This window comes from Sciurus carolinensis, chromosome 8 (genome assembly GCF_902686445.1).
Source record: "Sciurus carolinensis chromosome 8, mSciCar1.2, whole genome shotgun sequence".
Lineage (NCBI taxonomy): Eukaryota > Metazoa > Chordata > Mammalia > Rodentia > Sciuridae > Sciurus > Sciurus carolinensis.
The window spans coordinates 133,291,937-133,580,294 of record NC_062220.1 but is presented as its reverse complement, the minus strand read 5'-3'; the positions used below and the strand labels follow the sequence as shown (position 1 = coordinate 133,580,294).

Genomic DNA, 288,358 nt, shown 5'->3' with positions numbered 1-288,358 from the left:
CATCTACATTGCATCCTCCGGAGTATTTGAAAGTGAATTCCAGAGGTCACATCACTTCATCTGGAAATAGCATTTCTTGACCCTTTGCCTTTGTGCACCTCTGGTCGGGACTTGCGATTGTGGTGGACCTCAGTCTCCAGTTACCCCCAGTTACAGGAGGAGCTCTTAGTCTCCCTCCTCACCGCCAACCCATGGACCATCCTTTGGAATATTAGCCCTAAGGAAATTATAATTAGTTTTAGCAGAACCACGGCTTGTCCTCACTTGGTCTTTTCCCTTGAGGAACAAGGACAAAGAGCAATCCTACTAGCAGGACCTTAGGAAACTTCATGGTCTTCGGGTAAAACTCATGCATCACATCAACCGGCAATGAGACGCTTAAAGCTAAACTCCCCAGAGGAAACTTAAACCATTTTTTATGAAGCTTAATCTGCTATGCCACCTTGCACAATCGCCTTTACTTCTCCTGTCACTATAGCAACCACATCCCATAATAAGCAGTGAAGACATTATCAGAACAGACAAGAAAGCAGAAAATACAGACTTCACTCACAATCATTCCCAATTTCAGATTTCATTCCAATCATCTTTAATGGTTTCTTCTTGGTGTTGGTTCCGGGCATTTTGTGGTCCATAATACCTACCTGCTAGTATCTGGAAGCATCTCCAGGTAAATCAGAATGCTTATAACATCCTGGATCATGCCATTTCACCCCCAAATTTCCTGATGTCTTGCAGTCAGTATTGCACAAATCTTTTTATTTATGTTGCAATCCTGAAGGCCAAAAGTAAAAGTGAATAGAGAACAGATTCCTTGGATGAAATCGGTCCCCTGACATCTCAATTTTAATTATAAAATAGGAGTGGTACCCCCTCTCCCACCTCTACCTGCAGCTCACGGGTGTTCTTCTTATGAATAAGCCAACACTAATCAGGCACTTGGTCCTCCCAGAACCCTCAGTGTCTGTTCCACTTGACGTAGGAGAAACTGAGGCTCAAATATTCCTAGCACTTTACCGAAGAAGACACAGCTACAAAATGGTGGAAGTGAGGATTGAACCTGAGTCAGTCTTATTCTGTCTTTGAATCATTCCACTGTGCAGAGAGAGTGGATGATGGGCTATGATCTTTTCAATTTGTAAGGCCATGTAGCTGTTATTACTATGCTATTACTCCTTCAACCAGACACACCTCATTCCTATACCAGCTAAATGTGGAAACTAACCTGCAAACAGTGAACGACCCACAAATCACAGTTTCTAAGCCTGCACTTCTGAAATTATCATAAAAGATGAATTATTTCCCTGATTCTTTATACTTGTGATCTACAGCCTGTTCAACGAAACAAGTCCACCCACCTCGTGCTTGGATGGTGTGTAAGTGTTAAATTTCTCTAAAGGTGACTAAATGCCTGTCCTCAAGTTCTGTTCTTATCAAGGCAAATAAGGTGCAGCCCATGAACCAGCGTAGCCTTCACGGATGTTGTTTATCATTTGTGGGTGGAGATGGCATCCAACACGGTCAATGGTTTCCCAGCCTCTGTCTCCCACCTCACCCCACCCCTTCCTCAAAGCCCTCAACTCCCATCCGAGAACTCGTGTTGCTCTGGAAGACAGAGCAGCATCCCTTGCTGCAGGCATGGGACATGTGACCTAGGAGAAGCCAATCAGTGGATCCCATCCCTCTGGCCTCAGTGATTGGTTCCACAATTGACATGTGACCTAAAATAGTCCAATTGGAGTGAACCTCAAGACATTCCCATAGCAAACAGGGAAAGTGATACTCTCTCCCTGAATCTGTGGTACAGGAGGGGGAGATCTGGTTCAGCCAATTTTGCTGCCATGAGGAAAGATCCCCCAGAGGACAAGGACACAAAAAATGTTAGATGGGAACAGTGTTGAGAAATGAAGTCATAGCCCAGATCACCTCAGGAAGCTCTGTACCAAACATGCCAGAGCCTACGTTATCTCTGAACTCCATGTTATTTCTGTTCTCTCTCTCTCTCTCTCTTTCTCTCTCTCTCTCTCTCTCTCTCTCTCTTGAGCCTGTTTGAGTTGGATTTTCTGTCAATAGCAACCAAAAGGGCCCCTTTTATTCTTTGGCTCTATGCATTTCTTCAACAAGCACCTATTAAGTGCCTATCTTCTGTCGAGCACCAGGTTAGGTCTCGGAGAGTGTTTCTTGCAAAAGAAATTGTGAAATGGGTTAGATGAGGCACGAGAGCCCCACAGGGCCAGGAGCCCTCATCCTTGTCACCTGACTCACTTTCAAGGAGTCCCATGTAATTTCAAGATAATATTTAAAATACAGATGTTTTGCAATTTATTTCAAAATTATCAACTCTGAAAGCAAAACAAATAGAGTGACTTTAAGATCAGCCCTAGGAGAAGGAGGGCCAAGTTCCTTGTTTCACAATATCTGCTGACTTCGTAATCTTTGCCAATGTTTCGTGCTATCTCTTCATTTTTATTTAATATTATTAAATTGATTTGCCAAGTTTAAATTATTTCAAGAGGAAACTTCTCCAATATCACTATAAATGGAAAACCACTAGTACTTTACATCATAAAATAAACACAATGAAATTACAGAATGTACTAAAATCTGAATATTGAGACTTGACAGAGACCATCATTAATCTTGCAGACTCTTCTCTGTCCTTCATGAAAGGAGAGATTGGCAAGTGTCAAAAAGATGTTAAAGATATATCGGCACCAAAACTGAGACCAAAAAGATAAAAGAAAAATGAAAAGAGGGATCAATTTCTTACCAAATATTTTATTGTTATTTAATGCTGTGTTTGTGTAAAACCACAAATTCTCTCCTTTGCACATAATGGGCTACTCTTACCACTCTTGGAGAAATATTATTTTGGCCAAAGTTCATTTCATAGTGAAGCAAATTGAAGCTCGAAAAACAGTGGGCCTGTCCTCAGGCTTCCTAATGTCCAGCCAGCTCAGCTTCCCAATAGCCAAAAACATTTTCATTGGCTTTATTTTATGATTACTTTCCAATTAACGCAAGTGACTCTGGTCTCTTATTTTTGAAATGATAGAAAAGTTTCCTTTTAAAATAAGCTCTGGCTGCTGCTTAGCCTCCTCACTGTTGGGAGTAGCTTGAAACAAAGCCCTTAAGAAGACTCGATGTCCTGTTGACAGCACCTCCACACGGTCACCTCCACCTCCACCTCCACCTCCAACTGTACCACCTCCACCTCCTCCACCTCCACTTCCTCCACCTCCACCTCCTCCACCTCCACCTCCATCTCCTCCACCTCCACCTCCTCCTGCACCTCCACCTCCTCCACCTCCACCTCCACCTCCTCCTGCACCTCCACCTCCTCCACCTCCACCTCCACCTCCTCCTGCACCTCCACCTCCATCTCCACCTCCACCTCCTCCACCTCCACCTCCTCCTGTACCTCCACCTCTTCCTGCACCTCCACCTCCACCTCCTTCACCTCCTCCTCCGCTTCCACCTCCTCCTGCACCTCCACCTCCTCCTGCACCTCCACCTCCATCTCCACCTCCACCTCCTCCTGTACCTCCACCTCTTCCTGCACCTCCACCTCCACCTCCTCCACCTCCTCCTCCACTTCCACCTCCTCCTGCACCTCCACCTCCTCCTGCACCTCCACCTCCTCCACCTCCTGCACCTCCACCTTCTCCACCTCCACCTCCACCTCCACCTCCTCCTGCACCTCCACCTCCACCTCCTTCACCTCCTCCTCCGCTTCCACCTCCTCCTGCACCTCCACCTCCTCCTGCACCTCCACCTCCATCTCCACCTCCACCTCCTCCTGTACCTCCACCTCTTCCTGCACCTCCACCTCCACCTCCTCCACCTCCTCCTCCACTTCCACCTCCTCCTGCACCTCCACCTCCTCCTGCACCTCCACCTCCTCCACCTCCTGCACCTCCACCTTCTCCACCTCCACCTCCACCTCCACCTCCTCCTGCACCTCCACCTCCAACAGCACCACCTCCACCTCCTCCACCTCCAACTGCACCACCTCCACCACCTCCTCCAACTCCAATTCCACCTCCACCTTACCTCCACCACCTCCATCACCTCCAACTGCACCACCTTCTCCACCTCCAACTCCACCTCCAACTCCACCTCCACCTTCTCCTCCACTACCTCCACCACCTCCACCTCTACCTCCACCACCTCCTCCTTTACCACCTCCATCTCCACATCCAACACCCCCAACTCCACCACCACCACCCATGTCACATCCACCTCCAACTCCACCACCTTCACCTCCACTACCTCCACCACCTCCACCTCCACCTCCACCTCCACCACCTATACCTATATCACCTCCACCTCTTCCACCACCACCTATACTACCTCCAGCTCCTCCTCCAGCTACATCATCTCCACCTCCACTTCCACCACCACGCTAGGCAGACCTAGGGGGTTTCTACCATCCTCCGCTGCTTCATGATGGAATTCCAGATGTGCCCCATGATCTGGGTCTTTCCCTCCCCACACTTAGAAAGAGAAAATAGAAGCCAGGACGCAGGGACTCCTCTGAAGCAGGGTCTCTCAACTTGGCACCATGTGGGACTGGACAACCCCCCACAGTGTGTGGGGTCCCCTTTGCATTGCAGAATATTGAGCAGCATCCCCAATCTTCACCTTCTAAATGCCATTCACGCCAACCAGTTGTAACAACCAGATACAACTCCAGAATCTGCCAAAGGTCCCCTGGGGACATATGCTACCCCTGGTCCAGAGTCACAGGGTATTCATGACTGAATGCTCCTATTCCAGCCCTCTTTAAATATAGAGCTTTCCTTTGCCACAAAAATTGGAGTAATGGGAGGTCACATTTTAGAAGACAAGGATATTTTCTAAGAAAAAAGAAGGAATCTCAATTCCCACCAGCCATACAGGGAGAGCTGCTATTTTAGAATTCGCCCTTCCTCACCCAGAGTTCCCTAACAGGAAGTCAGGGGTGGAACCCCGAGCTGCTGAAGTTCAGAAAGCGAGAGTCTCCTCGTGGGTGCTCCTGGCAGGTAGCTCGTGACCCTGGCAAGGAGGGAAGGCAGGGGGAGAACCAAGAAGGGGAAATCGGAGATGCAGGGTTTTGCCACTTTCTCAGCCACCTGCCCAGCCCCGGGAGACAGCCTGTCCAGCCAGCGTCTGCGGCTCAGTCCAGGGGCTCTTTAGGGCTCAGCAAATGTGTCGACCTTCAGCTGGTCAGCCCAGGAAGCCACTGGGAAGCTCCAGGAGGCTGGAAGCAGAGGGAAGCTTGGTGTGTGAGGGCGGCTGCCTCTGATTATTCAGGATCCATGTTCTGTTTATGTAAAAATATCTCAAGTAATCAGCAGTGATGAGCTAGAGGAAGAGGGAGCCCGCCTGAGCGTCTGAGGATGTTATGATCAGTTCAATGCCATCTTTCCAAACGTTTGCACAGGGGAATTTTAAGGTGGAACTGACTTTAATTTGGCAAAGAGACTCTGAAGGGTTTTGTCCCTGATGCTCCATAACCCATGCTTGTGTCACCAGGGTGGATGTTCCCGCGGGTTGTCACCCAGTACTTTGACAATGAGTTCTTTTAAAACCCTCTAACTCCCCAATAGCCATTACGGACTCCACTTGCCAGCTGAGGAAACTGAGCCTTCGAGAGGTGAAGTCAGTCGTCCAAGGTCACCCAGCAGGATGGAGGGTTAGAGTCTGTTCTACAGCTGTGCACGGTGGGTCCTGGGGTCTGTCCCCTCCACAACCCATGCTCAACTTTGGTGTGCAATGTAACGCTATTGAGAGGTGCTGAGACCTTTAAGAGGTGATTAGGCTGCTAATGAGCACAGTGTTGTGGGACTGGAGTTACTGCCAGGGCTGTTTGCCACCGGGGAGACGCCTCTCCTGTGGGCCTCTGCACACATCGCCTGCACACGTTTCCGCATGACACAGCACGACGCCCTCACCAGAAGCACCTGCTTGACCTTGGACTTCCAGCATCCAGAACTGTCAGCTAAATAGACTTCTTTCCTTTATAAATTATCCACTCTCAAGTATTTTGTTACAGCAATGGTAACTAGACTAAGACAGCTGGTATGACTTTTATATATATATCCATTTCCAAAGTCAGAAACAAGGTTGGGGAATTCAAACTCGCCAGAGTCCCAGAAGATGGAAGCTGAGCTTGAAGCAAAGGCTTGAAGGTCCCAGGCTGGTCTCTCCAAGTTCATTGCCAGGTAAGACTGGGCCTGATGATAAATATGTCCTTCCAATCTCCCACAGCCTCTGCCTGCCTGTCAGTGAGATTGGCTCTGACCTTGTTGCTAGTGAGAGAAGTTGATATTCTGGGCAATAGCCCAAAGTGGAGAGTAGGTGCATTTTGGAGTCAGACAGGCTTTGCTTGCAAGCTCTGTGACCTTGAGCAAGTTATTCAACCTCTCTGAGCTCCAATTTTCACATGTATTCAATGTGACACAAAGTGGGTGTTTATCAAAGATAAGCACCCTGATGTCCCTTCTCTGTCTTTCTTCCCAGATCAGCCCCATGAAGAGGTTCTTATCTCCCTGATGGGGCGCTGTGATGGGTAACCCTGAACCCATTCTGAACGTTTAGCACCATCACATACATAGCCCACAGCTATGTATACATAGCCCAAAGCACAATAAAAGGTAACACCTATAATAAGAGTCCTTCTAATTACTGCCGTTTAAAAATCTATCCCTGCAGGGCACGGTGGTGCATGCCTGTAATTCAGTGTCTTGGGAGGTCAAGGCAGGAGGATCTCAAGTTTGAGGCCAGCCTCAGCCTCAGTAATTTAGCGAGGCCCTGAGCAACTAAGCGAGAACCTGTCTCAAAATAAAAAGGGCTAGGGATGTGGCTCAGTGATTAAGCACCCCTGGGTTCAAATCTCAGTACTCCTCCCAAAATCTATCCCTATCATCCAAATATAACCCCTGTTAGCATTTCCCATATATCCTTACAGATCGAGTAGGAGAGGGATTGTATTATACACATTCTCTTCCCTTGCTTCGTCCACTTAACTTATATTGTGAACAATTTTTATGTCCATAAGAATCAATGCAAATCATTACTTTAAAAACCACATCGTATTCTAGAGCATCTACACACCCAGACCCTTGCTGTTGGATGCTCAGGATCACGTTGTTTACGCCCTTTCAGAGAAGCCTGCAATAAATAACAGGGCAGCTCAGCTCTGAGCACAGCTTTCCTCATATTTCATCGAAGACACTGTTTAATGCACAGAAAACAGGAACGTCATCATTTATTGATCTATTCATTTATTTAACCAATGTCCTCCCATCGGATATTTTGATTACCTATCAGTGCTAGCTCCTATAAATAATAACGCGAATGTCTGGATGCCGCATCTTCACATCCTATCTGATTATTTCCTTGAGATGAATTCTTAAGAAGGGGAATGAATGGGATCAGAGGGAATTTACACTCTGAAGCCTTTTAACGCTCTCACCAGACTCGCCCCTGGGAAGACTCTATCTCCATCACTGGTATTCATTCAACAAACATTTCCTCGGTTCGGAGGTCTCGGAACCTTCTCCCTCCAGAGCCCAGCAAAGCAGCGATGTAACTGGGACCCAGCCAGATGCCTGTTGGAAGCCTGGCTCTGTCTCTCTCTTTCCTGGGTCACCTTGGGCAGTTTCCCTGCTTCCTGAGACTCCGCGGCTACCATCTCACCAACCTCCAGATTTACTGCGATGGTCCTGGATTTGAAAGACCTTGGCGGGGCTGAACAAGCAGGAGGGTCCTATAGCTAACACGAAGGGAACCGGTCAGGCTGCATTGTTAGAAATTCGTTTGTGCCTGGAGCTTCAAGTTTGCTAGGAGACTCCCCTGTAGGTTTTCGTAAGCCGCCCTTGCTGCTGTTCCCGAGACACAAATCCAGCGTGATTTCTTAAGGAGCGAACAGGCCCAGAGAGACTCGGTGGCTTTCCTTAGACCCTGTGAGGCCTTGGGACTGCTGCCAAACTCATCATCGGCCTGCTGTCTGAACCCGATTTCTTTTTCTAGACCATCAGCATACAAGTGACCACAGGCCCTCAAAGATGCACGTGCCTTCATAATGAATCTGATGGTGCCAGCAGTTTAAGACATAAAGGCAATTTACCCTTTAATGCTTTGTCACCAAATAAAATACAGTGACCCTTCTTTTCTCTTAGGATATTTGGAATCATCTCTGAGGTTTGGTAGGGAGGAGGGAGAAGGATTCCTTGACCATTGAGATCACTACTTATTCCCTCTGTAGAGGCAGCTATGGAGTTGTTCATCTGAAAGCCAGAAATCTAGGTTTCGATCACAACTTTGTCACTTGTAAGCTGATCATTTGTTGCATAACGTATCAGGTGCCCGCTAGATGTCAGACACTGTGCTAAGTGCTGTGTGGCTTTGAGAAAGTTAATTCACCTCTCTGAGCCTTTGTTCTGGAAAATGGGAATCATAAATCCTGCCCATTGAGACTAAAAGGAAAAGATCTTAGAGAAAGGTCTGGGTGCATGGATCTACCCTGGCAGATCTAAACCTTAGTAAGACTTATGGCCATTCAAATGATACAGCAAATGCTTCTTGGCTGAAGTATGCCGTTGTGTGTGGTATGTAGTGAGACCCATGAGGTTCACCCCAAATCTCTGTGAAAGGGAAGCACAACTGCCCTCCTAGAGTAAAACTTCAACACATATAAACAAGGCAGGGTCAGGAATTCATGTCTCACGTACCTGTATCCCCTTCCTGTGCCCACAGCAGACATCACTAATCAAAGCGTCAATCTTCGGCGAACTCCTCAGCAAGGAATTCCAACCGATTCCACCCAACAGAAGGGGGTTAAGCAAGGTGCTGAAAACTAGCCAATCCCAGATTTAATGGATCCGAGCACAATTATTTTAAACCACTTTCTCAGGGTGCATTTCCTTCCTGTAGCCCTTTCCAGACAATACTGTAGAAATGCCATTTCCTGGCCCACCCTCTCCTCCCCCAGAGAGTGGGTCCCCTTAAAAGAGACATTGGCCTTCCTACCTGATGCTTGGCCTTAGACAAGGTGTTTAGCCTCTGTGCCTCAGTCTCCTCCACTTTAAAATGGGGTGATGGGAGTATTAAATGAGATAAGAGGGGAGAGGAAGCCCCAGCCTCCCGGATCAGCTCAGTAAGCTTTAGCTATTACCTGTTATTATGAAGCCCGTGCCCCCTGCAGCATCATCTTAATTGTGTCTTTTAAACAATCCTAGGAGGCAGGTTCTCCGTTGTTAACTTTTTTTAAAGAAACTAATTATTGTTGATTGATTTGCCCGAGCATCTGGTGTTTAGTGACAGAAAGCCTTTAATGAGGAGCTGGTTTTGGTCCCTGCGCCCACACTTTCTCCCCGGGCAGAACTTGCCCCGGGGCCGGGAAAACACTGTTGCTGAGTGTGATAACCCGGGCCCGACGGGACTTCGTGCCACGGCGGAGTCAAGACTCGAACCCGTGCCCTTTGGGCTCCGAGTAGCACCGGGCCTCCCCCCGGCCTTTTTACACTCCCTGTTCCCCCACGACCCCTGCCACCCACAGTTGTTAGAAAACAAAGACGTAAACACAAAGAAACAAGAGCCGACATGGTGCTGCCAGCCTGTGCCAGGTCGTCCCTTCTGTTTCCTTTATTCACTTGTCACCCACGAGGTCGGTACCAGCGGGAGTTTGCTTTTCCCGGCCCTGGGGACCGCGCCCAGCGCCACGCGCATGCTCAGTACCCGCTCTGACTCTGAGTCACAGCCCCGTCTGCAGCTGGCTCTGTGGGCACCCCAGTCTCCAGGAATCCCAGAGACACTTCGAGGAATAAATTTTAAAATGGCATTTGAAAATAGCACCCCCGGCATAAAGTCACCCCATGTCTCACTAGCTGCGGGACCTGAGCCAGTAAGGGACTCACTGAAGGTGGGAATAACCACCGCCCCTCAGCCCGCCCACCTTCCTTCATCCCTTCCTTAAACACGTAGTGGACATCCAATGCCAAGGTCTGTGGTATGCACGTGACATATACTAGAAACCCAAGTGTGCATCATCTCTGATCTGGAGGGAGCTTCCGGGCTGGAATTCAATGAGATCATTGCTCTAGCACTCTTAGCCCAGAGCCTGGCAAATAAAAACGCATGCTCATTCAAAAGCTACCATCGTCACTACTATTTTTGTGGCCCAGTCTCAGTTCGAACCCAAATCATTTCAGGACCGAATTCCTCTCCACATGAGATCAGGTTTTGTAGGGGGCTTGCATGAGATCGGAGTAGAAGAATATCACAGATCTCTAGAACAGACTTCAAATGCTAGATTTTTAGTAACTACAGTAGCAATCCACCTTCCGTAGACCTCCAGGACGTTTTTAGATCTCCTCCCTCTCCTTCTCATCCTAGACCCAGCCCGATGCACACGTCTTTGAGTTTCCATAAACACAATCCTCTCTGTGGGAATAAATTGAATTCTCCCTTGAATGTCGGACCCCGTGTGTTTGATTTGCCTGGAAAGGTGTGGAAACTACCCAGACACGGTGCTAATGGGATGTGACAAGACTCTCGGCTCCTCTAGGCCTGGAAGGAAGAATGTTGATGACGAGGAGCTTAATGAGCTTCCACCCACATTTCAATTATCCTAACAAGCTGCCAAAGGAAGTCCTGCTTGCCGTACCGCATTCTGGAAAGTTTTGACAAGCCCCGGAGGAATCTATCCAGGCTGAAACTGAGTGTGCTGAAGGAAGGGAAAGAGCTAGCTTTGTCATCCCCTCTGTTCAAGGACCACTCCCTCATTCGCTGTCCCAGAGCATATGTATCGGTTATCTCCTGCCACCATGATGCCGCGTAACAAAACCTCGGCGGCATACGATAGCAATTATTTTCAGTCGAGTCGGTGGGTAAGCCGGGCGGTTCTGAGCATGGAAGCTGAGCTCGGTGGAGTCGGTCTTGCAAAGGGTCTGGATGAACGCAGTTTGCAACTCTCGGTTCAACACTCCCACCCTCCCCCGCCACTTGCGTGAAGTGAGTCTCGGTGCCCTGGGGGAAGGAGTTCCAGCAGATGCTTCTCGTTTGCAGAGAACTCCCTGGAGTCTGCGCCGACTGGTACCAGACCCCAACCTGTGACCGACATGGTGCGTAGATCATGCGGCCTGGAGCCCAGCAAGGTGTCAGGATGAGGAGAGAGAACAGAAGAGGTAGCAGATGTCAGGTCCACAGTTGGGAGGCCAAGGATGCCCGAGTCCGTCATGATTCCGGGAGGGTGGGGTCCAGGATGCTAAACAGAATCCTCCCAAAAGGGGCAGAAAGAGGCACCGATGTCTGCCACCTGGCCTGGGATCCGGGACCGAGGTTTCACATGGGGAGAACGGCAGGATCCCTGCTATTTCAGGGGGCTGAGCGGTGGGGAAGCCACCAGAGGGAGCCCCAGGGAACTCACAGTGCACCCCCAAAAATGGACTTGTCTTTGACCGCTGGCCAAACCCAGAAGAACTTCAAATACCCACCGTGCAGAGGAGGCCAGCTCCAAATCCCGGGTGTTCTGATGGAGGGAGCCCAGCCCTCACCTCGCCCCCCTGGCCTCCTCCAATCTTGAGCTGGCGAGCAAGAGACGGGGGGGAGACACAGCACGGCCAATCCCCCCTACCCCAGAGTTCAAGCCGAGAGAATGGTGACATGGCAGCCACTCACCCATACACACGCTACACCTCTGAACCAGAAATAGATCCCCCCACAAGGACATGGCTTCCTTCTGTCTGAAGTCTGTCATCATATACTGTATCAGCTATCTATTACTGAATAATTAATTTCCCTCAAAACGGAGCCATTTAAAACAATGGCGTCTATTATCTCTGGGTCTCTGAGGGTCAAGTGTGGCTAACTGGGTCCTCTGGTGCAGGGTCTCTCACCAGGTTGCAGTCGAAGCATTGGTTGGGTTGGGATCTCAGCCAAAGGTCGGACGGTGGCAGGATCCTCTTCCAAACCCACTCAAGTGGTTGTTGGAAAGATTCATTCCCTTGAGGGCTGTTGGCCAGGGGTCCTGGCCCTGTGGGCCTGTCCATTGGGCAGTTCACAACATGAACTCTGGTTCCATCAGAGTGAGCAAGAGAGAAGAGGTAGAAGTGATAATGTGGGACAGAAGCTGGTCTTTTATAATACAACCTTGGAAGAGACACACCATCATATTTACTGTATGTTATTTATTAGAAGCAAGTCACTAGGACCAGCCCCTAGGGGAGGATTTCACAGGTTGTGACTACCAAAAGGAGGAGATAATTAGAGGGTCATCATAGAATTTTGCCTACCAGTATAATAAAATATACTTATTTTATTACAGCCACCGCTGACATTAGCCAAAAAACAGTTATAATAGGTACACAGATCTACAATGTCTGCGATACGACAATACCTACTAGCCTAACATAGTGTACACCCTGCCAATCACAGGCGGTTGCCTGGGGAAGACATTTCAATATCTTATTCAAGCATTTCCATGTGGAAGTTATTAAACATTTGCCAAAGTAGGGAAATAATAACCTAAAATAATAAAATAAACATAGCCATTCCTGGTTCATTTACGCCCCAACTTTCTCCCCTTAGCCATGAATTTTTGAAAAGCATAGGTAAGACATCCCATTATTTCCTCTTCAGGAATTTAGCATGAATCTCTGCAGATCATTTTTTACTATTACACAATTAACAGAATCGCTTCATTAACCATTCAGCGTTCAGACTCCTCCAATTATTTCAGAAATGTCTCGCTCCCTCTCTCTCTGTGTTTTACACTTGGCTTATTTGAAAGGAGCTCTAACTTTAAAAGCAACTCAGATTTTTAACCATTCCTTAAGAGCAGGCATTTGAATGACAGAGATGGAACCATTCTGTGAGTAAAAACGACCGCAGAACATTCTGCCATCCAGGAATGGCTCGTGAAGTGACGGAAAGGACTCGAGATTTCACCCAGGGGAAGGGAAAGCGTCCGCTCACCAGGAACTTGTCCGTGACCGTGGAGAAAAGACCGAGGCTACCTCCTTCCACCCGAGGAGTTCTGCTTATCCACAAGGACGGCGGTGACACAGGGGTGATCTCTAATCCTCACTGTCGTCCTTGGGGGTTGGTGTTAGGATCCTCATTTTTACAGACGAGGAAATTTAGATGCAGGAGAGAGAACTTGCCTAAGGTCACACAGCTGCTATTTGCTAGAGCTCATAACCCAGCTCAGGCCTGTCTGACCTTCCCAGGGGGCTGGGGAAGGGAGCCGTACGCTAACGCTGCCAGGGTGTTCAGGACATGAAGACGGTGCCACAGCCACTGTGCTTGGCATTGGCGAGAAATGAGCCAGGGGTGCTGCCGTTCTTTGTTTCCTGGTAGAAACATAGAAATGGGCATATAACAGGTGCCTAATAAATGTAACCCATCTAAAGCCTGTGGGGCCTGCTTTAGCCTTGAGGTCACTACAGCACAGAACCCTGTACAAGGAATCACCAATTCTGACAGCCAGTCAGAGTCCACTGCCCCAGCGTAGTGGTTTGGATGTGAAATGGCTCTCCTGTGTTGACGGCTCGGGCCCGGGTTGATGGCGTGGTGGTGGTGGGGGCGGATCTTTCAGAGGTGGAGGGTGGGAGGGATTTATGTCGGGCCCCTCAAGGTGAGATGGAGTTCCTTCCCTGGGCTCCCACCATGATGCGCTGCCTCACTGCAGGCCCAACGTCAACAGGGACTGACTCTCTGAAACCATGAGCCCAAATCAACCTTTTAACCTTTTAAGTTGTTGACCTCCAGGTGTTTTCTCATCGCAACCAAAAGCTAAAAAACACACCCAGCCACCCCCGGCTTTACCTCAAATTCTGTCTCCTTGACCATGGTAGCAACAGCGGAGGCAGCAGCTGACATTGAGGTGGGACAGATTCGTGCCCACACAGCAAGAACTCACCTGAGAATGCTCAATTTTATGGGAAACTAGGTGCTGAGAAGAATTCGGTAAAAAAAGTTCCTGGCATTACTTCCTTGGATGGAGCCATGAAGGCCAAGTCAACTGCATTCCTTTGTTTCATTAAGCCTCTTCAAGATCCATGACTTCTCTCTGAAACCTTCCCTGCTCCTGCCCCCTCCCCTCTGCCTGACAAACTCCTGCTCCTTCAGGGCTCCCCATAAATCTCATTTGCTCGGTGAGGTTTTCTCTGTCTTCTGGATGAAGTTCCATCTCCCTTCCATCTGCACCTGACCTGTTCGGTCCATCTTTTCCTTAGAACGAGATGACAGACAAGGCAAAGACTGCATCTGTCTGATACCTGGAACATAATAGATGCTCAATAAATGATTGTCGGTTGATTTTTTTTTTAAATGCCATTTTTAAAACTGTACCTATTGAGGTCTCAAAATAAGTCACAGGGCCCAGAGGCATTCCTTGCTATAAAATACAGCAAAACTTGAAACTTACTTTGTCCTTCCTGTTGTGTTGCCCACAACCCACTCCACTAAATTCCTTTCCTTTATTTTGTGAACTTCCTAAAATCTCCAAATGCAGCCATGCCCGGGAGCTGCAGTCTCTCTTCTGACAAAGCTCTCTCTTCTATTCATCACTTTGTCCTTTCTGTCTCTTGAGTCTTCACCTTCCCCAGATTCCAGAAAACAAAGAAAGCCTCATCATCTTACCCCTTAGAAGATGGGGCAGGATTTTAAATTCCTAAAGGCCTGTCCAGCTCAGCAATGTATTCTCATTGCTTCAGAGAGTACCTAGCACACAGTACTCAGTACTCAGGTGACATTCCTAGGTGGAGTCTTGTATTTTCTTTTAAATTTCTATTTGATGAAAAGATTAACAACTACAAAAGGTACTTCAGGAGAGAAAGAAAGCAAGGAAAGATTAACAGAAACTGGTTTCCGTATTTGGAGGTCTCAGATGGGAAGTTCAACCGAAGAGCCAATGGGTCACATTGGGTGAATCGGCGCCCCTGGCCGTTCTCAGACCAGAAGAGCCATATGCTGCTGAATTAGCGAGAAACAGTCCTGGGGACGTGGGTGAGGTGCACTCTCGGCTTGGCAGCAATTGGGCTGACAATTTCCTTCCGAGTTTCAGGGTAATTGAATTAGCATCCACAGAGACCGACTCCTGGACAGGGGCAAATGCAGTACCTCGGAGCAGGCTCGGAATTCATCTGGCTCCACCAGGGAGTGAGCGGCCATCCAATCCCACGCCTCTCCTGGCAGCTGTGTGTGCTCGTTAGAGGAAATTAGGTGAAGCGACAAGCCTGGGAACAATTAAATTCTTCTCAGTCAGTTCCCAGCAGCGGTATCCAAGCTCTCCTGACAGGTCCTGGGACTTGCTCAGCCAGGGCACACAGTCTCGGATGTGCTTCCAAATTTTGGCCGGTGGATATAGATGTATTTTGCTCTAGCTGGGGATAGGGACTATTAGGGAAGAGAGGAAAGAAAACTTACAAGGAGAACCATGATTTGCACTGGATTAGTCAGGGTTTTCTAGAGGAACAGAAGCAACAGGAAGTATAATTATAAAAGGGGATTTATTAGATTGGCTCACACAACCAGAAGCTGGACAGTCCACAATGGCCGTCTGCAGCTGGAGAGCTGGAAGGACCAGTAGCTGCACAGTCCAAGAGGCAGAAACCCCAGAACAAGAGCGATCAACAGTGCTACCCTAGTCCAAGGCCAAGGCTTCTAGAAACTCACTGGAGAATCCCTGGCAGAGTCCACTTCGGAAGAGTGAAGAAGCAAGAATCCGATATCCTCAGATGATCAAAGTAGCACTCAAGAACCTGTTCAAGAAGAGCCGAGCTTGCATCTGCATCTGTTTCCTTGTTCTTCCAACTTTTATTCCATCCAAGCCACCATCTTATTGGACGGTGCTGCCCACACTTAGGGAGGAGCTCCACTTCAGTTCGCTATCCCACATGCCAATCATTCCTAGATAAGCCCTCATGGACACACCCAGAAGCCTCTTAATCATTGGCATCTCTTAATCCAATCAAGTTGAAGATTCAGATTAACCATTACATGCAACCAGCAGAACATTTTCCAGACTGGATAGTATCCAGACCAGGAATCCTGGAGATCAGACAAGTCTAGGGCAATGGAGCTGGCCCAAGTCAATGGCCTTGAAGATATGGCAGCCAGCTCCGAATCCAGGGGGATATCTGAGGCTCGAAGTTGGGAGTGAAGAATGGAACCAGGCAAATGATTCAGAACTAATATCATGAGCACCCAGAGAGAGATGTATCAAGTGTACTTGGGGTTAGAAGCGGCCACTTAAAGGATTATGTCTCATTGACTGGAGGAAATGACTGACAGCAGCTGGGGAGGGGCGTTGTATGCCAGGAAGAGCAGCATTTTGGAGGGACAGGGGTCCGAGGTTGAATCCCAGTCTTGTCATGATTGATGGTCAAACTGCTTCATTTGTAGGATTTGCTTTCTCAGGAGTGAACAGGGGAGACCTGACAACGTTGAGATCGGGGTAGGCCACGGGACTCGAGGTATGCAGATTAGTCTGGCTCTGTCTTAGTCTGGGTTCCACCAGAAGGGGAACTGGAGACAAGGATTTGGGGGCAATCCTGGAGAAACATGCAGAACACAAGCCTCTGCACCATCCCACTTTGAGAGGGAAGATCTGGGCATTTTATGTGCCTGCTCCCGTAAGTCCTTGGTTGAGGGCTGTTCTGGCAGGTGCGAAGCCCCTGGCATTTCCGGTCAGCCTTGGGCAGACTGGTCTTCCTCATCTTCAGAGAAAGCCCCAGACACATGGATGTCCATCTGGTAATGGAGGTCAGCCTTTCAGCACCGATGGGTGAGCCCTGAGGGGAACTGACCACTTCTGCTGTCAGCGTGACAATGAGACACGATGTCCCAGTTTGAACGAAGAACAAAACAGGAAGTGCGGGGATCTTCCAAGTTTTAAAGTGAAACTCCAGACTCCTGCCATGACTGGTTTCCTCTCCACCTCCGCCTGTCATCTAATGCCAGGGCATTCCAGGGTTCAAGGTGAAGTGTGGATGAGGGAGGGAAACGGAAGGAGGATTTCCTTTGATAGAGTTGTTGGAGAGTCCCTTGGACTCTCTTGCTGGACATCTAGGGGGAGAAGCTTTAAGGAGACACTTGGAGACCTTGGTGTGTGTCCCCTGAAGAGAGGAGAACCCTGTGGGCTAGAGTCTGACTTGCATCTGGGAAATCTAAGGGGCGCAGGCTGGCTGGGGAGGTGCCATTGGCAAAGGCTAGTGTTTTCTGTGGGGGAGGGGAGAAGAGAGGTCAGAGAGAGAGCAATTACCTGAAAGCTGACGGGGACACTTGGAAGATGCATTGCCTGCTCACCTGGCGGGCTGGTGAGAGCTGGTGAGAGTGGGCTACGGAGAAGCAAGGTTGGAGGTGGCATGGCTGGGGAGCCAACGTGGGGGGAGACCTGTGGGAGGCAGGGTCCCCCCAGACAGGCACGCCCTCCCTGCCCGGAGCAAAAGCCCTGGCCCAGGAGTTTCCCAGAAATCCCACCATGTTCTGCTTTGGGACAAGCAAACCCACCTGGGCTTGCAAAACTTAAGAGGAAGGGGACGCCGGATGCTGTTTTCTAACTGGCAAACCAGCGGCATCCAGGTGCCAATCAGAGATTCCATGAGGCTGCGAAGGAGATCTTTTTTTTTGGCTGATTCCTATGAAGGTTCTGCCAAGTTTCGGAGCCACCAGAGACAAAGTTCCAAAGTCCACACACACTCTTCAAAAGAGAGTGACAGCCTGCAGTCCGGAAGTGAGAACTTCTTCAACCCCATCTCTTCCCACCATGCCCCCTCTGACTTTGGAGGGGTGGGGCAGGCTGGCTGGTGCGGCGGGTAGAGGGCAGCATGACCCCTTCCTGAGGGGAAGTGCAAGAGGCAGACCGAGCCTGTTTCCCACCAGAGCGTCTTCCCGCAGACTCAGCAGCAGAAGTCTGACCCAGTTGGACTGGACATGACATATTGGTGACTGGGCTATAGTGGTTGGAAAGACCACAGGTGCCCAGGACATTTTACTTACCTACCAACAAGAAGATGAACCAAAGACCCTGCCCGACATTCACTCGGCCTCACGTGATTGCACAACAACTGGGGGGCAGGGACCAAAGAGCTCCATGACTGTACCCCCAAGTCCCGCCCTTTCCATAGAGAGGGTACGTAGAGAAAGGTCCCATAGGCACTGCATAGGGAAAGAACCTAAAAGGAATTCAGGAAATGGCAGCTCTTGTCCTGAGCTGCTCTGCAGGTAGAGATGAAGCCAGAATTTCAGAGCCGAATTCCACTTGAAGAACGTCCCTAGGCTGGACAGCAGCTGACCGGCGAGAGGATGTGAATAGCTGGGAAGAGAGTCTGGTCTCCCAGTGAAGCAGGAGGGTCCCCTCCGCCACCACTGCCCTGGGAAGTTCTGTTCGCTGTGTTCACGGTGCTGGCTCTTGCTTGTTCCCTCCCGACAGCCACTGGAGAGGGTGCCTTGCTTGGTAGTCTTCCTGAAGCCAAATCTCAGGAGGACTGGGGAGTACCATGGGGTCAGGGAGCCAGGACTGTCTGCTACTGAACGCCAAGAGAACTGCACACCCAGAGCTCAGAGCCCAGCCTTGGTGCGGACGCAGAGGGCCTCCCACACCTGTAGGTTTAGAGAGATTGTACCCGGGGGCGGCAGGCAGGTGGTAAACATAAAATCAGGCTCTCTACATAACCTTCGCGTGCCCTACCTTCTTTCCTTCCTGGAGAGCAATGAGCATCTGCTGTTTTACTTGTGCATGATCCACAGTTCCATGGAGGAAGCTTTAACTGAACTGGCTCCTTTTTCTGCAAGACACCGAACTCTCTGAGGGATGCAACTGTGCCTCAACTTCTCTTTGAGTCCCCGGGACCTAACCCAGGGCCTGGGATGCTACAGTAGAAGAAGAGTGGGCTTTAAATTCCCGCAAATCAGGGATTGAACTTCATTGCGTGACCTCGGGCAGGTCACGTGACCTCTCGGAGGCTAGGTTTCTTCATCTGAAACGTGGAGCTAATATCTACGTCCCAGTGTGGGGGGAGAAGACCTCTGTTTGATATGCTTAATGTAGTAACTGGCCACAAGCAAGAAAATCATCATCGCCATCATCATCTCCATTGATGGCCTTTCCTGTTGGCATCTCTCTTTTCCTCGAAGTTATGTTCAGACAGTTCTGGTTCCATAACAGAATTTACTCCAAAAGTGGCTAGATCATTTATCCACCGAAGACACCCCTTATTTTTGGTGCAGATCCTTAGTTCCGCGATCTTCTATAGACATTGTTGGAGCTGGAAATACTCATTATCAGAGAAGAAGATCCCCTTCTTGTCCCTCCTGCCACCTCCTCGTACTCTGATTCTGTCCCTTTGGGGTCCTGAAGGAAGGTCATCTCGCATGGCAGGTGAAATTTACACCTAAAATCAAACTTAGCATCCAATTCCCAGTGGAGCAAGCCTGACCTTTCCTCACATATCCAGAATGCCGGAGAAAAAAGCCAGTTCCCTCCAAACCTGTTCCAGCCTCAGCCTCTGAGCTCCATCTGCACCACGGGTCTCCAGAACAGTCTGTGCATGGTAACCCCCACTGGCAGGGTCGCTCAGAAGATGAATGACCGACAGGAGGACGTGGAGCACCCACAATCCCACCTCCATCACCCTCTGCTCTGCAGATGCTTCTAGTCCCCAGGGCTCCTGGCCAAGCGTGTGCCGAGGCTGAATTTGATCCGGTGGGCTCTGTTGAGCAGAACCGACTGACTCAGACCGCTGCTGCAAATTCTGATCAAATACACCGTCGGGGGTGGCTGCAGGTGCTGGGCACTTGATCTTCTAACCATTCTAGAACTCACTAAACTACAGGTAGCGAGTAGGGGAGGAGAGGATGCTTTAGGGGAATGAAAAGACCTACCACAGGATTTGAGGGGACGGTGTTTAGGGACGAGGTTGGTGAAGAGGCAGCTACAGGCAGAGGTGGCTGAGGATTATCATCAGGCATCAGGCAACAGGGGAAAGACTCAGAACCAGAAAGGAGTGACCTTCTCTTGTCTGACTCAACCAGGTGACCCGACATGGAAAACTGGCCTTTCTGGCATGGTCCCCACGGAAGGACAAAGGAGAAGTGAGAAGGTGGCAGCTACAGCCACTGAGTGCTGTCCAGGGGCTTCACAGAGCATCCTCGCCAAAGCCCAGGATTCTCCTCCTTAGACAGAGCCGGTGACGGAGGCCCAGGGAAGTGACTTCCACAGCGCTCCCTCACCGACTCTCTCTGCGGGTTGAGGTTTCTGTCCCTCATGCGCTCTTCTGCACTCATGTACTGGACATTACTAAGTGGATTAGAAGTAGGTCAGCAGACAAAGGAGAGGAATAGGATTTGAGATGCACGGTAAGAGGCAAACCCAGCATGGAGCCAGAACCAGCCAGGTTTGGGGACCAAAGAAGTGCTGAGCATGCCCGAGAACCCAGAGATGCCTAGAATTTGCCACAAGGAAAACCCTCATAATCCCACCTCCTTTCCACTCCTGTTGCCATAGCAACCTGTGAGGTGAAGGAGAGCAAGCTCGGGTTTTTCCAGAGTTGTTGGAATCCTGGGGCCGGCCAGCTGCACCCAAAGACTGTCAGAAACAAAAATGGAGGATGTCCCAGAGTCCCACCAGGAAGGCACAACCCTCCCTGAACCAGATCTTCCTCAAACAATCACAGGAACAACAACCAGTAACATCGACCACGTGGTTTATTTAGTAGCGAGCTCTTTACAGGAACCTCACATGGAGTTACCCATTGAACCCTCGCCCTACGAAGCAGGTAGGAAAATGATCCCCACTTAACCAGAATGATCACGGGGGCTCCGGGGGACCGAGGCACCTGCCCACATGGCAGAGACAAGATGGGAACCCAGGTTTGCTTGGCTCCAAGGACGTGCGTGGTGCCTGATGCTGTGTTGTCCCCCCAGGCCCCCCAGTACCTAACGGCTTCCTCTGAAAATGGGCGCAGGGAAACAGAGTCACACGGGACAGGAAGGAAGCTCAGCAGCGAGTTTTTCCTGCTTGTCTCCGAGTTGTGGCCCTTTCTCTCTCTTTTTGCTTCTCTCCATTTTCTGACTTTTTCTGTAACAAGGATGCATTACTTGTGGCACTAAGATTGTGAAACACAGACACCCCCCTGACCCTGCAGGTCACCTCCGGGGACAGGGGAGAAGGAAGGACAATTCATTACAGGGGGCAAAAAAATCTTAAAAAATCTTCATGCACATCCTGACTTCTTGTGTTTATTTTGCAATTTTTTTTAATCAAAGAGAAAAACGAGCCGTGTGACACTTTATGACAGAAATCACTTCAGCAAGTCGAGAGCTTGCCTTCAAATCCTGGCTGAGCCACAGAGTTCCTTCTCTGAGCCTTGGTTCTTTTTGTCTGTAAAATGAAGATTAAAATGCAACCTTGTTTTCCCCTATGCTTTCGCTGAGAAATGCAAATTAAAACAACTCTAAGATTTCATCTTACTCCAATTAGAATGGCTGTTATCAAGAACACAAACAATAATAGATGTTGGCGTGGATGTGGGGAAAAAGGCACACTGTGACATTGCTGGTGGAGTTGCAAATTGGGGCAGCCACTCTGGATAGCAGTGTGGAGAATCCTCAGAAAACTTGGAATAGACCCACCCATTGACCCAGTTATCCCACTCCTCGGTTTATACCCAAACGACTTAAAATTAGCATACTACAGTGATGCAGCCACATCAATGTTTACAGCAGCTCAATTCACATTAGCTAGATTGTGGAACCAACCCAGATGCCCTTCAACAGATGAATGGATAAAGAAACTGTGGTATATATACACAATGGAATATTATTCAGCCATAAAGAAGAATAATATTATGGCATCAGCAGATAAATGGATGGAATTGGAGAATATCATGCTAAGTGAAATAAGCCAATCCCAAAAAACCAAAGGTCAAATGTTTTCCCTGATAAGTGGATGATGATATACAATGGGGGTGGGGGGTGGGGGTAAGAGAAGAATGGAGGAACTTTAGATTATGTAGAGGGAAATGAGAGGAAGGAGGCGGGTATGAAAGATGGTGGAATGAGACAGACATCACTACCCTATGTAATGTATGATTACATGAATGGTATGAATCTACAGCGTGCACAACCATAGAAACAAAATGATATACCCCATCTGTGTACAGTGAATCAAAATGCAGTCTGTAAAAATAAAAAAATAAAAAATATAATTAAATTCTAATTAAAAAAAAAAACATGCTTCCTGGTAGCACTTCTTGGCAAACCCCAAAATAGTGCAGCCTAGGAAGAGGGAGGGAGGGAAAAGGCCACACTGACAACATTGATCCCTTCCCAATACGTCCCTTCCCAGTGGCAGGACAGTCCCCGGGAAGGAAGAGCCATAAGTCTGGAATGGCAGTCTTTGGGAGGGAGACAAAGCACTGGTCCTTCCCCAAATGACTCCTTTCCCAGCGACAGTGCAAAGGGACCCTGAAGGGAAAGAAGCACTGAACGCTGACCCCAGGCCCGTAAAACGAATTTCAAAGTCTCACAACCCGTTTCCTGAGCGCCCAAACTGACACGCTCTGTCAATCATTAAGTCGCCTCTCAGTGCACCCTACATGAGCACAGGTTCCTCCGCTGGCCAGCGGCTCATTTTCCATCAGGAAAGTGTGTCCCCCGGATGCAGGATTCCACCACTGAATAAAGGCTTTGCTGATTCGTGACTCAGTCATTTTGTGCTGACATTTATTATAAGGATTAGAAACACATGTAAAAAACACTCAGTATATAGAAAGTGAGCAACAGTTTAAAGCAGTTGTCAATAGCTTACTTGGGGATATTCCGTCTGTGGGTTCATTTCCCATAAGCAAGTGCTTCTCAAAGAACCTCCAGGAGGAAAAAGGAACCTTGGCCAAACGCCTCACCCAAATTCTACATCTCCTCACCGTGAAAACAGACCTCTGAACATGCAAGGCGTATTCAAAATAAAATATCAACCGATATCCTCTCATGCCCAACTTGACCCCCTTGAGTCCCTGAACCTCTGCTGCTGGTGACAGATGACTTCAGCCAGGGCCTGCGATGAGGCAGAATGTCGTGGAGGAAGCACGTGGTAGAAGAAAGCTGCTCAGGGGCTGGGGAGATAGCTCAGTTGGTAGAGTGCTTGCCTTGCAAGCACAAGGCCCTGGGTTCAATCCCCGGCACCGCAAAAAAAAAAAAAAAAAGAAAGAGAGCTGCTCAGCTCTCTCAGCAGAGAGAGCTCCGGTCCCCAGAGACAAACTACAAGCTCAAAGGCCCACTCCCCAGTGACCTAGTTCCTCCAGCGGCACCCTACCTGCCTACGGTTAGCACCCCATCCTTTCAAGTGGATTAATCCACTGATTGTGTTACAACTCTCACCATCTCATCATTTTACCTCATGGTGTTGTCTCACACGTGAGCTTTGGGGGATAGAGCACATCTAAACCATGACTTTGAACTTGAAATTCTCCAAGAATGGCAGAAAAATCTGGGTGTTTATTTTCTTCTTTGACTAGCCTACCACCAAGTCTTCCTCCAAATGTAAAATGCACCGAGACCGCTCCCCATCCCCGTGAGCTTTATCCCAGCTACGTGCGATGGCAGAGCCCAAGCTAATCTTCCCTCGTGTCTTTGGGAATTCGCTGTTCTGTTGACCCAGCTACCCTACACATGCTCACAAAAATCATCTGCCAGAGCTCATTAGCCACTTGGGTTTCTGTGGTGCTATTCTGGGTCCTTTATTTTCTGTCATTAATTTTAAGCAACATTTTCTCACCTCTGTAGGCATATTTCCATGAGTTAGAGCTTTAAAAAAAAAAGTGAATTGCAATGGATTTTGTCACAAATTGCCTAAAATTAAAATGTTTGGTCTCATCTCCCATTTCATTTCCAAACGATTACTAGCAACTGCCAGTAGCACCTGTTACAAAGGATGCTAAGACCATTTCCAGGCAAAACCACAAGGTATTGAGAATTGCCATTGCCTTAAAGCATTAATGTTTTCTGCTAATGGATTACTAATGTCTGCCATGCCATGAAATCAAAGGCTATTGGCATTTCTGACATCCCACATCTAACAAAGTACTTTTTTCTGGCACTGCAAAGAAGCAAATTGGTATAAATCCCACATGGTAACATGTGACAGTAATAACAGCGATTATGTATGGAGCATCACCGTGAGCTGAGGTTTACAGACATAATACACCTTATCGCAACTCCCAATTATCAGGATGGTTTTGGTTGTAAGTGTCAGACAGTCATTTACACTAGCTTAAGCAAACAGGGAATGCCTGGGCTTGTGTAATTGAGTTAGAACTTACATTCACAGGAAGAGGAACCAACATCAGGGGCTGGTGCCGGTGAAGTCCACTCTGTCTCTTCTCTACTTGTCTCCATCTGTGTTTGCCTGTTGAACACATTTCCTCCCACTACATACCGGCCTTTCCCATTTAAAGATGTTACTTTTTCCCACAACATGTTTATCAGTTGCAGGGAAAACTCTGATTGGACAGTTTAGGTCACATGCACATTTCTTGGACCAATCACAATTTGTTGCAGATGGTTTGGCCAGAATTAGAATATATCCCCATCCCTTTGGCCAAGAGATCTATGTCTGCTCATAGAAGAGGAGTACTTTTTTAAAAAATTTAATAGATAGATAAAAAACAGGGCCACTAGGAACAGTTGTGCCGGTTCCATGCTGCCTAAGGGCTTCAAGCTGAGAGTCAAAGGATCAGATCCTACTTGTGCTCTGCTTAGCAAGCCATGAACTACAGCCCTGGAAACATCTGCTAGAAGAAGAGATGGCTTTTTGTAATTCATCAAAGGCATTACATGTACTACAGGAACCCTGAGCAAAAGCAATAGCTACCGCAGGCCACTACAAACCCTAGAAGGTAAATAATGATCACTTAATGTTTAAGATAAGAAAACGGAATCCATAGATGTAGTGACTTTCTTAATGCTGGACTCTGTAAAGCCAGAAGTCAGACCCGGGGCTATCTAGCTCCAAAACCCTTGCTTTCCTCCTAATAACCCACTCAACCATCTGTGAAAAGAATGGGGTTTACCAGGATCCTAATAACGGGAAGAAGTGAGAGAACAGGATTCTCTGTGCATCCTCCCTCTGAAAACCTAGTAAATCCCACAGGGACGGACAATCTACTCCAGAAAGCTAAACCAAGCCCAAGACAAGACACTTCACAAAAACCGTGTTTGCAAACAGCTTGAAAGTCATGATGTCTCGCTTAAAAAGGTAATTTCTTGCTTGGAACAGTGAGAAATTAGATGCAATCTGTTTTGATTTCTTCCCAATTTAGGACACGCTTTAGTGACCAATTTGAAGATGTGCCAGCATCCTTCTGTCTTGAGGATATGTTCGCTGGGTTTATGTCTCTGTTCATAAAGGACGTCTAAATCACCCCACAGGCAAAGCAGCCCAGAATATATACAGTGGTCACGGAGACAGGCGGAGCTGCTGCTTCCTGGCTATTATTATTCATAAGGATATAATAATAATGATCACCATTCACTGCACATTTACCGTCCTGGTACTAAAGGCATCATCACCATACAGCTGGTGGGAAAAGCGGAGCGTACAGCGTCTTCCCTAATCAGCATCTGGACATTCTTCCTGTTGGGAGAGAATCCCCCATTAAGTGGTTCTGGGTGAGAACTGACCCTCTCTCCCTCCATGGAAGCAGTAGAGACCAGAAATCCATAAGTTCTCCATTATTCTCCCAGGATATTCCATTTTTTTAAACAGACATTTTTTTATTTTTTAGAGCTGCTTTAGGTTCACAGTCTAATAGAATGGAAGGCACAGAGATTTCCCATATGGCTCCCAACCCACCCATGAAGACCCTCCTCCACCATCAGCACCCCTTACCATGAGTGGTACACCTGTTACAACTGACGAACCCAGAGTGGCACTCATTATCCCCCAAACCCATCATCTGCCTTAGGGTTCACTCTTGGCAGTAATTTTATGAAGAGAAGAGTCTTAAATGAACACAGATCGGTCTGTACCCCAGCACCCTATTACACGAAAGTGTTATATCCCCATTTTATATACAATAAGCCTGAGGCTTGGAGATACAAGTCTTGGTCTTCAACTAACGAAGCCGAAGCTATTTGCTAGCATGGAGTTATTTGGAGCAAAGCTATTTGCTAACAAGAAGGGAGGCGTCAGAGTCAACCTAGGAACAGCTCTGGAGGTTGACCCGGATGTTAACGCCCACTTCCTCACGTACCCACCAGTGACCTCCTGCAAGTTACTTAACCTCTGTCTGGGTCTCCCTTCCTTCACCTGGACGATGCAGACAGTTGGGACTACAACATGGAATTCTTGTGAACATTAAAAGAAATCCTGTATGGATGGCAGGGGGAAGCCACTCGCTGTTGTTAGTATCTGAGTTCCTTAACCTCTTTCTATAGCATTATATTTTACAGGCAGGCCATCTAGCAGGATTCTGGTTGCTTTATTTTTTCATCTCCCCATCCCCCAGAGTCATGGTTGAGGGAAAATGAAGGAAGACTGATCCTTTTGCCAGGGGATCCTTGCCCCTGGGTGACCTCGGAAACTAGACATTTACTGTGTCTTTCTCTGTGTCGCAGGCAGCCCGCAGCGCTGCACAGCGAGGGCTCAGCCTGTGCCCATTGATCACACTAATGACGATGGATTTCCTCTCTTTGCCACTGGATCACCAGCTGCCCAAGGTTTTATCACCATTTGCCAGGGCAGAGCAGGCCACCCCCACCCCTGCCCCTGAGCCTTTTCTTCTCGCTCCATGTCACCCAGAACACAGCCAATTAAAGAACTCATTCATTGCTTTACCCTCCGCCCCTTTAATTACAAACAGTGCTGAGAGTTGAATAACAGGGAACAAAAGACAGATTTATTTACCCCAGGACATAAACAAGATTATCAGAAATAAGCATTCAGAAGTCCTTAGCTCCCGGGAGAATTTTAATGGGCTGACCCCTGCCTTAGAGAAATCTTAGGTCTTTTCACATAATTATAAAATCCCCAGGAGCTTTGCCTGCCTGAGTTATTTGCTGGCACACATTTGCCAGTTTGGTCCTTTGCTGTCCTTGACCCATGATAAGCATCTCCACTGGGGCTTTAAACCAGGCTCTTTTGAGACTAAGCAGGAAATCTGAAAGAGAAATTCTCTTTTCCTGATGAAGGTTCCCAAGCTCCAGCTTCCGGGAACTACTGAGGTGTGTAAACATGAGGCATAATTATGTCCATCAGAACATTTGGTCACAAAGCACTTAACCCCACCCCACACTGGTATTGCACCAAAAAGTAACCAAAAAGTCCACCATTATCTAATTTCAGGCATGACCCAGTTCAGCTTCAAGTTAACCATGTCTCCAGGCTTGGCCTCCCTCAACCTCGCTCACCTTTCTGGGTTGGCTTCTCTCTCCTGGGAAAGATGGTCCCCAGCATGCCTAAGCTCCCAGAACTGAATCTCATTGGATGCGCTTTGGTCATGTGCCCATACCTAGACCAATCACTGTGACCGGAAAATGACATACACCCATTGGCTAGACCTGAGTCACCTGACCAATCTTGCTGCCGGAGTCTGAGGCCAGTCCTACCTGAACCATATGCACTGAATGTGTCATGGACTGAATCCCCAAAGAAAAGCAAGGGTACTGTATTCAGGTAGGTATGTACTAGACAGATAGAGACAAGGCTGTCCAGCAGAGTGTCCTTTTGGGGTTCCAGAACACCCCATAATCTTGGAAGTGGTCATTTTAGCATCTGTTGTGGGTTGTGTACCCCTGTAAAAAAATTTATATGTTGACATCCTATCTCTAGTGCCTCGGGGTGTGACATTCCTTAGAGATAGGGTCTTCAAGTGAAAACGAGTGGACCCAAATCCAATATGACTAGCATTCAGATAAGAAAAGGGAATTTGGACACATGTACCCACATGGGGAAGAATATTGGGTGAACATAAAGAGGATCAAGACAAAGCCAAGGAGGGAGGCCTGGCATAGATTTCCCCCTCACAATTCTCAGAAGAAACAAGCCTACCAACACCTTGAACTTCCATCTTCCAGAACTGAGGAAACAAAGGCTATCTCTTACATAAGATACTGAGTCGTGGCCCAAGTGAATGAAAACAGCATCCTTTGAGGAAGATGTGTGACCAAATGTTCAGACCCCCTGAGAGCCTAAAACGGGTTCCCAAGTCTCATGCCCTGCCCCAGGAGACACCAAAGCTCTACCCCATTCCGAGGGCTTACGCCACCATGGTCACTACTGGTTTTAAGCTCCTACTTCCTCATGGGTTTTCTCTGTTAATCGCAGCATGGTTTCAGATATGAAACTCAACCCTTTCCACAACTGTCACTTGTCAAAAGAATCTGCTTACCCAAGAAGTGCCTGTGTGGTTTGCTGAAGTCTGGGAGTAGGGAGAGGGGAGGATCAAATTGCATGTTCATACAAAGCTTCAAAATGGAACAATAAGAATCCATGTTCCTTTCACTGAAAAATATTTATTAAAGTCTACTTTGTTCCAGGCATGAGGAGAAATGATAAAAAACAAGATATTCTGGGCCCTTGCCTTCAAAGGACTCAGGTTTTACTTTGGAAGATAAATGATTAAAAAAAAATAGCTAAGCAAGATAATTCAAGATTGTACTAAGTGTTGTGGAAAATAATAGCCAGGTTGGGTGGTAGAGATTTAAAGGTAGAGCACACTTTTGAAGTGACTTTCTTTAAGACCAGGAAAAAGGGGAATTAGGAAATGTCCCTCAGAGGAGATGAAAGTAATGTTAACTCTAGAATAAAAAGCAAAGGGTGAGCCATGTATCAGTGATGGACAACTGTGTCCAAACTGTAAACGAGGGTGTGAGGGTTCCTTTAAATGTGCCAAGTTGACTAGGCTATGGGGTACCCAGGTATCCGGTTAAACATTATTTCTGGGTCTGTTGATGAGGGTGTTTCTGGGTGAGGTTAACATCTGAATCCACAAACTGAAGAAGGCAGACTGCTCTACCAACATGGTGGGACTCATCCAATCCACTGAGGAGAACAAAAAATGGAGTAAGAAAGAACATTCTCTCTCTTCCCCTGACTTGTGACCTAAACTGAAACTTTGGTGGACTCTGCTATGGTTTCAATGTTTGTCCCCTCGAAATCCTGGTGTTAAAGTTTAATTGCCATTGTTAAGTGTCAAGAAAAGGCCATGGGGGTTCCACTCCCATGGGTGGGACTGATGCCATTATAAAAGGGCACGTTTGGTCCCGTCTTACCCTCTCTGTTGCCTTTCCACCTTCCACCATGTGGGAATGCATGATAATGGACTACCATGATAATGGACTTGCCAGCCTCCAGAACTGTGAGCCAGTAACCTTCCGTCCATTATAAAGTACCCAGGGTCAAGCATTCTGTTATAACAACATAAAAGAGAGTGCAACAGATTAAGACAAGGAGGAGATCATCAGTTTTTCTGGGGTCTGGACTTCTCAGCTCCCTGACAATGTAAGTTCATTCCTTATAATATATTTCATTATAACGCTGACTGAAACAGAAGGCCATAGGGCACCCTAACCTCCCTGATAAATGGGGCTGTTTTTTTTTTCCTGAGTAGACTGGAAATTCCCACCGCTAGTCACGTCAGTACAAAAGTCTCGGCCTGTTCTTTGCTGCCGCCGCCGGTGGCCAGGAGAGGCCCTGTCCTGAGCTGAGGGGAGGTGCTCTGGGCAGGGCAGCGGCGGCTGCAGGCAGAAGGCAGAGCACTGAAGCAGAGGGCATGGCACCCCCGGGGACTGGGAGTCAGCGGTCCAGAGAGCTGCGGCTGGCTGAAGTGACAAGGAAGATGGATGTGTGGAACAAGCCACGTTCCCTCGTGAGGGAAACCCAGCTTCACAAAGGAAAATGATAAAGGGGGCCTAAAGGAAGAAAGGGAGTGGGGGAGGGAGAGAAGCTTCTGGAAACTCAGTGAGGTGGAAGCTTGACCATCACATAGGAAGGCCTTGAAAAGAGAGGCAGCAACAGCTGGAGCCACCCGGTTAGTAAATAAACAGAGTCAATCAATGAGTAAGTACATAAATTAAAATTAAAATTAGCGTTGTGTGTCTGGGCCCCTTCCATAGCGCGTTGAATGAGACCAGCGCAGGCATCTCACTGGACAGCTGAGGAGATCCAGGCTCATGGAGTTGAAAGACCCTGCTCAGGGTCCCCTGGCTGGTGGTTAGTACAGTCCGGAGTTGCAAGCTTGGTCCTGTCCGACTCCAAATCCGGGGATGGAGCCTCTTCGGAAGGGTTCTGCACAACACCAAGTCAAAAAAGTTGGAAAGGGAGATGTGACCAAAGAGAATCGGGAAAGGTCGTATATTATCACCCACTTGGAACGTCACTAGGCACAGCCTCGGGTTGGGAGAGGCTGTCCCCGCCACCTACTGATGCAGAATAAACTGGCCTATCGTGGTTAATTGAATGCGTCAACTTGGCCGGGCCACGGTACCCCGCTATTCGGTCAAGGATTAGCCTAGACATTGCCGTGGGGTGTGTTTTTAGATGAGATTAATAATAAAATCTGTAGATTTTGAGAAAAGCAGATTAGCTTCTAAAAGAGGGGTGGGTCTCATCCAGTCAGTCAAAAGCCTGAAGAGAATTAATTCCAGCCTCCCCCCAAGAAGAGCCAATTCCGCCTGCTGGCTGCCTCCAGACCTGGACTGCAGAGTCAACTCCTCCAGGGCTCTGATCTGCAGCCTGCCAGGACTCCCTGCAGCGTCTGAGCTTGCCAGGCTCCGTAATCACACGAGCCAATTCCTTAAAATAAATCTCTCCATGTATACAGGCAGCGCTCAGTATCCATGGAGGATCGGTTCCAAGACCCCTGCAGATACCGAAAGTCACAGAGGCTCAAGTGCCTTCTATAAAATGGCACAGTATTTGCATATAATCTCTCCACATCCCCCCCCATTCTACTTGAAATGATCTCTTGATGACTTAAAACGCTCATTGGATGTAGATGCTCTGTAAACAGTTGTTATACTGTATTGTTCAGGGAATAAAGACAGGAAGGAAAAAGTCTGTACATGTTCAGTACAGATGCAATTTTTAAAAATATCTTCTATCCATGGTTGGTGGAATTGGTGGATGTAGAACTCACAGATGTGGAGAGAGAGAAAGAGAGGAGATTGTCCAGAGAAACAGAGGAATTGAAGATAGAAGACAGATAGATAGCCTACATAACAGAACGATATCTGGAAATTTCATATAAGTAAGAGAATAACAGTAATAGTAATTATTGTTGCTGCTGTTGTTGTTGTTATTATTATTCAGTTTCTCTGGAGATCACTGATACACAGCCTAAATTTAGTAGTTTAAAACAATCGCTTTTTATCAGATTTATGAATTCTGTAGCTCAGGACTCAGGCAAGGCACAGCAGGGACCGTTCACGTTTGTTCTGTGGTACCTGGAATTTCAACTGGGAAAGCTAAACTAGCTGAGGCTAAAAGGTTAGGGCTGGAGGATGAGAATCCAGGTAGCTTTTCACACACCTGTCTGCATCTGGATGAGATAACCAAGGACTAGACTCAGGTAGGACTTCCAACTGGCAAGTAAACACGTGTGCCCTGGGGTTTCACATATTCGAGACTCTGGCATGAAGCAAATTGGCATGGCCTTCTAGGATCCAGCCTTAGAAACCACTATTTGTTACTTGCATCACATTCTGCTGGGCCCAGGTTCAAGAGAAGGGGACAAGGCCTCACAGCAGGAGGAGGGTGAAATTTGCAGGTGCATTGCAAAACCAGCTCGGAGACTGTAACACAGAGGGAAACCTGTTTAATTTTGTTTAACCTAGCTTTTCTCAGAACTCCATGTCAGTACTGTTTTAGGTGGAATTGTGTCCCCCACCAAAAAGAGAAAAATCATGAAGTCTTAACCCCACCACCTCTACAGGTGGCTTAGTTAGAAACCCAGTGGCGGCAGATGGAAATGGGTGTATTAAGGTGAGGGCATGTGGGAACAGGTTGGGCCCTTCATGCAACATGACTCTGTCCTCATAAAAGGGCGGAATCCAGACACACGGGAGACCACCACGGGAAGGCAAAGGCGGAAGCAGGGTTATACCTGTCCAGTCAAGGAACACCAGGAATGACCGAAACCACCAGAAGTCAGGCGAGAGGCCCAGAGCAGATTCTTCCCTCCCAGCCCTGTGGCCACTTGACTCTGGACTCCGGGTTCTGGGGACTTCTTACAGCAGCCCCTGCAGATGAGTCAACTTCATTCATTCACTCATTCGGTCCAATTGAAGGCTCTTTCTTCTGACTCTCTGCAGAGGCCCCAGGCAGCCCAAGGAGGGGCAAGGACGCACGAGGGCAAGTGCTAGGAAGCAGAACATTGAGACACTTCCAGGTTCTACGAGAGAAGCAAGGGAGAGGGGAGGCCACCTGAGTGACGTAGAAGAAGCATTGCTAAACTGAGCAGAGATGGCGTTCAGTCTCTGCTCTAGTGAAAATTCGCTGTGTGACTTTGGGTCAGCCTCTGAACCTCTCTGGACCATAGTTCCCCCATGTGTGCAACCCCGATATCCTCAGGGACCCTCTTTCCCCTTTAGATCTAGACAAATTGATAGACACCCTATGTACAAATTGTAGACAATCCGGTGTCCTGTTAAGATTTCCGTGAACTTCAACGGGGAAGTGTCATTTGTTCTGAGTTCTACTTAGGGATCATTTGATGTTCTCCTCGTGGATTCTAGTCCGCACTGGGACAGGTAGATGAGGAATTCAGCCCCTTTCTTGGTCTCCAGCACTCATACATAAGGTCTTTGTATAAATAGGCACGTCGCGGACATAGATTGTGTTGGCTGACCCCCCACGGAACACAATTTGGGAGAAACCATCCCTTCCTTTCCCACTTCAATCCAAGTGGATGGGGATGTGATGCTGTCTCAGGCGAAAACAGGATCCGATCCCAGTCAATCACAGCATTCCGTCTCCCTGGTCACAAAGATGGTCCTGTGATCCTCATCCAGCACATGAGACGGTATGCGCATGCGTACTGGGTCTTTATGCTGAGGTGGTGGTGTAAAGGTGGGGGGTCTATGGGGAATCCACAGCTGAGAGCTAAACTAAATTAGAGAAAAGAGGTATGAGACACCAAGTGTCAAGGGAATTGTTTAAGGGCCTGGATCCAGCCGTGCCTGGTGTATTCAGATTCATAAGCCTATGAACACTCCTGGCTTATTTTTCTCTTAATCCAATTTGAGTGGTATTGCTCTCACTTGCTCTTGAAAGGGACCTGACTAATTTTAATCCTTACTGAGCAGGTAGGAGAATGTATTACACAGCAGTGTAAATGATATGAATTCAGCAGCAGGGATTCTGGTTAGGAAAAGCCCTTTGTTCATTTTCTTCTGGAAAGTTCTGCCTGCTCCTCCTGCCAATCGTTGTCTGTGCTCTGGATTCCTGATTCCTGTTTGTGCTTGCTTGGTTGGGTTAGGCATTTATGAAGGTATTCCCTAAACAAAGAAAATTCCCTCCCTGGAGGGAATTCTGTTACCAGCTATTGAGAAAATATGTTTTTCACTCCCCTGCATATGAAATGAAGAGGCTGGAGACACCGCCCTACAGGATTCCATGCAACTTAAAAAATGTGGAGTTCACAATACAATAAAGCCATTAAAACGGTGGCGAAGGAACATGTTTTTCAAAATACAAGTCAAAACCCATTAGTGGGTCTTAAAATCAATTTACTGGGTCATAACTGGCATTTTTTTTTTAAAAATGAAAGAATAAAATACAAAATAACAGAGTATATCATACATAATGGAGGTGAGAATTGGTTCATGAAACTTTTATTTTACTTATAAATATATATGTGCTGTATATACACTGTGCTGAATCATAGTTTAAAATGTATTTCTCAGCATGTGCCATGATATAAAAACTTTGAAATCCAATGGTGCAAATCAGCACTCACTGAAGGGAAAAATATTAGAAAGTTAAAAATTAATATATTTAACTTATGTTTAAAAGAACAACAGAAAGGATAAGATCAATACAAGTATAGAAATAAGTGTAGGTATATCTGAAAAATATGGAATTATATATACCAAAAAAACTAAATTATTATACCTGGGCAGGGAGAATTATGGTATTTTTCATTTTCATGTGTATGCTTTTTGAATTATCTAATTTTCAAAAAAGACATCTTTTACCTCTACAGGCAAAATCTTTATGAAACTTAGTGTTATTTTGAAAGGTAGGCATACTTCTTGAAACCTTCTAAGAAAAATACCTGAAAGAAATATGTGCAAATATTAATAGTGCCAATTGTATTAGTCCGTTTCCATTGGCCGTGACAAGATACCTGAGGCTGAACACTTTATTTAAAAAAGAGGTGGCAGCACGGGAGGTAGAAAGTTCCAACAGCATGGCACCATCTCTGGTGAGGGTCTGCCCCACTTTGTCATATCATGGTGAGCAATAATGATGGAGCATGCTAAGGAGAGGGATCTATGGTGGGAGGAGACACCAGAAAGAGATTCTGGGGTCAGGTTCATTCTTTTTACAGCAACGCACTGTCAGGCTATTAACCAGGGTCCTCCAAGAGCTGCCTTAATCTGCTCTGAGTGCAGCGCCCCCAATAACCTAACCACCTCCCATTACACTCCACCCCTTAAACATTCCACCACCTCAAACCCACCTTGTGGAAGACCAAGGCTCCCACCCGGGAACTCTGGGGTCACAAACCACATCCAAACCATGGCACCAACTTATGAGTAGTCTTTTATGTTCTTTGTTGCTGGTCTCCAACTCTCCCTTATTTTACAGCTTTCCCCATAACAAATGTAAAGGTAAGAGGCAAAACTTTTCATGCTATGATTCTTCAATGGCAGAAAGAAATTTGCAAACCAAATTCGAAAACACGGAAAATAGAGTCATGGGAAAGAATGGTTGGGCAGAGCCGGGCGGGCAGGCGGGAAGGAGGAAAGGCGGATCTTCTGTGGTGGTTTTCCGCTTGGGTGGGCTCCTTCTGGTCCTTTAGCTCCTGTCTGATAAAGGTGTGTCGGAATGCAACGTGATACATTCCAAATGTCATCTTCTTCAACATCTGTTTGGAAGAGCAGAACTTCTTGAGAAAGAAGTGTGGCTGAAGCCAAAGGAAAGAGAGTCAGTTTCTACCGCAGTGCCAGAGGTCAGGTGATGGCTGGACAGGAGACGGCGACGTGCCTCTGAGGCTGTCCTCGCACAGGATGCAGAGGGTGGCAGAGGACAAACCCGGGGGGCGGGAGGCAGGGAGCGTCCCTCCGAGGCCGGTACTGTCAGGCAATGCAAAAGCCGGGCCTCCCATCCGGTCTCAACAGAAAGCGATGCTAAAAAAAGACAGAGCAGAAGGTCACCGTCCAGACCCACAAGGGAGTTCTGAGTTCAAAACCGGCAGTTAGAGGAAGAAATTATATGGGGGAAACTGGGCGGATGGAGTGGAAAGAGAGAGAGAGAGGACGGGAACCGAGTTGTCCACTGAATTCTCACCTGTCGCTTTTTTAGAAAAGCATGAAGGAGAAGTAGCAGAAGTTCCCTGGGGACAGAGGCACAAGCAGGAAGGTCCAGCCTGGCCATCTGGTCATTGCGCCCAGAATGCTGGGCCCTCTGAAGTGTTCTGAAGAACGCTGCCGGGTCCAAGTTCCAGGCCCGACCCAGAAGGCCATCTGTCCTTCCCGGTGCTTTCCAGAGGATGACTCTTCATTTCTTTGCTCCGGGGTACAAAACGGGGGAGGGAATTGGCTTCTTTTGACTTCTTTTGATGTGTGTGTTTTTAAAATCACGGACACACTTGGAAAAGGAAGCCACTCCAACGGTCCAAAGGCCACCAGCGTGAAGTGGGATCCATTCTGCTCTGGCCTCCCTAAAGCAGCCTCCATCTCCCTAGCACCCACCAGCCTCCCGGGTCCTCTGGCCTCTAGGTGGGTGGAGCCACTGGGAGGCACTGGCGGGCATCCTTCCTTGGAGGCTGCCTCCGCTGCCTGGATCCCTCCACCCCAGGGCCCTGCCTCGCCCCGGGGGGTCCTCTCAACAGCACCCTTCTCCTCCGTGGCTGACCATGCTCTCTCCTCCAGTCCCATGAGGGTGAGGAACAGTCTCAGCCTCGCTGATTCCGCCTTCTCCTGTTCCACTACGCCATGACCTTGATGAAGAAACCCTCCCTCCTCTCTGTCACTTTGAGCCTGCCACCTCCCGTCCCCAGTCCCTCCCCAGTGTGGAGAGAGACCCCTGGCAGTTTCCTGGGTATCCTTCTAAGGAGTCTCCTCTCTCTCTCTTTCTCTCTCTTGCATTAAAAAAAAAAAAAAGTTAATATATATTTTGCATCTTTTTTTAAGGAAAAGGTTGATATCTTAAAGATTGTTCACATGGGTTTTGCACAACTGTTTTCACAACCTCTACCCAGTTCGCTCTCTCTGCTTCACTCTGCTCCCGGATTCAACCTGTGTGAAAGTGCCCCTGGGCTCCCTCGCCTGGGGCAGCTAGTTGGGTTTTGGGAATCGGAGGCCAATTTCCCCCTGAAGGTCCTGGTACCGGATAAAAGGCCAGGAGGAAAGATGCTGGGGGTCCTTATCCTTTCTGCCTCCCTCTCAGGAGGCCTCCGCTCCTGCTGGGCAGCTTTCGTCTGTAGGTTCTCATTCAGCTCGTCCTTCCCTCCCTTTCTTCCCTGCAAGTGTAGGGGTGACAAAAAAAGGTGACATCTCAACTGGGTGTAGTGGTACATTCCCCTAATCCCAGCAGCTCCGGAGGCTGAGGCAGGAGGATCACAAGTTGAGGCCAATCTGGGCAACTTAGGGAGACCATTAGCAACTCAGTGAGACCCTGTCTCTAAATAAAATATAAAAAGGACTGGGGATGTGGCTCAGTGGTTAAGCACCCCTGAGTTCAATTCCCGGTACCAAAAAAAAAAAAAAAAGAGGGATTCCATCTTGTCATAGCCGTATCTATGGCATGACCTCATTCTTGCTTTGACAACAGAGTAGTGCCCATATAAGAATATAACAATTTATTTAACCAATTCCCTATTAATAGGCATTAAACAATAGATATTAAGTTGAAAAAAACTTATAACCTACCACGAGTTGACACCTTCCATATACAATGTCATTTTGCCTTCACACCTGCCCTGTGGGATAGGTATTAACATTGTATCCATGTCTGAGAAGAAGAAACGGAGGTTCCCAGAAATGATGATACAGCTCAAGGCTACATATGTAGCAGATGAAGACCCGGGATTTGAACTCAGCTCTGACTCCAGATTCCCATGGAGTTTTGGATCTTGGTATGAATCTTAAGATCTGCCCTTGATAACAAATGTGACCTTTGTTTTATTTTCCTACCTTCAATATATTTTAAAATGAACTTATTTGTTGAAAGGTAACACAAAAATATACAAATCCTAAAGAACGGCATCTAATGTTCCCAAAGGGAACACACCCTGAGAGTCACCACTGTGACCTGGAGATGGACATCGTCAGTACCACAGAAACTCTGGGGCTTCTCCTGGCTGCAGTTTCCCTTGCTTCCCCAAAGATAATCCCTTTCCTTTTTCTTCTTGACCTAATATAATGTTTTACGGGTCTATTGAGTATGTACGCAACGAGGGCCCTTAAAACACTGGACATCAGCCAAGGAGGAATGGTAACCTGTGCAAACAGGAAAGAAACCAGCTAGATGAGCCCCAGTTAATGGAACGGAGAGAGTTTCCCAAATATAACACAGAAAACAGGGAGAGTCTCTCCAGGCTGGGCAGAGGAAGCTGGGAATTCAGAGAGGCCAAGACATCTAGAATCTCAGAAAGAAAACTAGAAAAGATAGAGCTGCTTCTGAAGGTTCTTCCCAAGATTCCAGCTGGGTGCTGACCAGTGAGAGGATGTGAGGAAAGAGCCGAGGCTGTGATGGAACCATCTGAAAGAATCAGAGGGAGCCCGTGCCTGTCATCCCAGCTACTCGGGAGGCTGAGGCAGGAGGATCACAAGTTTGAGGCCAACCTGGGCAACTTGGTGAGGCCCAGTCTCAAAATAAAAAATAAAAAGAACTGGGAGTACTGTTCAGTGTTAGAGCACTTCCTAACAATCTGTGAAGCCCTAGGTTCAATCCCAGGAACTGAGAAACAATAACAATAAAACAGAATTGGAACTATATGTGGATTTCACACCAGGGCAGGACTCAAGTCTATTCCTGCTTCTCCATTGAGAAAAGCTCAAAATTTACATGACATCAAGTCAGGGTACTCAGAAACGTTTGTGTCTCAGCAGTCAGACAAGATTAGGGCCAAATTAAGTCTGCCTAACCAGGCTTAAAAGCAAGACTTGAAGGGATAAAACTTAACTCTGACTCAGAACAAAATTCAGGAGCATTTACAGTAGAATACAAAAATAGCCAACACCAACAAGGTAAAGGTCACAGTCTGATATCCAAGGAAAAATGTGGGGCATGCTAAAAAATTAGGGAAGGATGACCCCATTAAAATCAATCCCTTGAAACTGACTCAGAAAGGAGAACCAGCAATAGACAAGGATCTTAAGATGGTTATTAGGTAGCTACATGAAAGACTGGTCATGTTAGATAGAGATGCGCAAGTTTTTAAAAGACTCAAATTGAACCTCTTGAGATGAAAAATAACACTGGATAGGATTAATAAATACCAAAGAGAGAAAGGGTAGTGAACTCGATGACATAGAAATATATATTTTCTTGAATATGTTTGCCACCACTATTTTTTAGTCTCATCGGAAAACTCTCATATCTGGATCCCTGTCGGTTTGCTTCTGTTGTCTTTTTTTTTTTTTTTTTTTTTTTTTTTTTGCTTTTCAAAATATTTTATTTATTTTTTATTTTTTTAAATGAATTTTTTAAAATTATTTTTATTTAGCTTTTAATTTTTTACAGACTGCATTTTGATTCATTGTACACAAATGGGGTACATGATTTCATTTCTATGGATGTGCATGATGTAGATTCATACCATTTGTGTAATCATACACGTACGTGGGATAATGATGTCTATCTCATTCCACCATTTTTCATACCCTCCTCCCTCTCATTTTCTTCTACATATTCTGAAGTTCCCCCATTATTCTCTCATTCCCCACCCCTACCCCCATTATATATCATCCTCTACTTATCAGGGAAAACATTCAGCCTTTGGTTTTTTGGGCTTGGTTTATTTCACTTAGCATGATATTCTCCAATTCCATCCATTTATTTGCAAATGCCATAATATTATTCTTCTTTATGGCTGAATAGTATTCCATTGTGTATATATACCAGAGTTTCTTTATCCATTCATCTGTTGAAGGGCCTCTTGTTTCTCTTGGTTTTTCTTCTGGACTTATTTCCTACAGTACTGGTAATTTTTGATGGATTTCCAAATGATGTGTATGAAAAATATGTATATATGTATTTTGAAGTCCTGATTAGTATTATCATCATTCAAAAAAATACTTTGGATTTCTGACAGTTAACTACAGAAAGGAAGATCGCCTTAATCTGGTCAGAGATTGAGCTGACTTAAAGCTGGATTTTGGTCTTTGCAAAGGCTGATCTCTTTTCTGTTTGCATAATTCTTAGAGGATGGCCCATTAGTAGATTCTAAATGGAAGGAAAAAAATCAAGGAAGGAAGTGAGGGACAGAGTGAAATAGGACCTTCCAAGGGACAAAGGACTTGGGAACTAATAACAATAGTTAAAGTTTATCTTGTCTCTATATTATGTTTTGTATCTATCATATGTATTAACTTGTCTATATCATAGATAGAGAAAGATGTATAGACAGAGAGTTGGATAATTATGTCATTTAACCTCACAATGACCCTATAAATTGTATAGGTATTTGATTATCATTCTTCATAATGAAGAAATTGAAGCTTATTTAAGTTAAGAAATTTGCTCACAGACACATAGTTAATATATGTGATTAAAAATCAGGATTTGAACTCAGCTCTGTTTGACTGAAATCCCAGTCTTTCCTCCCACTGAACTGCCAGTCTCTCCGTTGGAAGCACTTGCCACCCCCTGAATCTAACTCGGGTAATTCTGCGGTCCAGGTGGCTGTCTCTTATGTGAGAACCTATTTTTAAGACCCAAGTAGGATTTGGGGAGACTGGAAAAGGAAACAACCCTTTGGGTAAGAAAGAGTTCAACTAGTCAACACTCTTGAGTGAAAAAATCTCAACACAAATCAACTTAGGGAAGACAGTAAAAACAACCACAATCTCAACAAGACCAAAATGGTACCCATGAATTCAGGTAAATGAAATTTTTTGGCTATTGCTCACCTCAAGTCCACCTGGAGACAGGCACAACAACAGATTTCATCAGCGCTCAATCTCTCTCTTCAGTCTGCTTCTCTCTGAGTTGGTCTGACTTTCTTTTCTTACAGAAAGACTTCTCCTTGTGGCACAAAAGAACGCCCTCAGACAGAGCACAGTTTATATTCTTCTAGTTCCACGGCCTAAATGGAAGTTCCCTTTTCTTGAGTGTTCAACAAAAAACAGAACAAAACAAAAACATCACAAACAAAATTTTGAGTGATAATTCCAATCGACCCAATTTGGATGACATCTATATTAGTCAGTTCTTCACGACTATCATGAAATGCCTGAGACGGGATCCTTTAAAGGAAAAGAGGTTTGGGTAACTCACAGTTCTGGAGGTCTGAGGGCATGGTAAGGGAATCAGCTCAGCTCTGGTGAGGACCTCAAGGCAGATGGCACAGAAATATGGGAACAAGAGCTCAGAGCACAAGACAGGAAGCTATAGAGAGCGATCAAGGTGAGGCTCACTTCTATGGCAACTCACTATGAGAATTAGCACACGTCCCATCAGAACTACCATAATCCCTTCTGAGGACAGTCCCCAATGGTGAAGGTCACCTCTTAAAGGTCCCACCTCCTCAGCACCCCCACACTGAGGACCATGAATCCTTCCAACACAAGAACCCTTGGGCAGGGGGAACCACATCCAAACCATAGCAACATCGTTATCCCTGATCTAATCACTATAATCAGAAGGAAATGGGGTTATTAGTTATCTAGGCTGGGGTGATAAACTCACTCCTGTGACCCTCACAAGAATTCCATGATGGAAGTTGGGTAGGACCAGTTCTCCAATGGAAGTGTGGGTGCCCAAGAGGAAAAGCAGCAGATGTCCCCGTGTAAGGCCGTAGCTGTGTATCCTGGCGCCAGGTCTCCATCCACAATGAGCCACGGATGCTAGCCACAGGTTGGTCTCCAGACTCTGCAACATGCACAGCATCATTATCCATCCCCTCAAGATATTGCCTAGACATAGAGTCGGGATAAGAACAGAATGCTTTCTGTCTAATATTAAGGAATTGGTTCAACGACTAGGTAGAACCATCAACTGGAGCTGCATTTTAGCAAGCCCTCATTTGGAAACCACATGTAAAAATGCAGTGGCTCACATCCGCCATCCCAGCGGCTTGGGAGGCTGAGGCAGGAGGATCACGAGTTCAAGGCCAGCCTCAACCACTTAGCGAGACTCTAAGCAACTCAGTGAGACCGTGTCTCTAAATAAAATATAAAAATGGGGCTTGGAATGTGGCTTAGTAGTTAAGCATCCCTGGGTTTGGTTCTGGGTACCCCCAAAACTGCATCTATAAAAATGGAAGATGTTTAGATCTTCTTATGGGGAAAAAGTAACTCCTCTAACAAACAGAATAGGTGGCAGGGATTACTACCCTACCTGTGTGCTCCAGTCTCCAGAGAACTTTATTTTTATTTAATTAAAAATTTGACAATAAGGGCTGGGGAGATAGCTCAGTCAGTAGAGTGCTTGCCTTGCAAGCACAAGGCCCTGGGTTTGATCCCCAGCACCCCCCCCCAAAAAGAAAAAATTTGACAATGCCTAATTTTTCATTTTAGGCCACTGACTCTGGAGAGCTGGAGTCTTCCTCTGTCATTCCAAACCTCCAATAAAATCCTGCTTTCCCTGTCTTTGAGAAGTAGCATTTCGAGGGCATTAATAACTTGGGATGGGGGGGAAATGCAGCAACAGACGAGATTAGTGGTATATTAGTTTCCTGGAGCTGCCATTACAAACTACTACAAATTATGTGGATTTAAACAACAGGCACTTATTGCCTCAGTTCCAGAGCTAGAAGTACAAAACCAAGACTGAGCCCCAAGCTCTTTATGAAGTCTCTTGGGGAGGATCCTCCCTCCCCTCTTCCCAATTTCCACAACCAGTGCAACCAAAGTCTCTGGTCTGGTGAGGGATGAAGGGGGATTGAAAAATAAAGATTCACAGACACAGATTTTGAAGATGAAGCTGGGATCAGGTGGAGCTCTGCCCTCTGACAGAGATGAAATCTAAAGAGTGTCCCCAGCAATCTTTATTTATGTATGTCTCATGATCAGGTTAAAGATTAAGCAGCCATTATTCTTTGCATTCAGGAAAGTTACAGAAACTAGGACATCTATGTAGTTTTCCACAGTTGCAAAGTGGGGTGTTAGGAGCTTTGTGTAGCTCTCAAGAAAGTCCATTGTTTAAAGGTACTGTAAAGCCAGCAGGAACCCAGCTGCAGAAAATTGTGGTTGTTTAACATAAGAATTCCTTCCTTCCCAGAGCTGTATGCCTGAGATCAAGGTCAGAGCTGATAGGGCTCTTGCACAGAGCCTCCTCAGGCAGGGCATTGCCACAGCAGCTAAGCATCCTGGGCCTTTGCACAGAAACATTCCCAGGTACTGGGCATGCCACAGGTATGAGGTCATCAGAGACCCTAATCTCAGTCACTGCTGTCCCATCCTCTGTCACCACTCTCCACACCCCAACTCCCAGTATTGACTGCTAAATCCTGGGGTTCTTTGGCTTATAGCTCTGCCTCCAAATCACGTGGCTTTTTTCCTGTGTGTCTTCTAGGTCTCTTCTCCATTTCCCTCTCCTCTAAAAGACACGAGTCATTTGATCAGCATCCACCCCAATCCAGCATAAGTCCCTCTTGGCCATCTACAAGGACCCTATTTCCAAATTAGATGACATGAAGAACTACTGGCATTGAGGAGTAGAACACATCTTGTTCAACAAGTCCCGACTACAGTCGGAAGCAGGCCAGAGCGTGTACTGAACAGTAAATGCAAGAAGGGACCTTCCCAGCCAGAATGAGGGCCTGAGCTGTCTTATGTGGATGTTAAAGTACAGGCTTCCTCCAAAAGGCTGGAGAAGTTCGTCTTCTTGCAGGTGGCTCGGGAATCTTCAGTTGTCTTATCGTCTTGACAGCTTGCAGAGGTAACTCCATGTTGTTCTGCTGAACCAAACCCAAACGTGCGTGCACACCCGGTTCAGTGGAAGAGCATTACAATAGTGTGACTGAGTGTCGACATACATCTTTGAATTTGGAATTTTAAAAGAAACGGTTCCCAGATAGCCTCCACCACAAACACATTGCAACTGCTCGAGCTGGCTTTGATTTCTTCATTCGTAAAATGAGATTCGCAGCTCCAGAATTCCAGTCTCCGGCCTGCCTCCTAGGGCACGGTGACATGAATCAGGTAGGCATAGAAAGCCCTGCTCAGAGAGGTAGCTTCCACCCCGCTTCTAGGTCTCTAATAGGTGAGATTCCCCAAGAATATTCCTGGGGACTTCGCTTCTCCCTCTGTTACTGGACCAGGTGCAATACAGTAAGAAAGAAAGAGAGGTAGGCCAGTGAACATTCCATGTTCTTCATTTCCTTTGCAAAGATCTGAATCTGCCTTTCCCCTTGGATTGCATTTTGGAGAAGAGAGCAGAAATGAGAGATGGGGGTGCAGAGTGTCCCCAGCGGGCAAGGCAGCCGGCAGTAATCCCTCTTCATCCTAATGAAGTCCTGAAATCCAGGGAGGTGGGACAAATACACATTATCCAGTGGCATTTAATCCTGGAACCAATTCATCAATAGATTGCCAGTTACCAGGTGTCAAGGGACCCCCAAGTTTTTGTCTTGCCCTGGGCCCTATCATTTGTAACTCTACTGCTGACATTTCCATAAAAATATCCAGAAGGGGTTCTCCGTGGGCTAGATGCAACACAGAGAAGCATATTAAAAATATTCCAAAAGTGATGACTTTTTCCAATAGATTTTTAATGCCAAACATATGTATTACTGACGGAAACTCAAGTGTTTACCAGATTTTGAGATTTCACGTCAGCTACCCCAGCTGGCGTCTGACACATTCCAAAATCTTTCTCCTCTTTGATCCGTCTATTTTTAATCCCTTCCGATGCTTTTCTTTCTGGGAAATTGGGAGGAGAGGGTGCCTGTTGCTCCACACCCCCAGTTCACATTTTGCATACATCAACCAGGAATTAAGAATTAAACAATCACTTCCTATCTCAGTTGTCAAATATTTCGCTGCTGGGGAATGTATTTGCATATCTGAAAACATGTTGCCCTCTCAGTGTCTAAGGGATGTGGAGAATAACAGGAAGAATTGAAGACATCCATGAAAGCAAAAATGGGAAGGGGATTATGGAACCTGGTAACCACAGGCAGTGGGGAGCCCAAGCAGTAGGATGAGGGACCAGGGATGATTCAGGTGTCCGCACAACCAGCGGTGGCTCAGCTTCATAGTCTGACTCAAGTCTGACCTTCTCGATTGTTCCAATCAGTGTAAATGCTGACCTTGGTTGGTTCCCCAGAGCAGAGAAAAGGGTTTGGGCGTAAGTAGTTCATCTGGGAGGCCATCCAGGAAGTATCAGAGTGAGGTGGGCAAGTGTGACAGGTAAAGGGATGAGGTCATCCCGGGGTGTGTAAATGAGCAGGCAAGCCCTGGGTGCTACGGAGTGGCCCACGGGGAGAGGAGGTGGGGTCTTTCTCCAAATTCCCATCCGTCATTGCTTTCCTGAGGGTGACCCTCTCTTCCTGCCCTTGCAGCCTGCTCTGCTCAGAGGCAGGACACATTCCTAGAGCCCGTGTCTCCCAAACTGTGCGCCAAGGTAACGCAGGGCCCCCAAGAATTTCACAGAAAAGGCCTGGGATATTTTTCAATGTTTGAGGGAAACCCAGAGACACCTGTTAAATCCCACATGACCACTAACTCAAGGTAGCTCTGTGCTGTGGGCAGAGCAAGGTGCCCCCTACCCTCAAATTCGTATCTTGCCCTAACCCCTTACCCCTCAGAATATGATCCTCCTTGAATCTAGGGTCTTCGTTGGGGTAATTCAGTTAAAACAAGGTCATGAAGGTGGACCGTCTTCTCTTAGGACTGGTGTCTTTTTAAGAAATTTGGGTGAAAACACAGGGCAAAGACTTCTCAAGGATACAGGAAGGAGGTGGCCATCTGCAAGCTCAAGAGAGACACCTCGGGACAAACCAACTCGGTGGATACCTTGATCTCAGGCTTCTAGCCTCCAAATGATGAGAAAATAAATCTCTGGTGTTGAAGCCTCCAGGTCTCTGGCAGTGTGTGGGATCGCCCTCCCTAACACTCGATTTCAGCAGCAGATGACACGACATTCCTTTTGTGATATTCCATCTTTATAAAACTGGATTTTGGGGTGTCACTGTGACAAAAAGTGTCAACTGTGCAAAAGCCCAAGTGCCAGAGAAAGTGAAGGTGACAGCATCCGACTCGATTCCAAAGTTTGAGAAGTCACAGGTCCCCTTTCGGTAAGCTACTGAAGCACCAAATGCAAATAGTATTTTCTTTTAATGTACATGTTGTATTTTTTCAAATAGCTACTACTTCTTTAGGATATAAATACTTACTAAGTTGCATGGGCCAAACTACTTAATAAGTAGGCTTCTCAAGAGATTTCTTTTTGGCGTAGAGACGCCATTAAAATTTTATTGGGAAGCAAAGAATGCCATGAGCCAAGAAAGTTTAAGAACATCTGCTGCAGCCAGTGAGAGATTTCAGGCAAAATGGTAGCAAAGAGTGCTTCCTGGGAACTGGGAGCGGAGGGTTGAGGGACCTGGTCTCAACCCTGCCTGCTACCACCACGGCCGTCTGTACCCGTGGAAATAGCAGTAGAACCTACTTCACGTTGGCCTGGGATCTGGTCATAGCACAGAAGCAACTGGCTCCATAGAGTTCTGGACCAGTCTGAACCCCCGGCAAGGATGCCCTGCAATTCAAAGTGAATGAATCAAATCAATGGCATTGTGTCTCCAATACGGCCATACACAGGGGCCAAGAAACAGAAACAGAAGGGGTTTACGTCCTTACCCTTTACATCCAGTAACCCACTGAGAGACTGGAATCTTCCTACTTCTACAACTCTGGGCTCTGCAAGGTGAGAGAGAGTCCAGGTTCCCAAAGCGGACACACTTTTGCCAGAGGACAGAGCATGTATTTTACTGGCTACTAGTTACTGTTGCTACGGGGAACGTGGACTCTTGTGTGTCTAGGGACTAGCAGGAGAGAAAAGGGGTGACCACTTTTTCAGGAAGATTTGACCCTGAGTGACAGTTACGCAGTAGGGGCCGGCAGGAAGGAACCCAGATGAACCTGCGTGATCCACAGTGCCCGGACTACTCTCCTGTTCAACTTAAAGCAGGAAATGACGTATGTGGCACCCTGAGCCCCAAAGGAGAGTGTATTTACTGAAGGGCTCAGAATCCTCAGGAAGGAAGGCTTCAATCACACCGCTAGCTAAGCCTCCAGGCCCTGCAGAGGCAGCTGCTGAGGGCGAGGGGAACTTAGCCTGGATGGTGAGGAGGAGGAGGGCGGGCACCAGGGTCAGTCCTGGTAAGAGCTGCAAGATGGCTCAGGAGTCTGTCCCACTGATCTCTCTTTTCCAAGTTTCCCCTCAACAAGAAAGGCCCCCAGGAGCCACCAGAGAGGGAATGCACCCAAGGTGGATCTGGGCAGCACCAAGGTGACCTGGACTGGCCAAGTCAGCTTAGATGACCCACCAAGAGAACACTGCAGGCAGCAGAGCCGATGGGCAGGCGCTGCATCTTTGAAGCCGCCATATGCTTTGATTCTGCAGCAGGCATGCCACACCCAAATGCTCCCAGCCAATGAGTGGGCAGAGTAGGGGCCTAGAATCAGGCCTTTCCTGACCAATGGAGAATGCATCTAGCAGGCACCTTTGGCTCAGGGACTCCCCATCAGCCTGGTGGAGACTCCCTCAGAGCTGGGTATCAATGTGTGACTCCTCCCATTCAATCCCCTTCCTTCCTCCCATCACCAGACTCTCCCAGCCTATTCCAGTCCCTCCCCTTTGCATTATGTCCCCCAATAAGTCTCTTGCACATTGTATTAGTCCATTTCCATTGCTGTAACAGAATACCTGAGACTGAGTGATTTACAAAGAAATGAAGTTTACTCAGCTCACAGATTCAGAATCTGGACATCCAAACAGCATGGCGTGGGTTCTGCTGTGGGAGCCCCTGGCTGCATCACATTATGACAGATGACATCATGCAGTAGAGTTTGTGTGAGGGAGAGATCAGATGTAGAGATCAGAAGCCAGAGTGACCAGAGGGACCAGGTTCCTTCTTTGGTAAGCATCTTTTCACAAGACCCAACCAGGGTCCCACAAGAACTATATTCAATCCTTCTGAGGACGGCACCTCAATGACCTAATTACCTTCCATTCGGCCCCGCCTCTTAAAGGTCCTGCCACCTCTTTACATTGCCACACTGAAGACCAAGCTCCCAACAATGAACCTCTGGGGGACACACTCAAGCCACAACCAAATGATAGCTCACATCTGATCCCATTCTGAGTTTTCTATTAAAGGAGCTCAATCAATCAAAATGCCCCTTTGGATGCTTTCTTATTAAGTTGTGAGGGTGTGTGTATGAGTGTGTGTGTGTGTCTTCTCCCAACAACTAGATTGGGAGATGTCATGAGTCCTCAGGATGGGGAGATATTCCTCATTAACCTGTTTATTCACCCAAAGTACTAGATTGATCTAGAAAATATTTGGTTCAATGATCATAGCAGAGCAAGAACTGACATTTTCCAAGTAAGGTGTGTCAGGCACTGTGCTAAATGTATTTGTTATCCCTTTTCTGTAATGAGAAACCCAAAGCTTTGAAAGGAGACATCTTCTGAGTAAAGTCACACAGCTGGTAATGGGCCAAGCTGAGATTTCAACACTAGCTTAAATAGTACTCTGTATCATCTCCCACGTTCTGTTTGGAAAGGGTCTTAAATGTCATGGGGTCACCCCTGAGTGATCACTGGTGCCTCCTCCACCCATCAGGAAGCCAGAGAGCATTTGGATGACTGTCTCTGGTGCTGGGGATCTTATTCCCTCCTTAGGGAACCTCCCCCTTTGTAGACAGAGACGAGAAACAGCGTTCCCTGAGCCCTCTCTGGCGCGCCGACTCTACGCACTGGGCTTTCTACTTAGGACTCCCAGCAGCAGGCATAATATGGACATGGCCCCTGTACATGGACTTCCTATACATAATAAAATCGAGGCTTGGGGAAGTGAAGTGACTTGAGCCAGGTCTTAACAACCAGTAAGTGGCAGGCTCAGAATTTGAACCCGGATCTTTTGAACTCCAGAGCCTTCCTCCTTCCAGTGTTCATGTGGCTTTGACAGGTGAGTAACAACAAAGGAAAGAAGAGCTAATCTTCATCAAGTACTTCCTTCATGCTAGACACGGCACTCGGCATAGATGATCCTATCTGGCTTTCAGTATGGCCCTTAGAGGATAATTATCATTGAGGCTGCTCAGTGGCTATGTCTGTCCGACTCCAGAGCTCACATCCTTTAAAATGATGCTCTGCTGTCTAGGTAGGTCTTCAAATTGAGACAAAGCCCTCTTCCCATTCCTTGGGCTCAGACAGCACTAAATGAGGTCCTCTTTCCAGAGAAAGCCTTTGTCTACTGTGCTCAGAGCTGAACATTTCCCACTCTGCCTGTTTGCTCATCCCCAGCCCCATCCTCTAAACACAGCTCTGTTTATCTGCATTGTCCTGAAAACGCTTGCTGATTGCTTAATACTGCCCATAAAGGAAACAGAACCCAAACTCCCCAGGAAAAGGGGAGGTCAGATGCAGTCTTCAGACAACAGGGAGGAAATGATGGCTTCCAGCCATCAACATCCGGAGCCGCATGGCCAGGCATTTTGCATTCTGTGGAGTATTATCTTGCGGTGGGTGCCTGCTCGGGAAGATGAGCCCATGATGATATCATAATCCTCAGCAGCTCAAGGTTTAGGCAGAAACCAGGAACTAGATTGATTCAGGGTAAAGTAATGCCAAGGATAAGGCATGCAAATAAAAAAAACGTGCAATAAATTTTTGCAGTCTGAGAACTAACCTCATAGGGTTATTGGAGAATTAAATGAATTAGTGTATGTAAAGTGCTTAGTACAGTACCTAGCACAGAGTAAGCAATCAATAAATATTGCTAGTATTAATATCTGCTATGAAATGAGCCCAACAGAGTAAGAATGCCTAATTCTTCTTAGAGATAGGATGCCAGGGAATAATAACAGTACCTTCAACCAGAACTTCTCAGATGCTCATCTTTTATATATATATTATTACTTTAATCCTGAACAACCTATAGTAAACCTGATAGCCCCATCTTAAAGATAAGGAAGTCAAAGCTCAGTATATTTAGGGAACTTATCCCAGTTCACGTAGCTAAGTTGTTAAGAATTCGGGTATTCGAATCAGACAGTTCTGACCTTGAATCGCAGCTCAGATACAGGCTGTGTGGCATTAAGCAGGTCATTTAATGTCTCTGTGCTTCAGTTGCTTAGTCCATAACAGAGGGTAATATGACAGCTTCGTACATGGAATGCCGTGAGAATTCTGCTAGCATTGCAATATAAGAGACTTAGGACAGTGTCGAGCACATTCTTAATAAGTGTCAGACACATTTATATGCGTAATACACAGATGCGTGTCTATATGTATGTATGCATAAGTCTATATATGTATGAGGGCTTCGAAGGATGAGTAGAAGTTTCTCAGGTAGGAAAAGGGGAGAATTAGGCATCAGGGGTGAAGAATGGTGTGACCCCCCCCCCCATCAAAGCACAAGGAACCACTCTTAGATTAGCAGCAGGATGAGGCAGTTTGAAAGGAAGGAGACGTGTGTAGTAGGGTGGAGAAAAAGAATCCGGGGTCCTTTGGTCTGCCAGGGAAAAAACAGACTTCAGAAAATGTGGTTCTCCTGCCCGCCACCTGCTCCGAGCCTGCCTCCGGCTGCAGGGAGGAGCTGGCGACCCCGCCCCCTCCAGGCCCAGCCAATGAGGCAGCCCCGCCTGGCGTCCCGTTGCCCGGCAACCGTAGGGCCGCGCCTGACGGTTGGCGGCCGCTTACCCTGCCTGACCAGGCGAGGCTCAGCCGGGCTCTGGGCCTCCTTGATTCTTGGACGCTGCGGGAAGGATGGGGATTTCATTGATGGAGTTTTATTTTTTTTCCGTTCATATTTTATTTTACTTATAGAAGGGAAAGAGATTCGCTTCCGAAGATGGGGGGAAGTTTATAAAAGTTTGTAGTTTTCTGAAAAGTTAATAATTCCCCATTAGCCTGATTCCATCGTCTCTGGACTTCCTTATCTTGTCTGTGGGACATTCAAGTAATTTGTTTTCCCATTCCTTGTCGCACAAAGAAACCCTTTTGGGGATCTGTGTCGCTGGGACTTGGGAGGCAGGGAGAAATTTCTGGAATCCCTCAAAAAGATAGAAGATTCTGGAAAAGTCTTGGGAGGACAAGAGAAAGCCTGAAAGACTTCCAAGATGACCAAGGTGCCAGCCACCAAAAAGATGCACAGTTCCCCCAGCTCCGGGGCCATGTGGACCTGTTATGACTCAGAACCTCAGACCCAGGTAAGTCTCCCTACTCTGCCCAAACCAAACATGCTTTTAAAAACAAGAGAAATAGATACTAGCCTCCAGACCCACGAGGGAGAGGAGAAGAGAAAAGAGTCATGGTGTAATTAAATTGTCCAGACACATCCCCGTTGCTATTCAATGGTTGGTTTCTCCTACAGAATGAAAACACGATTCAGAACAGTTCACTGGGCCATCCTATTAGCCAGTAATTCCAAAACGATGGAATAAATTGACAGTGACACAGTAGAACATCAGAAAAAAATTAAGATGAATTGTAGGTTTGCCGTCGCAGAACTTATTTCCAGAGATCCGCCAGACTTGGGAGACGTGCGCATCCTCTCTCTAGGCAGAGAGGCTGCCGGGCGTCAAACTTTGGGGTTGGGAGGCTGGGCTTACTACTCATTCTCTGAGTGACATTGGTCAAGTTGCTGAACATCCCTGAGCCTTTATTTCCTCCTATCTGCAAAATGAGAACAGAACATGAACTAGGCAGAAACAGCAGGAAGAATTAAACAAAATCAGATAGGGAAATTGTCTAGGGCAATGCTAATGCTTCCGACTGTGTACATGGGACGTGAAATTGGGGGTGTCGATTTGAATGACAAAGAAACATTGGTGAGTACTGAACGATGGGAGTCAAGGGTTTCTGTTTTTAATTGACCATAACTGGGTATGCCAAATTTATAAGCGTGCCTTGGTTTGGAACCTTCAATCCCCTGCGTAGTCATGGATTGACCACACCAGGAAATGGGGTGATGGTCCACTCTGGTCCATCCACAGGGGCATGCACACTGTGGCTCAGAGTCGTGGCCCAGGAAGGATGCACACAGGGGAACTCACCAGTGCTTTGCACGTGGCCTGGAGTGTTCTCCTGTTATTCTTCTTGGAAGATGGATACCTCTTTGGGCACTCCTCTTTGCTCAACCCTCTTGGTGAGATCCGTCTGCAAGATACAGCTTCATGAATCTCCTTTTATCTCCAAATGCTGCATAGAAGTGTGTTTGATCCAAAACAGCCCCCTCTGGGACTGAACTTCCCAGGACAGCAACTTCCCAGGGGCAAGAGGGTGAGGAGCCAGTTGGAGGTTTCAGTAGCAGCCGGGAGTATGGGAGCAGCCGGGAGTATCGGAGCAGCGTCACCCGACAAAAACAGGCTGGGTTTGCCTTGGATCTTCCCCTTAGCGTCCCCATGCTTTGGACAAGTTGCAGAACTTCTCTGCTTCAGCATGGTCCTCTGTAAAATAGGGATGTCACAGGCCCTCTGCATGAGATTGCTGTGGGCATTAAATGACTTAATGCATGTCCCAAGTCCCTAGGATAATTCTTGACACAGTAAGCACTCCTAAGATTTTAGTTGTATTGAAACACCATTCATTCAGCGAAGATTTAAGGGATCCTTGTTATGTGCTAAAAACTCTCTTCCAAGAATCTCACTGCCCAGAGTGCATATGTTTGAGGTGGGGAGTGAAAAAGAGGGAGGTGATTATAATGCAAGGTGGTGCATTGTAGGTGGTAAACCGTGAAATAGTGTGGGGTCTTATGGGAGCAAAGATAAGGGACAGCTAACTCAGACTCACACGCGCACACGTGTGTTATTTAGGGAGGAAAGAAGACAGGTACCTAAGTAAATGCAACCCTTGCACGCAGGGACGGAGAGATGAGGAAGGTGGAGGAAGATGCTGAGGTCAGAGTGGTACACTGATCCTCTCTCTTAGAAGGAGGGTAGTGGGATCCCAGGAATTCCAGGGACAGGAAGAAAGCTCCCAGGGCACTATCAGACAAACTAAGACCTCAGGCACAACTGCCCCATCAACATCCTCCTGCCCCCACCCCACCTTCTAAGCAATAACGAAGCCCTGAGGGTGTCCCTGACTGTCATTCAAAAGACCATCCCTTTCTTCTGGAACTTCAACTTTTTGAGTTGCCAGAAGGCATTGATTAACCTAGGCTCAGTTAAGGCTGGGGGTGGGGGGGCAAGTAAAGGGAATGATAATGTCAGTCCTGCTAATGATGCTGCTGGTGGGTAGGGAGGTGCGGGTCTGACCCTTGGCGTAGGTGCATGCGGAGCATTCTCCAAGCCTTCCAGGGGCAGAGTGGGGATTCGAACTCCGAGCTTTCTTGCTCCAGAGTTCCACCACTCTCTATCTCACCGTCCATTGGGCACCACTGGGGATACAAGAAGAAGCTGTGGGGTATGATCAAAGAGTTTCCAGGTTGGTTTGGAGCAGAGAGGGAAAAGACATAAAAAGAGGATTAGAGAATGCCGGGCAGCCAGGTAATCCAGGAGGGAATCCAGGAGAGATCTGGTGTCGCCGAGGAGAACAGCTGCGGGGTCATGGCGTCCGCCGCATTAGCTAGGATTTGGGGGTGGGTCTTGGGGAAACCCCCGAAGCCCTCTGACCTTTTTCCTTCTCGAGGCTGTCAGATCCTAACTAAGGGGTGGCAGTCTTCATAGCGTCTTTCTTGTGGTTTTGTTTTTGGGTTGTTGATTTTTTTTTTTTCCCAGCTGAAGAAATATAAATATGCAAATCCTCCAAGTGAAGGTCTCCTGTGGAAGAAAGCTTCCAGCCTGCCCCCCTGTTGTATCCCCTAATCTGTTGAAGGAAACCTTTGGGCTTTGTTTCCCACAGAAGCAAAAGAGAAGTCTAATGGGATTTGCCATGGACAGAGGGAGGAGCAAGCTGCCCGTGGGATTTATTGCAGACCCAGGATTTTCGTCTTGGAAAAGGCTAGGAAGCAGGTGAGGGGCATGTACGACCCCTCCTCCATGTTCTAGAATGGAAACACAGAAATAGCTACTGCCCCCCCCCCCAAAAAAAAAAAAAAACCTAAAAAGGTGCAGAATCCTTTATACAGTCTCTGTCTCTTGGTGCTTGAAGTTTCTACCTTGCAATTAACAATCCAGAGAGAAGAAAGCCTTCGTCATTTGGGTAGATCCTAAAACCCCCAGGAACCCATGGTGGGGCTGCTGCTCATAGTCTAGCTGGGTAACTAAAAGAACAGATCCTTCAGCCAACTACGTGGATTCGAGCCCAGCTCTGCCACTTGCTGGGTGGCATGACCTCCGGCAAGTCAGCCCCCCTCTCTCTCTGCCTCGGTCTCCCCCTCTGTGAGGCAGCTGTGCCAGATCTAAGAGGTTTCCCATTTTAAGATGCATCTTCTTATTATTTTTTTTTTTTTTTTAATGAGAGGATAAGATGTATCTCGTTTTCAGAGATGTTAAAACATGGCGGGGGGGATGTGCATCTTAGAAGAGACGAATTATAGCTAAAAACACTTCACCTTTGTAAGGCTGTTGAGGGAAACAGATGACTTCATGCACAGGAAGCTCTTAGAACAGAGCCTGGCCCGCGTCAGTGCCATTGAACCCTAGCCGCCAGGATACGGTCGTTTAATCCTGTTAACAACCTCCGTGCCGGAGCTGGTGTTTCTGGTTCCCTCTTGCACCCGGGGAGATGGCCACAAAGATCCCTCGGAGAGCTGACAAGTGAGCGGGCAGGTCTGAGGAGCAGGGGACAAACCAGGCAGAATCCCAGGTATGCATCTTTCATCTACTCCCCAAATGATGAAGGGCAGCCTCGGAGACCAGGAGAATCCATACATTTTAGAAAGCTGTTCCCCAGCAAGAAAAACCTTGTCCCTCAGAGCAGCCTGTGTCCACTGAAAATGTGAAATGATTTTCTTCCCTGTCCAGGTGGAAGAAATCGCGACCTAAAGAGGTAACCAGCGGTCTCCCTGGTGAGCAAGTCACAGGTCTTTGTTAGGAGTGAGCCCACAGCTGGGTGATCTCTTTGGCCTCTAATCACGGAGACCACACCCTGCCACAGTGACTCACTGATTACCCTGAAAGCATCAAATATCTAACAGCCACTTGAGATTTCATTCGGAAGAATCCCAAACTGGTTGGACCTGTTTTTAGATCACTCCTTAGACCAGAAAAATAGCAGTGAGTCCTTGTCTCTCTCCAGGGGCTTCTCTGGCTTCATTGTTTTGCAGTTGTAGGAGACCGATTGCAAAACTCAAAAGGTTCATTTATTTAGTTTTCCTCCCTCCTTGGCGAATCTTGCTGTGTCTAGTTGCAGGCCCATGTGACAGTCGCCTTCCGTCCATGATAAATCAGGATGCAGGCAAGGAGCCTGTTCGCCACCTCCCAGCACAGGAAGAGCGACTGACTCTCTCTGTGTGCTGGACAAAATGAAGCCAGCTCTGTCAGGTCTGCAGAGAGGCGGCTGCTCAGGGTGGGAAGGAACGGGGCAGAAATGGATCTTGGACCCCATCTAAGCTTGGTGGCTACTTAGGAGCGCTGCCTTTGAAGTCCCACAAGGGTGGGTTCAAATCCCCTTTTTGACACTCTAGTGTGAGAGTCTGTGAAATAGCTTCTGTGGCCCCGGATGTTTGGGGAATGATTCCAAAAAAAAAAAAATAGGGCATGTGTGATACTGAGCCCAGTCCCCAGTACACAGTCCCCAGGAGGTAGTGGCCACCGTTATTATCACGGGGTTATTATTCCCTCGGGGCGCGGCTACCACCATTCTGAAGACGCAGTCAACCGGGAGGTGACATCCGGAGGGGGCTCACTAGCGAGGTCGTGTCCCAACTTGAGGGCAGAAAGGAAAGAAGCAGGGGCAGGAGGACTTCCTAGATTTGGTGCTTTGCAGGCAGGATGATGTGCCTTTCAGGAGAGAGTTCATCCCGGTGGAAGAAATGCCTGACCCAGTTAAAAGCCTCAGCTGCAGAAGAGCGGGAAGCCTGGGGCCAGAGCACCAAGGGCAGCTTACAGCAACTGGGTTTCAAAAAAATAAAAATAAAAATAGAGCACCCATACCTCGAAAATGTAAATAAACAAAAATACATATGAACATGCACAATCATATAAATAAATCAATAGAAAATAGGGTGCCCCTGAGCATGGTTTGGGTCCCTTGAACTTATTCAACTCTCAGCATGCTACCATTATTCCATAGAAATCCAGAACCTTGGGAGAGTAAAGGAAAACACTCTGTATCAATTAGAACCCTTTCTAGTTATAAGTAAGAGAAAAACCAAAGAGCACTGGCATTAATATGAATTCATTTCTGCTCCTGGAAGAGATCAGGAGGTAGAGGGTCCTGCATTGTTTCAAGAGCTCACTAATGTTGGGACCAGAGCGTCTCTTCCTTCATGGTTACAAAGTGGCTTCCCCAGCTCCAGCATCTCATCCACATTCTATAGAAAAGGGGAGATGTGTCTCTTTCATGAAGTGAGCAAAGCCTTTCCTCCAACCGTCCCATTTGCCAAAACAGTGTCGCGAGCCTTTTCTGGCAGCAAGAACGAGAAAGTGTGTATCCAACGTGAGTGTAGAAAGCAGGCGAGGGAGAGGCGGTAGCATTGGAGATGGATGTTTGATGGACAAATCAGCAAGGACTGGTCTGGTGATTTCACAAAAATCCAAACATTGCGGGTCTTGGGAGGAGGTGTGGACGTTGAAAGCCACACATGGATGAAGATTAATCCCCAAAAGAAAGACACCCTTACTTCCTACCCAACCCAACTACCAAATGTCCCCTACTCAGGGACATTTGCCCACAGTGGTACCTTACACTGTAGGGATTCATGCAGCTAATGTTGGGGTCACCATTCTGGACACTGAAGATCACAGGGAACTGGACCAGAAGAACATGGGCCACCTTGAATCCCGGGTGCCCATCTGTGTCTACCTTGTGTGGCCTCTTGAATCCATGCTTGGCCACCGTAGAGGGAGACCTAGTCTTGACTACCTTTCAACGTCCACACCTCCTCCCAAGACTCTGCCGTCAGCTGCGAAATTCAAAGACTGAAAGAATCCATACAGGGTTCAGTGGCCAGCCGCACTTAACGTACAATCTGACAGAAGCCAGTTAAACCTCCCTGGAGCTGAATAAACCAACGTCCGTTTCTGAGAGAGCTTTCGACAGCCAAATCCAAAATCATAACCTCCATGGGATACCTTCTTGCCTGAGTTGTTGGCTTTTTTCCGTCTCCATTCCTGTTTGCAAACTCAGCTGAGGAGAGTTTCTTGTGGGGCTCAATTTCCAGATAACGTATTTCTGCCTAAATTGAAATTTACGCAACCGGTAGTTTTATCCAATAACTCCAAAACCGGCATGTCTGGTGATCTGTTTGCAAGGCTGGAGGTGCCTCCGGGTTTCTGGATTTTACTGAGGGGGAAGACGCCCGGCGGGGATGGTTTCTGGGACGGGTTCGGCGGGGTCAGACGGGTTCACGGTGGGTGATGGGTCAGTGGCAGGGAGTCAGAGAGAACGGCCCCATGTGGGCTGGCACGTGGCCTGGGTCACCTCCTGAAGGGTACGTTGTATACCCACGGATGTTTTGAAGGCACTAAAGTGAACCAACCCTGGGGTCAACACAACCCACAGTTGTGTTGGAGAGAATACCATTAAGGAACTATGAAATCAAGATGGCAAACCAAATGTACCAAAAAGAAAGGACAAAGAATGTACAGTGGTCCCTCGAGGTCCCCGAGGGATTGGTGCCAGGACCCCCTATGGATACCAAACTCTGCCGATGTCCAGAGCCCCCCATCAAATGGCACCGTATTTTCATAAGAACCTGCGCACTTGAGAGAATCCCTAGAGGATTTATATCACCCGATGCAATGTAAAAGCTGTGTCAACCGTCGTCACGCTGTATTATGTAGGGGACAATGACAAGAATAACGTCTGTACATGTTCAGAACACACAGGATTTTTTTTTCCCCAAAGGTGTTTTATCCATGGTTGGCAGAACCCATGGATGCAGAAACCACAGGTACAGACAGCCAACTTCTTTCAGGAGCTTAGAGATACGAACAAGTTCTGTCATGGCAAGATGTGTCCAGTGGAGCCGAGTGATCTGAACCTTGAAGGTTGCCCGGATATAGACTTGGGGGTGGGACAAGACACTGCGCCAAAGCTAGAACCTCCTTTAGAGGTGGGATGGGAGAGAGATTGCCTTTCTCCTCCAAGGAACAAGTTCTTCCTGGGTACCCCGGGGGACAGGACGCCACCCCCCACAGAGCCCCGGCAGATGGAGCTCCTTATTCATTCGCTCGCCCTCTCTCTCTAAATAGATTTACACACACTCAAAGTGACCCGAGTTTCCGTCCCAGAGGGTTGTCAAATGAGGGAGGGCTTTGCTCCATGAATTCCTACCAAAGGTTTAAACCACTGCAAAGGTCTAATGGGGTTCTAGAGGCTGAATTTCAGCCAGGCATGATTGACATTTTGGGCCACGCGGTCAGTCCTGTGCATTTCTGGACTTTGGACAGCATCCCCCGCCTCTCTATCCCTTAGGTGACAGTGGTGATCCTCCCCCCCACCCACCCACCCATTGTAACAACCCAAAATGTCTCAACTATGCCATTTGCCCTCGGGGGTAAAACCATCCCTGACTGAGGGCCACTAGCGGAAGACCCCTGAGGTCCTGAATCCCTTTCCCCTCTAGGTAAGCGATGCTCTCAGGTGCCCAGTTGTTTGTCTCTGATCTCTCCCCTCCGTTGCCCCTTCCGTCCAATCAGATGCCCGAGCGTAGGTGTTCTGTGGACACTGCCTCCTTCCGCGAGGTCACCGCCTCCTTCCGCGAGGTCACCACCTAGTCCCAGCACCGTCTTCTCTCCTCTGGACTACTCTCTCTCAGTGCAGGTGTGACCTTGTCCTTCCCCTGGTAGAAACAGTCCAGGTCTCCCCCTCAAAATGAGACTCCATCCCTTTCGTGGGACTTACAGGGCTCTGCGTGGCCTGTTCCCAGCCTCGTCCTCCAGCCTCAGCGCCCCCGCTCAGGAGCCAAACTGGTTTCCCCGTGCGACCTTGTGCTTCGCCTTCCTCTTGCTCCCGGAACTTCTTTTTTCTGGGTCGACTCTCATCTCTTTGGAGAAGCCTGCCCTGAACCCAACTTCCCCCAAACCAGATCATGTGCTTCCTGGGCGTCTTGAAATGCGCTCCCGTAATCCCTGACTTCCTTTGCAAACTGGAAGCTCCTTAAGGACAAGGAACGTGTCAGCTTTGATTGTTGCGGGAAGCCTACTGTCACACAGTAGGTGTCCAGTTAAGACCTGGATGCGGCTTCCCCCTCTCTAGGGTTGGCTCGTCTCCTCCGCAGTTCATTGGCATCAAAGCTCCGGACAGAAAGAGGAGCCTGCAGTCCAGGTGGGACCTGGGAAGGGATGGCTCAGAGGTCCCTCTCGAGCTCTCCCCTGAAGCAGACAAACCCCGGCTGGTTTTCCATGGCAGGAGGTGCCCAGCGGTCCCAACGGTGATGGAGCGGGTATAGCCCGGGATGAGGAGGCCCGGCTCCCGCACCTCCCTCTCCTTGGCTGTCTGACTTTGGGCAACCCACTGAACCTCTCCGATCTCTTCATCTTCATCTGCAGAAGCAGAAAAGACTCTAACCTGGAAATCCCGGGGCCCTTTGGTTGCCCCGTGACTCTGGAGAGCAAAGTCAGGGCTGCCAGGAAGCATCCGTGGTGCGCCAGGTACTTGGCGCACAGGGTGACAGTTCCCTCCTCAGTGCTGTGGGACAGGTGCGCTCTTCCCCGCTCTCTGAAGAGGTGAGCGCGCTGAGCCATGGGGAGGTGGCGAAACCCTCCCACAGACGCCAGGTACGCCGTGGGCGGCGCTGGGATTCGAATCCAGGACCGGACAGCTGCAGAGAGCCCGTGTTCTGAAGATGAGCCCGGCGGCCATCGTGGGGAGGGGCAGGAGACAAGCGCCTCCCCCAAAGGGGCATCTGGGGAGCCATTTTTAAAAAAGAGTCTATCCAAAAAAAAAAAAAAAAAAAAAATCTGGTAGAAAAAGGAAGTGCCGATTTTAGCTGCAGGCGATGCGAACAAGGATGTGACTGCGGGTAACCACAGACAAGGACATCCGCATGTGCTCGGGCTCTTGCTAAAACATGCCATCGGGTTTCTGGCAGTGAAATACAGCTAAGGATGGGAGAAAGAAACGGGGAAAAGCCGTCTTCCTGCATGTGGCTCGGGCTCAGCCTCCTAAATAATGCTCATTTCCACGAAGATTTATAAACCAATTCTAATTAGAGTCACGTTTCTGAGAAAGGCATCTTTGGATCCCAGGTCAATACCCTGCCAAAACAGCCAGGAGGAGAGGCCCAGCTAACCAGGGATGAGGTTCTGGGGGTACCCGGCCGAGATGTTGAAACAGCTCAATGGGGTCGGACGATTTGGGTAAATACGGAGTTAAATAGATACACTCTGAATCCAAGCTCTCACCCGCTGAATTTTTTTTTATTTTCTACCAAAAAGAAAAAGGAAAAAAAATTTTTTTTTAAAAACGCTGCATCATAATTGCCTCTTTATTTCTCTGATCTCCCCACGAGGCCTGGCGCCCCTCCAAGAAGGTGACTTTGCTTGTTCGTGATGCTGTCCCAGACCCAGCGCAGGGGCTGGCACTGGGAGGGTGCCTGGAACTCTCTCCTCTCTGTTCTCAGCAGCCACCCAGGGTAGCTGCACATACCGACTAGGACAGCCTGTCCCTCAGGCCACGCTCTGTTCCACCTGAACAAGTCACCGTTGCCTCCCCGGCACAAACTGGGGGTGCTTCCTAAATACAGGTGGCACCCTGATGCTGGCAATACGACGACCCTGGACAAGTTACTCCCTGTGCCTCGGTCTCCTTATCCTTCACAGGGAAGTAGGAACAGCGGCCACTGCTTTGGATTGTCAAGGCCCTGGCACATAATAGGTGCTCATTAAGTGCAATCTCGTCCCACTTCCACTTTGGGAATGGAAGCCAGTGGCCCCCAAAGATCAAGAATTAAAACATAGAAATACTGACATTTCCAGAAATGACAGCTCTCGGGCTGGTGATGTTAAACGCATTCAGGAAAAAGAGCCAAAAGGCTAACGTGTGCGGGAAATGTTCATTTCCAAGAGCCCTTGGAGAAAATGCCTGAAAGGCAATTAGCACATGACTGTCACCTCTGCTGCTATTGCTGGCTGGCTGGTCCCATCCTGTACCAATCAGGCTGCTGCTTTGATATTTTTAGACCTTTTAAAAGAGGCTGCTCAAAACTCAGGAAGCAATCCTTGTTGATGAATGCCAAGGAATGCGAGCGATCAGGAATCTGGCAACTTCACAGCGCGAGGAAAACAGTGGGGGCCTCGGCAGGGTCTGTGAGAACAAGGACAGGCAGCCTGGAAGCTTCTTGAACCCTGTCTAAGCTCCTCGCCTTTTCCCCACCTGTCCCAAACCAATAAGTAACTCTCCCCATCCCCTTTTCCTTGTGGTCTGTGACTTGGGATTTAAATCATATGCATACGAGCAGACAAAGCTCTTTTCAGGGACAATTGACTTTAGCACCTGGGCCTAAACATCATTCTGGGTTTTGAGCCCTGATTCTGATGCTCTGTGACCTTAGGCCATCTGCTTCACCTCTCTGATCCTGAGTTCCTCACCAGTCATGGAATCATGGGAAGATGTGTGACATTGTCCAGAAAGACCCAGTTCTGCATAAATGAGATTGGTTTACGATTAATATTCCACCTTTGGGTGCTTTTTGCATATCCCCATCTCCCCTGAGTTTGGTTGAGTGTGACGTCAACACCGATTCTGTGTCCAATAATGATGGTACGGTGTTGAGGAAAAATAAATAAGTCTGTGTCCTGATGAATCATCATCCTGTTGAGCCTGTCCTGCAGATGGGAAAGTGAGGCACGCACGTGGTCACTTTCATAATCGTGACCGTGGTGACAGAGATAACTAACGGATGTAGCTGGTGGTGTGGTTACTCTGGGCCACATGTCATGCTAGCCCTTGATGAGAGTCCCCCGTCCCATGCCCGCTACAATGCTAAGAGGGAGACACGAGGAATTCCATTTCACAGGTGAGGAAACCAATGTCCAATTGACCAGAGTCACACAGCTGGTTAGTGGACCCTCCAGCATTTAAACCCATTTAAGCCGGGTTGGGGCGCCAGCCCCCACTCTTGACCTGGGTGCCCGATGACCCAGCAAGGTCAGCCTGACCTCAGGTGGGTGAGGGGAAATACATCCCCACTCCCAAAAGAGGAACAGAAAGAAGGGCAGCCGCCCCCTCTGAGTTTGGCCTGGGGCAGAGAAAACACTGTGTCCCAGAGACTGTCCATTTCTGGCTTGACCTCTCTGGCCATCGCCAAAGTCCAGGGCATTTCAAGGACACCCTACTTCCTCTCTGAAGCCATGGGACTCCACTCCAGCCACAGAGCCTCCATCCTGTCTTCTGGAACACCAGGCATCGCCAATGTCACCCAGGAACAGGATGAGACCAGGGATCAGACCCAAGCACAAGCTTCTGTTAGCTTGTTTGTTTATTTGTTTGTTTGTTTGCCCCTGTTCTTCCATTCAGATATGTCCAGTGGAGGAAGCCCTTCTCTACATAAAACAATGGATCCTGGGCCTTTTCTGCTCACCCTTGGGTGGTAGCCAGTCTCTCACTTAAGTCCTTCCCTGCGGGTGAAGAGCGCCGCCCCTCTGGTTGCCGTTCAGGATGGCTTTGGGCAGGGCCCCCGGGAAGGGAGGTGTGGGGCATGCCCCTTCCCTCACCCAGGGAGAGTCCCCCACTTCACCTTCCCACCATATTGGCCGGAAGCAAAATGGCGGACCCAGGAAAGCTCCCATCAGCTCTGCGGTGAGGTGGCGCTGTTCTCCCGGCTCCAGCAGGGCCCGGCTGGTTCTCCTCTGGGCACGTCTCTTGGCTCCTTGCCGCTCTCTGCGACAGCCCTCCGGGGCCAGCTCCCTGCGCTTCCTCTCCAGCTGTGTGCTCCCCTCAGCCCCTGGTCTACCCGTAGTCCTCCGGCACCTCTGCTGGGAGCCAGTGTGGGCAGGATCGCAGGTTCCCGCCCCGCAGCCAGGTGTCTGCCCCAGGTGTCCCATGCTGTCTCTCTGCCCTGCCCAGCCCACCTCTGTCCCCCGGATCTTCCAGGAAGGGGTCAGAGACTAGCTCTCCAGTTCCTCAACTGCAGGGGTCTCCTCGTAAGCTCTCGGGCGACCACAGGGTGACCTTTCCCTCATTCCATTCGAGGTGAAAGATGACGCACCCTCGGTCCCCAAACGCATCACAGAAGCTGATGTTGAAGAAATGGCCTCACACGGCCCTCTCTCCCGTTCCACTCTCTTTTTTATCTTCCCAAAGTGGTTAGGGACTGGGGGTCCTATCGCCCACCTCCTGGAAGATCCCTTCGGGGGTGCTCCTCGCTTGCACTCAGAGACCGATGCCTGTGGCTTTCAGGACCTTCAGTCTGCACCACCCCACCTGGGAGTCTCCCTGCCACCCAGCCACCTGCCGAGGGCTCACCAGGTGCCAGGCGACCTCCAGCCTTGAAGCTTCGTGACATCTCTGAGCAAGGCGTCATCACCCGCATTTTGCAGATAAGAAAACCCAGGCTCAGAGAGGAAAAGTGACTTCCCGTGGGGCCACACTGGAAGCGTGTGGAGAGCTGACTCCCAGACCAGGCCAGTCCGGCCTCCAGGGTCCCAGTGTCCCTTCCGCCAGATGCCCAGGGCTGCTCCTCTCTGCTGGGAGGAAGCCTTGGCTCTGTTGCCTTGAGTGTCCCCAAACGCAGTTCCAGGCCACACTCAGGCCACACTCTGGCCACCCGGCTGCTCCTAGCTGCCCAGGGCCTTTGTGAGCTTGTCAGAAGTTCCCGGAGCATCCCAGGGCAGGGCGTCACACTGTCCGCCGAAGTCACATCAAACAGGGCCGTCCCCGGGTCACGCCACAAAGGAGCCCTTGTCTCCTCCCCTGACGAAGGAGCACAGCCTCCTGCGAACCTCCTGAGTCACAGGGAGGCCAGCCTCTCCTGAAGCAAGGCAGCCTCTTCCCAGCATTTAAGGGACCGTGTGTCATTCACAGTGGAGACTGAATGAAGGGGCGGAGTGTCGACTGGAGGTCAAGAGGGCCTCTAACCACCAGCCCTGACTCGGGGCAAATCAAATCAGAAATCAGAGAGAGAATTTTTATTTCACCAAGGGTTTAGAAGCTGTGAGTTAAATAACTCCCCTTCTCTGCCTGCCCTGGATGACGGACATCTGTCAGTCAGCTGTGCGCTTTGGGTAAACAGATCATCAGACAAGATTGATGACGAGTGGTCCAGATGAGGTTGGAGACCAAATGCAACGGTGGAGAGGGCATCCCCCGCGGTCAGTGGCAGGACCTTCATGTTCCCGGCTGGGGCTGGGAGTCAGCGGGGGTTTTCAGCACAAATGGCCATTTCCGGAAGGTTCTGCCGTAATAAGGAGGAGGAAGACTTTGTCCCCAGCAGCCCCCACAGAGCCCGCACAGGGGCTTCCGGCAGATGGATGAGAATCTATTTTGATAAAGAACTTGATATCGAGTTACAACTCATTAACGGAAACCAGGCAATGTTCTCAGGGATAATTTCTTCATTTTACAAAGCCTGGTTCTCAACCAAGCCTATTATCGGTTCCAAATGGAAAAAAATAAATAAACAAAAACCAAAAGCAGATGCCAGGAAGGCCTGGCAGGCTCAAGGCAGGAAGGTGCAGCTCTGTGGAGGACGTGGGTCTGAGCAGCTTCGGCCACCGAGGTCACCCAGCGCTTGGGCACTGACTTCCTGTCCCAGCAGAGGCAGGATCCAGGCCCACCAGGAGCAAGGCGGAGAACTGCTCTCTGGGGTGAAGGTGGCAGCACAACCTCCACGCTCAGGTTGCCCCAGTTCTGAGAAACTCTGAAGGCGGGACCCCTTACCTAGAACCCTGGAGTCACAGAGATCCCTGGAAGGGCTCCTTCCTGTATGTCACCAGGAGTTCGGAAGCTGTGCATTGAATGGCTCGCTCTCTCTCCTCTCTGCAGTCTCCTCTCTCTCCCTCCGTCCCCTCCGTCCCCAGCCCCCGTCGTGCCACCTTCCCAAGGTGGGAGGAAAGTCATGACAACCTTCGCTGGCCCCGCAGGCTATGTGGCATCGTCTGTCCGAGCTCTGACTCGGCTGTTTCCCAGCCGTAGGGCCTTGGGCAGCTCACCTCTCCCTCCCGGCCTCAGTTTCCTTATCTGCTAAGGAAGGGAGGAGGAAAGACGGCCCCTTCGCTTCTCTTCTCTGCCACTTGGGTAACCAGGGTATCCGGGCCAGGTGTGGGTTCTGCACTTAGATGTGGTCTGAGCATCTCAATTTTTTTTTTTTCCCCTGTTGGCCGATTTAAAAAAAAAAAAAAAGGTGTTGGCTTGGGTCCAGGCACACATCCATGGCTCATGAAAACCAGGTCGATTTAGAAATTCCCCCTTTTGAGAAGCTGTCCTGAATCTCTCGCTCTGTCCTCCCTCCCCACCTCCATGGGGCTTCAGTGACAGCCCTGGGCAGGCCGGCTGGAGCAGGGACCTCCACAAATGACCACTGGATTCGCTCATTCACCAGCCATCTGCAGCGGAGGGTGCCGCCGAGGCTGGAGGAAGAAACACCGTAAATATTGTGGCATAAACCAATCCTGCACCTCCCCGGAATCACGGGCCTGTTACCTGCTCGCCCATCTCTCAACCCTGAACAGCACGTGTCCTACTGAAAAAGCCTCGCTCTTGGTGGTTTTCAGAACATTTCCACCCATTCCTTCCCCTAGGTTTTTCTGGATGATTCCAGAACATTCTAGAGGTCCGGTCACTTCCGGGGCATATCCTCCCAGGCACCCTAAGGTAAAATCTCTTGGAATATACGAGCTCACCGGTGTTCCGTCAGGTTTTCGGTAGAGACCGAGTCCCTGGCTTTATCCTCAGAACTACGGGTCCTTGTCTGCTTCTTCCCCTTCATTCGTATTTGTACCCATTTAGCCGCATTTCAGGCAGAATGTTATGTCTAGGGTCCTTTACCCTTCCCATGCCAAACTTCTTTCTAGAAACTCTGGCTGTGAACTCCTGTCCATCTCTGACCAGACTTCAGACCTCTGCCTCTCAGGTCTGGGACAGAAGCTTCCAGAACTCTTCTCACCGCACCGCCGACCCCCCGGGCTCAGACCCTCCCAGTTCCTAGCAGGTTTCCCTCCTTTCTCGGCTCCTGGCCTGGTTTTCACCTCTTCCTGTGTCTGCCCAGAGACTAAACTCCCCAGAAGCCCCAGTGAGAACGGTCCCAGGGGCTTCACAGGGGGCTGGAGGCCAAGGCCAGCAGAGGGGCCCCCCCTCACTGCACTATCTCGCCTCAGGGCCAATTTTGCCATTTCTGACCTTCGCCTGTGTATCCCGAAGTCTTTCTCCACTAGTAGATTTTTTTTCCCCGAATTATCTTACTCTCCCCCAAATGCTTTTAAAAAAAGCAATTTTACTGTCGTACACACAGAGACCAGTGCACAAACTGAATCGTACAGTTTTATACATTTTTACACAGCAAAAAAGATCCTTCCACAGGGCCAAGAGGACAGCATTTCCGGAACCTCCAAACTCTCTCAGGCTCCCAGATGCGACCCTGTCCACCTCAAGTGGTAATCACCCGCCTCACTTCTATCATCACCGAGTAATTATGCACTCTGTACAAGTGAGTCATGCCATGCTTGTTCTCTTGGGTCTGAGTTCACTTGCACAATACATCTTCATGAGATTCCTTTGTGTCTGGAGGTATAACTGTCCTCTGTTCATTTTTCATTGCTATGTAGTATTCTACTATGTGAATACACCACAATGTATTTATTCATTTGCCTGTTGCAGGAACTTGAGGTTATAGTTTTTCCAAGGAGGATCATGAGGGGGGAAGCTATTGCAAAAGTACCCTGAGTATTTTGTGGACCTGCCTTTAGGTGAATAAATATAGGTTTCCCACAGGTGGAACGGGCTGGCCAACGAATACGCACATGCTCAGCTTCAGGAGATGCTGCAAACAGCCATCCCCAGGGTGATACCAAGCCACACTGCCCCAGCCGTGCTGGGAGGATCCGTCACAGTCGCTGCTCTGCGGCATCTGGGCGTGGTGGGCTTTTTCCATCGCAGCTGCCTGGTAGGCATCGACCGGCACTGCTTTGCAGAAACTCTTCCGCAGGTACCTCCCGGATGTCCCCTGGGGCCCAGCGTGTTCTCAGCCCACTGGCCGCTCAGACAGTCAAGTGCCAGTTCCCGTCCCCGCTGATTTCCCCCATGGGCTCCTACCCCTGAGCAACACTTCCAGGTGTGGGGAATCCAGTCCCTTCGAATCATGTAGGTGAGAGGGGACATGAGTCCATTTTTAGAGCTTGATTTTAAATACACGGAGATCCTTTGTTTAATCATTCCACGTTCAGGTTTGACCCTCACAAAATATTCCTTTAAATATCATCTTCAAGAACAAACAGTGTGCAGACATATATACGTGTATATTGAGCATATATATTTATCACTACTGTACTTTGTCAAGAATCTTTGAGTTGCAGGGGGAAAACGACCCGTAAGCTCATACAAGTCAAAAAATTTTTTAAATAAAGGCATTAGAGATTCACATGGCAGAAAACGCTAGGAGATTTGGTTTCAGGCATAGGGACAGGTCTAGCTTCATCAGAAATAACCCCGAAGGAAACCGCGCCTTCTCATTCATATTTAATCCACTGCTTGAAGGTAAAAATAAAGAGATGTGTCCCCCATCAGACGCCATCCATCCGCCCACAGGGTCACCGCGCCGCGGGGAGCTGCGGGGATTTTGGGGTGTGTGCATTTGGATTTTTGTTCTGTTGCGGTCAGAGGCAAGAGAAGGAAGGACAAGGGCCAGAGAAAGACCAAGAGGGCTTCGCAAGCCAAAGCGCAGAGGGATCCTTCCGCTAACCAGAGATGTCAGAGAGAGAAGGGCCACTCGACTCTCTGCTCTGGGAAGCCACCAGCAGGGAACGCGGCCTGGGCAGCGGAGGTGGGCCTTCGTGTGCGGCCCCGTCTGCGGGTGATTTGTCCCCTTGTACGTAGAAATATGGGGTGTTAACTGGGAGACGGGAGCAGAGCCCCAGCGGAGGCCGGCCTCCACAGGAGCCACCCAAGAGCCCATGGAGAGCAGAGGCCACCTCTCTCCAGTAAACTCAGACTCCAGGGCCACCGTCTGCTTGACAGCAGAGGGGCCAGTGTTGGAAAGACCCCGGCTTCCCACGCGGAGTCCTGGGGTCTCGCTGCAAATGTGCCGCAAGGCCTTTACCCAGAAGCTGTGCGGCGATGCTTTGCGTAAATTCATGCACTTCATCTCTAGCGTCCACAGAGGGGAAGGGGTCTCATCCTCATCTTGGAGATGGGGGACCTGAGGGTGGGTGGCGGCTGAGGGACCAGGCGGCCCTTCTGCCTTCCACCAGGGCCAGGGCCAGGGCCAGGGCTGCCTCCTGGACCCACACTCCCAGGGGAGAGGGGCAGGGGAGTCACGGTACTGGGCATGGGGTGACAGACTCCCAGACGGAGGTGGGGGTGTTGGAGAAGCCCCACCCCCACTCAGGCAGAGAGAGCTGCCCCGTGAGGACATCCAAGTGGGGAGGGGGCACCTAACAGTCTCCCATCGCACACGTCTGCTCCCCTGATTTAGTGGAGAAGAAAACGGAGGTCCAGATCCAGGGCAGTGGGACAGCGAGGGTCTCTGGGAACAAACGTGCATCGATGTCAGTGCTGTGTTCACGAGCTCAGCTGGCCCAGCTGGAGCTGAGTTTGTGTTCTGAACTTGACCCCAGCGATGGCCGCACCTCTCTAGGAATATACCCACGATCATCGTCTCGCATGCTTTAAATGGGTGGAGCGTACAACGTGTGGATTATATCTCAATAAAGCGGTCCAAAACAACAAAATTTTTTTAAGTGAGCTCTGGCGCAAGGATCCCTGGGTTGGAGCCCCGGACCTGTGACTTACTAGCTGCACGGCCTGAGTCTGGAGATCCCGGCCTCACTTGCCTCGTCCAGTAATGGCTGAGGACAGCAAGCGAAGATAACATGCTTAGTAATCCATGTGGCAAAGGCCCGGGAACAGCTGCCAACTCTTTGCAAGATTCCGGGGGTGTCCAGGTGCTGCTGGAGAGGCCAGGAACACCCAGGAGACGCTGGACTTGGACTTTCCTCTTTGCCAACCAGTAAAGAAAGACCCCTCCGGACTTCCAAGTTCAGCGTGTGTGACCATGAGAGAGAGCCCTCCCAACCCGAGGCCTGCTCTTGGGGGCCACCTCAGTCCCACCTGCAGCCTTGACTCGCACACAGAGCAGAGCGGAGGGAGAACAGATCTTCCCACTCCTCCCGGGAGGGTTTGCAGGGGGGAGACTTTCCCATAATCAGCTCGAGTTCACTAAGGTGCCCGAGGTGGGTTTCCATGGAGACTCGCTGCATGTCATTAGCCTGAGCCAGGTGGCGCGGCTCTGCCCGGGGCCCCGGCCCATGGCCACTCTCTGGCCATTTTATTTTTAATACCCTCCATTTAATGGGCGCTCATTATGCGTCCTCCTCTGCCGGTGATGTGATCGCTTTGCAGGTCTTTCCCCCTTTCTTCTTCCTCCTCTTTGCCTTTTTCCTCGTCTCCCAAGAGGAGGAAGAGAAGGGGCGAATGGGGCACCACCTGTGCTCTCCGGTGGCAGAGGAAGAACGGCGGAAAGGCACCAAGCACACGGAGAGGGCCGGGCTGATGGAGCTGCAGAGGTTTCAAAAAAAAAAAAAAAAAAAAAAAAATCAGAGCAGGCAGTTTTGTTCTGGAAGCGGGAAACCACAGAAGCACGGCCTTATAAGGGGCCTTCCTCGCCTCTGCCGGAGGGATGCACGCTAAATCCAGGCCTGAGACGGCTCCATATTTGGAGAGAAAGAAACTTGCAGTTTGGGCTTGAAAGCGATTCACCCAGCACAAAGCTCCAAGGCTCATCTCTAAGCAGGTTTCCCTTTCAGCCCAGAAAGGGGTGAAAAATTGTAAGCAGAGGGCTGAGACATGGCAGCCTGAGGGGAAGGAAGAAGCTTTCTAGTTTCCTGGGGTTGAAAAACCCGTGTATCTCATTGCTTTTCTCCAATCCTCATGGCAAGAGGGATTCGGAGGGCTGCAGGAGTTTAAAGTCAGGCGAGTCCTTGAAAGCTGTCCTAAGCTCCCTGGGAATCAGTCTTGCCAGAGAAAGAGCCATGTGCGGTGGTTAAGAACCTGGACTTACTCACTGGCTGTGCAACCCCAGGCGAGTGACTTGGCCTCTCTGAGCCTCAGGGATCCCCATGCATAAATCAAGAACAATAAGGGTACTTATGGCAGAGCCACCATGAGGATAAGTGGGTTGACGTGTTGAAGCAGCATCTGGCATGTAGAAACTGTCCCCACAGGTCAGTTACATTGTCCACTGCCTCTGGCTCTCAGCAGAGGGCCTGGCACGGACTCGGTGCCCAGGTGTTGGTTGTTGAGTGGATGGACGTGGTGAAGTGGGGGTCCACAGGTCTTTTGAGGGCAGCAAGAGGTGGTGGGTCACCCAGATATTTGAGGCATGTCTGAACCCAGTTCCCAAAAGCAGGGATTTCACATTTAAATGACTTCAAGGCCCAGGCAGGAAACAAATGTCTAAAGTCAGCCAGGGACTGAGGACACGCCTCCTTGCCAAACCCCAGGGAAGACCAGGCCAGACCCCGCCTCCAGGCCCCCACAGAAGCAGGGGTCACTCCCCCACCTGCCCGGCTTCAGATCCAGGCCTCGCCCTCCCCGCACCCCGGCACTCAGATCATTCCAAACAACACAATCAATTCTTAAAGTTCAATGTCTCTCCAACCCACAGAATCCATAATGAATCAAGGGGAGCGTATCAAATATAATCACGCACTGTTGTTAAGTCCTCTGCGGAAATGCCAAATGTCAGGCAGCCGGCGGGCGCCCCGGGTGCGCTGCGCGCCGGGACCGCGGCGGAGCTTGTCATGATAATGAATGGCCCTGCTCACTTGGGCTCGGCAATGGATCCAGAGTATCAGGTCCGGCTGGGAAAAGAAGTACCTCGCAGAGGTGACACTGTATACCTCGTTTATAAGCCCCCGATCCCCAAGACGCAGGGCGAGAGGGTCCTTTTCAGCTCGGCTCCTCCAGACTGCACTGGGGACAGTGAAATCGATTTGCAGGGCTCACGTGGGTGGAGCGAGCCCCTCTCCCCGCCCACCTCAGGAACACCTCTGGCATCGGGCCATCCGCCCGGGCCTTGCAGGAAACACGGACTCAATAAAAACAACTTCTCCCTCTCAGGGCAGTTTGGTGTAAAATATGGGAACCATTTTCCCATCACGGTGGGCCCTGGAACCTCTATGCCTCAGCCTGGGGACCCGTGGCCTCTCCTGCCGGATCTCAGTTCTTCAAACATCTGGTGCTGCTTCATTAAACAGCCATCACTGGGGATAGTTTCCTTCTATAGGAGAAGGAGATCGCAGAGTTGTGGTTACATCAGGAAAATCCATACTCGAGACAATTATAAAGCGCAGGGCCCTCAAGTGATGCAGTGTCCCCTGGGAGAAAGGGAAGAAAGGACAGAAATGGAGAGAATTCCAGGGACTTGTCTCCAGAGTCTTTATCTCCTTAGTTCCCAGCCTGTTTTCAGAGCATGGATGGAGAAGCAGTTCGATGAATACTTGTGGAATGGATGGATGGATGGATGGATGGAGAGATGAATGGATGGATGGATGGATGGATGGAGAGATGATGGATGGAAAGATGGATGGATGGATGGATGGATGGAGAGATGGATGGATGGATGGATGGCTCATTGTCAGTCATTTGTCAGGAAAAACAACCCCTTCTTAGCCGGAACTGGATTAGAATCCCAGTCGACCGATGACAGACTGTAAAATCCTGGGCAAGATGCTTTGCTCTCCCAAGCCTGAGGATTTTCCGCTGTTGGGGGCTCCTGAGCTGCTGTTTAGAGTTTCTAAAACAAACCCCAGCATCATCCAGCTCTCTGAGCAGCTGTGTTTCTAGCCCCAGGGCTGTTATTTCTTCCTGATTTAGCATCTTTCCAGACCCTCCGGAAAGACTTGGACGACTTCTGCAGGACGCGGCCAGGAATCCCCCACCCTGTCCTAGGAAAGATAACAACAGCTGCAGCCTCCATCCTTTACTGAAAGGGCTTCTGCTGAGTCCCCGTGATGACCCCAGCCAGAACCCTCCCAATCTGGCGAACCCCAGGTGGGAGGTGGCGGGAGGACACAGGGGTCAGCCCACATGGCAGCTGAGCATAGTCTCTTTAGAGTCTGGGCATTGAGTTAGGCCAATCTGGGTTCCTCCCAGGGTGGTGGGAGGAATGGACTCCTCCATTTGGTAGCTTTACAGGTTTGCCTCTCTTGTTCTCATTTGTAAAATGGGGACATCGCATCCACCTCCAAGGAGGCTGTGAAGTTTGGAGCTGATACTTAGGATGGAGACAGCTGGGAGCCACCCTCCCACAGCCGTGGCTCCAGGGTCCTAGAGAAACAGATCAGACAGAACCATCACGTGACAAAATCTTAGAGATCTGATCAACATACCGAGAGTCCAGCAGAACTGTGGTCCAAACTTTCTGGAGAGTGCTTCTGTCTTCAGCGTCCACCAAGGAATGTTTACGCTGAGGGACACATGGGTGCCTGGGCCCTGTTTTAGCCAGCTTTGCATCGTTGTGACCAAAAGACCGAATAAGAACAACTTAGAGGGGGAAACGGTTTCTTTCGGTTCACGTTTTCAGAGGCTCAGTCAATGGTCGGCCGACTCCAGAGCCTTGGACCAGTGGTGAGGCAGAACATCATGGCGGAAGGGCGCGGTAGGGGGAAACAGGTCGACTCAAGAGCCAGGAAGCAGAGAGAGCGCCACTCACCAGGGACAAAATATAAACCCCAAAGACACACCCCTAGCCACCTACCTGCTCCACCCACACCCTTCCTGCCCACAGTTACCACCCAGGTAATCCATATCCATGGACTGAGTCACCGATTAGGTTACGACTTCCATAACCTGATCATTTCACCTCTGAACAATCTTGCCCCATCTCATACCTGAGCTTTCGGGGGACACCACATATCTAAGCCATAACAGGATCCTCCCCACCTCCTCGGAAGTCAACGCAGAGTTCACACGGCCCCTGGACCTCAGGCATTGCTACGCAGCAGCAGGTTACACAGGCTGCTGGTGGCCCCCGGGGTGCCTTCAAAGGGACAGCCACTCTTCCTCTTAATTGTTCATTACGTGTTGATTTAGTGGTGCGTTAGGCCACTGTACTGAGCACTTTGATGTCGGGGATGTGGTTGCTGAGGAAGAAACTAAAATAGACACTCGGTGGGGATGGGATTTGTTTAATGTTAATGTAAAGTAAAAGATGTGCCCGAGTGCACAATAGGTGGGGACAACCAGCGAGGGACTGCACGGTGGGAAACATGGACTCAGGAGGGAAATGTCAGGGCGAAGTGGCAGAGTGGGCTGTGTCCCCTGTACGGAGCATCGAAGGGCAGGCAAGGTGACTGGCCTTGACCAACCCCTGCGGCAACTTTGTTTTTATGAATTTTTGTTTTTATGGGTTCTACGTGACAGCAGAATGCATGTCAGTTCATTGTACATGAATGGAGCACAGCTATTTGTTTCTCTGGTCGTACATGCTGTAGAGTCACACCATTGCTGTGACCATACAAGTACCTAGGGTAACAACGTCCATCTCATTCCACCATCTTTCCCACTCCCCTGTCCTTCCCCTCCCCTCACTCCCCTCTGCCCAATCCAAAGTTCCTCCATTCACTCCCGATCCCATTTTGGATCAGCATCCACATATCAGAGAAAATATTGGGCCTTTGGTTTTTATTCTCCAACTCCATCCATTTATCCGCAAATGCCATAATTTGATTTTTCTTTATGACTGAGTAATATTCCATTGTGTATATGTATCAGAGTTTCTTTATCTATTCATCTGTTGAAGGGCACCTAGGTTGGTTCAATAGCTTAGCTATTGTGAACTGAGTTGCTATAAACATTGATGTGGCTGCGTCATTGTAGTATGGAGAAAAACTGAAAGCATTCCCTCTAAAAACTGGAACAAGACAGGGATGCCCTCTTTCACCACCTCTATTCAACATAGTCCTTGAAACTCTAGTCAGAGCAATTAGACGAAAGAAATTAAAGGGATACAAATAGGAAACGAAGAACTCAAACTATTACTATTTGCCAACAATATGATTCTATATTTAGAGGATCCAAAAAATTCCACCAGAAAACTTCTAGAACTAATAAATTAATTCAGCAAAGCAGCAGGATATAAAATCAACACCCATAAGTCTAATGCATTTCTGTGCATCAATGATAAATCCTCTGAAAAAGAAATGGGGAAAATTATCCCATTCATAATAACCTCAAAAACAAAAACAAAAACAAAAACAAAAACAAAAAAAAACTTGGGAATCAATCTAACCAAAGAGGTGAAAGATCTCTACAATGAAAACTACAGAACACTAAAGAAAGAAACTGAAGAAGACCTTAGAAGGTGGAAAGATCTCCCATGTTCTTGGATAGGCAGAATTAATATTGTCAAAATGGTCATACTTCCAAAAGCATTACACAGATTCAATGGAATTTCAATTAAAATCCCAGTATCTTTCCTCCTGAAGCAACTTTTAACTCCCTGATGCTAAATGGGGAACTCAGGATGTTCCCCCAATTAAATGCCTAGGACCTACTATTTGCTCATTAAACAGTCGCTATTCTTGCGATGCTCCAGAGGAGGTCATTGTGGCTGATTGAGAGGCAGGAAAGCTGGGCTCCAACCCTGCTGAATCCCACCTGCAGCTGTGTTAGCCTGAGCAAATTCCCTAACCTCTCTGAGCCTCAGTTTGCTCATCTGCAGCTCAACTCAGCCCCTGCTTATCCCAGTTCAAGGACTGTCATGGAAAGCCGGTACCCAGTCACTCACTCACGCCTGTGCGGGTGGAATTCTGTGCCTGATGTGACACTGAGCCGTTTCAGCCGAAGAGGAGCAGAACTGTGCAGCCGATGGAAGCTTATCCCCCATCTCTCCCACCAAAAAATCCGCCGATTTTGACAAGGTATGCGCCCCTTTGTTTCTCTCTCAACAAACAAGCGCGGAGGCAGGACACATGGATGCCTGGCTACCTCTTCACATCCCATTTGTCACCTGACAGTCTTTAAGTACGTGGGTAACGAACCCAGAATTCCAGATGAACTTCCGCCGGCTCCCTCCTCGCTCTCTTCCTTGGAGGCACGCACGGTCTCTTTGGAGGAAACGAGAGGAAATTCCTCCTTCCTCCTGCTCCTGCCGGCCCTGGGTTTGCCCAAGGAGGAGCCTGACGGGGTGGGGGCAGGGCCGTGCACTGCAGGACACACTGACTTCACACTCGCAAGAGCTCTGGATTCTCTCCCTGGCTCAGCCACTTTCTGGCTGTGACGCTTTCATCCGCTGACTTAAAATGGCAAGGCCTCCCCTGCCTCAGATGGACGGTATCACGTATGTGAGGACTAAATAGGCTCAATGTCAAATCCACTGTGCTCGCCACTCCTCTGCAGCGGCCACGAAGAGACCAGGTTCGATGCCATTGGTGTCCCCATTTTACAGATGAGAAAACTGAGGCCCAGGGCGGTTAACTAGCTTGACCGACTTAGAGGTGGTAAGGGGTTCGGCCAGGAAGGAAATCGTCATAAAAAGAGTGAATACAGAGATGTGTACCGTCTGGGCAGGAAAGGGCACCATGCCAGTGGGGGACAGTGGAGTTTAGGGACAACGTCTCTTAGGAAAGTGCCCACGTAGGGACAAAAGCTTCAGAAGGCTTGAGATGTGCTGGTTAATGTTTAAGAACCAGTTTTCTGAGAAAAACATTTAAAAAACAAACCTAGTTTGTCCATTGCTATAGTAGGAATTGCTATAGTAGGAATTCCTGCGGCTGATTTCGGGCTCTTGGTCTTGGGCACACAGGCACGGCTCTCCTGCAGCAGTCCCACAACCTAGCACACTGTGGCTGCGTCCCCTGGACCTGCGAGACGGGTCCCTGGAAAGATCCCCTGGGCTCTCTCCCAGGCGTGTCCCTCCACTCTGCTCCGTAGGTGCGGGTGCAAAGCAGACGCGTCCTGTGGTGGCTGATTGACAGCACACTGAGAGCTGTGTTTGATCCGGTCACTGGAAACAATGGGGCACCGGGCCAGGGAGCAGGTAGGACCGTGTTCTCCTTGACCTAAACGGCGCCAGCAGTGCACTGTGGAGGGGAGCCGCTCAGGCAGCTTAAAAATTTTCTTGGTCTTCTGGTGCTGGCGGGATGTAAATGGGGGCTCCTCCCAGAGGCCCCCGGAGACAGCTTTCAAAATGCATGAAGCCCACTGCTCCTTCCCGGGGCGACCCCCGACTCCTCAGAGCTCAGAGTGTAAATTCAGACAAATGCAAAGCCACCCAATCAACTAGCCTATTGTCTCTTGAAGACACTTCTTCTCCTTTGGCTAAAAGAGCAGAGCGACAATCAGTTGGAAAGGTCCCATAACCAGAAATGTGACTGTGGGACGCAGGGCCCACCCCACCCCTCCAGACCCTCTCTGAGTTTCATTAACAAGAAAACATGGCCACCCTCAGGGACCCCTCAGCCCGGCCGACCTCCTGACAGCTGGGTGAAGCCAGCCAGCAGGTTGGAACAGCAGCTCCATCCAGGTTGAAGCCTGGGGTCTGCCAGGCTCCCCGACACCCCCTGGGCTCTTCCCCAGACACCCCGCTCCCTCCTGCCCCACCTCTCCAGGGAGATCTGCAGGAATTACGCAGTGATGACCAGATCAACCAGAAGGCAGAAACCCCTTCCTACCGAGGTGGCTGGGTCGCTCCAGGTCCTTTGGGAAGCAGACCCCAAATCAGAGTTTGGAAGGGCAAGAGATTTGTCAGGGATCCGCTGTGGGCGAGCTACAGAGGCCGATCAGGAAGGGCCTGAAGACGTCCAGGAAGGTGAAGAAGAGGGAGGAAGAAGGAGGACTGGAGAGGAGCCTCCAGCTGCAGTTCAGCCCCGAGAAAACCCTGGCCAGCTGAGCTCTGGGGAGCTCCAGCGTCACGGTGGCCCGCTCAGGATTCCCACGTCGGGTGGAAACGGCCCGGGACATGCACAGCGCTTAGCCACCGGTTGGGAGCCAGTATCCTACACCCCAGTGCCTCCGTGCCATGTCTCCCGACCACACATCTTGCAGAGATGTGACAGCATTTCACATCCATCCAACCGCAGAGCCTGCGCTCTCGTGATGTGACACCAGAGTGACAGTAGATTCTGTTCGCCCTTCAGTAACTCGGGAGGTTGACATAAGCACACAGAAGGGACTCCAGCCTGCTGGTTCCTGTAAGCTCGGGCGGGTGTCGGCGGGCTCGGCGGGCACAGTTAGCAGCCAAATAAAATGGGACAGAAAGTGGCCAGTGCAAGCTTTATTGGAATTTGGCTCTCAGGCGATATTTCCAGACCCCTGGGGTATGAGGACCCGGAGAAAATCGCACGTGGCCCTGGCTGTCCAGGGTTTTTATAGACTGGGATGGGAGGGGGTCCTGTTGAGTGACAGGTGGGTGTGAAGGGTCAGTGGAACTTTCCATCCACCTTGCTGCAAACTTTCTGGACACCTTTGGCGGGCTGGTCTTTGCTCCAGCTGCTCAGCTTCTTTGTTCCAGCTGCTCAGCTTTGCCCCCTACAGTGGCCTAATTTCCGACCTAACAGTTCCTTTGGTCCGTTCTCGATCCTCCCCTAGATTTCTGTCCTTCAGCAGTTTGCTCCCACAGCGGGGCCACCTAACAGGAATCATCTCCCGCCACACCGTGCAGAGCGGAGACCACACGTCGCTATTCCAACCCAGGCGTCAAGAGACGAGAAGTCAACTAAGCACTTTCCAGTTGCCATGAAGCTTTGTCGGATTGTTGAGTCTGGGAAACTCAACCAGTTCTATTTCCTGTTTTTATTCTCAGTGTTCACAGGCACAAATAATAACATAAACACATTTGCCTTGTAAACAGTTACGATGTTACAGCATTAAGAGCTGAAGGCAGAAGTGTCCATCACCCCAAACCACTCTCACCCTAGAATAAGGTGCTGTTCACCATTTAGCAAGCTTCCTTCATTTCCCTGCCTTTGTTCACAGCTAGGAAATGGGAAGACTTGGAAACCAAGCCAGGATCCTTTGGCTCCAAAGTCTTTCCATTTTATCTCTACACGTTTTCTCCCACGCTAAATGTAACTACTCTGTGAATACAGCCTCTTAAATACTTTGCCAAAGAGCATAAAGAAGTGGTTCCTGCGTGCAGAGTACCTCAATCTTACCACGACCCTGTCAAAGATTATGAGACCATTTTACAGATGCACAAACGGAGGCTCAGGAAGATTCGGTAGCTGGCCACGGAGCTAAGGAGCGTCAGAGATGGAGTTGGAACCCAGACCTGTTCCTGCTCTTAATAAACACCGTGGTGCCTGCTCCCAGGACACAGCTGGCATCTGCTCTCCCTGCAGCCAGCGCCAAGTGCATGGCTGAAATTGATTCCATTGCCAAACTCCCCAAGGCACGAGCCTGGATAATGTTACAGCAGAGCCGGACACGCAGGCCAGGCCTGACCCAGGTTAGTCAGGACAGCCCGCAGTGGGCCTGCTGGGCATATGCCCGGAGCCAGACCCATGAATGGAGTCCTCCTCCCTCCGCACACAGCAGGCGAACCACAAATGGAAGACGGTATTGACAGTCGATGCTCAGCCCAGAGCCGGCGCATTCTGGCGAGTGCGGGGGCAGGAGCAAGGTCATTCAGTGACCAGCTTTGTCCAGCAGTCTCCACCTGCTCTAGAAGCCCCCAGCTCAGGCTGGCTATTAGGCACAGGCCAGGGCCAGTTCCAGCACTAAAGAGAGGAAGGGAAAAAATCATGTGCGTGCACACACACACACACACACACACACACACACACACACGCCCCAGGAGCTCATGCCAAACCTTTACTGAGAGGCTAAAAATATCTGTCGTTGCAGACGGCCACAGATCATGAAACGCATATGCTGACATAACCACCCTCTGTAAAATCGCCCCGGGCAGGTGTCCTCCAAGCCCCCCACAATTAAACCTCGTGGTGAGCACAGAGCATCGTTTTTCAGGTGCAGGACACTCAATGCTTTGTGGCCTGGGCACCTGGGAGGCGTCGGGAGGGCCGGGCTGGCTGAAGAACAGCCAGGACTCGCATCTGGAGCCTTCGGCAGCCCCACTGCCAAGTGCTGTCTGGAGACCCACAGGGCCCCTGACACTGTTCTGAGCTTTGCTGGGTCCCCCAAACAAAGAGGGAGCAGAGCCTGGCGCGCAGAGATAGGTTAGCGTCTTGTGTAGCCCTCGTTGCGATTCTGTGAATGTAGTCCTATCATGCTGGGCGCACAGTGGGTCCTCAGCAAAAGCTTACTTAGCCACGGCGCTTCCTCGGAAGTACGGAGAGCGAAATGTGCCAACAGGTCTGATGAACATTTAATTGCCATGTAATGCCCAGTCACTCGCCAGCACAGAGAGGCAAACGGTGATGGACCAGCTTGTGAGCGAGAAGGTACCAGGTGAAACGCAGATGGGAACCCGAAGCCCAACTCCAGGGGTTCCTAAAATGTGTGTAAGAAGGCGCATCCATGTCTCTGTCTCTGGAATGGGCACAAATAGAAGGATCTGGAGCGGGGCTGCAAAACTTCACACATGCATTCTCCAGGAGACGGCTGTTTTTCAGATATTACCCCTTAATCCTTGCATGCCAGTTTGATTTTATGTCCTTAAAAGGCCAACCTCAGTTGCATGGGACCAGGTGTGTGCGGGGGATAACTCATACCGCCTCCCAAGATGCCTGATCGATCCATCTCCTCCCGACTCTGCATTCTGTGACTTCCTGCTGACACAATGAAATCAGCCATGGTGGGAATATTTACACCAGGGGAATTGGCAATCACTATAAATCAGAGCCTGTTTCCTCCTCTGGGAAGCAGGTTGTTAAATATTTACCATCATTTACTGGCTGAAAAACTCATATCCAGAAAGTATAGTGAGCTGGGCACAGTGGCAAATGCCTGTAATCCCAGCAGCTTGGCAGGCTGAGGCAAGAGGATCTCAAGTTCAAAGGCAGTCTCAGCAACTTAGTGGAGCCCTAAGCAACTCAGTGAGACCCTGTCTCTAAATAAAAATATTAAAAAAAGGGTTGGGGATGTGGTTCAGTTGTTAAGTGCCCCTTGGTTCAATCGCCTGTACCAAAAATAATTGAAAGTATAATAAGACTGTGAGGTTGTCAAATCTGACATGGAAGGGATTTAAGACCTCTTACCCCGTCTGACTTGGTGCTGGAATCCCTCTCCCAGGGGTCTGGTGCCAAGGAGCAGGTGGTGAGATGATTTTTCAATGGTGTGGCTGTCCTGCTGTTGCCACCGGCTTTGAGAGACAAACTGGAGTTCAGAGAGGGGACGTCACTCATTCCAGGTCACCTGGCTGGTGAGCTGCAGAGCTGGATTCCAAATCAGACCAGTGAGCATCGGTGAAGTCAGTACTCTGAACCGTGAAGGGGGTTTCTCTACTCAAACCTTCAGACCTTCAGACTTTCAGTGGGAAGTTGAAGCAGGTGACAAGGGAAGGGGCCCCACTAGCTAGAGACACTGAGGAAGACCCTTGTTTTCTGAAGTCAGAGTGGGCTGGTTCTCTGTGGCCAGGACACCTTCTCGTGATTTTCCCACCTGTATTGTTCATAAGACAGAGAGAGAGAGAGAGAGAGAGAGAGAGAGAGAGAGACCGCTTAACCTCATCAGGCCAATCCACCCCTCTCTTCTCCCTCAGCAAACATGGAGCCCATTTCCAGGTACTTCAGCTTCAATTCTTCTCATGTCAATTGTTTCAGTCAGCTTTTTCGCCACTCTGACTAAATGATCTGACCAGCACAATTACAGAGGAGGAAAGGTTTACTTGAGGGCTCACAGATTCAGAGGTCTTAGTCCATAGAAGCCCGCTCCATTCCTCGGGGCTCGAGGTGAGGCAGGACATCATGGCAGGAGAGGGTGGTGGAGGGAAGCAGCTCACAGCATCAGGAAGCAGAGAGACTCCACTCGCCAGATACAAATATATATATATATATATATATATATATATATATATATATATCCCCCAAAGCCACACCCCCAGCCCACCCCTCCAGCCACCAGCCACACCCCACCTGCCTCCAGTTACCACTTAGTTCATCCCATCAGGGATTAATTCACTGATTAGGTTAAGACTCTGAAAACCTAATCATTTCTCCGCCGAACCTTCTTACGTTGCCTCACATGTGACCTTTTGGGGGACACCACATCTAAACCATAGCATCAATATTCAGCAATTAAAATGCTGTTTAGATCTGGGAATGAACTTGACGGCAGTCCGCCATGTTCCACCACAAGGCAGAGATCTATCTTCCGGCCCTTTTTCAACATTTACCCATTTGGCAAATATTGCCAGATGCCCCACCAGTGCCAGGCAGTGTCCTGGTCACTGTCTGCACAAAGGAAGCAGGTGGGGGACCCTTTCTGCCCTGTGTGGATATACCAGTGAGACTTACCAGTGTGAAGAGTGGGATAGAGGAGAACAGAGTGCAGAGAACTCAGGAGCATTTAACTGGTGAAAGAGTGAAGGGAAAAGTATTCCCAGCGGGGGGAACAGAACATGTGCAAATCCTGAGAAATGAGGCAGCAAGAGAAGCTCAAGCAGGTCCCTACCAGGCTGGCCCATAGTAGGTGCTCAGTAAAGTGGGAATGGAAGAGTGAGCAGAGAGCATCACACGGAGCAAAGAGAAATGAGGATGGAGATGTAAACTTAGGCTGAATCACCAAGTCTCTGCAGCCCGTTTGAGTTCTGACCTTGGTCTGCACTGCAAGGACAGACGCAGGGATGTGGTCCTGTTCATGCTTCTCCAGAAATACCAGGCCCCTGAGCTGGGGCTGTCTGTCCACCAGCCATCTACGGGTTGGAGGTCTCTCCAAGGTGTTCATCTCCCCCAAACTTGTGAGCCACATCTGCATAAAGGCTTGTCAGGCTCCTGAGCCCCCAGAAAAAGACCTGAGCAGAAAGGAGAGGCTCAAGTGTTCACAAGGTGGGAGAGTGTCACTGTGCACAGACGCTGTCCCCACCACAGCCGCTGAAGTTGAAGGGGGGCAGAGACGATGTCATAGAGCCACTAAGTACATTGACTAGGTATTTCCCACGTACCTGGCATGTGAAGACGCCGAGGCCTAAAGAAATCTAATAGCTTATCAAAGGTCACGGATCCAAAATTGGTTGGACGTGTAGAGGTTTAAGTCCAGATCTGCTTTTGCCACTACAGCATCTCTTTCTGGAAGTTTCTGGAAGTTCTGGGAAGCTCTACCTACCACGTAATCCCACCCTCCAGGTCACAGATGATTGGACCACAGGGAAACCCTGATCCAAACTGCACCAATCAGATCTCCTCATCTGGGAATGCGGATTTGGGTCCCTGACCCAGATAGCTGCAAGAAATGGAAAGGAGGGTCCAATATTCTCTGGGGTGACCGCCATTTTGCCACGGCCATGATGGGTTGTGTAAGGGGATAGAAGGATCCAGGAGAGAGAGAGGGAGAGGAAGGAAGAGTTAAGAAGCAGGTGGGAAGAAAACAGCAGATGTGAGCAGCCAGGCCCTTTTGCAGAGCCCAAGAGACGAAGTCGCTGGATTCCCTGAGATTCCCGACATCTCCTCACCGCCTGGGGTGAATGCATCTCCCTTGGCCCCCAACACAGATCCCCGAATGAAACACAATCCGAGGAGCACAGGAGACACTCAGGAGGGCACAGTCATGAGATGGGAGAGGTTTAGAGACAGATGGAAAGACCTGGCGTGTCCTTGGGTCTCCCAGTAATGTCTCCGCGTGGTCACTTTAAAGAAGCTCCGACATAGATTCGGAGACAGATGAGAGAAGGGTGTCAAGCTCAGGGCTGCAAAGGAAAGGGCTTCGTTACGGGCTCAGTGTCTGCATCTTTAAAAAAAAAAAAAAGATGGGGAGCACCGCTCATCTTCCCCCACAGCTTGGCCGGTGACGGGCCGCTGGGTCCCGCAAGTCTGCTTCATACCTGGTCCCTCGTCGACTGCGATGTAAGACAGCTCGAGGAGAAAGTAATCCCAGAGTCAGCGCCAGCGGCTGACAGCAGATCAAGGCTGAGGGACAAATCGCTCATTCCAGTTCAGGGGGCCGGAGAAGGAAGACACTCAGCTCTGTTGTCCCCTGTGGGCTCCGGGTGGCTCCCACCAGTGACGAACTTTGCAAGGGACCCGCCCTGGCTTCTGCCTGCCTGCAAGGCTTTGCAGCGGGTGCTGCCCAGCTGATTCCAGGAGAGCAGCCCATTTGCACCTCCCCCAGGGCTCCTTACAGACCAGATTTGTCACCATGTCATCAGCGTACCCAAGCCTAATGCTCTGGAAAAAGCTTTCTGTACACATCACCTGTCACCTGCCTGTTCTGGGTCCCTGGAGTAGCCCTCGGTGACCACAGGACTGACAGGACGGCAGAAGGTCCTTGAACAACGAGAAGTCACACGTGGACACAATTCCCACTGTGGCCCCTTACCGGGCACACTCTATCACTCGCCTCCAGGTTTTATTTGCTTTGTGACACTTTGACTGCTTGATGGTCGGGGATATCGGGTTCTGTGGGTTGAGCTGCGCCCAAGCTCCTCACCGGGACACGCGAGGGGGGCTGATAGCCAGCCCGCCACCCGCGCACCCCAGCACCCCAGCGGAAGGCGACATGCGTTTAAAGAGAGGGTGGCTTTTGCTAATTTGCATAAAAGGGCTGCTTGGCCCAGCGAGGTCCTTACACTTGAGAGCTCCTGGGTCTTATGTGCTTATTGTCTATCCCCCCAAATAGACCATCAGCTCCACGAGGCCAGAGAAAGTGCTGGAAATATCCCATTTGCCTCTCCAGGGCCACTTGCCACCACACTTATCCTCCCTGTCTTAGGTCCCAGGAGATGACAGATTGATGGCTCTTCTGTTTCTGGTTGGAAGCACCACCAGGAGATCAAAGGACAGGAGAGAGAGAGAGAGAGAGAGAGAGAGAGAGAGGCGATGGGAGAGACCCCAGTATTTGCTCGCCATCTCCTCTCTGCTGCGTTGACTTGGTGGGTGTGACGTTCTGCCAGGGGTCAGAGCTGTGACCTCTGTCTTTACCCCCCCCTCTTTGCTGCTGGTCTCTGCTCCCTTGCTTTGCCCCTTCGGCTCCAGGTGGCAAAGTCTCCTGCTGTCGCCAGCCCTGGGGTGCTGTAGGATCCCTTACAGGCTTCCTTACACCCCGTGCCCACCTTCAGAAAGAGACCCTGGGTTCGACTGGCCTCAGCTTCCCAATCTGAGTGCCCCCGGCCCATTACTATATCCCCTGCACCCAGAGGGATGCTGGGCCCAGAGCGACCACCAGTGAGTGCTTGCTCAGTGAACCACCCGAGGAACGAACGCACGCTCGCCTGGGTGCTGAGCCCCAGGAAACGGCCTGCATCCTTCTGTGCCTCGTCAAAGCCACCCCAGCGTCCCCCTCACCCAGCCCTGAGCTGAGCTGCAGGAGACTGATCACCAGGACGGTCCCTCCCACCTCGTCTCTCCGTGCTCAGCAGAACTCCAGTTCTCCCTGTTCCCAGCCAATGATTTCAGACGACAGTTAGACCCCGGCTGAAAGGCGCGGCTTCCGTCTCTTCCCTGGGAGGGGAGAGAATAAAGCCAGGCCCTCAGAAGAGCCGCCCCTTTCTGATTTCAGGGGTGGGGGGCTATTTTCTTCCATTCTTCTTTTCTTTCCACCTCTTCTCCAGAGCCAGGCCCCTGAACGAGCGCCCGCGGGGGGCTCGCCAGCCAGGGAGAACGCCACTGGGAAAAAGCCCGCGGCAGGGGACCCATCACGCAGTCCCCCCCACCCAAGGGGTGTCTTCAGCGGCAGCCGCTCCAGGGCTGTTGGGCATAATGACCAGGTGGCAGCATTCCGGTCCTGGAGATGGTAGAGCATTGTCCCTCCAGGGCTTCGCAGAAATGGCACTGTCAGAGAAAACAATGATTTAATGGCCACACGACAGGAGTCTCGAGACTAATGGTGCCCAACCCAGAAAAACGCAGGAGACAACTGGAAGGCAATTAGGACACAGTCCGGGCCTAGCACGCTGTCATTACCAGCCGAGCATCAGCCCGGGAAGCCTCTCTCCTCTGGAAGGTCAGACTTGCGTGATGCCAAGTCTTTGGGAGAGAGGCACCGCTGCTAGAAGACGCAGAGTGGGTGGAAGTTTCCAGAATCATGGGCAGCCCGGCCCTTTCACCCGCCTCCCTTCTCCTTTCCTCTTCCCTCCTCCTTCCTTCTCTCTCCCTCTAATCAATTCAATCCCTGTCTCTCTCTCTCTCTCCTCTCTCTCTCTCTCCCCCCAGAATAATACAGTTCTCCCACTTTCTAAACCCAGTTCCCACAAACGCTTTTGTTTACGCAGACCAGGAAAAGTGACATCGCCCACTTGACAAGTAGCTTCTGATTAGAAACACTGAACTCTGCTCAAGTAATTGTGCGACACACAAGGAAAACATCTGAGGGGCCCGAGGAGAAGCTCCTCTTTGTTCCCAGGAGACCTGAAATCATGATTTAAGGGAAAGAGAGAGTAAAAAAAAAAAAAAAAAAAGACCTCCGTCTTGAAAGGTCTGAATAAAACTTACCCGAGTGCCTTCCAGTATTTGCTAGATTTTTCTCTAATGAGCAGGTGGGATATTTTCTGAACAGTTTTTATGACAAAAATCATAAATTCACCCATTTTCATTGCTGAACGTACAAAGCTCTATGCGGGGGGAAAAAAGCAGTCGCCTGTCTTCCCTGGCAGTCCCTGTCCATCACCTCCGGCGACCAGAGGTGAAGACCTCCAAGGGTACGGCGCGCCCCCTCCCACCGTTCTTCAGACAGATGCACGTTTATGAACCTTTACACATTTTATTTTTAGAACTATTTTCTCTTTCATAAATGGAGTCATACCACATGCATTTTTCCCACAGGTTTTTTAAAACGGAAGACTGTGTCTTAGAGATCTTTCTGCATCTGAATCAGTACGTGAAGACGTACCCTGCTGTCATTAGTGGCTACCCGGGATTCGGTGGTCTTACTGCCTTTTTGCCACGGTTTCTTCACTAAATCCCCCCAGTGCCCATTCGAGTTACTCTTCGCGTCTGACAATTAGGGGCAAGGATAGAATATCTGTGCGTGATCTATTTGGACACATGACCTCATGCTTCAATATGGAGGAGATGATGAATTAGATCCATTAAGCTGCTTCGGTTTGCAAAGAGAGGAAGATCCAAGTGGCGAGACAATAAGGGCTTCGTTTTCTCCTGTCAGTGAGAAGTCTGGAGGTAAAGCATTTCCAGAGATGCTTAATTCAATGGCACGGTGACATCGTAGTGGCCCTAGGTGCTCTCCTTCCATCGTCCTGATCCACCCTGCTCAGGGAGGTGGGAATGCCTCCCCAGCGAACCCACACTGGCTGGAGATGTTCTGGGTGCTGTGTGTGGACACAGCCCTTCAGCTTTCCTTGGGTCCCGCTGGCCAGCTTTGGGCTGCAAGATAATAGGAATGGCCACGATCGGCACGGACACATCCGGATTCCTCCTTTGGGTCTTGGAAGAAGGAAAGGAGGGGAAATGGATTTTGTTAATCAAAGTACCCTCCAGAATATCCTCACCAATTTCCAGCCTGCAAATAGTACCAACTACATCTTCCTCCACCCTATATAACCTATTTAAATCTCTGAGCACATGATAGGCAGACAAGGCATTTCCTTATTTTTTTGCACTGGCCTTATTACTAATGAGATTGAGGATCATCTATATATTTATGGCCGATTTGTACTTTCCGTTCTGAGCATTAGGTATCTGTGTCCTTGTTTTATTTTCTACTAAGTAGTTGGCTGCGTTCTTATTGGTTTGTAAAAGTTCTATATCTGTATCCTGGAAACCCATATGATCAAGACATTTTTAAAAGGTTCTTAAGAATAAAGAACACTCAAATTATCCACCTTTGTTTTTACTTAGATTTCTCAAGTGCTTCTATACCAGTTCAGGACGCAGGAGGAAATCCATTTCGTGGAGAAGGTTATGGTGACCTGCTTTCTAAACTATGCGCTTCAGAACACGAGTTTCCTTCTCAGGTGTTAAAACGCAGTCGGCACACCACAGAAAACCTGCTCTTTCAGAGTGTTCACGATGCACAAGAGCATAGGGCCCAGCTCTGTTTTGATCAGGACCACTTCCCAGCTGTGTGTCCCCAGCCCACCACGTCACCTCTCTGAGCCTTCCTTCACTCACTGTTAAAACAGTCCTCTCCTCACTTTTCCAGGGGCATAGCCGCTGCAGCCTCTTGGCTCTTACCAGGCTCATGACTTCCCACAGTAACCCCTGTGACTATCCACCTGTAATCCGGTGCATTCCAGAAGGACCGAGAAGGCAGCATCCTTACGGGCAGCCTTTCACAGTAGCAGATGGGTTACCTTGCCTTCGGATGCAACAGCTCTTGAGACATATTCTATACCAGGAGTTGACAAAACACAACCTACCCGCCAAATCTGGCCCACCACTTGTTTTTATAAATAAAGTTTTATTGGAGCACGGCCACATTCATTTGTTTATATATCATCAATGGCTGCTTTGATACTCCAGGGGCAGATTTGGGTGATGACCCGGACTGTATGTCCTGCAAAGCCTACAGGAGTTATCACATGACCCTGCTCCATCAAGTCCGCTGACCCCTGATCGGCATTATCCTTCAGTGACCGCAGCAAGGCTGAGCCCAAGCTGCCTACAGCGGTAACCCACTGGCGAATTCACATCCTCTTTCCCTGACCCCCTGGAATCACCCCTGGATATGTTACTTGTGCTCATAAAACTCTGATACCCTTGGCAGACTTGGGGAGGAAGTAGGCGGGATCACAGACCAAGGCAGGAGCAGGACGGAGGCCAAGGTCAAGGCATCTCCAGGGGTGGCCTCCCCACTACCGTCCCTTCCACGAGCCACAACCAGCTTGCCGTTCATCCTGGGCAGTGGTTTTGCTCACGTGGCCATTACTGCTGGGGACTTGCAAACTCCATTGAAAAAGCAAATGAAAGATGAAGGTGCCTTCCTCTCCTCTGCACCCAGAACACCCCGGCCCTCCACTGAAAGCGAGACCCACGTTCTCCAGAGGGGATCGCGTCATCTGCCTGTGACTCTGTGGATTTTCATATATAAAATGAACAGGTCACTGAGCATCTCTCCTGGTGAGAGAGGGAGGACATGCAATGCCGCTCTCAAAATTCAGAGGACAAGGCCTTAACCCCACCCCGCCTCTCCCCGGCTCTGGGCATTTGCACAGGCTGCTCCTGTCACCCGGACACTCCCTTTGCCAATGCACCTCGACACTATTTGGGTCTCAGTTTAGATCTCGCTTTCCCCAAAGAAGCCTTCTCTCGTCTTCCCTCGAGCTGTCCCCTGTCACCAAGCAGTTCAGGTCCTTCCCTAGAGCTGGGCGCCCACACTTGCTGCGCCTGTGGTATTTAGCATGATAAGTAAATACGTGCTTGGGCCACGTCTTCCTCTTCCACCAGACATAAGCTAGGGATCTCGTTTATCGTCGCAGGCCCTCAGTGGATGCTCGGTCTATGTTTAAAATAGATGAATGAACAGATGGGCGAATGGAGCCCTCAGAGAATCCAGTTCTTTCAGTGTGAGGATTCCAAGATGAAGGAGAGGCAGCCTCCAGGACCTCTGTTTCTCAAGCGCCGACATGGGCTCGACTCCCCTGGAGATCTTGCTAAATGCAGGTTGGGAGTCAGCCTCTCTGGCGGGGTGGAGACCCTCCGCTTGGGCCAGGGCCCCACCTGGCGCAGGTGTGCCTGCTTCCTGGGCCACTCTGAGCAGCAGGGAGGTGGATGATCTTGACCCAGGACAGTGGCAGGCGGATCTATCTGTAAAGCGGCTCCTCCTCTTTGCTTCCACTGACGTTTGTTTCCACGAAGGTCCTTGACACAGAACCCCAAAGAGGGGGCAGTCCTGCCACCTGGCTTAACCTCCCGATTGGGCCTGAGTGACACCCTGTCCCTGCTGGTATCGGGGTCTTAACCGTTTGCCTCACGGTGGCATCTGGTCCCATGCGAATCTGACTTTTTAAAAACATCATGTGAAGGGAGGGTGCTAGGCTGCTGAGCGCGCTCAAATGCAGGAAGCGTCAGAAAATGAGCTATCACTCAAATGTCTCTTAGCTGCTCTCAGCTCCTCTAAGCCTCAAGGGACCAGTCTGTGCCTGTTGTGACTCATGTTTCCAAGTGTGCACACGTAAATGTGTACACACAAGTATATATGTGTGTGTGTGCGTGTGTGTGTGTGTGTGTGTGTCTTAAATGCCTTCTGCATCTGGGCGCGCTCAGGACTTCTAGAAGCTACTCCAAGCTGCGAATCCTAAGGATTCGACATTAACCATCAGATTGTTGGAACACCAGACGGCAGCCTCGGGCTCCGGCTGCAGACTGGCCTGAACTGGAGTACCGCCTCCCACGCTTGGGCAGCTGTGTGACCTTGGGCGAGTTACCTAACCATCCTGGGGCACAGTTTGCACCCCCTTCCCCCTCACCACGACAGCAGGAATGATCCCTGGCCTCTGTGAGCGCCACGCCCAACAGCGTGTTTGAAGGGCGCTGCAGAGTGGGGCACACAGCCAGAGTCGGCGAATGAGAGCCACCGTCATGGGTTGTTATCATTGTCACTGTCGATCTCCGCGGGGACAGCTGGGAGACTTTTGACCTGCAGGTCGAAAAGGCTTTTCTTCATTAGAATAAGTGAAGGTCTGGTGCCTTTTCCTTCCTTCTGAGCCCGGAGGAAATGCTCGGCCTGGGTTTCCACCTTCCGGAAGCCCTCTGCACTGGGGTCCTGCAACAACCGAGACTCAAGACACCCGCCACTCCACCGCACAGTACTGCAAAGGACGGAGGCCAAACCTCAGGACAGGGCCCTGTGAGATCTGCGATGACAAGAACGGCCAGCCCAAGTCCTTTCAGTTGTAGAAACACAATGCCTTTCAGAGACCCAGAGAGAGACTTGATCCTAGGGACAAGGAGTGTCCCACGCAGCTCAGCCGTAGAAGAGGCAATGCGACTTCCCAAAGTGGACCCAGGACCCAGGGCACCTTGGTCTCCGCCCACCCCTTCGTCTCTCCGAACATCCACCCTCTTCGGACAAGCAGAGGCGGAAGAAGGGGGCTGCTCACAGAGACCCCGCTTCTCCGAGAACCTCCTGCTGGACTCTCTCCAACCTGAGCTGTGACGGGTCTACTCTCTTCACCTCGGCTGCGAACACAGCGGACAGTTTACCCAAGCTGAGCCAATGCGATCCTTCCCTGAGAATTTGGAATCAAGGCTGATTTTTCTCCTCTGTAAAATGACGCTGGGTGTGTAGCTCCGCGGTGGCGCACATGCTTGGCGTGCATGAGGCCCTGGCCTCCGCCCCCAGTGCCCCCCCCAAAAAAATAACAATGATGGTGACGATAATAATAGTAATATTTATCCTGCAGGACGTGGTGGGGATTGGATGAGAGACTCTCTGCCGAGTTCTTACCCAACACGAGGTACATTAATGAGCACTCGGTAAAATATAACTTATTGTCATGGTTATTCCCAATACCACGCACCTTAGCACAGACCCCAGCTCAAAGGGATGCTCCGTAAATACTTAGGGGAAGGAGGAATGGAAGAGTGGATCAGCCGGGATCCCTGTGTCTCTGGACGTTCCACGACCGCGGCTCGCGGACCTGATGCGTGCGCACAATTTCCCTCCGGAAGCCACCGCACCTTGTCCCCTAAACAAAAGCAACGGCACCTCCCGCCCCAGGATCTCCAGCTCTTGAGGCGCCACACAGAGTCTGTGAGGGTCGCCAGGTGCTCACACGACATTTTACAGGTCGTTAAATCTCCAGTTAGACAAACTCAATCATGTGTACTCGTTAAAATGAGATCTGGGCCATTTCGAAGATTAGGCTCATCGTGCAGGAAATACGGTTCAAGTTTCCCTGGGAAAGGGAGGCGGGGAAATGACCTCCCGGCAGCACCAGGCCGCCTCGGAGCGCATCTCTCACTTTATATTTCCCGCAGTCGCTGGCTGCGTCTCCGCGGCTTCCGAACGGTGTGCGTTCTGTGCGTCTCCACCCACAGCCCGGAGACCTGCCCCTGCGTTAAATGGGGAGCACGTGTGTGAAGATGTGTTTTGAAAATGTAGCTGCGATCAGTGACTCTGGAAACGTAGGTGGCATAAACGCAAAGGTGATTAATCGACTCACCTCGGGAGAGAGGGTCCCAGGGAGAGTTCTGCAAATTTTCTCCCAGAGGTTTTCGGAAAGCACCTTCCAAGTGGCACACGCCTGGACAGGTTTCCCAAGGAGAGAGAGTCCACCCACCGGGGGAGAAGTCCAGTCTCTCCCTTTTCCTCTATTTACTGATGAACGTGATCACAGACACTGTCAGACAGTGGAACCGGTATTTCGTAACCAGACTGCCTGTCTTGATGATCCCTTTAGAGCTGAGGATCGTTTTAATGTATGCCGGCCTCTTCTAGTCAGGTTTAGCCCAGGCAGGGACTTTAAGAGCTGAGGATTTTATTGGCAGAGCTCATAATTGTCTTAATAGCCGACGTTTATTAAGCACACTCTAAATGGCAGGTACGCCGTGAGCTGCCTTGAATTCATTATCTCTAATCCTCACATCTCTAAAAGGAAAGGCACTGTTACCAATGTCCCCATTTTCCTGATGAGGAAACTGATGCTCCGTGAGGTTAGAATTCGCCCAGGTCCTCACAGTTGGTACTGCTGAACTGGAATCCAGGGCCATGGGATTCCCAAGGAAGTTTCTCCAACAAACAATCCAAAAAATTACATTAAGAAAAAAAAAAAAAAAAAAACAGGCATACTGGTGCCTGCTGTCCTCCCAGTGACTCAGGAGGCTGAGGCAGGAGGATCGAGAGTTCAAAACCAGCCTCAGCAACTTAGCAAGACCCTAAGCAACTCAGAGAGACTCTGTCTCTAAATAAAAATATTTTAAAAGGGCTCGGGATGTGGCTCAGTGATTAAGCACCCCTGGGTTCAATCCCCAGTAGCCCCCCAAGAAAAGAAAAAAGAAAAAAAAAATACATAGGTATGAATAATTGACCAATTCAAGTGGCCCCTGTGAATCTTACTCCCAAAGAAGGAGTCTCCGCAGCCCTGGCTTGGGATAAAGAGCCAGCTCTGGAAGGCAGATGACAAATTGGGGTCATCCCGCTGGGGGTGGGGTGCTGAGAAGGAGATGTACCCAGGACCCAGATAGGCACCCTCCTGTCCAGCAAGGGACCTGGGACCCAACCTAATTAACCCCCTCTCCCTGCCAGCGTCTCCCCAGCCCTCCCATCTGCTCCAAAGAAACCTTTATCTCCCCAGAGATTAAGGGACCTTTTCAATTCCAGCTCATTCAGAATAAAGTTCCTTCCAACAAGTGACCAACTCCCCCCCCCCCTGCTTTGAGCCTGACACGCGGAGCCAGCTGTTAAATCAGAAAGCTCTGCCGACAGAGCTGTCCTCCCCGACCTCATCTGGTGTCCCATGGAGGGCACCCCCCCTTTTAAATACCTACAGGGCCCCCCTCCCCCGCTTTAGTTATAATTAAACTTCAAAGGGAATCTGACAGAGCCAAAGATCAAAGCCTCCAGAGGGGCCGCGCCCTCCCTCACAGCCCCCCAATGGGGCGCTGAAGGGCGGGGCAAGGGTGACGTCAACGGCTGATAATCTGGGTCCTCCCTCCTCCCACCCTATGATCCTCTGCTTTTTTTTTTTTTTTTTTTTTTTTTGGTACTGGGGATTGAACCCAGGGGTGCTTAACCACTGAGCCACATCTTCAGCCCTTTTTTATAGTTCATTTAAAGATAGGGTCTTGCTGAGTTGCTTAGGACCTCACTAATTTGCTGAGGCTGGCTTTGAATCCGCGATCCTCCTGCCTCAGCCTCCAAAGCCGCTGGGATCACAAGAGTGCACCACCGTGCCCGGCTGCCACTCTTCTTCTGGCGGCTGCCACCAGGCATCCCGCTCGGCAAGCTGGTCTTTACAGTAGGCTCCTGTGGTAACCTTGACATGCTAAAACCTAGCGCGACCCTGAAATTAGGTCGTGTCCCCAGCATCCCTTTGTTCAGCATCCCCCGCGCCAAGTGCTCCATTTTCAATGTGAAGACATTACTAGGCGGAAGGATGCCTCATGTCACTCCCGCCTGAGTATAAATTAGTCAACAAGTTGCTTTTCATTGGTCAAAGCCGCAGGAGGTATGTGGCATCCAGGGGGGAGTGGGGGAAGGTACTTAATGGAGAAGAGTAAATATTTAAACATCACCAGAAACGGAAAGAAAACTAGAGGCCTAAGGTCACATAGATAGTAGCCCAGGTTGTAGGATGTCAGCTGTCTTTTCAACTGACCATACTGCCTGAATGGCTTTCTCTCCCAATACCCAATGTGGCTCCCCATCTACTTTGGCCTCCATATTTAGGGCCAGACCCATCTAATCTTCTACCTCCAAGAGTTTAAGGATTCTATCCATTTATCCACTGTTTACCACCCACGTATCTACCCACCCATCTGTCCCTCCGTCCATCCATCTACCCACCCACCCAGCCAGCCAGCCATCCATGCATCCATCCACCCATCCAATCCATCCTCCCACCCACTCATCCACCTATCCACCCATCTGCCCACCAATCCATCCATCATCCATCCATCCATTCATCCATCCACCCATCCATCCATCCATCCTCCCATGCACCCATCCGTCCACCCATTCATCTACCCATCCATCCATCCACCCACCCATCCATCCATCCATGCATCCATCCACCCATCCATCCATTCATCCAACCATCCATCCTTCCACCCACGCATCCATCCATCCAACCATCCATCCATCATCCATCCATCCATCCATGCAACCATCCACCCATCCATCCACCCACCCATCCACCCATCCAACCACCCATTCATCCACCCATCCATCCACCAATCCCATCCGTCCTTCCACTCATCCACCCATCCATTCACCCATCCATCCATCCACCCACCTAACCATCCTTCCCCTTGTCAAGTATGTATGCAGTGCTTGCTGCATGTCAAACCCTCTGCTCAAGGCTGGGGATCCACTGGAGGAAAAGATGCAGTATCAACTCCGTAGGAGCTCAGACCTAGAGGAAGGGGCACCCCGCAATCTCAGCATCTCCATCCACATTCCCAATGCGCAGGCATTGAGGCCATTCCACTGACACCCCGAAGTCCAGTTCTGGTGGGTTTCAAAGGTGTTGACCGACAATAAAAGTTCCTTTTATTTGATTCGGATGGATTTATATGCCTTTGGAAGGTTGAGTTTCTTTTTTTAACATCAGCAAAGCAATTCAAGAGCCTCAGTAACGGGGATTATATAAATATTCAGCCATCACCCTTCTCTGTTTATGGAGCATCAAAGTGCACAGCACATTATAAAACTTCTAATTAATCCTCGTAATGCTCTGGTGTCATGAGCAAAGGGCGGATAATAACCCTATTTTACCAGTGGGACCAATGGACCAGCGGCCACTGTAAATTCAGCTACTGGCCTGTGGTCATATGGCAGATCACCTGCATTTTACACCTTCATTAACAGCACAGCTTATTAATTACAACAATTACGTTAACAAGTAGCATTTATCGAGAGCCCCCATAAACCCAGCTCTGTCCTGAGAAGCTTACCCACACATTAGCCAGTTAAGCCTCCGTCACAACCCCATGAAGAAGGTCCTAGGATGATCTCTACATCGCACACGAGGAAACCGAAACTCCAAGCAGTGTCATACCTGCCGGAGACCCTGGCCAGTGAACTCGGCTCTGGGTGGCTCCGAATCTGGTCCCCTCCCTTTGCCTGTCCAGGTGCACATTGGGATGGGATGCAAGTTCTCCACATGTTCTTGTCCCATCTTCCCTGCTTAGCTGTGTGTCCTCAGGATTATTCTCCAGCTTCTCTGAGTCTCCTTTGTAAGGAGAGGAAGGGTTGGGAGGGGGGACTGTAGCTCAGTGGTAGAGCGCTCGCAGGGCCTGCACGTGCCCTGGGTAAATCAGCCTCTCGGTGCCTCTGCTCTTGAACCTGTAAGACGGAGATCACAGCAGTTCTATTCTACAGAACCTGTGGCGAGGGTGAATTAATACGCAGTAAGGAATGATGGGCATTATGCTGGGAAACCTCTCAACTCTGATGGTCTCAGGGGTTTTATTGTTTGTTTATTTGTTTTATTTTTTGGTGGTACTCACACCTGAAACTGGGGGCACTTTACCACTGGTCTACATTCCCAGCCGTTTTTACTTTTATTATAAGATGGGAGTCTCACTAACTAGCTCAGACTGGCCTTGAACTTGGCGATCCTCCTGCCTCAGCCTACCAAGTTACTGGGATTACCCATGTGTGCCACCACACCCAGCTCAGATAATTCTAAAATTAAAGTTCTGTGGTGGCTTTTGGTTTGGTTTAGCCACAGAGAGATAGCCTTACACTCTTGGGGTATCATTTGGGGCCACCCAGACCAAATATTTGCGATGTGCTAACAAAATCATGGTCAAGATCCTTTAAGCTGCGTATGATAGAAAAACCCAATTCAAAGCACTTTAAGCACAAGAGAAAGTTAATTGTCCAAGGTTAACCAAGTGTCGACCCCAGGCTGGAGAATGGTTGTGTTCAAGTGTTCAAACATCATTTCAGGGTACTTCTTTATCTTCATCTGTGTTGCCTTTATTCTCCAAGAAGTTTACCAAAATGGCGGCCACGCTGCCTCCAAGAGGTCTAAGCCGGCTTCTTTCCATGGAGCAACCCCAGCAGAAGGAGACCTGCTCCCTCCCTACAGCTCCAGCCGATGTCCTGGGACTGAAGGCCACTGTCCTTTTTTTTTTTTTTTCTTTTTTTCTTTTAATGTTCTTATTACTGCACTATAATCATACATAATAGTGGAATTCATTAGGACATATTCATATAGATACATCACCCAATTTACTCCAATTCATTCCCAGGACTCCCCTTCCCCTCCTCCCCTTCCCCTCCTCCCCTTCCTGTCCCCCTTTTATTTATTTACAGGCATATCTTTTTCACTGGTGCATTATAATCATACGTGAAAGTGGGACTCGTTGCCATATCTTCAGACCTGTATGTAGCGTAATTTGGTCAACTGGATTCCCTAGTGCTTCTGCTTCCCCTCTGCTCCTCCGCCCTCCGCCTCGACCTCCTACCTCTCCTCTACTGATCTCCCTACTTCTTTGTGGCGGGGGATGGAGCCCAGGCCTCGTGCATGCTAGGCAAGGGCTCTGCCGCTGAGGCACGTCCCCACCCCACCATCGTCCTCCCTTGGGCCTCAGGCGCAAGTCCTCGCCGCCGTGGCCAGAGAGGTGGCACATCCCAATGGGCCACACCCAAGTCATGTGCGCACCCCTTCTGGATTGGAGTAGGGGGAGAGCCCCGGCCCGTCCTGCCCCAGGAAGCTGGCTGCCAGGCCTGTGGTAGAGGCAGCCCGCTGCAGTCCAGCTGCCAGTCAGCAGATTTCAGGGACTTGGGGTCCAACGGCATAACTTTTGGGGGTTGCATCACCTAGCTGCCAATTGGTGTCCCATTCCCAACCACGCCATCCACACCATCTTTGACCTTTGACGTTGTGGGGTGATTAGATCAGGCCGATTGGCATATCCACCACCTCACGGGCTCCTGGTTGCTAGTCTGGCAGGACTCAGCTGAGGCTGGGCGGTCACTCCCTTTGCCCCTAGCAGCCCCTCCTCCCCTGCTGGGTCAGACGTCCCCACGGCAGCCCACACTTCTGCCCAATCGGCCGCCTACCCCCAGGAGAGGAGGAGCCCACCCCCAGAGGGGAGCTTTGGGGAGGGTGTAGATTTCCTAGCTCTGGGCAGGGACCCCCAAGAGAGGGCTCCGGAAGTCTTTTTGAGAGAAAGAGTATCCGTGTCTTTGACAGTGAGGTGATTGGTTCAAGTCCAAGGTCAGGAGAGCAAGGAGCCCAGGCACAGTGTCAGAGGGAACAAGAAGACTCCAGTCCCTTGTCAGTAACCCCCGTAGTGATGGAGACGGGTCAGTCTGCAAGAGGCGAGCAGCTCCAGATAGGACCCCCAACCCAGGCCCCAAACCATAGAAGGATCTAGAAGTTGCACCCAGCAGGGCCCCTTGGAGTTCAAGGTCCTGACTGCCTCCTCCCCAAAGGCACATCCAAGATGGTTTTGAAAGAAATCCTTGCAGTTTCTCCTGGAAGCTTGAGCTCTGCAAACAGAAATGCTCCCTGGCCTAACTCTGTTGTGGCCTTGGCTTTACCTCCGTCTCATTTGCATGGTGAACCTGCTGTGGTCCCATTTGCCCCAGGAAGGCATGAAAAGGAGCACTCGATACCATCAAAGGCATCCTCTTTGAAGGCTCGCCTTGGCTCCGCTTTCCCATCTGAAACTGTAACAGGCAGGTTGCCGAAAGCTGCCTTCCTCCTGCCTGGGCTCCCCGCCCCCCGGAACCGTGTTTGCTAACTACGAGAAGGCAGGCAAGTCTGCACCCCAATTAGTTTCTCAGCAACTTGATACTCATTGGTGGCGACGGTGGTTTCTCGTCTAGCCTTGTTATTGATTTGGTCAGAAGTAATTAAGGAGATAATTCTTACTCAATTACATTTCCCTGAATTTCCTGAGGTTGCTAACTCTGCTCCCCGGCTGTATTTTCTTTTCCAAATTAATTTTGTCTTGACTCTGAAATGAGGGTGGATATGATGGGGCTTTGTTGTGCTTGTTGGTTTTTCACGGGGAGCAAAGTGGGGCTCTGTATTTGCATTCCAACTAGGGCTCTCAAGCACATCTAGAAAATCAATGTAAAATACACCCAGGTTTAATTTTAAAAAAGAAAATAGCATGGAAAAATCTCCTACTAAGGAACAAGGAGTCCCTGTCCCGTCCCCTCCCGATCCTTGGTGCTGTCTCCCAGAACAGCCAATTCTAACAGTTTGCTATTTCCAGTGATCCATGGCTGGACTTTTACCTGTGTTTCTCGTCCTAGGCATTTAAGACTTGAATGACTTTCTGCTACAAAAGATGAGGATCTGGCTCCTTTAATTCCTACCCCACCTCCCACTCCAGGTCCTATGCCCTGGAAATTCTGGAACTTTTTTTTCTTGATACAGAAAATTTATACTGTAGCACTATTTGCTGCTAATCACTTAGAAAAGCATGGCACCCTTACGTTTCTTACCCCATTCACCAAAGGGGACAGTTCCAGGTCCTTACCCTGTGGAAGCCCTCCTGGTGTCTTTTGCTACTACTTTTTTCTTTCTATTTTTTTTTTAAATCTGGTACTAGGGGTTGAACCCAGCGGTGCTCAACCACTGAGCCACATCCCCAGTCCTTTTTAAAAATATTTTATTAGAGACAAGGTCTTATTGAGTTGCTTAGGGCCTTGCTAAGTTGCAGAGGCTGGCTTTGAACTCGCGATCCTCCTGCCTCAGCATCCGGAGCTGCTGGGATCACTTTTGCACTGTCAGAATTGACAGCAGTTACACTCTGCTCCACATTCCTAATTTGATTTTCCAGCCTTCCTCTGTCTTTGAGTTGAGCCTAAAAGTTGAAAATTGACCAACAGCCTGTTTTGGTTTGCCTCCATTCATCTGCTTGCTGGGTCCCTAACTGCCAAGAAACCACTCTTGGCTTGGCATCGTGCCCTAGACCAAAGGCACAATGTGACAGGGTCACCCTCTTCCGCTCACTGCGAGGCTAGAATCCAGAGGAGAAGAGGGAGGAGACCCTGCTGTACAATGTGAAAAGAATAGCCACTTAAATCAGTGGCTTTGAATATTATGTTTAAAATATGAATATAAAACAGAGCAAAGAGGTACATCCAATATAACAAAAAAAAAATGGTTTTAAATTGGAGCTGCTTGGTTTTCGTTTTGCGTCATGAATATAAGCATAATCTTGACACCCGATCCTCAGCCCACTTGACCTCCTCGTGGATCCTCAGGCTGAAGCCAGAGCACCAGAGGATGCAGCGAACCGGGGCTGAGGGACCGTGAGAGGCGTCACATAGCAGTTTGACTTCATGCTGATAAAGCTCCTTCAGCAAGAGCAACATTCAATGTCCCGAGCACACTGGCCAGAAATCTCCCTTGGAGAACAGCTGTGAACGAGCATCTGCTCACCACCAGAGGTGCCAGATCAGTCTCTGCAGTGCCAATCGGGCCAGCACAGAACACCAAAGGCACCTCTAGAGCCACAGACTGCCCTGAGCATGAATATCCCCCCAGGAAGTGGAGCTTGACAACCCTCAAAGCCTCAAGGCCAAGTGCACTAAGAAGATGCAAATGGTAAGATGCAATATATTTTCAAATATGCACAGACGAGTTGAGAGAGCCCTGGATTAGTCTTCCGCTTACCTTCAAACAATCCAGTAGCTTCACCACTGGGTCCATTTGCCTGGTGGTGGCCTTACCCATCCACTCGGCCCCTCCCCGCCTTGGTGGTTTCTCTTAGACCTGTCAAAGGCAGTTACAGACGTGTATTTCTTAAGACTTTGACCCAACTTTGCAAGAGGTAGAGCTGGGATTTGAACCCAGGTCTGATCCCCAAGTCCAGCTTCTCAACACTGCCATCTGCCCATCTCCCGCGGTAGCTCAGGTACTGAATGATCTTGTTGGCAGCCAAGTCACGTCCAGGCCAGATCACACCCTGAAAAGCACCAACAATTTTTTCTTCACCAATGGTTGAGCCTGTTATGGTCAGAGAAGTTCTATTAAACCTGTGATTAGACCCTAAAGAGAAATTAAATGAGTTTATGTAACCTGGATCACCAGCTGTTTCCTGCAGAGAGTTTATTCCTCTACGACTGTATTTTAGTTATATTTTGGTGTGTTACAGATTACTCCAAAACATAGCAGCTTAAGACAACAAACATTTGTCATCTCCCGAGTTTCTGTGGTTGGCTGGGGGCCTCTGGCTCAAGAGTGTCTTCCAAGGGCACAATCAAGATGGTCACTGGGGCTACTGTTACCTCGAGGCTCAGCTAGGGGAGGGGTCACGCGCACGGCTGCGGATCTGGAGGGTAACAGGTGCTCCCGAGCTATAGTAAAGATGTCAGTCCCTTGCCGTGTGAGCCTTTCCCAAAGGACAGTTCACAACCTGGAAGCCAGCTTTCCCCAGAGTAAGAGCAAGTGCCCAAGCCAGAGGCCCTGTCCATTCTGCCGCCTAGTCTCAGAAGTGACATTGTATTGTGTTTGCATTTTCTATTATTCAGAAGTGAGTTACTGGGTCCCACCCACCTTCCAGGGAAGGGATCCCACAAGGGCATGAGGGTGAGGCTCACGGGGGACCAGCTGGGAGGCTGTCTACCAGAGACCGGTGTGTCTGGGGCCGGAACCCACCTGGGTTCTAACCATCCACCAGCTGTGCGCTGGGCGCCCTGGGGCCTCCAGGAGAAACAAAAACCCGACACTCCTACCACCACCATGTGGCTTGGTCTTGGTACAAACTGGACCAGATACAGCTTTGTAGGGACGAGAAAGACGTTGTAAGATGTCCAGCGGCCTGACCGGCATCTTCCTACTAGATGAAGCCGCCATCAAGTTGTGACACCAAAAAGGATCTTCTTGGGAAGTTGCCTTGGTGTCCCCAGAGGTCCACGGGGCAGTGTGACAGAGGGGGCCTGGCATCAGCCAGCTGGCAGGAAGCCCGTTATGAATGACCTCACTATTGTCACCAAAGCGCGTTCCCGCCAATAATTAGGAAATGCAAAATGAAGTGTGACAGGAGGCTGGAATTTCACCCAATACCCATTTTCTTTTTAAAAAAAATTAAATGAAAAGTAAAGGTTCCCTGTGTCTGTAGGTTCCTAGCCCGTGGGAGCCAGGTAATGGACCGTAACTCTGTCCTGACAACTGTGACCCTCAGCTGCCTCGCCTTCTCAAACATGGTTGGACAGAGAGTGGCAAGAATTACAGAAAAGACCCCAGGCACCCTTGGCACTCTGATGGGATGAGGTTGGAACAGATGTTCTTTTTTATTTGGGGGTAGCACTTTTATATGTCCTTGAAAATAATCTAAGGCTAAAAATTCATCCACTAAGAAGCATATTTCATGCTTCCAAACCTGGGCTCAGAAAACTTTTCCCAAGAGCCGAACGGTGCACATTTTCGTCTTTGCAAGACATCTTAGTCTCTGTTCCAGTTAGTCCACTCTGTCCTTGTGGTACAGAGGTAGCCCTAGACAGGGCACAAAGGAGTGGGTAGTGTTGGTGTTCCAATAAAACTGTATTTACAAAAACCAGCTGGCTTTTCTGCATCTTCTTCTGAACACTGTGTTCCTTGACAGAACTCAGTTCCCTGAATGGGTCCTTGCCTAATCTTAGCATCCTTCTCTCTTTCCCTCCCTCGCTCTCGTTTTCATAGTTAATTCAGCACTTTATACATTAATCTCCAATTCCACCCTCTTCTCTAAGTCCCGATCCACCATTGACAAAAGTCCACTCTTGTTCCCAGCTCAGTTCCAAGGACCCCAGAGCTTGGCACCATCTTGCCCCAGACTCCTCACGGGAAAACAGAATGTCTGTCGTTGGAAAGATGTGTGTGTGTGTGTGCGCGTGCGCGCGCATGTGTGTGTGCATGTATGTGTGTGTGTGTGTGCATGTGTGTGTGTGCATGTATATGTGTGTGCATGTGTGTGTGTGCATGTATGTGTGTGCATGTGTGTGTGTGCATGTATGTGTGTGTGCATGTGTGTGTGTGCATGTGTGTGTGTGCATGTGTGTGTGTGTGTGTGCATGTATGTGTGTGCGCGTGTGTGTTCATGCACATGCATGTGGCTTATTTAAAATCTCTCTGGAAGAAGACACAAGAACTTGGTAACACTCATCATCTCCAGAGAGGAGAAAATGACTGACTTGAAGACAAGGCAGATGTGACACTTTTTAACTCCATACCCTTCGGTCTGTTTTTAAACTATTTGAAAATATTGGCGATCCAAGGGGGAAAAAATTAATAGGAAAAAAAATGAAAGGAAACTCAGCGTTCCGCCTTCTGTTCTCAGCTGGGGCACTCGCCCTGGACTGATTTTGCTAAAGTGGCCTCACACAGCTTCTCAGCAGCACTACGAGTTTCAGGCATGTTCTGTCCTACCTGGGGACATCAGAGGAACCCACGTCACCTCTCCCCCATCCCTCTCAACTTCACATTCCAGTCACTCAAAGCCCCTGTGTGTCCCTCTGTCTGGAACACCTGCCGGGAAGAAAAAGTAATACCCATCACGAGGACCATGGCTCGCACGCCCGTGACACAAGGCACATTCACAAGAGGAAAAGGTACCGGGTTTATGCAAGCCGAGTTTGATGTAGCACGGGATCTTCAGGAAGACCCACAGAGCCAGGGGAAACGGTGTAGTGCATCTGAAGTCTGATGAGAGAAGCGGAGGGTTTGGAGAGACAGGATGGGAAGAAAGGAGGGGGAAGGGACCGGCCAGGCCTGTCTGTCCAGTCTCTTCTCTGGGTCTCTGAAATCCCTTCCTTCTCCCCCCCAGGGACGGGGCAGGAACCCATCACATGAGGACCTTCGAGGGGCCGGGAGAGGAGGTCAGAGAGTGGGCTTTCTAGATTTGAAGACCTGCTTTGCAGAGAAGAGTTCTAGTTTGTGGAAGAATTCTAGTTTCCATGACCTCCCTGGAGGAAAGCGGGAGAAGGTTCCAGAGCCTGGCTTCCGAGACCCTCCCAGTCTCCGTCAGCTCAAAGTGCCGAGGTCTGACACACCCTGCCCGCCACTTTTTGCGCTCAGCTGGGTCTGGACCCCTGATCCTGGTCCTTCCAGCCCCAGAGCTCTGTTTGATGCCGAGACCCCACCCCAGATGATGCCCCGGCCCCCAGACCTGGAGCCCCTCAGGGGAAAGGACTGCGTTCTGTCCAGCATCATACCTGCGGCCAGTTTCTAACCGTAAGAGGTTGTTTCAAACGCCTGAGCTGCTCTTGGCACCCACAGAGCCCCCCAGTGTGAGCCACGGGAGGCGGCCTTGAAGGGCATGTGGGGCCAGCGTTAGAGAATCAATCCACGCCAACGTCAAGCCCCAGCCAGCTTTTCTGCATCTGGGCTCTTTTTAAGCTCAGCTCTGCTCCACCTTCTCCTGTGACAAGGAAGTTAAAAGTCATCGTCCAGCCCAGCCCTGGGGCGCACCCCTGTCATCCCATGGCTCCGGAGGCTGAGGCAGGAGGATCATGAGTTCAAAGCCAGCCTCAGCAAAAGTGAGGCCCTGAGCAACTCAGTGAGACCTAAATACAATATAAAAAGGGCTGGGGAGGTGGCTCAGTGGCCGAGCACTCCTGAGTTCAATCCCCAGTGCCAAAAAAATAAAGAAATAAATCAAAAGAAGTCATTGTCCAGTGGGAGGCTGAGTTTCTTTGGACCTTCAGAGATTCGCTCCGCTGTTGCAGAGATGTCCACATCATCCACTTCTGGGGAGAGAGAAGATAGATTGGAGCCCACAGGGACTTAGGCCCAACACACACACTTCTTCAAAGGACCCCGATGGCATGAAAGGAGCTGCTCTTGGGTCGCTCCTTGTTTCCCTTCTCCAGGATGAATTGCCAAAAAACATTTCATTTCCCAGAAGCCAAGTAAACAGTGGTGTGTGGTAAGCAAGAAATGGAGCTCCCCGGACAGCCAGACCGGCCGAACTTCTGATCCTCCCTCTCTCTAGCTCCGTAACCTCAGGCAAGTTGTTTAACTTCTCTGGGCCTCAGGGCTCTAGATCGTAACATAGAAATAATCATTATCACACCACTCACCCTTTCTCATAAGGGCCCCACAGAGGCGCCACAGATGGTGTGTCGTCTCTGATGCTGCTGTTCCCTCCTTGGCCCAGGGCAGGCATTGCTAGTCAATCACAGAAATTCCTTCTGAAGGGATCGGACCACAGGGAGCTCCAGACAGCCATGGCTACTCATGGGGAGATGGAAGCTGGTCCTCAGGCTGGAACCATTTGCCCTCTGGAGTCCAGTGCATTTTCGAGCACATGAAACTTAAGCACGGTTATAATCACTCAACAGAACCCTCGTTGGCAAAGCTCACAATAGAGAACGGAGTGCTTGTCACATCCTGGGGCCCCCCAGGCTCCTCCAGGACTTTGAAAGACAGCTCCCAGCCCATCATACATTCCCATTGGCTACTGGTACCTGGCAGCTGGACCCCTGGCCCCTCATATCTTCAAAAGAGCTTTCAAACGAGCTTATGAGATTAATGTATCTGATTAATTTTTTTTAACTAGGTGGATAGCACATTCGCTGCTGGCGATGCCAGCTTAGTCCCAGGGTTGATGGGGGCTCATTGATGCTGACAGCCAATTTCCATTTCAATCAAGTCAGAGAGGAGGAAGGCAGAGAAAAGACTGGGGGAAACCGGGACTTGATGGGAAGCCGTGGCATCTAGCGCCACCTACTGTTAGATCTCTGCATCGCTCCCGTTGCTGACCATCGGGAAGTCCTTGAGAGCCTTAATCTGCCCTTAATGAGTTTATTTGGAAACATTTTCATAATCTCATTCCAGTTATAGTTTTCACTTATGGTTTATGATTCAATGTGTAAAATCTACACATATCCATGTGTCGGTGGGAATAGAATCATGTCCTTGGCTTGCTCGGTTCACAGATCAAACCCTACCCAGCGCTGGCTCCAAGCTCTTGGATGAAGACCAGGCGGATGCTTAGTGAAGCACAAAGGCAGTGACTTTCCTGGGTCCTCACGGGTGGCGGGGCATGCAACTGGGACTCTGACTCCAATCCCGTCCTCCTCCTGCATCTGTCCCTCATCCACCTCTGCTTCCTCCAGGCCACCGTGGGACCTGGCGCACACACATCAACCCCTTCAAAGCACATTCCCACTCCCTTCGTGAAGGTGCACCATGTGGGTTTTGCTGAAGGGCACGTGGAAGAGACGGAGCAGACAGTCACTCTGCGCCCCACGCAGGGAAAACCAGTACAACCATCCCTTAAAAGCTTGCTATTTTTTTTTTTTTCTGTATGTCAGTTCCCCCTCCTCACCCCTACCCGAAGACCCCCTTCTTGGAATCTTCCAATCTTCCAAACTCTGCTTCTCCAGCTTCCTCTCGCACACTCATCTTCCTTCTTTGCAAAACAATCGCCTCCCCCGCCCCTTAGAAAATGGAGAATTTAAGAAACAAACCATGGAAAGAGGTCTCTTCCCTCCAGTGTGAAGGGCGGCAAGACTTTGAATGTTCAAAGAGGCTTAATGGCTAAGGACCCACCGTAAGAGCGGGAGGCCGGGTTCCCCTTGGCTCCAACCGCTAACCAGCTGTGTGATTGACAGATAGCCAGCTGTGTGCCTTTGAACGACTCCCTCTATACGTCCGTTTCCCCTTCTGTGAAAGGGTTCTTAATAACTGTCTTATTAGGTTATTGGGTAAAGAAAGTTATATTGATGGGAGAAAATGCTCAGCATTGTACTGACACGTGGCGGTTCCTCAATTATTTGTCAATTTAGGTCATGTGAGCACCCCCCCCCCCATAACCACCCCACCCCCCAAAAGAGATTCCGTGCACTTAGACTAAAACATGAATGATGTGTCTCTCCAGAGTCGTGCGTTGTCCAAACTGTACATGGTCAGCTAGGTTTCGAGGGTCAAGGAATGCAAACCAGCAAAGAGTTAAAGGATGAGTTGAAGTTACTAAGCTGAAGGGAGAGGGATTACAAGAGCATCCTGGAAAGAAGGGACGGCCTGTGCAAAGGTCCTGGGGTTGGAAGGATCATGGCACATGCAAGACACTTCAAGGAGGCTCTTGAGGCTGGTGGATTGTGATCAGAACATGGTAGCGGAGCACTCAAGGCAGAGCCAGATCGCAGAGTTGTGTAGTTCCCAGGAGTTTGGACTTTTAAAACAATACGGAACTTTGTTAAAGTGTGTTGGGCAAGGGAACAGAACCAGGTGTGCATTTGGGAAGGGTCACCTGTGTGGACATTGACCCCAGGGAGCAAGAGCAAAGGGGGAAGCCACTGGCAGGTGTGTCTACTGTCCGAGCGGGGTCCACGGCAGCAGGATGGGAGTGAACCCGTGGAACGGAGGGAAGGTAGACTGGGAGGCTCTTTTGAAGGAATAAAGCCAACAGGACTTGATGAACGAACGCGGGGGTCGGCAAATCCTTCATTCTAAGTTGTATTTTACTTCTGATTGACACACAGTCATCCTGCAGACTTCTTCCGTAAGGGACAGGGAGTGAGCTGTCCAGGTTTCGCGGGCAGCGCCGTCTCTGCAGGCGCCGCTGGAGCCTGCTGTCACGGCAGGGGACATGTCAGCCAGCGGCACATGTGGGCCGCGGCCGCGTCCCAGGGAAAGGGCAACTGACAAAAGCCAGCGGCAGGCCACCGAGGGCCGGCCCCTGGGTGAGATTAGCGCAGGCAGGGTGACAGGAGAGCAGAGGCTGAGCTCCGCCACGGTCCCTGTGACTCCACCTCTGGATCCTCGGTTTCCCTTGTGGCAAAAGGGGAGTAAAGACGCCTCTGGGGGGCGGGGGCTGGAGGATGAAGCGCAGCCATGTAATCAGACGCCTGCTGTGGGGCCCATAGAAGATCCGTCCCCAAGCACACCCCAGCAGACATCGCCACCCCCAGAGCCTGGCCTCGGCCGCGGTACCTGCGTGGCCCGTGGTGGGCAGAGCAGAGCGGAGCCATGGCAGCTGGACCCTGCGTGGCAGAGGCGCCTGGGCCCCTTGGTGATCCCCCATCGACCTGCAGGTTTGAGACAGCGATGGACACACATCCTCACCCCTCAGCCGCCACAGAGCCGGCTCAGCCAGGCCGCCCCAGGAGCGGGACACCAGAAGCTTTCTGCCCGGGGACCCTGGCTCCTCCTTGTCCTCCCGCTCCAGCCCCCGGGGGCTCCTGCTGCTTCGCGTCCCCTAAGTTCTCAGCAGGGGCTTGGTCTCCTCCCAGACCACAGCCCCCTCCCTTCCAATCCCCCCGCCCCCACTTCCTTTTTCCTGGGTCCAAAAGACGGGTGGCGGGAGGGAGGCTGACAGGTCCTGCCTTAGGTGCACGGATCCTCTAAAGGACTCCGGCAGAACAGTTCCTATTCCAGAGCGAAGGTTCGACGTGGATGAGGCCACCATCCCCACCTTAAATCCTTACGTCCCCCAAGTAAAATAAGATGCAAACTCATTCTCCCCCAAAGGAAAGGGCCCATCAGCACCTCAAAACCATGAGAGCTTCAGCAACTGCTGTCCCTTACTTAGTTAGGGCCCACTGTGCACAACAGGGCAGAAGGCCAGTGGTGCAGGCCTGTAATCCCAGCGGCTCCGGAGGCTGAGGCAGGAGGATGGCAAATTCAAGGCCAGCCTCAGCAACTTCAGGGAGGCCCTAAGCAACTTAATAAGACTCTGCTTGGAAAAAAAAAATACAAGGGCTGGGGATGTCGATCAGTGGCTGGGCACCCCTGGGTTAGATCCCCAGTGCAAACAAGAAACAATACAAGGGGCAGAGGTGGGCAGAACAGAGCAGCTGCTCAGGACACGCACCGCAATGCCAGCTGAACTTGAGTCCCAGTGCAGACTTGTCCACAGGGTAGCACGTCACTTACACCTTCCAAAGCCTCTGCTTGCTCCCCGGTGAAGTGGAGCGGTATGACCAGGACAGACGGAATGGTGGGCTTCACGGAAGAACGCACTTGGCACAGGCCGAGGCACCTCTGGGATCAGCACTGGCTCCACTTCACAGATGAGGAAACTGAGACCCAGGGAGCACGTACGACTCGCTCCAGGTCATCCAACTGCCACGCAACAGAGCCAGGTGGTTCCCGCCTTGGCCTTTCCAACAACAAAAGCCTTTCCATTCATTCCGTCCCCTTCCTGCTTCTCAGCTCCCGGGTTAAACCAAACCACCTCTAAATGCCACCATTTAAACAGTCCCGACGCGAGAATACTAAAGGTGAGCGCCCCGGCCAGACCATACCGCCCGGGCCCAGGGCTCCTCGGCCAGTCCACGCGCCCCGCGCCCAGCCCCCCACACCTATCAGCTGATGAACGGATGCATCACAGGACATCAGGCGACCGTCCTTGCTCATGACCCCGCTCTCAAAAACGCATTTAATAGGCAAAGAAAGGTCGCCGCTGGAACCTGCCGTAGCAAAGGTGGGCAGCAGGACTTTATTTTCCAGGAAACGAGAAATAGAGCCACCACCCACGCTCTGCAGGACAACAGAAAGACCAGAGGCCCTGGAGGCCAAAGGCACACCCAGGGAAAGCTGGGACTGAGAAGCCCAAACCCACTCTTGCCGAGATGGCTTCTCTGCGCCCAGGCTGGGCGTCATGCCCGAGAGCCAAAGAGAACGTCCACAGAACTGGCGACGGGGCGGTGCTTGGTCTTTATTTTCTCCCAGTTGTTTTTGACATCTTTTTCTGGCTGCCCGCAACAGGGACTCTCGTGAGTTGGTTTCATAACCAGAATAAGATCCCGAAGGTGGCGTGGTGTCGAGCACGAGATGCCTGGGCCGGGAGTTGTAAGGACCCCGGGGAGCGAGGGGGACCTAGGGCAGGTGGGTTTTGGTGAGGAGGAGGCGGCCTGCAAGGACCTGGGACACCTAGTGGTTTTCTAGAGAAAGAAACAGGGAGGAGTAAGAGGACTCGGGATACCTGGAAACATGGCGGCCACGGTTTGGATCTGGGATGTCTCCCAAAGGCCCTGCGTTCAAGTCTGGGTACCAGCTTCTAGGTGCTGCTGGAGGTGACGGAAGCGTTCAGAGCCAGGATCCCCGAAGCGGGTTCTGAGAACCTGCCCTTTCCTCCACCTCTCTCTCAGTTTTCTGCCACAAGATGAGCGGTTATATTCTGCTGGCACCTCCGCCATGAAGTGCCGCCTCACCACAGGCCCAAACCAGGGGGCCAACTGAGGGCAGACCGAAGCCTCCGAGTCTGTCAGCTAAAACAATCCTCCTCTCTTCATCCTCTCAGGCGTACGTTCTAGGAATGAAAAGCCAGCCAGCACCATGGTTTTCGATAATGACTTTGAGACGGAATAGTCACAACGCTGGATGTGCCTGTCAGCCATGGGACCTGAGGCTTCGGATCAAAAGATAAGGCGCTTCTAGCTACCATCTGTGAAGGGGGACTTAATTAAACGAAAGGAAGAACCAGTTTTACAGCCCAAAAGCGGCCTGGGGCTGAGGCGTCATTAGCCTGAGCTATAACCCCACATCCGTTGGCTTTGGGCTCTCATTTCCATTTCCTGCGCCCACAGAGGGACTGGTCCTTGCAAACTACCCGTTTCCCAGGTGACCCTGTCAGGGGCTTCCAAGTAAGTTCGGGCACTAGGAGGCACCAGCAGGAAACTGGAGGTGGGAGCTGGTGTGTTTCTGCCCCTCTGCTGCTCAGCTTCCAGCCCCACCTCCAACTGAAACTCCCTGTCCCCCCACCCCAGCCCCCGTGAGCTGAGTCCACACCAGGTGGCCGGACTCCGGCCTCGGAAGGACACCTCTCCCCGAGTCCCTCCAGCCCTGGAGTTGGTCCAGGCTGCCTTCTTCTGCTGATCTCTAGCTCCTTGCCACCCCTAACTGGCCGTTCAGATCTTCCAACGCCTCTGTGACGACTCCCCAATGTTAAAGTCCCTCGGTCAGACGCCCTGACACGAGCTTCCACTTCCTGCCTGGACCCTGCCCGACACAGCGTGTTCAAACCAACCGTTAACGGACATACCGATTCCACATTCTTAGACTCCATTTCAACCAGCATTAAACATTTATATTTTGCCTGTGTTGAGAGAATTAGTTGGAATTGCTGCACAAACACACCCCAAAAAATACCTATTATCTTATTAGAATTAATGTATGTAAATTGCAGAAGGATTAAAAAAAAGAATAACCAAAGTAAAGTTATTATTTGATTACTTATAACTCAACATCTGATGGTGACATCCCCGTGAAGGACGCCCACAGCAACGCCTTCCTTCCCGCTCATCACGTGCCTACACCAACGCTTCGCCATTGAGATGCTAGCAATTTCCAGAAGTTTCTATAGATCTTACGGATACAAATCTTAAGGCCCTCTGCGATCTAATCCCTTTGCACTTCATAGCATGCGTTCTCGCTTGAGGCTTTATTCCCTTCCCACCTGTGCACATCAATACCTGATTCGGCCCAGCCACACCGAGTGCCAACAGCGAAGGGCAGCACCTGCGTGGCTTACCCTGCCCGCGGCGCCTGGGCTGGGGGTTAAGGGTTCCCCTGCGATTCACGAATATGTCCTTGTTGACCTCAGTGCCGTTATGCACATTGCTGTGTTGTTATTATCATTATTATCATTATCATTATTATTATTTGGTAAGGGGGATTGAACCCAGGGGCGCTCTCCCACTGAGCTACATCCCCAGCCCTTATGGTTTGTTGTTGTTGTTGTTGTTGTTGTTGTTGTTGTTGTTGAGACAGGGTCTTGCTAAGTTGCTGAAGCTGCCCTTGAACTTGCCGTCCCCCTGACTCTGGGGTTACGGGTGTGCACCACCACGCCCTGCCTGTATTTCAGGGTCTGATACACACATGCTGAACTTCCCCCTAGAAAGGTTGTAGAAAGAGTGACTTTCGGAGGCTGGATGAACTGAATTTTGTTCATGTCAAATGATGTTTGTAAATGTCCTGACAACAGGACTCGCTCATTCGACACCAGTTATCACCACCGGTTTATTATCATTGGAATCAAACAACCGGGAGCTTGAGGGTTGCATCCCGTCCTGCTACACTTTTGTGTCAAGCCAAGGACAGTTAGGCTTTGCTGCTAGAAGTTTCCAGCACCCACCTCAGTCAACACAAATTCACTCCATGATGCGAATCCCCCTGATGCATGGGCAATTATCATTCGGTGACATTTGGGGAAAAACTGAAGAGGTTGGAGAGTTGAGTAGCCACATTGCTGTTCTATCAAAAAGGATTTTGATCATGCACTTTCTAATTACCTGGCAGGAAAATGTGCTTACTTTTCCCTTCGTTCGTGTGTGTGAGTAGTTCACAGTATCTTTTAAGAAAGCAACTTTGGTCCTGCAGGGAAGAAGGATCACAAAGAAAGGCTACCTCAGTTCCAAATATTTGGTCTCAATATGGCCAATGTCATTGTTTTCACAGTGGAATGTTCTAGGATGAGAATCTCCTGATTCTGATCTCTCACAAGGGGTGGAAGAAGGGGAAGAAGAAGTCCTACTGATAATATAGTTCCTGACTATATTATACTTCCTGGTCTCTGCCTGTCTCGTCACTCCCAAAGGAGGGACACACTTCAGATAGAAATCTTGCAATTTCAGGTATCAGAAAACCCAATTCACATGGATTTAAATAATAAAAGAAGCACTCACAAAACGTCAAGGTTCGAGTGAAGCGTGATAATTTAAACAAGGTGATGAGACTGACTCTCTTCTATGCCTCCTCCCTCATCTTCTTAGCCTGAGGCTGGTTCTCCTCATGGGCACAAAATAGCTGCCAGCAACTCCCAAGGCATGTCTGCTTTCCCATTCATAGTCAAGTGAGGAAAGAGAATATCTCTTCCTGTGGTTCCTGGAAGATGTAGGAATTATGCTTTCAGTGAGTCCCTGGGAAATATCTGCTTGCATCTCCTTTGCTCAAACGGGGTCACATGATCAGTCCTGACACAGTCACTGCTGAAGGACACTGTGTTGCTCTCTGGCTTCAGTCATTCAGGGCCACCGCTGCGGCTGGTGCCATCAGTGTCTCCTAAAACACAGGTGCTGGGGGTGGGCGGTGGCAAAAATCCTGGGCAGCAAACGGGTATCAAGAGGGAGAGAGAAGGGATTCTGGGTGTCCGAGAAAAGCAAATGTCCTTCGCGTGAAAGTTCAAGAAAGTTCTCCTGCAGATACTCACGAACCTCCTCAGAAGGGAATCTCTCTGCCCACTTCCCCAGTCCCTCAGGATGAATGCTGATGGGTTTACCCTCCACTTTCAGCCCAAGAGGCTGGAACGTTCTGGAGGGTTGAGATGCACAAGTTGCATGACCTGTAACCCATTGTTAATAACAGCTGAAGGGCTGAACTTTGTACATGATTCCCTGGTTGCATATCAAGTTGAGCTCATTCAAGGCTATCCCACAGACTTTTGGGCCTCCAAATACAGATGCTTCCCGACTTACCATGGGGCCACATCCTGATCAACTCATCATAAGGTGACCTTGTCATAAATCAAAAGCACATTTAAGGCACCTCACCTGCCAATCATCAGAGTAGTCTACCTTAAACATGCTCAGAACACTTACATTGACCTATGGTTGGGTGAAATCATTTGGCACAAAGCCTATTTTACAGTAAAATGTTGACTGACTCATGTAGTATATTGGCCATTGTACTGAAAGCTAAAAAATAAAAAGAATGGGTTGGCTAGGTGTACACTTTGGCACATGATAAAGTTGAAAAGTTAAGTCAACCCAACGCTAAGTCGGGGATCATCTGTACTTTCACCAATGAACAAGGAGTAGCTAAAGTTACACATACTCTGGGGAAATTCCATGGATTCCACACCCTTTGTCTGAGCTGCCTTGGGTGGGGACATGTACTGGCTAACCCAGGAGCAAAGTGGTAGAGAATTGGGCAGGCCAGGAACTGCCCCTTCCCGCTCCCAGTCTCCATCCCCCATCTGACCACCACAAACCCCATGCAACTTTGATACAACTTCACTCCTCATCTTCACTTTCCCTTTAAAAACCCAGAGCAACAGGCATCAGAGTCCAATTTCATCATGGCGGCCACAGAGAAACCACCCACCTCCTCCCTCGCGTTCATAGGATTTGTTAGTAAATCCCGTTCTCACCCTGCTTTCAAAAAAATATTCCAAGGAAAACACTACCACCAGTCAGTCTTTGGCCATCTTTTAAATAGTTTCTCTTTATTTGTTGCAATTTCAAGGAAATGCACAATCAGCTAAAAAAAAAAAAAGAAAGAAAGAAAGAAAAGAGAAAAAGAAATGAAGCCCACCATCATCCTATTGCCAGAGAGATGGCTACATTTGGGAACTGTGTCCTTTCACATCTTTGATATATGTACATCCACATAGATCATTTTTCAAAAACAAAAACAGATTCATGCTCTACATGTTACTTGGTAACATGTGTTCTCACTCCAAGAACTCAGACATCACTCGATAATTGTGCTAACCTTACATTTAATTGTTATATATATTCTGATGTTTAAAGGCATCAAAATTATTTAACCTGTCTTCCGTTGTAAGCAGTATAGATTGATTTCCAAGAGTTTGCTATTACCAGCAGCATTATGATGATTGATCTTGTTAATGAACCTCATTGCCCATTCAGGAATATTCCCATAGGATGTTTGACGGTGGACATTAGAGCCAAGAGCATGCTCACTTCTAAAGCATTTGGTATGCACAGATGAATGGTCCTTCCAAAAAGTTATCCCAACTTATTCTCCCCACCAGATTTATTTGAGTGCCCATTTTCCCATAATTTCTTACCACTTCTTTTTATTATTAAAAAAAATGTGTAGGAATTAATTTCAAGGCAGAATAAACCAGATAATATTCTGGGTCAGGTTTCTCTAAACTGGGATCTGAGAAAAGTGACTATTTTATTAAAATATAGTTAATTTAGCTTCTTTATGTTGACCTGGTATCAACTTAGGATTGGTAAAGTTTTGTATTGTGAAGTTTCCCAACGTCTACTGAAGAAACTGAGGTTCCCAGAGGTTGAGTAATTTGTTCAAGTTCACATAACTGGTCATTGGGCAAAATCAAGATCAGAGCTCAGGTCCACTGTGTCCAAAGCCCTTTCTGTGTCCACTATGCCTCAAGGCACCCCTTGGTGTAGAGACAGACTCTGTGCTGCCCATCCAAGCTGCACAGACACTGCTGTGGTTTGAATCTGGAATGTTACCATGTGCTAACAGCTTGGTCCTCAGAGTGGCAGTATCCAGAGGTAGTGGAGTCGTTTGGAGGTGGAGCCTGGAGGGAGGTCTTTAGGTTATTGGGGGCGTGGCTTCAATGGGGATTGTGGGCCCTGGTGCTTTCCCCTCTCTGTTTTTTGCTTCCTGCAATGAGGTGATAGATTTGCTCCACCACCTGTGCCCATCACTAGGAGCTGCCTCACTCTAGGCCCAAAGCAAGGGGGTCAACCCATCCCGGACCTGAACTACCAAGACCACAAGCCAAAGTAAACCTTTCCTCCTTCTAGCTGGATCCTCTCAGGGTGTTCGTTATAGTAACGGAAATCTGGCTAACACAGACACCTCAGAGGAACACCTGTATCTCTGTCTCTGGCTCCATCTGCACCCATTATATTAACACCCCCTTTTCTCTCACTTCTTATTGTCTCATCAGGCCCCAGACAAGCCAATGAGGAACATCAAGTATATGGAAAAGGAAATAATAAACCTCAAAAAAGACCTCAGGCGAAGCCGGTGAGTGAGTCTCTAGGGAAAGAACCACAGACCACCTGTCGGGATGAGCCAGCTGTGGGGTGGGTGAAACCAGAGTTTTGAGATGAAACTAGATTCCCTGCTTCTGCTGGCAGATGGGATCCGTGCAGGCTGCAGGCCTCACCAACTTCCTTCCGGCTCTTGTCTCACAAAGTTGAGGAATAAAATCCACGGACAGTAACAGAAGGGAAGAGTGAAACGGGGTAGGATTTTTTTAAGTGAGAAGAGAGAAAACCCCAGCAATGCAGGAGGGGACCTGATAGTGTTACCGGGCGGGAGTTTTCAGAGAAACCAAGCAGTACGGAGATGCCCATGGTCTACCCCGATTCTTACCATCAAGTCAGAAAAGTTCCAGTCATGTCACTCAGAGTAACAGGCCTGAGTTTATTGAAGGGATAGGAAAAGGGAAAGGGGACACTCTCAAGGGAGAGAGAGGGTCCTCTCAGTGAAGAGAGGAACAATGTGCCTCTCCTGTACTCCGGTTTTACTGGGAATCCCAGAGAAGTTTCCGGAGACCCTCGTCCAGGTCCACCTCTTAACTTTTGACTGACCGCAGGATGACATCGGACTTTCAAGTCCCCACTTGCCATGACAACTCTAGGTCACCTTGGCCCTTGCTGACCGGCCGGTTCTAACTAGATTCCTAACCATCCATTCTTACAGAGTTTATGGTCAGGAGAAATGATCCTTACCTTCCTGAGCCCCAGGATCCCGTCTGTGAGAAGGGTCACCAAGGTCTCCCCACCTCAGGGTAACTTGGGTCTTTCTTATCGATGTCATTTCGGGCCTGCATTTCTCCTGCAGATAACAGGTGTCTTGCAGGGGAGAGGGACATATCCTGTCCACTGAAGCCAGGTGGGGCTGCAGGCAAATGGTTTCTTGGAAGTATGTGGGGGCTCATCACAGTGGGCCCGCTACATAGAATTATCCCCTCAACCCCGGGTTCTGTTCCCACCATTCACATCTATCTGCCCCCCAATCAGAGGGAGGTGCCTGAGTCCTTGTCAAATCCCAGTGTCCCCTCAGCCTTCAACGTTCAGCAGAAGACTGACGGAAGGGTAACCAGTAGCAGCAGAGGACAGGAGCCCTGACCTCCCCGGGCATTTCAGGGAACATCCGTGGACCCGCCTCGTTCTGGCCTAGAGCTCTCTCTGCTCTCCATCCAGAGAGTCCCCACAGGCTCCAGGAAATCCTCCCTTAGTACCACAGACGCGCCCGATAATAGCAGGGAGTCAGACAGACTCGGTGTCCATCACGGACCCTGCCACCTGCCAGCAGGTGACAATGGAGGCGTCTCCCAGGTCTCTGTTCCTTTATCTGCAAGATGAGAATAAAACGGGTCATTGCCAGACCTGGGTGGAAGGAGGCCTATCACCTCACGTCCTGTGACCCTGAGCACCTTCCCCACTCGCTCCTCATTCCTTCCCTCCCTGGTGGCGTGAGCAAATGGAGATCCAGGAAAGTACTTTATTTGTCTCTAAGTGGTAAGACAGTATTGTTTTTCTTCTTTATCCCTGGAGTCTTTCCTGAGAGCCGGAACATTCCAAAGGGGGATCACAAAATGGGGCTTTTGGCGAAGCGATTCCAGGCAGAGACTTGGCACTAACCACTCAGGAGGTGTGCTCGGATGGGCGGTATAGGCAATGGGGAGGGTCAGTGCATCGCGGACCCCTCCCACGCTGAGTGGGACTCCCACGCTGAGACTCTTCCTCCCGCCACCTCCGTCATCTCCAAGTTCCCCCGCCCCGCAGCCGTCTCCACCCTGCCTCTGACGGAACTGATTACGGAGCCCAAGAAGGGACATGGAGGGCAGGAAGAAGGACTGAGGGTAGGTCGAAGAGAGGATCCCAGAAAGTGACCTTCCCTCTGTCTGCCCGCTCCGTCAGCTCTTCAAGTGTCTCTGGATAGTCACCGGCCAGTGGGAACATAGAGTGAGCCACGTAGGTCATTTTGAGTTTTTGACCAGTCACACTAAAGAATGTTTAAAAAAAAAAAATACAACAGGCGGAAGCTATTCTAATACTAAATTTCACTTAACCCAATATGTCCAAAATAGTATCATTCAACAGGTAATCAATATAAAAAGGTATTTAATGAGAATGCTTTTCATTTAGTTTCTGGTACATGATTAAAAAAGGGATGAAATGCTGGAAAATAATGAATGCTAGAAAACCCAGGGTGTAGCCAGGCGCCGTGGCGCACGCCTGTCATCCCAGCGGCTCGGATGCTGGGGCGGGAGGTCTGTGAGTTCAAAGCCAGCCTCAGCAACTTAGCGGGACCCTCAGGAGCTCAGCAAAACTCTGTCTCTAAATAAAATATAAAAAAGGGCTGGGGATGTGGCTCAGTGATTAAGTGCCCCTGGCTTCAATCCCCAGTACCAAAAAAAAAAAAAAAAAAGAAAGAAAGAAAGAAAAGAAAAGAAAATAGAAAACCCACAGTGTATTTCATACTTGGGGGCACATATTAATTTGGACCAACCACATTTCAAGTGTCTAATAGTTGCTGGGGACAAAATTTCATAGACTGAAGCCCTAAGCCCCAGTGTGACTATAGTAGGAGCTGGGGTCCTTGGAGAGGTATTTAAGGTAAAATGAGGTCATGGGTGTGGCCCTAATCCAGTCCGACTAGTGTCTTGAGAGACATCAGAGATGTGTACAGAGAGGTCATGTGAGGTCTCAGCAAAGAAGGCAGGAAGAGAGCCCTCAGGAGAACCAACCCTGGGTCTGGAACTTCCGCCCTCCAGAACCAGGGGAAAACAAACCTCTGCTCAAGCCACCCGGGCTGTGGTCTCCTGTCACAGCAGCCCCGGTGATCTCATGATAGAATGGTCAGCACTGAGAGCATTCTGCAGACCATGTCCCCAGCGTGAGGGAACCCATGGGGCTCAGCCTGACGGTCTCAGGTGGAGCTGAGCTCACACATGGCATTTGAAATTGGCTCTCAGGGTCAAGGGCTGGGCTCTCCCTGGACCCTCTGTTAGTTGTGGACACATTGGCCTCTGCAGCATTTGAGGCTGACGCCCTGGGAACTTTGGCGCTCCAGGGACTGGTGAGAGGCGGGAAGCCAAGGATGATCTGGGCAGCACCTGTAGCAGAAAGAAAAGAACGAGGAGCCCCCCACAGGGGTGTCCATTCTGTGCCTCGTGGTGCCTAGAAGACACTCCAGGCTTGGCAGGGAAGTCAGATCAGACTTAAGGTCCAAAACACAGACTCAGCTCTTCATCAGGGACACCCACCCATCAGAACAGACGCTGACCGTGCACGCGTTGGTTCTCGCCAGCTGAATGTCATCAGCCCTAAGACCCAGCCACAAAGGCGAGTCCGAATCTCCAGAACCCAAGGAGGGAGGGTCATCTGCACACTCCAGCAACAGCTGCTAACGGCATCCATGCTGACAAGGTCCCGGATGCCAAGATGGAGCCAGCCTAAGGAGGACAAGGAGCACAGCAAGCGGCTCGCACGCCCAGCCCATTACTAAACTCTCAGGAAACTCGCAAGCCACTTACGGAACATGGCTATGGGCAAAAATCCAGTGATAAGCCAGGCTTGGTGCTCCTCACCCCTGTCATCCCAGCAGCTTGGGAAGCTGAGGCAGGAGGATTGAAAGTTCAAAGCCAGCCTCAGCAACGTAGTGAGCAAGGGCTGGGGATGTGGCTCCTGGATTCAATCCCTGGTACCAAAGAGAATAAATAAATGATATAAATTAATCATTAAATAAATCATACAACAAAAATACATTGGAAATGCTCCTTCCTGGTTATTCTATAGGCTTTGCTGTGGTCTAGGTTCTTGAGGCTTCTGATGGTTGGTGGATGTGCCCAGCTCTTGGTTCAGCGATGCCACACTAGAGCTTGAAATCAACCCACATGGGAATATCTATACAATGGAACTCAGCAAGCACTGCAAATCAGGGTTCAACAACCGGTTCCAGGGAGCTGGTTGTTGCCCATTTGCCAGCACACCACTGGTCACATGCCCCAAGAACGGCAAAGGCTGAGTTCCCCGCTGGCCCCAGAGACCAGAGTGGATTGATGGAAAGGTTGTGCAGACCACGGCAATTTCTCCTTTCAGTTGGCAAGCGGAGTCTACCACTCTGCCAGACACACTAACCACGGCTCTGAACCAGCTAGAATTCAATAACCTCATCACACAGACTTAGCCTGTCCAACTGCAGGACGCGAAGGAGAAACGGGGAAAGGGCCAGACAGAAAAATCCACAACCAAGAAATGACAATAAAACGTCCCACCTGGCTACACTCCTGGATCCCACCCACTTTTTTTTTTTCAAGAATAAGCATATTTCATTATCTGAAAGAGAACTCATAATCTGAAGCCAACTATTATCAAAAACTAAAATTAATATTTTTTGCTAGTGCAATGTATTTTTAAACACAAAACTACATAAAATATACTTTTTTTAAAGTTCATGCAGATCTGAAGTAATTTTAAAATGAAAACATCCAAATTTGATGAAGCAGGGCTTTTTCATTATTTTTTATTGATTCTTTGTAGTTATACATGACAGCATGTAATCATATAAGCATGGGATACATCTTATTCTAATTAGGACCCCAATCTTGTGGATGTACGTGATGGTGAGATTCACTGTCCACCCTCACTTAAGGGGGCAGTGTCCTGCCTTCCAGGGAAAGTCACCTGTCTAAGAGGTGGGACTCCCTCCCCACCCCGCCTGGGGCCCGTCTCCCAGGATTCAATGAGGTGAATTATTAGGACAGAAGATGCTGATTTTTCCACTTATCATTCTTTTAAATCTGTTTTGCCTCCTGTTAGAGTCCAGCCCCCCTGGAACCAAACACCCTGACTGCCTCCCGGATTTTTATTTAATACCTCAGACCCCTTATAATTCAATGGCACGATCCCCGGCCAATTTAACATGATGCTAAAATGAAGGAAACTCTCACGGCTCTGAGCAGCACGCTCTGCACCAAATTGCTAAACACCTGCTAGCAGAAGCTGACAACCGGGGCCTCTGCACCCGTGCAGATCCTAGTCCACTCTTGAAGCCGGTGACATGTTTTCCTACAAAGCTTCCAGCGCCTGCTATTGCAAATGTCTTGGGGGAAAAATAAGCATCTCCTCAACCACCCAAACAAGCAACATGTGGAACTGAAGCCGCGACTCGCCCATCGCAAAGTTAGGCGCAGGCGAAGGTAGATGGATAGTGATAGATCATCCACCCCACCCCCATTCCCCGCAGCAGACCCCAGCAGGGAGCAGACCCTTCAAGTGTCTGGGAGATCTGAGACTTTGCTCCCCAGCTGCCTTTGGTAGATGGCCAAAGGAAGGCGATTCGATGGGATTTTTTGGAAATGGAAGAAGGTGTTTATTTCTTTAATCGAGTTAGGCACTTCTCTGCTATGGCTGGGGTGAATGTCCTCCAAGGTCCCCCCAGGTGTCGCTATTAGGCGGTGGCGGAAGCTCTGGGAGGGGCAGAGGGGTGTGGGTGATGTATAGATGGATCCTGGTGACCGGGCAGGAGCTGCTACTTTAAGCAGTGGCCCAGAAGGGGAGGTTTACAGAGAAGACCCTGAGCTTGACCCCTGCCTGGTGAGAGGACCATGCGCATGAAGTGGGGAGAGAGGCCCAGTGTTCCGGAGAACCCCGGGAGAAGGGGCCCAAAGTCGGAACAAGCTGGACTGTGGACCAACGGGAACAAGGCCCGGGCGGCTGAAGCAGCCTGAGGCAGGAGAGAGGCCTAGACAAGGTGGACACACTGGGCAAGGGCTGGACCACGCACGGCCTTGGCGGCTGTGAGGAGACCTCTGGGTTTTAGTCCAGGTGCCGTGAGGACTCGCCTTAGGGTTCTGAGCAGGAGAAGGACATCGTCTGAGTCTTAAAAGATCACCCCACCCGCTGCACAGAGACCAGCCGGAAAGTTGGGGTCAGATGTGACGCCGGCTCGGGTCAGGGACACGGCCGCGGGCTGGGGACAAGAAGACAGACCCAGGATTTCTTTGGAGGCAGAGTCTCCAGAATGGCTAAGGGACTGGACCGTGGGAACCAAGGGAAAAGGTGGAGGTTCTGTGCTGCAGTGACCTGTCCCCACCCCGTCTTCCTCGCTAAGGTCCTGAGAGATTTACCCACAGCTGGGGTCACGTCCATGCTCAGGGTCCTGAGCAAGTGTGTGTTTATGGGATTAATGTCCACTGTACCTCGAATTTAGTTAAAAATAAGGATAAGGGCTTGTTCGTTAACTCAGCAGGGGAAGTAAGCAAGGAAATGCTTCACACACACACACACACACACACACACACACACACACACACGCAGGCCCAATCGACAGACCAGATCACAGAGATGAGGGACACCTGGCCCATTGCTTCAGGTCCTGCAGGTGAGGCTGCTGACCTCTCCCCCTGCCACTGCATTCAAGCAGGAGTCTCCATTCTGACGTTCGGGTGACTGGCCTGTGGTCAGAAGGAACAGCCATGAACGTTGTCCGACAGCAGAACCAACCCATCCCCTGAATCCTCAGGGTCTAGCTCAGTGCTTGGCATAAAGCAGGCACTCAATACACATTTGCTGAAATTTATATTTACAGGACGTCTTAAAATCTTCCCTGAGGCAGGCAGAAAAGGACTTGCTGATTCGTCTCTCCAATGAGGAAACTGAGGCTCGGAGGCTTCAGAGATCTACTTAAAGTCATTATGTCCCTCAGCTACTGTTGTGTAACAAAGCACCCCAGAAACGTAGCGAATTAAATCAAAAAGTTTCTATTAGCGCTTATGGATGTGTGGTTTGGCTGGGGGTGTCTCTGGTCTCCACTGAGCTCCCTGTGTCGTAGTCAGTTAGGGTTGGGTAGTCTCCCATGTTTGGAGGTCAGCTGGCTCTGGGCAGGTCTAGGGCAGCCTCCAGCAGAAAGTTCTCTCGTTCCCAGGCAGGTTAACTGGGCTCGTTAAAAGGAATGGAAGCGTAGGGAACCTCCTGAGCTTTAGGAAAGGTTAGGAACTGGCAGTACCTCGCTTCTACTACATCCTTGTGGTTAAAGCAAGTCGCAGCCCAGGGTAAAGGTGGAAGAACGGATTCCACTTTACGACGGCAAGAACTCCAAAGTCACACGGCAAAAGGGTGGAGTCTTGGGGCCATTTTTCCATCTACCACAGTCCTATAGCTAAATTTGAGCTGGCTTTTGACACAGGATCTAGTATCAAAAGGTAATCTGAATAAAGAGTCTCGCTCTTAGGAATTGTGTTAGTCATCTTTGTGTTGCTGTGATCAAAATACCTGACAAGAACAACTTAGAGGAGGAAAAGTTTATTTGGGGCTCAGAATTTCAGAGGTTCAGTCCATGGTCGGCCAACTCCATTGCTTTGGGCCCAAGCGAGGCAGAACATCATGGTGGAAGGGTGTGGTGGAGGAAAGCTGCTAACTCATGGCAAACAGGAAGCAGAGAGAGAGGAGAGGGGGCCAAGGACAAGCCAGGCCCCAAAGGCACACCCATCTGCCTAACCTTACCACCCAGTGATACTTGTATTCAAGTCAGTCAAGTCTATTCAAATAATTAATTCATCAAATGGATTAATCCACCGATGAGGTAACAACACTCATAATTCAGTCTTCTCCCTCTGAGCACTGCTGGATTGCCTAACACCTGGACTCTCTGGGGGACATTTTTGGATTCAAACCGTAACAAGAATGTAACATGGAAGCATGTTAGGGTCAAGGGTCAAGCAGGGAGAGGTGGAGCTAGCAACTGCAAGCTAAGAAAGGGAGGCCAGAGGGAGCACGGTGAGCTGGGTGGGAGTCAACGGCATAAGACAGCAATGACCATGGGTGAGAAAGAGGCCCTGCGAGGAAGAGAGATGAGAAGACACCAAAGGGACAAAATAGAGATCGGAGTTTCCCAAGAGAAGAAAGTCAAAGGACATTCAAGTTTCTGTCCCTAAGGACCTTCCAGAGGAACTCTCCAGTCCTTCTGTCTGTGAAGTGTCTGATCTTGGAATTCCATGAGCTCTGTCACATCCTGGGTCACCCCCATGTGTCCTCTTACACAAACCCCTCTTGGGTAGGCTAACTTGCCAACCAAGGACCCTTGCTAAAATGACTTCCTGGCTCCTAAAGTGCAGAGAAATGGAGGAAAAATGTAACGCTTTGACACCCCACCCCATTTCTTGAACTATTTTACAGGCTAATGATGTTTATTAACGTTAATGGTGTTCACTTTGAAATATGGCTTATGTCTGGGTTGGTAGATGGAGTAAGCGTCTCCCAACTATTTTTTAAACAAGGAGGGATGAAACTCATCATTGAATTAAACGATTGGATTTGGGATAACAGATACATGGCTCACATACCTTCACTGCTCTCTCTTGTGCCCATGGCAGACAAGACTAATGGATCACAGCATTCTTTCCCTTCAAATCCAGATTTGGTCTCAAAATCTTCTCTGGCCAGCCCTCCAGGAAGTTATCACCCAGGGATCCGATTTTGTGACATAGAATTTAATTTGTTTGTCATCTAACAAACAAATTAAAGACTCAAGAGGAAATCTTGATATTTATAACAGCCTCTTATTAACTCAAATTGAGGGTTGAAGTATGAGAGACCAACAGAAGGAACGGATCACACCCAAATCTCTCCATGAATGAAGCTGAATTTTAATCCACGAATTTAAACGGTCGGAAAAATCATCGTTGACCTCCGACATTCACTGACGGCCTGGATAACTTCCGCACCTCATCCTTTCGAACCTCAGACTCCCATATCCACAGCCTGTACTTGGGATGCAGGCATAGCTAAGGCTTCTGAATCGCATCTTCTGAATCATCTAAAGAAGACCCAAGTCACATCTCCCCACACCCTGAAGCCAGCAAGTGACCATTAATGAGTTCCTTGTATGTTCCACGAAGGCAAAACCTCGGCCCCATGTCCTCAGCCCAGAATTGATAAACAGATCCGCATGCTTGCGGGGTAGGACTCCGCTTCCCCTGCTAGAGGAAACGTGGCTCAAGTTAATTGCATTTTTATCATCTTGGATGTAACCCAGAGGCCCTCCCCGTTTCCTCTCTGTTGCTGGTGTCTTTGTGGATCTTTGATGCCTCTAGGTAACCAGAGTTTAAGGCAAGTTTTCTTCTCCGCTTTTCTAGTGCCGCTCTCCACTGAGAGTAAATACTTATTTATTTTCCTCCTTTCCTTTCGGCTAGGGCTGCCACGGAGGGCCCCACGTTAAAAAATAATAATAATAACTTGACCAGAAGACGGTATTTTCAAACACAACATCCAAATATCTTGAACCCTTGAAACTCCCGCTGCCTAAGCATGTACAGAACCTTGTTTTCCAAAGTCCCTTCCCAGATGACAAGCCACACGCTCAGATTTATGACCAGGCTGGGAGGGTTCACGTCGGACAGTGGGGAACCTGTTGGCTTTGGAGTCAGCTGTGAGTTCAAACCCAGCTCTACCCGGTACTGGCCAATCCATCGCTGCTCTCGGCCTCAGTTTCTTTACCAAGCGTGCGGGGTGGAGGGATGACGAGCTCCATGTCACATTGTCAACGGGATGCCTGAGAACAGGTGTGAGCGGAGAATTTGTAGAGTAGATGATTGAAAAGCGGCCACTGTGGTGGTCACACCTATTGCCGTCGGAGTGCCTGAAAACACTCACAGATGTCACCCAATGAGGCCCATCCCGTCTCTTACCAGCTGGGTGACCTCAGGCTGCTCACCTCACCTCTCTGAACCTTTCAGTTTCTCCTCTTGGGATAGGATCAGTGCCTTTTTTTCAGGAACCGCATGTGTGCGAGAAGGAAACCAGACCACGTAGGTAAAATCCTCTTGCGCTTCAGCTCGGCTCCCTTAACTCCCACGGTGCTCCGGGGAGCAGGGGTGAGCCCCGGGGTCCCGGCCCCTTGGTCTAGCCCATCTCTGGTTAGCTCAGGACCCCATTCCAACCTCTGCCGCTCTCCAGGCTTCAGCGAGGCCAGGTCAGCACGCGTGCCCCCCGGTCGCTGAAGGTAAAGGAAGCGTCTTCACATACATCCTGCCCTTTCCTGGAGAGGGAGAGTTCATTCAGTCCCTGCGTCGCCTCCAAAAATTTTAGACTAATGGGTCCTTGTAGGTGCTTTTATCCTGTTGATTAAACTTGTGTGGTGTGTGTGTGTGTGTGTGTGTGTGTGTGAGAGAGAGAGAGAGAGAGGAAGACAGACAGAAAGACACTCTTACCCAAAACTGGGGAAAGAAAAAGACACGGAGGTGAATTTGATTCATTCACATCCCTTCTTTACCCGTGAGAGATTCCAGATCCGCCACAGCCAGCAAGTAAAACCTCAGGAGCTGAAACACGGACAACAAGCGGCAATTATTACCCTTCCGTCCCTTTTCAACAGCATGTCAATAATGGTGACCTCCGTGTCCCCACCATGGGCAGAGGGAGCTCAGGATGTAAGCAGACAGGTCGGGCGGGGGTCCTCTGTGAAATCAGGTCACCGTACCCCAAGTTTCCCTGCATACGCTGAGCAGGGCACCCATCCTACAAAACACGCCCTGAAGAAAAGTGTTCACAGTCCCTCGTTTGAGCTGCGCTGCCACCTGGATGCCTGTCTCAGAGCTCCCCGGGGCACAGGAGGACGTTTTGCTTTTGTGGGGCTGGGGACCAGATCCCTGGCCTGTGCCTTCCAGGAAAGGGCTGCACGCTGAGCTGCATCCCCGGCTCTGCCCGGTGGCACGGACAGCGTCGTCAAATCCTGTGGTCAGGAGAGCTGCTCGCATTCACGTAGCCTGGCAGTCCCTAGTCATAGAGCATGGGCTTCCTTTTCTAGCCGTAGGACAGACGAGGCACCTTGAATGAGCCTTCCAAGGAGGGACAATAAATAAATAAAAATCGGGACACAAACTCCATCAATGTGGACGCAAGGCGTGTTGTAAGGTGGGTTCTCCGAGAAGCCGTCTCAGAGGGAGGCTGTGTGTGCGGAGGACCGACCCCCGCGAGGGATGGGGACGTGGTGCAGAGGAGAAGCCAAACCCTAAGGCAGCCTCAAAGAGGTCTTGGCCAATCCCACGGGGGCTCCGAAGCCAGCCGTGCCCTTCAGAGACGTTCCCCACTGACCCCAGGGGGACACAGCTCTGTACCCACGCGGGTCCTTGGGAGGGACTCTGCCTTCAGCAGGGAGCCATCTCCCTGGATGGAGGATCAGATGCCTGGGTCCGGGAGGGGCGCTGGGACGGTGGGACACCACTTCCTGCTTGCCTTCTGACACCCGCTTGCTTTGTATGGTAAGCTCACCCCCTTGGGGAGCCGATCTTCCAGGATTCAGATTGATGTCTTTTCCCGGAGAAACTTGCTGGCAGTGACTAGTGGTTCCACAGCTACCGTCCTCCTCACGGCAGCGGGGTCTCCGCAAAGTGCGAACCTGAGCTGCCGTCCCCGCCGAGGCGCCAGCGGCCCCGGGGATCGCGGCGCGTTTGACCACCCTGGAAAGTTTCAGCAGCGGCTCTGCCGCAGCACGTCTCGGGCCGTCAGCACGCCACCCAGCCCCACAGAAGCTGGACTCGGTGTCGTCTGGCTCCTCGATGGGGGGAATAAGTCTTTATATGCAGCGTATGCTAATTTCTGTGGTGTAAATATTCCCACCGTGGCCAATTCCAAGCCGCCAACGCGATGGCACCGAGGACGGAGTTGGGAAGAGATGTGCTCAACTGGCTCTCGCCGGCCATTGCAAATTGGCTCAGCCCATTGCTGGATCGGGTCCTCGCGGCCAGTTGGATGGTGTCTTTTCGGTTCCCAAGTCTCCTTTAGGGTCTGCATCTGAGGATTGCCCCCGGCACCGACTGTTGTTGGTTTCCCCAGAAAATGAGCTTCCAAGAAGGGGAGGTGCTGGCACGTTGGCCCTGGGGCGATGCTCTTGGAAGGAACGGCTGGGAGCAGCTACGGGAGCAGGATGGGGCAGAGGGAGAAGCCGCACTCAGAAACCATCTCCGAGACGGTTCCACAGCTGGGATGGCCTTCGAAGATACCCCAGCGGGAGCCAGGGGACAAAAACTTTGTATCCTTGCACGAACCCTTTCTGGGATGCAGGCTTCCTCCACAAAAGAGGCTTGCTCTTTCTTGAGGCTGCTTGCTGAATTTGAGAGAAGTGTCTGAGCAGGACAAGGACTCAACCATGAGCCCCGAGCAAGCAACGGAAAGTGGGGAGACTGAGGCGTCCATCTGGGAGAGGAGATCTGGGCGGCACCCTGGAATGGGTATCAAGTGACGAAAGCTCACGCAGCCAGAGATTATGGAAAAAAAAAAAAAGTTATTTGACCATTGAAATTTTTATTCTCATGCATAACAATGGCATGGGGGTCAATGGAAGCCACTTTGGGAACTGAGGATATAGTTTAAGGCCCTCGAGTCCCAAATGAGGAGACCTCGACCAGAGATCGCAATGGCCTTGCCTGAGATTTCCGTGCACGTCGGTCTCCGAGCTGGAAACTGCATGCGCGCCAAGGTCTTTGCTTCTCATTCCTCTATTTCCTTAAGGCACATGGCGTTGCAGTTTTGTTTAGTTATTTGAATGATGTCCATGTCGTGCACCAGACTAGAGAACCGTTAAGAACAGGGCCATATCTGCTTTTGCTTACTAATACATAGCGAGTGTCTTGCACAGCGTCTGGAACATACTTGGTTCTTAATAAACACCTGTCGAATGAATGATGAAAGCTGCAGAATTCTTTTAGCATTTTTTTAGGAATCCAGTTGAAGGGAGAGTCAGGAAGGAAGATGACTAGATGCAAACTGGAACAAGCCAGGTGGCCAGGCTGAGTCACAAAGGACCTGGCTCAGTTCAGCAAGCACAGGCTTGGCTTCTGCCTGATAAGCTCACGCAGGCTTTGAGCCACGGCGATTGGGTTCAAAATCCCAGCTCCACCACATACAACCTATGTGGTGACAAACAAGCTGTCTGATTTCTCCAATCCCCAAAGTAGGGATTGTAGAAGTATTTTCTCCTGCCCCCAGGGCCACCGGGAGGATTCATTGAGTTAGTACATGCAAAGCACCTAGAGCCATGTCTGACACCTAGTAAGTGCTCAATAAACGGTAGTCGTGTGTATTATATCCAACACACCTGCCAGTGCCAAGAGTTCATGAATTTCTCCCCATCTGTCACCAGTCAAGGGACCACAGGCAGAGCTCCAGCGTGTTTCACCAGGTCCCACACCCTGAACGTCCAAAGTCCGTGCTCGAGGGACAGTTGGAGAAAATAGGATGGAAAAAGAAAAAAAGGAAAAGGATTTCCTTAAGCAGAGACTGTACCCGTGCAGACATTAGGACCAGATTTCCACGTCACTTGCCAATCCCTTCCTCTTTCATCACTAGAAGTCCAATGCGCTATCCATTGCGCTACAGAGCCAATCCCTTTCTGTTGGGGTCGTTGAACAAGGAGGTGGCCACGGGCTGTACAATAAACTCCCCGTCCTGCATGCTGAGTGGACCCTGCGATTAATGGGCTCTGCCACAGTTTGGAACTTGAATGTACCCCAAAGGCCCAAGTCTGGAAGGCTTGGTCCCCAGTCTGTGCTGCTATTGGGGGACAGAAGAACTTCTAGGAGACGGGGCTTATTGGGGGAAATTAGGTCACTGGGGGCATGTCCTTGAAGAGGATACTGGAACCTTGGGCCTTTCTTTCTCTCTCTGCTCCCCTGTCCCCAAGAGGCGAGTAGGTCTCCTCCACCATGCACTCCTTCCACATGGCCCTGCCTTACCACAGGCCAAAAGCAAAAGAGCCAAGTGGCTACAGACTAAAACCTCTGACACCACAAGGCAAGATAAACCTTCCCTCCTTTTAAGTTGACTGCCTCAGGTATTTTGTAACAGTAAAGGAAAGCTGACTAGCACAAGCTCTGGAATTTTGCTTGAACTTTTCACCGAGATAGAACATAATACAGGAAAATCACACATGTCATTAAAGCATGCAGTTCAATGAACTTTTATGAAATGAATTTTCACATTAACTCACATCCATATCAGGAAAGAAGACCATCATCACTACAATTCCCAGAAAACCTCCTCGCAATCCCGTCCAGTCACCACTGCCCCAAAGTAAGTCACTGTCCTAACATCTAACGCGTAGACTTGTTTCTCCTGTTTTGAACTTTATACAAATGGAGTTGTGCAGTCGGTCCTCTTATTTAGCTGGATTCTTTCCCTCAGTATCGCTCTGTTCTTGCACATTTTTAAATTTTTTGCTAAATATACGTATGCGTTTCTATCAGGACTCCACCTAGAAGTGGAGGGCGTGGCCCCAGAGTTTGCGTGTGCTCTGCGTTAATAGACACCGCCAGCTGCCCAAGTCCAGTATTTTTTTACATTTTGATTTTTATGCCTTTATCAGTGCACTATAGTTGTACATGCTAGTTCAGTTCTTTTTGACACAACCATACACACATGGTGTAAGTTTGCTCCATTTAAGTCCCAGGTACCTCCTTTTCCCTCCCCTGTTCCCCCTCTCCTCTACTCAACTCATCTTCCTTCTATTTATTCATTTTTTAATTGGTGCTTTATAGATATACATAAAGGCAGATTTCGGTGTGGTATATTTATACATGCACATAGCTTAATTTTGTCAAATTCATTCCAGACTTCCTCTCCTTTATCAATCCCTCCTCCTTCTACTTCACTGATCTTCCTTCTATCCTTATGATACCCCCACCCACTTCTTTTCCCTTATTATGCTCTCTGGCTTCCACATATGAGAGAAAACAACTGACCCTTTGTTCTCTGAGTCTTGTTTATTTCACTTAGTATGATGTTCTCCAGTTCATTCTTCTTTATGACTGAGTAATACTCCGTTGCGCACATGCACTTGTGCGCACGCGCGTATGTGTGTGTGTGTGTATCACATTTTCTTAATCCATTCCTCTATTGATGGGCACTGGGCTGGTTCTATAACTCATTAAGAACTTCTTAATAAAAACACACAAATAATACAAACTAGAATCTTAGGAAAATCAAATTCTGCACCCAGGAATACAACATTCAATAATTTTCTGCTCATACATGTACACATAAGTATTTTTTTACAAAAAAATCTGAATATACTACTTAGTAGCTTAATTTTTTATTTAATGAAAGATTATGAATATCTTCCACAACTTCTATAAATATACATCTGTGACTTCATTTTTCAGTGCTTTAATATGAAAATGTTCAAATATCTAAAAGGTGAATGGAATAATCAGATGAACTCCTATGTATCCATTATTCAGATTAGTGATGGTGAACCCCTCATCAGTTTGTTTAATTTACATATAATCCTCTCCATCACTTTGAAGCATTATATATTTTATCTGAAAATATTTAAACTGTATAGAGAAGATAAGATCCCTCTTTTGGACTCAGCCAACAATAACATTATCATATCTAAAAATGTAATTATTTAATATCAAATATCCATGCAAACATAACGACCATTATAATGATCATATATGATTTCCTTTACAAGAACGTGGCATAATTCATTTGATCTGTTATCACTGAACTTCTTATTTTCTGTTTGTTCACCAACTATGTAAACAATGCTTCAATGGACATCTTCAGAGTTACTCAGCATATGCTTTAGTTCCTTAGGACAGAGTCCTAAGATATGTAGCTTAAGGATCTCAATTCTTTTTTTTTTTTTTTTGCGGTACTGGGGATCGAACTCAGGGCCTTGTACTTGTGAGGCAAGCACTCTACCAGCTGAGCTATCTCCCCAGCCCCAAGGATCTCAATTCTTAACCAAAGTCCTCTAGAGACTTACATTGCTGAAAAGTAGCTAATTCATAGATGTTTGAAACAAAATGAGTTGTTTTCATAAGAAATGGTGGGGGGAAGCAGGAAACGTGGTCTAAGAGGTCAAAATTACTTCAGATAAGACTTTATGCCCTTTTCACTTAAGCATAGTCATTATCAGCCATTTAGAGCAGTCGAAATGAAAACAAAGTATTCATGAACAAAACCCTCCCCCCTCCTTGGAATGTCCTGACATCGTCCACTTGAGCCACGGACAAAGCCACCCTCCAATCAGGATATCCCTTTCATCCCCAGGATTCTTCACATAAAGTCTTCGTCTTACTCAGTAACATCCTGGGCTCAGAGTTCCCTTTAAAGCCAGTGTGTTCATCGTCTTCCCATCACTCTAGCAAAACACCTGAGATAATCAACTTAAAAAGAGAAAAGGTTTATGTTGGCTCAAATATTGGCCTCGTTACTGTGGTGTGAGAGCACTGGGCAGAGGAAGCTGCTCATCTCAAGAAGCAAAGAGAGAAGAGGACAGCATCTCAATACCCACTTCCAGGGCTTGCCCCCCATGACCTAAGATCTCCCTCCAGGCTCCACCTTCTTACTGTTTCCACCACCTGCCAACAGCACCCAGCTGGGGCCTAAGCCTGTAACACATGAGCCTTCAGGGAACATTCCAGACTCAAACTACAGCATCCCGCATATCCATAACTGATTGCTGTGCTGATTGTCACTCAGATGAGCCCATCATCCGTGTCTGGAACTAGTCACCCTTTCCAACCCAGGTGACCTTTGACCCCTTCTTGGCCCGGGCCATCTCTGCAATGTTAACTGACATTATTTGTGGTCACAATTTCACCTCAAAGTAAAATCATATTATATCAAAAAGCAGAAAATCTACAAGTGCACCAAACCAGCCTTAGTACACCCGAACGGTGCTCAGTCACCCTGCATGACGGACAGGAAATCATCCCCGCAGCCCGCTGGGAGAGAAGCAACTCGGCTGTCACTCAGCCACCCCACCACCCGCCCGAGCGCAAAGTAATAACAACAATAAAAGAGCAGGCAGCTTAAACCCTGTTATTCCAAAATTAATGCTTATAAATGTATTTCAACAGGTATTCATTTCCTCCCGACTCTATTCCAAAAGGGCAGAAGAAGAAGAAGAATTATCTTTAAAACCAACTTGCCAATCACCTGCCTCCCCCTCGATCCAATGTATTGACAGGCAGTTTAATGTGGCAGGGCTTTTGGAACCTGCCTGAATCCGGGCTCCACCACCTACTCGGTGTTTGAATACGGGCGAGTTACCTAATCTCTAAAGTGGAAATAAGAAGAAAGCCGACCTCGCCGAATCGTGTGAGTTAAATGAATTGAGATGCATGCACCCAGCATACAGAGGCGTCAGTGGGACAAGAAGAGGCTGCATAAAAGTTTAGCCAACCTATTTCCTTCCTGCAGACCCACAGTTTGGGGTGGGGGCAGGGATGGTGGGGAAATTACATCATAAGAGGTGTCCTTTATTTTTCCGGATAGCCATATGAGACATCCCATGAATTATGCATAAGAAGTCTACTGTCTCCCTCTAGGACCTTCAGCTTACCCTTAAATCCTCAAAGAACCAGAGGGTTTATCTGTCACTTTTCACACCCGGCAGGGGAGAAATTTGGGGCTCAGGGGGTCCTTCGCTGTCATCGCTTCTCACAACCAGTAAGTGTCGCTATTTAAAGCCCCGGGGTCTTAAAGAACTTGAGGGCCATTCTTCACGGACATCTCGCTGATCCCGATCATGGTTCCCCAAACCCATAATGTTTGCGTTGAAACCTTTTCCTCCTAAGACTACCTGCACAAGGGAGGTGATCTCTAGGGCTCCAGGAAGCTCCAGCACCCCTCAATCTGAGGGAAGCCACCCTAACATCAAACCAAGGAGGTTTTCTGACCCTTTTCTTGCTGAAATTTTTACATGAAGAGCACATTTTTGTTTTCTATTGTGGCTCCGGATACATTTCATCGAGCATCTTAATAGACGGACGATCACATGCAGAGAGGCGCTTCCCCAAAGTCGACAGACCCTCGACCTCACCACACCCACCCTACCGCTGGATCTAGAGGACCCCTTAGAAATTGGCCTGATCTTTATCTGCCCCACCTTTTCCTAGGAAAAGCAAAAATGAGAACAAAACCAGAAAGAATGCTCACAGAAGCACTTTGCTGCCCTGAGCTAAAAAAAAATGCAAGGCAGTCAAATCAAACAGCCCGGAAAGTGTCGAGAATGATGCTTCAGCAGGTTCCCCGAGGTTGCATCTGAGGCAGGCAGAGTGTGGGGGTCAGGAAGATTCCGGCTGGCTGAGTGCCTTCCGTGTCAGGCCCAGGGGGACCCATTTAAAGAAAGTGCAGGGCCGGCTCCTCAGCACATCTGAGGGTGTGTTCCGCCTCAGGTCTCATTCAAGGTCCAGAACAAAACGGTACCAAAAAGCCAGGAGCATCCTGGTAGAATGTGTGCGTGCGACGTTAAAGGAAACCACCAGAACCTGGTTCTGCAAGATGGTCTTTCAATCGGAGAAGCCCCTGTAGGAGTCCTAGGAGCTCAAGGGAAATCAATCTCTGCCGCCGCCCTGAGACAGCTCCAAACGCACATTCACAGGAAAGCAGTCCCCGGGCCCAAGGCTTCCTCCCGAAGGTCTACCATCCCCCGAGGACGGGGCATGGGGCGGGGTGACCGCGCCCGGGGCAGGCGACACTGCACCAGGCTGGGGTCTCGTTCGCCATACCTGCTCAGGAGGGCTGCCACCATTTGCAGTGTACCATGTCCTTGGTGTCCCCGGGGTTGTACGACTGAGCAGCTCTTTGTTGATAGTCATATAAAGATAAAAATAGGAGCTTGCAGAGCTGGAGTGGGGAGGGAGAGAGATGAGTCACAGATAGGTTGAGTAGGAATGTCCAAAGTGCTTCACCCGACCCAGCTTTAAAACATGTGTCTGTGTGCCCGTGTGTGTGTGTGCCCGTGTGTGTTTGTGTGTGTGTGTGTCTGTGTACCCGTGTGTGTCCGTGTGTGTTTCTCTGTGTGTCTATGTGCCGTGTGTGTTCCTCTGTGTGTCTGTGTGCCCGTGTGTGTTTCTCCGTGTGTCTGTGTGCCCGTGTGTGTTTCTCCGTGTGTCTGAGTGCCCGTGTGTTTCTCCGTGTGTCTGTGTGCCCATGTGTGTTTGGACTCACTCACCTTTCACCTGCATGGACCCTGCAGGTTTTTTGACCTTGCACCCTTTGGAAGTCTTTGGTCTTGAAAAAACAGAATAGAAACAGGCAGGTAAACAGGATGTGAGCAGTGGAAGGAGCAATCCAGGTCAGGAAAGGCCCCGGAAGGCCAGTGACTTCCAGGTTCCTGGTCTGTGCCAGGCACTGGGCTAGGAACTGAGCCAGGCCATCACAGTGTGAGAGGAAGATGAGGAAGGTAGCTTCTCACTGGGGACACGGCGCTTCCACAGACCCTGGGTGAATGAGCAAGAACTGCCCGTGGTCCTAGGCACCTTCCAGGATCCCTGTGAGTGGACCAAGGGAGTGGGAAGGACAAGGAGTGGCAGGTGACCACCGTGTCCAGGAGGCGGTCAGAGCCTTCTCACAGTGACAGGAGGCAAAGTCAAGTTGTGATTGGAAAGGGAAGCCTGAGATACACCCCTGGCCTCGACTGCATTGCACCGGAACCCCTGCACACCCCCTGCCCAGACACCTCACGGAAAAAGCAGTGCACATTCCTAAGCAGCTCGGTGTCTGCAGACAGCAGTCCGCTGTCAATCAAGCAGGACACAGCCCCCACCATCGCAGGCTGGTGGTCTTGCGCCTTCTTCCCTCGTCTGTGCTGAAATCATAAGCCGGGAGCGCTCTGGAAATCGTCTGTGTGCCCCAGTAAAAAACCTCTCTCCCTGCTAATGCTATTTTTATTTTTAAGTCTAAACTGGCAGGTCCCGAAGAGCAATCCCTTCCATTCCATTTAGTTATTAAGCACCATAGGTAATAATGGGCATTGCATGCTGGGGTGTGTGTGTGTGTGTGTGTGTGTGTGTGTGAACGAACACCTTGCACTAGTTCCTTCCAGACCTGGTCCGCCTCTACCTGCAATGCCCTGCCTCTGCTTTCTCGTGGCAAGGAACTGCCTGGATGCTGACAGGTGACCAGGGAGGCAATGAATCTCAAGAGTTGAGCTCACAGAAGCAGAGATACCGTGGTGATGGCCAGACCGGGATGGATCGAGGGGACACGGGGCAGAGGACTCGAGGCTTTCATGTTGCAGGAGGAATCCAGCCTGGGGGTCTGATTTACAGCATGGGAACCGGAGGTCCCCAGACTGTGCCCTTGGGATCTGCTCAGTGGGTGCATCCTGAGCCTTCCCATCACCGATGGAAAGGGAGTACGTGCGGCGATGGGCGCATTAGAGCATGTTCATCACCTTGATCGTGGTGATTATTTCACAACGTGTACATATATTAAATCATCAAGCTCTATATCTTCAATATATTAGAAAAGAGAGAGAAAGAGAGGGGGAGACGCCAGGAACCAGAGAGTCCAAATCCTGGCATTGCCACGTTCCCATTCCGTGGTGTTAGGCAAGCGGCGTCAATCTGTGAGCCTCAGTCGCCCATCCCCGAAGTGACAGTACCTGCCTGCAGGGCCACTGCAGGGATTAAGTGAGCTAAACCCGGGCAGCACCCGGGCTGCGGCGGACACAGAGTGTGCTCTGTAAGAAATGGCTGTCATCAGGACGATTTTCCAAGGCCAAGCCCTCCCCAGGGCCTTTGCCCTGGCGGATATGAGGCTTCTTCTACACCTCCCACCAAACCATCATTTGCTTCTCAATATGACAGGGTAAAGAGACAAGATGGGGAGGGAGGAGGGGCGGGCGCATTAGGCTCCGGAACAAAGCAGGCTTGGCCATGTTCCATTCCCAGTGAAGTTGGGTGCTTCTCCTCGCAGTTGCCTAGAAACGGGAGCTGCGGTGGGCTCCGACTGCCTGCCAGAGATGCCCCTAATTGGGATGCACATAGAACTGTTTGTTGACACGCCACAGGTTTTGATTCTTCTTCCCGAAGAGATTCGGCCCTCTTGCACCAATGCTGACTCGCATTAATTAAAGAGTAACCCGCAGCCAAGACACCCGTTAACCATAGCGAAACCAGCTGGGCCGGGAAGGGGGTGGTGACGTGCCAGCCCTGGTCCGCGTCCTCTGACAAAATAACCGTTTAAGGTTCCTGTCACTGTGTTTGCATTTCAGGATGTTCCCAAGGTCTCGGGTGACTTTGGAGAGCAGGATGCTGCTGCGTGTAAGAAGCTGTGTGTGTCTGTGTGTGTGTGTGTGAGAGAGAGAGAGAGAGAGAGAGAGAGAGAAAAGTGAGGTTACAAAAGCTCGCAAAGCCCATGAGATCCTACCATCAATCAAAGCACAACACGTGCATGGTTTGTAGCCCAATATTAAATGCTAGAGCTGGCACTGCCTTCGGGAATTTGAATACCACTCGTAGTCTTGGAGCAGAAGGTGGGTCAGAAACTGTGTCCGAGCTAAAGAAATAACTCTACTGAGCGGCACACAGGGAAGCCACTTCATTTGATCAGATCTTGCAGAACACCGCTAAATTCGAGTTCCCAGGTGGAAAAAAGAAAATCCAAGTATTTCCAAGGCATTCATTTATCTCTATCCTGTTTGCATCATTTGGCTTCTGCACACACATTTCTGTACCCTGCTCTATCCCCAAAGCAAACCCACGTGCCACACGCCAGAAAAAAATAGGTGCGTATTTAATCAGGGTTTTCAATTTGAAAATTTTCACATCGCTTCATTATTCATGCGTTAACCCTTTTGGTGTGCGAGCATTTCCGAGGCGGTAGTCGCCACGCCCGGTTCCGGGACTTGGGAAGAGATCTAGAAGTTGCACCTCTACTCCAATCTGGCAGCGCGGGTGGGAGGCGGGAGGGCGTGGCCAGATTGCAATTCCGGGCACGCTCCACGCGGGGGCGCAGTCCTGGGGGCGCTCGACCCAGGCTGCGGAGGGCGGCTGTAACTTCTGGTGAGCGACAGGGTAGAGTTCACACCTGAGCAAGTTCTGAAGGGTGAGTAGGAATTAGAAAAAGAAGGGAGTCTCTTTCAGCAGGGAGATCAATTAAAAGAGGGTGGTGATCCCGGAGAGAGGCGAGAACGCCTGGATTTTAGGGCACAGGGGCCTGGATGACTACTTAGCATCACAAGGGAAGAGCCTGAGATTCAGCAAGGGCCAGCCTGCATGGAGGGAGGGAAGCCATGGAAGAACCTGAAGTGACCAGGCGACACCATTTTCACAGGACATGCCTTGCCTCTTCATATTTAGGAAGGTAAACTTGGTGCAAGGCAGAAATCTCAAACGTCAGGGGAGAACTATGGAGAGGCAGAAGCATCCTGGTCATTCCATTGCCAAGATCTGGAATTCCAGACCAGCAGCTGAACGCCCCCTGCCGTTCAGTTTCCTTGAGTTGACACCTGAGGTGCCGGGGGTCTAGAAGAAAGCACTGTGGACGGGGAATCCAGAGACACTTCACCACCACCATGGTGGCCCTGGGCCTCCCTTGTACTCGCCATGGGACTCCTCCTCTCTCTGGACCCATTTCCTCAACTGCACAACAAGGACGCTGGGACTGTCCCCAAAGGTCTTCTCACTTCCAGGATACTCAGTCTAGCCTCTGCCCCGGATCAGAGTAACAAGTCCTGAGGCTAAGCCGTGGGCACCACAAATGGAGGATGCTGGCCCCCAAAGGCTGGTGACACCATAAAGTCCCTGAAGGTGAGGGCCAGTTCTTCTCAGCTTCTGCGTCTTTCCCCAGCTTCAAACAGCACCTTGTACGTAGTAAGTGCTCCATACAGATGATCAGGAAGGAAGAAATCAAGTGAATTGCATTCCAAATTCGGCAGGATCTCTGGAAACGGGTCTGGCAAGCAGTGAAGAGATCTAGATTCGTGAGTTACTGACAGTGCACTGGTGAATCACAGGAGATACTGCTGGAAGACGTTGGTGTCTGACTTTAGAGATCGATGCGAATAGATCTGACCTTCAATGGGACACCAATCAACAAAACCCACCGTGCTTCACGGTATCAACTAGTCATTTTTAAGAAAATCGATGATCAAAAATAATATTAGGTCCCCACTATCTGCTAAAGAAATGAGAAAAGAGGAGGAAATGGTGAATATGGTATATGGTGTCTGCCTCCAAGGAACTTAGCAATGTCTAGAGATCCACGTGGCCAAAACTCCGATGCTGCTTTGCATAGAGGTACAAACTTGGGGCATCTTAATCTCCCTCATCACTCCTCACCGAGGTGTGCACCCCACATTACTGGGAGGGCTTGCTTTTTCCACTAATATAATTAGGTGATTAGGACCAACCTCACTTCTTCTTAAAGCAGGTTGGAATATTCAGTTGAGAATTCCATTTTGTGTTCACTTGGCATTTTTTAAAACTTTCCAAACTGCTCACTTTTCTTCTTTCACAACAAGTCAGACCAGGTAATGTGGTTTTGCAAAACAGCTGAGGGAGACAGGCTTAGGCCTGGGGACCAGTCCAAGAGCCCCCGAGCCCCAGCCAGGGGACCCTGCAAAAGTCACTGAAACTCAGGGTGAAAAGGAGTCAACAATACTACTAATATCTACCTTGGAGGGTTGTTTTAAGAAATAGTAACCGGAAAGGCTTTTCCACAGTTACTTCTACAAGGTAATCATTCATGTTCTGGTTGTGATGTTATGTTGGTGATGGTGATGGTCATAGTGATGGTCTTGGTAATGATGATGGTAGTCGTGGTGATGGTGATGATGGTGGTCATGGTGATGATGGTAGTCATGGTGATGGTAATGATGGTGGTCATGGATGGTGATGGTGGTGGTGGTGGTGATGGTAATGATTGTGATGATGGTGGTCATGGTGATGATGGTGGTCATGGTGATGGTAATGATGGTGGTCATGGATGGTGATGGTGGTGGTGGTGATGGCAATGATTGTGATGATGGTGATGGTAATGATGGTGGTCATGGTGATGGTAATGATGGTGGTCATGGATGGTGATGGTGGTGGTGGTGATGGTAATGATTGTGATGATGGTGATGGTGATGATGGTGGTCATGGTGATGGTGGTGATCATGGTGATGGTAATGATGGTGGTCATGGATGGTGATGGTAATGGTGGTGGTGGTGGTGATGATGATGGTGGTCATGGTGATGGTGATGATGGTAGTCATGGTGATGGTAATGATGGTGGTCATGGTGATGGTGATTATGGTAGTCATGGTGATGGTAATGATGGTGGTCATGGATGGTGATGGTGGTGGTGATGGTGATGGCAATGATGGTGGTCATGGATGGTGATGGTAATGGTGGTGGTGTGGTGATGATGGTGGTCATGGAGGTGGTGGTGATGGTTATTTATTCCTACTTAATAGAACAGAGAGGTTAATCAGTCTGCCTATATCACAGAGCAAGCTGAAGTTGCAATCCCAACCTGGCCACATAAGCCACGTGAATGAATGTCACACCTCAGCCCAAACCCACAGGTTTGACTGTCATTCACGGCTAGCAGTGGGGTCTCCCTCTGAAACATCTGCCAGGCTTGTGGTATGAGTTCTTTTAGATTCTTTTCATCTATTCCTCCTTTTTCTTTTTTTTCTCTCTCCCTTCTTCATTTTCTTTAGTGAAAATCTGAGATGGAGAGTAAACAAAAGAAGAACCCAGGAGCAAACAAACAAAAACACCTTGAAATAATTAGGAGGGTTCCGTGTACCTTCGCCCGCAGGGCAGAGGTGAACTCGCTGGCCCTTCCACTCAATCAGTGTCATCGCTCCAAGCTAACCGAGCCTTTATCCCCCCGCCCCATGCCCCGCGGACTCACAGACCTTTCTGAAAGATTTCATAATGCCATTTACTAAATCCCAAAATAATTGCAGTCTAATCAGACTGCTCTCTCCATCACCCTCAGAAGAGAATCTCTTGAACCAAGAGGCCCTTCCCAGAAGGCTGTGGGGCTCACAGCCAAACCACCACCCTGGCTGCGAGCAGAACAAGACGCTCATCGATGCTTCTGAATGGTGAACGCTGCAGCAACCTCCCAGGACGGTCACCCGTGTGTCCCAATTTGACAGGTGAGGAAAATGCTTCTCAGAGGGCAAAATACTCACCCAGGGTCACTGACTTGGAGTGACAACAGGCAACAGTAACTGATTTAAAAAATTGTGTGAGGCCATTTCCTCCCACGGTACTTTGGCACCAGGCTGCCTGGCCGTACGTTTTAGCTCCACCCATTACTACCCTGCCATTAGTCGACTAGACCTATTGGACCCTCGGTCTCCTCTTCAGCAAGATGGGGATAATAGTACGCCACCATTTTGGGGGCGCGTTCAATGAGACCTGGCCTGGAGCCGTCCGCTTGGGGTCTCACTCAAGCCATCTCCTCCCTGCTGCAGACCGTGCCTGTTCCTCTCTTAAGTGCAACCGCGTCCCGCGTGCCAGCCCTCATTCCAAAGGCTCAGATCCTCCTGCTCTCTCTCTGCCGGTGCCCCAGGAAGACCCCCCCAGACCTAATTCTCGTTTGTTTGCTATTTCCACAATCCCACAGTGCTGGGGACTCGAACCTGGGCCTCCAGCATGAGAGGCAAGCACTCTACCAGGCACGCTATATGGCCTGCCCAGACCTAATTCTCTAGCAGATTTTTTATGCTTCTGTTTCCTTTCCTCTGCCAATTATCCAAACCAGCCCCTCCTAGCACCTCCTCCTGGTTCATGGCCCGGGATTTAGCCAGGATGATGACATTTGAAATCACGGCAGATTGGTCAAGAAGAGAGGGAGAGGGAGAGACTGTCACTTGGGACTGTATTCTGCTGCTTAGGAGCAGAGCCCAGAACCACCACGGCTTCAGCAAGATAAAGAATGTCATCGCTCACATAAAAGAAGTTTCTGTTCTGGAAGAAGGGGATCCAGGACTGGTACGGTGGCTTCACAGCATGCAGGACACGGGTTCCTCCTGTATTTTAATCCATCCTCAAGGATTCCTGCTCACAAAAGGGCTGCTGGAGTGGCAGCCGTTACATCCAAGCTTCAGGAAGCCTGAGTCCCCGAAAAGAAGAAGGTCCAAGAAATGCCCTGGGGTGTACCTTCTTCCGAGTCCACAGTGGTCTGCAAAGCACCTGCCCACTCTCTGCTCAGACCTAACAGAATCCTCGTGAGCTCTGCCAAGGAGCCCAAAAGAACAGAGAAGAAGGAGCCAAATGACCACCTCCCCACTGAGAGTCAAGTGTTCCGTGCCTCTGCCCCAGTCCCGGTGACATCTTTCCTCCATCTGACTTAGGATCAAAAGGAACGCCTGGCTTTGGGCTGAGTCACTGGAGAGGGGGAGAAAGCCATCGGGAACTCCATCTGAGCGGCAAAGTCCTGACTCAGCAAATCTCCCATCATTGGACATTACAATTAGCAAATGACCCGGGGATGGTAGAGAGACGGTCCGCTGTGATTTAATAAGAATGCGGTTACAATAAGCACTCGGAATATGTTTGCAATCAATTCGCTGTATACACAATATGCTACCAAAGCCATCTTTTGTGTATGCAGTTGACCTTTATCTCTGGCAATCTTGTCCTATAAAGAAGAGTGAAATCCCCCATTGCAAATCATTAGCACTCAGGAAATGGCTTTAATTTGCATGCTGACAAAGATATTAACTCGGGTGGGGGGGGGGGGATAATACAACACGTCCTTCTGTCTGAAAGGCAGTTCAAAATCCGTGTTGTGACTATAGTTGACTGAAGTTCAATTACTGTAATAAATGTATTCCAAATTTCATCTCAATTGCATTTGCATTTTAATGAATGATTCTCACCTTCTTGTCAATTTGGCAGCCAGGCTAGATTTATTAAGTTATTGTATAAACAGGGCATTCTAATGTGGGAATTTAAATGCAAAATATTTGCCAGGGTACGTTATTAATTTGCCTGTATGGCTTCCCTGGAAAATTCAAGAATTTAAAGATGGGACTTCAGATCTCTCCGTTCCGTCATGTGAGCCCTCCCCGCACCCCGTTTCTGAAATCAATATGTCTTGGGGGGTGGGGGTGCTGAGGAAGCAAGACAGCCCCCCAAAGCCCGAGGAAGGGGGCTCTCCCACCCCCAGCCTCAACAAGCTGGGAATACACTGATTTATCTGCTGTTATTTGAAAAGCAAATAAAACTGTTAAGTAAAAATTTCCCATGTAAGTAATTCCCTTCCAGAGAAGCAGGACATCCTGAAATCAGATGGGCAGGAGAGTTGGTTCATCTTCATGTTCGCCTGCCTGCCCCGTCCACGCGCTCCGGGCTTTATAGCCCTGTATTTCTTGTAGGCAGAGACGGACACCGAGAGTGGAAATCAGCCGGATGCAGAGCCACGACACCATTAAAAGTCGTTTTTTTTCCCTTTGTTTTAAGTACTCCCGGGCCATCAGTTGTTAACCAGTGATTTGCGGTGGTTGATCCTGAGCGCAGCCCCCTCCAAGTTAAGAAAGGTTCCCTGTGGGTTCTCATCACTGGCGCCTCACGACTGTCTGGTCCACGGCAGCTTCTTGGAAGCTGTTTGAGGAGATGCTCCTTTAGGTCCTGCGGGAGAGAGGCTGATGCAGGCCTTTGGAGACTTGCTGTAAGCTGAGGATCCGCACAGGAACGAGAATGGCCTAAAGAACTTTCTAGATGGATTGATAGCTCGCGTGTGTCAAAATTTTATTTCCAACATGTAGCCTGAGGACCAGGTTTCTCATAAAGACAGCTGGGAGATTTTCTTTTTGGAGAGAGGGAGGTCCTTCAGGGGAGGTGGAGAAAGTGGCTAGATCGGGGTCGGTCAAACTTCCATGAGGGCATGTGCCACCGGGAACCCTGGTAAAGCGCAGTCTCTGCTTCCGGAGATCTGGGTTGGGCCCAGGATTCTGCCATATTAACCAGCTCCCAGGCGATGATGCTGTGCTGGGCCTCACTTTGAGGAGCAAGGAACTAGAGAGCATCACTTAAGGTAGGGACGGCTAGTTAAAAGTTCATAGCCTCTGTACAACCAGAGAAACAAGTTGTACCCCATTTGCTTACAATGAATCAAAATAAATAATTTTTTTTTAATTTAATAGCCTCTGCCAGGCACAGTGGCCCACGCCTGTCATCCCAGCGCCTCGGGAGGCTGAGGCAGGAGGATTGGAGTTCAAAGCCAGCCTCAGCAAAAGCGAGGCGCTAAGCAACTCAGTGAGACCCTGTCTCTAAATAAAATACAAAACAGGGCTGGGGAGGTGGCTCAGGGGTTGAGTGCCCCTGAGTTCAATCCCTGGTACCAAAAAAAAAAAAAAAAAATTAATAGCCTCGTTACAAGTCTGATGAACTAATCATGCAGGTAATCCAATGCCCCAAAAAGGACTCTTCATCTCACAGAGAATATCAAAACATTGCTCATAAATTTTATCCAACAGACAACCTACATCTCAGAAGATGCTATTCACTGCTTTTTGCTCTGAGTGCTAGTGTAGGCCACCTTTTCTCTGGTCTGAGTCAATTTCTTTCTTAACACTATGTTTTATCAAATCCTTAAGAAGCATATTTTTTCATATCTCAACACCTCCGAACCTGGAATGCCATGTGTGTGTGGCTAGGCAAGCACTTAACCACTGAGTTCTACCCCTGGCCTTTTGAAATTTTATTTTGAGACAGGGGCTGGCCAAGTTGCTGAGGCCGGCCTCGAACCTGCAATCCTCCTCCCTCAGCCTCCCAAGCGCTGGGATTACAGACGGGAGCCACTGTGCCCCGCCAATCGTGTCTTGAGTTAATTGACACGTGGGTTTCCTTCTTTGTGGTTCATAAAACAGTGCATTTTACAATGGACGATGTACTAGTCTCAGCTATTTTCCCTATGAGCCTGTGGAACAAGCTGTCCCAAAACTCAGTGACTTCAATTCCTCTGTTTCCTTAAACACACAGGCTGGCTGGGCGATGGCTGATCTGGACTGGGGTTGCTGGGTTCCAAAACACCTGTTCCCTGCCTTTCTCACCTCCCGGGGTTCAGTGAGAAATGGGGTTTCCTTCTCCTCATGGACCCACCCAAGAAAGCGCATTCCATACATGTGATCAAGTCATATTTGACAAATCCCGTCCACCAGTGAAGTCACCCAAGCCAAGTTCAAAGTCAGGGTGCTGAGAAAGTCCTTCCACCATGAATGTAGGCGCTTGTTAAATAGTAACCTAATCGGCCACAGGCGGGGTCCAGGTTCGGGGAAATCATGATCCAGAGGGGCAGGGCTGAGCCATCGGTTTCTAGAGACCTAGGGTGGCCTCTGCAGAGCAGGCAGCCTGGAGGAACCCGAGCTCAAGCTTGAAAGCTTTCTCCTGAAGTGGCCCCGGAGCGTGAGCACTCAGGAGGAGAGAGGGGACTCTGGAGTCAGCCCGGCTGGCTTTCCAGCTGTTTCGAGCCTCATCCTTCACTGAATCTCCTCCCTCTCTTTTCTCATCTGCAAATCACACCAACCGCTGGACTACTAAGCAGTAGACAATAATAAAAGTAGCCCCCAGTTAGCAGGTGCTTTGTGGCACTAAGCTGTCCCATTTAATGCTCCCAACGTCCCTCGGAGGCAGGAGCTAAGACTTTCCCAGTGTGAAGATGAAGAGGCAGGGCTCAGAGTGGTTTAAACCCTGCCTGACAACCAAGATGAGCCGGAGGACATTATGCTGAGCGAACTAAGCCAGGCACAAAAAGACAGATGCCACCTGTCCCCAAATACACAGGAGCTGAAAAACATTGATCTCACAGAAGTAGAGCAGTTACCAGAGTCTGGGAAAGAGCAAGGACCAGGAGAGAGGGTGGCTATCAGGGACAAGGGTGCACTGGAGAGAAGGAACAGCTTCTCACACCTCCCACAGCACACCGGGATAACTGGTTGACCACAACCACTTAAATAATTCAGAACAGCTAATAGAGAAGCATTTGCTCCTGACATGAAGAATGGATCTGTCCATCACATTGTATGCATGTACAGAGATGTCACCCTGTACCCCATAAAGCTGTACCATCGTTGTGTCAGTCAAAATGAATTTTGTTTAAAAAGCCCGCCCAAGAAAGGGACAAAGCAAAGATCCAGAGGTTGTCCCCTCCAAAGCCACTGAGCCTGCGGCCCCGAGCCCCACAGTGCCGGAGTGGCACGCAGGCTCACTCATGCTGTGTCAGCTGAGCACCCAGAGCCGCCTCACTGCCTCAGTGAGCATGCCTGGCTCGCAGGCTCACGCTGCTGCAAACAGAGAACGTATGTCCCGTAAAGATGAAAACACACTCCCGGCTCCCAGGCCTTGGTTAAGGAAAAGTGGCACCGAGGGAGGAAACTCTGCATTGCGCGATCTGCGTCTTCCCCCGCCTGCCTGGCGCAGCTGAGTCCCCTACTCCGCATCGTCCCTCTTGCGATATCCGTCAGGGGAGTCCTACTCCGGGGCCAAACAGCGAGCCAGAGGCCCCGCGTGAGTGGATTTCAAGGCAAAAACTTCTCTTCCTTGCAAATAGCTCCCTTTGCACAAATAGCCTGGTAATCAGCAATAACGAGGAAGAAAACGCAGGAAACATACGGGGAACTAAATGGGACTTTGCTAAAATATTACGCATTTTTTAATGGGCCTCCGCGGTACCCGGGGGAGCACTTCGCAGCCTGCTGATTGAACATCCCACAGTTTGAGGCTCTCAGAATAGCCTGGTGTGTCTGACGTGGGGGCCCACACCCTCCCCCAAAGTCTGTTCATCTGCCACTGGGGTCTTTCCAGAAGAGCTAGCAGCTGGGAGTCTGGCTACCTTGGCTGAAGAGGGGTTGAAAACCTGCTTGGTAGATTCCTGGAACTGTTCAGCACCCACTCAGCAGCCCCATCCCTGTCTCTGGAATTCACTGATCCGATGGTGCATTCTGCACCCTTTGTCGCTCTAGGGCTTGGGCAATGAACTTTGCACGGGATTCCCCCTGCACAGATCCCAGAGAGGAATCTCTTACCAGTTTCAGCACCAGGAATAGCTCAGATTTTTAAAACCTCTTAAGGCTCTTAGGAATCACCTCAGGATGGTATTTCCCTCTTTGCATTGGCCACTAGGATGCTCAGGGACAGAACTGTGCACCAGATCATGCAGCATGAGTTTTGACACGAGTCGGACCTGATTTTTTTTTTTTTCTTGTTTATCCTATCTTCTGCCCTTCTAGCTTTTTAAAAATTTTCTGCCTCTAATTCTTTGTGGAATAAGGTCACAAATAAGTAAGTCCACAATGTCTTACCAACATCTTAATAACTACGAAAATAAAAAAAAAAACTAATTATAGCGCAGAAGTGAAGACTGAATGCTTTGAGGATGTGTCGGTGCCCTGAATAGGATATGACACTCATCAAGGACCCTGCACAGAATCTGACACATTACAAATGCCCAGCCCAGGGCCTGATGCACAGCAGACGTTTAAATAATATCCAGGTCCCTTTTATTGACTGTGCTGTGAACCATCGACCTGGCCCTAATCAGGAGATGGCTGTAATAAGGGCGCTGTTAACGCTCACATTCACAGAAAATGAAAGAGGAATCGGTCTGATCCATTAATAGAGGACTAGATACTTGATCCTGCTGTCCGAGTTTGCTGAGAGTACCGTAGCACAGTAGCCAAACCGAGGGGAATCTACTGTCTCGCAGTCTGGAAGGTGGAAAGGCCAAGATCAAGGTCTCAGGAGGCCCGTTCCTCTTGAGGGCTGTGAGAATCAGTTCCAGGCCCCTCCTCTCACTTCCCGTGCATCGCATCCTTGCTGAGGGACCCTCGGTCTGTAGAAATCTCCCCCCATCCCCACCCTACGTCCCCGTCTTCCTCTCATGACACCCTCTCTGTCTGTCTCCACGTTTCCCCTTCTCATAAGGACACCAGTGTGACCTCATCTTGACTAATGACATCTGCAGCCACCCTGTTTCCAGACAAGGCCCCATTCTGAGATAACGCGGTTGAGACTCCAACCTATGAGCCCGGGGGCCAGGCGTCAATCCATGACACGCACATTGCAGAATCTGGTGGGTTACAGCCTCTGCAGGGGGAGACGGAGGCTCCGGTCTAATTACACAGGGAAGCCAGACCCCAAAGCCCGCTGAGCTGGCTGCGTCTGTCCCCTGGGCCCAGAACAGCCCCTTTGTCACACGCCGCCATCACAGAGGACAGATCTTCTCCGTTCCCGTCCTGCACTCTGCCCCTGTGATTGTGCCTCATCTCAGACCCTGACAGGCCTCCGTGACAGTTTTCCACTCCAGGAGAGAATGAGGACGATTTTGCAGCCCCTGACACCTGCCAGCCAGTGACATGCCACCCACGCTGCGGAGGACCCACAGACCCTTCAAGGTCGTCGAAAGAGAAGAAGTGAACAGCCACACAGAGCTACACCCTGGTATCCCAGCAGAGCACACAGTCAGGCCCACAGGGAGCCTGCATCTGGGTCAGACCCCTGCTCTGCTCCTTTCGGCCTCATGATCTTGCTTCTCCTGGGCTCGGTTTCCTCATCTGCAGATGGGAACTGTACCAGCAGCACCTCACTGGCAAAGCGACCATGAGGATAGATAAGTTCATACTGGCATCCAGAAGGGGGGAGGTTGCGGGGGGGCGTCCAGAGAGACAGGAGGACAGCAGTAAGGTCTGCCACCCTCGTGAAAGCCCACGGCAGCCTAGTTCACAGCAAAGGCTGAGTTTGCTGGCTCAGGAGGACCCTGGAAGCATGGGAGAGGGCTCCTGGAAACCGGGCGGCAGAAAGGGGCCCTCCCAGCTCTGCTCCAGGGATCCTGCCCGTGGGGACGTTAGAATGAGTTGCTGGAAATGAGATTCTTATTGAAAATGGCAAAATCTACTGCTTCCTGGAGCTGGAGTCAAGGTGTGGGGAATCAGAGCCCCAGACCAGCAGGTTCTCGGGTACAGCCTGCCCCTCCCTCCTCCTCCCCCCTTCCTCGCTCCCTCTCTCCTTCCCGCCTCCTCTGCTTTCCTCTTACCCTTTCATCCTTCCTTTCACAGAGAAGAACATTTCTATCAAAAGAAACTCACAGATAGAATGCCAGTTTTTAGAGCAGGCAAAACACACACGCGCGCGCACGCGCAATGTTTTTTTTTTTGGTACCACAAAGTATATTCCATGGCATCACATAACAAATATTCAATGAAAAATAAATTTTTCTTCTTAAAATCATACCTGCTCAGGGCCTTTGCACATGCTACTTGGAGCATTCTTCCTCCATGTACCTGCCTGGCTTGATCCCTCACCTCCTTCACGTCTCTCCTCAAACATCACCTTCTCCCTGAGCTTTTCGCCGGCCATCCCTTTAAAATCACATTGACATCCCCAGTGACTGGCGTCCATTCCCTGCTTTCTGTCCCCCCACAGCTGTTCCCCTATTGCATACAGTTGCCTCCACCCCATGGAATATGACCTTCACAAGAGGGGCAAGAACCTTGTGGCTGCACTGTTTACCACCATATCCTCAACGCCAAGAAGAGCACCTGTTTCATAATAGATGCTCAATAAACCGGAGAGTTTATGGACGGTTGGTCATGATGCAGCCATTGAGCCAAACCCACAAATTCGAAGTCAGGTGTTCATGGATGCGAGAAGATCTGCCTCCACTTCTGATGTTCGACTGCTGACAGCCTTCAACCCCGCCACCCCTCACTCCCGGCGGGAAGTGGGAACCACAGCCCGCCCCCACCCACCACAGTGCCACCTCGTCATGTGAGTCGCAACCCCTCATACCTGTGGGAGCATGTGCAGCTTCCGTCTTGACCTCTGGACCAAACTTTGGGAGAAAGCTCAATCACAGCCTGAATATTTATTTCCTTCTTTTTTTTTTTGGTACCAGGGATTGAACCCAGGGGCAAATGACCACTGAACCACTTCCCAGCCCCTTTTTATATTTTATTTAGAGACAGGGTCTCCCTAAGTTGCTTAGGGCCTCACTAAGCTGCTGAGGCTGGCTTTGCACTCGAGATCCTCCTGCCCTCAGCCTCCTGAGCCGCTGGGATCACAGGCGCATATCGCCCCGGCTGGCTTCTTCCTCACCTCTGAGAAGCAGCTCAGCAGTGAGAGCCAGCAGCTCCCGCATCCGCCCAGCCTCCCAGGTCATCCCTGCACTTGCTTCGTTTGCCTTGTGCGGAGAAAGTCCTCATTTGTGCAATGGCGAGGTCGCCCACGGTAACAGTCTTATCTTGATGGAGTTACTTTGCATCCTCCCGACGCTCATGGATGAGTGGACTCAAGACACCTGAGAGCCAAACAGAAGCAAGCTTGCGTCTCACGCGTGAATCCCACATCAAGCCAACCGCCCGCCTCCCTACACCTAAAAATAAAAGCCAGACGAAAACCCCTCAAACCAGCAATTAGGGGCCAAAGCCATCGGTAAGCACAGGCTCACAGCACTGCCGGAGGGGGTCCGTCACTTGGCTTCTGCACAATTTGATACAAGAGAACGCCGAGCGGTTATTTTGCTGTCAGGAGAACATGAGCCCAGCCTTAGCTGAACGTGACTGGCGGGATGGACAAGTGACACGTCCCACGGACATTCGGAAAATTCTTCGTGAGCGAAGAAGCAGGGTCTGGACTCGGCCAAAGGTCAGCAGCGACCGGCCAGCAACACCCTCTTGAGAAGTTCACGTGCTTCCTATGTCTCAGGCTTCATTAAAAATTTTAAAAATGCTCTTTTCATCTCCCCAGACAATTTTCTTACTTACTACTCTTCTGATCACATCAAAAGGGACATATACGTGGAATGCATTGGCTGAGGGTGTCCCCAAACTTCCCAGGCAAAATCTGCACCGCTCTTGAACTCGGGGGCAGCAACGGTCCATGCAGAGGATGCTCTGGCTGGAGGCGGGGCTCAGCCCCCAAATCCGGGCTCACTTAAGAGCTCGAGGCTCCAGCCCAGTGGCTCCGGTTTCTTTAAGATGTCTGTGGTTCCCTGAACAGGCCAGCTTCAGATCCACCTCTTTGATTGAGACCTGCTAGTCCAGCCACCCGTGTGACTCTTTCTTGGTGAACTCCGACTTAGCCCAAAGGTCACCTTCTCCAGGAAGCCTCCCGTGATTTCCCTAGGTCCTCCTAGCCCTTTGGCACTTTAGGTACAGAGTGCATCTCTGTATAATACGATTTGGAAAATGCTGGAAAAGCATCCCAGCATTTCGCCAGTGGTCATTTACAAGACACCACCCCCCCCGGCTAAGGAAATGGCCTTAATAATTAGCCTTAACTCTTCCTAGCAAATAAGCAGGGGTCGGTTCATCAGAGTCTGGTCCTGACCGCTAACTGAGGATACTCCCATCAAAACTGGACGTGGAAGAGCAACCTGGAGAGGGGACGAGGCTACTCTGAAAGAGGGAAAGGAAATGTCCCTGTCTCAGGGAAGAAGTGTCCAAGCAGCCCAAGTTTCCAATGTATCCAGAAGGCATCGGCTGCTCCCCCCACCACCGTGACTATCATCACTGACCCACACGTCTCTCTCCCCCAGTGTCCGTGAACTCCGGAGACCCTGAGTCTCATTCATCACTGCATCCTTATCAGTCAGCACGGCATCCAGCACGGGGGTGGCATTTTGCTTTGGTTCCCCCTCCCCTTCCCCACTACCCCAGAGCCAGGGTTTGAACCCAGGGCCTCAGGCACACGAGGCAAGTGCTCTGTCCCTCAGAGGCACACCCTTAGCTACAGGGTCTCACTGAGTTGCTGAGGCTAGCCTCCAACTTGCCATCCTCCTGCCTCGACCTCCTGAGTAGCGGGGATCACAGGCGTGCTCTCTGCCAGTGACCATCAAGGATGAGCCCCTCTTCAGTGAGGGTCCCCCTCTCCCACGCACCAAGGCATCTGACCCTGTGGCGTGTGGGTGGTCACACTCATTCCGTGGCTTCTAGCACCCAGGGTCTTCAGTAAGAGGCCATCTGGAAGTGCAGCTCAGCTCTGTCCAACTCTAGCCACCTACAGGCCGGAAGGCTCCCACCCACCGGCACCGGGGTGGCCTCGGAAGGGCTGGTCCCAAAGCCGCACAGCCATGGGACGCTGTCTGAACGTACGGCTCACCTCTCTTTTGTTTTTGACGTCTCTCCCGCCCTCCATCCCTCTCTCTCCCCCGCTGTCTGCGTCTGCTCCTCTCCTCCCCTCCATCTCACCCCTCCCCGCCCCGTCTCTCCCTCCAGGGGTCTGATCCAGTTGGTGAGGATCGGCCACAGTTACTTCACCATCCTGCGAGACGAGAGCGCCAGGAAGAAGGGGCAGCAGCAACTCCAGAAGCTGGAAGAGGAAGAGAGAAACAGGTTCCAGCCAGCCAAGAAGTCCTCGGAAATCCAATTAGGGGACTCCTTGCTGGTGTAAGTGGACGCGGAGCCGCGGGGCTGGTGGGGAGGCGGCCGAGGGTGGGCGAGGGCGGCCCTCTTGGGGGGGGACCACTTCTCAGTCTGAAGACTGGCACCTTCCTTGGCATCCTTGCCATCTCCCCCATGGACTATTGTTATGGGGCACAACTTAGGAACAGACCGATCACCACTGAGAAGTCCACATTTGAGGGTCTTTATTAAGCCGGCCGACTGACTGTCTCACACAATGCCCCCAAAACTGGCTATTGGGAGAACAGACCCGACCACAGGGTTGTAGGGGTTCTTACACCAAAAATCACATCAATCATAAGTGTCTGTTGCTATGATTCAAAATCACACATTAACATCATGAGATCATCGACACAGGGGGACGTGGGTCAGAATGACCCTTACCCAGGTACAAACTAAAGAATGGTTACTAACATCCACACAATCACTGTCCACATGATACATTGTTTAGGAGCAATAGGGATCAAAAGAGAGCAATATTTTATTACATAAGAATTGTCATTTTGTATCGTTAAACATGTCACACTAAGTAACTGAGGATGGGCACAGAGGCGGGGTGTTCCCATGGGAGAAGCTTACTTCCTACATAACATGGAGTCTCAGAGCAAAATGGAGTCTGTCTGGCCTAGAACATTCTCATGGAGTCAGATCTGTCAGCCCATCACACTATCTTCCCCTGCGCACGTCTGTCCTGCAAAGCAGGAAACTCACCAGCCCTCTGGTAGAGATGGAAATGAGACTTAGAGGTGTCAGTGAATTTTCTCCCGAGGTCACCCGTTAGAAAGCCTCCTGATATCCAAACTCAGTGACACCAAGATCCACGGGCTGCACCCACCGTCCTGGACAAAAATCTGGATGAGTTACGGATCAGGGACAGAGTGGAGGTGCCCAGCGGGCAGGGAGGAAGTGCGCAGTAGAAATGCCACCGGCCACAACCATTATCCTGGGGCCCCGCCACCCCAATCCCAGCTACCTCGTAGAGCGTCCCCAAGAGGCTGGCAAAACACTGCCGCCCAGCCTGCCTTCCAGGCTGGTTGCACCCTATACTCATCTGATTTTTACAATTAAGTATAAAAATTTTTTTTTTAAGTTCTCCTCGGCGATGCCAATGTGAAGCCAGGGTTGAGCCCCCACCGTGGGAGGGGGCTGCCTTCCGGAACCCCAGAGGCCAGGGCGTTTGCTGAAGAGGAAACGAGAGCAGACACCCCCTTTCCTGGGCAGCTTTGCCAAAATCCTGTTTTTCCGGACAGTTACAGAAATAGGGATTCGCGCTGTCTTACAACGGGGGTCTTTTCAGTGGAATCGTATAACATGTGACTTCTGTCTGGCTTCTTTTGCCTCGGACAAGGGGTTTGAGGTCCTTCTAGATGGAAAGCAGGTTGGTTGGTGGTGGCCAGCAGGCTGAGAGGGCGGAGAGGCTGCCCGCTAGATGTGGGGTCTCCTTTTGGCAGCGATGATAAAGGCCGGGGACTAGATAGAGACGGTGGTTCCTGGACACGGTGAATGCACATGGAAAACACCTCAGAAGCCAAGCACCGGCCTGGTTTCTAGTCTCTGGTTTTGCTCATCAGATGTCTGCCACCTTTAAGATTTTTTTTTTTCCTGTTTGTCCAGCAATTCGTTCGTCTATATGTGCTTGCCTGGCCTTTGTGCATGCGTTTATTCGTTCTGACACGAGGAAAAAATACATATGGCTTACAATCCCTCGTCTGTGCCTCTTACGGAGCAGAAACCCCAGAAAGGAACCTCCGTTCCTGGAGCAGGGGGCATTTGGAAGGCTCTGACACGTTCCATGCAGAGGAAGAGCAAATCGATTCACCGAACGATCAGGAAGGAGACACCCAGAAGAGGGGTCGTGGGGGCAGCCCACCCAGAGAAGAAAGAAGAGGGAGGCTTGCCCAGGAGGAAACAGCCATGTCTGAGATTTGCACGAGGTGCCCCTCAAGGTGTGAGCGGAGAGTCCATTTCGGGGTCCCTCCCTGGTCTTTAGTAACAGGATGGTTCCCTTGGTGCACCAGATCCTGGCGCAGCCTCGAAGCAAGGGGGGAGCAGGCCAGCAAGGCTGGGCTGACGCAGATCCATCCTCGCTGCACAACCAACCACTGTGTGCTGAGGGACTACTGTGTGCTCAGGCCCTCTGGCGGCACGGAGGCACCGAGGCCATTAAGAGAGCCCCGACTCCTCAGGCAACCACGGCAAAGTGCCACGGGGTGCAGGCTGGGTGTCTTAAGTACCCCCAGCCCCTCGGGTTGAGGAGGAGAAAAGGAAATCTAGGGGGAAAAAATCCCAGGAGGCCCCTGGACGCTGAATGGGAGCTGGCTGAGCGACACACAGAGGCCCCCCAGGAGATCCATCCACCCAGGCCCTGCGGACAGTCCCGTGGCCAGCGCGTCTGCTGAGGATGGCCAAGCCTGCAGGGGAGGGAGCAACTGGGTGGCCTTTCTTAAAGATGACTTTTTAATTTTTTTGATTGACACCTAACAACTGTGCCTGCGTCGGGGGCACAGGGTGGCAGCTCGTGCCCGTGGGCAATGGGTAAGGGCCAGATCAGAGCGACTGCTCGTGCCTCCCTTCAAACGTTGATCGTTTCTTTGTGCTGGGGACATTCCAAACTCTCTCTAGCGAGGCCGAGAGGTGTAGGTAGCTGCCGTCAACCACAGTCACCCCGCCATCCTGCGGAACATTAGACCTGATGCCCAACTGCACCCCGTATGCCCACGTGGCCTTGTGCCAGGAGTTAGAAACACTGCCTTCAGAGTCAGAGCCACCAAGTGTCCCCAAGGGACTTGGAAGGCGTGCATGATGCAGAGAAGGCCACTCGGTGAGCCCAGAGGTTCCCACTTTCTCCATAAGGGTCCCCAGAGCTCAGCAGAAGTCCCGCCTGCCAGCCCGAGCCCTGGGGCTCTCTCGGAGTCTGCTAATCCTGGTGACAGCAGCCAGCTGGCAGGCTTTCCCTGAAAGGAAGGGAAGGAAGGAACTCCCAGCTCCCTCTCCCGGGAGCTTTGCTCAGGCGAACAGGCCAGCCGACCCCGGGCTGGGGCAGGAACATGTCTATGAAAGAGGCTCCCATGCCTGTTTTGAAAGGTTCTCCTTGTTTGGGTGGAGTTTTTAATCCACGGTCACAGAACATAATTCTCCCTTCTCCTGTCCGTGTCTCAGTGCGCGCGACATGGTGTGTTGAAAGTTTAATAAGTTTACATATGCATGAGATGGCTTGTCTCCTAGACAGCGGTCTGGTTATGTCTTATCTGGTAGATTCTATGAGCTGTACAAGGCCAGTTATTAAAATAAAACTGTAGGCCATTACTGCACCGTAGCTGTCAAACGCCAGGGCCTGCGATTAAACAGGACCAGGAGGTGGCCGGCACGAAGACAGGGAACCCCCTGGAGCACAAACCTTGGAGCCAGTCGGGGCTTGAATTCGAGTCCTTACTTCCGCTGTTGCACTGTTGAACTTTGGACAAACCCCTGCACCTCTGTGAGCCTCCTTTTCCTTTGCCCGTATGAATGGTCCCCAACCTCCAAGCTGGTTGGGAGGATCAAACGAAATGGTGCTTAGCACCGAGCCCAGCATCTAAGACACTCTCGGAAATTATTAGGTATCATTAAGCAATAAGGTGAATTTGATCTCCCCTGGGCCTGGATGACCTCAAACTCGTGCCTAAAAATCTTAAATTCCAGGAAGGCGAGGAAGTAGCCCCCCATTTAAGAGTTATATTTCTATAAATAAGATTCCAACCACAACAGTATCAAAAATACGAGTGTTCATTTAGAAAGACTTTAGGAAAAAAAAAAAAAAAAAAACAGCATTTGATCTCCTCTGCCTCATAAAAGCAAAAGGGATTATTTTTGTGCCCCCTCAGGATCTAAGACCAGAGAATCGGTTCTTTTAGACAGAAGTTTTAAGTCTGACAAACTACACAGGGAAAAAAAGAAAATCAAGCATGTTCCGGAAGATTCTGGCCTCCCAGCAGTATCTCCCACTGCGTTCAATGACCTCATTTTTCAGCCTCAGATTCAGTTGAAACGGTGGGGGAAAAAAAAAGATGAGTAGAATTTGTTCTATTATTGTGGTTGAGAAAAGACAAAAACAGAGATTAAGGAGTATAAACCCTGGGTTAATTTCTACAGATTCTACTCCACCGGGAGACCAGGATGAGCCAGTCAGATGGGCCAAGGCAACGTGATCGCTTGTGGGGTTTCTTTCTTCAGCTCCAGGATTGAACAGTCCATGAGAGTGGAAACAGGGAGGACCTACGATTCGGTCCTTTTAGTGAACTCTGTGACCCAGGATTGTCCTCCATTTCCCAGCAGGAATGTCAACCCCTCTATCCCAGAGAGGCCTCTTCAAAATATACACCGCTCCCACCATAACACCCTCAATGGCTAACATTTCTCCAGGGACAAAGACAACGGTCTCCCACTTTCCTACTCACCACATACCCTCTACCACAGGATCTTTGCACATGCTGTTCCCTCCAAATAGAAAGTCTTTCCCTCCTCCATTTGCCTCGTTAATTCCCATTCAACCTTCAGATTTAAGCTCAGTATTTACTTTTATTCCCACGATGGCTGCCAGGAACAGTCCCCCCCAAACTTATTAACTCAAGACAACGAATACTTCTTTCGCAAATCTGCAATCGGAGGGGCAGGATTGTCTCTGTTCCACATAGCAGGGCAGGAGCAGGGAAGCTCAAAGGATCCATTTCCAAGACTGCTGGCTCTCATGGGTGACTGTAAGCTGCAAGCTGAGTCCCCGCTCCCTCTGGGCCTCTTGGTAGGCAGCCAACTTCCTCACAGCATGGCGGCTGGATGCAAGGAGGGAGCATCCCAGGATGTGCAAAGGAGAGCCTGCCATGACGTCACTCTGACCCAGTCTATGGGGTCCGCCAGGCTGAGGGCCAAGATCCAAGGGGAAGGTAGACGTCAACTCATCTCTCATGTCCAAGAGTTTCGAAGAATCCGGGAATGTGTTTTGAAATTGCGATGACTTCCTCAGCCTCAGGGAAGTGTTCCCCAGCTTCCTCCTGAGTCAAGTTCCCTATTTGCAGCTGTCAAAGTACCGCACACTCTCCCTCCGCAGGCGGATCCCAGGGGTGGGGAGGTGCCTGTCTACCCAGCCGGATCGGTCTCATTCATTGCCACATCCGCTGTCCCCAGCACAAAGAAGATGGTCCCTAACAATTCGGTAGAAGTGAATGAATCAGGGAAGCCAGCAACTATTTCATAGCCAAAGTCCTTAGACCGGGGCTCAGAAACGGAAAGGCCTTCCGGGAACAGGCCCAGGGGTGGGAATTAGTATGGGAGGTGGGGACAAAGACTCCCGGGGTGCCTGAGTCTGGGCACTCACCACCTGCAAAGCAGGCAGAGATTCTCAAGCTGCCTCTCCGACTGATTCTCATTCGGGGAACACGGACCCAAAGCCACTGGAACTTCTAAGATCTTAAGAGCCAAAGCTTTTCCACTTCTACCTGAAATTTTAAAATATAGACAATCGACTAAATTACAGAGAGAGAGAGAGAGAGGGAGAGCAAGGGCTCATTTAGCCGGGTGTGAGTTGAATTTTGCCGTGTGTAAAAAATGCATGCCCATGATATAAAGCATGCTAAGAAAAATAAATAAATACCCCAAATTCTATTTTCTATCACTGAAATGACTTGCTCCATGCCAGGAGAGAGGGGGAAATATTTACACCTGGTGGGAAATGGCCCTTCCTAGAATATAGTCAAAAAATACGCGGCTTCTGGTTCCCTAAGAAGACGCTGCAGCCGCAGGGTGGTCCCCAGCGCACCAGCGACCCCCTGTGTACCGCGTTGATTCTCGTGGCTGCACGGGGTGGGGAGTGTCATGCACTCTGCTCCCAAACTCCTTCCGCGGCCTTGGCCCCCAGCCCTGGGGCTGGCGCTGATGCAGGCACGTGGTGGGTTGGTGGGAACACCCGCCCCGCACACCCTGGCAGGGAGAGGCCGTGTCCCGGGCTGCCGCTCACTCCTGTCCTTCTGCTCCTGCTCCAGCGCCTACGAGGAGAAGAAGCCGGGCCCCATCGCCGTGCTCCGCCCGTTCAACCCCGTGCACAGCTGCCTCTTCTCGCCGCTGCTGTCCGAGGCCCACATGTAAGCAGCCCCGCCGCGCCTTCCCCTGACCGCTGGGGAACCCTTGAGCTACGTGTCCCTTTGTCCTCTTGAAAGGGACACGGAGCCTGCAGCTGGCGAAGCTCCCTGGCATTAAAAAAAAAAACACCCAAAAGTAGACGCAGCGCTTTAGACTTCCTGGCCCACCCGTGAGACTGAGTCGTCCCCTCCCGTCCCGGGTCAGACGCTGTCATGTCACGGAGTTTGCGAAGTCTGAGAAAATCCGTCCGCGGCCGCCCCGAGCCTGCGAGAACATCGCAAGCAAAGCGCAGGAGGCGCTGGATGTCCCCCGCAGACTCAAGCGGCCTCCGCGGGCTGATGCCCAAGGCGGGAACCCCTGGGTGGCGCAGAGGCCAACCCAGCCCGCAAAGGGCACTCTGGCTCAGAGGGAGAAGCGTTTGGCTTTAGGGAAAGGTTTCTCCAACCCAGCACTGTCCACGCAGGGGGACCCACAGTTCCTGGTCATGAAGGGCTGGCGGGTGTGCTGTAAGATGCCTGGGAGCGTCCGTGGCCCCGGCCCATTAGATGCCAGGAGTCCTCCGTCCCCGGGCTGTGATGACCAGAAATGTCTCCGGACAGCCAAATGTCCCCTCGGGTGGAAAATCACCTGCTCCCCTCAATCCTACCTCGAGGACAACTGCCCGAGGGTAGTGGATTCATTCTGAACAGTAGCGCAACATTTCAGACGCCTCCGTCTGCGTGCTTATCAGATGTGTATCCGTCCTCTGCGACACTCCCGGCGGCACTGGCCACTGCCGATCCCTCCCTAGGCATCACCTCATCCGGTCCTCTTAGCAGCCCCGTTGGGTAGGTGTGTTACTGTCTCCTCTCTGAAGATGAGAAACAGAAGCTCAGAGAGATATATTCACCTGCCCAGGGTCACAGAGCTCAGGGTCTCACTGTACTGGGGCTCTGAGTCGCTGGCCCTGGCCTGAGACCCCAGGTTCTCATCACCACGTGCTACACAGGAAGAGTGTCCCGAGGCCCAGCCTTTGAGGAGCTGGTGGTATATTTGGAGAGCAAAGTCGCCTGCCCATGTAGAGTAAAATAAGGCAAGAGCGGACTTCTAGACAGACACCAGACAAATGAGAATACCCTGGACACGTCCCATCCCTCCCCATAGTGCAACCAGTGACAGTCTCCACCCCACCCCACTGTCCTCCTACCTCCCTCGGATTGATTTTATCTTTGATATCATTTTCTTTTCTTTTGGGGTGCTAAGCATTGGACCCGGGGAGCTTTACCACACATCCCCAGCACTTTTTAGTTTTGATTTGGAGACAGGGTCTTGCCGAGTTGCTTAGGGCCTGGCTAAGTTGCTGAGGCTGGTCCTGAACTTGCGATCCTCCTGCCTCAGCCTCCAGGGACGTTCCAACTGGCAGCCTAAGCCTGAGGCCCTGAAAACGCCTTGCAGAAACAGGACTTGTAACTTCCTAACGTCCTCTGGAAACACTTGCGCTGTCCCTGCCTCTCGTGGACAAGGCCTCCGAAACCCGTGAGCTGTGGCTTGAGTCCGAAGCATCCGGGGAAGTTGGGGGATGCCTGCGAAAGCGGATAACCCCGCCCCACTTACGCTGTTCATTTGGTCTGAACACAGCATAGTGCAAATCAGCTAGGAAATGGCTAGAGGTAGTTTCTTGCCCTTCTTCCCTCAATGCCAATTGGGAAAAATGAAACAGAAAGGGACTGGAACTTGCCAAAGGTTGCACAGCAGGAATCGTGATCTTCCTAAGTCAGCTGTGTACACCAGGTGTGCTAGAAATGTCATTATTCATATCGTCACAGTGGAAGTTGCTATTGTTTTGCCCTTAAAAGGTCAGCCGATGAATACCTTATGCTTTGTAGACCCGGTATTCCCTCTTGAAGTCTCAGCATGGCATGAGAGCTACAAGGATGGACTGATTTTCTGTGTTCCAGTGAAGTTTTATTGATAAAAACAGGTGGTGTGCCCACTGGCTGTAGTTTGCCAAGCCCTGCCCTGGACTGGAGACTGCCCTCTCTTCCCCTTGGCTCCTGAAAGGCTCTGGCCACGTCTGGTGACTGGAGCAGCAATCCAGTGCCGCATGACAGACGGCTCAGCCTGGAGCGGCTTCAAACAACCCTTTGTCACCGTAGCCAAGCCTACCAGCGGGCTGGGTGCTTCCGCGGCTCGGGGCTGAGCCTGCCTCTGTGCATCCAGCCGAGGGGTGAGCTGGAGGCGACTGACCCAGGGTGATGACCCAGGGCGACCCCATTCCCAAGGCTCTCAGCCAACTGGCTGGTGGCTCTCAGCACCTAGTGGGCTAGCCTGGCCTTGTTGACGTGGGGCACTCTCAGGACGCCCAGGGCCTCAGGCCTCTCGAAGCACAGGCCAGAGTGGACATGGTGGCCCTTCCACTACTTTCTGCTGGCCGAGCAAGCCATCGGGCCAGCCCAGGTGCTGGGCGTGGGGGAAAGACGCCACCTACGGAGGGGGTTAGGAGCAAGGTCCCATTGCCACCTGGGCAGAGCAGAGGGGGCTGGAGAATCGGGGGTTTGTAAGCATCTGCTATCGGCCTCAGGACAGGCCCTGCCTGGTCGGGGGTCCATCTCTCCATCACCACAGTCAGCCACTGCCGATGGGAGGCTGGCTGGTCATCCCCCTCAGTCCCACCGTGACTGATCCCCAAGCTGGAGGATGATCCTAAATTGACCATGTGGGGATCACCTCCTCACGTCAGGGGATACGTGACCTTTCCCGTGAACTCTGGGAGGGGCTGTGGTTTCTAGGAAGGAGCCCAGCCCCCCGTCTCTCCTCTGAGATAACTAGGCTGCCCCCTCCCCCACTGCCCTCTGGGGTCAACTGGGCAGCAAAAGCCAAGACCAGAACGCGCATCCAGCTTTGCCCTTGGCCGCCAGCCCGGGATGCTCGGGATGGCTTTGCGCAGGTTGTCTCTGTTCTCTTAGCAAAAGGAAAGGGCGCTGTTTTCTTCCCGGGGGGTGTCGACGCCCAGCGTGTCCGGTGGGGGGTGCAGCAGCTTCGGTGGAGCCGGCCGCTGGGTGGGCTGCAGGTGAGACGGATGATGGTGGAGTTCGATGAGCTCGGGCAGAGTTGGCTCTGTGTGTCCCTCTGCGGTGTGTTCACGGATTCCTCCCTGCATTTGAGAAAACGAGTGCTTCCTCTCCCCACTTGATAAAACCCAAGGTATTGTGCCACCACCTGGCACGTGAGTGACCCTTACGAGAAGGGCCAATTTCTATCACGTGTGTTTCTAGGGACCTTTTTTTTTTTTTTTTTTTTGCTTGTATTCTTTTTTTTTTTTTTTGTAAACAAATGGGATACATGTTGTTTCTTTGTACATGGAGTAAAGCATACCATTTGTGTAACATAAATTTACATAGGGTAATGTAGTTTGATTCATTCTGTTATTTTTCCCCTTCCCCCCACCCCTCCCACCCTTCTTTTCCCTCTATACAGTCCTTCCTTCCTCCATTCTTGCCCCCCTCCCTAACCCTAATCCTAAACCTAACCTTACCCTAACCCCTCCCACCCCCCATTATGTGTCATCATCCGCTTATCAGAGAGATCATTCGTCCTTTGGTTTTTTGAGATTGGCTTATCTCACTTAGCATGATATTCTCCAATTTCATCCATTTGCCTGCAATGCCATAATTTTATCATTCTTTATGGCTGAGTAATATTCCACTGTATATATATACCACAGTTTCTTTATCCATTCATCAATTGAAGGACATCTAGGTTGGTTCCACAGTCTGGCTATTGTGAATTGAGCAGCTATGAACATTGATGTGGCTGTATCTCTGTAGTATGCTGATTTTAAGTCCTTTGGGTATAGGCCAAGGAGTGGGATAGCTGGGTCAAATGGTGGGTCCATTCCAAGTTTTCTAAGGAATCTCCACACTGCTTTCCAAAGTGGCTGCACTAATTTGCAGCCCCACCAGCAATGTATGAGTGTACCTTTTTTCTAGGGACCTTTTTTATTCACTGCAGATTAGATGGATGATCATCAAGCTTGAGGCCCTTTCTATAAAGAGAAAAAGGTTCAGACCCATCAGATGCAGCCCTTTCCTGATGACAAGGGACCTCTCTACCCTATCACTAGCCACCAAGGTCAGCACTGTAGTGGAGAGCAGCGAAACCAGGAGCCAGATGCCTGGACTCCGACTCCAGCTCGGCCTTGGGCTGGCTTTTGTGTGGCTTGGATAAGTTGCATGTGTCTGTGGGCCTCAGTTTCCCTATCTGCAAAATGGGCATGATAATGATGCCTTCCTCACAGGGATTTATGAGGATGAAATTGGTTTCTGTGTGTCAAGCACCTGAAACAATAGCCGACACCAAGTGAATGCTCTTTGCAAAAATATGTACGGTTATTCTGATTTGGCTCTCGGGACGATGTATTATTTCAGTGGATCTTCCTGTCCCAAGCCATCGACTCAGAAAAATATTGGCTCCACCAATCCATTCCCACCATCTTCCATTCAGTAACCAGAAATACTCTAAGGCCAACACCGTGCCCAGCACAGGGAGCCCCGTGGTGGGCAAGACTCTGTGGCTCCCAGGTCCATGAGTTGGGCGTGGGTTATAGCAGAACAAGGACCCAAAGTACAGGGACAGAGGGACACATTGAAGGGAGGGGGATGCTTTAGCAAGTCCTTGGAGAGAACCTAACCCAGACCCGGAACAATCAAGGAGGGCTTCCTGATGGAGGTGACATCTGAGCTTTTCTCTGAAAGGCAGAAAAGGTGGCAGAAGGGAAATACGTACCAAGAACCGAGAAGAGTGCTTAGGTGCTTCGCTTTACCTTCTCCCTTGAGAGGGAGGTACTACCAGGACCGCCATTTTATAGAGGAGAAAACTGAGCTCGGGCCAGTTCAATAATCAGATCAGGGTCACACAGAGCTAGCAAATGGCAGAGCTAGACTTTTGACCCAGACGGTGCAAATCGAGTGTGCTGAGCTTCAGCAACTGGGCGGAAATGTGCCCAGCCGCAGAGAGCAAGGCTCGGGGTTGGAGAGCCGTAGGGGGCCTCCTGGCGGTGGTGCGTTAATTGGCAAAACACCAGGGTGAGCGGGGTTGACCGAAGCAGGCTTGTTTCCCATAGTTCTGGAGGCGGGAAGGCCAAGACCGGGTGCGTCAGGGCTGGTGTCCGCTGAGGCCTCTCCACGCCTGGCAGGCAGCTGCCTGTGTCCTCACGCGACCTTGGAGCTGTGTGCACAGTCCTGGAGTCTCTGCGTCGGAAGTGCCTCCTCCAAGGATGCCAGTCAGACCCTATTCGACCCACCGTCAGGGCTTCTTTTTAAAAACTGAGTGGCCTCTTCCAAGGCCCTGCCTCCAGAGAGAGTCACAGCCCGGGGTACTGGGCTTAGGCCCTCCACATACAAAGATGGCGGCCGGCATGCAGCCCATGACAGGCCCTTGTTAGGGGGTTCAGAGGCGTTAAGCGAGAGAAGGTGAGGACCAGGTCTGCGCCGACTCCTGTCCCCTGCAGAAGTGACTCTGAGCCTCGCAGGCCCACATCCCCAGTAGCACCTGTGACCCCGCAGACCCATCTCAACAATGGACTCCCCCCGCCCCCTCCATTCCCACTCTCCCTGTGGGGCTCTGTGTATAACACGGAAGGGGGCCTCTCCCCAGCCCTCCACAACCCCCAGGGTCACGGAAGGACAGCGCAGTGCCCATGGCCCAGTGCCAGGCAGGTGGCACGCGGAGCCTGTAGGCTAACTGCTGGACACGGCCCATGTGCCCTGAGCCACCAAGTGTTGTCACCTATGAGGCCCGAGGTGATGTCAAGGGGAAGAGGGAAGAATCAGAAGGGCCACAGTCTTTAGAGTCCAGGAGAGGGAGTCCCAGGTGCTGAGAGAACAATTTGTGGAAGGAAATTATTCTTCTCCTCTCCAGAGAAGAAAGCGCTGCTAGGCCTGGTTTTCTGAAGACCTGGCAGCATGGCCGCCCGCCCGCCCGAGCAGGCGGCGAAGGGAGCGTGGGTGGGGACAGGCCCCCTTCAGGCTGTGAGAGGCAGTGCCTTCCTGGAAACAGGTGGGGGGGCGATTCCGTCCTGCTCCCGTCAGGCCCAGGAACCCGGGGAGCGCAGGCCAAGGTGGGGTGCAATTTTAGGAAAGAGCAATCACACGGCTTGGTGGCGGAGGCTAGTGTGGAGGTTAGTGTGGGAGAAGTTGTAAAGGTGAGGACAGCTCGCCAGGACTCCTGTTTTCAGGAAAAACACAGGTAGCACGTTAACCCCTCTCGTGACCACCACATCGGTTTCGTCATGAGGACACAGTACCCGGGAGCAATCAGACAGATCCTCACGACTCCCAGCTGTGTGAGCTCAGGTAACTCGCTTCACCTCTCTGAGCCTCCGTTTCCCCCTCTGTAAAACAATAATGGATAATAATCCAGACCTCAGCAGATTTGGAGAGAAATAAATACCATGGGAAAAGTACCTGGGTCATTGTAGATGTTTCATAGAACATGCCCCCCAAATCAGAAAGGTAGATGAGACATAGTGTTAAACGGCGTTTTGGTTACATTTTCAAATATTCCACTCGGGGTGTTTTTCTTCAATATCCGGCTGCATCTTCAGACAAAGGACTTCCGCATGGAAAGCCCAGAGTCCAGCTGTTAATTTAGAAGAAAAACAGTAGTGAGTCCACCGGTTTTTGTGTTTCCAGAAAACTCGCACACTGTTTTCTGCATTTTGATCAAATAAACAACCAGGTGCCTGTAAGCTATTAAAATTCCTTCAGTTCCCTTGGTTGCCGGGGTCCAGACTCCAGCTGGGACCCCCCGCATTGTCTCCCCCCCACACACAAAACCCCACTCCTGGCCCAGGATCATCTTCCTTCAAATCATGGCCCTTCCCCCTCCTGGTTGAGTGACAGACACAGCCTCTTAAGTCCTGAGTCGCGGATTCCCCATCTGCGGAATGTGAGCCATCACACGGGACAGGATGTGTGCCCAGTCCACATGCCCCACACCTGTAATTCCTCCTTGCCGAGGCCGGAGGATGGCAAGTTGGAGGCCAGCCCGGGCATCTGAGCCAGGCCCTAAGCAACTTAGACCCTATCTCAAAATAAAAATAATAATAAAATGAGCTGGGGCGTGGCTTGGTGGTAAAGCACCCCCCCCCACCCCGGGTTCAATCCCCAGTAAAAAAAATAATAAATTAAATTAAATTAGAAACCACGCCCGGCACGGAGCCAGCTCTCTCACTAGCAGCCAGCGGGGCTTCTGTCTCTGTGGCTTTTCATGTGAATGTTGTAGTAACAGGACCCCACCGGTCCCCTCCCTCTGTCTCCGCAGCGAGCCCATCTTTCGCCAGCTGTGCGCCCTGCACTGGCTTCTGGAGGCCCTGACCATCGACCACACCCACCACGCCATGAAGCCGGTGATCACCTGCTGGAACCCCAAGTAGGCCTGGGCTCCTGGGCCCTGAAGGGGGGCCCGCCTGGGCCGCGGGGCGGGGCTCCTCTACGCTCCTCCCCTCCTCTTGCCCTACCTGCCGGGGGTGGGGGTGGCTTCAGGAGGTCTGTGTGTTGGGCGGGGCCGAAGCAGCTCACATGGACCCGTGGGAGCTGATGATGGGGTGCATCTCCTTCCAGCATCCCTGAGTTCAGTGACATCACTTCGCTGGCTTCAAATCAGTCAGTCACAGTGGGAGCGTTTACACCACAGAAATGGGCAAATGACGGCAGCTCTCGGCAGAGCCTCAGCCGGATTTCTCTCCAGCCCGCCTCGGAGACTCTCTCTGTCTTTGGTTTTCTCCTCCTCCTCCTCCTTCTCCCCATCCCTTTTATTCTTCAACCTTCTCTCCGTTCCTTTGTTTCTACTTGATCTCAAGGGCTTCGGTGGGGTGGTTTTTGTCTCTTGGGGTTGTTTTTCAATGTGTCCTGGGAGCTATTTCTCCACTTGGACCCAAGGATATGCATGAGAGGCTGGTCCCTGGAGCAGCTGGGTCTGCTCAGGCGGAAGCTCCAGAACACCTTGTCCCAGCCAAGGAAAGTTGTCAGAGCATCGCCACAGACAGGGGACAAGGGTTCATGCCAAAACTTTGAGGCCACGGTAGCAGGAACCACGTTGGGGATACAAGGCAGAATGAGAGACAGGAACAGAAGACACTTGTTCTTTAAGAAGTCAGGTCGTCTGTAAAAATAGTACAAAAAGAAAAAAAAAAAAAAAAAAAAAAAGATAAAGAGCCCAGTCTTGAGTAATGGGGTTTGCACTGTGAAAACCACAGGCTGAGTTTAGTAAAATAGTCCCTCATCCCCAGTGCTAAGGTCCTCACCCCCACCAAGGGCCCAGCCTCCCCCCACCAAAGCCCTGCCTTCCAGGCCATTCAGTTTTCTCCTCTTCCAAATATTGAGTCCTCATTAACTCCTTCCTGTGAGGACACTTACCACCCATCCTTCCTCAACCCCCCCCCCCTTCATCTCTTGCAAAAACCCAGATAGACTGGCCTCAAATGCAATCACAAATATAAATTCTGCATCTCTCAACATATTAGTAACTAATTTTTTTGATACTGTAGTTTACAAACTATTTTTTTAAAATATTTACCTTTTTTTTTTTTTTTTTTAACATTGAAATCCCTGTACTATAAACCAGATTGTTCTAAATGGAACTTCTTCAGGAAGAAAGAGACTTGAAGGCCTGAGAGACCTGGACTCCCACCCCACCAGGACCCTCCAGTTATTTACAAAATATCTTTTTGATCCCCAGAATTTGTCTGAAACCCACAGCCTTAAAACATTCACCATGCATTATTCATTTTTCTTTAAAACAAAACTGCCCAAGTTATGAGTGAATGCAATTTACTCTGAGAAATTTTTCAAAAAATTTATAAGCATATAAAGTATGAAAGCCTTTATTCTCTCCTTAGAGAAAAACTCCTTTTAAAGGTTTAAGGTATACCATTCCAAATCTTTTTAATACCTTCCCCTTATAAACACGCACCTTTTATTTTTCCATACTGGGGACTGAACCCAGGGACACTCTACCACTAAGCTACATTCCCAGCCCATTTTACTTTGTATTTTGAGACAGAATCTCACTATGTTGCTGAGGCTAGCCTCCAACTTGCCATCCTCCTGCCTCAGCCTCCCTAGTCACTGGGATCACATGTTTGCACCTACATGATTCCCAAACCCCTACCTTTCACAGTGACTCACGGGCATCCTTCCATGCTGGCACCTGCCAGTCTTCCACATTCTCTAAATATTGCCAAGAACACACACTGGGACATTCTGTTGTGCAGATGGAACATAATTCAGATAATCCTATCTTTATTGTCAGACACTGAGGCCGTTCTCAAATTTTTGACATTTCAAGTGGCCCTTCTGGGAACTTTCTTACACCTATTTTTCATGCCCAGTTGCAAGTAATTCTTTTGATTGGATTCTGAGAAATGGGAATTGCTAGGTCAAACCAACGTGTGCATTTTTTTTCACAGTTGATTGCTTAGATCTGAGGGAAAACCCCTGAGCCAGTGAACTGCTAATTGCATTTCAGCTCCCTGACCAAGCCTCCAGCCCCAACCTTTGCCTCCGACACGCACACACCCACCCTCCCTCACGGAGGAGGGAGCATCAGGCAGGATGTGGATTGAGGAGAGAGAAAGGCCCATCTTTATTTCCCTTGATTGCTTTTTTAAAAACAAAATGTGCTCAGAACATAACCAAAAAATTGTTGACAGCCGTAAAAAAGACATATTGGTCACATTGAGAATGTTCTACCATAACTTATAAGGGCAGGGATCTAAGGTCGTCCAGCTCTCTAAGAGCAGAACCAGAACTGCACCCGGCCAGACCTAAGAGAAGAACTAAGAGAATCTTCCTAGTCCAGGAAGATTCCCAAAGGCAGCGAGAGTATTTGGGGAGGTGTGGGGTGTTGTTTTTCTCCCTGGTAAGGACTTTTAGCATGGGGCCAGGGATATGCTGGTAAATGTTTAACAAGCAGTTTTTCAGGAGCTGGAGAGCCACGATTTGTAATGAGGCCAATGCCCGTGGTGTAAATACCCCACCACTGTTGATTTCAAGATGGGCAACGTGACATCACTGGGCTTGGAATGGGGAAGAGTTGGACCTCGGTTCTTGTCCATCAGTGTGAGCCGGCTCCAGCACACCACTGTTCATTTAAATGACAGCTACTGAAGACAAAATATCCTACTTCAAATGGCTGTCGGGTTTGTGATTATCAACGCCTTTGAGACTTCAGGCTAGGAAAGAAACTTTTGAGCAGAATTTTACCAACAGGTGTGATCTGTGTTCACTGGGTGACTGGGCAACCATATAAGGTCAGCCAAGAATCCAGCTCCAAAGAGAAAGGCCCCAGGGAACAACCCCAAGAAGGAAACACAAGTCCCCAGTTCTCAAGACTGCTCATCTGACTTTCCATCATCCAACAGCCAGCCTCTCCTGCGGTTAATGCATCCCGAGACCTAGACGCTGACCCTGCTTCCCACACGTGTTTTCTGAAAGGAAATCTCCATCCTGGGTGAACTGTGGCTCCCAGAGGCTTCATTTCTATCAGCCATAATGACATCCGCATACCATGTCCCCCTTTATGGATTTTATAGCAAGAACGTGGGGGTGGTCCAGTACCTCCACGGGGGCTAGGCCCAGGCAGCGAGATTTGACTAGTGGCAGCTAGGTGCTTCAAGAGGCATGATCTGTGTTCGTAGCAGGAAGATCTCATATTCGGATGGCTTGGGGGATGGTCAAGTGAATGGGCAGATGACAAATTTTAGGATGAGCTGCACCCGAGTCTCTGTTTTACTGAGGGGGAAACGCTTCTCAATTCCCAATGTCCTCACGTGGCAATTCAAACACAGTACCATTTCCCAGCGCCCTTACTAATCCTACTGCTATGAAGAGGGTTCCAAGAAAAGAACCAGCCTAGTGCAGGCCATATATCCCACCTAGTAGAGTGCCTGCCTCTCATGCTGGAGGCCCGGGTTCGAATCCCCAGCATTGTGGGAGGGTGGAAATAACAAACAAATGAAAAGAACCAGCCTCGGATAATATGATAATGACCCTCTGCAAGAGGTACAAACCTCTTTTTAGGCAAAGTAACACCTGGTTTTTGTATGAAAGAGTCTTTATCTTGGGGCCAGCTATGTTTCAGAATTCTGATTTTTTTTTTTTCTGTTTTAAAAAGGAAATAGGAGGTACATATCATATAGAACATCACAGTCCCCCCCCCCCACCGAGCAGCGCCCCGTCAGCAAGCAGGATGGTTCTGCAGAAAACAAAAAGCGAGTATTTATCCTAAGTACATAGTAAAGGTCGATAGCTTCCAGGTCACATTTTGCTGCCAAATAAGTTATTAAAATCTTGTTGTTGTTGTTGTTTTCAAAACCCTTTGGGGGGTTTTGAAATAGAGGTTGTGAACCCGTATTGATGTTATTCTCATTAGAGACTGTCTTTCCAAGGACAAAACAGGAGTGGAACTTTCTGGAGAGGCAGGTTTCCTGTCCTTCTGCAACCTTCCCTAGTCACCCTGGGGAAAGGCAGGGGAGACCTGGCGAAAGAGGGGAGGGAGGGAGTAAAGAGCCACTGATTTACCCTCCGGGTGGGGGACAGCACACAAGAGCCCCTTAGACCTTCGCTGTCCCCTGGAGCCACGGAAGCAGCTCAGTGTCTAGGTCTCAATCCCTCCAGCTGTCCCAGAAAGACGCCCCTGCACCCCTCCTCACTGGGGGGGCCAGACGAGTGGAATCCGGCTGCTGCTGCTGCTTTTTTCTTCTTTTTTTAATAATGGTAATGCACGCATCTGTCGCTCTGTAGCCTACAAAGCATTTTCAGGCACTTTACTTTGAAGCCCTTCAAGCTGGGCCCATGAAGCAACTGGGGATCCAGTTAACTTGAGGATTCTGACCCCGTCGGTCTGGGCTGGGGCCTGAGAATCTGCCTTCCAGCAAGCTCTGGGTGATCCTAACTTTTATGAAGGGAGTCCAGGCACAAAGACGCCCCCCTTCCTTAGAAAAGTAGAGACGGCTCCAAGGAACCCCCACTCTGGTGGTTCAGATATCACACGAACACCTGAACTCGTCCGCCAGTTCATAACGAAGAGAGCTGAGTCCTCATCCCAGCTGACCAGCGAGGAAACCGAGGCACGGAAAATCGGAATCGTTTCCTCCACGGCTGCACGGCTAGCAAAAGAGAAGTCAGGGGCTGGGGTTGTGGCTCAGCGCTAGAGCGCTCGCCTAGCGCGCATGAGGCACTGGGTTCGAGTCTCGGCACCCCATATAAGTAGATGAATAAAATAAGAGTATCAACATCTAAAATATATTTTTAAAAAATAAAAAAGAAAGCGAAGTCAGGATCTGAACCCGGCTAGCCAGGCGGCAAAGCATGGGTGCTCAACCACTCAACCACCATTTCCAAGGTCTGCAGCGAAAGCCCAAAGTCTTCAGTTAATTTAGAGAATAATCTGGTGCTTTCCCTCCAAAAAAAAAAAAAAAAAACAGATTTAACTCCGTACAAAGTGGCACATTAAAAAGGGACCCACTTATCCAGATGATATACGGATCATCTTCTTTCACAAAACAGTTAAAAGTGCTATTCCGCACGTAGGGCCCTGACACTCAATTCTTCCCATTGAACTTCACACACGGGAAGCACCCGCCGCGGCTGAGCTGTCCTCAAATTCCGCTTTTTCCGCCGGCACTGCTGGGAATACAGCAGAGGAGATAAGGGGCCACACCCTGCTCCCAGGAGCTTCCGTCTGGAGAAAGGTGAGGGCAACAGAGAAATCGGCTCGGAGCGGTCAAGATCATCTGAGGCAGCTATAGGTGTCGGAAGAAATTAACGGGTGACCCGGAAGTGGCAGGGCCTGGGCTGTGCCTTCCAGTCGGATGGTGGAGGAAAGGCTGGCTCAGGACGTGCGGGTGGGGGAGTTCTTGATTTCCCCCACTGGGCTCCTGGCCCGGCTGCGATCACATCGCCCCTCCCCTCGGGTCCTCCAGCCGACATCCTGGAACCGGGAGAAGGTGGCGGGATGAAGGGGTGGTCTCATCCCTGGGAGGCAAGGGCTCCAGCTCTGCCACTCCCAGGTCCCGCCCTCAGCCCTGGACAGGCGAACCCATCCTCAACTGGCCAACGCACTTCCCACCCCGAGAGGGACAGGTTCTTAGCCCCAGCGTGAGTCGGAAAGTGAGAGCGGAGTCCTGGAGAAAATCGCTGATTGCCTCTGCAGACGGACATCTGCAAATGACAGCCAGGGACAAGACGCGCCCTGGGTGGACGTCGTTAAAAGAAATGAGACCGTTCTCGACGCCTTCCTCTCTTGATTTCTGGCAAACGGGATCCCCCAGAAAGCTTCCAGAGGGGAACATAATGATCGGAAGACCACGGCTACTCCTCCCCCATAGAGCTGCCCAGGGGCCTCGCTCCCCACCTCCAGCTCCTCCCAGAAGCCACGGCAAGATCTCTGCTGCGAAAAGCACACGGTCCCTGTCAGTCGCCCAGCTGCAGCTGGTTCTCTGCATTCAGGGAGCAGTGGGCGGGGCCGCTGGAAGAGCTGGTCTAACCACTGAGCTAACTCTGCTCTGGTTCAGAGACTCAGAGGGATTTGCCCCAGGTCTCCGGAAATCGGGGGGCATCAATGAGGGAATCTCGGTTAACCCGCCATAAGGTACAACCCCCAAATCGCAGCAGCTTAATGCCACAGACGCTGTCTTCTCGCTGCCGCGGCGTGTCCAGCCCGGGGACTCTGCTCAGTACGGTCAGGTGGGAAGCAGGGCTGACAGAAGCAGCCTCTCAGCCCAGGCCCCCACCAATGATGACTCCAGGATGGCTCGTAAAGCACCCGCCCAAAGCTCCCCACGTCCCCGCGCTCATGCATTTTTGAACAAAGCAAGTCACCCCGACTCCAGGGAGCAGGCAAGAGGTGGGGCTGCTTCTCACTGCACTAATGATCTCGCCACCAGGCCGCCCTGCCCTTCCCCGGCAAGGTATGCAGCCGACACGTGGCTGCTCCCGGGGTTTCATCCTGTCCTCCCACCTATTGATCTTCCTGTTTGGTTTATTTGCTATTGAAAATGAAACATCAGAGAGACAGAGTCTGTCTAACCAGGCCCTTGCTTTATCAATGGCTTCGCCCTGCCAGGGCCCAGCGCGTCTGAAGGTCTGCGGGGGTCTCGCCGCGTCTTTAGCTCATTTAGCCTGCCCCTTGAAGTCGCAATAGATTTCGGGTCGTCTTGGAAGTCAGCGTTCGCCGAAAACCTCCCATCTTCCCGATTGGGCCTGAATATTTAAGATTTTGAAAGGCCGGCTGGGACCAGATTTAATTTTAAAAGGAGAGAGGGGGTTGCTTTTGAACTTCAAGAAAAAGGCTGGAGACTCAACAGGAGCCCCCGGAGCAAAGGGAAAAGCACAAAGCCCTGTGGTCTTGAAAGAAGAACTCCAACGCAGAAGCGCCGGAGCTTCCCGTGGGCCAGCCTCACATCAGACTTCAAAAGGGCCGCGAGTTCCAATATTGTTGAGGGGACCGAAGAACTGCTCGTTCTTCCTCTGGCTGGATTTTAAATATTCCCCTAATTTGATTACCCAGGGGAGAAGCGGGCAGAACCAACTTAAATGAGCCTTCCTGTTAATTATTCACAGGGCTTTTTATTGTGTAATCAAACCTAAAGTCTTACAAAAAGCTTGGAGGCACCCGCTCGCCCTCCCCAGCCTGACTTCTGCCTGGGGAGTCTCTGTACATTTCTTGGCCCGTGGTCGTGAGCTGGGAGACGTCCAGCAGGTCCGTGCTGGTGAGGAAAGGACAGTCGCCTAGAAAGTCCTCCATTCTGCTTTGCAGATCCCCACGCGCAGAGAAGCCGGCCTTCCATTGGGCTTATCTTGATCATCTTTTGTCGCGGAGAGCCGAGCACTCTGACCTCCCGGCCAAGCCCTGAGCAGCCCCTGAGGATCCCGGACCCTCGTGAGCATATCTGCACGTCTCTCAAGTCCTCAAGAGCCTGCTCTGTGTTAGCAGAAAGCTGCCCAAATGACTCAAGGGTCTCGGGCATCTCAGATCCTTTCTGCAAAGAAAAAGGGGAATTAGAGAGAGAGAAAGAGGGAGGTGTGGGTAGGTGGATGCCTGAGTGGATGGACAGATGGATGGGTCAATCAACCCGTCTAAAGACATGCAAACCCAGTCCAGAGATGGGACGCTGGGACTCCGAGACTCCCCCTTGCCTGTCCATAGAGAACCCCTGCCCCATAACCTCAAGTCCAAGGTCTAAAAACTCCAAACCGGTTTTCAGAACTCATTTGGCAACAAGTTCTGACATCAGCCAAACTGATCAGGTGCCTCAACTTGATACTATTTAAGGTATTTACCTAGTATAAATATTCATGTATTTCATTAAAGAAATATGAATGCATTTGATTATACAGTGTTGCCCCGGATCCTATTAGAAGGATTATGGTCACGTACAATATATGCAGCATATTTTCTTTCAAAATGCCGAAATTAAGAATTTGGCAGCAAAATGTTCAGATAAGGGTTTATGGGCACGTCACCAACAGAGCCTGCTGGGGCCTCAGTCTCCTGCCCAGGAAGTTCCCAGCCTACGAGGAGAGGACCCAGGTTTTGAAAGGTGTGAAGCTTTTTCAGTTGGAGATGGAGGGCGCTTTAAGAAAAAAATAATACAAAGTTAGCCAGGCACGGTGGTACACGCCCCATGCCCAGGCAACTTGGGAAGCTGAGGCAGGAGGATTTCAAGTTCAAGGCCAACCTCAGCAACTTAGTATAATTTTAGAAAGGACCAGTGATATTGCTCTGCAGTAAAATGACACTGGTCCCCAGGACCATGACCACCACCACCAACAACAATAATAATAATAACACAAAATTGCAATATAAACTTAGGTAGAGGGTCCTGGACGAGGACCCCTGGAGGGAGGGGCCCTGAAGCTTTAGCTTCATTTCTTTCCTTGTAAATCTGCACCTGGGGAAGTGACTGAGGCGCCCCCCCCACCAAGTTTTGTTTTCTCATCTGCAAAACGGGACCCTAATGAGGGCACCACCGGGTTACGGTGATTGAGAAGATCCCAGGAGGACACGGAAGCATCTCAAAAAGAGCATCTGACAAAACTTGTGCTCCATAAACCTTAAACCAGTGATTGTCACTGGGCAAAGCCCTCCCCTGGCTCCCCCCACCCGGTAAGAAGCGCCCCTGATGCAGGGACCCTGAGGTCCTAGAAAATGCAAAAAATTCACAAAGGGACACACTTCCCAATGCACCTGAGCCACCTGAGACTTGTCCCGGAGTCCAAAAGCAAACAGGCGTGAAACAGGCACAGAAACACCCGCCTGCTTCAGCCCCGCCCGGCAGGCAAGGGTCCCCCCCCAGCCTGGATTATCCAAGGACCCCGCTGCAGGGTCGGTGTGGAGGTGGGGATCCCATCAGAGGCCAGCCGCCCCTCACCCCCTGGTTCTTACATTTCAAAAAACTAACAACTGGCAATCAACAAAATCCGTGCAAACGGAAAACTCATTAAGCTGTTTCTCACTCAGGGACCCGGGAGGAAGCAAGAGCTCAATAAAAAGGATCAATAAGGACAAGTCCATGGGACAGCGGTGGGAACACTTCGTCACGGCGCCAAAGGTAACCAGTCCCGGGCCGCCCTGCCCGGTGGCCAGCAGGTCCCCCTGGGCCGGGCACGGGTCTCGCCAGTCTTTTGTCTGATGGGAAGTTCGGGGGTTTTTGTTTGGTTTTGTTTTTGTTTTTCTGGTTGGTTTTTGGAGTGAAAGGAAGTCAGAGACCACATGCTGTTGGATGGTTTTGATAAATTTTAATTAAAACGGTTATCTGGGGATTATAGGAAAAATGACATTCAGCTGGATGCTGCTGGAGAGGGGGAGCTGAGCGCTGTTCAATAAGATGTCACCGGAAGGAAATGGAGTCACCTCACTTCACCTCCTGAATCAATAACGCTCACCTCTCCTTCTCCCTCTCTCTCTCCCTCTCTCTATCTCTCTCTCCTCTTGGTCAGCAAATAAAAGCTGAGTGCTCTGACAGACACGATTCTCTACAAATTAGAACGTGTGCTGACTCTCCAGAAAACACGAGGTCCCTTCTCAACCCAAAGCTGCTACTCGCCCCAAAACTTCCGGTTCATCTACTAAATAAGCAAGCATCCCAATACTCCCCGAGGCAGGAGGTGATGTTTTAGTAGGTGGAGACCCCAATGGCTGGGCCTGTCCCTCACCGGCAAAGCAGACTTGATGCTTGTCCCCGCCCACCTGGCAACAGAAGTGAAAAGCAGAGGGAAGCCGTGTGCAAACGCACTTTGAAACTGCAGCAAGGCTGAGCCTGGTTAGCAACCTCTATGCTCAGGAAGCTCTTCACACGTATTGTCCAATTCTGCCTTCTTAGTAACCCCACGGGACCCTCTTCTTGTCCTCTGTTGGGAGAGGTGGAAGTGGGAGTTCAGAGAGGTTAAGTGACTTGCGTGAGATCACACAGCTGGGTTGTGGCAGAGGCAGGAGTTCATCTTGGGTCTATTTATTAAACACGGGACTCTTCAACTGCACGTTCCCCCATAATATTACAACGGCCCCTCACAACCATCTCCACCGTTTTCTTGCCCTTTCGTCAGAACGCTCTGTCGAACGCTCTGAGAAGCAAGAGCCTTTGTTTCTATCCCAGAAAGTTGCTATGGAGATTCTGCACGCATCCATCTCCAGAGATGCACCGAGCAGCAGGAGCCACCAACCTTGACAAATATCCTTCAGGAATATTCACGACTAACACTGGAGGAGGGGAGAATGAACAGCTGGAGCTGAACCCTTACAAAACTGAATTGCCCAGGAAGTGTGTGGGCCAAACCCGGGACTGTAGTGTGGTCCACCCTGGGGGTGTGGGATCACTAAACGAGGACGGAGGAGGCCCGGCTCAGTCGCTGAGACTCCGTTCCCTGGGTGACCTCCTCCCCTCTCCTGACCTCCGTTTCCCCACCCGTAAAGGATGGAGCATTTGGAAATTCCACAGTCCTTGATATGTTTCTGGCACCGTATAGACTGTGACAGGGTCACAGCAGTGTTCCAAAGGACCAAGAAAATCGTGTGGATGGGAGGATCAGACCGGGTGGAACACAGCAGGGAGGGGTGAGGTCTGCGGCTTCTCTTTAGCCAGGACATTTTGGCACATGAGAACAAAAACCCAGGGCTTGTCATTTCCAAGAAAAAAAAAAAAAAAATCCAAGATTTTTTTAATGTAAAAAAAAAAAAAAAAAATTCCCCTAATGTGTAAAATCCAGTCTGATGAAATATGTCTCCCATGGGCCACAGTCTGCAAGGAACCATTCAGGGAACACTTTCCCTCTGCCACCAAAAATCAGTCCCTGCTGCTGTGGAACACAGAGGCTGGTTACCATTGCTCTGAGTGAAATATAAAAAAATGGAGAGGCATTTGAGGATGGAAGTCGATTCAGGGGAAGTCCGTTCAATAAAGGGCAAGCAAGACACTCAAGCTTCCCCCCACATTTTATTTTTTTCTGCCACTCTCAATTAATCAGAAGTGTCAGCCCTTCACTTTGGATTTCCTGGCTGGGGTGGTTAATTGAATTTTAATTAATGGCAACTTCAGGAGCACCAGATGAAATGCCGGCTCAGTGAAGATGCGCACACCGCTGTGGCCGTGGAGGGCTCCCCCGAGACCATCCCCGTTCCACCTCCGTCGCTTTGAAAGCGAGTCAACTGAGGCAGGCAGTCCGACCGGCCTCTGGCTCCGAGTCCAGCGCTCCTTGCCAGACTCACACTGCCCCCGTGACAGTCTGTCCAGGGTTCAAAACGGACATTGAGGAGTCTTGGCTCAGGAGGGTGGCGGCCTCTGTGTGTATCCCCTCCGAGTTCTGACCTCCTCTCTCCCCTGGGTGGCAGGCAGTGGAGGGGCTGTCAGTCTGACAAGCTCTTGGCCGGTTACAAAGCCAGGACAAAGGGAGCCTTGTTCCAAGCTCCTAATTAATCAAAGGAGAGAACATGCCAACTCTTGGTATTTGCTCTGACTTTGATCACAGGCACTTTGCAACCCGCATGCCCCTTGGAGATCTGGCTAAGCCCAGTTCAAACTCCAGTTCCCCAGTCTGTCACATTCCGCAGCGTTCTGTCATTTGTGTGGAACATCACTGAAGACCTAGGGGAGAGGAGAGCCAAGCACAGGAAGAGCTCACACCATAGCCTTCCCCCCACCTTCTCCCTCTTCCCCCACTTTCTCCTTCCCCTGTGCCACCAAGAAACTCCTCCCCTCTTCTACTGCAGGGAAGTTCCGCCCACATTCAGGGCCCGGTGGTGGCCCCTGCCTGTAATCCCAGAGACTCAGGAGGCTGAGGTGGGAGGATGACAAGTTCGAGGCCAGCCTCAGTGACTTAGGGAGACCTTGTCTCAAAATAAAAAATGGAAAGGACTGGGGATGTGGCTCAGTGGTAAAGCACCCCTGGGTTCAATCCCCAGCACAACTCTGTGTGTGTGTGTGTGTGTGTGTGTGTGTGTTTTCTGATCACACAGCGTGGACTCCCTGAAATGAAACAATTCTCTCTGCCCTCTTCCATGTACAATGACTATATATTAAATGGCCCCATATCTCCTGCCCATCTTTCCTGGGCAACAAATACTTGGTGTTTCCCCTAAAGAAGTCATTTGTCTGAACCCTCCCCACAAAGGGCTTTCATTTAAAGTGTTCTCAAATAAAATCATCTTTCTTAATTGAGAGGAAATTGTGGCCCAGCCCGTTTTGCTCCCCTGGAGCAGCCGAGAGCCCACTCTTCCCACCGAAAACCTGGCACTTTATACTAGTTTGTTTGGGGCACGGGGAACTGAATCCAGGGGCATCTTACCACTGAGCTACTTCCCAGCCATTTAGTTTGAGACGGGGGTCTCACTAAGTTGCTGAGGCTGGCCTCTAACCTCCCACCTCAGCCTCCCAAGTCTCTGGGACTACGGGCATGTGCCACCTGGCATTTTTAAACGCTGTAACGAATCATGGCCATGGGATCAAGGGCACGTTGAATGCCACTGAGGAAGCTTTTAAACGTATTTCTGAGTAATCAGCCTTGGTGTTCACCTCGCCTGCGTGTGCACCCTGCCTCTGCGGCTTGCTAGCTGTGTGAACTTGGCAAGTTCAGAAGACTCTCTGACACTTGGATCATGAGTGTGAAGAGGACGTGACCTCAGTACATTCGGAAGTGACACCAGTAATGTAGGAGGGTCCACATGTGACCAGTTCTCTCTGACTCCTTTCCTTCCAAAAACCCACCGTCCCCTCGCACGACTTCCCTGCCCGTCTCTTAGTCCCTTCCAGGCCTTCCCACCCCCCATGGCGTCTTTCCCCCCAAAACACCAACCCCCCAGACAGACCCCCTTCCCCGCCCCACCTCCTAAACGTCAGGCCCAGACAGTTCTCAGCTTAGCTTCTTTGGAAAACACCACACAGATCTTCATCCTCCAGACTTGAGCATCCACTCGGTGAGCGAGAAGCGGATACCTGTAATCGGAGGCCAAAACCAAGAGGTGGCCGAGGACATTAGGCCCATCCTCCTCTATGGTTTAAAAGTCAACTCCAGCAGTTGTCACAAAAGAAAACTTGAACACTGTTCTGGGCCGGGCGGGGTGGCACACAGCTGTCGTCCCTGCAGCTCCGGAGGCTGAGGCAGGAGGATGGCGAGTTCAAAGCCAGTCTCGGCCTCAGCCACGATGTGAGGCCCTGTCTCAAAATGATAAAATAAAAAGGGCTGGGGACGTGGTTAAGTACCTTTGGGTTCAATCCCTGGCGCCGGCAAAAAAATAAACATAAACGTAAAACTGTTCCGGGCCTTGGCAACACCGCTGGAATACACAGCAGGCTTCCGGCCAAGACCCGGACCACGGTGCCCACGTTCAACAGCACGAGTCCTGCTTCCATTGTCCCCCGAGTCATCCTGATCTGTGACTAAAGCCCCTCCGGATCCAGGGTCTGTCTGACGGTGGTGGAAGGAGCCCGACACCGCGGCGAGGCCGGGTCTCCCCGCCCTGCTTCCCCAGCCTCCTCCCGGCTGCCTTCCTTCTTTCGTTCCACGCTGGTGGCCTCCCTTCTGAAGTCGCTCCTCCTCCTCCTCCTCCTCTCTTTCCTTCAGACCAAGAAATTCAAAATCCCCGTCATCAGGGCCACCAGCCGGAGGCTGAGCCGGCGAGGCTCCACCGTCAGCCTGTCGCGGACCAGCGGGGGCTCCTCCCCGCAGAGCAGCATGATCTCCGTGAACCCCGGCTCCGACGAGCCCCAGAGCGTCATCACCCAGGTGACCGGCAGCAGGGACATCGAGGACAACGAGTCCTCCTCCACCAAGCCCGACGAGGAACCCCTGCACATCAGTAAGTCCCACCCGCCGTCCCCGCCTGGCTCGGGGTCTCCCAAGCCCCTTTCTGTTCCTTTGGATCCCTTTCCTTTCCCGCAGTGGAGACGGGTGAGCTAACTGTAGCCTGGCTACGCCACCAGGTAGCGGGGGCCCTGGCCGGTCATCCCAGCCGCTCGGGAGGCTGAGGCAGGAGGATCTCGAGTTCAAAGCCAGCCTCTGCAAAAGCGAGGCCCTAAGCAACTCAGTGAGACCCCTCCCACCCCTCTTTTCCCTCTATACAGTCCCTCCTTCCTCCATTCTTGCCCCCCTCCAACCCCCCATTATGTATCATCATCCGCTTATCAGTGAGATCATTCGCCTTTTGGATTTTTGAGATTGGCTGGTCTCACTTAGCATGATATTCTCCAATTTCATCCATTTGCCTGCAAATGCCATAATTTTATTATTCTTTATAACTGAGTAATATTCCACTGTATATATATACCACAGTTTCTTTATCCATTCATCAATTGAAGGGCATCTAGGTTGGTTCCACAGTCTGGCTATGGTGAATTGAGCAGCTATGAACATTCATGTGGCTGTATCTCTGTAATATGCTGATTTTAAGTCCTTTGGGTATAGGCCGAGGAGTGGGATAGCTGGGTCAAATGGTGGGTCCATTCCAAGCTTTCTGAGGAATCTCCACACTGCTTTCCAGAGTGGCTGCACTAATTTGCAACTCCACCAGCAATGTATGAGTGTACCTTTCTCCCCACATCCTCGCCAACACATATTGTTGCATGTGTTCTTGATAATCGCCATTCTAATTGGGGTGAGATGGAATCTTAGTGTAGTTTTGATTTGCACTTCTCTTATTACTAAAGATGAACACTTTTTCACATGACCTAAACATTTTTAATGAGACATTTTATATTATTTTTCACACTAAGTGTTCCAAACTCAGTACCTGCTTTTCAAAGCAGCTTCCTCAGGGAGTCATGTCAATGCCGTAAAAGTCACTCCTTTTAAATGTGCAGCTTCATGACTCCAGGAAGTGTGCAGAGTTGTGCAGCCATGGCCACGATCCAATTTTAGAAGGTTACTGTTAACCCAGAAGAAAACCTTAACTGTGTGGCCACGCGCAGCCCCTTCCCCTCCCCACCCACAGCCACCCGGTAGCCACGAGTGTACTGTCTCCAGATTGGTCTCACCCCGGAACGAGACTGTCCAGGGTTGGTCACAAACTGGGGGACATAGACACTTCGGAAAACCTGTTGAAAGCCTCGGGCACTTGCTCAGGAAGACAATGCAAACACACACACACTCACACATACACACACTCATACACACACTCACACATACACACACTCATACACACACACACTCATACACACACACATACACATACTCATATACACATGGTCACACATGTACTTACACAATATACACACATACACACACACTTGCACACACATATACACACACTCACACACACATACACACTCACACATACACAACTCACACACACATACACATACTCATATACACATGCTCACACACATACTCACACAATACACACATGCACACACACATGCACACACACACATGCACACACACACTCATACACACATTCACACTCACACACCTTACACTCACACACACATACACACTCACACACACACATACACATACACATATTCATATACACATGGTCACACATGTACTTACACAATATACACACATACACACACACTCGCACACACATATACACACACTCACACACACATACACACTCACACATACACAACTCACACACATACACATACTCATATACACATGCTCACACACATACTCACACAATACACACATGCACACACACTTGAACACACACACATGCACACACACACTCATACACACATTCACATTCACACACTCTTACACTCACACACACATACACACTCACACACACACATACACATACTCATACGCTCACACACATTCACACAATACACACATACACACTCACACACACATACACATACTCATACACACGCTCACACATGTATTCACACAATACACACATACACACTCACACACATATACACACACATACTTACATACACGCACACACATACATATACTCATATATGCACACTCACACACATACACAATACACACACATACACACTCACATACACACTCACACACACATACACATACTCATATACACACGCTCACACACGTATTCACACAATACACACATACACACTCACACACACATATACACACACATACTTACATACACGCACACACATACATATACTCATATATGCACGCTCACACACATACTCACACAATACACACACATACACACTCACATACACACTCACACACACATATACATACTCATATACACACGCTCACACACATACTCACACAATACACACATACACACTCACACACACATACACACACACATACTCATACACACACATACACACACACTCACATACATGCACTCATATACACACACTCACACACACATACACACACTCACATACTTTCACATACACACTCACACACACACAGACACACACTCACATACACACACACTCACACACACAGACACACACACACACACACACACTCATATACACTCACACTCTGCATATACACTCACGGCCTCTGCAAAATCACTGACTTGGGTGCACAGGACAGTGCCTGCCTGACCCTTAGTGGTGTCCCCGCTGAGCCCTGCTTGGCCAGTCTCCCTTCACACCTGTGCGGTGCCCGGGCTCCAGGGGCTGGGTAAGGAGGTCAAGGGAGGCCAAGAGTCTGTAGAGGCCCCAAGGGTCAGAGCAGGAAGTGGGCAGTGGGCAGGATGCAGAGTAATAACTGCCAATCAGAAAGATCCGCCCCCTTCCCCTGTCACCAGCGAAGAGGCCCCAGGTCCTGGAAAGCCACTCTCTGCACACAGCCATCAGCCGAGCCGCGGAGAGGCTAAGCCAAGCGCCCCGCAGACAGGTGACCCTTCTGCACGTATCGAACCTTCTTTCCTTCAACGCGGCTTTATTGAGCACCTACTGTGTGCAGGGAACTGAGTCACAGTACGTTGCAGAAGTTACAGTACGTTTCACAGATAATAAACAAGAAATCACAAACACAAGGCAATGGCGGTAAGGAGAGCTCCGAAGACGAGAGCTAGGTGTCGCAGCAGAGGCCTCGGTCGGAGTGATGTTCACTCTGCCGGGGGTCAAGAAGAGCTTTCCTCAGCTCTGGCCTTTGAACTGGGGAGGGAGACGGGGCCAGAGCGTGCTTCCTGCCTATCGCCTTGGTCGGCATTTAGAGACAGGCTGGGGTGCATGTTTGGGGACGCTGCCACTTGCAATCTGTTTAGCATCGTTGCAATTTGCTTAGAGGCTTTGTTAAAAAGAAGTGGCGGTCACGTTCTAAGATTAAGGGATCTTACATACAGATTCTGATTTTGAAAATCATCCTCTATACCAGCAACCCTCCAGGATCACTGCCAACCAGAGCTTGTCCCTTTTAGGTGGGCCTTTTTACTTTATTTGTTCTGATTAGTTGACATGACAGTAGATTGCATTCATACATTTTGATAGGTCACGCATAAAGGGAGCATAATCTCCCGTTCTTCTGATTGTGCATGTCGCAGGATCACGAGGGTCATGCAGTCATACGTGCGCATGAGGCAGTGATGTCTGTTTCACTCCACGGTCCTCCCTTCCCCCAAGCCCCTTCCCCTCCCTTCACTCTCCCCTCTGCCTAATCTGAAGTAACTTTATTCTCCGCCCCACCTCCTTATTGTGAATTAGCTTCCACATGTCAGAGAAAACATCTGGCCTTTGGTTTTTTTGATTTTGGCTTATTTCACTTAGCCGAAACCAAAAAACCAAAGTTAACCCCCTCCATTTACCAGCAAATGCCAGAATTTCATTCTTCTTTAAAGCTGAGTAATATTCCATTGTGCATATGTACCACATTTTCTTTATCCATTCATCTGTTGAAGGGACCTAGGTTGGTTCCATAGTTTTGCTATGGTGAATTGAGCTGCTATAAACATTGACGTGGCTGTGTCACTGCAGTATGCTGATTTTAAGTTCTTTGGGCATAAACCGAGGAGTAGGATAGCTGGTTCAAATGGTGGGTCCATTCTGAGTGTTCTGAGGAATCTCAACACTGCTTTCCACAATGGTTTTGCACATGCTCCCCACTTTTCCACTGTCTCCACCACTCCCTATTACACCACTTATTGCTAACAATCAACGAGAATGTCACCAGTTGTCACCACATTTGCCCTTCCATTTCCCTGAAGATGATGGTGATGAGGACTATGGTGACAAATTAATAGCTAACACCTAAGAGGACTTTTATGTGTCAACTCCTTTCTATGTGTATGGACTCATTTAAGCCTCACAACATTTTTGGCCTATTTTACACAAGAGAACATTATAGCACAGAGAGATTAAGTTATTTTCCCAAAGTCACACAGCTGGTAAACAATGGAGCCAGAGTTTGGACTCAGGAAAACTGACTCTATAAGTCCCACAAAATCTCTGTGCTTTCCTCAAATCTCTAGGACAAAGGGTAAGAAATGGAACAAAGGTCAAGAGAAATTTCACCCTGACTCTTCAGTCTGGTGGATGCCTACTCAGTCTTCAAGACCCAGCTTGAGCCTCTCAATGAATCAGGCAGAAACTTCTTTGGGTTGATTAAAAAAAAACAAAAAACAAAACAAAAAAAAAAACTGACTTTTAAAAAAGATAAAAGGTTATTTTTCTTACCAATGAGAGAATACTAGTCCAAGGCTGGGAAGGAGACTTCCAAAGGATCATCAGAGACTCCTACCTTCTTCTGTCTTTTTACCCTCCCACCTTCAACGTCACTTCACGATCCAAAATGGCTGCTGGAACTCCAGCCATCACACCCACATTCTAGGCTTGAAGCAAAAGGAGGGAGACAAAATGTTGTTTGAGCAACCTTCTCAGAGGCTCCACGCTACCCTTCTACTAAAGTCTCGCTGTGCAAAACTTAGTCACAAGGCCACACCCAATCGCAGACGATGATAGAATCTATCACTAAGGAATAAGGGGGAAGGACGTGTGAGATTCCTGTAGGTGCGGACGTCTTATTTACCTCCCAGCTGGGGCAGGTGCACAAGGGTGGCCTGGAAATGCCTTTCCGCCGCCGGGGACCTACTGCCAGGAGGCAAAGTCCTCCTACTTTCACCTCCTCACCTCTCTCCACTTACTTCTTCACCTGCCTCCTCTTTGTCACAGCCTTGACAAAAGTAGATTAATTTCCCAGCCCCTCATTGCCTTCCCGAACCTCCTCAAATTGATTCTGAATTCATGAATTCTACTCGGAGAGACGCGCCATTTGGCCAAGGTCTAATGTGCAGGGCCGGCTGCATAATGAAGTCTTTGTGGATACAAATCACTGGCGACAGAGGGTGGTGGCCTCTGGCTGACTGATCCCTTCCCCCAAATCAATGGCAGGGCAATTCCCAAGAATCCGAAGCCCAGGCCAGGGCTCCTGCCAGCCGGGGAAGCAGGGGAGAGGCTCACTTGAAATAGCAACTCAAGGTGCGCGGCCTCTGCCATCTAAGGTCCCCTAGAATCAGGCCGTGGAGCAAAAAGGACTTCCCTTGCTTTCCCCTCAGAAGAAGCATGGGATTTAGTGGCTCCTGGGTGGGAGTCTGGGACAGGCTGGAGAAGGGAGGGCGGATTTCTCCTCTCTGAGGATGTGATTTGGGAACGCGGGACGTCCGAGCCCCAGAGGCGTGGGTCACGGCTCCCCGGGCCCGGGAGCTGAGAAGCCAGCTGGTCCCCTGAGTGCCAGCACCCACCGCAGGGCGCCTTCCTCCTCAGGGAATCGACTTTCCCAACGAGCCTCCTCCCCCAGGCAGCCTTGAGCGGCCCTGAGACTTTCTTCTGCTTCACACGCTGCCAACCACCTCTGCCAACCGTCAGGGCTTCAGAGCGGTCGGCACCAGAGACGAGCAGGAAGCAGGGGAACGTGCGTGGTGCCCGGAGCAGGGAGCTCAGCGTAGGTTTGTCCAGAGGGTGTCCAGTGTGCCAGGTCACGGGGGGCATTTACTACACCCACCCTCCCGAGACTTGGTGCCTATGGATAGGGCAGAGGAAAGGGCGGCGGGCAAGTTTCACCGCTGGGTCCCCAAGAGAAGGGAAGAAAGGAGGTGCGGCTCCCTCCCTAATGGGCTTCTGGATGCACCCTGAGGATTCTGGGATGTGGTCGGTCACACCACAAGACAGAAACCAAGGTTAGATCCAGGTGAAATGGGATCACCACCCAGTGAGGGGGGCACACGCCTGTCATCCCAGCGGCTCCGGAGGCTGAGGCAGGAGGATCGCAAGTTCAAAGCCAGCCTCTGCAAAAGCGAGGCCCTAAGCAACTCAGTGAGGCCCTGTCTCTAAATAAAATACAAAAAAGGGTGGGGATATGGCTCAGTGGTTCAGTGCCCCTGGGTTCAATCCCCAGTTTAAGAGAGAGAGAGAGAGAGAGAGAGAGAGAGGGCATCACCCACAAATTGGAGGTAGAGCAGAAAATGGCTAACTACAGGCATTTGTTACAGCCTAGAGAGCCCCGTAGCTGCTAAAGAAAAGCCCTCTTTCCCTAAGGCCCGCCGACTGCATCCGCGCACACAGCTGGGCCTCCAGGCACAGCCTCCAAGACCTGAGCTGCAGCCGTCTGCGCTACGCTGTTGTCCTTCATGGACACCCAAATCCAGCCCGGTCCCCAGGTCCTTTTTGTTTTTTTTTAAGTTCCCTTATTCACTCAGAGCCCACACGCAGGTGCTGTCGATAGAAAGAAATGAGATGTGGCTCCTGGCTTCACCCGCGGACAGCCTGGGAGGGAAGACCCCCAGGGGAACAGGCAGAGCCTACCGCCACCTGAGCGCAGCGAGGGGGGACAGGAGAGCCGGCGGGGGCTCCTCAGGCAGGGACCCGCCAGGTGCGGCAGGCGGAGAGGGGACACCGAGAAGGGTCTGTCGGCAGTGCAGGAAACCCGCATCCACCCCTCTGCCGTCTGTTCTGAGGTGGAGCAAGCGCCACTCACATTTTCCATCCAAACGGAAACAAAAATCAGAAGTCATTTGTCCTCGGTGGAGCCAGACACGTCGTGGGGGGGGTTGTGTTGGTTTTCAGTCTTGTTTTTTTGTTTGTTTGTTTGTTTGTTTATGTATTTACTTGGTCCCGGGTATTGAACCCAGGGGCGCTTAACCACGGAGCCACATCCCCAGCCCTTTTTTATTTTATTTAGAGACAGGGTCTCGCTGAGTTGCTCAGGGTCTGGCTGAGTTGCGAGGCTGGTTTTGAACTCGCGATCCTCCTGCCTCAGCCTCCCGAGCCGCTGGGATGACAGGCGTGCGCTTTGTTCTCTTCCGAATGCAAACAGGTTGTACTGCAAACAACATGTTTAAGGCCCCCCCCCCACACCTGCAGACGCTTTAATGCCATTAACTGCTGATGGTGGGCTCCTTCTTGGCTCCCGGAATTACTTGAAAACTGTCCCCAAAGTCTCCCCCCTTTTTTAATTTCCCGGGATACCTCTGGTCTTCCGATGGCTGGCTGGCTCTGAGCTTCCTCCTCCTCTCAAGCCCCTTCTTCCCTCTCCTTGTCCTCAAACCTGGACAGAAATTCAGGAGGAGCTGGCCACCAAGTAAGGGCCTCACGCTGTGATGCTTCTGCATGGGGGACAGCGGAACCCCGGGGGGAGGAGGAAGTCCAGAAGCTTCTGCATCCAGCAGGTGCCTTGCTGGGGAGAGGAGATGAGCGAGGAGCGAGGGATCTGCAAACACGTGTCCACGTAACACTGGGGGTGAAAGACATGGCCGCCTCCAGCCATGTTTCACTTTTTAACTTTGGAGGTCTTCAGTGTGTGCACCTCCTGGGTGCTGTAACAAACACCACGGCCGGAAGTGCCACGGATGACGGACATCCAGGCTCAAGGTGTCGGAAGGGCCATGCTTCCTCTGAAAGGCACAGGGGAGCCCCCTCCCCTCCTCTGCCTTCTGGCGGTTGCCAGGAAGCCAAGGGGATCTCTGCCCACCATGATGTGGCCATCTGGCCCTCCTCCCTCTGAGCTTGTCCCCCTCCTCTTATTATGTGGACCTTTATTTTATCGGCTAAAGGGTCCACCATACCCGCCATGATCTCACCTTAACTCCCGAGGCTACAGTAGCTCCATTTCCAAATAAGGTCGCTTTCGGAGACGCTGGAGATTGGGACTTGACATGCCTTTTGGGAGACACGATTCGAGCCATAACGGTCAGGTCTGAAGAAATATCCCCATACATTTAAAAATCAACGACATTAAGTCGGGTCGCACGGTGAGGAGCGGGGAGAACCCCCGGGGCTGAAGGACACACGCCTAAGGCCACAGGTCACGTCAGCAGGAATGAGGTCAGCACAGCCCCGTCCGGGGTCGTCTCCCGGGGAAGCTGGGGACCTGGCTTTTCATGGGAAACCTGGTGGTCATAAAAGGTTTGCAGGCGTCTCGAATCAGACCAAACACACTCGCGAGCTGGGCCGAGCCCGCGAATCACCAGTCTGGAAACTGAGGCCTCTGGAGACCAGAGAGGATTTCTCCCCAGAATGGGAAACTGTTCTTTCTGGTTGCATAGAGTTCAAGGGGAGAAAAGGGATTCAAGGAGCAACCAGATCCTCAAGGCCGCCTAGACTGTATGGCAGGAGAGCCACATGGTCCGGCTTACGACCTGCCAAACAGCATGGGCCGCCGCCTCTGGGCCCCAGGGGAATGTCTCCGGCTCTCTGGGGAGGGGGCCCTAGCGTGCACACTCCTGTCTCCGGGGTGCCCTCCAGTCCAGGGTAACCTCTCACGTTCCCATCAGACCTGCAGAAGCTCCTGGAGATGGTTCGGGAAGACGCCCGGAGGACAGTCATGATGGAAAATGGGATGCAGAGGAAAGCCCCCAGGTATGTGCAAAGCCATCCCGGCAATAGTGGCTTCAATGGCAGAGGCTGCCCGTTCTTGAGCAGCCTCTCAGCTGCGCGCTTCGTTCAGGTGGCTCACCTCCCTGAGCCTACAACAGCCCCACCAGGTAGGTACTACTCTCTTTATTTTTGCAAATAAGGCAACGAGGCTCAGAGAGGCTAAGTGACGTGTTCAAGGTCGCACAGCAAGTGCATGATGGGGTCGCGGCCATTCTCCTCACTGCTCTGCCTGGGGGGGCACCCCGTGGCTTTGCGGCCACTCTCGCCATGAATACTTATGGATACGCACAGGCTGTGCACTCACTACCATCACAAGAAGCGTCCAGGGTATGGAGCCAGCTGTAACCCCAGCTGCTCTGGTGTGGAAGGATTCCAAGTTCAGGGTCACCCTGGGAAACTTAAGGAGGTCCTGTCTCAAAATAAAAGACAGAAAGGGCCAGGGGTAGCGCGCTTGCCTGGGTTCCAAACCCCAGTACCAAAAAAGTACAATAAGGGCATCCATCTAGCCTGGGGTGGAGACGGGGATCCGTTTCCTCTTTCCTTGGAAGAAAACTGAAGCTGGGATTTGGATCAGGCAAGAAGAGCTAGCTGCCAAAGACGGCAGGGCCCAGGCGAGCCTCGGGGAAAGTCTCCAGAGAGCACGGGGACGGGGAGCTGGGGAGGCTCCTCCAAGGAACCGGAGCAAAGCCGATGGGTGAAGGGAGGCGCCTGCTGACCCCGGGCTCCCGTCCTGGGTGCTTCACCCCCAGGACCCTCATCCCAAGAGCAGCGGGGACCCTGGGGAATCTCGAGTGGCCCCCAAGGAGGAAGCGCCAGACTCAGTCCTGAGGGGGTGTCCTTGGGGGGGGGGGACGCTGGACCTCTGACCTCCCCAGCCCCTCCGAGAGGAGGCAGGCCGGAGTCCGAGCTCCCTCCTGGGCGTCGATCCCCCTGAGCAAGCAAATGACTTCCTGGAAACAAACGAGGCGGGAGAAGCGGTTCATCTTCGCCTTCAGTGACTTCGCCGGCGGTGACTGATTGGCTATTGTTATCGCGGTAATTACAGTTCGCCACGCAGGCGCGCCGCCCGCCCTGCCTCTGCCTGCTGGTGATCAGTCTGCTGCAGGGGGGTCGGGAGGTGGCCCCCCGGAGACGCTCAGAGACACCGTCAGCCCACAAGGGCCCCGCTGCTGTCCCTGACCGGCCAGCAACAGAGACGGACAGTAACGATGAACAGCTCCCCAGCCAGGCTGGCTTTGGAGTTAGGCCGATGGGGGTCCAAAACCTGGTATCCTTGGAGGAGTCACCGAGACTTTTTCTAAACCTGCCATCTTCTCATCTATAAAATGAGATCATGTGGCATCCAAACACCGACTTTGGAACCGAATGTTCTTCGGGACCATCTCCCCACTATCAACTCATTGCTGTGTGATGCTGGGCAAGTGGCTTCACCTCTCAAATCTGATTCCCAATTCTGTAAAAACGAAGCTCTTCAGCAACTGATCCCAAAGGGCCAGGGTGGGAATTACATGATATTATTCTTGTGAAGTATCGTGGGTTGTTAGGTACGTAGTATCTGCCTCCGGGAGCCATTTGAAGCACATCGTGAGCTGATGTAGCTTTTTACGAGGCTCACAGTAGGCACTCAGTAAACAGCGGGGGTGAGGCAGGAGGGATGGCCGTTACTTTGATTTCCGACCTGGTGCCCTGTGGAGTCTTCGCTGCACCTTGCTGAGGCAGGTCCCCTTAGCCGTCACCAGTGCCCCATCTCACAGATGGAGAGGAACGGCCATGAGTGACTTCCTAAAGCCTGAGTCACCCTCGAGCCTGGTTCTCAGGAGCCCCGTCACATGGCCTCCGCATTCAATTTAATGATGACATAACCACGTTACAGAGCAAGCCCTGACGAAGTTCCCCTTCCTCGCGACCTCCTCCGAGGGGAAGGACCCTCCCCAGCCACTCCCTGAGCGAAGGCAGAGACAGAAGGCACAGCGGCAGGGCCCACCCATCTTTGCCGCCTCGCTTTGGAATCTGGACTTTTTTTCTTGCTTCATGCACCCAATCTGCTCCCATCAAGGTGGACAGAGAATCCTGGGGTTTCTAGGAACCCCCCAAAGCCAGCCTCGTCCAGCCCCCAGCCTCCAGGCCCTACGGTCCCCTGGACGTGGAAGAAGACCGTGTTTTCTTGACCGTGTTCCCTTGGTGTGTCCCAAGGGCGTCTGGAGATCGGAATCAGTTGGGGGTGTTTTCAGAGAAAGCAAATGTCCAGCCTTGTCCCAGGCTCCCCGTCAGACTCGCCAAAGGTTTTCAACAGGCGCCTCACGGGGACACGTGCACAGAATGCTGGGACTTCTACAGGGGAGTGTATGCGTGTGTGTGTGTGTGTGTGTGTGTGAGAGAGAGAGAGAGATTCAGGGGGAAGCATGTGTGTATGTGTGTGTGTGATTGTGGGTGTGCATGTGCATGTGGAATTTTGGGAGTGTGTATATTCTAGGGGGCGTGTGCTATTGTTGGTGTAGGGGTGTGTGTGGAATTCAAGGGATGTGTGTGTGTAGTTTTAGGGTGTGTGTGCCATTTCAGGGAGGTGTGTGTCCAATTCTAAATGTAGGGGTGTGTGCACATGTATGGAATTCTAGGTGTGTCTGTGTGTGTGATTCTGGGTGGTGTGATTTTAGGGGTGTGTGTGTGTGATTCTGGGTGGTGTGATTCTAGGTGTGGGTGGTGTGATTCTAGGTGTGTGTGTGTGTATGTGTGTGTGTGTGATTGTGGGTGGTGTGATTTTAGGGGTGTGTGTGTGTGATTCTGGGTGGTGTGATTCTGGGGGGTGTGTGATTCTGGGTGGTGTGATTTGGGGGGTGTGCGTGATTCTGGGTGGTGTGATTCTAGGTGTGCGTGGTGTGATTCTAGGTGTGTGTGTGTGTGATTGTGGGTGGTGTGATTTTAGGGGTGTGTGTGTGATTGTGGGTGGTGTGATTTGGGGGGGTGTGATTCTGGGTGGTGTGATTTTAGGGGTGTGTGTGTGATTGTGGGTGGTGTGATTTGGGGTGTGTGTGTGATTCTGGGTGGTGTGATTCTAGGTGTGTGTGTGTGTGTGTGTGAATGTGAGTGGTGTGATTTTAGGGGTGTGTGTGTGATTGTGGGTGGTGTGATTCTAGGGGTGTGTGTGTGTGTGTGTGATTGTGAGTGGTGTGATTCTAGGTGTGTGTGTGTGTGATTGTGAGTGGTGTGATTTTAGGTGTGTGTGTGTGTGTGATTGTGAGTGGTGTGATTTTAGGTTGTGTGTGTGTGTGTGTGTGATTGTGGGTGGTGTGATTCTAGGGGTGTGTGTGTGTGTGTGATTGTGGGTGGTGTGATTCTAGGGGTGTGTGTGTGTGTGTGTGATTGTGGGTGGTGTGATTTTAGGGGTGTGTGTGTGTGTGATTGTGGGTGGTGTGATTTTAGGGGTGTGTGTGTGATTGTGGGTGGTGTGATTTTAGGGGTGTGTGTGTGATTGTGGGTGGTGTGATTCTAGGGGGGTGTGTGCATAGTTTTAAATGCAGCTTCCGTGGCCCACCCCAGGCCAAGCGCATCCGAAGCTCTGGAAACGGCCCAGGGCGCGAGCTGGCAGACTCCGCAGCGATTCCTCTGCGGGGCTCTGAAGAGCCCTCTCTGGAAGGACCCTCCCCGCGCACCGCTCTCTGCTGCCGGGGGAGTTTCGTGGTCCAGGGTTGTTACAGGACCTCTCTTGCTTTGCAGCATCTTGTCGGTGCTCAGACAGGCCAAGAGCGACTCCGCCTGCAAGGAGGGGCAGGCCACCCACAAGTCCAGGTAGGTAGACCGGAGCGCGCAGGTGGGGCCGGAGGCGCCCTCCGCTACAGGGGCCAGGGCGGAGCTGCCCCTCCACCGGCCGTGCGACACAGGGCGGGGAGGGGCACTTGTTCCTTCGTGGGACCCCACTGGGAGCCAGCCCCTCGATTCGGGGCTGAGGCTGTGTATCCTGGTGGCCGCCCCCGCAAGTCCAATCCATCGGGTTAAAAGCTTCCAGTCGGGAGGGCGGCGTAGGACTCGCCCACTCCTCTTTTTTAAACATGAACTTCGTTCCGCATGTTTGACGTTTACAACACCATGTGATTGGACACACGTAGACAGACCTGGGGGACTTCACACCAAATGAGATACCCTCCCCCTCTCTGCTGGGACGATTCGAGAAGGGGCGTGGAGATTTTTCCAACTCATTTATTCCTTTAGAGCCTATTCTAAAATCCTCTCCTTGTGCCAAGAATCCTGCTAGGTGTCGAAGCTTCAGTAGCAAACAAAACAAATATTCTCTGCCCTCACGGATTTCACTGACTGGACATTTTGGGGGCAACGGATCCCCTGATAGTCAGAGGAAGCCTATGCATTTCTTTCCAGAAAAATGTGTAGTATGCATACTATACATGCTCACTCTAAATTACAAAGAATTACTAAGATTTCTTTAGTAACATAGATTACTGTATTGCAACCAAAGTTGGCACATAGTAATCTCTGAGCTTCTTTCGCAACCCATTATATAATAAGACTGAACAGCAGGTCTAATAACTACTGTGATTTTTGGATTATTGTTGAGTGTAAATGATTCTTCAAAATATTTCCCACAATTATAATGAAATATGTAAATGCCTGTGATTTCCATTTCAGTTAAAGACTAGTTAAAATACAGATGGAGTTTTGTTTTGTTCTCTCCCATCTGCATTCATGGGCCCCTTAAATTCCACCCATGCTTAGGAATTGCTAGTTTGATAGGGGTGACCAGCATGTGGAGCAGCCCCACAGTGAGCCACAAATCACAACTAAAAAGTGGGGAGGATTGGGAGGACTCCTAACCACCAGGGCCCCAGCCAAGACTGAGCTGGACGTTTAAGCGGAGACCTGAAGAGCAGAGAATCGGCTGGTCTGCGAGGTGGGAGGTGGAGATGGTACCCGGCAAGGGTGTAGCATGTTCAAATGGCCAGAGGCAGAAGGGCCTCATGAGGCACTGAGCAATGACCACCGTTGCTGAAACTCAATAAGGACCAGGGGAAGGACAGACAGAGGTGGGCAAAGGGTCTTTGCTGTTTCCCTCTGTTTATGGCCAACTCACTACAGCATGGCTCTCACCTCCCACGTCCTCTCTGAGTCATTGTTGAAGCTCTAGAAAAAGAGAGCCATCTACGGAAGAAGGTTGGAGCCAACACAGACCTCCAGAGGCCTGGTCTGCAGGGCCGGTGGCAGCTGAATCCAGCACACAGGCCTTCTGGATATTGTTAGCAGGGCCCTGCTTCCTGTCCAGGTGGGGTAAGGCTTGGCCCACTGCCTGCCAGGCCCAAGACCTCTAGATCCAGTCCCATGGGCTCCTGGAAAGAGCAGTAAGGGCCAGGACCTTTCCTACCTGACAGTGGGCCAGGCCTGCTTGCCTAAAGAAGTCCCAAATGCCCCAAGGTCAGAAAAAAAAATAGGAGTAATAAGAGTCTGAACCCTTGGAAGCACACAAATAAAGTGGCCGCGTCCGCTGTTCAAGTATTTGGAAAAACAAAGGGAGACAGGGAGGTAAAGAAGGTGCTAGACGTGGTCACTCAGGGCCCACGTCACTAAAGGGGAGAAAGACGCAGAGAGAGAGGGGCCCAAGCGGGACCCGGCATCCCCTCCCGGGAACCTGCCCAAGTGGGACCACAGGGTGGACCGGCCACTTGGGGTGCAGCCGGCGCACACCTAGACAGGGCCAGGCTGATGACAGGTGGGGACACAGAGGGGCCTGGCTCTGAATCCAGCTCCGTCTGCCTCCAAAGCAGAGCCTCCTGCCGCTGTGCAGAGGCGGAGGGTGGAAGCGGGACCCAGGGGTCCGGGCCTGCAGGACTTGTTGTGGAACTTAAAGCAGGGCGGGATGGAGTAGGCGGACAAGGAGCCTCAAGGGCCTCGGGGGCAGAGGTGGGGCCAGAGCCCAGGCCAAGGAGTGGGACACACAGGGAGTTCCGGAGCCTGGGCCACCCTCTTCCCTGAATCCTGGGGGCTAGCAGGAGCCGGGAGAGCAGCCTTCTCGTGAAAAGCAGGCTCGGGGCAACTTGAAACCACCCCTTGGTGTTTCAGTGAGAGATCCAGCACCACCAGCGGAGAGAGCCACACCCAGGTGGTCCAGAAGAAGTCCAAGGGGTGAGTCGGGCGGCCAGAGGCAGAGCCTCGACCTCGCGGGCCGAGGGAGCGAGCCGACGCAGACTCCCTGCAGCCGCCAGCAGCACCCAGGGACCAGGGATCCCCAGGGCAGGGCCTCACAGAGGGGCTGAGCTTGCAGACAACAGCAAGAAGCAGCGCTGGGACCAGGGCCCGTGAGACACAGCCCAACTCACCTCCTCCCAGAACAGGCGCCTTTCCCGGTTTTACAGAGGGGCAAGCGGAAACCGGCCAAGCGCAGTGTCCCGCCCAGTTAAGGAAGGGTAGAGCCGGAAGTCCGAGCCCGAATCTCACAGCTCCAAATTCCTTGTCATTTGCTGGGCGCTGGAGACCCGCTGTCTCACTGCGGCCTCAGTGAACAAGGCCCGAGCACCAGCTTGATGCTGCTGAGGAGGCCGGTCCTGCCTACATCGGGGGGATGCCGAGGGAGGCCCGGGGGAGGCCCGGGGGAGGCCGGGGGGCACAGTCCAGAGCACCTTGGGACGCAGGGAGGTGAGAGCGGGAGCCCCGGGCCCGTCCCCACGCCCTTCCCCTCTGTCCACAGCCGCGCCACCCGGGACATCATTCTCTGCAAAAGCGGCATCTGCAGCAGCATGCGGGCCAAGTTCTACAGCGTGGCGCAGGAGGCCGGCTTCTGCCTGCAGGACAAGGTGGAGATCCTCGTGAAGTAAGGGCTCGGCCAGACCCGCCCACCTGGGGCACATCCGCCTGGTCCCTGGGCTCCCGCGCGGTGACAGGTGCTGGGGCCACCGCAGTGACAGGAAAGACGCGTGCCCCTCTCTCGGGGAGCCAACGGGTCTCCGGGCGAATACGGGCAGACACCAAAGAGGCGCCCCTATAAATAGAGCCCTACAAAGCGCAGTCGCTCCACACAGGCACCGCGTCAGGGGGAGATGGAAAGAGAGAGAGGAGAGGGAGGAGGGAGGGACAGAGGACGGGAGAGCCAGAAGCAGAAGGGCAAGGCAGCCAGAGCCATAGGAAGCTGCCTCAGGTTGAGAAGTCGGATGGCTTGTGCCCCGGGGGGAAAGGTGGAATGACACCCCAGGAAAGGTGCTCACCAAATTCCAGGAAGGGGCTGGGGAACCCGAATAAGGTGACCCCAGGCAGCCAGGGCTACATCGCACAGGGCCACGCAGGTCGTCATGGGAACTGGGTTTCAGAGCGCCAGGGGTCGCTGCAGTCGCCTCTCCCTCCCTCCCTTCATCACACGGAATGAGGGCCGCCAGGTGACCCTGTGCACTCTCGTCCACACAGAACGGATCAAGTGATGCTCTGGGCCAGGGGGTTGCAGACTAACCCCGGGTCCTACCTTCTGGGCGCTCCCGGCCCACGGGGAGACAGTGAGGAGACAGGAAGCCGCTGCACAGGATTTTGAGCCAGGAGTGTCAGAGGACTAAGGGGCAGCAGAACAGGGATGCCCTTCCTGACCTGGGACAGCCATCAGCACCGTCTTTCGGGAGGGAACCTTTTCGGTTTCCAGGGCACTGCATCAGTCAGAATATTCCAGAGAACCATGGACCAGTCATGGGCTTAAGAGCTCTGAATTTACGCACCGTCTGCTCCTCATAACAATCCTACAGGGCAAGCGTTATTATTAGACCATTTCATAGATAACAGCAGTGATATCAGAAATATCTCTTGTCAAAGGTGACCCCCCAAGTGCCTAAATAGTAAAGGTGAAATTCAAATCCTAAACTGGAAAATGAACAGGGAAGAAAGTTCTGAGTAAAAGCCACAGCAAAGTCCCAGAGGCCAGGAAGCACACAGTGAGCCAGGGAACTGCCAAGTAATCAGGTAGGGCTGGGGTTTGGGATGCTTGCAAGGTGATCAGAGAGTATGACAGAGGCCAGATCATAAAAGGCTTTACTTGCCCATCCATGGAGGTTGAACTCCATGTCAGGGACTTTGATCCTGAGCCAAAGCATGACATTCTAGGAAAGGAGGGTGAAGAGGCTGGAACATGTTGTAGAAACCGAGGAATAACTGGAGCTTTGAAGGGCAAGTCATCCTAAGGGATTTATTCTGAGAATAAAATGGAAAGCCACTGAGGATTGTAGACAAAGAATTGACATGGCACAAATTATCCTCGGAGAAATGGGACATGCACAAAATGCTAAGGGGAGCTGCGAAGAGCTGAACCGACGTGCGTCAACCCTGGAGTGAGCCGGGCATCCAGCTTAGTCCTCTACACGTGTGATCTCATCGTCACGCTGAGTCGCAGGAACAATCCTGAGCCCCATTTTGCAGATGAGAGACCTGTGTACACGCAATCAGAAGCAGGAAGAGAACGGGAGCCCATGAAACAGGCCAGTTCAGCAAGAAAAGTGGTTTCAGGACCCTGGAGAGAGCTGCACCATTTTGCAGTAAAAGCCAGATCAAAAATTAAGGAGCTGAATTGGAGCAAACTGTATTTTAATCTTGTATAATTATGTCAAAATGAAACCCAACCTTACGTGTAACTAGGATGCATAAATAAAACTTGAAAAAGGAGGAGTAGCGAGGGTTAAGAAAGGCCTCCTGGAGGAAAAGGTCAAGGGAGAAAGGATCTGATGCTTCTCCCTCTTTCTCACGCAACCCCGCAGGCGCCAAGAAGAGAGAGGACTCCAGAAGTTCAATTCTTTTGGCCGCGTCTCCACTTTCCAAAAGGACGTGGCCAAGATGCGACATCAAGTCTCTGTGGGCAAAGGAGACGCAGAAGAAATTGCAGACCACTGGTAAAGACCCCCGGGGCAAGATGAGAGGGTCCCAGAGGGGGCGGGGCTGTGAGAGCAAGGTCAGGTCCATTCCGTTATCTTCCAAGGTGCAGAGAAGCATCGCCACCCCCAAAGTGTCACTGGCCACAACGAGGGCGGCACCACACAGGTAGATCCGGAGAGCGGTGGTCCCCAAATAATTTAATCCCTTGAGAACACACACCCAGGTAGGCGTATCCTAGGAAACTGTGCCCCGCACAGGGGTGAGGAGAAGTAACCAGAAGCAACTTGGTGAGTTTTGGGGTCCTGTTGCACGTTGACCATGGTCAACGTGGTCTGTGTACCTCAAAATTACAAGAGAGGATTCTGGGTGCTCTCAGTTTGAGGTAATGGATATGGTAAATATGCTTGTTGGGTCATTACACATTGTCTACGTGTACCGAAATGTCCCACGGTACCCCACAGGTTGGCACAATTATTAGGTGGTGACTAAAAAGTAAAATGAAAGGTTTAAAAAGGGAAATACACACCAGACTGGGGATGTAGCTCAGTGGTAGAGAACATACCTAGCACGTGCAAGGTCCTGGGGTAGATTCCCAGCAGGAGGAAAGGAAAGGAGGAAGGAAGGAGGGAAGGAAGATCAACTGCACCCCCTAAAAGTAAAGCTGCATGATTTGAGTGACTACTGAATGGAAAGTTCTACCCTAAGCAGGCTTAATGAATTATTTTATTCCTACCCCCAAATCCTTAAGGGTTCCTACTAACCTCATTTCACAGACAGGGAGACTGAGACTCAGAGACATCAATTTATCCAAGGTCACACTGCTAGTAAGTGGTAAATTTAAGAAGTAAGTTCCTGTCTGGCCCCAGTCCATATGCTCATTTGCAATACAGAATTAGAGTAATGAACCGGGATCCCATGAACCCCACTGAGAGTAAGATGAGAAAGTCCAAAGGCGCACCCAGAATTCCTTCCATGACTTTAACAATGCAGAAGGAGAACTCACAAGCAGCCCTGAGGTCTTAGCAGAGTCGTGGGACCTTCACGTGCCTCACGCTTCCCGCGCATGATCCATATTCACATGTGATGGCAGATATTTATGTATCCACGTCTCCTGGTGCAGAATGGAATCTCCCTGAGAACAGGAACTTGGAGTTTCCCAGGTCCGAGTTCGGGGACTGTGCTTAACTCACAGGAGGCGCTCAGTAATCACTGCCGGGAAGACTCGGTGAATGACTTACCCCAGCACCCTGCTCACCAGGCCGCCGTTCATCGGAGTTGATGCATCGTCACTCTGGAGGGCGTTCACCCCGTAATCATGCGGGGCGGGTCCCACCGCGGAGGGTCGGCATGACTCTCACGGCGAGGCCGAGACGCGAGTTCGCCTTGTCCCCCCGTTTCCCTCCCCCACACCTCCCGGGAGGGGTGGAGAAGCAGTCAGAGCAGCGGAGGCTGGAACCTCCCCAGGCCCATCAGCTCGAGGCTGGAGTCCCATCCTACCCGGCACTCTGTCATGACGCTGAGGCGCATGGCCGCGGCCTGCGCTTGCTCGTGAGCAGGGCGAGGGAACACACACTCACACACACACTCACACACACACACAGACACACACACACACTCACACAGACACACACAGACACACTCACATACACACACAGACACACACACACACTCACATACATACACATACACACACAGACACACACACTCACACACACACACAGACACACACACACACACTCACACAGACACACACATACACACTCACACACACACAGACACACACACACTCACACACACACACACTCACACACACACACACTCACACACACACACACACACACTCACACAGAGGCACACACATACACACACATAGAGACACACAGACACACACACACTCTCTCACACACATACACACACATACACATTCACACACACATGCACACAGACACACACACAGAGACACACACACACTGACACACACATGCACACAGACACACACACACTAACACAGACACACACATGGAGACACACAGAGACACGTGCACACACACAGAGACACACACACAGACACACACACTCACACACACACACAGACACATACAGACACACACACACTCACACAGAGGCACACACAGACACACACACACATACACACACATAGAGACACACACACAGACACACACACTCTCACACACATACACACACACATACACACACACAGAGACACACAGACACACACACAGACACACGCACACAGACACACACACTGACACACACACATGCACACAGACACACACACTAACACACACAGACACGTGCACACACAGACACACACACATACACACACACACACTCACACACACACATACACTCACACATGCACACACACACACAGACACACGCATACAGACACACACAGACACACACAGAGACATACACACACGCGCACACACACAGAGACAGACACACACACACACACCACTCAGACACACACACAGACACACACTCACACACTCACACTCACACCACTCTCACACACACAGACACACACTCACACACTCACACACTCACACTCACACACACAGAGCACCACCACCATCATCTTGAAGGTGAGCACCTCCACATCCTGGAAAGCATCCCAGTGGACAGACAGTGGACAGATGAACGGGATGGATGGACAGATGGATGGACAGACGGATGGACGGATGGACGGATGGACGGACGGATGGCCCACTCCGACCCTGGACTGATGAACTCTCAGGGAGGAAGCTTCAGAAGTCTTCAGAATCCCAACCCGCCTCTTCCTTCTGCTTTCCACACTGTCTGCTTGATTAAAAAAAATACGTCCCTTGAAGCCACGGCCTTGATCCATCCCCTAATGAAACACGAGCTGTGTTCCAGCATTTTCTGACCCTAAAAATTAAGACTTCTCCCTTAACAATTTAGGATGATGGAAGGTCCTCAGACTGAGCCTCCTGTTGCCCTGAAGACCCCCCATGAGTGGTAGAAAGAAGCAGAGGAGCCCCCCGGGGCCCAGACCCAGGGGCCCAGATCCGCCGCCCCAGGGCCTCCCTAACTGACCCTCTCCTCTTGGAATTCAAGGTACTTTGATCTGTTGACCAAACTCCCGGAGGATCTGAAGAGCTTCCGCCCTGCCAAAAAGATCCTGGCGAAACTGCAGAAGTTTGGGGAGAACCTGGACCTCAGAATCCGACCCCACGTCCTCCTGAAGGTGTTACAGGATCTGAGGATCTGGGAACTGTGCTCCCCAGACATCGCGGTGGCTATCGAGGTGATCACTTGCAGGAACTTGTGACAGGAGATGCCCGGCTCCAAGGGTCTTGGGGAGGTCAGTCCATGCAGACCTCCAGAGGTCAGGGTGAAGACCAAGGTCTCTGTCTCAAGGTGCCGAGGAACCGCTGAGTGCCTTTCAATAGTCCCCGGCCATCGGAAGCTACCAGAGCTCTGTCCCCACCCCAGGCATCAGCCAGGAGGATTCCACAGCAGGGCCTGAACAGGGGCACACCCCTCGTTTGTGAGATGCACTTATGCACTTTCATAAGGCTTTCAGTGACCCCCCAGGGGGGCTTTCTCAGGCTGGACAGGCTTCGGGGATCTTGGCATCTTCAGGCCAGGTTGGCCCTTCCACAGGATGACCTGGGTGCCTGCCCGTGTAGAGGGGCAAGTCAGGAGTCCCGACTCCACTCCCCACACCCTGGCAAGGCCAGAGCTAACTTGAGGGTGACTGTCCACCTGCCCCCTGCCAGTCAGGGCCACCTTCTACCCCCCAGTTTGGGGAGGGGTGCCTGGGAGAGGTCATCCAAGCGAGTTCACAACCCTGGCTAACAGAAGTTGGCGTGCTCCTTTCCCAGAGGGGACGTCACAGAACCTCTGACAACCTGGATAGGGGGCCTCTGAATCGAGGGTCGATATCAAACAGTATATTTTGTGGGTCTTCAGCCCTTTCCTGGAAAGCAAGTCCCAAACTGTCACCGATTCTCAGAGGTCCACGAACTAGAAAAAAATATATAGTATAAGAGCAAGTGACTTTTTAAAATGATACTAAGAAGTAGAAAAGAAAGAAAAATGCATTTATCTGGGTTTTGCTGCCCTCTGCAAATCTCCTTGGGTCAAAAGCAACAAAAGGGGCTTAAAATTATCCTGCTGAGCCAGGAAACTGGTGAGAAGGACCCTCTTCCCAAAAGGATCAGCCCAGCCAGATGCTCCAGGCGTTATGAATGCATGAATTTATTAAGGGCATCCTGGGGCATGCGTCTTAATAATGAACCTTCTGGAATCCTGGGGGGAGGCAGGGGAGGGTGGATTCTAGCTTTCAAACCAAATTCTAAGGTTGCCACTGTGTTTGACCCACAGTTTGTGCGAGAACACATCGTCCATATGCCTCAGGAAGATTACATCAACTGGCTGCAGGGCCGGGTCAACCTACCCATCCGGACCCAGAGCGCCCTGACGTAGTCTAGGTCTGCAGTGACCAACTGTCCCAGCGTCCAAGGTCAAGCCAAAGCTATGTCCCTACATCCCACCTCTGTTCTTGCTTCCTGCCTGCTCTCACGCAGTAAGATCATCAGAAGACTGACCGCTGAAAACGTTCTAGAGAGAGATTCCAGGTGGTCCTCTTGCCAACCCCACCCCCCCCCAGCCCCAACCTCCGGGTCTCTGTTCATCGGTCCAGTCTGACTCTATCTACTACTTCTCCAGATTCCTTCCCCCTATTCCTTTTCTACAAATTTGGGATAATAAAATTGAGCTGGGTCTTTGATATCTGAATGGAAAAGAGTTGGAGTTGTGGAATTTGGGTACAATATTCGGGTCCTAATAATAATAGTAATTACCATTTAATGAGCTTCTGTTATGTAACAGGTCCAGTGCTAGTGCTTGACCTATATGATATAATTTAAATCTCACAATAATATGATTAATTAGGCACCCACTTCACACCATTGGAATTAGAATGTATTTCTCAACATTATATATACTGTCTTGGAAGAACGAATGGATAAATGGATAGAAGAATGGATGGACATGTGGATGGGTGGATGGGTGGATGGGTGGATGGGTGGATGGGTGGGTGGATGGATGGATGGATTGGTGGGTGGGTGGATGGGTGGATGGGTGGGTGGATGGATGGATGGGTGGATGGGTGGGTGGATGGATGGATGGGTGGGTGGGTGGATGGGTGGATGGGTGGATGGGTGGGTGGATGGGTGGATGGGTGGGTGGATGGATGGATGGGTGGGTGGGTGGATGGGTGGATGGGTGGGTGGATGGATGGATGGGTGGATGGATGGATGGGTGGGTGGATGGATGGGTGGATGGATTGGTGGATGGATGGGTGGATGGGTGGGTGGATGAATGAATGGGTGGATGGGTGGATGGGTGGATGGATGGGTGGATGGATGGGTGGATGGGTGGATGGATGGATGGATGAATGGGTGGGTGGGTGGATGGATGAATGGATGGGTGGGTGGGTGGGTGGATGGATGGATGGATGGGTGGGTGGGTGGGTGGATGGATGGGTGGATGGGTGGATGGATGGATGGATGAATGGGTGGGTGGGTGGATGGATGGATGGATGGGTGGGGGGGTGGATGGATGGATGGGTAGATGGGTGGGTGGATGAATGGGTGGATAGATGGGTGGATGAATGGATGTGGGGATGGATGATGGGCAGATGAATGACAGGTGGACAAATGAATGGATGGACTGGGCATTCCCCAACAAGGCAAAAGTATGCAAGCAAATCTTAGCCATAAGCATATTCATCTATTCTCTGGTGGTCATGATTGCAGGACGAAGCTTATCTTCCACGCTCATCTCAAAACAGGGGGTCTCGTCACCTTTTAACCTCTTTCCTCACCTTGGTTTCGGGCTCACCCACCTTCTCAATAAGTTACAGGAACTGTAGTCCTGTTAACGCTCTCAGTGATGGCTGAGCTGAATTAAACAACTGAACAACTGGACTTGGTCTGCAGTTACGTCAAAGTTACGAGAGTTCACGTAGGCTGGCCCTCGACCTCTCTCCAGGACAATCGTCAAGTGGGGAGAACTGGAGCTACAGCTCAATATAAGCAACACCTGGCTCACGACCTCACCTGCTCAGTCACCTCCTCATTCATTCTGTAAATATTTATCACGAGCCCAACATGCACCAAGTTCTAGGTGCCGCAGTGAACGAGGCAGGCAAGATCTCCGCTCTCGTGGCGTTGACATGGAGACAGACAAGTCATCAAAACACGCAGGCGGGTCACAGACATCACGCACCTCCCCACGTAGGTGCCCTCTGTCTGAAACGGACCCTCGATGAGCTATTTGCTGTGGAAAGAGGTGGTCCAGTCTATAAGGAGATAGCAAAATTCAGAGACTCCAGATATCTCCGTATTAAATAGGAGTTTGAGTGAGAGGAAATAGAGAAGAAAGAAGATCCCAACTCCTCACCCCCAAAATAGGCAGAGGAAGTGGAGGAGAACGAGCAACATTCAGAGTGGCTGTGACCGTGGGAGGCACCAGCCAGGTCCCCATGGTGGGGCTGGCCAGAGGATCTCTAAGAACTACGGGCAAGCCAAGCCCTCCACCCCATCACTTAGACCGTCAGTGATTTCTGCCATGCACCCAAGGGTCCTCTGGGGATGAGGCTTTGAAGAAATACAGGAGAGGGAGCAGGTTCTACCCCTGGGTTTGCTTGAGAGAAAATAAAAGGCATGAGGGACTCGGAGCCTGAATACAGGAAAGAGTACAGTAGGAACCAGAAGTCGAAGCCAGAAAGATTCCTGCTACCTGAGCGCTCTAGTTGTTGGGTTTTTTGTTTTGTTTTATTTTTTGGTATCGGGGATTGAACCCAGGGGTGCTGAACCACTGAGCCCCATCCCCAGCACCTTTTTATATTTTTTATTTAGAGACAGGGGCTTGCTGAGTTACTTAGGACCTCACTAAGTTGCTGAGGCTGGATTTGAACTCACGATCCTCCTGCCTCAGCCTCCCAAGCCGCTGGGAATACAGACATGCGCCACAGGGCCCGGCAAGCACTCTAGATTTAAAGGAACCTGGAATGCACACTTGACTTCCCACTAAATATGAGATGGAGACTCAGCCAAATGGACATTGATCTCAAAGGTCGGGTGGCCATCACAGCTGTCATGAAATTACACTGCAGAACCAGTGCAACAGTGTCAAATTAAGGCAAGAAGGAGGAGACCCCGGAGGCTAGGAAAGGGGGCGCTGATTCTACCTCAGGGGTCAGAAAGGCTGTCCAGACCCTGTGGGATGAGTGGGTGGCTTCCTGAGGAAGAAGGGTAGGCAGGTAAAGGGACGTTCCAGGCAAAGGGAACAGAATGTGCAAAGTCCTAGCAGCTAAAAGAAACTTGGATTGTCCATGGAGGAACTAAACCAAGTTCTGCTGGACTGTGTTCCAGCTTGGATGTCCAAGGACAGAGGAAGGAAAGAAAGTTCAGAAGGCGAATGTGGGAGTTGTGTTTTAAGCATATTAAGTTGGAGACGCCTGAGGGATCACTGAGCGGAGGGCTGCACCTGACACGGGAACTGGACCTCAGCACCCCCTCAAGACGGCCAGGGGAGGGGGCGACCTCGAGGACAGAGTCACATTTTCTGACAGGCCACCCCGTTCCAGACACTGTGCAAAGTGTTTGACATAGGACATCGTATCCCATTTCCACAACCCTTCAAGGCCGGGATCTTGGATTTTAATTTTTAATGGATACATAAAAGCATAAAAAAGTTGGAGCCCAGCATGGTGGTGTAGACCTGTAATCCCAGCGACTCGGGAGGCTGAGGCAGGAGGATCTCAAGTTCTGGGCCAGCTTGAGCAACTTAGCAAGACCCTGTCTCAAAAGAAGAAGAAGAAGGAGGAAGAGGAGGAGGAGGAGGAGGAGGAGGAGGAGGAGGAGGAGGAGGGAAGGAGGAGGAGGAGGAGGAGAAAAAAAGAGAGAGAGAAAGAAAGAAAGAAAAAAGAAAAAATCTGGGGATGTAGCTCAGTGGTAAACTGCTTCTGAGTTCAATCCCCAGGACCACAAAAATAAATAAATAGATCAATATTGTGCATATGAATGAGGTATGGTGGTGTTTATATATATATATATACATTGTATAATATTCAAATCAGGGAAAACATACCTATCTCCTCTAATATTTAGTAATACTTTAAGGCAAAAACATGCAAAACCCTTTCTTCTAGATTTTTGGAACACACGACGTGGAACGGTATCTAGAGTCACCCTACTATGCAATGGCACTGCAGAACTTCTGACTTCTAACTCAGCACCTGTCCATCAACCCTTCCCCACTCCTCCCTCCACCCATGCCCTGCCGGCTTCCCCTGGCCTCGGCTCTTGCTATGATAACACAAGGAGCTCGGGAACGTTATGGTGCCCAAGGACCGCTCCGGCGGGGTGGCTTTCAGGCACTGCATTAACTCACATCTGCACCGCTTTCCAGTTTTCCAGGTCCTTCTCCAGCACTTCTCACCTGAAGTGCACAGGATCTCTCCGAGGTGGGCATTAAGATAATCCCCACTTGGCAGTGAAGCCTACTGAGCCTTAAGGTTGTTTGCTGGCGGCCACATACCAGGTAGGTGGCAGAGACAAGTCTAGAATGAGGTCTGTGTCCAAGACACGAGGCTAACTCCACCCTCCCGCCTGGCACTTTCTGAGCCTCTTGCTCAGAGCTATAGCTCCATCTAGTGGCTACTATTAGTATTACTGCCCCTCAGTGCCCTTCAGTAAAAGGTAACCACCCTGACAGAGGGGAGAGTTAGACCTACTCCACTTGGACAAGGAGCATTTATTCAAGCAAGGGAAGCTTCTATTACAAATATCTTGGGGACTTGGTGGTGGCCGCACATCGTCTCACATTTCTCTAGCTCAAAGAGTCACAGGGAGAAAGATTGTTGCTGTGAACCTCTTCATCAGACTTCTAATTGAGCATCTACTATGTGCCAGGCAAGGGCTGTGTCCGATCCCCAGGAGTCACTCTTGTCCTCTTCTGAGAGAGGTTGTCACTATACCAGCACCTTGTGTATCTTTCCGGGGATGTTCTGAGCATGAACAAGCAAAAGCATTTGAATTAATTAGCTAATTAACATGAAGCATCTATTGTGCTCTTACTGTATGCCAGGCACTGCTCCAAGGGCATTGCATGTCAATCTTGGTTTAACGTCCCAACAATCCTATGAAGTAGGTAGTACTCTGATCCCCATGATGTAGTAGAAGAAACCGGGGGTGCAGAAAAGTCGAGAAACCTAAGCTATCACGTAATCTGGGTAAGTGTCCTGTTGTCCCTTTAATAGACATGGCGAGCCTGGCAGACAACCTCTGTATTGATGGGTATGTCGGTGGTAGTTTCTCCTCCTATCTCCCTGCTATTTATGAAGGGAGAAAGGGGCTGAAGGTTCATACCAGTGTATTGAAACCCATAGCCAGACTACCATCACCACCTTTTCTTAACATTTATTTGAATGGACCCATGATCAGGGAGTTCCTGGGCCAAAAGTCACAACCAATTGTCCAGAATGGTATGGGACTAGGAAAAGCCCAAGCTAATGCTAAAAGGACTCCCACCGCTTCTCCCTCTTTCCTTGGTGAGGCTCATTTCAGTTCCTGGGCCTTCCCTGCCTGGCTGAGGTTTGATGTCCTTGGTGTCTTGGGGCCCAGAGATAGCCCAGGGAACCCGTAGGCAGATAGTGCGCAGTAAGGATTTTATGCATGAACATGTTCTGAGTGCCTCATGCCAGGAGCCCGGCCGTGAGCTCACTCATTGGTGGCATCCTGGTAACCACCATGTGAAATCAGTATTATTGTGCTTGTCCCCAGTTTGCAGATGAAAAAGATTTGAAGCCAAACAAGGAGAAGCGGCTTGACCAAGTCAGACACCTCCAGCTCGAATCCTGGTCATCTTGAGATTTTGCAAAACTACTTACTACTTTGCTGCCTCTCTACTTATTTAGATGCTCTTTCCAGGAGGTTCAAATTGACCATCTTGGGGTGGGGGGTGGTCAGAGTCATTAGCTTTAGTAGCAGTCCATTTCGAAAGCCATTTACATCGTTTGAAGGATGAGTGTATCCATTAGCACCACGAGAGCGTCAAAGCAATCCTCTGAGATGTGCGAGGACGATCTCACACACATTTCAAAGATAGGACACACCCAGTAGTTTGAGATTGGGACTTGGCCTCCAACTCTGGAGCCTTCTCTATCACACTAGCCGGGGAGGTCAAACACAGGAACTATACCAGAGCTCCCTGGGAGGACAAAGTTCTCCTAGTTCTCATCTCAAAATGGCTTCCCCCTCCCCTGACACACATAGAGCTCTTTCAATCTGTCTCTCTAATTAGACATAGGCTCCATGAGAGAGGTAGCTACCTTGTTCATCAATGTACTGCCAGCACCTATCACAAGGCTCCTGGAATCAACTGGACAGATGGATGGATGGATAGATGGATGGATGGATGGATGGATGGATGGAAGGTTGAATTGAGTATATGAATGAATGGGTGGGTGTGTAGATGGGGGATGGAGGCATGTTTGGACAAATGAGTAGGTGAATGTATGAATGGGCAGGTAAATGGAGGGATGGAGGGATGGTTGGGTGAATGAGTAGATAAATGGATGTATGGATGGGTGGATGGGTGGATGGAGGAATGGATGAATGAATGGAAGAATAGATGGATAGAGGGAGAGAGGGATGGATGAATGAATGGATGGATGGATGAAGGGATGGTTGAATGGATGAGTTTATGAATGAGTGGATGTGTGTGTAGATGGGGGATGGAAGGATGTTGAATGGATGAGTAGATAAATGGATGGAGGGATGGATGGATGGAGGGATGGATGGATGGATGATTGAATGGATAGGTATATGAATGAGTGGATGGATGTGTAGATGGCAGATGGAGAGATGGTGGGACGGATGAGTAGATGAATGGATGGATGGGCAAGTGGATGGAGGGATGGATGGATGGATGATTGAATGGATAGGTATATGAATGAGTGGATGGATGTGTAGATGGCAGATGGAGAGATGGTGGGACGGATGAGTAGATGAATGGATGGATGGGCAGGTGGATGGAGGGATGGATGGATGGAAGGAAGGCTAGATGGATGAGAGAAACCAAGAGGAGCCATCATCAGGATCATTGGCCTCATCCGGGTTCCCTAGATATCCACTGCCTTCTGGGAAATAGAGATATCCTTGAAGCTGGCATATATGTCAGGTTGTCCTTTCTGGAGGGGGACAATGGTATAAGAAATGAGAGCACAGCCCAGTGTCCTTAAGCAAAAACAAATGTTTCCCCAATGAGCCACCAGCTGGGTGAGCATAGCGCCAAAGCGTTCCTTTCACCTTGGACTTTTGAAAGCAGAAGCCCTGCTTCAGAGCCCGGGGCCGGTTTTCTATGAAACCTCACAGTTGGGCTTTGCCATCACTTGCCTTAAGCCAAAAATTCATCCCGCCCTTACCCCAAGTCTGATGGAAAGCCTCCCACTGGCCCTCGGGGACGTCGCCCATTACTGTTGGTGCCACCCGGCAGCCATTCCCGACCGTCCTTTGCTAGCCGTCCTCATTTCCTCTAAGGGTCTGCGCCCTCCCCAGGGAATCAAGGGACATCTTGATTGGTCTAATTCCGTATTGGGAATCACATTCCCCATGCCAGGATTGGCAGGTGACCCAGGTTTACCAAGGAGATGAAAGAAGGGACGTCTGAGAAATTTCTCTCTTTTTAAAGTCAGATGCAGGAGGAAACAGCGCACCCAGCACCTCGCGCAGACTCAAGAGCATCCCCTGGGTTGGGACTTCCCGTAAAGGGCCGTGGTACCGCCTCTCATCGTCTCAGACAGTTGCGCCTGGATTTTCGACCACTTGCCATCGAAGGCGCCCAGTTACAGAAACCCAGGCTGGAAGCATTCTCTCTCTCCTCCCCCCAACAAGCATCTGCTCCTTTGGTAGCCATTCAAACAAATCTCAGAGGAAGCCTTGGCCCCTTTTGAGCAGGGCGTCATCGTGCCACAGGGAATCCAGATGTGCTATACTTAGGGCTCCACAAAACAGCAGCCGCGTGTGTCTTGCGAATGGCAAGATGTACCCTGCCAAATCTCTTCCAAAGGCGCGGAACCCCGAGGTCGCCAAGGGAGTTCCGGATGGGGCAGAGAATATGCTGCAGTTCAAGGCCCTTCAAGAGGCAGAGGCATCTTTATCCCCAAAGTCCCAAGGACCTAGGGACACCAGTGACCAAGAAAAACTAGCAACTGGAGACTTTCGACACTGATTTTAAGCCATTGTGTGGAAAGGGAAGAAGGGGGACAGGTATGTGAGAAGGAAGTGGCCGATGGTTCCTGCTGATTTCACTGCAAATCCTGGAGGATTTGGAGGTTTTGTGGGGGAGGAGAGCTAAAGGAGAGAGAGGAGGGAGAGGACCCCCAATGGGCGCTCACAGAGTGTTCGAGCCAGATCTTGTCATCTGTAATGTGTGAGCATGAATTGAGTCCCTCCCACACGTCAGGCCATGTGAGAGACGCTAGAGGTCCAAAGATAGACTCTGTCTTCCCAGATTTTGTAGAAACATCAAACAGTGGCACTCCCATGTGATGGTTCAGAGAGAAGCTTCCAGAAGGTTCAGGTCTCATCTCTGATCTCCCTAGCCACGTGACCTGGAGAAGCGTCCTCACAGCTGAGCACCTCGCCTATACAGTGGGGACACCCCTAAAGCATCCATGAGATCCAGATCACAGTCCGAATTCAAAACGCATTAGCCGTGACAAGGACGGCAGCGGTGACAGAGAAGGCGGTACAAGTGGAGCACACCAAGGCCACCTCCCCAGTCCGGCAAGGTGCAGCAGCCAAGTGTTACCTGCAAGCAATAGAGTCTGACTCCGGCTAACTCAACCCCGGGTCTTCACATCACCGCCTCTGAGAACGGACAGGTCTGGCTGCAAAGCCAAGATCACACAAGCACATCCCAGCCGTCAGCGAGACTTGCTGAGAAAGCCAGCATCTAAGCTTTGTCAACTTTTGTCAGAGGAGGAATATTAATCTCATGGAGTGGAAGATTCTCAACGAAAGAGAAGGGATTTGGAAGCTCAACCAAGACCATCCATCCACGTCCCACGCTTCTCCAACGAAGAAACCAGAGGCCAAGAGCCTCGGCCAGGCTGGAAGCCCCAGCTAGGATTAGTGGGAGCAGAAGAGAAAGTGAGCAGCGGACAGTGGCCCTGGAAAGGGGTCGGGGTCCAGCCCGGAAGAGCATTCTGCAATAAAGAATTTTCTGGGTTTTATCGACGGTTCCTGGGAGGAGCCTCTAAACCCTTGGGGTTCCCCTGTGATAGAAGTATCTTTGTTATTCCTCATGGGACCCTGGGAATAGCCCTGAGTTTATGCTGATGAGGTGACCCACAGTGAGGCCCAGGGTAGTTTTAGGTTGAGGGCCGGTCAGGCCACAAAGATCAACCATGTGATTAGAGTCAAGGTTTTCAGGGAGGAGACATCCATTCATCCTGTCCTTGGGGGAGAGGAGAAAGACTGGAGGTCAAGTTCAGTCACATGGCCAAAGATTCAAGCCAGCACATAATGAAGACTTTATAATAATTAAGGGGGCGAGGAAAAAGATCTGAACATCCAAGCTGAGTACGGTGGCACACGCCTGTCATCCCAGCAGCTCGGGAGGCTAAGGTAGGAGGATCGAGAGTTCAAAACCAGCCTCAGCAATAGCGAGACCCTAAGCAACTCAGTGAGTCCCTGTCTCTAAATAAAATACAAAATAGGGCTGAGATGGGGCTCAGTGGTCGAGTGCCCCTGAGTTCAATCCCCAGTAACCCCACCACACCCTCAAAAAAAGATCTGAACATCTAGAGCTCAGGTAAGCTTCCCTGTTTGGCAATCACACATCAATCTGCTTGCTGGGAGATTGACACATTCTGAAAATCTGGAAGCTTCATGTCTGGGACCCTCCCGGACCTGATCTCATAAAACTCCTAATTTGGATGGTTTGGGTTTGTACCCTTTGACACTAAAACTGTAACCATCCGTATCATATTTTGCTGAGTTCCGTGAGTTGTTCTAGTGAACTGGGAGATCTGAGGGGCTAGTGGGAATGTGCCGGAATCCTAGGCCAAAGACCTGACTCTGGGGACACAACAAATCAGGTCCAGCCACTTGCCCCCAAAACCAAACAGGAAAGCAGGAAAGGAACTTCAATCAGAGTAGCTGCCCCAGGAGGATCAGGGATCCACGTCCTCAGCCCTGTCTTCCGGGGACCGACGATGACTTCGAGGTTTTGTAGAAAGGGGAATGAGGACCAGGGTTGGGGGTTCGCACAGCTGGAGGCTTTTCCCAGCGGCCAACGCAGGCGATCTTGATCAGGTGTGGTCTGTCCATCATTATCTCAGGATTGCTCAGGCATGTCCTTGTCCAGGATAAGAAAGTTGCCGTTGCTTTGACTTATCACAAGATGTTTATTGGATCAGATCTTGTTCCTAGAATCCAAGGTGACTCAGCAGAAGAGACGCCTACAAAGTGGAGGCAAAGAAGTCAAGTCTTTAATCTGGCTTTTGGCCACCGTTGGACTTTGGTGGATGGAAGCAAACACTGGATGTCCTTGTTTCAGGAATTCCTGAAGTGTAACCAGCTGGTCGGACGTATAGGGGACCTGGGGACATCTGAACCTGGGGAGAGTGTCTTGAGGACATTCTTCTGGGGCACTGTGCTCTTAACCTGGAGATTTGACCTAACCCTGGGCTGTAGGCATCACAATGGCTTTGCAAGAAGAAAACTGTGCTGCGGATAAAGGACCACACCCTGCCAACCCTACAGCTGAGCCTCTGGCAAGAAAAGCCCTAATTCGAAGGTGGACAACGGGCAGTTTATGCCTTCCCGCTTCCTCTTCTTTTGGTAGCAACCCCACCCCCACCCCAACTCTCATTCCTTGCAGGTTCCAACCCCAGTGCCAGGAGGGGTTATGTGACCAAGACCCGGTCAGTCCAAAGGGTTCGCTTCACATCATCCAATAAAACTCAACCCCTGAACATCTACTGGGACTGGAAGAGAGACCAGGGAGTGTTCCCTCCTGCTGACCGTCCGATAAAACAAGCTGAGGGACTTGGGGAGTCACCCCACAGAGACACGGCTCACAAAGAAAGGAAACCACAGCTGAGACGTGCAACAAGAAAGAGGTCAGGTCTGGGTGACATCATTGAGCAGCGGGAGCCAGCCAGAACTCTGAACTGTTCAATTACGGGCGCTAACAAATTCTCTTTTCTGCTTACACCAGATTCCACGTGATTTCCTTCACTTGCCATAAGACACCTCGTTAATGCAAAGGAGAAAGAAAAAGGATCTGTGCACAAGTACAGCTGAGTCCCAGTTGCCCCTGAGGAAAGCCCCCTTCCCCTAATAGGACTGGTGAGACGGTAGGGGCAAGAGTCCTCATCGATAGATCGTGCGGGCAAAGCTAAGAGAAAATCCTGAATTAAATCCACAACATCCATCAAGAGAGAAGGGAAAGCCTAGGAATGCAGATGTTTTATCACTCAATTCTGCAGCAGGTGTGAAAGTGCCAATTTGGATTTAAAACAGCATGAAACCAACTCAAGGAGGGGGATTGTTATCAGAGCCAACCCTTATATATCTGCTACTGAGGAAGGAGGTGCTGGGTACGTGAATTTCCTAGCTCAGTGGTCTCCCAAGTGGGGCTGGTGCACAAAGTCGGTCCATCGGGGAGCAGAAGGAAATATCGGAATATATAGTTACTGCTTTCCTAGTGAAAGTGCATTTTAAACTTTGTTGGTAACTTAGGGGCAGACTGACTCTGGCACCCTATGGTGTCATATGTCTGATATCAGTCAAGTCAGGAAACCTGAGGGGACATGAGAGTTTCACCTTCAATATGAAGGTATATGGTTTAGATGCGTGGGGTCCCTCAAAAGCTCACATGTGAGAAAATGCAAGAATTTTCAGAGGTGAAATGATTAGATTTTGAGAGGTCTAACCTGATGGGTGGATTGGCCCACTGGTACGTATTAACTGAACAGCAACTGTAGGGTAGGTAGGGTGTGGCTGGATGAAGCGGGTCACTCAGGATGCACCTTTGGGGTTTATGTTTTGTCCCTGGTGAGTCCAGCTCCCTCTCTGCTTCCTGGTGGTTATATCCTGAGCTGCTTTCCTCCACCACGCCCTCCCACCATGATGTCCTGCCTACCCCAGACCCAGAGGTATGGAGTCAGCCGACCATGGACTGAACCTCTGAAACCATTGTCACTGGCTCTTTGTGGTGCCAAATCCACGGGTATTTGTCACCACCTGCAGCAACAATTTGCGTGGGTCTTTATCGGTGGTGGACTGGAAACGAACTGCTTCTATCTTTCTTTTAGTGGGCTGCTTTCTCGCTTATTCACTTGTTCCCAGGGCTATTGAGGAAGAAAGGCTTTTCTTAGAGAGAGAGAGAGAGAGAGACTTTGCATAAGAGAGAAAGAGAGACTTTGCTTAAGAGAGAGAGAGACTACACTTTCAGAGATCTGTATCTTCTTAGTTCTGCTGCTTCTTAAAGGTGCATCCTGCATCCTGTGAACTAAGGGTGCGTCTATCTGAGGTGCTTTAGTGATGCGTCCTGCGTACTGCGATCTGCCTATCCGTGATCTGCAACCTAAAGATGTGTTCCCAGTTCTCCGCTCTGTGATCTGCCTTCCGCCGCTGCCCCTACTCGCTGCTTCTATCTGCTTGCCGCTTCTTCTTCTTCCTTTCTGCTAATGGCTTCTCCGCTTCTTTCTGCTAGCTGCTGCTCTGCTTGCTGCTGCTCTTACTCTCGCGCCCCTGCCCACTGCCTGCTTATATTCCCTCCAGGAGGCGGAGGGCGGGTCCACGCCAGTTGCAATCAGGCAAGGAGCCAGCTGCCCCATCACGGCAAGGGTTAAAACGAGCAGACCCAAGCAGGCGCGCTCGGGAACACCTGTGCACGCATTGTGCGGTGGACTTAACTGAATACGGCCAGTGATAAATCACCTGAGTGCGCTTATGCCAATTAACCTCCTCACCGCCCATGTGATCAGGCGCCGTTCTGGCTGGCACAGCCCCCAACAACCATGAGCCAAAACAAACTTTTCCTCCTTGAATGGTGCTCTGGACAGGTCTTTTGTTCCCAGCTACAAAAAAACTAACTAAAACCGAAGGGAATAACAAGGTCATCTTGTCTTCTCTTTCTTGAGTCTTGCTTCCAATAAATAGTCTTACTTCCTCAGTCTACAACACTTCGCTCCTTTTATTACACAGTATCATGTGTGTCTATGAAATCAGCATTGCTGTCTGCATCCCAGGAATGCAGACAGACACCAGAGGATGCAGAACTTTCCTTGGTACTCAATGGCCCCAGACAACGGCTTTCCTAATCCTGTCTTCCTCCCCCTCCTCCTTGGCTCTCCGGGTTATGTCCCAGAAAAAAATTGATGTTGCAAAGAGAAACAATATACTAAACTTGTTCAAGAGAAAGCTGCAAAACTTTACACAGAATTTTGTATACATATACACGTATAGCTCCAACTGAAATTGGGACATAAAATGGCAACTTCCCTGTTCCTAAAAACTATTAGGCAAGTCAATTTTCAGGACACAGGCACAGAACCCTAGGACCTGAGTATAAGGACCTTGAGAGTCTGAGGGAACCAAAGTCTCCAACAAGCCTAGCAGAACCTTGTAGAATCACAAAATGTTCTTCAGGACAGAATAGGAGTGCGGTCAACAGGGCAAGATGGACCAGACTAGCAGAGAGACTAGAAACTCCCTGTAACAGCCTATCAGATGCAGTGTCCCCTTCCCCTGGGACATTTAAATTCCTTTGCTACCAGGACATGGGAAGACAGTTCTGAGCACGCCTCCTGTCTCCTGGTCTGTCCACCTACTACCACGCTTTTTCTTTCTACAGAAACAGGTGCCGCCATATTGGTTTCTTGGTGCATCAGGCAGCAAAGCCCTTGCTTGGTTTCACAATTTGGGATTTGGGGGTTTAGGCTTGGGTTACATCGCTAGGGATGTAACTCAGGACTGTGGCATGCTAATCAGAGGCTCTACCACTGAGCTACACCCCAGCCTCACTGTTCCCCATGTGCAGGTCACATTCCCAGTGACCGAGGCCACCAGGAGGTCCAACAGTCAAATTCTCCAGTTCTTCTCACAGACTGGCTCTTCTGGTTACATTCTGGTGATCCCCCTCACAGTCCTGATAACAAAGAGGGTTGAGGTGTCAGGGGACTCGAAGAAGCAGAGAATCCACCCCAAACCATTTTTCTTGGAGTAACACTGAGACACCACCATCCTGCCCTGATAAAGCAGCAGCTGGGTGTCACTTGTAAGCAGCCCCAGCTGATGAGAGAATGGATAAAAATGCACAAAAAACAATAAATGTGATGCTTTTTTTCTCTTTATATGAACTCGTAAGAGGATTCCATTACACATGCAGCAACTCGAGGGCATTGGAAATGTAGTCGCATTTACAAACATTTTATTTATACTTTATTATTTCATGAACCACTGGTTACATAAAGCAGATCCATTATCCTCCTCCTCTCTTCTTCAAGTTAATATTGTTTTGTGTTTCCAGAAAACTCACCAATGAAGAGGAGCAGGAAAGCTTAATAGGGCTATCTGGGAAGTGGGCTAGAGGGTAACAGATTTAGTCCTCTTCTCTTCTACAGCCTCAGTTTCCCATATGTGAAATGAGAGAGCTAGGTTATAAGACTTCCAAACCTACCTTTCTGCCAAGACCGAGCAAGTAATAAAAATTCGTGAAGGGATTAGGTAAAATATAATGTGTCTCCCATTTGACAGACATTGAGCAAAAAAGGTACTAGGAGCAAAGGGACAGATAAGCCATGGTCCTTGCCCTGGTGAAGCGCTTGGCCTTGTGAGGTAAGCAAGCATATGGACAACGCATTAATCAGCTTTCCATTACTATAACAAAATACTTGAGCTGATCAAGTTATAGAGATGAGAGGTTTACTTTACCTCACAGTTTGGGGCCCATGGTGAGGCAGACCATCATGGTGCAGAGCACATGGTGGGGCAGAGCTGCTCACCTCATAGCAGGAAAGTAAAAAAGAAAGAAGGAATGGGGGCTAGGGTTTTACTATTTCCTTCAAGGCATGTCCCCAGTGACCTGAAGTCCTCTCACCAGGCCACGCCTCTTAAATTTTCACCTCCCGATAGCACCACAAGCAGGAGACTAAGCTATTAACACAAGGACCTCTGGGGTCATTTCAAATTCACTGCATGGTAGACAGTTAACTATAAATAGGATAGAGCTGTGTTCAAAGTACCACACAAACCCAGGGGAGGGTGGACCCCCTCTGCCGGAACAAATCCCAGAAGTTCTGGAAAGGAAAAGATACTCAAGTTGGGTCTTCGGGAAGGATTTTTCTAAATGGAGAAGAGAGACAAGGAGAGGAGGGATGATCTTCCAGGCAGATAAAACCCATGATGTGTTTGGAAGAAAAGAAAGAAACTTTTCAGGGCTATAGGCTTCGTACATGCAGAGATTGTGGGAAGACAGTCTAGAAGGGAGAGTTGGAACCAAATCACAAACGACCTGAGGACTTCATCTGGAGAAGCTCAGGAAGCCAGGGACTTGTTTTTAAGTGTCCAGAGAAGCAATGATAAAAAGATTTCAGCCTACGGGGTGGAGAGTGGGTTAGAGAGGCACCATCCAAAATGGCAGCCTCGTTAGATGCATGTGGCTACTGAGCTCCTGAAATGAGGCCAGCATACACTAAGATGGGCTGTAAGGACAAAGTGCACAGGGGACACGGAGCACCAGTTAGGAAGAAGGGACTGTAGGAACATCTCACTGCACACTGGTAACATGTCAGTGTTGAGAAATTGATTTTTCCTTCTTCCTTTTACTTTTTAAATGGGGTCATAATCCCATCAGAGCTGAGTCCGAGCACCTGAGACTGGAGGAAGATCAAAGAGGAGACATCGAAATGCCAGGTCAGATCACGAGGCTCTGAACCAGGCAGCGAGAGGAAAACAGAAGGAGAGGGAGACAGAGGCGGGATCGTGTCGTAGGCCATAGTGATCCAAATCCTAGCTCCGACATTGACCAGCTGGGTGACCTTGGGCAAGTCGCTTAACCTGTCTGTTGTGCCTGAGGCTCCTCATCTGTACCGTGTGCATGGTAACGGCGCGGGTTTTGTGGACTTATTGTGAGTTAATTAAATGAGTTGAGTCATCGATTCTCATTCCTGACTGCACACTCAAATCACCAGGTGGAGGGGGAGCTTTTGAAATTCCAGTGCCCAGAGATTCTAATTTCATTGGTGCAGGGTAGGAGACCCACGTGCAATGAAGTTTGTAAACCAATGAGTTTGTATCGGTACAACGCCTGGCCCGGGTGACCACAATGTGTTGGCTGAGATTATGCTTTTACTGTCTTGGATAATTCATGATATATTTTAAGTGCTCAATTGAGAGCCTACTATGTGCTACTACGGGCCACTGCAGGGAGAAGACACCTTCCAAATGAGCTCACAGAGCTCACAGTGACCGTTTCACCACGTCCTCCCTGGCAAATACAGGTGGGCCAATTGGAGACGGAGATTCGAGCTGGTGGTTCATTCAGCAATTCCAACATTTTGAAGCCTCACTTGGTGAAATAATACAGCCCAATTCCCAAAACACTTAATTCCAACAACAAGGTTTTAGTGTTTGGCAACATGCAAGGAAAATGCAATTAAGCTTGGGAGCCCTGCAGGGAGAGTCTCCCGGCTGGAGCCAGATGGGAATGACGAGACCTCACCCAGGTTGCTGAGATAGCCCCTCACCCCAGTGAGAATGGTCCTTACCAAAAGACAAAAGTAAATCAATAAATTATAAGTACATTGCACTGGGTGTGGAAATGTGAATTAGCACATCCATATGGAAAACAGTATGGATGTTCCTCAAAAATTAAACATTGAACTACCCTACAATCCAGAAATCTCACTACATGGTATACAGCCAAAGGGAATATACCAAGGATAGATCTGTGCTTGGGTGGTTGCAGTACTGTTCAACCTAGCCAATATGTGAAGCCAACCTGTGTCCATCGATGGAGGAATAAATAAAGAGGTGGAACTATCCACAAAGGGATACCATCCTGGACTTAAGAAAGGTAAGATTCTGACGTTTGAGGTAACGTGGACGAACTTGAGACACATTAAATGAGATAAGCCAGGCACAGAAAGACAAATACCGGATGATCCTACTCATCTGTGGAATCTAAAAAATATATATATGATCTCACAAGGTACAGTAGTGCACACCTATAATCCCAGCAACATGGGAGGCTGAGGCAGGAGGATAACAGGTTAGAGGCTAGCTTGGGCAACTTAGCAAGACCCTGTCTCAAAGTAAAAAGGGCTGGGGATGTAGCTCAGTGGTAGCCCAGCACCACAAAAATAAGCAAATAAATAAAAATCAAGAAGCTGATCTCACAGCAGCATAGTAGTTACCAGAAGCTGGGGAGGGGAGAAAAAAGGGAGGATGGAGAGAGATTGGTCAACAGATCCAAATCTACACTTAGGAGGAGTAAGTGCTGGTGTTCTATTGAGTGGTTTGGCGACTGCAGGCAACACTATGATACTGTATAGTTCAAAACAACTCGAAGAGATTTTCCACATTCTCACCACAAAAAAAAATTATATAGTTTTGAGGTGAAGGATAGGCCAAATACATCGATCATTACCCAGTGAATAAATACACTGAAACATCACGCTGTACTCCATAAATATGTGTAATTATTCTATGTCAACTAAGAACAAAATAGAACTTAAGTGTGATAATTTTGTTTCAAAATAATAATCATTGTTAGTGCATACCAAGCGTGTATCATGTGCTATCAGGAATGCGTTATATGCATCGCGCTTTCAAGATCCGTAACCACTCTGTGAGGAAGGGGTCATTACCAAGAGTTCTTGATGAGGAAACTGAGGCTCAGAGCAGTGCAGGAATCTGATTGCGAGGGACAGAGCCCCAGTCCAGACTAGCTAGAGGGGAACGTGTCTCAAGGAAGACAACACAGGGTGGAGCTACCGGTGGACAGAAGCCATGGATGTTCCATGCGTCTGACACCAGGAACCCTTTCTCTCTGCCCCCACCCTTCTCTCTGAAGCCACAGGCTATCCTGCTGCACCTCAGCTCCTAACACGGATGGTAGGGTGGCTTCTGGACTCCCCGAGCGCTCCTCCTCTGTTCTCGTTAAAAAAAAAAAAAAAAAAAAAAAAAATCCCAGGGAAATTTCTGATTGGCTCAGCTTGGGTCAGACATGCACCTTGGACCCACCAACATAACCACACTACGAAGACCACGCGGGAGCACGGCCACTCCCCCAGCACACCTGGGCTGGAGTCCGGGAATGGGAAAGAAAAGGATTTCCCAAAGGAAGGAGGCTGTATTTTCATGGTTTGGATCTGGAGGGCTCCCTCCAAAAGCTCCTGGGTTCGGCAACGCAACAGGTTGGGAGGTGAAAAGATTGGATCACGGGGCCTCTGACCTCATCCGTGGGTTCTTCCGCTTGATGGATTCAGAATTCGATTAGATGGCGAGGGGATAACTGTAGGCAGATGGGGCAGGGCTGGAGGGAGCAGGTCCCTGGGGACGTGGCCTGGGGGACTTTATCAGTCCGTGTTTCTGGCTCCCGGGAGATGAGCAGCTGACTAACAGACCTATGTTCCCAAAAGAAAAGAAAACCACCCTCTCATAATCCACTCCTTCCAAAATGGGAGGTGACAGGGCTATGAATCAGAGAGGAGGATCTGAGGGCCAGACCACATGCGACCCTACGGGTCAGGTGAACACCACTGGTATTTTTATGGTCTACTGACGTCATGTTCCAGGCTGGCACCGAGGAGGGGCTCAATAAAAACCTGTCAAATGAATAACGCAAGGATGACTGAGGTGAGGTCCCTCTACCCAAAGAAGGCCCAGCCGAGCAGGCGACAGAGGCAGGGAAAGAGCCCGCGAGGAATGCGCACTCCGGAAGCACAAATGAAACATCACATTGGCTCCAGAATATGGGGTGGGGAATGACAGGTTGGGCAAGCCATCAGGGAAGGAGAAGCCATTTGAAAAAGAGCCTTTAAAACAGTAGGAGATTCCAGGAAGCAGAAATGTCAGAAAAAATGTGTACCACGGGAGCAGGTCGGAAGGGCAGGGTGGACCAGCCATAGGGCTTTGGGGTTTTAAAAGTGTGTCAAATATAAATAGCCCAATATTTGCCATTTTCATCACTTGTAAGTCGACAATCCAATGGTATTAATTATACTGTTATATTAATCATATTATGTGGTGATACAACCATCATCACTACCCTGTTCCAAATCTCTTCAATCACCCCCAAAAGAAACTGTACCCCCGAAGCTACTATTCCCCATCCCCAGGAACATGGTAACCTCTAATCTACTTCATGCTTCCACGAATCTGCCTCACCAATAAACTTCATGTCAGTGGAATTATACAATATTTATTCTTTTGTGTCCACCTTGTATCATGGAACATAATGTTTTCAAGGTTGATTCATGTCGTGGCGTGTACCAGAACTTCTTTTGTTTGGCTGTATAAGATTGTATAATATTCCATTATATGTATCCCACATTTTGTTTATCCACTCATCTGTAGAATAAATGAATTTGGTCAATTGTAAGTAAGGCTGCAACGGATGATCAAGTTGTGAATGAGTTCCCGCCTTATGATTTGGATCTGGAATGTCTTCCCAGAGCTCGTGTGTTGAAAACATGGTTCCTTGTGCAGTAAGGTTAAGACAGTGACTGGATCATTAGATTTCTGATCTCACCAGTGGATTAATCCACTTGATAGCTGAATGAACTATGGAAGGTCAGACTTAGTTGGAGGAAGTAGGTCACTTGGGACACGCCCTGGAAGGGTCTATCTTGTCCCCAGCAGCACCCCCCTTCCTTCCTGGCCTCCATAAGCTTTTCCCTGCCACGCCTTTCCGCCATGATGTTCTCTTGCTCAGGCCCAGAGCAATGGAGACAACCAACCATGCACTGAACCTCTGAAACCGTTGAGTCTGAATTGAACTTTTTCTCCTCTAAGTTGTTTTCATCAGTCATTTCAATCAGAGCGGTGAAAGGTTGGTTAACACACCTGGTTTTCAGTTCCTTTGGTCATGTACCTCAGGAATGGAATTTCTAGATCATATAACAATTCTATGTCTGGCTGTTTGAGGAACTACTGTACCATTTCCCATAGAGGCTGCATTGTTGTTCACTTCCGTCAGCAATGTACAAATGTTCCGATTTCTCTGCATCCTCACCAACATAGGTTGTACTCTGTTACTGCTACTCTAACAGAACACAACAAGTTCTTGTCTTTAATAGCCATCCTAGTACGTGTGAAGTGCTAGTGTGGTTTTGATTTGCATTTCCCTAATAACTAAAGATGTGGGGCATCTTTATACATTCTTATTCAAGCCATCCAGCTTCCCTGGTGCACAACCCAACAGTGATAAAGCTAAGTTGTCTTATTGGATTGGCAATAGGGAGCCAATGATAGTTTGGAAGCAGAAGAGTGATGTGACGGGAAAAAAAATGTAACCTTGACAGAAGAATACAGATGGACCCTAAGAGCAAATTAGGAGGTTATTTCCATGGTCCAAGTGAAGGGAGGTGCAAACTTGAGCAGGGAGGTAGAAAGGATAAGAGACACTCTGGAGGCATTAACCCTTCAAGACACTGGAAGCCGCCTGTCAGTCTTCAGAAACGGCTTCCATCGGGGTGCCACAGCCTTGGTGACAAACCTAAAAATAATGACCCATGTGAATAACAATGAAACAGAAAGATGTTCACAACGTATTAGGTAGAAAAAGTAAGGTTAGAGCCCAGAACATACACCATGGTCCCGTTTGGTCCACAGATGATACATAATTAGATCAGATTGGAAAAAGAAGGACAGAGGGGGCCGGGGAAAGACCACAGACCCCAAAACGTGAATAATGACCACCTCTTGCTAAACTAAACTCCCTCCGAGTTCCTCCTGAGCTCTCTTTTATCTTCTTCCCTGCCCTTACCATGATCTGAAAGTGTCTGATTCATTGGTTCCTCTGTTCATGAATTCCAGGCCTCTGCTCTGGTCTCCCTCGAGTTCCAGGACCTAGCACCCGGCCATGGGGAGGTCCTCCACAGATATTTTTTGATGACTTTTCTCAATGGTGGGCTACAACTTTTTTCTGACCTATATATTTTTAAATGTATGCAGTGAATTAATGGCTTGCATCATGAGAAAAATAGCAGAAGAAGAGAGACAGAAACAGGCATGGCTCCCCCCTCCACCCCTCCCACCACCACCACCTCCCACAATGCCATGGTCCTTTGGGGCCCAGCTGTCGCCCCCAGAAGGACCACTAAGCCAGAGGCCAACACCAGACACCACTTGTACAACATCAAAGTGCTCTTCTCATCCTGTGAACCTGCCCAATGCCTCTCCGGCCCTCCTCCGACTTCCTGGGTATCCACTGCCTCCGCAGGTGCCTACTCAGCACAGCAGGGTGTCAATGACACCATCCCATCCCCAGGGACTCAGAATTCCAGAATAGCCTTCCCCCGGTAGGGTTTCAGGAAGAGGAGGTCATCCATGGGTTTCCTCACTCCTCATCTCCCTTGCCTCCAGTGCTAGGCACTAGGGAGACCATTTTTAAACACCAGGGTTGGTTGACCCTGGAGAAGGTACCGGGCTGTGGGCACGGGAAGGCAGAGAGAAGCCAAGTAGCCAACTCCAGATTTGCCTGCAGTCTGGGACTCTGGCACCTCTGGCTCTTCAGTCTAGCATTTCTGAACCAAAGACTAATCACACGGGGGTCTGAATCCCTATGAGAAAAGTCACAGACTTGGGCCACTAACCATAAAGTGCCAATGTTTTCATATTCTAGAATAACCTAGCATATATTTATTATATGGAGTGAACATATTTTACTCCAGGATGTGCTATGGAGAGAAAAAGCACATACATGTATAGGCTACATATGTGCTACATCAATGTATGCAGAGTATTGTTTCTCGAGGGGAAAACAGGCTCGAGACTCGAGGGAGACCAGAGCAGAGGCCTGGAATTCAGGAACAGATGAACCAATGAATCAGACACTTTCAGATCATGGTAAGGGCAGGGAAGAAGATAAAAGAGAGCTCAGGGGGAACTCAGAGGGAGTTTAGTTTAGCAATAATCTAAACAGCATGCACCATGATTTGCATATTTGTGTGCACATGGAGAGAGGACATTCGATCATTCGCTTTCACGTGTGCTGTGAAGCTGGACCCTGATATCTTATACCATCTCGTAGGCTCAAAGTGGGGGACAAACACAGGTTCTAAAGCTACCCACGTTTTTTTCAGCTGCGTCTTGGATAGAGGTTGAGTTTATGATGGAAGTCTGAGGGAAAGAGCAGGAGCGAGCTCTATTTGGTTTGGAGAGAACCACTCTTAGAGGCCTTTGATTTAAACAAGAGGGAAGCAAAGTCCTCTTACGGAAAAGTCTTCAGTGAAGGCAGAATCGTATCTCTAAAGAAGAAAGGATTGTCCTCCTCTCTGGACCAAGGTGGGGGTGGAGGGCCTCAACTGACTGGCAACCCTGACGTGGGAAGCAATCTGGAGAGGAAGGCTCGCCAGCTGGGTGCCCACAGCATGACCCGTGAGCTCGGGGTTATGGGAAGCCTAGGACTCAGCATCCAGGTGTCTCTTTCCACGAAGTATTTTCCTGATTTCACCTGGGGGCGTCCAGAGAAAGGCTTGGGGAGAAGGCATCGAAAATATCCAGCAGAGAACTTAAGAGCAGGAGCCCAGAGGAATGCCCTTGGAACAGAAGAAGGGAACCTGGAAGTGCTCCTTAGGGAACCCCAGAAATACCCAGGTGGTGGGGCTGAGGGGACCTGGGACAAGGCTGTGATTCCATTAAATCAACTTGCAAAAGATCTCAAACCATCGGACGCAATCATCCATGGAGGGTGATCCATGAAAGTTGGGGAATTCAAGGACAACTGGGTTCCATGGAACTCAACGGAACTATCAACCCTTCATCCAGAACCAGAAAGGCAGTGGAGGGGAAGACGAACATGATCTGGAAACTCTCGAACGCAACAAATATTCAACGGGCTGTCCTAGTGGATTACAATAGAGGTGACGATCTAGTAAGAGTATCAGCTTCAATCTCAAAAAAAAAAAAAAAAAAAAAAAAAATATATATATATATATGTGTGTGTGTGTGTGTGTGTGTGTGTGTGTGCGTGTGTGCTAACTTTTTCTGTAAAGGGTCAGATAAATATTTGAAGCTTTGAGACCTCTGTTGTAACCACTCAAAGCCGCCATTGTAGCACAAAATCAATCACAGATAATGCATAAAAAATAGGTATTGTGCGTTCCAACAAAGATTTATCTATGGATACTAACATCTGAATTCCAAATAGTTTCCACGTGGCAGAGATTATTATTCTTTTTTTCCCCAACTACTTAAAAATGTAAAAACCATTCTTAGTTGACAGATCAGATCAAAACAGATACCCACCTAGATTTGGACCACAGAGTGTAGTTTGGCTAGCCCTGGCGGAAGGTGAAGCCGAAAACCAATGACAATTAAAAAGAGCATATGGTTTTGAGCACTTGCAAAGTGCTACGCTCAGTATGCTTTGCTATAATGATAGTCCGCATGGTCAACTTTCCGGTGGACGTCTTGAATAGGAAAGAAGGAAGGCGCTGGCTGCTAATTTTCAAAGAATTGAGCCTAACCGAACGGGGTCCCCTTGTGCTGCCCCCACTACTTCGTCTCTTCTGAAAGGAAGTGTTGAAACAGTTTCTCTAGCCACCCCTCCTCACACCCACCAAATGCCGAGCAAGAAGGAATCATTGAGTCCAATCTCACCTTTGATATAAGAAAGACTGTTCCAGAGGGAGTCACAAAAAATGCACCCAAAACAGCGGACCTCCTGCCCCCTCGCCTGGTCCCATTTATCTCCACTTTCCCTGGCCTCCAATGACCATCCAACTTCAGGTCACACATGGGCAAAAGAGATCGTGGAAAACCAGGTGGCTTTAGCTCACCAGAGTGTCCTGCCCCGCCAGGCATCATTTGGCCAAGAGCGACTTGCTGCGGGAGGAAGAAGGGAATTTAACAGGCATCTGGACAGGAGGCACGGCCCTGCTTATTGATGGAAAACCGTTTGTCAGAGTAAGAGCTCTTCAGGGACCTTTGAAGATTTTGGCAAGCCCCAGTCCCAAAGGCTGCCGTGTGCTAAGCAGGGACTTGTAGGCCTCTGGAAACGGAGTGTCTAGAAGGTTACCTCCCCAGAAACCTATTAAGGGAACAGCGTGAGACCCTCTCCATCCAAGGCCAGCCACCAGGGGTGAGCCTCCAGGTCTGCCTCTGGGGAAAGCCCCCACCAGCTCTGTCACTTCTGCTTTGGAGACACGTGCATACCTGTAGCTAGTCGCTGGTATGTATTTCATACCCCAGGATTCTGAGCTCTATCCGTGTGTTTGCTGTGCTATTCTAGCATAGGACCAGCAAGACGGTAAAAACTTGTTCACCACAATGATATCATCAAAGTTATAGATGTTATGAATAAAAAGAGGGCTGGGGAGATGGCTCAGTTGGTAGAGTGCTCACCTTGCAAGCACAAGGCCCTGGGTTCAATCCCCAGCACCGCAAAAAAAAAAAAAAAAAAAAAATGGAACACTGTTAATATTTGATGCAATGGTCTCAATTTTCTAAAATTGATTTTTTTAAAAAAAAATGACATGAATCTGTAGGTTAAGAAGCCCAATAAAGCTGGGCGTGGTTGCACACCTGTAATCCCAGCTACTCAGGAGGCTGAGGCAGGAGGACTGCAAGTTCAAGGCCAGCCTCTGCAACTTAGCAAGATCATGTATCAAAAAAATTTTTTAAAGAAAAAGGTCTGGGGATGGGGCTCAGTGATACAGCCTTCCTGGGTTCAATCCCTAATCCTGGGAAAAGGAAAAAAGAGGAGGAGGAGAGAGAAGAAATAACCAACAAATCCTAGCTAGAATAAATAAAAATCTTATATACATCTTTATGAAGTTACCAATGATAAAACAAAGATCCGAAAGGCAGCCAGAAAGAAGAGACATGTCATTTATAAAGAAATAACCAGTAAACAAACTGCACACATCTTACCAGTAACCTTGAAAACTAGCTGAAAATGAAATCATATTTATAAAATATGAAGCAAAAATAACTGTCATCCTGGTATTGTTTACTCAGTAAAACCATCTTTCAAGAATATGGGTCACATAAAGACATTTTCAAAAAAGCAAAAACCAGAATCACTTATTACTCACAGATCTTTCCAATACAACTTCTAAAAGATGTATTTCGAAAGGAAGAAAAATGATCCCATAAAGAAAATCTGAAATGTAAGAACAATATCAAAGACATTGGTAAGCAGGTAAATATAAACATAGCTGTTTTAAAAACATAAAAACAATAATAACTTATTTATGGCTATAAAATAAACTTAAATATTGGAAATTACATTTCGAGAATTTGACTGGCCTTCTGAGTTCGGAGGTGCATGCTTGTAATCCCAGTGATCCAGGGGGGCAAGGCAAGAGGATAGCAAGTTTGAGGCCAGCCTCAGCAACTTAGTGGGACCCTGTCTTAAAAATAAAAAGGGCTGGGGATATGTCTCAGTGGTAAAGTGCCTCTGGGTTCAACTCCCAGTACCCACCCCAAAGTGTAATTGGACAAATCTCATTAATTAAAAGATAGTGACAGCCAGGCACAGTGGTACACACCTGTAATCCCAGTGGCTCGGGAGGCTGAGGCAGGAGGATCACGAGATCAAAGCCAGCCTCAGCAACTTAGCAAGGCCCTAAGAAACTCAGTGAGACCCTGTCTCTAAATAAAATACAAAATACTGCTGAGGATGTAGCTCAATGGTACAGTGCCCCTGAATTCAATCCCTGGTACCCTCCAGGGATAGTGAGACTTGTAAAATCATCTATAGGCTGTTTTAAAACACACACACAAGAAAATAAGAGGACAAAGAAAAGTTGAAACAAAAAAAACAAGCAATCAAAATAGAGTCCAAGATCCATTAATATCTGACAAAATTGTCTTTAGGGCAAAAAGCATTATTTGAATTTGCTAGGAATAAAGAGGAGCAATATATAATGATAAAATATTCAATTCATCAAAAAGCTTTAACACTTCCAAATTTATGACCAATTAATAAAATCAGATTGAAATATGCAAAGCAAAAATTGAGAACTTACAAGGAGAAACTGGCAAGTCCATCACCCCAATGGAAGACTTCAACACCTATCCCTAAGTAACTGAATCTTTGAACAACACAATATAAAAGCTTGATTTAATAGAGCTGCCATATGGAAGCCAATGCCCAACAATTAGAGAATGTACATCCCTCCCAATCACTCATGAAACATTTACCAAACATTGACCACATTCCAAGCAATAAAGCATATCCCAACAATTTTCAAAGAATCGATATTAGGGTTGGAAACATAGCTCAGAGGCAGATTGCTGGCCCAGAATGTGCAAAGTCCTGGGTTCGATCCCCAGAAAAAAAGAAAAAAACATAATATCATAGAGACTGTAATCTTATGATCTCTGATCACAATGAAAATCAAGAATGAAACAAAACAAGAAAACAAAGTTGGCATTATTTAAGAACGTCTGTATGAGCCAAAGGGAAATTGTAATGGAAATTTTTAAATACTTTCAATTGAAAATAATGAAAATGTTATAAATTGAAGTTTATGGGAATAATAAAAATGCTATACATTCAAGTTTATGGGCTATAAGTTAAAGTTTATGGGATGCTGTTAGTGAAACACTTCAAACCAAAGGTATATTCCTAAATATTTATATTAAAAAAGAACGACTAAATAAAAACAAAGTACATATACAACTCAAGAAGTTATAAAGGTTAACAAAGTAAACTCAAAGGCAAGCAATAATAAAAAGAACAGAAGACACAGAATAAAAAGAGAGAGAAACAAAAAAAGTTATATATTGGCTCACTGGCAAAAACTAATAGTATATGCAATCTTCTGTTGAGATTGATCTAGAAAAAAGAAGTCAAGTACAAATGGAGAATGTGTCTAAAAGTACCTACAGGAGATATTTTAAAAGATAATGGAATAATGTGAAGACTTTATACCAACAAATTTGACATTTTAGCTGCATGTGGAAAATTATGTATTTTATCAAAACTGGCTCAGGAAGAAGTAAAAAACATGAATAGTCCTAAAACCATTAAAGAAAATTAGTAATTTTAAAATTTCCTCAAAAGACAAGAAAAGGCCTAGATAGAATTTCAGGCAACTTGTACTAAACTTTCAAGAAATAGAAAATTCCAGTGTTACCCAAACTTTTCCAAAGAATGGATGAGAGCAAATGCAACCCAGGTATTTTTTAACGCTTGTATAATCCTGATACCAAAACTGAACCAAAACCAGCAACCAAAAGGATCAATATAGTATAATCTTACAAATAAATATAGATACAAAAATCCTAAATATTGAAAAGCAAAACATATATATGTATACATAGTTACTTTTTACCAGGAATGTAAGAATGCAGGATAAGTTGTATAAACTGACACATTATCAAATTAAAGGGGAAAACTATATAATCGTGTCCATAGGTGCAGAGAAAGTATCTCATAGAATCTAACGACTTAGGTTAGCTAAGGAAATAAGAGTTTGACAAAAAATCACGAGGATTCTGTGTGGATTGTAAACTTGGAAGTTGCAATAAAGGAATATCATGTATAGTTTTTGAGCGGGGCAGTACAGGAAATTGAACCTAGGGGTACTCTACCACTGAGCGACATCCCCAGCCCTTTGGAGTCTCATTAAGTTTTTAAGGCTGGCCTGGAACTTGCAATCCTCCTGCCTTGGCCTCCGGAGTAGCTGGGATTACAGGTATGTGACACCACTCCAGTTGGAATATTGTATATTTTTAAATATTTGTAAACTGAAGGTTATACATCCTTTACATCAGAAAATAGATAACGAATGTACATGTAAATTATAACATAGAAAGAAAGAATGACGAATCAATAATGTGAAATGATAAAAAATGTGAACTCTGGCTAGGGGAGATATGGATGTTGTTTCTAAGTTTCCTCTAAGCTTCAAACTATTTCAAAATAAATTATTCAGAAAGAATGAAGGTACAGTGTACACATATTTAAACAAGTAAACTCGGACGGAATCTATTTCAGGAGACCCACATACACTAAAAGAAACACGGAGGGGATTCTTTGGGCAGAAGTCTATTATGCAGTTATATAAATTAAGAACACAGCACGGGGACTGGGGACATGGCTCAGCGGCCGAGCGCTTGTCTGGCATGTGTGAGTTTCTGGGTTCCATCCACAGCATCCAAGAAAAGGAGAAAGCTGTGTGGAACTTCTTCAAGAAAGAACAAAAATGAGATATTTATTAAAAAATAAAAACATTTAAAAAAAGAACAAATAAATAAAAAACAAAATGGAACAGACACACTTGTATTTGGGGACTCAATTGATGACATATTAAGAATGGTAGTGGATTAATTTCCACATGGCGGGAATAGAGCCTCTTTCCTCCTATCTCACCCCATATCCTAAAAGCCCTCTCTCCACAAAGGACTCCGTGAGACACGAGGATTCATATTTGGAAGATGGCAGACGTCTATACTCCCAGGTGAGAGGGCATCCCAAAGCACTTCATCCGTTGGTAGGATTGAGATACAGCATCTTTGGTGTGGAAACTGGGATCTCTGGATGAAAATCAAAGTTGAGATATGCCCAAATGGCTCCAAGAGCCGGGTGCTGGAGCTAATGGATACAAACGTGGAAAACTTGACCCAGTGACCACAGCTAACCATCTTTCATCTCTGAAATATTCTTACATTGTTTCACACCTGGGTTTTTGGGGGATACCTCATATCTAAGCCATAATACTCTCCTACCCCATAGTATTACCAAATTTGGAGCTAGGGCCTTTACAGAGGCATTCACAAGAATGCATGACACCTCACCAGCTCTGCCAAGCAGGAATGAAGGACCCCTTGCAGTAGCCTGGGGTATGGGTAGGAGATGAGGGGGAGGGCCAGCAGGCTGATACCGGGAAAGTGGCTCCTACTGAACCCAAAGAAACTCTAACTTATGAACACCTAAATGGTATTACTTAGGTCTTGTCTACCTCTACACCCTCAAAAACTGCCATAAGGTACATGTATTCATTTACTAGGGCTCCTGTAACCAAAGACCACAGACCGAGTGATTTAAACAAAAGAAATTCACATCATGTGGTACTGGGGTGTAGACATCTGAGATCAGGTGTCTGCAGTTTCCTCTGAGACCTCTTCCCCTGGTTGCTCAGTGGTGTCTTCTCTCTGTGTCTTCACGTGATCACCCTTCTGTCTCTGTGTCCTGATGTCTTCTCCTAAGGACACCAGGCATACTGGATTAGGTCCACTCCACTGACCTTGAGGTCACTCGATGACCTCTTTAAAGGCCCTAGCTCCAGTTTTGGTAATACTATGGGGTAGGAGAGTATTATGGCTTAGATATGAGGTGTCCCCCAAAAGCCCAGGTGTGAAACAATGCAAGAATATTTCAGAGATGAAATGATTAGATTGTGACAGATGTAACCTAATCCATAGATCAATCCACTGATGTGGATTAAATGGGCAGTAACCACAGTCGGGTAGGGTGTGGCTGAGGAGGCGGGTCACTGGAAGCGTGTCTTTGGGGTGTGTAGTTCATCCTTGGTGAGTGGAGTTCATTCTCTCTCTGCTTCCTAGTGACCGGTCCTGAGCTGCTGCCCTCTGCCACACCCTTCCACCATGATGTTCCGCCTCACCTCAGGCCCAGAGCCATGGAGTCGGCCGACCACGGACTGAACTTCTGAAACCGTGAGCTGAAATAAACATTTCTACCTCTAAGTTGTCCTTGTCAGGTCCTCTGGTTCCAGTGAAGAAAAGCTGACTAAGACAAAGGGTGAGGATTCCAACATATGAATTTTGAGGGACGCCAGTCAACCCCTCACAGTAACCCCGTAACGAAGGGAGTGAGCGGGGGAAGCTTCCATTACAACACGCCTTTCGTGGAGGAAGATTTCAAGCCCAGAGGCCTGAGTCTGTGGGCACTTGCGAGTGTCCTGAGCTCTCTCCCTTTCAGTCAGAGATCCAAGTGTAGAGAGTGTGACCACCCCAGAGACACCCAGGAGCCAGGCTAAGTGCTAATCCCATCGACTTGTTATTGTCACCGTGCTCACACCTTCAGTTTCCCTGCACTCCACACTGGGACCCATTCTCCAATAGGAATCCACAGCCAAATTCAGTCGCCTCTTAAAATGAACCCTTACAAAGCATGGAACACACACAACCACCACTGGAAAGGTTTTCACTGCCAGGATCTGTGGTAAGACAAGAGTCTGGCTGAACCCTAGATCTTTGGTAGTGAATCTCAATTTTTTTAGATAAACTACAACCACTAAGGCCAGAGTCCAAACCTCATGCATGTAGCTACTTTGTCCTCAGTTGCCCAAATTTTGATAACTCAGGGGATGGTGGTAGAAAGCCTGGATACCAGAAACGAAAAGGCCCTAATCTCTAGATATATCATCACCTTAAAAGTGAATGCTTTTTCATTTCTATTTAGTGTTTTTATTAGTGCATTAGTTATACATGATTTTGGTTTCATTTTTGACATAATCGTAGGTGCATAGAATACAATTTGCTCCACCTCAGTCCCCAGTACTTCTTCTCTACTCCACTGACCTTCCTTCTATTTATTTATAGCTTTTTTTAAAATAGTGTTTAGAGATATACATAAAGGTGAGAATCACTGTGTTATATTCATATGTGTATGTTATTGAGAAACTGGACAAATGTCTTAGATTTTGTCTAATTATTTTTTCAAAAGAGGCCATAGGGAGCCCCAGCTTTTAAGATGCCTTGATTGTATGCGATATCCCATTCATCATGCTAACTTATTTTTCCTAAGTAAATAGATGTCATGTCTTTTTTAAAAAAATGAATGCTTTGAAGTTCATCTCCTCAATGGTTCTTCCAAGGCCAAGTTCTTCAAGGTTCCTCCAAGATTGCTTTTCTGAAACATGGTGGTGTCTTAATTTTAAATATACATATATATGGCTTTGAAATCCACGTGTCACTCCCTTCCTTCATTGATTGATTTAATCAGTACTTGGTCGACATTGACTACCTGTGGGACACTGTCCTAAGAGTTGGGATATAATGGTCAGGGAGAGTTTCTACTTCCATTGAACTTACATTTGCATGACAGCATCAGATGCTAAGCTGACAATAATGATGATTGATGATGCTGACAGAAAAAGATTATTTTAAACAGTGCTACATCCCAGGGTGGGTGATGGGTGCCCTTCAGGGCCTACATTAGCTTCAGGGCTAAGCAGAAGCTTATCTGAGGAGGTGGCAGTGAGCTGAGGTCTGAGCAGAAAAGGAACCAGTCCTGGGAAGAGCAGAGAAGGCTGGTGTTCCAGAGGGAGGAACCCCCGGGGAAAGGCCGTGAGGTGAGAGCAATAGGATTTAGAAGAACAGGGGAAGAAAAGGCCAGTGTGGCTGCCAGTATTTAAGCTACCTTTTCCTACATGGAAATTGGGGAAGAGTCATTCTCGTAAGTGAATAACACCCCTGTTTTCCCTCTCCTGAGTTTAGATTATTTTTGTTCTGGTTAGTTGTACATGACAGTGGAATGCATTTATACATTTTGATAGATCCTGCATAAATGAAGTGCAATCTCTCATTTTCCTGATTATACATGTTGCAGGGTCACATCAGTCACGCAGTCATACATGCACATGAGGTAATAATGTCTGTTTCACTCTACTGTCATTCCTTCCCCCACACCCTTCCCCTCCCTTCACTCCCCTCTACCTAATATAAAGTAATTCTATTCTTCCCTATCCCACACCCCCTTATTGTGAATTAGCTTCTGCATATCAGAGAAAACATCCGGCCTTTGGTTTTTAGGTTTGGCTTATTTCACTTAGCATGATATTCTCTAACTCCATCCATTTGCCAGCAAATGCCAGAATTCCATTCTTCTTTAAAGCTGAGTAATATTCCATTGTGTCTATGTACCACATTTTCTTTATCCATTCATCTGTTGACGGGCATCTAGGTTGGTTCCATAGTTTAGCTATTATTAATTGAGCTTCTATAAATATTGATGTGGCAGCATCACTGTAGTAGCTGATTTTTTATTTTGATCATGAGTCTCAAGCTTCCCTCTTCTCCCAGAAACATCCTGATGGCTGCAGTTTCTCTCCTGCCACACCAAGTCCTCTTGATTAAACATGAGGCTGACCTTTCAGAGCTCCCAGAACTTAATACTCACTGAGCACTTACAGGGTACCTTCCCCTGCTACGCACCTCACAACAACTCGTTGTGAGAGTTGTCCTCATCTTACACGCAAGAAGACCAAGGCTCCTATAAAGAACTGGTAGGCTGGGTGTGGTGGTGCAGGCCTGTAATCCCAGCAGTTTGGGAGGCTGAGGCAGGAGGATTATGAGTTCAAAACCAGCCTCAGCAAGTTAGCAAGGCCCTAAGCAACTCAGCGAGACCCTGTCTTGAAATAAAAATATTAAAAAAGAGTGGAGGTGAGACTCAGTGGCTAAGTGCCCCTGGGTTTGATTCCCAGTATTAAAAAATAATAATAAAAAAAAAAAAAAGAATTGGTGACTTGTCCAAGGTTCCCCAAGCACGAAATCGGGGATCTGCCAGACGTGAGCCCTACAGTTTTCAACACTATATTGACCACCATTATCCCTCATATGAAGTGCATGGCTCTTGAATTAAGCCAGTTCCAAAATCATGGAAGATCTCAAGGACTTCTCAGACCTTCCTAAGGTATGTCACTCTTCCCCCAAAAGCCATTTGGGGCCAGACCCTGCTCAGCTCTATCTGAGTCTCTGGGGAAGATTTTAATAAACAGAGATGTTGGAATTTGAACCCGAAGCTAAAAATACAGCTGCCTCTTCATCGTTTTTTGGAAAGTTCCCCTAGGTGATTCTGGTGGATCGCCAGGAAGAAGACTGGCTCATGCAGACCTCCCAAACCCTCAGCCTCTGCAGGGAAGCCCCCGGGGCCAGGAACGTTCCAACTTTAATTCTAAGATATAGAAACTTCTTTCTGGGCTGCCTGACGTCTGCCTTCCCCAAACTCTGACTGTCTAGAGAAACAGACGCCATCTCGTGCCATAGGGTGGAGAATTCTGATAACCAATTATTCCACATCCTTCCTGGTCTTGTTTGGGGTTTTTATAAGGAAAACTAACAGAGTACCCCAGTGTGCAAATCAGAAAAGAGAAGGAAAACATATATTGCTCCTCATTCTATCCATTTGGCTAAAAGATCAAAGGGACAGAAAGAAGAGGGTTTGTGGAAAAGGGACGGGGAGGTGGTTGATGGAAACAGGAAGAACAAGACTGGGTCAGCCATGGGTTCTGCTGACTGTGGCTTTGGCCTTGGAAACCCTACTTTCAGTGATATTTGAAGGAATAATCAGGAGAGTCTTCTCTGAGCAAAAACATGTTGAATTTCATTGACCAAAAAAGATGCAAAACAGTTTCAGTCCGTAATGTACAAAAATTCCCTGGGAGCCCAGAAAGAGCTTTCTCGCTGGCTTGTGATGGAAAGTCCACTCCTTCATGTATAATTGAAGACATTTAGGATGGCATTAGAACCTTCCTGCTCGTAACACGGAACCGCCTCCTACCCCTGGCTAATGTGCAGCCCTCTCAGGAAGCTCTCTTCCGCAATTAAAAATGGTTAATTCTTTGAGTCTGAGCTCATCCAGCCTCCGTGCAGATGGAACAACACATTCTGGAGTTACTCACTCTTCAGCATGCTCACCCTGCAAACTTTTCTCAAACTGCACTTGCTAAATGTGCAGGTGAGACTCATTAAGTTTTTTTTTTTTTTTTCAAAATAACACAAATAAAGTGATTGTTTTGATGAATGTTTCCTTTTCATTTATACAGCTGGTTTCTTGCTTGCCAAATATAGGATGGAGAACTATCTTCTGTGCAGTCCCTACCCCTCAGGAACAAGTTACCTCTGAGGATTTAATGCTGAATCCCACCTCATTTCAAGACCTAATTTAATTCAGAGCAGATATTACACTGGAGTCTTACAACTGTGATGTACAGAGTCTCCAAAAATGGGAAGAGAAAAAATTATCTTAGTACGCTGTGTGGATGAGAGTAGGGTTATTCAGTCTCTGGTCCACAGACCAGCAGTACCTGAGAGCTTATAGAACACTGGCGTGGTAGTGCCCACCTGTAATCCCAGCAACTCAGGAGGCTGAGGCAGGAGGATCACAAGTTAGAGGACAGCCTCAGCAATTTAGCAAGGCCCAAGCAATGTAATGAGACACTGGGGATATGGCTCAGTCATGAAACAAATGCCCCTGGTTTCAATCCCTGGTACCAAAAAAAAGAAAAAATAAAGAAAGGAAAAGGAGAAAGGAAGGAGGGAAGGAAGGAAGGAAAGAAAGGAAAGAAAAGAAAAATGCTGCTTCAATCCAGGGATGCCCAACAGAGATGATTTCACCTCCCCCTGGGGGATACTTGCCAGTGTCTGGAGACATTTGATTCCCACAAGTGGGGGTGGGGTGGAACTGGCACAGAGTGGGTAGAGGCCAGAGAGGCTGCTTGACATTCTACCATCCCTCTTCAAAGAGAATTCTCCTGCCCAATAGCAATAGTGCCAAGATTAAGAAACCCTGATTTAGAGAAAAGTGGATTGGAAAAGATAGGATGGGAGAATGCAGAGTCAAAATGAAAGGGTTGCAAGCTGGTAAACATGGAGGCCCAAGAAGGAGAAAAGAAAACATAGGCATGAGATTCGTTGCACTTGGACTGTGGTTACAGGGACTGTGTGTTCTTAGGGAAGCCAATTCTCTGTGGAGTTCATTTACACGTCCGTCAAATGGTGGGGAAAATAAAATTGAGCTAAAAGAATGGAATAACTATCTACAAGATTCTTGGCAGGAAGGATACATTATATTTAGGCAAGATTTCCCCATACCTGAGTAACGTGTGGATCACCTTCACTCTGTGTCCTTTGCTATTTCGTACTTAATAACATATTTCGTCATTTAAATTATTTTAAAGGGAATCTTATATCACTAACATTAATGTAAAGCCATGTCTGCTTGCCAAAACTACAAGTCAACATGATCAAAAGAAAACCATGTTGTTAAATTCTAGCCAGATACCATTCTGTGGTCTTCCCAGTGGAGCCTGCAACCAGCCTCCTGGTTAAATGGACGACTAGGGAGAATGAAGGAGGTTTAAGGCATGTGAGCACCAAACACCAACCCGGACTTTCTGTACCATCTTAAGTGACCTAACATCCTACACTTTGGAAGACCGTGGTACAGAGGTCAAGAGGGCACACGTTGGAAACAAATTCATTTGAGTCCCATACCCTTTATTGGCTATGATTGCCCCAGCGACTTAATCTTCCTGAGCCCTGGTCCTCACTGGGAGTTAGTAATAGGACCTAGGGTGATATGGTAGGCAGCCTCTGAGCCACCTCCCTGTGGTTCCCTACCTTCAGGTATGCTTGTCCCTCTGTAACCCCCTTGAGTGTGTGCTGCACCTAGTGACCTGCTCATAGCCAAGAGAATACAGCCAAAAATAAGGGGTGTCACTTCTGAGATTCGGTTGCAACAGTCTCCCCAAGCCCTCCTCTTGTTGCCATTGTTCTAGAATAACAAGATGCCATTTCCAAGCACCCCTTTGGAGATGCCCACATGGCAGGGAACTGATGTCTAATGTCTCCAGCCAACAGCCAGCAAGAGCAGGCAAACCCAAAAGCAAAACCAGCCAGAAATCATGAAAGAGCCCAGGGTACCCAGGATCCTGGGACTCCTGTGAACCCAAGTTTGGGTGCATTTGTTTTGACAGATTTCAGAAGCAAGAATGAGGGAGGGAAGGAAAAACAGCCCAACTTCTTCCACTCTGAAGCACTCGGTTTGGCTGGGGGGAAAGTCTCATGTTTAGGGTTAGCGCCATTTGGTCGTCCACAAGGCAGCTCCGTGTGCCGTGAGGCTCCTTGGGATCCTGAATCAGAGCGTGCTACAGCCACACACGGAGACGCCTGTTGAATGGCATCCCTTTGGTGGCGAGATGAGCAGGTCGGATCCATTTCTGTTTCTCTAAGACATCCGTGTGTGTGTCTCCTGCACCGCCAGATGTTTCTCACTTCAACCCCTCTGCCAGTTCTATTCCTCCTTCTCCTGCTACAGGCCCTGTAAATGTTACGACGTTAAATATTAACACCTTAGGGAGGCCCTCTCTGACCTCTAAACCAATCCCTGTTACTGTTCTGTCTTGGGTTGTCGGTCCACTAATCCTTACTGAACACTTACCTTGTGTCAGACCCTCCTTGGTCTCTGGATTTGCGAGTGTGACCCAGTGAGAGCCCTGCTCTCAAGGAGCATTTGCAAATGACTTGTTCTTGTTTGTGCATTTTTAAATAACTTTGATTTGCTTTTACTATTGTTGTTTTGTCTTCTTTTTTGAAGAGAGGGAGTCATCCCTAAAATATAAGCTCCGAAAGACCACGGACAAGGAAATGGTATAGCTCATCATTTTACACCACCCCGTGACACAGGGGACAGTTCAAGGCATGCATTTGCACGGCATTTGCAAACAAATCAAGGATGGTTTTTCTTCCACCATGCTGACCACCTACCAATTAGAACCCACAACACACTGGTTCTGGATGAATCCAGAATTTTTTCCCAAGTCTTTGGAGTTTGATCCATAGGCACTGGTCCCTGGGAGCCACACAAGAAGAGCCTAACTTCTATGGTGAGGTCCCCAGGTCTGCCTGGCTCCTGCCTGTTCTGAGGCCTAACTCTTTCAGGAGCTCATGAAATAAATCTTCCTTCCAATAAATTTTCCAAGGTCAGCTTGAACCGCTATCCATACCTGACAACTGATGAATGTAACTAAGCAGCACAAGAGAACATTCATCAGCTCACATTCAAATACAATTTAAACTATTTCGATGATTTCACAATGTTCTTAGAATAAAATCCAAACTCCTGACCAGTGCCGAATGGTCTACTGGACCAGTACTGGTCCACCATAGTCACATCTTCTATCTTATTCCTACCCCCAATGACCCTCCTTTGGTTTTTAAAGCTCTCTGAGTTCTTGTCCACCTCTGGGCCTCTGCACATGCCACCGTTATCCTCTTTCCTTGGCTCTTCAAATGTCTGACTCCTCTCTAGTCATCAGACTCTGCTCAAATGACATCTCCCCATGTAGACATCCTACATCAGTCATGATCCCAGAAGGTCTCAGACAGCAGGTTCACATTAAAAACATTAAAGGAAGCACCATGTACAAAGATGGGGGAACCACCAGGGGTAGCGTAGCTGCCCAGGAGCAATGGGTGCTGGGGCTAGAGAGGGGCTGTCTCCTTCCTAAGCCTGAAGGGAGAAGTCAGCAATGTTCTGGAATTCGAAGGTTGAGTTCTGTGGATAAGGCCGCCTTGGAGCATCATCTGTGATCTTCAGTGATTCACCAGCTCTAAGCAACTCAGAATGAAGGGGGTCAGAAAGGAAAATACTCTGATATTACTCTCCTTCCTCCCTTCCTTCTGCTAGGTGTCCCTGTTGGCCAAACCCATCTGCAACTAGAAGACAAGGACTCTTGTTGGTGGAGACTAGCAGTTGGCCAACAAATTTTTTTCTAGTAAATATTATCAGCTTTTTGAGTCAAACAGCTGCATATGCTATTGCAACTACTCAACTCTGCCATTATAGCAAGAGAAAAACCAGAGATGACACCTAAGTGAATGGGTGTGACTGTGTTTCAATAAAGTTTTATTTACAAAAACAGGAGGTGGGCCATAGATTGCTGGTCCTTGATGTAGAACATTCATGATGGTCTGCTGGGCCAAAGGACAAGGTAGAGATGGATGGAGAGTGACCCTAGGGTTAAACAGAATATATCAAGCGTCCCTTCCCCCGCTCCCCCGCCACCTAATGAATTTGCCTTAGCTTGCATCTTGATGTCCCCCAGAGACCATATGTTGAAGGCTCAGTCCCTATTGTGTGGCTATGGCAGGGGGGTGAAATCTTTAGAGGCGGGACCTAGAGGGAAGTCTGCAGGTCACTGGGGACATGCCCCTGAAGGGGAGGGTGGGACCCTAGTCCCTTCCTTATCCTCTCATTCACTTCCCAAAGACCCTGAGGTGAGCAGTTCTGTTCTACCACACATCCCACCATGATACACTGCCACAGGCCCTGAGCAGAGGCCAGGTGACCCTAGACCGAACTCTCTAGAAGTATGAGCCAAAATAAACCTTTTTCTTTTACAGTTGATTATCTCAGGTGTTTGTCATTGTGATGGAAACTAACACAGTTCTCCTCTGTCCCAAGTCACACCACATTATCCTATTCCACTTATTAAGTATCTTACTGTTCATCCACAGTAAGATACTTGCTTGCCACTATATGACTGGCACCCTGATGTGCATGACACTATGGCCCACAGCCTGTTTTTGTAAATAAAGTTTTATTGGAACACACACATTCCTTTGTGTGTTGTCTATAGCTTTCCTCATGCTGCAGTGGCAGAGTTGGGTATTTGCAACAAAGACTGTTTGACTCAAAAAGTTGAAAGTATTTATCAGAAAAAAATTGCTTTATATTAGGTAGATGGGAGTGAAGGGAGGGAAAGGGACATGGGGAAAGGAATGATAGTAGTGAAACAGACATTATTACCTCATGTGCATGTATGATTACATGACCAATGTGATCCTGCAATATGTACAATCAGAAAAATGAGAGATAATACTCTATTTATGTATGATCTATCAAAATGTATAAATGCTTTCAACTGTCACGTACAACTAATTAGAAGAAGTAAAAAAATTTTTTTAAATTGCTGTCACCTCCTAGTCTACACCAACAGGTTTCCTTATTGTTCATCTCTGAATGAACAATAAGTCCACTAAAAGAATGAGACAGGTTAAATCCAGACTGTCTGGTCTCCTTGACTTAGGTGCACCAAATGACATGATGCAGACATAGAAACTGGGTTCTCCTCTCTGGTTCACACTTAGCTGCAATTTCCATTCCATTTCCGTCTCCGAAGCACCCACTCCAGACCAAGCCTGATCACCCATCACCCCAGAGCCTCCACGATCCCTTCTGCGGGGTGCAATTCCTTACGTCAACTTTGAATCCTTTAGGTCCTAAGTGGTATGGAGTCCTGATCCTTTGGAAATATTCCTGCTCTGTGAAATATTCCCCCATCCTCCCAGGGTGGTCAGCTGGAGAAAACCTGCTTTTCATGTCTCCATTTCACCCAATGAGACCAAGGTATTTTCCTGGGTAGGATGGTAATAGAAAGAAGAAAGAGAATACAGCTTATAAGACTGTAAAATCCTCTTGTATCCTTATTTTTAATACAAAGAGAAGAGATTCATAAAATTATCCAACATGAGGAAAACAGTTAAATTATTATCAAAGCCTTCAAAAATGATTAAGTAGAGAATTATAATGTGGGAAGGATTTAGTGTAGCACATTAAGTTTCAAAAATCAAGACACAAAATTACACTTCTATTGCAAGTGTAATAACCTGAATACAAGGTCTAGAGAGAAGATGGAAATGTCTGTCTACTGGGGTGCAGGTGACATCTTCCTGATCAAACTTCAATGTTCACCTACTTTTCTTACCTGGATCTGCTAGCTAAATACACAGTTCAAATCCTGGACCTCTACTTAGCTGTAAGACCTTACACAAGTCCCTTTCCCTATCTGATCCTAGGTTTTCTCATCTGTAAAAAGGAAACCTTGTCACCTAGCTCACAGGAGTTACAGTGGAAATTAAATGAGACAAGAGAGGCAGGGAACACACAGAGTGCACACAGTAGGCACTCATTAAATGTATGCTGATGCTGGAGTGCTGGGCTAGCATTGAACAGCTGGACCTTCCATTACTACTGTTACGTGGTGCTAATTATTATGAGTGGCTCATTCATGGGCTACAGAGTATGTTGTATTATCCCATTTGCAAGAAAAAGGATGAAATAGACCCTCATTTATTATCTGGTACAATGCAGAACAAAAGGGGAATAGACTTAGAGAGTTTGTTTTTTATGTTCCTCTGTCCCAAAGTGGACTCACTGAAACACGTAGTTTAAGAAATTAATGGTACAGGAATCTCTTTCACCTTTTCCTCCATTTGTTTTTTTTAAAACTTGTGAGAGAACCAAAGTTGTTGGAATCTGAACAGGTAAATGGTTTTCTAATAATAATAGCCCAAAAGACACTGTTCTTCTGCAGCAAGCCCCTGAGACCGCAGCAGTTACTTTCTGATGGCTAAAGACTGGTGCTGGAGACTAATGTGAAGTTTGGCAGCGAATGCATTCGACCTCTTACCATTTCCTAAAGATCTGGACTCTCCCTCTTGTATTTCACAGATCAGCAGATTTGTACTCCTTCTCTGTCTTTGCTCTTGCTCTCACTCCAGACCTCCTTTTATTTTGGAGTTCGACACACAGCTAAGATCTCGAAGCTTCAATTTTCAGCACCCTCTCTGAGATCCAATATGGTTCCACTGAATATTAAAAGATGTGGGGAATCCATTTGGCAGTGCAAAGCCGTTCTCTGAATCCATCTCATTTCCTCTCATTTGAAGTGCTTTGTTTCTGTAACCCATTGAACTGGTGATTATTTCCTTGGCTTAAATTTTCATTTTCCTTTTGGCTTGGGTCTTACAATACAACTTCTCAACCAGTCCATCTAAGTTGGTTCGCTGCCCTTTCAAAGATTGACATTTACCGGGTCAGATCAGAAGTCACAAAGAGATTATCACAAATGAAGACACTTGGGTACAAAACATGCTCATCCCAACATCTTTTATAATTTCTACAAAAATGTACTGAAAATCACCTAAATCCTACTGATTAGGGCATGGCAACATAAATAAGAAGCCATCTAATCGATGGGAAATCATGCAGGTTGTGAAAATGTCTACAAAGAATGTTAATTGTCATGTAATGCTGAGGAAGAAAACAAAATTGTATATAATTGCATTTTGCTGAAGAAAATATACCCAGGTAGAAAGAGAACTAAAAGGAAAGAAGTTCTTGTGTTTGTGGTGCATACCATTTTGTGAAACCTCTTTTTGTTTATGCTTTTCTTCATTTTCCCACTTTTCTAGAATAAACATAGATTAGGTTCACATTTGGAAATAAAACTTTGGTAAAGATCAAAAAGACAAGTTGCTACATTGCAACCCAGAAAGCTACAGTAAGCCTTTCCCTTCTAGACTGTGTATTAGGGAGTTGCTTTCTCCTCTGTCTCATTTTAAAGAGGGAAGGTATTATCACATTATTAAGCAATCAGCCAGTAGGGTTCATCCAAGAGCAATAAACTGACCTCTCAAGAGAAAATTAGTGAAGCTCAGGAAATTAGACCTGGAAACCCCAACCAAGTGATCTAATGCATCCCTCAAGAATCAGCACCATATACATTACACTTTCTGGGGTAGGCACTTTCCTTTCAATTTAATTTTAAATGTTTCAAGTGATTGCAATTTCACTGCTACATTTTAGGCCAGCCAACAAGCTATTAATCCATCTTCCCTGAGCAGAATGTAATAACCCCAGCAAACTTCAAAGATGTCCTGCAAACTTTGGAAATGTCCAGCTAATGTTCTTCCCTGGGCCTGAGAGCTGAATGAGTATCTTAGATCTAGTTCAAATCCTGCACTTCCACTTGATAAGACTGTACACAAGACCCTTTATCTCTCTGATCCTAGATTTTCTTACCAATAAAAATAAATAAATAGGAAGAAAGGAAGGAAGGAAGGAAAGAAGAAAGAAAGAAAGAAAGAAAGAAAGAAAGAAAGAAAGAAGGGAGGGAGGGAGGGAGGGAGGAAAGGAAAGGAAAAGAAAGAAACCTTGTCACCTACCTCACAAAAGTAGCTATAGGAATTAAATGAGATGATACATGTAAGGAATACTTTGAATGCATATAGTAGGTGCTCATTAAATGATGATTTTGGAGGACTGAACAGATGTTTTCCTGGAAGAGGAAACAGTCTATACTGAATCAACAGTCCCTTGTTTTGTTTTCCCTGGATGACACTAATGCAGTTAGACAGATAGTGCAGTTCATGATCTTGAAAAGCTAAATTCCATTTGGTACCCAGACCTTGGGCTTAGTCATGCCAACAATGTTAGCCAGCCTCAGATCTCAAATATGGCTCAGATGTCACCCATCAAGCCTCTTCACCATTGATAAGAGCTGGACTTGGAACACTGGCCTTGGGAAGGGGAAGAAAAGAAGACAGTGAAGAGTCACATTTGAAATGGAATCAGTAGGGTTTGATGAATAGTTCATGGAGAAGCTGAAAGAGAGAGAAGAATAGTGTCCCCAAGCACTGGGCTTGGATGACAAAAGGTGGCTTATTTAGTCAATGGCTTATCAGTCATGTACCCATGAAGGACCAGGCACTGTTCTGGATGGGGGGAGAGAACAGTGACCCAAACAGAAGAAAACACTCTTCCGCAGAGGGAGGGAGACCGACAATGAATAAAACTCACTGGGGAAAAGAGAAACTTTTTAACAAATGGTGCTGGGAAAGCTGGATATCCTTATGTAAAAGACTGAAACTAGATACCTATCCTTATGTAAAAGACTGAAACTAGATACCTATTTCTCACTCTGCACAAGTCAACTTAAAGTAGATCAAAGTCCTAGGAATTAAGTCAGAAGCACTCGCAACACCGTGAACACATAGGATCAACTTTCCAACATATTGACTCAAGTACCAACTTCCTTAACGAGAATCCTAAAGCACAAGAAACAAAACCAAGAATCAATAAACAGGATGACATCAAATTAAAAGTTTCTGCACAGAAAAGGAAACAAGAACATGAAGAGAGAGCCTTCATGTTCTTGGGAGAAGATCTTTGCCAGTTCTCATCCAACAGGGGATTAATATCTAGAATATATAAAGAACTCAAAAAACTTACCACCTAAAACACAACCCTGAACAGACAAAAGAACAGAACAGATGCTTCTCAAAAGAAGAAATATAAATGGACAACAAATATATGAAAAAAACAATGTTCAACGTCCCTAGCGATCAAGGAAACACAAATCAAAACTACTTTGAGATTTCATCTCACTCCAGTTAGAATTGTGATCATAATTGTGATACAAATAACAAATGCTGGTGAGGACATGGGGGAAAAGGGACACTCGTACATTGTTGGTGGGACTGCAGATTAGTGCAACCACTCTGGAAAGTAGTATGGCAATTCCTCAAAAGACTAGGAATGGACCCACCAGATGACCCAGTTATCCCACTCCTTGCTATGTATCCTAAAGGACTAAAATCAGCATACTATAGAACGATGTTTAGAGCAGTGTTATAACTAATTCACAAGAGTCAAGTTATGGAATAAGCCCAGGTGCCCATCAATCAGATGAATGGATAAAGAAAATGTGGTTTATATACACAATGGATTTGACTCAGCCATAAGGAAGAACAAAATTATTTGCTGGTAAATGAATGAAATAGGAGAACATCACACTAAGTGAAGTGAGCCAGACTCAGAAAGTCAAGGGGCACATTTTCTTTCTCCTACGCAGATGCTAAACCAAAATAAGGTGGGAGGGAGGTGGAGTGGGAAGTCCCATGAAGTTAGAAGAAATATCAGTGGAGCAGAGGAGGAAGGAGGGATGAGAAAAGGGAAGAAATGCAGAAGGAAATTGACCAAATATTGCTATGTACATATATGAATATACCACAGCGAATTTTGCCTTTATGGCGATCTATAAAGCACTCATTTAAAAAAATATATGTATAGAGAGAGAGAGAGATAAGACCAGTAGAGTAGAGGAAGGATAACAGGGGGAGGGGGAGAGAGGGAAACAGGAAGTACTAGGGACCAAGGTAGAACAAATTATAATCCATGCAATATGATTACGTCCAAACGACCCCAGTGTTTTGTATAATATAATGCACTAATAAAAACATAAAAGGAAACAATTAAAAAGTAAATGAGAAATTTTCTGATTGAGATCTGACACAGGCGATAAACAGGGTAGTAGGCTGGAGAATAAGAGAAGAGACTCTACGGTAGACAGGATGCCAGAGAAGGCCTCACCTGGTGCAGAGGTGTGCAGGTCCCGAACAACAAGGAGGCAACAGATAGAGAGGAGGAAGCAAGAGGGGAGAGCTTGGGATGGGAAAAAGCTAAGTGAGAAAGTGGAGAGTCCCATGGAACTGAAGCACAGGCAAAGAGGGAAGCGGGGAAGCAGGAGGAGTGGGTGGGACCAGTTAGCCAAGGGTGAGCCTTGAGAAGCAGGCTCTTATGGAACAGGTGCAATTTGAGGTGCTTAAGGGATCTCTAAGCCCGAGATGCAGGGCTGCATTCTAATACTGGAGACAGTACCAGGACTTGAGAAATTGTCCCATTGCAGCAGAATTGCCAGACAGGGGCAGTGGAAGTTCTAGAAATACAGATTTCTCAGGCATTAAAAGTACAGATTTCTGGGGTACCTCTCTCAGAAATTCTAATTCAAGTAGATCTTGGCCAAGATCTGGAAATCATTTTTTGAACCTTCCAGGTGGATCTTGGCCTACTTGAGTTAGATCTAGTAGGAATTTTTCAATATACCCAGGTCATTCTGGTCCACTTATTCAAGGACTATTTCCTGCATCCCTAACATAGGCCAGGATAATTCTAAGTGCTCGGGATGCAGCTCTGAACAGGTTAGAGAGCTTACAGTCTGGAGAAAGAAAGTGAATGGGTTAGTGAAAAAAATCACAACTATGATACATGCCACACACACACAAAGAAAACAGCTAGTAAAATATAGAATAATTATGGGACCTGTGCTAGATAAATCCAGACTTCTCTTTGAGGAAGTGACATCTGAACTAATAGCTGAGGGATAAGAAGGAAGAAGCCATGTGACCATCAGGAGGAACAGCATTCCAGGCAGAGGGATCAGCCAATGCTAAGGCTAAACCGAATCTTTTGGCTTATCCCTGCTCGATGAATCAACCAAAATGGGGGAGAGGGCACGATGGAGAAGGTGCTCTTTCATCTTTGAGTGAATTCAGAATGAACAAGGAACTATCACAACAGATACAACTGAAATACAAAACATAATTAGAAGCTATTTCAAAAATCTATACTCCAACAAAATAGAAAATCTCGAAGACATCAACAGGTTTCTAGAGACATATGAATTACCTAAACTGAACGAGGAGGACATACACAATTTAAATAGATCAATTTCAAGTAATGAAATAGAAGAAGTCATCAAAAGCCTACCAATAAAGAAAAGTCCGGGACCAGATGGGTTCTCAGCCGAGTTCTACAAAACCTTTAAAGAAGAGCTCATTCCAATACTTCTCATCTTTGAGTGATCACCCAGAAAGTCATATCAAGCATATACATTGTACCAGACATTGTGTCACTTGCTGACACAAACGTAAGATGTTCCCCTTTCTCAGAGAGCTCACAGGTCGATGAGAGAGACAGGTAGCCAAATAAGTCTGGCCCCATGAGACAAGAGGGAACATCTCAGAAAACCAGTTCATGTTCTGAGAAAGCCAAGCAGATGATTAATACTTTCGAGTACGATGATATAAGCAATTGTTTTTGAGATTGCGGATGATAAAATTATGTTCATTTTTATTTTCCCTCCAACTCAGAATATCTGAATATCAGGTGGAATATTTGCAACCGTGAATATTGGGTTTGAGATACTGTATAATCGACTCTATTTGGGAGAAACAGCACCCTAATGATAGCTATCATTTCTAGAGCACACAGATTTGTCTGGCTTCATGTGTAAGCTTATAAAAGTCCTCTCAATGTCCCTGTGACTCAGAGATTCTTACTCCCCTTTCTCAGATGAAGAAAGCAGGACCCAGCAAGGTGAAGGGACTTTTATGATGTCATTTCTCTCTCATGCAACAATTTCCCAGCTTTATCAGGGTTCAGACTCAGATCTGGTCACTCATGAATGACATAGATGCTGATACAACTGCTATCTTAACCCCAGTTCCCAAAGCAGATCCCTCTCTCTTTTCTCCATCCCAGTTATTCATCTGAGTTGTCTACACCAGCTGGATCCACCTGCATTTCTTTCCAGGGATCCTGAAGATGAAAAAAGTGGAGAGGAGAAGAATTCCTTTTTTGCGCATTTGAGAGAGAGTGACTCCCGCCTTCTGCACCCTCTGTGGAGTGTGGGAACCACAGAAAGTTGGTTACCAAATGGATAGAGTGTGTGTGGTCCCTTCTAATGTATTCAAACTCAGCAGCTTTGGGGGAATAAAATGAACTGGTCATCTTTAGCCTTCAGACTGCCCAGTTTGAAACATAAAGGGACTTCTTTGCTTTCACCTGCCCTGGTCTCCAGACTTAGTGCGAGTCGGTGCATCTGTCCGGGGGCCTCTGGGTGTGTCCGGAGTGCACTGTCTTCCTCTGCCTTTGCTCCATTTCTCAGGGTAACTGGCTCCTTCTTTTCTCCTCTTCTCCCTCCCTCCCTCCCTCCCTCCTCATGGGGAGGCTCTTGGCCCAGGTCCCTGAGCCCGGGCGGGTGCCAGCGGAGGACGCAGGAAGGCTGAGGTCACATCTCCCTGGAGCCCCGCGCCGCTGGCTTTTCAGAGCCTCACCATGAGCGGGCAGACAGAGCCCCAGACCGCGCCAACGGTGCGCCCCTCCGTCCTCCCTGAGCCGCCGACTTTGCCCATGTCTCAGTACGCCCCCAGCTCGGACTTCAAGGGGCCTTTGGACAGTAGCCCCGAGGCCAACGCCGAAGATGAAAAGACGGAGGAGGACATGCCCATGCCCAAGAACTACCTGTGGCTCGCCATCGTCTCGTGTTTCTGCCCCGCGTACCCCATCAACATCGTGGCTTTGGTCTTCTCCATCATGGTGAGTGATTTAGGGCCAGAAGCAGCGGGGAGAAGAGCCTCTCCTGGGCTCTTGCGCCTCTCCTGGGCGCCCCACGTGCTAGCCCCTTGTTGCCCTCACCTCCTCCTCATCTTTCCTGGGCTCTCGGGCTGTCCCCACAACCATCAGCACCTCCTCTGCCCTCCGAGTGGTGTTCGGATCCCTGCCAAAGCTCCCCGCAGGCTAACTTGCTGCTTCTTTCCTGCGCCCTCGTGTGCGCGCTCTCCAACCCGGGGAAGTTCTTCAACTTTGCAGCCTCTACCAGCCTCCTCCGAAATCCCTGGACGTCCCCGACCCACTTTTCTACAGCCCCAACACGTGCCACCCTAGCTGGCAACAGTACCTGAGCGCGCAGACTCCACGTCCCTTTCATTGCCTCCCCGAGGGCTCTGGCACATCGGTGCTATGACGGTCTCTGACTTGCATTTACTCCTTTCAGTCTCTGCTACGACCAGAGCACCACCTCCACCACGCTTAGAGGGTCCCTGGGCGATCCCCGCCTTGGCCTGGTGCAGTGCTTGGCACCGCGCGCTCTCCCCGAGGCAACAGTTCCTTCTCACTTCTTCCAAGTCCTGCGCCCTTTCTTTGCTTCTCTCTGGCACCGGTTTTCCAGCGCTCCCCAAACTGACTCACACCCGCTACCTCCCCAGGTCTGTCTTGGAAGCCCCCGCGCCACTTTCAGTAGCCAAACGGGTGCTGCTCCTTTTACTATGTCTGCCCCGGCACGTTGCAGCTCCTCTCGCATTTGCGCCACTCCGAGCCTGAACCCGCCTTTTTCCAGGCTCCACTCCACCACCCTGTCCTGCGCCCCGGGCGCTCCGCGGGAAGCACCCGGGACTCCACATGCCGTGGAGCTCCGCGCGCCCTGGGTGCAGCGGACTCGCGAGCTGTGAGCCTCTCGCGCGGCTGGTGCCTCTAGTCCGCCCCCTTCAACCCTCGTAGAAACTCCCGCGCGAACCCCACCAGGAGGGCGGCGAGCGCCTTATTGACTGGAGCAGCTGGCCCGCGGGTGGCGGCGGGGTAAGGTTCGGACCGGCACTGTCCCGGGACAACCCTGGAAGTGGCGCTCCCTCCCCCACCGGCCCACCGCGGGGCCACCGAACGCCCCACCACAGACCTGATTCCGCGGCGTGAAAGTTGCAGGCCACCCAGCCCCTCCTCCGCCCACCACGTCCGCCCACGCTTGCGCCCTGTTCACCTCTCTGGCACCCACAGAGACTCCATTTGCCCGCAGGTGGCCCGTGCCCAACACCGGGTTTGTAGGCTGTCTGCACCAACATTCAAGTGCATGGTCCCAGCTGCGTGGGTTCAAATATCCAGTTCCACCGCTTGCTAGATGTATTATATCCGGGATTCACTGCATCCCTCTGAACCTCGGTTCTCTTGATCAAACGGGAATAAGCATAACCTTGGGTTGCTGTGAGCATTCATGAGATCCTTGTAAAGTGCTTGGAACCGTATCTGGCATGGAATCTTTTTAAAATGTCACTTCATGAGACCCGATTCCTGTTTAAAAATCAACCCCTCCCCCCCCAATGACACACACACACACACACACACACACACACACACACTATTCTCCCTTCCCTATTGCTTTTGGTTCAAAGCACTTCTTTCCATCTTTTATTTTATTTATTAATATGTTCGCTAAAACCCCTCATTAGAATATAAGCTCTATGAGGGCAAAGGTATTTGTTGGTCTTCTTTGTGACTGTTTCTTCCGGACTCAGAAAAGCTTCTGGCACGTAGTAGAAGTTCACTAAATATTATGAAAGGAAAGTATGCAGGAGGGAAGGGTGTTAATGGATCCTCATGTCTACTCTGCCTGTTTTTTTTTTTTCCCCCATACTGGAGCCCCATATGCCAGAAGCCATTATCAGGTTCCTCAGGACCAGTCAGCCAACTTCCTGCCTTCCTTCCTCTCCCCCAAAATTTATCCTCCGGTTTTATGCAGACAAGGGCTGGAAAAGATGTAGCAGCCAAATTCTCTAGGTGGCAGCAGACTGACTGGCTGGCGTTGGTGTTTACACCCCATCCGGTTCCTTAATGAAGCAGCCAATTTGCCCCTTTCCGGGTGCCACTTAGAAATTTGCCTAGGAAGGTTTCCTGTCATTGGCCCAAAATAAGCTAACACCCCAGCTGGTAGCAAGAGGTTGGACAGGGTTGATACTTGGCGTGTGCGCTGGGGGATGAAGTTGATTTGCACTTTGAATAGAAACCTCTCTTTCTAACCCCTCATCTCCATTCTCTCTCCACCCCTATCCTCCATCTTTTTCAAACTTTCTGTTGCAAAAGATCATTCTACTGCCAGAACACAGGCCCTGGAGACAGAGGCTGACTGTGGGAAACCTTCATACCTTTTGAAAAATCTTGGTTCCTTCTCTTATAGAATGGGAATGTGGACATTGTTTTACACTGAGCGAAACTGTTGTAAGGATCCAGTATGCCAAGCCCTCAGCACTGTGCTGAGAGTAGCAACAACTGTCAGACAGATGGGTAGATTTGGAATCTGGAGACATCATATGTCACATATGAAAACAAGCAGAACATCAAACAAGCAAGAACTAAATTCTAAGCACCCTCCCTATTGGGAAATACTCCCCCATTGGCACAGGACAGATCTGGGCTTGATTAGTGACTATAAAGATTCCAAAGTTTGTTGTTGTTGTTTGGGGTTTTTTTTGTGTGTTTGTTGTTGTTGTTGTTGTTGTTGTTTTTGGTACTGAGAGTTGCACCCAAGCTCACTTTACCGCTGACCTACGTTCCCCAGTTCTTTTTATTTATTTATTTATTTTTATTTTGAGACCAGGTGTTGCTAAGTTGCTAAGGTTGACCTCGAACTTTTGATCCTCCTGCCTCAGCCTCCTGGGATGCTGGGATTGCAGGCATGTGCCATCATGACCGGTTAAAGACTTCAAAATCAAAGGACAAAGAAGAGGAAGGGTGTTCAGCGGTGAGGTGACTGCCCATTTTCTGTTGCTAAGAACACAATACCGCAGAGTAGGTAATTTATCTGTTTAAAAGAGAAAGATCGTTATGGTTTGGATCAGAAATATTCCCCCAAAGCTTTCTGTGTTAAAGGCTGGGTCCCCAGTGCAGCAGTGTTCAGAGGTGGGAAGTGATTGGATCAATCCAATCACTTAATCGATTAATGGATTAATGATTTGAATGGACTATTGGGAGCTGATGGAAATTGTAGGAGGTAGGACCCAGTTGCAGGAAGCAGGTCACTGAGGACATACCCTGGAAGGGTACTTCTTGTGCTCTTTCTCTGTCTCTGTCTCTCTCGCGCTCTATCCCTATTTCTTCTTCCGGGCTGCTATGAGCTGAGCAGCTTCCCTCGGCCGCACCCTCCTGCCATGATGTTCTGCCTCACCTCATGCCTGAGCAGCCTAACCAGGGACTGAAACCTCTACAACTGAGAGCCAGATAAATCTTTCCTCCTCTGAATAATTTTTCTCAGTTATTCGTCACAGTGACCAAAAGCTAACACAGAAGTTTTATTTGGTCCAAAGTCAAAGGGTCACATCTAGTAATGAGCTTGCTGGCAGAGTCCTGAGGCAACACAGGGTAGCACATGACCAGACACTGGAAGCACCTAGAGACCTAGGTGAACTGACTTTACAACAGATCCATTCTCAAGATAGCTCACTTGCTCACTAAGCCAATAATCCATTCATCATATGACTGGATTAACCCATTCATGAGGATGGAACCATAATCACCTCTTAGAGATCCCACCTAGTCCAACCTCTTCATCTCTCATAATGAGGACTGAGTTTCAGCATGAGTTTTGGAGGGGCACGCATTTCCTGATCACAGCAGTGGCCATTCAGTCCTGCTGGGTAGACACTTTCCCTGAGGTGTCCTGTGGTGTTCCGTCCTGGCTCTTTTCAAAACTCCCTTATCTGTAATCCATGACAAGTTCAGGTGCAGCAATGGCGTAGCTGGGGCCGCACCGTTTCCTTCGAAGGCATTTGGAGATGTGGGGAAACACCCGTGGTGGTGTCTTTGATTTGAGACACCTGGCATTTGATGCACAGAGCCAAAGTGTCAATACCCTGCAATGCTAGGAATTGAAGAACTGATGTGCCCCAAATACCAGTGGCACCCTAATTAAGACACCCTAAGAGAATACAAACTGATATAAATGTGGATGTGTGAAATGTATGAGAAGGCTCAAGGTAACTAGTTCCCAGAATGGGAAGTCCCCAAACCATCAATACCTCAATTTATTTCTTAAACCAAGCCTGAGGAGGCTTCAATAAAATTACGAAGTTGGAGGAGGCAATGGACTATAAAACTGCCTTGAAAAATGCACCCTGGAGATGAGTGTTCTTTAAGACGTAGGCGTCTGTGTTCTTTCTGCCGCCCAATGTGCAGCCAGGGAGTCCTGGGCATTATGATGCAGCAGATCACAGACGAGTCCCCAACTGGCACATCTTGTTGTGTTGGAACCTTGGTGGGTCTAGTATCGCCTGTGGCAGGAACACAGAAGCCTTTGCTCATCTGTTTGGTGTTATTGTTTGGTTTTTTTTGTATTTGGGGTTGGTTGGTTGGTTGGTTGGTTTGTTACCAGGGATTGAAATCAGGAGCATTTTACCACTAAGCTACATCCCCAGCCCTTTTTATTTTTATTTTTTTTAATTTCAAGACAGGGTCTCGCTAAGTTGCTTAGGACCTCGCTAAGTTGCTGAGTCTAGCCTCAAACTTGCGATCCTCCTGCCTTGGCCTTCCAAGTCGCTGGGATTATAGGCCTGCCGCACTACACCTGGCTCCTCTGTATATGGAAGTTTACTTATTAAAAGTACATTTAACTTGTACTCAACTTGAGGAACATATATCTCAAGAGCACCACTCCCAACCCCAGACTGAGCTACAGCTGGCCCATAGTGCATCTGCCTGTGAATTTTAATATGGCGTACTTCCTCCACGCAGACATAGCCCTGTTCCAGGGCACAGTCTGGTAAGTGGAGCAGAGGCTGGCTTTCAGACTTCATTCATCATGCTCCCCACCATCCTCAGTTATCTGTTTATTCCGTCTGCAAAGAACAAATGAAATACTTGTTCATTTGACAAATATTTATTGAGCACCTATTTTGTGCCAGGTTATGTTTCAGGCTTTGGTATTCCTGGTTCTTTTCTTCTTTCTTGAGCAGGACTTTGTTACAATGCCCTGGCTGATCTCAAACTACTGGGTTCAAACTATCCCCCTGCCTCAGTTTTCCAGATAGCTGGGTATACAAGCCTGTGCCACTGTGCCTAGCCATGTTTATACCTTTACTTCTATTGAGTGGTAAACAAGACTAGCAAGGTCTCTGCTCTTCTAGAACTGGAAGAAGTGAGGTCCCTGATAAGTTTCAAGAATGCTGGCAAATTTAGGGTGAGCTCACCACCTATTGGTTTTATAGCTGGAATTTGCTACCTGATTCAGAAGACTGTAATGAGGTCTTAATTCTCAATGACATCCTTAAACAATCATGTGTACAACTGAACCGATCCACCACTCTAACCATGGATACAAGATGTTCAGTGCCTTTTGATTGGGTGGTTTCTGAGTCTTCTTTCTTCAGAATCTCTTCTCCCTTATTTCTACAGAAATTTTCTAGACACCACGCATTGGAGTTCAAATTCATTTCTGCTATTGGCCATGTCTGTGGTTCCATGCAATGTGTCACACTTTCTGAAGCTTGGTTTCTCTGTCCTGTAAGATAGGGGTTGTGATAGGACTTATTGAAGTGCCATTGTGGAAATTAAAGCATGAAAGACCAAAGTTTTCAGCTCTCTACCTAGAATACAACCAGAACTCAAAAAGTATTGATGATGGTGATGATGATGGTGGTGATGATAATGATGGTGGTGGTCAGGGTGATGGTGATGATGGTAGTGATGATGATGGTGGTTATTATGATGCTGATGGTGGTGGTGGTGGTGGTGGTGGTGGTGGTGATGGTGGTGGTGGTGGTGGTTATGGTGGTGGTGATGGTGGTGAAGGTAATGATGGTGGTGGTGGTGGTGATGGTGATGATGATGGTTATGATGGTGGTGATGGTGGTGGTGGTGGTGGGGGTGGTGGTAGTGGTGGTGATGGTGGTGGTGGTGGTGATGGTGACGGTGGTGATGATGGTGGTGATGGTGATGGTATTGGTAGTAGTGATTGTGATGGTGATGGTGGTGATGATGGTGGTGATAGTGGTGGTGATGGTGATGGTGATGGTTATGATGGTGGTGATGGTGGTGGTGATGGTGGTGATGGTGGTGGTGGTGATGGTGGTGGTGGTGATAGTGATGGTGGTGGTGGTGATGGTGGTGGTGACGGTGATGGTGGTGGTGGTGGTGGTGGTGAGTGTATATTCTAGAAATACAAGACATTACCTTTTCTGGGAGTAATTTTCTGTTATAGTGACTAAAAAATGTGATAAAAAATAAAAAGCATGACCATGTCACTGGAATAAATACCTGTTGTAGCCTAAAGGTAAATATTAGTGGTAAATTGAAAACACACCCACAGAAACAAGGAGGACTTAGGGTTAAGCATGAAATATTGAAAATAACATTTTCCTCACTCCCTTCTGATACTATTTTAAATGACAGTAAGTAAATTTAAGAGTGTGTAAATACCTAACGACAAATTAGGTCAGGAGAAGAAATGAGGGAGGTGACAAGATCTTTGAGCCTAGAAAATGGCTGGCTGAGCACTGGCTGACTTTACCAAGTAGATTACACTGAAATCTAAATCCTTCAGAAAGAACAGCCAACAAGAAGAAAGTGGGTTTTCCCCGCAAAACTCTAGAAAGGTTCAGAAACTGGAGGTATCAATGAAGATATCACCTAGGGCGGTAGGAATGAAAAGACGGGGATGGAGAGGAGGAATCTTTGAGAGTCAGAGATCATCAGAGATCAATCAGAGATCATCTGCCACCCCAAGAAGCAGGCAGTGACTCCTTACCAACTCTGACAGGAGATGAGAGAAGAGCTCTCTGGTGAGATTCAGCAGAAAGGTCTTAGACAGTCACGGCCAAGGTAGAGTTGAGGCGCCAGGCTGAAGATAAGATTAATGGAAAGTAGACGTGGTGGGAAAAGGAAGATTCTGCCCACACTTGACTCCATTCTCCTGGCATCCAGATAAGAGAATTTCTCTCCAAGAATGTGACCAGTTCAAAAGAAAAAACCTTTAGGAGTCCTCTAGAGAAATGAAGAAATCCACATCCAGTCCCTTAGGATGCCCAGCACTGGGGAACTCCATCCTTACTCTCAAGACTTCCAAGCTTCCAGCTTTTCGGTGGCTCCCATTCAAATACAGAGAGACAGCCAGAGACTAGCTAGACACATAATAGATTCTTCTGGAAGAAGAGAACTGTGACTTACAGATGAAGTAGAAGGAAAGAATTCAAGGAATAGAAGAAAAATTCAAGAATAAATGATTAACATCTTCAGAGGCATAAGAAACCTTGTTGGGTCCACAAGACAAGGACAGGTTGGAAACAAAATAATCTGAGAAGCAAAACAGAGTTCTTAGGAATTAAAGATATAAGGGAGGAATTTTTTAAAAAAATTACTAGAAGCATTGGAAGTTAATGTGGAGGGAACGGAAGGAAGTAATGCAAAAAAATCAAAAAGGTGGAAAATACGGAAGCAACCCACGTATCCATCAGTAGAGGAGCGAAGAACCAAAATGTGGCATATACATACAATGGAATAGTATTAGGTTTTTAAAAGGAAAGAAATTCTAACACGTTCTATGACCCGGATGCACCTTGGAGACGTCATGTTAAGTAAAGCACGTCACAAAAGACCAGCTCTTAAAGGATTCCATGAAGATGAAGTACCTGGAGTGGTCAAATCCAGAGACAGGGGGTAGAATGGGGGTGATCAGAGTCAGGGGAGGGAGAAACGGAGAAAAAAATTAATGGGTACAGAGTTTCAATTCTGAAAAGATGGAGATGGATAGCCATGATGACTATAGAGAAATGTGAATGTAGTTAATGTCATTGAACTGTATTACTTAAAACCATTTAAATGATAGATTTTTACATTTATGTGTATTTTACCACAATGAAAAATAGAGGAAGGAAATAGTCCCTAGCCAGGCACGGTGGCACACGCCTGTCAGTCCAGCGGATCCGGAGGCTGAGGCAGGAGGATCACGAGTTCAAGGCCAGCCTCAGCAACAGCGAGGTGCTAAGCAACTCAATGAGACCCTAGCTCTAAATAAAATACAATGTGATGTGACTCAGTGATCGAGTGCCCCTGGTACGCCCCCCCAAAAAGAAAGAAAGAAAGAAAAAAGAAATAGTCCCCTGAAAAGATAGAAATCACCAAGAAAATATATTTAAAATTTGAGAATAATACCCAGAAATAGAACATTCCAAGGAAGTTTCAGGAAAAAAAATAAAATAAAATGGAAGAGAGGAAATTATCAAATAAATAACATGAGAAAAATTCCCACATGCATTTCCAGATTAAAAGGATCTGGATCAAACAAGACACATACCAATTTCACACGATGGTGAAATTTCAGGTTCTTAAGGATAAAATTTCTCCTCACAGAGGGATTCATCATGCCTTCAGAATTCTTATCCACAAGGCTAAAAGCTAGACAACAGTGAAAAAATGGCTTCAAAATCCCATCTGAACAGTTCAAAGGAAAAGAATAAAGGCATTTCCAAACATTTAAGATGTCAAAAAAAAAATGCCTTCCATGCATCTTTTCTGAGGAAGTCACGGGAACCCTGAGGATGGGTTTCCCCCAAACAGGGGAGTGGATCAAGAAAGAGGAAGACGTGGGATCCAGGGAAAGCACCCAACACAGAAGAGAGGCAAAGTTAGTGCTCCTCAAAACGAGGCCGTCCGTCTCACGAACTCCCAAAAGACGCAGCTGATGATGGATGGTTGGTGGGAAGCCAATGCAGCCATCCGTAATCGGGTCATGGGCGGCCAGGGGAAGCCACAGACCTGCCTGAACCTGACCACACCTGCCCCGGAAAACAAAGTGTGTGGTCAGGAAGCAAATTGATGCCCACAGGACAGAAGATAAACCAAACTGGGAGTTCTTTCTGACCCCGACTCCACGAGGGACAGCTCGTCCATCAAAACTATGTTTCAGGAGAACTTCCAGAAGGGCTAGAGGGGAGGTTTCCCTTTTTCCAGTGACCTGAGACAAACTTGGAAATATCAGATCTTGATCCAGACACACTTGACAGGGCTGAATGCCATCTGTAAGTCAGAGGTCTGAATGCTGAATGCTGTGTTAGGTCTCTCCGAGTGACTTCTCCCAACCCTCTCTGGTTCCATGGGATTGTCACCTAAGAAGTGGGGTATTAAGATTATGGATCCTTGTGATTTATTTCTTATGACTCTCTCTGCTCAAACCCTGAAGGGCATTCAATGGTTCCAGATGAGCAAGACCTTGTCTGAGTGTGTCACCCTTTGAAAGCTCCCTTCCAGGAACCCGTAGATTTCATAGATCTGCATGTCGCCCAAGTGGCCCCTGACTCTGGCTACCTTCCTGAGGGCGGCCATGCACATTTGGTATTTGGGGATCTAGAATTTAAATTGTGGTAGGACCCATCTGTGTGTTCCTATCACAGAATTTACATTTTAAATCCCATTCAGATTTACTGATGAGATGCTATAATGGCTGGATTTACCATAGCACACAATGGGGGGATATATATAAAATTAAATTAAATTAAATTAAATAAATAAAATAAAATAAGCAGACTGGCCATTAATGGGTGGTGGTTGGAGCTAGGTTAGAGAAACATGGGAATTCACTGAATTACCCTGTTGATTTTTTAATACTTTTGATATTCACCATAATAAAAGGAAAAGAATTGGAGGGAAGGAGAGATGAATGATTCCAGACAAAACCTCTCTTCCAAAGCCAGTAAAGACTCTCCAGTCAGGTGGCAAAAAATAATAATAATAATAATTAATAACAAAATAGATATGTAACCAAAATAGCTTAGGTAACTATTAAATCAGCTAACCAAACAGGACATGGTGGAGGTGGAGTTTTTCATTAACTAATAAGAAAATTAGTTCTGACTTAGAATGAGTGCAATTCCTTGATGACTTTAGAGGATACCTTCGGATAATCACCCAGGGGAGGCCAGGTAGGATTCGCATCCTAGAACAATGTGTCTCAAGCTGCAATCACCTGTGGATCTCCTTAAGAGACAGACTCACTCCTTTTTCAGGGCTAAGTTGGAAAATCACTCTCCTCTTTCTTAGTGACCCTCTCTCTCGCCCATTCAACGGGGACCTCACTGGCCTCCTCTGAACAGCTTTCTCTTGGATTATTTGACTTCTTTGCACGGATCTGTATATGTAAGTCCCGTGAGGTTGCAATGTTAGTTCCAGCAACCAGCACAATTCCAAGCACACAGTCAGCATGTAATGAAAGTGTGATGAGTGAGTGAATGAGTGAGTGAATAAGTGAATGAATGAATGAGTGAATGAGTGAATGAATGAATGAATACTTCACAGGCCTAATTCTGCTCCTACTTTTTACCTCTACTGATCCCTTCCCTTCTCCAGTAATAGCCTACATTTCTGCCAATACCTTTTTTGCAAAAAAAAAAAAAAAATATCCAGGAGACCCAGGGAAATGCTGTGAATCACGGAGAGATTGGCCAAGGCTCAACTCCCTGGGATAATTTTCCTGGCTGATCTGGAGCTCACAGAGATCTGCATGCTATGGACCAACAGGTACCCATTTGGAAACCAGTCTTTATTCCCCACCTGCTAGGTCAAGACATGCTACTTATCCATTTGAAGCCCCTTATCCACAAAAGTGATGCCTTTGGCACGGAAGCTGAAAATGCCTGCCAGCCTCCAGGTCAGGAAGGTCAAGAGCAGTGAGTGCTTCTCAGACGGCTGGTCCTGCCCCGTGTTAACACATCTTCCCACGGGGCGGGGGCCGGAGGAGGAGGACATTGAGATGTCCCATGCTAAGTTAAGCATCCCTTTCCCTTGGAGCTTCCCGGAGACTTTGGCCAACAGTTGTGTGACACTGTCCAGCGGAGTCAATTTGGCGCGGGGGACAAAAGAGTAGCGAGGCTTCTGAATTCGGAACGATTTATTGATGAATCGGGAAACCCGGGAACTGGAACCTCGAACCTCTAGAAAAAAAAACCTTCTCTCTTCTTCTCTCCTGGCGCTCAAGGAGAGCCGGCTTATATCCCCTCCAGGAGACGAAGGGAAGGGCTGACGCCAATCATGCAAAGATTAGGTGAGAGCTAGCTGCCCAATCATGGCAAAGGTCAAAACAAGCAGGCATGAGCAGGAGCACCTGTGCACACGTTGTGTGCCTGGACTTAATTGGATATGGTCAATGACAAATCACCTGGGTGTGCTTATGCCAATCAACCTCCTCACTGCGGATGTGATCAAAGCAACCTCTGTCTGACTGGCTGCCAAGCGCCATCCCGGCGCCTTCCACACCGCATAGCCCCCAACGGTTATGCCTTGTGGCTCTTCAGTGATGCACTGAGCGTTTAGGAAGCAGGTTGCTGGGAATCCTTTGATCATCAGGCTAAGACGCTGCAGATGCCGCACCCATCAGGAAATACTGTTCTTAGTGACTTTGGGGTTTTCACTGGAACCAGTTGAGCCCTTGCCGATGTGGGACTGTGGGAGGGTGCTCCATCCCAGCACTCTGCCTCTGTGGACCCACCTTAAAGTAACACAAAGGTGTCCTTAATGGATCTCCCTAGCCAAGCTTTTGCTGATGTTCTTCCTCCCTCATTTATTCTCTCTCTCCTCTCTCTCTCTCTCTCTCTTCTACAGATGAAATTCAAGACCTTGTCTCTGTGTTTCCTTTACGTTTATATCACATCTCCTATCCATCCAGCTGAAGGAAACCACCTACCTAACTCCCTCCTTGGATAATTTTCTTTGTTCTTTGTTCTGGATATTTCTCTCTCTCTTTTTTTTTTTTTTTCTTAGATGTTGATGGACCTTTACTTTACTTGTTTTTTCTATGTGGTGCTGAGAATCGAACCCAGTGCCTCCCACATGCTAGGCAAGTGCTCTACCACTGAGCCCCAACCCCAGCCCTGTTCTGGATAGTTCTTACGGAAGTGCGATATCGCTGTTGTGGTGGTTGTTTCCTTTACGTGAGGCCTTAAAGCTCTTCCATATTGACACTGTTTTCACTTGTGCCTCACAAAACCCCAGCAAGGTTTGCAAGAAAGCTTCTCTCCCCATTTCCCCATAAGAAAACAGAGACTCGGGCAGGTGACATCAGTGGATAAAATCAAACGCCACAATCCTCGCCCCCCGAAGTTTACCGTCGAGTTGCTTGAAGCAATATAAAGGGCTGGCTGGGACTTGTCTTTTGATCGGGACGTGGCTTCGATGTTCTGAGAGCTTTCTCTTGTAATCGACTCACCCCATCAATAAAGGAGTCTCATATAATACTGTCGATCAAGCCGGACAGAATTCCTGCCTCACTCTTGGCTTTTTGATAGACAAGCAAGGGATGAATCTCACTTGTCCTTGAAGATATTTATGGGGCAGACAAAGAGTAAAGACCCAAGGAGGAGACAGACAATCATGAATGAGTTAATGGAGATCGACAGGAATGCACTTGCCCGAGTCTCAGAATTCCCAGAAATACCTGTAGGCACAGAAACGCAGGAGCAAGCAAAATCTAAATGAGAAATTCTAAAGTCATCTGAAAACTCAGGGTGTATTACTAAAAATATGCACTAAGTGCCCACGTGCATCAAGCTCCTGGGAGGGGAGCCTTTAGACTCTAAAACAGCACGGCTCTATATAAAGAGACTTCTTCAACCTGGACAGGAAGCCCTCAGGCTGTCCTCAGGCATTGATGGCCTTCTACAGGTTATGAGTGGTAGCAGGAGTGGGGGAGGGGCAGAGAGAAAGAGACAAATGCAGAGACAAAGAGACAGAGAGAGACAGTGAGACAGAGACAGACCAAGAGTCAGAGATTGATAAACAGATTCCACGTCCTTCCTACTGGCCAAATATATCCTGGAAATGAAAAGGTAAAGAAGATGAACCCTCGTGGCTTTGAAAGAGAGAAGGGATGGTTTGAATAAAAGGAACATGTTCTAAAATTAGGGTTTCAGAATGGGCACCTAACAGGTCAGAATATTGGTCTAGTCACAGAGCCAAAAAATATATATATTTTTTTTAATTTTTTGAAATACCACAGAAACAAACTTCAGGGCATATGTAAGATTTTTGTATAAAGAAAGCTTCATCAAGAGGTTAAAATTGAAAAACATTAATGAAATGGAAAGTCAGATTGTTACATACTAAATACTTTTCCCAGTAGTGGTTATAAAGTAAATTATAAAATGTGTTAACCTGAAAACATAGGGCCTAGGGCACAAAAACTGCTTAATTGATATTTTTGTAGTCATTGTTATAAATAGGAAAAGTTTGAGATTGATATAAATATTGATTCCAACATAGAAGATCGACTAAATAAAATATAATGTATTCCGTGTGTAACATGGGATATTACGTAACTGCTAGAATCATGCCTTAGAAGAATTCTCATGATTTAAGGACATGCTTAAAGAAAGTCCCACACCTTTTATCGATTAAAAATCTCAACATAGCCAAGTGTGCATGCCTGTGACCCAGGGGTTCAGGAGGCCGAGGTAGGAGGATTGCAAATTTGAGGCCAGACTCAGCAACCTGTCTCAAAATTTAAAAAATAAAGGGCTGGGGTTGTGGCTCAGTGGTAGAGCACTTGCCTGGCATGTGTGGGGCACTGGGTTTGATTCTTGGCAACCACATATAAATTAAAAAATAAAGGTCCGTTGACAAGGAAAACATTTTTTTTAAATGAACAATTTTTAAAAAGGGGGAGGGGGAGCTGGGAATGTAGCTCGGCAGTAGAGTGTCCCTGGGTTTCATTCCCAGTACAAAAAAGTATCCACATGGGAAGTGGGAGACGGGCCAGTGGCCAAGAGAAGAGGTTCCACTTTAGAAAAGAGTGACAGAAAGGCCCAGAAGCCAGCTGGAATGCTGGGTAGCAGACAGGGCGTGGGGAAGGGACCACCTCGGGCTCTCGGCTCCACTCAGGGCCCTCACAACACTCGACCTGAAGCCCCTCCTGGGAGGGGAAACTGGGCCATCTTGCAATTTAAGTGAGAAAGCGAGGCGACCCCAAGGGGATGTCAAGACCTCGAAAGGAAAGCCCCCCCACCAACCAGCCTTGGGCATGCGCAGTAGCCCGAGGGACTGACCTTGGTTAACCTATCACTAGCCTGTGGTTTGCTCCCGGCTGTGCATTTTCAGGGGTGGGGTGGGAGGGAGAGGGAAGAAACTTGGACCTGGGTAGAAGGAAAAGTAACTGTAGAAAATTCAGCTGTCAATCAAGGTGCCAATCAACCCCAGATCGACCCCGAGTGGAAGGGAAAGAACTAGAGTACCACCCAATCAAAATGAGCGCTTCATTGTGTAGACAGGGCCTTGAACGCCTTCACAGCTTGGCTGACTCTGCTCTTCCAGAGCGTTCTCTTGCTACGCCCAAAGTGTAACTTTCAAGTAAACCTTTGCCTTGCCTGCCAACCTTTTGCTCTTGCACAATTCTTTGCCCAGGGTGGAGAACCTGGACCTGGACCCCTGGGACCCCTACCCTTGCTGCCAGAAACAGGAAGATCTGCCAAGGAACAAGAAGTGCAAAGGTCCTGGGGTAGAAATAAGCTTCTGAGCACATATGACGTCATCCATGTCATCCACTTAAAATGAGTTTCTGTCCCCCAGGAAGAAACCCTAGGGTAGGCCATGTAACTGGGAACTGGGTCTTCTGTCACCCAGGGAGCAGCCCCACAAGAGCTCTTAACAGACCTTCCGTCCCACAGTTAATGTAATTGCTCTTACTTCAGTCTTCACTCCAAACCGGAATCATTAAGCTGGTCTGGTCTGGTTTGGGCTGGGTCCCAGCTTCCCTGTGAGTTTTGACAGGGGCTCATCAGTCAACGACAGCTCAGGCTCCACTGGTTTTGGTCCCTCACTGCCAGGTCAGCTCCCTGCAGATCGCCCATCTACCTTTCCAGGGGCTGTTTCTCAGAGCTTCTCACAATAGTCTAACCCACTGTCCGTAACAGCTCTGTGGACGGGCTGCACCTTCCAGTGGGGTAACCTCCAGGCACCCTCAGGCTGCTCCTAAGCCCCCTCGGAATTTCCCAGCTCCTTGCTCCCTCAAGGAGCAAGAGCTCTGTCCACTGGCCTCGCTGCTCTAAAACAAACAATGATAACGTCCAGCTCGGGGTTTTTTGTAGATTCAAGAGGTTTTGCAACTGTCACCACAATCTGATTCCAATAAATTTTCACCATTCCAAAAAGAAATGCCCCTGTCATTCAGCAGACGCTCCCCTGACAGCCACAGATTTACTTCCCATCTCTCTGAATTTCCCTGCTCTGAGTGTTCCGTGTAAATGAAATCAGCCACAATATGCTCTTTCCTGTCTGGCTCTCTTTTCACTTAGCACATTTCAAGGTCAACCTATGTGGTGCTCTATCATACTTCCTCCTTTTCCAGGCTAAATAATATTCTATTTTGTGGATAGACCATGGTTTGAACATTGGGTTGTTGAAACGTTCATTGATAGACATTTGGGTTGATTCCATTTGGGAGATTGATAATTTCTGCTATGAACCTCTATGCACTAGTTTGTTGTTGTTGTTTTTGGGTTTTTTGTTTGTTTGTTTGTTTTTGGCAAGATCATGTTTTTGATTTTCTCAGGTATAGACCTATGAGTAGAATTCTTGGGTCACAGGTCAAATCTTCATTGACTTTTTGAGGAACTGTTGGGCTGTTTGCAAAGCAAGCGGCATTTTACATTCCCACCAGGCCTGTGTGGGGGTTCCAGTTTCTCTACATTCTCAATAAGACTTGTTTTGTCTTTTTCATTTTAACTATCCCAATGGGTGTGAAGTGGTACCTTTCTGATGTTTTGATTTTTATTTCCCTAATAACTAATGGTGCTGGGCATCTTTTCATGTGCTTCTTGGTCATTTTTATATCATCTTCAAAGAAATGTACATTAACCAATTTTCCATTGGGTCATTCTTTATTGTTGATTTATAACAGCTCTTTATATATTCTGGATATGTGGATATGTGATTGGTAAACATGTTCTCTCTTTTGTGGATTGTCTGAGCCTGGCTTCTTTCACTAGATGGCAAACCTTTCTGAAGCATTCTCATTATGTGTCAAGAGTTTTTAGTGAAACATCTACTCCAATTTTTTCTTGTATCCTCTCTCTCCTTTGGCTCCCAACATGAACACTGGGCTGGGGACAGATTCAATTGCAGACACCACGTCAGTTCCTAATCTGAATGGAGTTCCAACTCGAGTTTGAATCCTGGTTCTGCCACTTATCCAAACTTCTCTGAGCCTAGATTTTCCTGCTCATACATTGGGAATATGAATGCCAACCTCTCTGCATTATTTCCAGAATTGAATGACATAAGGCTGGGCTCCTTTACCCTCATTATCTCATTTAAACCACACACCAACCATGAGGTAGGTAGACTCATCCCATTTTACAAAGGAGGAATACGGGATTTCCTTTGAGTTCAGCTATTACCGTATTAAAGACCCATTTGTCTGTCTTCTAACATGGTCTGCAATAAAATCGGGCTCAGTGCGATTCACATGCATGTATAGTGGTAGGCAGGCTTGGGAGCAGGAGAGTTTCCACTTAGAGGAAAACGTTTAGTAACCTGGCTTAGGAAACGAAGAGCCCACCAATGTTCCCCACCGCAGGGCCCTGCCTTAGTGGCTCCGTGGTGCTTCTCCCTGCCTGAAATCTCCTGTTCCCATTTTTTGTTTTGTTTCATTTTTTTCAAGACCAACTCTTGTTATGTTACCCAGAGGGCATCAAGTTTTAGGTTCCAGCCAGCCTCCAGCCTCAGCCTCCTGAGGAGCTGGGAATTTGGGGCCCCACCACCATGCCCGGTGTCCATTTTTAATGTGTTTGGGTGACAACTATATGGCTGTTTGTGAGGGCTGGAACCTTGTCTGCCTGGTTCCTACCTGGCTGGTGTCCCCAGCACTTCCAAAAGTGCTTAGTATATAGTAGTGGCTTAATAAATTCTTAATGACTGAATGAATAAATGAATCGGAAAAGTGGTTCACCATGTTTTAGTTGTCTGGGAAATGTCCCACTAGACCTACTATCTCCCTTCTTATGGCCGAAAATAGACAATGGTTTCTATTTATTGACGGGCACCTTGATTGGGAGCTGAATTTTCTACAGTTACCTTTCCTCCTACCCAAGTCCAAGAGCTCCTTCATTCACTCTGCCTGGAAATTCCATGAAGTAGGTGCTTCTGTGACCATGACGGAAGCAGAGTCTAAAGCACAGAGAAGTTAGGAAGCTTGCTTAAGATTCCACAAGGAGGGCTGGGGACATAGCTCAGTTGGTAGAGTGCTTGCCCTGCAAGCAGAAGGTCCTGGGTTCAATCCCCAGCCCCCCCCCCCAAAAAAAAGGTTCCACAAGGAGGCAGCAGAACCAAGACAGAGGCTTAGCCGACTAGCTCCGAGCCCCCACTTTCAATATCCCTGACGCAATGGCTTCCAGTACTGGAAACAAAACCTTCATCTCCAAGGCCAGTGTTAGGTGACGGTCCCCAAACTTCATCCTCATGGAGGATTCTCCGCTCAGTGAAACCATCGGAGGCTGCAAAGAGCTCCTACCTTTGAGAAACCTAGGAAGCAAATAAAGTCCTTGTCTACAGGATTCTCCCAGGGAACCAAGAGCATGCTAAAAAAATTAAGCCAATCTTCCAAATGTGTAATTAGGCTAATTTTTGGTAGAGAACAAAAAACAAGTCAGATCACTAAAAGAATAGAGCAGCTTAGGATTCCGGAAACAGAGCTTCATCTATTTGATCCACCAAATATTCTTTTTTACACACCAGCAACCAGCCACTATCCAAATGGCTAGATGTCTGAGCCAAAGACCTTCATAGGCTGTTTGCAAATAAGCATGATTATAAGCTGGGAAATGGAAACTTGGCTCTAAGAGCTTTCTTCTTGGGCTGGGGATGTAGCTCAGTTGGTAGAGTACTTGCCTTGCATGCATAAGGTGCAAGGTGCTGGGTTCAATCCCCAGCACCACCAAGAGAAAAAAAAAAGAACCTTCTTCTTCTTGTTTTTTTTTTTTTTTTTTTTTTTTTTTTCAGTGCTGGGGATTGAACCCAGGGCCTTGTGCTTGCGAGGCGAGCACTCTACCAACTGAGCTATCTCCCCAGCCCTCCTTCTTCTTTTTGATAAGAAATATATCCCCACGTGTCTGACCCTCCATTCGGCACCGGAAATAAAATGATGAGAATAACAAGATTGGTCCGGGCCTCACGGAGCACCCAGACAGGTGGAGAGACACCCCGAAGTCAGAAGGCAACTGCATAAAATAAACTGTGACTTGCATTAAGGAGACATTTCCAGAGCTGAGTCAGAGCCTGCTGACTACGGTCAGGGGACCTACTTAACATGAGAAGCTGCCCTGAAGTAGATAGGTAGGCCTGGAAGAAGGAGCAGGCGCTGGCCACCTCAGGAGGAGGAGGGAGAGCCCCGAGCAGTGAAAATGACCTGGACCTGGAGTTCCATCCCCATCCACCCACCCAAGAGCTGCATTCTCACAGGGCACTGTCAGAACCAAGAACATTCTAGAACAGCTGCTTCACACAGAGCTATCACTGGCTGCCCCAGCTTCACGGTCACCTGTCCCAGGTGACAGAAACCTGCTTCCATGTCATACCAAGGGCGAAGAGAATTGAATGGCAGAGCTGAGTTCGTATTGAACTCTTGTCCTTAACACTGGGGACAGTCACAGAAGGGAAAATTGGGGGCCAGCAGGATACAGAATGTGGAAAGTCCATTTAATAACTGATTGCTCTCCTCTTCATCCATTAGCATGTGTCAGAATAACAACATCAGCAAGAGGCAATGTGTATATTGAGACTTTTTGTCACATACCGTGCAAAGCACTTGACATGCAGTAACTCATTTAATCCAGAATGACCAGGAGGCTAAAATAAATAACTCATCATTATCTTCTATCAGTAATATTTTGTCTTTGGAAGCCAATTTTTTTTTTATTTGTTATGAGGGCTTGAACCTAGGGGGTGCTTAACCACTGAGCCACATCCCCAGCCCCTTTTTATTTTTTATTTTGAGACAGGATCTCACTGAGTGTCTTAGGGTTTCACTAAGTTGCTGAGACCAACCTCAAACTTGTAATCCTCCTGCCTCAGCCTCCCGAGCTGCTAGAATTATAGACGTGAACTACTGTGCCCAGCTTAGAGGTCGATTTTGTTTGAGAATGAATGTAGAAATTTGGCAGGAGGCAAGAACAAAGAAAATGAATAAAATTTTTACAGTGAGCGCAAGTGCACGACTAAGAGATATATTTACCCTATTTTATCCTTTATGTATTTACTTATTTATTTAAGTGGTATTGGGGATGAACCCAGGGGTGCTCTACCATGAAGCCACATCCCCAGCCCTTTTTATTTTTTATGTTGAGACAGGGTCTCACTAAGTAGCTGAGACTGGCCTTGAACTTGTGATCCTCCTGCCTCAAACTCTCAAGTAATTGGGGTTCTAGACATGCGCCGCTACACCGAATCACCCTGATTATTTTTTATCAGTAGCCAAAACGTTATTAAGTTAGAATCAAGCCAGTTCTCTGGTGCTGGGGCATCAGGTAATGAATGCAACCAATCTAGCTCTGAGGCTCCTCCGGATAATATTCCCAGAGCTCTGGTAAAGACTTCGTCAATCCCTGTCCTTTCCCACCTCCAGTCTTCCCACCTGCTGTTCCTCCTGCTGGGCCTCCTCTTCCCAGCTCTTTGCAAACCCAGCTCCTTCTCGGGTCTTCAGGTTCAGTCTCCCTACTCGGTCCCACAGAGCCCCCTCCTCCTCTCCATTTTTCTTGCCTTAATAATATTCCATAATCACGTTTATTTGCATGTTTAGTTAGTTTTTTGTTTTTGTTTTTGTTTTTTAGTCTCCACCAGAATGTAAGCACCCTGAGACGGGGGAGCAGGGCCTGGCACAGAGTGGGGCTCAAGAGTTTTTGAATGAACAAATGTCCACCAGGGACAGTGGTTCTCAACTCTGGCCGCTTCTCAGAATGACCTGGGAAATTTTGAACAAAAATTCTCTGGGTCCTAAACTAACCTCCCTCCAAATAAAAAAATCCTGATCCTGTCGGTCTGGAATGGAACTTGGGCATTAGAATATCTTAAAGGGCTCCCTCCCTCTCCAGGTGATTCCAAGTTGCAGACCGGGTCAAGAGCCACCAGTCCAAGGGAATATAAAAAGAATAACTTTGGACAGTTTCATCTCCGGTTTACACTGGCAGCGACCCCATGGGTGCCTCTCATCCGGGGTATCATGTGGGCTGTAGCAATAGCTCTGCTCTAAAGAGCAGAGGGAAAGGACAAGTACGTTCATATTTTCCTGGCTTAGGTCAGCGGAGCAGCTTTACCACCTGGTGTAAAGTATCACAAATTCCTAGAACCTTAGACCCACTGGTGTTCCGCTTCAGTTATCCGAATCGATGGGGTTGCTCCAGATCCGAATGGATGGGGTTACTCTGGCCTCGCCTTTGAGGGGCAGACGTCAGGGGCCGCCTGTACCCTGACAGCCAGCCAGCAGTCGCCGCCAGCACTCGGGACAAACTTGCTGCTCTGCACTGCAGCCTTCCTGAGGTTCAGCCCAGAAACAGTCACCTCACTTCTGGCTCCTGACCAACTTTCCTTCTGTGGGTATTTGAGTATCGTGTGTCCATCCAGGGAGGAGGTGTATAAATAAACTGGAAATAGCTATATGCTGTGACCATGATGTCATCAGATTTACTACAGGAGAGGGGACCTGGCCCACTTTCTGTCCAAGTGTGACCTTCACCAGCTCATGCCACCTGGCCAAGAGGCAGATGCTCCCATTAGGTGTGTGGGTTTGTGATGTTTTGCCACTGTGAGCCCAGGACCCAGACAAACAAGCCAAGAGGCACTGCAGGGGTTCCTGAGGGCCTTACAGAATGTGTACCGAGAACCTCTGTGTTCTGTACTCTGAGAAGTCTTCATCTACGTCTCAGAAGGAAATACAAACTGGAAAGAAATTTAAAGCCCTTCATTTTAACATACTTTGCAGGATGAACAGAGACAGCACCCGACTGCTTGGCACTCTAAATAGTAGCAGGTAGTTTGTTTTGAGACCCAGAGCTGAGAAACTCTGGGCAATGTCCAACCACCCTAAGTTAAAAGACAGTTGGCACAGAGAAAGTGTGAATTACGAAGAGGAACTGGGGACCTTCGTCATAGTGATGGAGCGATTCCATCTCCCAATTGCGGTTGAGTTTGTTCTAATCTAATTGGGACAAAATTTCATAGAACTACACACACACACAAAAAGGAAACCATACCAGCCAGGCACGGTGGCACATGCCTATAGTTCCAGCTACTTGGGAGGCTGAGGCAGGAGGAGCATGTGAGCCCAGTCGTAGTTTTTTAAAAGAATAAATAGGACCATACAAATTTTGCTTATCTAAAGCCATTCCAAGGTGTTGGGGATTGAGCTTAGTGGCAGAGCGCCTGCCTAGCATGAGCAAGGCCCTGAGTTTGGTGCTTGGCCCTGAAAAAAAAAAGAAAAAGAAAAAGAAAAAAGCAAAGGCAAGTCATTCCTAGTTCTTTCTAGTTCTTCCTTTCTGAAAAGGAAAGGGACCGTTGGCATTCTAAGCTCTTCAGAAAAAGCTGTATAAACCAGGCATTTTCTCTAAAACCCCTTTCCACCACTTCAGCCTGTTGAATCTGCCAAGAAATCCTTTGAATGACATTCCAATTGGGAGAGGAAGAGCACAGGGGCTGAGGGTTGGGGCGGAGCTTAGTGGCGGCTGAGGGTTGGGGCGGAGCTTAGTGGCGGCTGAGGGTTGGGGCGGAGCTTAGTGGTGGCTGAGTATTGGGGCGGAGCTTAGTGGTGGCTGAGGGTTGGGGCGGAGCTTAGTGGTGGTGCGCCTGCCCAGCTTGCGCAAGGCCCTGGGTTCAATTCCCAGCACTGCCACACCACAAAAAAAAAAAAAAAAAAAAAAAAAAAAAAAATGACAGTGGATATTTTGTGAAGGAATAAAAGAATTCCTTCTGTTTTGTGTTTAGTTCTCCATCCTTAAGCTGAGACTCTCCGTCACAAAAGTCCCTCAGGATAAAATCTGAGCATTCTCAAGTCCCCCACTCTGGTCCCTCCCCCATATCCTTACATCCACCCACCAGGTCTACCTGTGAGCAGCTCCTCCTCCAAGAACCAGAGGAGCGAGAGGACTCAAGGAGAAACCAGTTCTCACCAGCTCTTGATGCTGAAAGAGGCTCTTTATCTGTTTTCAAACCAACAGCAGCCTCCGTCCCTCCCCCAAGGTCCCCCTAGGAGCCCTGGAAAGGTGGTTGTTGGCAAAGGGGAGGAGGTTACAAACAAGATGCCAGACTGGCAACGAGTGACCAGGGTGGGTCAAGACTCATCAGTGGCTTGCACCCAAGTACCCACCAGCCAGGTGGTCGGCCTGGCTGCCCCGATCTGTCCTGAAAAACTCAAAGGGCCCAGGGCCCCCCTCCCATCTCACCTGAGCGCATGGTTGATGGGTGTGTCCTTCAATATTGCACAGAATGGCTCTTCTTCCCACATTTTTGGTCATGGCCGCTGAGAACATGAAGCCCTTTTCTTATTCAAACAGCCAAGAAATAACATTGTTTCGAAGAGTCTCATTATGGTTTCTTTTGTTATAGCAACATAAACCATCACTATGACTAATCTCTGAACTATGCTTTACAAGGAAGCATGAAAGAATAATGATTAGTTAGGAAGAGGCTAAATCTTCAGAGTTCTAAACTAAATGATGAGCTCTGGATTTGGGGATCCCAATGTTCTGTGCAGCGACTGATTTTGAAGCATCCAGAACAGCTTCTCAAACTTGAGTTCTCAAGTTTGGATCCAGCAAGGGGTAGAAAGGATTCTTTGGCACCCCAGAAATCTCAACTTTAAGTTAAGAACAAGACAGGTAGTGGCACTCAGTAAAACTAAACTCTGTTGAACATGTGCTGGGTTAATGCTAACCCTTTATGTGCATGAACTCACTGAAATCTCCAATGTACAGTAGGTGCTTTTACTATTATCCCCAATTTACGGAGGAAGGCCCTGAGCTTAGAAAGGTCAGTAACTCGCCTTAGCTCTCACTGCTGTTAAGACGTGGTGTTTGTACTCTGGTCTAAGTTTAGAGTTCATACTCTATTTCATACTTCTTTGGAAAACATTTAAAGATAATGGGCATCTTGACCTCATAGGTCATTAAGAACAGCTGCCTAGATCAAAGGTTTTCCATCCTGTGAAACTCTAAGATGGAAGCAGCCCAACAGTCCATAAAGGGATGGGTGGATACACAAATCATGGTCCAAACATACCAGGGAATATTATTCTGCATTGAAAAGGAAGGGATTTCTGATACATGGATGAACTCTAAAGGCATTAAGCCAGTCTTAAAAAGGCAAACACTACATGATTGTGCATCTAGGCAGTATCCAGAACAGTCAAATTCACAGAGTCAGAAAGAGAATGATAACTTTTCAGGGGTGGAGGGGTAGATGGAATGAGCAGTTAGCATTTAGCAGATGTGAAATTTCCGTTTAGGAAAGAAAGTTCTGGACATGGGTGGTGGTGATGTTTGCACAACGATGTGAATGTGTTTAATGTCACTGAATTGGGCACCTAAAAATGGTGAATTTTACACATAATTCACCATCATAAGAAAAGCAACACACACACACACAATGTGTGCCTCATCCCCACACCAGTTAAGTCAGAGTCTCTGCAGGATGAGGCCCAGATATCTTATTATTTGAACTTCCCATGTGTTTCTAATGGGCTCTCAGGGTGGAGAACTCCAGGCCTGGGACTCCGATTTCTGGAACTCACCAGAAATCCCCAAGTTGTCCTCACTCTCTCATGCAAACAAGGTGCCTGAAAACAAGTTCTCCTCCTTGCTGATCTTCCCAGGCTATTGCTAAGATGGCCCAGTTTCAGGGATTAATGAAAGGTTCCGAAAGCACACAGCTCTGTAGAATCCTGAGTATTTCTCTGTCTTGGAATTGTCTGCATACACCTAATCCCCCTTATGACAATCATTTCTGCAGTAATAATTTGAAATCAAGAAGAGAAATTCCCAGGGAAACCTACCGTTAGCACCCCTAATGGAGACCCTCAGTACTAACTCTTAAATAAATACGTCAGTCTTCTTTGGACTGCAGCTCAACTTTGGGGTGATTCTTAGCATTGGGAGAAAAGGGGGCTTATTAAGAGAGGTGAATAATTGGGGTCTTCAGCTCAGCAGCAAGGATTCTCGAGCACCCCCTCTGTGCCTAGCACTGGACTAGGTCAGGGAATTCCAAGATGGCCCCGAGGCACGTACGCTCTGTAGGGAAACAGCCATGTCCGTACCTCCATCCAGTCCTTACATGTACCTGAGCTCCTGCAATGGCCAGACACTACTCAAAGAGCCACAGAGGCAACATTTAAATATTGAACAAGTTTGGCACAAACGGGGAATCAGAAAGGAAGCTCCTCTGGGCCCAGCAATAACCCTTAAGACTCTGGGGTGGAGATTTGGAGGAGGAGCCAGGATAGGCAGGACATTGGGGAAGGGAGACAAAGCTTAGGTAGCTGATGTTTATCAACCAGGGTAACCTTGTAGCAGCTGTAGGCACTGGTTGAATGGCACAGTTGTGGCCTGGGCATAGAGGTTATCCATTCAGTCAAAGTCCCTGACCTCATGGACTGTCCTTCTCACGCAGAAGCAGGTGAACTTCTATTGTAAATGACCAAATGGTAAATATTTTAGGCAAGAAGCCCTACCGTCTCTGTCCCAACTCTTTAATCTGTCATGATAGCACAAAAACAGTCGCAGACAATAGTAAACAGAGGGATGTGGCTCTGTTCCAAGCAAACTTTATGAACACAGGCAGCAGGCTGGATCGGACCCAGGGGTCATAGTTTGTGCTAGCGGACAAGACAGACATACCCATTCATCCCACCATCCCACAAATGAGAATCTAGCATATTCTACGTGGAGAATATTCCTCTGGGCACTGGTGGATGGTGCTGAGCAAGTTAAACAACGGTTGCTGCCCATATCGTCAATATTCTCATGGGAGAGGCAAAATCAACCCTTTTGATAGGCTCTGGTACATGCTAAGATGAAAGCAATCAGGAAGGACAGAGGTGGTTGGTTCTGCCTTGGAGGGGAGGGAAGGCTTTGCCGGAGGAGGTGAGAACCGTGCTGCTTGCTCCGCAGCCCAGGGCTGAGATGAGCAAAGTGGCCGAGGCCTCTTAGAGACAGCCTGCGAATCCTCAGGCCTTGTGGGTTGTCTGACATCACCAGCTCTTCCCTTGTGTCCCCCAGTCCCTGAACAGCTACAACGACGGAGACTTGGAAGGAGCCAGGCGGCTGGGGAGGAACGCCAAGTGGGTGGCCATCGCGTCCATCGTCATCGGCCTCCTCATCATCGGCATTTCTTGCGTCGTGCACTTCACGAGGAAGTAAGTAGGTTTTCTGAATCCCTCCCGGTATGAAATGTCCCCTCTTGAATGCCCACCGGAACCTGTGAGGATAGGGGCGGGTCCACTCCAGGAACACGCCACTCAAAAGAGAAGGGTTTCCGTGTCTTCTTCGTGTTACCCAGACCGTGCAGGTCAGGAGGAGGTCTCTCCTCCACACAGTCATTCAGGGCCCCAGGATGCCCGAGCTCCACCACCCCGCAGCTGTTCCACTAGAACAGAGCGTATGGATCCAGCTTGATGTGATTACTTACACTCATTTTGGATTGTAACTGCCGTGATCGCCCAGAATAATGCTAGTTGTTTTTCCTGCACAATTTCCTAGCAACTATCAATAGACAAAAACCATTTGAGTGGGAGGTGGAGGTTTAAAACCAGACCCTGGCTCCAGGAAGGCACCTGACTCTTCCATCTTTTCTTAAGATGAACCCAGATCCATCCTAGCCAGGATGGAGACAGTTTGACCCTGACCTATACACCCCTCTTTCTGACACAAATTGCGGAGATCCAACTGTCTTGCTGCTACCCAGGACCACGCTGCTGTCGGCAAGGTTCTTGCTAATTTGAACTCTTTGCAATCCTAGCCTCTTTCTTCAGTCTCACCCCATCTTGAGCTGGGTCCTCATTCACTAGGACTGAGTTTTTCCAGAACAAAGGGCCAACAAATGCTTTCTAAAAAGGGCTAGGTATTAAATATTTTAGGCCTGGCAGGCTTTGTGGTCTCGGTCACTGTCTCACTCACAAGTACTCAACTCTGCCATCCGAACACAAGAGCGGCCAGAGGCGATATGCAAATGAGCAAGTGCAATATGCAAATGAGCAGGTGTGGCTGTGTGCCGCTAAAATTTTATTTACAAAAACAAGATGTCTTGCTGGGCACAGGGGTGCACACCGGTAATCCCAGCAGCTCGGGAGGCTGAGGCAGGAGGATTGCAAGTTCAAAGCCAGCCTCAGCAAAAAAGTGAGGCGCTCAGCAATTCAGTGAGACCCTGTCTCTAAATAAAATTTTAAAAAGGGCTGGGGATGTGGCTCAGTGGTTGAGTGCCCCTGAGTTCAATCCCTGGTACCCCCACAAAAAACAAAAAACAAGATAGCTTGTCTGTGACCCTCTGATCGAGAACAGGGAGTATCCTCAGACTGAGACAGGGAGAAGGAGGAAGATAAGAGAATCTCAACTTTTCATTACCTGAGTCCGCAAGTCCCAAATGTCACTTAGGCTCACAATTAAATGACTAAAACCAGTCACATGGTCCCACCTAACCACAACAGGGTGGGAAATACCAGGGAGTAAGTGGCATATTTAGGAGTGCTCCTTGATTTGCATTCCCAGGTGATCTGTAAGATGATTTCCTGTGTGATTTTGCCTTAAACTAGCCTGACCCTTCTTAGTTTAAGGGCCAGAAGAACCTCTGTGTGGACGCTGTTGATGTTTCTCTTTGGATTGGGACACATTTCTTCTGATTTCTTCAATTAGCCGAGATAAGCTCCATCTGCTAGAATCAATGACTCTCCCCTGGAGAGTTGACAGAGGACGAGGTGGTATGATGGACAACCCAGACCCAGAAATAACAAGTCCCACTCCGTCCCCGTCTGGCTGGGTAAATTCTGGCGAGACAGATAAGAATGCTGAGAAATTCTTTAGGTTTCGGCAGGAGCGGCTCGACTCTTCCCCTACCCTTGAGCCACGTGCTTTGCCCCTTGAGCTGGGAAGGGCAGCCTCCTTGGCTCCGTTGACCAGGGAGGCTCATCTGGGTGGGTGAGGGAGGAAGCAGGCACCCTTCATCCTGCCAGGTCAGCCAGCTCGACCTTGGCACCCGAGAGAGCAGCAGATTCACAGTGGACGCACTTCCTATCGGGCAAGCCAGAACCAGGAGCCGTCAGTGCCCCAAGTGGGAAAACAGGTGACTTTGTCCTGAGAAGGGAGCAAAGGACGGGGATACAGGAAACTCAAGGCTTCTTGCTTTGATGACCTGGATGTCAATATGGTCAAATTGATTGAAACTTTATGATATTGACCTGTGAAGAGGAAGATGGTTGGTAAGGAGTCATGGACACTCCTGACTTTATTCTTTAAAGAAGGCATAACACACCGTGCGTGCGTGTGTGCGTGTCCGCACTCACACCAGGGAGCGCAGGATCAATGGTGCAGATCTATCTGGCCCAAACCGTCCCTTACCACTTCCTCACCTCCAGCCAATTGTTCAACTTCCCCTAACCTCAGTTTCCTCATCTGCCAAATGGAGATTATCATAGAACCCCTTTCATAAAGCTATGTTAAAGGTTAATTAGATTGACCCACAGAATCTGTGGCGTTTGCTGTCTGTTCCTTAGTTGGTACACTACAATGCTGCCCATTGATGAAGCCCATTTTTACTATTGTCACCAACATTACGGTTAATGTAGATCATGTTCTGAGGCCCTCAGGATGTAAGATGCCATTAGAGAGAGTTCAAGGCTCTGTATCTGAGAACCTCACTCAAAGGACAGGGTGCCCAGGGAAAGAGACCAAGTCGTGGCGAAACTCCTGAGGATTAGGAAAATACATACTGCCCAGATCCGAGTCTGAGCTAAGTGGGTTATAATAATAGCAGCCAATGCTGGCATTGACCTTCTCATTTGCCAGACACTGTTCAAAACTCTTAAATGGATTAATCCATGTTGAGTCTTCATAGCAATCCACAGAGGTGGGCATTATTATCCCCATTATTCAGAGAAGGAAACTAAGCCTCAGAGAGGTGAAGGGATTGGTGTAAATTGCCATAGCTAATTAGCGGGAGACAGGATGTGGGTGCATTAGGACTCAAGTGTGTTCTTCATGCGGTTCTTAAGCACAACTGCACATGACCTCTGCAACAATGTGTCCCTTCTGGTGTACACAGACACTAAGGCAATACAGAGCACTTGCCTTAGGGCTAATGCCAGCATATCTTTACAAGGGGATGGTGGTAAGGTTTCCCCCTCCAAAAATGTGTGATGAGTGTAGGTCAAGTGTCTCCAGGTCCAAGACTGCAGGACTCAGGCAGGAAACTTACATGAATGAAGCAGCCTGGACATAGGGCAATAGGGAGTGGTGGGGACTGTGGTTGATTGGTTTCAAGGGAGCAGCTACCACTTGGCCCCAATTGTTACCACTTATTATGTAGGCCCCATTTTTCAAGAGGTGTTAGAGATCTGGGCTTTTGTATAAACTCTTCTGATTTTTCGATGTCCACTGCAAATTCACACTGTCACAGCCTGGAGACTAACTAGTTTGCAATCTGTGGTGGACAATTTGGCTTTCAAAGATTAGTTTACCGGGAGACATCATCCAAGAAGTCTTGTAAGGGATGCAGAACTCTTCCTAGATGGAAACTTTCTCCATTCCTAATATAAATGTTTCTGTCTGGAGGTAAACTGTGCATGTGTATATGCTTGTGATTGAAGCTTGCTTAGCTAGGAATATAAAGTATGAGAGGGGAGGGACTTCTCATTCCTTCTTCCTGAGGGGCAGTGTCTCCCTCCCAGTAGTTAGATCCTGGCCTTTAGCATCAGTTTTACCAGGATTCAAATCCTAGTTCTGACACACAGACCATATAAGCACGTTATTAAATTCTCTATGACTCCATTTCCCTATTAAATAAAGATAGAATTATTCCCCTGTCTATAAACTCAGATTCCTTTTTTGGTACTGGTGATTAAACCACTGAGCTACATTCCCAGTCCTTTTTATTTTTCATTTTGAGACAGAGTCTCACTAAGTTGCTGAGGCTGGCCTTGAATTTGCGATCCTCCTGTCTCAGCCTCCTGAGTCACTGGGATTACAGGTGTGTACCTCTGTATCCCACCTTAGATTCCTTTTAAGTACCTTTCCCCCCATATTATCAAAGAAAACAAAAAAATTTTCCAGAGTTAGAAGCCCACGAATAAATTCAAATTTAAAGTGTTTGTCATGTGTGTGCATGAGACAGAAGCAGTGAAGAATGACCGAAGAAGAAAGAGGCAGAAAGAGTAGGAAGGAGGAAGAGAGAAAAAGAATGAGACAGATAAAGACAAAAAGATAAAGAGAGGAAGGAACTAACCCTTAGCAAATGAAATCAAGACATGAGTCCCAGGAATCTGCGTGTTTTTGCTCCCACACCCACGCTGGGATTCAGACACAGGGAGTTAACAGAACCCTCTCTGACAAGTCCTGGCAAATTTCCTCTCCCATGTCCAAAAGGAAGACCGCACTGACGGTAGCTGTTAACAGTGTGGTCAGTTTTCATTTACATCAGCAAACTCATCAGCCTAATTTGTTCTAAGTCAATGCCAAGGAGGGGAATAAGGTTACTGCCGAACAGATGTCCCCAGAGGAGGTTGTGTGGAAACAACCTAAAGGCAGCAAGGACTCCCACGAAGGGCTGAGGAACTCTGACTTCAAAGGACACCAGCTACCGGATCTGATGGTGCGTGCCTGTAATTCCAGTTAGTCGGAGGCTGAGGCAGGAGTCTAGCAAGTTCAAGGCCAGCCTGGACAAATTATGAGGCCCTGTCTCAAAAAATAAATAAATAAATAAATGAAAATAAAATTTTAAAAGGACACCAAGCCTGGAGATGAGGCAAAAAGTCATGAATGTGTGAATTGTCTGAGTTTCATTCAAAAATGTAACTACTATCTTTTGAAACTTGTGAAGTTCATGCCTTTCAAAATATTAGTCTTTATCCCTAGCGTCCCACCTGTTGAAGAACAGATTGAAATCCCAAGTGGCTGAAATTCCAGGTAGCTTGCTTTCTTGGAATAGTCTCAGATCATGATAGTCTTTACCCAAATTCATCAAAAGGTCTCATTCGTTCTAATTTTACAGGATGTCTGGGCAAAGAAAGATAGGGTTTGATATCATCAAATTCATAAGAGCTGCCGGGTGCGGTGGCGCTCATCTGTAATTCCAGCAGCTCCGGAGGCTGAGGCAGGAGGATCACAGGTTCAAAGGCAGCCTCAGCAACTTAGCAAGGCCCTAAGCAACCCAGTGAGAACCTCACTCTAAATAAAATACAAAAGGTGGCGGGTTGGTGGTTTGGATGTGGTTCAGCAGTTAAGTGCCTGTGATTTTTATCCTTGGTACCAAAAAAAAATTTTTTCATAAGATCTGAGAATCACTGAGTTGAAATGTCCAATAGGGTTGGCAAGGATGCTGTGTGATAGACGCGTTCTGGTCCAAACAGAATCAGAAACTTGTAGTCTCACCCAAGTCAGAAAAAATTTTCTGCCCTTAAGTCGCCGGGGAAAGTGAAATGATGAATCCCACAGGTAAAATGTCTAGGTACGGTAGCAGTCTCCATTACCAAGCCTAAAAAATTCCAAAGCCCATCCTAAACCAACGCACGCAGGAGTTAGGGTCAGATCCCACATCCTGGTGCTCATTCCCGCAAGACTTCCCCTACTCCAGATGCCAGTCATAAGCCCCAGACGGTGATCTGTGCTTCCGACCAATCAGGGGGTTCCGTTAATTCGCTAGGGGGCTTTGCAGAACTCAGGGAAACACTTACTTATGTTTACTCATTTTTGATAAAGCACGTCACAAAGATGTACATGAACAATCAGAAGAAATGCATAGTGCCTGGCATTAGCACTGGAAGACCGGGATGGACACGAACCTCACGAATCATCTCAGCTGTTTATTCAGGAACGAAGTTTCACACAGGAACCAGGGATGCAGGGATGAAATGGTGTCAGTGGACCCACTTTCCTGGTGGAAAATGAGCCACTGAACAAAGAAAGGGGCGGGGCTTATATAGGTTATTTTGAGGAGTGGTCTAGTGAGCAGATCCGTTTTCTTAGGCGCTCAGGAATTTGGGGTCTGTTCTGTCAATCACTGAATGTGTCAGTTTGAGGGCTTAGGAATCTGACCTTCTGGGTCAAGGGTCTACAGACAACGTCTGGAGAGAACCTGTTTTTGAAGGGGTCTACTGCCTTTTGGAGACTGTCACATTAGGAGTGATAAGATGAAGGCTGTCAGTGCATGATTTTCTTTTTCACTCCTTTCTCCCAGACGACATTACCTTGGGGGTTTTTCGTTTTCCATACCTCATACATGGAATGCAGGCAGGGTGTGGAGGTTCCGGGCCTTCTCGGAGCCAGCCACCCTCCGGGCACGTGCCCAGCCCCCCCGAAACGATTAGAAACCTGTCTATGGGGAGTTTTTTTGTTTTTGTGGTTTTTCAGTATTTTGTTTTGTAGTTGTCAATGGATCTTTTATTTTACTTATTTATTTGCGGTGCTGGGGATCGAACCCAGGGCCTCACCCACACCAGGCAAGCGCTCAACCACTGAGCCACAACCCCAGCCCCTGTCTTGGGAGTTTTATGGAGGCTTCGGTATGGAGGCATGATTGATTGCATCATGAGCCATTGATGACTTACTCACCCTTCAGTCCTTTCCTCTCCCTGGATGTTGGGGAAGAAGGGTTCGGGCTGAAAGTTCCAACTCTCTAACTATATGCTGTGGTCCCCTGGCAACCCACCCCCATGTGAGACTATCCAGGAGCCCACCAAGAGTCACCTGTTAGAACAAAGGATGCTTCAATGACCCAGAAGACTCTAGGGGATCTAGACACTCTATGTCAGGAACTTGGGTCAAAGAGCAAATATCAGAAGGAAAGATTCTCTTAGCACCTGGATCTACGAAGGGTGTTAAGAGCTCTGTCTCAGGACCCAGAGGCAGAGACCAAATAATTATTCCCTGTTGTGTCGCACATGGTGCCTCAGAAGCCTGGTAGAAGCTCCGGTTATTGTTGTTTTCCTGGAAGGTTGTTAGCTTCCTCTTCCTCCTTCCTTCTGGTCAGGTTCCTAGATGTCCTATGAAATTCACTGGAACTCTCTTAGTGGCAAAACCAGTTGACCATGACAAAGTGCAAGGGAGACTAGTGTTCTCAGCCACAACTGTGATATTCTCCGATGACCCTGGTTGTACGGTGAAGCTTCTTTCTTTGCAGATGTCTGCCTACGTTCTGGAACCATGCTCCAGACTCATGACCCTGGAGTAAAGTAGCAGCGAGAATCTTCAGCTCCATTGAAATGTTTTTGTTTGGGGTTTTTTTTGTTTGTTTGTTTTTAGTTTTTGTGGTTTTTTTGCGGGGGTGTATTTTTGGTTGTTGTTGGTTTTTGGTTTTTTTGGTTTTGGTTTTTGTATCTAGGACTGAGCCCCAGGTGCTTTACCACTGAGCCACATCCCCAGGCCTTTTTTATGTTTTTATTTTGAAACAGGTTCTCACTCAGTTGCTTAGGGCCTCACTAAGTTGCCCAGGCTGGCTATGAACTTGCAATTCTGCTGCCTCTGCCTCCTGAGTCACTGGGATTACAGGCATCTGCCACCGTGTCCGGCACTTTTTACTCTTTGAATAACGTAAATAGTTGATTTACCGTAAGTTAAATGCATGCACAACCTGAGTCACTGAAAGTGCTATTATGTCATTTTTAACATAGGGTCTTTGTGCTCCAAGGTTTCTATTAAGGAAGAACTTGACCTTTGGGCAAGGTTAAGGGTCCCAGGACTGTGTCTATTAATGGGTGAGCAGATAGCAACCCACTGGTTTTTGTTTTTGTTTTTGTTTTTCTGCACTGGGAAAGCTTCCGTCTTGTAAACAAACTGACATGAATCCTTCCCTGGCCTCAAAACGTCCCACAATTGTATCTGGATTAGAGGGAAGAAGATAAGATGTCAAGGTGAGCCTGAAGCAAGAACAGGGCCTTTTTGCCAAAACATAAAATCAAATCCATCTTCTTTCCTGTACTATTGACGGGAGCAAGGCTTCCTGGGAGTTATTTCTACCCTGATGTGTTTTTGGAGGATTTTTGTGATTCCATAATGCAAAATGGGGATATTACCGATTTCCCCGGGTCCGGAGGGACTTGGCTGGCTCAGATAAGTTGAGGGAGAGATAACACAGAACTGAGTGGCCAGCCGCAGCGGAGGGATCTTTACTGTGAGAGGGATGTTAGCTGGTGGGACATGGATGAAGAAATCAGACAAAGCATGAAAAAAGATGTTGCACCTCACTAGAAGCAGGGAAGTGCAAAATCGAGCAACAGTCAAATACTGTGTGGTTTTTGCCTGCCAGGTTGAAACAATTAAATAACATAGCTGGGTATGAGGCACGCCTGTCATCCTAGCGACTCGGGAGGCTGAGACAAGAGAATCACGAGATCAAAGCCAGCCTCAGCAAAAGTGAGGCTCTAAGCAACTCCGTGAGATCCTTTCTCTAAATAAAACACAAAATAGGGCTGGGGATGTGGCTCAGTGGTTGAGTGCCCTGAGTTCAATCCCTGGGACCCTCCCTCTCCCCTAAAAAATATAGATAATATCTATGTCGGCAGGGTGCAAAAACCTGGATACAGCACTATTGGTGAAGAGGAAGTGGGGACCACCCTCTGGCAAGTCCACTTGGATCTACAGTCAGCACCCCATATCCATGGGTTCCACATCTGCAGATTCTACCAGTCACAAGAATTTGGGGAAAAATTGCATCTGTATTGAAAATGAACAAATTTTTTTGTCATTGTTCCCTAAACAATAAAGTATAGCAACTATTTACATAGCATTTACATTGCATCAGGGATTACGAGTAGTCTAGAGATGATCTAGGATGTGCAAAGGTTCTATGCAAATAGTCTGCCATTTTATAAAAAGAACATGAGCTGTGGATTTTGGTATCTAGGGAGGGCCCTGGAATCAATCCCCCTTGGCTTCCAAGGGACGACGATACTTATTAAACTTTAAAATCCGTGTGCCTGCCAACCCAGCAATTTCACTTCTCAAAATCCACCCTGGATACAGGCACACAGAAATGCATGTGAAGCTGTAATCCTGCACCCTGCACATCAGAATCACCTGGGGAGCTTTTAAAAAATACCAAAGCCCAGGGCCTACCCTAGATGAAATATTAGAATCTCCAATGACAGACCAGGCCCTCCCTGGTAGGTTTTAGTTTCACCAAGAATTCTAATGTGCAGCCTATGTTAGGAGACACAGATATGCAATAAGTTCATGGCAGCTTTGTTTGAAATAAGGGAAACTGTATAACAACCAAAATGTCCATCAGCAGTTTACGCAGGTAGTCGTCTGTCGAAGCAGCACAAACATGTTCCTGCCCCAGGGCCTTTGCACTTGCTCTTCCCTCTGCCTGAAACTCTCTCTTCATTCCTATCCATGCAGCACATATCATCTCTTCTTAGCTTGCTTACATATTACCTTAGCTAAGATGCTAGCCCTTTATCCAATTTTACTTTTCTACCCAGCATTTACCACTCCCTGTTTCTCCCTACTGGGATAGAAATTCCAGGAATGTCTTCATTACTGTCATTGCCCATAATTATAGACCACGGCACTTAAGGATGGCTACTTTGAAGCTGTACTTCTAGAGTTTCAATCCAGGTTCTACCTCCAGAGTCCTTGGGCACATCTTTTAACCAATCTGTGCCTCAGTTTTCTCTTGCATAAAATGGAGATAATATCAGTAGCTACCTCATGGAGCTGGGAAGATTCAATTGCATAAAGCACTTTCTGGCTCACTGTACTCACTCTGCAATTATTTGGTCACCAGTACCAAAAGCAGAGACCATCATGTAATTATTTATTGAATACATTGGCAAGAAAAAAAGAAAAGAAAATTGCAGAACAACATACAGTACACCCTCCATATCTGGGGGTTCTACATCTACCAATTCAACCAACTGCAGAATTAAAAGCACTTTTTAAATTGCATCTGTACTGAACATGCATAGACTTTTTTCTTGTTATTATTCCCTAAACAATATTGTGTAACAACTACTTACACAGCAGTTACATTGTATTAGACAGTATAAGTAACCCAGGGATGATTGAAAGTGTGTTAGGATGTTCCATTTTATATAAAATACTTGGGCATCTGTGGATTTTTATATCCTTGGGGATCTGGAACCAACCCTTCATGGATAATGAGGGACAATGGTATACAGCATGATTTCATTAAATAAACACACACACACACACACACACACAATGCATATATAATTGCTATATTTATGGATTTAAATGCAGAGAAAGATGCCTTGAGATGCACGCCAAACTTCTAGCAGCACCACTATCTGTTGGCAAGGAGAATGAGATTCAGAAACGCTGGGGGCATTTTGTGGCATTTGGATCATTCAGGTTTTTTTTTTTTCCCATGTGTACAATAAAATGTATTTTCCAAATGTTAAATCGTCCTCAAAAGGAATCCAGTGCTTAGGATCCAAAGCACGCAGGCCTGCTAGTCCTTTACGGCATTTATTTACCAGGACTAATCTCCCTTAAGTAAGGCAGATGACAAGCCAAGGAAACCCACCACCGAGGCTCTGGAGCTATCTGTCTGTCTGTCTCACTCTCTGTCTGTCCCCCACAGCTCCTGAGGAGCCTGCGGCCAGCTGCAAGCGGGGAGGATGGTCCTCATCCCCACATACCCCAAGGAAGTGGCTGAGGAATGGATCCCCATCTTTGGACTATGAGATCCCTTCCTCTAGGACTCTCCAGAGGCAGGTCCCTGGCAAATGAACACAGAAAGTCCAAAATTTAGTAACCCAAGCAGCGCAGCCACAACAGCCAAAGTGATTGATCTGTTTAAAAAGAAAAAGAAGAGGAAGAAGAAGAAGAAAATGAAGCCTCCCCTTCTCTGCCGAGCAAAGCTTTGTGTCCATTCCTCCTCTCTAGAGCTGATCTCCAGAAATCTCGCGGCTTCTCATGGGGTGGGGAGGCCTGAACTGGGGGCAGCGGAAGGGTGTCAGGAAGAGCAGAGGGTGCTGGAGTCCCTGCGGCATGCTTCAAGCTGTCTAATACAGTTGAATTTGTGCAGTTTTGCACCTTCATTTTTTTGGTATAGGTTCACTTCTGTCTTCAGTCACTCCTTCTCCACCGGCGCCCCCCAGAGTTGCCCCTTCCAACCAGCAAACACTTGAAAACCTTCTGGCCTTTGGGTTGGACCCTCAATTTTCCCAGCAACCCCTCTGTCTTGCCTGCACCTCCTGGGTCAACCTGACCCATCCTCAGTCTTCCCTCCTGGACTTCCCGCCAATGCTAAGTTCACGGCGCCCTCTCCAGCCCACGTTTGGGCGTAAACTGGCTGTGTTTATGAAGTGCGGTCTTTCGCGATCTCTTTTGAGTTGGAGGTCACAGGCAAGCTCTTTGATTTTCCTGGATGCCACCCGGATATGCCACCCCCTTGTATTTATTTCTTCTCTGTCAAACGTAAACTAAACCCTTTAGTTGAGAATATACCGGCTTTGCTTATTTATTTATTATTTAGAGACAGGGTCTCAGTACGTTGCTGAGCGCCTCACCAAGTGGCTGAGGCTGGCTTTGAACTCCCCATCCTCCTTCCTCAGCCTCCAGAGTCGCTGGGATTATAGGCCTGGGCCACCAGGCCCCAGCTCTTACTGGTTTTGTGACGCCGTGACTCTGCCTGTGGGAACGTGCTAATGGCGTTTTACAGAAAGGCGTGGCATGTACCACAGGCGGCACGTTTCTGAGCAGTTTAGAGATGTACGGTTAAGTAATATCGCCTCACAAAGGATGTTCCCCCTTTTCTTTTTCAAACCTGATCACAGCAAGGAGAAAGTCTCAATTTTGTGCTAGTGGGTCCTTGACACTTTCCTGACCCCACACCTCTTTGTCCTTTTTAACAAAGAAAGAGCAGCCCTTAGGTTCAGTCTTCTGTCTAGATAGCATTCAACAGTATTATTTTGTTTTTATGGTATTTATTTATTATCTTCCATTTATGGCTCTGCATCGATGGATGTGTTATTTCGGTTCAAATAAATTTACTTAAGCAAGGGAACTCAAAGACAAATATTAGGTAATTAACAGAATAGTTGAGATATATATATATATATATATCGATATATATGTATATATATGGCAAATTTCAAAAACTTATATTCGAAATACAGTGATAATGAATTTTCCAGAACAAAAGAAAAGGCAGTGGGTTTTAATCAAAAGGATAAGAGACTAAAAGTCAAAATATTTATTTCAATGCCTTATTATTATTATTATTATTATGGGGTTTTTTTTTGCCACTAACTGGCTATGCAGGCTGATGTTAGGCAAGTTTCTTAGACTCTTTCTGCCTCACGTTCCTTCCTCTGGAAAATGCAGATAAGAACGCCTGCCTGCTCACCTCACTATGTTACAAAAATCAACCACCATAATAGATGTGCTCCTGGGGAGGATTCTATCTGCTCTACCAATACAAACAGTGATGCTTAGATGATTGTGAATCTCGGGCATTTTGTTAAAACACTGGCCCCAGCAAAAATAAATAAATGAAAGTGAGTGGACACCAAGATTCCACCTGTCATCTCACCCAGCTGCCTGTCACGAGCCGGCCCTCGTCCCCAGAGGGCCCTGCATCCGGGACAGGGGTTCTCAGCACACAGGGATGCTAACTCCATTCCAGTAGGTCGGATCCTGATTTCTGTTTCTCAGATCCAGTTGTTTGTTTGCCTGTGTTTGGGTCGCTGGTCTTTTCCTCAAATCCAATGAAAATGTTCTTGAGAGACAGAATAAAAGTGGTTTTAAGTAAGCCCGTTCATCACGGCGAGTGAGTTGTGTTTTCTTGGGGTTTCCATCCTTCTAGAGACTTCCAGAACCAAAATGTGCTCATCCCTCCCAGGGTCCTTCCATAGAGAAAGCCACAGAGAGGCCAGGGTCGGGGGCGGAAGGGGGGCAACTGTACTGAGATAACTTAGGGCATAAAATGACTCTTTTTTCCATCTTTTTATTGGTGCATTATAGTTGTACATGACGGCGGGATTTGTTGTTACATATTCATACACGCACACAATATCATACTTTATAATTTGGCCAATTTCACTCCCTCACTCCCACCCCACCCCTTGGTCCCTTTCCTCTACTGACGTCCCTTTGATATCCATGAGATCCCCACCCTCACCTTTCTTTCCCTTTTTCCTTTCTAGCTTCCACATGTGAGAGAAAACATGACCCTTGACCTTCTGAGTTTGGCTTACTTCCCTTAACATGATGGTCTCTAGTTCCACCCATTTGCCTGCAAATGACATAATTTTATTTTTCTTTACGGCTGAATAAAACTCCATTGTGTATAAACACTACATTTTCTTGATCCGTTCCTCCGTTGATGGACACCTAGGCTGGCTCCATAGTTTGCCTATTGTGAATTATGCTGCTATACACATGGGTCTGCATATATTGCTATAGTTTGCTGACTTTGATTCTTTAGGATAAACACCGAGGAGTGGTATGGCTGGGTCGTGCGGTGGTTCCACGCCTCGTCTTTTGAGAAGCCTCCATACTGATTCCCATGGTGGTGGTACTAAATCACAATCCCACCATCAACGTAAAAGTGTTCCTTTTTCTCCACATCCTCTCCCGCAATCAAATGCCCTTTCATGAGTCTTTTAAATGTTGATTTCATAAAGTCAAAAGAATAAAAGAAAAATTCTGTCATTGAGATTCCCCAGGGTAAAGAGGGGCTCTGATTTTTGTTGATCCCTCGGTCCCAAGCGTATATACCGACAGAGCCAGTTGGCTGTTTTCTTCAGGACACTCTGCAAATGACCCCCACTCCGCTCCCAAAGGCACAGTTAGAAAAGGGATTGACCTGGCACCTGAGCCCAGAGACTTTCATCGACCAGTGACAAAATCTGGCTGGAGCCAAAAGCAGAATTTACTGTTTTTGTTTTTGTTTTTAATATATATACATACGTGTGTTTGTGTGTGTGTGTGTGTGTGTGTGTGTGTGTTGTAGATGGATACAATACTTTTACTTATTTATATTTATGTGGTGCTGAGGCTCCAACCCAGTGCCAAACACATGCTAGGCAAGCACTCTACCACTGGGTGACAACCCCAGTCCAAGTTTACTGTTCATATAACTGAAACTTCTGGTAACAGCTTCAGGTAGGGCTAGATCTGGGTGCTCACTGTTATTAACAGCTCACCCCTCTGCCCTGCTCAGCCCCCACCTAATGAGTTTGTTTTGGTTTCCCAGTGACGAGACGGCAGCCCATAGCTTTGGACTTCTTCCGCCCTGTTAGGAGCACCTGGGAAAATAAAACATTCCTTTAGTAAGGCTGGGAAGAAAAAGCAGTTTCATTAAAAAATAGTACACAATTGATCTGAAACAGGATGCGGCCATTGACAAACAGGTGTGGTCACTGTTAGGACCGAGGGACAGCAGTCAAGCCCCAGAGCGAAGTAGGAGGCTAGCTCCATGCAATCTTTGCAGAATGAAGGTGTGGGAAGGGTGGTTTCCCAAAGGAGAACCAAAGTGCTTTTACCAGAAGGAAGGACGGGTGCTGGGCAGACAAACAACCACTGTGGACCTGAAACATTCTGCTTCTAACTCCGCCTTCTGCCCACGGGACTAAAGGAATCTAGTGGCTGTCACTCCCCTCTGCTTCCTCCTCTGACCAATATTTATGGAGCAATGGCTCAGCCATAGAAACTGGACGAGGCTTTGGACATTTCAGTCCGGTTCAGAGGGAGCGCTGGGGAGGCCACTCACCAGAGGGAACGGGCGCATCCACAATCAGAAAGCCTTGTCAGAGTGACCAGACAGGTGTGGACAGAGTAGCCTGCAGTTACTTTGCAAAAGCACCAGCAGTGGGTGGGGGAGGGAAGGTCCAGGAGACCAATGCCCGTCTCACTGAGGTTGGCATCGCCCGGCTCATGGGGCTACAGCTCTTGAAGTTGCCCCGTCTCTGCCCACAAGTTATGGGCAGAAGCAGATGCAGACATAAAATCGCTGGCCTCAGCTCCTGGATCAGCAAATTATCTTTGGCCTGCAGGACAGCTGCATTCAGCAAAACAGTGCCATGCGTGAATCTTGATACGTAACCCTAGATCCAGGCTTCTAAATATAAGAGACAGTTTGGGGCCACCAGTCACCCCCCAAAATAATAATAATAATCTTCTAAAATAGCGTCCACATTCAGAGGTTACTACCGATCCTTAAAAAATACTCACGAATGTTGAATGTTTGAGGTTGGGGATTATCCCTGAAAACAGATCCCTGAACCCAGACATTTTAAATTCCAGTTTTGACAAATCCCAGAACAGGCGAATACACTACTCAAGCCTCACCTCTCGTTGCTGGCGTCGCCGTGGAAAGAAGGAATTCTCTTTCCAATAGATGGATTGATTGCAGCACAGAGTCATTTATCAGAGGTCAGAAGAGGGACATCTGAAGTTACCACCAGGTGTTGCTTGGGCATCTGTGAGTCACCTGACAGACCCGCTCCGATCCTCGGAGGAGTGCCCAGCAGGTCCCCAAGACCCAGGACAAAATGTTCATCTCTTCCTGCCTGAGTGCCGACTCACCCGGTTCTCACCAACACGCTGGGCCACTGGCAGGCACTGCTCTTCCACTGTTCCCAAGCTGTCATCTCCTGACACCGCCACCACGTGTCCCTATCCACCCCCTCGCCGGAGGTGACATGGAATCCCATGAATGGGAACTAGCTGTGCTTTGGAGTGAATGTAAGTATCGGGAGGAACTTGTAAAAAGTCCAGTCCTGCCTATAGAGAGGTGGTACACAGGCTGCTGAGCCCAACGGGGAGGAGCCAGCGGGAATCCCCACATCCAAGAGGGAAGACAGACAAATATTTCTGGAGCCATTCCCAAAGCTCGGCTAAACTCACAGTAGCCTCCTACTCAGGTTCCTGTGTCTTAGTTTCCGATTGTTGGTGTTACAAATATTACATAAGTGACTTAGCTCACACTTATTATCTTACAGTTCTGGAGGTCAGAAGTCTCAAATGAACCTCATGGGCCAAAACCAAGATGGCAGCCGCAGGAATCCTTTCTGGAAGGCTCTTGGGGAGAATCTCCTTTCTTGCCTTTTCCACCTTCCAGAGTCTGTCCGCACTCCTTGGCTCATGACCCATTTCTATCTTCAAGGTCAGCAATGGCCACTTAACTCTCACACCATACCTCTCTTGTTGCGACACCTCTCTCTCCCTCTTCCTCATTTAAAGTCCCCGACATTACACTGGGCCCATCCTGGATAACCCAGGATGATCTCCATATTTAAGGTGGCTAATTGGCCACATTAATTCCATCAGCTCCCTTAATTCTCTCTTGCTATGTAATTCACAGGTTTTAGGAATTCGTAAGGGACTGTCTTTGGAAGACCATCATTCTACTTAGCACACTCTGAGTTCCCCTTCATGCTCCATACGGCAGCCAGAGGGACTTCAAAACCTAAGCAGAATCCCATCCTTCCTCTGCTGAAACCTGGCCCACCACCCAGTGACCTCCCAAGCAATTAAAACCCAAACTTTTC

General features: G+C 49.0%; 2 protein-coding genes and 1 long non-coding RNA gene across 5 annotated transcripts; 2 read left to right on the top strand and 1 right to left on the bottom strand.

Moving 5' to 3' along the window:
* The first annotated feature begins 50,324 nt into the window (after positions 1-50,324).
* Ccdc60 (coiled-coil domain containing 60) lies at positions 50,325-200,223 on the top strand. Of its 3 annotated transcripts, XM_047561634.1 has the most exons (14): positions 50,325-50,757; positions 113,995-114,074; positions 150,021-150,191; positions 156,221-156,319; positions 163,620-163,727; positions 172,821-172,911; positions 177,416-177,650; positions 186,507-186,591; positions 190,324-190,395; positions 192,673-192,735; positions 193,298-193,420; positions 195,336-195,467; positions 198,553-198,742; positions 199,825-200,223. In XM_047561634.1, the coding sequence occupies exons 1-14, from the start codon at positions 50,668-50,670 to the stop codon at positions 199,924-199,926; spliced, it is 1,641 nt and encodes a 546-aa protein (XP_047417590.1). In that variant the 5' UTR covers positions 50,325-50,667; the 3' UTR covers positions 199,927-200,223. The 3 variants fall into 3 exon arrangements, with proteins under 3 accessions (XP_047417590.1, XP_047417591.1, XP_047417592.1); XM_047561635.1 differs by lacking the exon at positions 156,221-156,319; XM_047561636.1 differs by lacking the exon at positions 198,553-198,742.
* Positions 160,163-247,439, bottom strand: LOC124991009 (uncharacterized). Its single transcript, XR_007109859.1, has 3 exons — positions 246,815-247,439; positions 163,877-164,459; positions 160,163-162,935 (listed from the first exon to the last, which is right to left on the bottom strand). It is a non-coding gene; the product is annotated as an uncharacterized LOC124991009 (long non-coding RNA).
* On the top strand, positions 246,147-284,625 carry Tmem233 (transmembrane protein 233). The gene is made up of 3 exons (XM_047561637.1): positions 246,147-246,453; positions 271,911-272,047; positions 282,442-284,625. Exons 1-3 carry the CDS (start codon positions 246,193-246,195, stop codon positions 282,446-282,448), a joined length of 405 nt encoding a protein of 134 aa, XP_047417593.1. The 5' UTR covers positions 246,147-246,192; the 3' UTR covers positions 282,449-284,625.
* Positions 284,626-288,358: the final 3,733 nt, after the last annotated feature.

What these genes read in the sequence shown, in the direction of transcription:
- Ccdc60 (XM_047561634.1), top strand. Translation starts at nt 50,668, where the DNA reads ATGACCAAGGTGCCAGCCACCAAAAAGATGCACAGTTCCCCCAGCTCC. An exon ending in GTCCAGAAGAAGTCCAAGGG is followed by an intron (nt 192,736 to 193,297) that starts GTGAGTCGGGCG and finishes CTCTGTCCACAG; the next exon opens with CCGCGCCACCCGGGACATCA. An exon ending in AAGGTGGAGATCCTCGTGAA is followed by an intron (nt 193,421 to 195,335) that starts GTAAGGGCTCGG and finishes GCAACCCCGCAG; the next exon opens with GCGCCAAGAAGAGAGAGGAC.
- Tmem233 (XM_047561637.1), top strand. Translation starts at nt 246,193, where the DNA reads ATGAGCGGGCAGACAGAGCCCCAGACCGCGCCAACGGTGCGCCCCTCC. An exon ending in CTTTGGTCTTCTCCATCATG is followed by an intron (nt 246,454 to 271,910) that starts GTGAGTGATTTA and finishes TGTGTCCCCCAG; the next exon opens with TCCCTGAACAGCTACAACGA.